At 38.1% G+C, this 288,358-nt stretch overlaps 1 protein-coding gene across 1 annotated transcript; it reads right to left on the bottom strand.

Moving 5' to 3' along the window:
• Positions 1 to 98,219: 98,219 nt before the first annotated feature.
• On the bottom strand, positions 98,220 to 277,879 carry MMP16 (matrix metallopeptidase 16). Its single transcript, XM_058178150.1, has 10 exons — positions 276,790 to 277,879; positions 215,238 to 215,386; positions 191,142 to 191,264; positions 178,898 to 179,202; positions 164,118 to 164,279; positions 158,503 to 158,717; positions 126,692 to 126,830; positions 113,121 to 113,271; positions 108,468 to 108,583; positions 98,220 to 103,890 (listed from the first exon to the last, which is right to left on the bottom strand). Exons 1-10 carry the CDS (start codon positions 276,919 to 276,921, stop codon positions 103,556 to 103,558), a joined length of 1,827 nt encoding a protein of 608 aa, XP_058034133.1. The 5' UTR covers positions 276,922 to 277,879; the 3' UTR covers positions 98,220 to 103,555.
• Positions 277,880 to 288,358: the final 10,479 nt, after the last annotated feature.

Genomic DNA, 288,358 nt, shown 5'->3' with positions numbered 1-288,358 from the left:
AAGCGCACCCGAAAGACCACAGGAAGCCAGTGCAGACTACGGAGCAGTGGTGTTACGTGGGAGCCATGAGTGGCTCCCATTACCACTCGCGCAGCTGCATTCTGGACTAACTGCAGCCTCCGGGTGCACCTCAAGGGCAGCCCCATGTAGAGAGCATTGCAATAATCCACCCGAGACGTAACCAGAGCGTGAGTGACCGTGCATAAGGCATCCCGGTCAAGGAAGGGACGCAACTGGCGAACCAAGCAGAGGTAAAAAGCCCTCCTGGTGACGGCCGCCAGATGTTCATCAAAGGACAGCCGATCATCCAGGAGGACGCCCAAGTTGCGAACCACCTCCTTTGGGGCCACTAACTCGCCCCCAACAGTCAGCTGCGGGTGCAGCTGACTGTACTGGGGTGCCGGCATCCACAGCCACTCCGTCTTGGAGGGATTGAGCTTGAGCCTGTTTCTCCCCATCCAGACCCGTACAGCCTCCAGGCACCGGGACCACCCCGCTTCGTTGGGGTGGTCCAGGGTGGAAAAGTACAGCTGAGTATCATCAGCGTACAGATGATAACTCACCCCGAAACCACTGATGACCTCGCTTTTATTCCAATAGAATTTTTTTTTTGCAGTTCCTCCTCTGCTTTCACAAAGGCTTGCTTTTTTCTTAAGCTGAAATTCACTGTTCTCTGCAGATCAAATCACTGCCATTCTTTTGTCTTTTTCCTTAACTAGTTTCCTCTAACTCATCTTTATGTACATAATTTAATATGCTATTCATTTACTTTTTCTCCTAGAGCGTTAATGAGAATACAACATATGATATGACCTAAGGCTGATTCAATCAGCATCCAACTGGTCATTTCCTCTTGGCTAAATGCTCTGCACTTCTTTATTACATTTCATTTATGAACTTCTCCCAGTTTCCAATCAACATGACAATGTTCTGAGGTCCACAGCAATTAGCATTTGTCTTACAGGATAGCTTTTATTATTTCGTCTTTCAAACGCTTTATGAACATCTAGTGCATTATTTAGTCTTACTTTCTTCAGTGATTTAATCTGTTCAGGAGCAGGAAAAGCAATCTGCCTCATCTGGCAGGTTGTGTCACTAATGAGCAAAAAACTGATGGTGTATTTTAATGCAGGATGATGGTTGTCGAGATTTACCAGCTTCACAGGGAAGTAATCATACCTAAAATAATAGTGTCAAGATTTTTTTCCCTTTTTTTATATTAAAAAAAGTTTTTTATTTTCCATAATAATTCCCACAATTTGACCAATGTACAGTACAATCACTTATCCAACAATCGATCCCATACTCAAATTATGCTCAATCGGGCCTGCTCGGTTGCCACTCCCTTCCTTAATTCTTTCCACCCTTCTCATCCTTCTTCTACTTTCCCACGATCCTCCTTCTCACTTTCCTACTTCCCATCCTCCTTCCCACTTCTCACTTCCATCCTTTCTAACCCTCTATCTTCCCCTCCTTCTCCTCCTCCTATCCTTTCTTCCCCCTCCCTTCTCTCCTACCTACTTTCTTCCTTCTTTACTCCTCTTTCCTTACCCTTTCCCTTCCGAAGTGGTTACCGAGCAGCTCCGACTTTACACCATTCCAACTTATTTAATTCTACCTGTACAATGACAATCAATCAATTTATAATCTTCCCCCTCCCTCCCATTTCCTCTCCCTCCTCCACTCCCCCTCCAGAGACTTCCCAGAACAGAATACAGGGTATAGTAACTAACAAACATAATCTAAAATATAACATAAAACATAATCCATTTCACACTATCACACTATCAATTCCCTTCTTTCTTAAACTCTAATACATAGCAAATCCTAACTTCACTCAAAAACTAATTGGTATTTCTTAATCTGATACGTATTTTGAATATAATCAATCCACTTTCTCCATTCCAAAATATATTTTTCTTGTGTATAGTCTTTCAAGTAGGCAGAAATTTTTGCCATTTCTGCTAAATTTGATACTTTACTAATCCATTCTCCAATTGTAGGTAAGTCTTCTTTCTTCCAATATTGTGCAATCAATAATCTTGCAGCAGTTATTAAATTCAAAATCAATTTTGTCTCTATAACAGTACAATCTGGAATTATTCCTAATAAAAAGAACTGTGGAATAAACTTGATCTTCTTTTTCAAAATGTTCTGCATAATCCACCATATTTTAATCCAAAAAGCTTTAACTTTTTTGCAAGTCCACCATATATGATAATAAGTAGCATCCGTACAATCATATCTCCAACATTTTGCTTTCACATTTGGATACATACACGACAGTTTTTTCGGATCTAAATGCCATCTATAAAACATTTTATAAAAAATTTGTCTTAAATTTTGTGCTTGCCTAAATTTAATATTCCTCACCCAAATTTTTTCCCATGTTACTAACATTAAAGGTTGTTGAAAATTTTGTGCCCATCTTAATATACAATCTTTAACCAACTCCATTTCTGAATCAATTTCTACTAATACGTGTATAATCTTTTTATATGCTGTTGACCTTGATCTTTTATTTGTTTTACCAAGTTATCATCACTTTGCCTAATATCAATTTTCTGATCTATTTTCCATCTAGATTGCAGTTGTCCATACTGGAACCACGTATATTTTCTCCCTTCATCCCTCAATTTCTCCCTAGATTTTAATTGTAATTCCCCCGAAGGTCAGGTAGTTGTCGCAAGCTAGGGGGAAGTTCGTTCCAGAGGGTAGGGGCCCCCACAGAGAAGGACCTTCCCCTGGGGGCCGCCAGCCGACATTGCTTGGCGGACGGCACCCTGAGAAGTCCCTCTCTGTGGGAGCGTACTGGTCGGTGGGAGGCTGCAGCTGACTGTACCAGGGTGCTGGCATCCACAGCCACTCCGTCTTGGAGGGATTGAGCTTGAGCCTGTTTCTCCCCATCCAGACCCGTACGGCTTCCAGGCACTGGGACAGCACTTCGATAGCTTCGTTGGGGTGGCCTGGGGTGGAAAAGTACAGCTGCGTATCATCAGCGTACAGTTGGTATCTCACCCCAAAGCCACTGATGATCTCACCCAGCGGCTTCATATAGATGTTGAACAGGAGAGGCGAGAGAATTGACCCCTGTGGCACCCCACAAGTGAGGCGCCTCACGGTCGATCTCTGCCCCCCCTGTCAACACCGTCTGCAAGAGATAGGAGGAGAACCACCGATAAACGGTGCTTCCCACTCCCAAACTCCCTAACCGGTGCAGCAAGATACCATGGTCGATGGTATCAAAAGCCGCTGAGAGGTCTAATAGGACCAGGGCAGAGGAACAACCCCTGTCCCTGGCTTTCCAGAGATCATCCACCAACGCGACCAAAGCCGTTTCCGTACTGTAACCGGGCCGGAAGCCGGACTGGAACGGGTCTAGATAGACAGCTTCATCCAGGTATTGGGGTAGCTGACTCGCCACCACACTCTCTACAACCTTCGCAACAAAGCGAAGGTTGGAGACCGGACGGTAATTTCCCAAAACAGCTGGGTCCAGGGAAGGCTTCTTGAGGAAGGGTCTCACCACCGCCTCTTTCAAGGCGGCAGGGAAAGCCCCTTCCAACAAAGAAGCGTTAATGATCCCCTGGAGCCAGCCTTGCGTCACCTCCTGTGTGGCCAGCACCAGCCGGGAGGTGCACGGGTCCAATAAATATGTGGTGGTATTCAACCTCCCCAACAACCTGTCCACGTCCTCGGGAGCCACAGGGTCAAACTCATCCCACACCATCTCCACAAGATGAGTCTCCACCCTCTCTCCAGGATCATCCCAATTTTGATCCAAACCATCCCAAAGCTGAGCGATTTTGTCATATAGATAACCACTAAACTCCTCGGCACGTCCCTGCAAGGGGTCATCCCGCACCTCCTGATGAAGGAGAGAGCGGGTCACCCAAAACAGGGCGGCCGGGCGGTTATTTGCCGACGCAATGAGGGAGGAAGCATAGAAACGCCTCGCTTCCCTCAATGCCACTAGGTAGGTCTTAGAATAAGACCTAACTAGTGTCCGGTCAGCCTCGGAATGGCTGGATCTCCAAGTACTCTCTAGGCGTTTTCTCCGGCATTTCATCTCCCTCAGCTCCTCGGAAAACCAAGGGGCTGGTTGAGATCTGCGCCGGGTCAGAGGCCACAAAGGCACGACACGGTCCAAAGCCCCAGCCGCGGCCTGTTCCCAAGGCGCGACTAGTTCTTTGGCAGTGCCGTGGGCAAGACCTTCAGGAAACAGCCCAAGCTCCGTCAGGAACCTCTTGGGGTCCATCAGGCGCCTGGGACGGAACCACCGTATTGGTCCCGTCTCCCTGCGGTGGTGGGTAGTGGTCCGAAAGTCCAAGCAAAGGAGAAAATGATCTGACCATGACAGAGGCTCTGTTACTAAATCTCCTAAATCCAGATCATTTAACCACTGTCCAGAGATATAAATCAAGTTCAGTGTGCCTCCCCCCAATGTGCGTGGGGCCATCAACTACTTGAGTCAGATCCAAGGCCGTCATGGAGGCCTGGAACTCCCGAGCCGCCGTCGATGCCAAGCCGGCCGATGGCAAGTTGAAATCCCCCATGACCATAAGTCTGGGGGTCTCAACCGCCAGTCCAGCAAGCATCTCCAACAACTTGGGCAGGGCTGCAGTCACGCAGCAAGGAGCCAGGTACGTGATCAACAAGCCCATCTGACCCCTATGACCCCACCTTACAAAGAGGGATTCACAATCGGCTATCTGAGGGACAGTGGACTCCCTCGGCTGTAGACTTTCCCTAATAACAATCGCCACCCTCCCACCCCTACCTTGGGCCCTCGGTTGATGAAATGCTCGGAAACCCGGAGGGCACAGCTCGACAAGGGGAACACCCCCTTCCGTGCCCAACCTGTTCTGTTTCCCTCCCCCAATACTCCCAACAAAGAGTCAGTGAAAGGCCTCCTCTTCTACTTTATTTACATAGATAAATGTCCTGGCCACGTCTACCCACGGGCCTGCCAAGTTTCTGGAGATAACGAGGAAATTATAGATAAGGCCAGAATTACTCACGAATATATTCTTCCCTCCATTGATACAGTTTGCCCGCGCAAATTCATTGCTTTGTCCAAGACAAAAAACCAGGAAGTCCCGCCTCCTATTTATAGTCTCTGCAGATGTCCATCATTCCTTGGCCTTATCCCAACGCTGTTTCTGCTGCGCGCGCCGGTCACGTCTGCGCAGTCTTGCATCACTCCAAAACTGTTCTTGGGGCGTTGCCAAATCAGAAGAAGGCTCCAGAGAATCAGGCCTTGCCGGCCCCTCCTCCTCCCTTTGAGTGGGTGCCAGGGAGGGAGAGGGCCCAAGAGAAGAAGGGCTTGCCAGGTCTTCTCCCTCACTTTCTGAATCATCCGAGTCCAGGAGTCCGGGTCCAGGAACCTGGGTCACAACACAACCAGGTCTCCGTAATGCCCACAAGGTCCGCGGACTCCCCCTGAATAAGATCGCAAATATGTCTGGGGAAAGATTATTTTTCCAATATGGACAGGTCTAACACTATCCTGCTATTGCTGTTCTACATTACACTTTGCATTGGTTTAACTAAAAGTTTCAATCATCTGTGGAATTAAAGCAGTGGTGAAATCCAAATTTTTTTACTACCGGTTCTGTGGGCGTGGCTTGGTGAACATGGTGTGGCTTGGTGAGCGTGGCTTGGTGAGCGTGGCGGGGAAGGATACTGCAAAATCTCCATTCCCACCCCACTCTGGGGCCAGCCAGAGGTGGTATTTGCTGGTTCTCTGAACGACTCAAAATTTCCACTACCGGTTCTCCAGATCCTGTCAGAACCTGCTGGATTTCACCCCTGAGTTAAAGGATGGTAAGGCAAAGCAGCCATGATACATTTTTATCACCCAAGCTTTGGAAGAGTAAAATGAGAAAGTAAAACTCTCTGTCCTGTCACTGGGTTGGGGACCAAATCAATTTCTTAAAATATGTACGGATCACTTTTCTTTTTAAACCAAATTCTAGCTTAAAAAAACTTGTACCAATGCAAAAGATGTCGCAAAAAAACCCCAGGCAAAATCCATCTTGATCAAAACAACCATTGTGACCACCTCAAACTGAGCAAAACTGAGTGCAAGCAGATGTCCTTAGAAATCAAGTGGCATATTTGTTTATACATTCATTTATTTTCAGTACTGTATTAATCCTAAAATTCAGGGGGGAGGGTTTCCATACATACATTATTAGCACCCTTCCCCAATAATTAACATTATTACTGTAGAGATCCTGCCCTACCAGTAATCTCTGGGTGATAGAACATATAAATATGATAGAAAGATGCCTACGGAACAAGATCAATTTCAGATTGATACTGAAACATTGCTTTGCAGTCACAAGTTTTCTTTTAATGTGAAAAAAAACCCTTGTTTTTCTATTTTATTTTAAAGGTGCTTGAGAATTTCTTTTTAATTTTGGTCAAAAGAAGTTTTGAGCATATGTTATTGTTAAAAGTGGCACAGAATATTACTGTGATGCCATTATGTTTTGTTATATATGTTTCCAGCAATGTGAATCTGACCATCTATTCTTTCAATCTGAAATAAAAAACAGAAATCTGAGTGCCAACTGGATAACAAAAATGACAATTTTTCTGCAGAGCACTATTACAGATCCCGTTAATCTAAATTGGTTATATGAAGTTGCAACGTCTATAAACACTTGAGAGCAAAATGGCCGCCACATTTTTATTATGTAAATTTTACAGATAATTGTGTTTCCAGATATTCGTACATTTAAATACCTACTTAAATTTTGATAACTTTGAAATGAAGAGATCAAACTAGGGGAATGAAAACAGGCCTAGTGCCAGTGTAGAATGTGTTTATACAACAAGGCTGATTAATTCTCTTGAAGGAACTTGGTGTGTCTAAACTTAAGAAAAGATGACAGCTGGAGAATATCGTGCCACTTTTTCAATATTTGAAGGGTATCACAATGAAGAAGGTCAAGGCTTGTTTATTTATAGTTCCAGAATGCAGCACATGTAATAAAGGATTTAAGGGAAAAGAAGGCATATACTTAAAAGTTTAAGAAACCTTCTGACAGAGTTGTTATAAACTAAAATGAAAGTTGTGAGTTTCTTTCATAAGATGTATTCAAGTGGAAACTGGACAGCCATTGGTCAGGAATGTTTTACATTTAATTCCTGCACTAAATGGGTTTTTATTTTATTTTTGGGGATTCTGATTTTGTGATGCTTCCCAGATAGCATTGTATGCATTTCTAGAAATCTAGAGTTAATTTAAAAAGATTTATTTCAGTGTAACCTATTTTTCCCTAAATATATCTATAGAAATTGTTTTATTTGGTATTTACTAGCTGAGCTGTCTAATTAATCTAGTCTAGTGGGAAATTAATCAAAGGTCCTGTTTGCTCTCTTAGAAAAAAAATCTTTTTCTCTCTATTTTCCCCAGATGCTGATTATCAACAATACAGTTGGACATGCTTCTCTCTCTATTTTTTTCTATATTGTCATATTACTAATCATCAAAGACTGACATTTTAAAAAAAATTAATAACCTCCTGAAAATTTGGCCACTTTGATTAGTTTTCATTTGAGTAAATGTGGCCCTTAACACCAAGTATTGTCCACCAAATTTACATTTTGTGAAGGAGGAGAATGATTTACTGTTTATTTATTTTATTTATTTGCATTTATATCCTGCCCTTCTCCAAAGACTCAGGGCGGCTTACACTATGTCAGGCAATAGTCTTTATCCATTTTGTATACTATATACAAAGTCAACTTATTGCCCCCCAACAATCTGGGTCCTCATTTTACCTACCTTATAAAGGATGGAAGGCTGAGTCAACCTTGGGCCTGGTGGGACTTGAACCTGCAATATTGCAAGCAGTTGTTGTTAATAACAGGCTGCATTAGCCTGTTGAGCCACCAGAGGCCTCAATTTAAGCAAAATGTTTGTCAAGATTTCACATAACACTTTTGTTGACAAGGTGTTAAAATGATGTTTGAATTGCACAATAGCAGGGTGGATCTACATTTGACTGAGGCACATTATTGATGATTCTGCATTGTATTGGACAGCTGCAACCAATAGCAGCCCACAGGGATGTTTCTTGGGGCCAGTATTGTTCAACATTTTTATGAATGACCTGATACGTTTCTTATCAAAATTGTGGATAACACACAATTGGGACATATAGCCAATATTGAGGATGACAGAATGGGATTACTAATCTATGCAGGCTGAAAGTGTAGCTGGAAGAGAACAAGATGTCTTTAACATAGAGAAATGTCAACATCAACAATATCCTAGCATTTTTCTCACAGGTCCAGGGTCCAAAATGTAAGGTACTACGTAATATAAGTTAGGGAGGAATGATATAGATTCAAAATAGGAAGAGGTTATGCCTTCAAAGCATTACATTAGACAAGGACTTATGTTGATCATTAATATCAACTGAATATGAAACATCAATATTAGGGAATTTAGTCTAGCTCTGGACTGCATTCAAAAAATAATTGTATCAAAGGCATTTGAAGCTTTGCTCTGCACTGATGAGACCACACCTGGAGTACTGATCAACAGATTTCCAGAAAAAGGGCAAAAGGGGGAAATTCCCTATGACAAGGTTCTCCAAATTGTAAGGAGATGTGAAGAATCTTTTACTTGTACATTGCTACAACTTTACATCTAACTTCCCCAAAGTTCCTTTGTATAGTTTACATTGTTCAATGGTGTTTATTTTAGTGTTTGCTGTTGCAGAGGAGGAATTTACATTAAGATTATATTAAAGGGATGTATAAGAAAAGTTTAAGAATCCTTCTCCTATGAGTTCTGGCTGAAAGAACGAGAAATGTTCAGTTTGGATTGAGGAGACACATTATATCATAAAGATGGGTGCCTTTAAAAAGATGGTTAAGAACTGTTTTTTACTGCCGTAGAAAGACTAGATTAAAGCTATCTAGATTTCATTTAAATGCAAGGATATATTTCCTTATGGTAAAATCCATACATGTAAAACATAAAAAGCAGGTGCACAATACAAATGCATCTACATATAGAATAGAATAGAATTCTTTATTGGCCAAGTGTGATTGGACACACAAGGAATTTGTCTTTGGTGCATATGCTCTCAGTGTACATAAAAAGGCAAGATACCTTCATCAAGAATCATAGGTACAACACTTGATGATAGTCATAGGGAACAAATAAGCAATCAAATCATATTAGGAAACAGTCAATATAAATCGTAAGAATACCAGCAACAAGGTTACAGTCATACAGTCATAAGTGGGAGGCGATGGATGATAGGAACAACGTGAAGATTAATAGTAAGGCAGACTTGGTAACTAATCTGACAGTGTTGAGGGAATTATTTGTTTAGCAGAGTAATGATGTTCAGGAAAAAACTGTTCTTGTGTCTAGTTGTTCTGGTGTGCAGTGCTCTATAGCGTTGTACTGAGGGTAGAAGTTGAAACAATTTATGTTCTGGATGTGAGGGGTCTGTAAATATTTTCACAGCCTTCTTTTTGACTCATGCAGTATACAGGTCCTCAATATATACATATACAGTAGCCTCACAGTCTTCCTGTCCAGTTCTGGCTAATATCCCTTGTAACAGAACAAAGATACCACAATTCAGTGGACAGGCAATTCACCCTTTAATTCTAATTCAAAGCCATTTTGTTGATTGTAGTGAAGCATCACTGCTATTTCTGTATTTTGTTTTGAAACTTTGCTTTGCTTTTAATTTTTTTTCCATAGCAACGTTAGAGAAGATGCATTGCTCAAAGCTACATCTACTAAAAAAAATTTCTCTTTGAAATAATTTCTAAGGAAAAAACAAATAAACCTCTTCAATTAAATTAAATGAAAGTTAATAGGAAACAGCATGGGAGAATTTAACTATCTTGCACAATTCTATATAGCATCCTTAGAGGTGGTCATGAAATAGAATTCATAATCTTCTGAGGCATTTTATAGTTAAATAAGGGATAGATGAAATTAATGAATGGTATGGTGATTTTCAGTCTTTGCATCGAGAATCTGTTGATTCAAGTTCTTCTCCCAGGAATAAGATAGAACAAACAACAATTAAAAAAGAAAATACTTAATTTTCTCTTCTCCAAGGTACACATAACCAGCTCTTGTTAACTTCTTTTCTAATGGAGCTGGTAATTTGGCATATGATATTTAATCAGAATTAGTCTATAGTATCTATACACATATTTAGTTCTCATGAAATTTAAGAATTGAGCAGGCATTTTCTTTATACACAGAAGTCCAATAAAAGTTTCTTAGTCCTATCTGATTGCTCTGCAAAATATATGTACTGAATAGCTTCTAAATAAATCTGCTTCTTGAATGACCTTGATAAATATATTTTAAACCACTAAGAAGAAATTATGTAATGTGAATCTATGCCACGACTGTTCTAAGAAACAGTATGTCCAGTTTTTCCCTTTACATTAGTTTAAGATTGTGAAATGTTTGCTTGCCCAGCTAACTGCCATTTAGTTATGGAACACTCTGTCCATTTCTATACAATTACTTCAGCATAATACTGAAAGTACAATTACTTTCAGCATACTACTTCCCACTATTCTTGGAAAATGCTCAGATGTCAGATTCTTGGGTGGTGGGACTTAATTAGGGACAACACGTTCTCCTGAAACTATAATTTGACATCATAGTTTTGGTGATGATAACTTATTCCTACTGCAGATAATATCTCAGTTTCTTTGTTAATGTGTCTTTATTCTTCCCCTGTTACCTTCCACATTAGCTTAGAAAAAATATAGACCTCCTCTACTCTTCATCCAATTAAAAAGTTGCCATCCAAACATAGTACCATGACTAGAAGATGATAATAATCTTTTCCAGTAATTTCTTCCTGAATTAATAGTTTTCTTGCATCTTGAATGCTGGATCCATTGATTTTAATTCTAATCCTGTGCTCTGGACAAATGTAAAGCAATCATATTTGTGACAAATGCTTAAATATTTGAAGATAACTTTTGAATCACCTTTAGCTATCTCTTATCTAGGCTGCACAAACCCAATATTTCTCTGTAATAGCTACTGTTTACACATTTTGCATTTCATTCTGCTTGAGTTTTGTGTTTTCAATTCCATGTGTCAAACATGGCTAAGTTCTTGTTTAGTATTAAATTTCATGCATTTAACCCATGAAAGCTTATAAAATAATAAATTGATTGTTTAAGAAACTGGTATTTTAAATAATATGAATTATTATGGTATTTAAAGTATAGACTTTAAAACTGAAATCTTATAAACATTATTATATTATATTATTATATTATATTATTATATTATTATATTATATTATATTATTATATTATAATTATATAATTATATTATTATTATTATATATTATTATATATAGAAATAGTGTATTATATGTGTATGTGTATAATTTACACATACATAAACATAGATAAAGATATTTGATGATATGATGTGATGCTATTCTATTCATATTGTAATATTTATATTAAATTTTTTTTTTTTTAAAAAAACATTTATACTATGCTTAAAATATACTTTCTATGTAATTCCACCCCCCCCCCAGACTAAAGGAATAGTCTGGAATGTTTTGATATATCCCTGGAAAAAAATGATATCCCACCTTCAATTCAGGAGTTCAAAGTGACATACATGGCATGCCAATTTTTCTCCACAGAAATGGTCCTACAAATGAAGACAAAATGACCCAATGAAATAGGTTTTGCTGTGAGAGAGTGCCTGGTCAGAATACACCTATAAAATAAGGTTTTATGGCCAAGGATGGACTGAAGCATCTTAACTACTATATTAAGTATTCTTCATATCAGAAGATCACCTCTACCTGAAATGGGACAACTTGCTGCAGCTGAGTCGCTGCCATTGGCTTGCCATGGCCAGCTTGCCCTAACTAGGTTGCTCCCACTGGATCACCATGGGACAACTTACCTTGGCCACTTGCCGCAGGACCACTCACCATTTAAGAATGCAGGAGGCAAAGGGAGCCTCCTCCTCCTTTCTCTCTCTTTCTCTGTCTCTCTCTCTCCTTGATCCAGATTACTCACCACCACACACACCCCAGTACATCTTGAACCCTGTGCAAAAACTCCTATGCATCAAAAAGTATGTGACTCTTTCCCAAGTGATCTTTTTTCTGATTGGGGGGAAGTCCGTCTTCTGCTCCCTGATTTTTTTCCTCAGCCTGAGCTATAGAGGAGGAGAAGGAGGAGATTCCCTTTGGCTATGGCATTCTCCCATTACATTACATTAGAATAATGTAACTAATAAGAGGAATTGTCCCATGGTGAGTTGTCCCAGGGCAAGTTGACAGGGACAAGATGTCCCATGGTGAGTTGGCCTGGATGAAGTAGTTGAGATGAGTTGTCCTAGACCCATCTCTACCCTACAATCACATAATAGACTGCAGAAAACTTTCTCCATGTAAACATATTGCTGGATGTCTATTGTTCTGCAGGTTGTGGGCAAGGCATGGTCAAGTGAGAGTGGACTGGAGTCCTGAACATCTAATTCTACATGTTCCTTCAAGAGGATTCAGAACTAGTTCTTAGGTTTATGTCAAGCCTACCATGAAAATAAGTGGACAAAACGGGAAAGAAAAGAAACATTTTGTAGGAGATATACAAGAGACCTAAGTCTGTCTCTTAATATGACTTTAGAAACTCTAGAATCTAGAATCATCTCTATCCTCATATGTGGATCAGAGAAGGAACATTTTACTGGTGTGTCATTTGTTTTTCCCCACTAATAATAATCCTGCCTCTCGTTGTTCTTTCCAGCAAACGTATGAAACATATTCATGCCAACATGGAGTGAACAGTGAAAGAGGTATATGTGTTTGCTTCAGCATATATACTGTATCTAGTCCTTAAAGCAGTGTTTCTCAACCGTAGCAATTTGAAAATGTGCAGATTTCAACTTCCAGATTTCCTCAGCAAGGAAGGTTTGCTGGAGAATTCTGGATGTTGAAGTTCACACTTCTTCAAGCTGCCAACTTTGAGAAACACTGCCTTAGGGAGAATAATTCAGTTTCTCAAATCCTGTGTTTGAAAGTAGATTCACAAGAGACTTTGCAAAGAAACAAAGGCTTCTCTGTCAAACTGTGGCAAAGGACAGTTCACATGCTGGAATGAAACCACTGGAAGATCAATTCCAGCAGCTTTTATTTTGATTCAGTGAAGAAGATAAAGGATAAATGCAAAAATGCATCCTTTACAAAATTCTATTAAATTATATTCTTTCTTTAAATGCAGACAATTCGAACAGCAAAAAATGTAGTCTACTAGTGAACAAGGTTAGGAATCTCAAACACATGCATTCATACATATGCTGAAATATATTTTGAACTAATAGCCCAGAGGAAAATTCTTTCATTATGAACCAAGTGCTGAGAAGACATATAATAACAGATTCAAAATTCAAAGAACAAGAAATGTCAAAACAAAGTAAATTACAAAAGAAGCTAAAACCAAGAGTCCAGAACCTCTGTAAAAATCCTGTCAGAAAAACCACCACTTTGCAGCTCAATAGAATGTATTCATAATATTATTTATTTATTATTTTGATTTATTGAACATTTCAGTTTCTATGGCCCCTCAAGTGGCAAAAGTGACCCTGGGAGACTTATAAGTTATTTTTAAAAAGCTATTTTAAAAGGGCATGCTGAGTAGGTGAGCACTGGAGAAATGCTTCAAAAATGCCTTTTGAAAATACCTAATATCCACACCCAGATTCTAACTCATAAAAGCTATACATTTCTACAAAACGTTGTAGTCAATGCAAAATTAAATACAGGGAAATGTGGCAAGATTATTAAAGAGTAAGATGCACTGAACTTAATGATTCTCTTTTGCAGAGTAGTGTCTATATTGAATTATGGTGAGACTCTTCTAACCCTGACATTCTTTAATTATGATTCTACTACAGCCTTCATAGTCTTTAAACTTGCCATTTTCCCATCCTTCCTTGGACATATTTTTATGAATTAAGAATATAATTGTAATAAAACAAATAAACAATAGACTCTTATCTAAGTATGTAGTGATACTCTCACTACAATTTAAAATTATACTGGTTACCAATGCCTCTTGTTCAATTTATGTTTTACCAAAGCTCTTTCAATATTTTTACTTCTACTGTCACACTGTTACTCATTAAGAATTTGTGCATTGGATACTTCCTACTTAACATGCAAAAACATATTTGTATACATCTGTGGGTGCATGTGTATATATGTATATTAATGTAGATCCAATTTTAACTCCTTGAAATGTGTTCGTATCTTATATGGCATTAACTCTTAGAAAACAAATACAGAATTCAAAGTTACCGTAACAAGTCGAATATCTAGAAAGAGTGCAGAGAAGAGCAACAAAGATGATTAGGGGACTAATTGCAGTTGTAGGAACTGGGTATGTCTAGTTTAATGAAAAGAAGGACTAGGGGTAACATGATAGCAGCAATATGTCAGGGGCTACCACAAAGAAGAGGGAGTCAAGCTATTCTCCAAAGTACCTGAGGGTAGGACAAAAGCAATCGATGGAAACTAATCAAGGAGAGAAGCAACCTAGAACTAAGGAGATATTTCCTGGGAATTTGAACAATTAAACAGTGGAACAACTTGCCTCCAGAAATTGTAAATACTCCAACACTGGAAGTTTTTAAGAAGATGTTGGATAACCATTTGTCTGAAGTGGTGTAGGGTTTCCTGCCTAAGCAAGGGGTTGGACTAGAAGACCTCCAAGGTTCCTTCCAACTCTGTTATTCTAAATTCTAAATTCTAGGATGTGTATTTTCATGCATCTCTAGCTGGGCAAATCATTTAAGACATGGGGAGATTCCACTACAACACTATTTAGAAAAAAAAATCTTATTTTTAATAGGTTTCATTCAATTTCATACAACTGAATTTTTTTTGGAAATTTATTTATAAAGGAGAAGAGAAAGTTGATGAGCGTTTTCCGAGTGGAGGGTATGCGAAGTTTCTGCTTTGCATAATAATTTCTCCAGGAGACTGCTATTTCCCTGCTTTCCTCCACTTCAACTAGTTTCAGATGAAGATATTAAGGAGAAACTTTTCCCACCGGTATTTTTTCAAAATGGGAAATGTAGGCAAGCAGAAAACCTTTAGAGCGATAAAGAATGGTATAACAAAGTGAAACCCTGCAAAAACATCTGTCGCTCTCTCTGCTACTCCAGTAATAAGTAAGTTCAACTGCATCACAAAGGATATTTGAAAGAAATTCTCAAATGCCCTGAGAGTAAAGGAGTAAAACAGATACTTCTTTCATGGGAAAAGACAACTTCTTGAAAACGGCAAGACAATTTTTCGAGTATTATCTATTGTAGCCAACTTGGTACTAGCGAAGCATATAGGGATGCCTAGAAGAGGAAAAACTGTAAAAGAACTGTAGATCCAATTTCTTTTGGGATCTTCCTGTGTCATATTTCTTTTATGCCATTGCCACTATTGGATTCCTGATTTGTTAATACAAATTTCCCACAGGTTCCATGTATGAAAAAGTAGAATCTATTCAATCCTTCAGGCAAATATCTTCCAAGGACCAAACACTGGCAATGCAGGAATGTCTATGGGGATTCTCAGTCATCCAGGTCATAGTCGTTACAAAGGTGCTTTTTCAAAAGGCAACTGGACTTTGTTTTTCCTTGAGGATGTTTTGCTTCTCATCCAAGAAGCTTCTTAAGAACTGAAGCTTCAAAGGTGCTTTTTCAAAAGACGAGTTGTTTTTTTGAAAAAAGTACCTTTGGGGCAATGGCAATGCTGGTGAAGGTAAAGGAAGGGGTCAGCTTCATATCTTGCTTGCAGAATCACCTTTAGAGAGCCACCTATCCAGTCAGTATTGGAAAAAATGTTACATTATATACTGTACAGTAGATCTTTTGGTTTCAACTAGCAGGCAATTTTTATGACGTTAAATTTCAATTATTATTTCATCATTTTATATAGATATACCCAAACATGCACATGCACACCATCACACACTACAACTACATACACGCACACATCATTGACATGTCAGTCATGCTTTTCCTCTTTCAGATGAAGCAATGATGCACAAAGTGCAGAAAAAGGGAAAGAAACAGTAAAGGAAAGAAATTAAGTCTAGGGAACTAGGGAAGATGTGCCAAAAGCTATCCATACTGGCAAGGAAAACTCCATATAGGCTGACTGCAGTTCAGGCTGATAACCTACCAGTAGTCTATTTTACTATTTGCATACCGAGCAAATAGATCAACAGATGATGCTGTTAATATGGCTCTGCACTACATCCTACAACATCTTGAGTCTCCAAAGACCTATGCAAGGGTCCTTTTTGTAGACTTTAGTTCAGCATTCAATACCATCATTCCAGACATTCTTCTAACTAAGCTAAACCAGCTACAGGTACCGGAACAGACTTGTAAGTGGATCACAAGCTTTATTTTATTTATTTATTTATTTATTATTCGAATTTATATACCGCCCTATCTCCCAAAGGACTCAGGGCGGTTCACAGGCATATAAAACATCAATATCAATATACAAATTAAAATAATCCTTAAAAAACTTATTCTAGCGCCCGAATTATTAAAAATAGAAATATAAATATAAAATATAAATATTAAAATCAATTTAAAACCCTCTAAATTTAAAAATCTAAGCCAGTCCTGCACAGATGAATAAATGTGTCTTGAGCTCATGACGGAAGGTTCAAGGTCAGGAAGTTGACGGAGTCCTGGGGAGTTCGCTCCAGAGGGTGGGAGCCCCACAGAGAAGGCCCTTCCCTGGGCGCCGCCAAACGACACTGCCTAGCTGACGGCACCCTGAGGAGTCCCTCTGTGAGAGCGCACGGGTCGGTGAGAGGTATCTGGTCGCAGTAGGCGGTCCCAGATAACCCGCCCTATGCCATGGAGCGCTTTAAAGGTGGTCACCAAAACCTTGAAGCGCACCCGGAAGGCCACAGGTAGCCAGTGCAGCCTGCGCAGGATGGGTGTTATGCGGAGCCACGAGGGCTCCTCTATCACCCGCGCAGCCGCATTCTGAACTAACTGCAGCCTCCGGATGCCCTTCAAGGAAGCCCCATGTAGAGAGCGCAGTAATCCAGGCGAGACGTCACAAGGGCGTGAGTGACCGTGCATAGGGCCTCCCGTCCAGAAAGGGGCGAACTGGCGCACCAGGCGAACCTGGTAGAACGCTCTCCTGGAGACGGCCACAAATGATCTTCTAGAGACAGCCGCTCATCCAGGAGGACGCTTGTTGCGCACCTCTCCATCGGGGCCAATGACTCGCCACCGATGGTCAGCCGGATTTAGCTGACTGTACCGGGATGCCGCATCCACAGCCACTCTGTCTTGGAGGGATTGAGCTTGAGCCTGTTTCTCCCCATCCAGACCCGACGGCCTCCAGGCACCGGGACAGCACTGATAGCTTCGCTGGGGTGGTCCGTGTGGAAAAGTACAGCTGGGTGTCATCCGCACAGCTGGTACCTCACACCGAACCCACTGATGATCTCACCCAGCGGCTTCATGTAGATGTTGAACAGAAGGGGCGAGAGGATCGATCCCTGCGGCACCCCACAAGTGAGGCGCCTCGGGGCCGACCTCTGCCCCCCTGTCAACACCGACTGCGACGGTCGGAGAGATAGGAGGAGAACCACCGATAAACGGTGCCTCCCACTCCCAATCCCTCCAACCGCGCAGCAGGATACCATGGTCGATGGTATCGAAAGCCGCTGAGAGGTCTAATAGGACCAGGGCAGAGGAACAACCTCATCCCTGGCCCTCCAGAGATCATCCACCAACGCGACCAAAGCCGTCTCCGTGCTGTAACCGGGCCGGAAACCGACTGAACGGGTCTAGATAGACAGTTTCATCCAGGTGTAAGGAAACTGATATGCCACCATATCAACAACCTTCGCCAAGCGAAGGTTGAGACCGGACGATAATTACCTAAAACAGCCGGGTCCAGGGAAGGCTTGAGGAGGGCCTCACCACCGCCTCTTTCAAGGCGGCCGGAAAGACACCTCCACCAAAGAAGCGCCAGAATCGCCTGAGCCAGCCTCGTGTCACCTCCTGCGTGGCCAGCACCAACCAGGAGGGGCACGGGTCCAGTAAACATGTGGTGGCATTCAGCCTCCCAACAACCTGTCCATGTCCTCGGAGCAACAGGGTCAAACTCATCCCATAAAATGTCACCAAGACCACCTCAGCCGTCTCACCCGTATCACCGCAATCTTGGTCCAAACCATCCCGGTTGAACGATTTTATCGTATAGATAACCGTTAAACTCCTCAGCACGCCCCTGCACGGGTCATCCCGCTCCCCTGGTGTAGGAGGGAGCGGGTCACCCAAACAGGGCGGCTGGGCGGTTATCTGCCGATGCAATGAGGGAGGAGGCGAGCTACGCCGCTTCTCAATGCCACTAGGTAAGTCCTAGTATAGGACTTCACTAGTGTCCGATCAGCTTCTGAACGGCTAGACCTCCAGGAACTCTCTAGGCGCCTTCTCCGCGCTCATCCTCTCAGCCCTCGGAGAACCAAGGAGCCGGTTGGGACCCGCGCCGGGTCAGAGGCCGCAAAGGCACGACCGGTCTAAGGCCCCGCCGCGCCCGCTCCCAGGCCGCAACAAGTTCCTCAACCGAGCCGTGAGCCAGACCTCAGGAAATGGCCCAAGCTCCGTCCGAACCCTCCGGGTCCATCAGGCGCCTGGGACGGAACCAACGTGTCGGCTCCGTCTCCCTGCAGTGGTGAATGGCGGTCAGAAAGTCCAGGCGAAGAAGAGAGTGATCTGACCATGACAAAGGTTCAGTGACTATTTCCTTTAAGTCCAGATCTCTCAACCACTGACCAGAGACAAAAATCAGGTCCAGAGTGCCACCCCCAATGTGAGTAGGGCCATCAACTACTTGGGTCAGGTCCAAGGCCGTCATGGAAGCCATGAACTCCCGAGCTGTTGTCGATGACGAGCCGGACGATGGCAAGTTAAAGTCCCCATGACTAAAAGTCTGGGGTCTCAACTGCCAGCCCGGCCAGCACCTCCAGGAGCTCGGGCAGGGCAGCTGTCACGCAGCAAGGAGCCAGGTACGTGATCAGCAAACCCATCTGGCACCTATGACCCCATCTCACAAAGAGGGATTCGCACCCGCAATCTGAGGTACAGTGGTCTCCTCGGCTCTAGGCTCTCTCTAATCACAACCGCCACCCCCACCCCTACCCTGGGCCCTCGGCTGATGAATGCACGGAAACCCGTGGGCACATCTCAACAAGGCACACCTTCCGTGCCCAGCCAGGTTTCCGTAACGCCTATAAGGTCCGCAGCGCCCCCCTGAATAAGGTCGTATATTAGGGGGGCCTTATTAACTACGGACCGTGCGTTGCATAACATCAGCCGAAGGCCCAGGCTCTGGGGGTCGTGGCCATCCGGGAACGGGGATCGGGCGCGCGACCGCTTGCACACATCGGGCGCGCCCCCAGAACGATATGATCCCCCCCTTCCGCCATATCTGCCCCTCCCACTTACCGTGGAAATCAGGCCACCCTCACCAACAGGAACGCAATCTTTTATGTACACTGAGAGCATATGCACCAAGACAAGCTTCCTAACAAACAGGAAGCAGCAGGTGAAGCTAAGCAAGATCACATCAAATACCTGTACAATTAGCACAGGGGCCCCCCAAGGCTGTGTGCTCTCCCCACTTCTCTTCTCTCTGTATACCAATGACTGCATCTCCAATGATCCATTTGTTAAGCTACTGAAGTTCGCAGATGACACAACAGTGATTGGTCTCATTCGAGACAATGACGAATCCGCATATAGACGAGAGGTCGAACGACTAGCCTTGTGGTGCAACCAAAACAATCTGGAACTGAACACACACAAAACCGTAGAAATGGTGGTAGACTTTAGGAAAAACCCTTCCATACTTCCACCTCTCACAATACTTGACAACACAGTATCAACAGTAGAAACCTTCAAATTTCTGGGTTCTATCATATCGCAAGATCTCAAATGGACAGCTAACATCAAAAACATCATTAAAAATTGGACAACAAAGAATGTTCTTTCTGCGCCAACTCAGTAAGCTCAAACTGCCCAAGGAGCTGCTGATCCAATTCTACAGAGGAATTATTGAGTCTGTCATTTGCACCTCTATAACTGTCTGGTTCGGTTCTGCAACCCAACAAGAAAAACACAGACTTCAGAGGATAATTAGAACTGCAGAAAAATAATTGCTACCAACTTACCTTCCATTGAGGACCTGTATACTGCACAAATCAAGAAGAGGGCCGTGAAAATATTTGCAGATCCCTCGCATCCTGGACATAAACTGTTTCAACTCCTACCTCAAAACGACGCTATAGAGCACTGCACACCAGAACAACTAGACACAAGAACAGTTTTTTCCCGAAGGCCATCACTCTGCTAAACAAATAATTCCCTCAACACTGTCAGACTATTTACTGAATCTGCACTACTATTAATCGTTTCATAGTTCCCATCACCAATCTCTTTCCAGTTATGACTGTATGACTATAACTTGTTGCTGGCAATCCTTATGATTTATATTGCTATATTGATCATCAATTGTGTTGTAAATGTTGTACCTTGATGAACGTATCTTTTCTTTTATGTACACTGAGAGCATATGCACCAAGACAAATTCCTTGTGTGTCCAATCACACTTGGCCAATAAAAAATTCTATTCTATTCTAAAAGTTGTTATTATTTATTCATTATTTTATAATACTACTGGAGAGCACTATTTGTGGTTTTTCAATCAGCAAAATATCTTCACTCATTTCTTAGTGCAATGGTGCATGCAAATCACCATCCCTGTAGATCACGGGTGTCAAACTCAAGGCCCGTGGGGTGCTTAGATCTGGCTTCAAGGCCACCCTGGAAACAGTGAAGGACTGACCTGTGGTGCTGCTGCTGGCCCTCCCAGGCTCTATTTTCACTGGAAGAGGGATTCAAGATGTTGACTTGGCCACCCCTACCTTGGCATGCCTACCCTGGCCATGATAATCCTTACCATGCCCACATGCCCCCCACGAGGTCAAACACAATCCTGATGTGGCCCTCAATGAAATTGAGTTTGTCACCTCTGTTCTAGATTATTGGATTGTGTTTATTCCATTGCAGTTACCTACAAATACATGGCATCTGTGCCAAATCCCCTTTTTCTTTATTTATTAAATTGGTAGCTGTCTTTTATCTTATAGCAACATTTATCTTGTGTATAAAAATCAAAGTGGTTATAAAACCTTTCTTCACTAAATAAACCTTTCAAATGATAAATCACACCTTTTGCTAAAAAGGATTGTATTCACTATTAACTTATCTGATGTCTAATTACCCTTTCAAGGAACATCATCTTAAGGAAATTGAGAAACACTATTCCTTTAGATCGCACTAGAGCAGAATCCACTTCTAAAATGTAATAAAAGTAATCAGATAGCCTGCAAGAGTCATACCCAAGATTAAAGCTTTGATTTTTCCAATGGAATAGATCTTGAGTTTTCTCTGTGTTTTTTTTTTACTATTACTTCTCTTCTGAGGTAGATAAGTATCCCTGATTAAGGTATAAAAAATGAACTCATTTGAAGAATACCATAATCCATGATTCCCAAAGTATGTAGCAGTAAATTCACAGAGACATCATTGGATATTTATTCTATTCCCTGCACATATGGAAGATTAGAGTAAGAAAGGCTCTTACTTTAGTAGAAAGTACTAGCAGGATAATTGGGTTTAATGAAACATACAAGTGGCAGTTGGGGAGGATATATTAATTAATCCTCTCCTCATCCATGGAGATTTTTTCTGCATGGATAAGGAAAGGAATTAATTCCGTAATACCAAATTAATTAATTTGTTACCATCAGGTTGGGCTTAACTTCTGATGACTGAATGGACAAATGCTCATCACCTCTGCCCTCAGCTCTTCCAAGGGCATTCTAGTCATCATATCTTTCATGCTGCTCATTTACCGACTTCATTGTATTTGTCTTCCTTTGCTTTCTTTAAACCTGCCAAATATGAGCAGGTTCTAAATATTGAACAGCATCTAAATGTTCATGTAAAGCTTATGTTTCTATAAGAACATTCACTGAAACAGAATGTGGGAATGTGGGAAATAGAGAAGAAGGCAAGAACTAAGTTAAGGTTAGATCTGAATTGGAAAAATCTAGGCATTGACTATTTGTATTTTTGAAATTTAAATATGGTTGCCCTGGTTATTTAACCCATTGTTTTTCTCCATTTCTGCTTTTTTCCCCTCAAGATGACTTTATCCAAACACTCTGGTAGAAGAACCTCCCTTAATTTAAATTTAAATATTGGCAGAGGGAGGGGGCTATAGTGTCCTTATATATTTCTTATATTCATTAAAGAGAGTAAATAAAAAGCAGATAACAAAAATAATGAGGCTAGGAAAGGAAATGTCATGGCTTTGTATCTTGATAATGTTCACTTCCTATCATAAATATTCTGCAATTGCCCAAAACACAAATTTCAGAAAAGTCCATCAATTTCCCAGTCAAATTATCCACAAATGATAACACTAACATGCAATTATATTCTAGAAATTGCACTTGGGATCATCAAAATCAGTTCTATTCCTTTTATTTACTCCACACTTGAGCTGGCTCCAGCTTCATAATTTTTTAAAATTCCTGTATACCACCCCAAAGAGAACCAATACAATTCTCTTAAAAAACAAGAGAGAGAGAGAGAGAGAGAGAGAGAGAGAGAGAGAGAGAGAGAGAGAGAGAGAGAGAGAGAGAGAGAACACTATAAGGAAAAAAAGATACTGATGCCCAGATTCTTAATCTCATTCTGCCCTGCTGTTTCTGGATATATAGACTACAGAAACCATGCAAAATATTTCTTTGAATAACAAGTGAAATGATTCGTGCCAGCCAAGCTCCACTTACATTGTATCCCAATTTCTGGAGCACTGATCTAATGTAGACTCATTAAATATGAAATATATCTGAAAGGTTTGTAGAACTTCTGAAGAAACACCAGAGGTATGAACTTCTGGATCAAAGAGAAAACAAAAAAGTGAGCTTACCCAAGCTTAATTGTGAGGTAAATAAATCAGGAGAATTTCATGAGGTTCAGAAAACCCTTACCAAAAAACATAAAATAATGTGGGTTTTTTTGAATTTTTTTATTTGAATTTTATTTGAATTTATATCATTATAATTATATTATATATATTATTATATTATATTATATCATTATATCATATATTATAATTTATTTGAATTTATTATCCCGCCCTTCTCCAAAGACTCAGGGCGGCTTACACTGTGTTAAGCAATAGTCTTCATCCATTTGTATATTATATACAAAGTCAACTTTTATTGCCCCCAACAATCTGGGTCCTCATTTTACCTATCTTATAAAGGATGGAAGGCTGAGTCAACCTTGGGCCTGGTGGGAATTGAACTTGCAGTAATTGCAAGCAGCTGTGTTAATAACAGACAGACTTAGTCTGCTGAGCCACCAGAGGCCCTTCAATAGTTTGAAACGGGAAGTCCTCAGACTGGAGAAAACACTCATGTAACAATGTCTGTGCAGAGCTAAATGTACAAGGAACAAACAAAAAGTGTGAATCTCACAATAGATTTAGGGTTGACTACAATTTATCCCTCATATACCAAAGTCCCAATCAGTTGTCCTCAAACTTGATTGTACTATAGCTTTAACTCCACTGATCCACAACTAGTAAAATAGTCCCCTGTGTGAACAGAATGATGAAACTTCTATTCCAGTGAAGTTGCCACGTTAGAACAATTTGCCTGTGTCCATAAAAGCCTGTACCACAATAAAGGTATTAATTTTTAGTGGCCACAAAGACTTATTTTTTCTGCAAACCAGTAACAACACTGACCTTTTGGAATCTTTGTTTTTGTTTTGTTTTGTTAGTTTGGTTTAGTTTAGTTTTGCTGATGATTTAAAATCCAGTTGTTCCTATCTGTCAAATCAATTTTATTTATATTTCTTTTAAAGAGAAAGTCAGGATTTGAAAATGGGTTCACTTCTATCATAAATATTCTGCAATTGCCCAAAACACAAATTTCAGAAAAGTCCATCAATTTCCCAGTCAAATTATCCACAAATGATAACACTAACATGCAATTATATTCTAGAAATTGCACTTGGGATCATCAAAATCAGTTCTATTCCTTTTATTTACTCCACACTTGAGCTGGCTCCAGCTTCATAATTTTTTAAAATTCCTGTATACCACCCCAAAGAGAACCAATACAATTCTCTTAAAAAACAAGAGAGAGAGAGAGAGAGAGAGAGAGAGAGAGAGAGAGAGAGAGAGAGAGAGAGAACACTATAAGGAAAAAAAGATACTGATGCCCAGATTCTTAATCTCATTCTGCCCTGCTGTTTCTGGATATATAGACTACAGAAACCATGCAAAATATTTCTTTGAATAACAAGTGAAATGATTCGTGCCAGCCAAGCTCCACTTACATTGTATCCCAATTTCTGGAGCACTGATCTAATGTAGACTCATTAAATATGAAATATATCTGAAAGGTTTGTAGAACTTCTGAAGAAACACCAGAGGTATGAACTTCTGGATCAAAGAGAAAACAAAAAAGTGAGCTTACCCAAGCTTAATTGTGAGGTAAATAAATCAGGAGAATTTCATGAGGTTCAGAAAACCTTTACCAAAAAACATAAAATAATGTGGGTTTTTTTGAATTTTTTTATTTGAATTTTATTTGAATTTATATCATTATAATTATATTATATATATTATTATATTATATTATATCATTATATCATATATTATAATTTATTTGAATTTATTATCCCGCCCTTCTCCAAAGACTCAGGGCGGCTTACACTGTGTTAAGCAATAGTCTTCATCCATTTGTATATTATATACAAAGTCAACTTTTATTGCCCCCAACAATCTGGGTCCTCATTTTACCTATCTTATAAAGGATGGAAGGCTGAGTCAACCTTGGGCCTGGTGGGAATTGAACTTGCAGTAATTGCAAGCAGCTGTGTTAATAACAGACAGACTTAGTCTGCTGAGCCACCAGAGGCCCTTCAATAGTTTGAAACGGGAAGTCCTCAGACTGGAGAAAACACTCATGTAACAATGTCTGTGCAGAGCTAAATGTACAAGGAACAAACAAAAGTGTGAATCTCACAATAGATTTAGGGTTGACTACAATTTATCCCTCATATACCAAAGTCCCAATCAGTTGTCCTCAAACTTGATTGTACTATAGCTTTAACTCCACTGATCCACAACTAGTAAAATAGTCCCCTGTGTGAACAGAATGATGAAACTTCTATTCCAGTGAAGTTGCCACGTTAGAACAATTTGCCTGTGTCCATAAAAGCCTGTACCACAATAAAGGTATTAATTTTTAGTGGCCACAAAGACTTATTTTTTCTGCAAACCAGTAACAACACTGACCTTTTGGAATCTTTGTTTTTGTTTTGTTTTGTTAGTTTGGTTTAGTTTAGTTTTGCTGATGATTTAAAATCCAGTTGTTCCTATCTGTCAAATCAATTTTATTTATATTTCTTTTAAAGAGAAAGTCAGGATTTGAAAATGGGTTCACTTCTAGGGGTACAAAAATATAGGGTAATTCTTGTTTCTAACTTGGAGAGGATGAAAGCAGCAGGAGACAGGAAAATAAGTAAAGAAGAGAAGATGTAATCAGAGAGAAATGAAATACAATAAACCACAGGCAGGTTTCTTTCCTGCGGCTCTTTTCTATAGTTCCATTTTCTCTCTTTTCTGTTAGGTTTTCTAGGGGAAGCATCTGGGAAGACTGTGTTCCTACCCTTGCTGGCAGAGCCCAGCATGTGCCTACTTATATGATGAATGGCATTTCTCTTCCAAGTCTAGCCACTATTCCTTTGGAAGTGTTTGAATCAAAGCAAATGAAGTGTAAATCCACAGATAAATCCACATACACCCAAAATATGTAGAAATCAGGAGCTGTAAGCACATGTCTCTATCTAGTCATGATGTGCCCTTGCTTGGTCAAAATTAGTGGACACCTTGGTCCAATCTCCTGTTGCACTACTTCCCATCCTTGTTAAGTTCCACACAGTTCGCCATAAAAGATATGAATATCTAGGTTCCAGAAAGATATGTTTAATCCAACACAGGGGTAAGAACATAATCATAACCATTTTTTGGACCCCACACCACAAAGTATTTCAAAAGTGGCATTCCCCAAGGCAGCGTTCTTGGACCAACACTCTTCATATTATACATTAATGATCTCTGTGACCAAATTACAAGTAATTGTGTTCTCTTTGCTTACGATGTCAAACTATTTAACACCACCAACAATACAGCTACCCTTCAAAAAGACCTTGTCTTTGTATCTGAATAGTCTAAAACTTGACAACTCCAAATCTCAACCAGCAAATGCTCAGTATTTTATTATTTATTATTTATTAATCATATTTATATACCGCCCTATCTCCCAAGGGACTCAGGGCAGTCTTACATATTGGAAAAAAGAACCCAAACACTAAGTACGTACTTGATGGACATTACCTTACAGATGACACCCACCCTGTTAAAGACCTTGGAGTTTTCATATCAAATGATCTAAGTGCCAAAGCCCATTGCAACTACATCGCAAAAAAGGCTTTAAGAGTTGTAAAACTAATCTTGTTCTCCAAAAACACTACACTACTAACCAGAGTATATAAAACATTTGCTTGACCAATTCTTGAATACAGCTCGACTGTCTGGAACCCATACCACATTTCTGACATCAATACAATTGAACGTGTCCAGAAATATTTTACAAGAAGAGTTCTCCACTCCTCTGAATACAACAAAATACCTTATGCCACCAGACTTGAAATCCTGGGTTTAGAAAATTTAGAACTATGCCGCCTTCGACATGACCTGAGTTTAACTCATAGAATCATCTATTACAATGTCCTTCCTGTCAATGACTACTTCAGCTTCAATTGCAACAATTTTTTTTTAATTTACATTTATATCCCGCCCTTCTCCGAAGACTCAGGGCGGCTTACAATGTGTAAGGCAATAGTCTCATTCTATTTGTATATTTACAAAGTCAACTTATTGCCCCCCCAACAATCTGGGTCCTCATTTTACTTACCTTATAAAGGATGGAAGGCTGAGTCAACCTTGGGCCTGGTGGGACTAGAACCTGCAATAATTGCAGGCAGTTGTGTTTTAATAACAGGCTATCTTACAGCCTGAGCCACCACAGCCCAATACACGAGCACACGATAGATTTAAGCTTAATGTTAACAGCTCCAATCTTGATTGCAGAAAATATGACTTCAGTAACAGAGTTGTTAATGCTTGGAATACACTATCTGACTCTGTGTCTCTTCCCCAAATCCCCAAAGCTTCAACCAAAAACTGTCTACTATTGACCTCACCCATTCCTAAGAGGTCTGTAAGGGGTGTGCATAAGAGCACAAGCCTGCCTACCATTCCTGTCCTATTGTTTCCTGTCATTATATCCAATTAATATAGTTATTACATACTCATACTTATATATATGCTTATATAAGTCTATAATAATAATAATAATAATAATAATAATAATAATAATAATAATAATAATAATAATAATAATAATAATAATAATAATAATAATAATAATATCAGAGTTGGAAGGGACCTTGGAGGTCTTCTAGTCCAACCTGCTGCCCAGGCAGGAAACCCTTCACCATTTCAGTCAAATGATTTTCCAACATTTTCTTAAAAATTTCCAGTGTTGAAGCATTCACAACTTCTGCAGGCAAGTTGTTCCACTTATTAATTGTTCTGTCAGGAAATTTCTCCTTAGTTCTAAGTTGCTTCTCTCCTTGATTAGTTTCCACCCATTGCTTCTTGTTCTACCCTCAGGTGCTTTGGAGAATAGTTTGACTCCCTCTTCTTTGTGGCAACCCCTGAGATATTGGAACACTGCTATCATGTCTCCCCTAGTCCTTCTTTTCATTAAACTAGACATACCCAGTTCCTGCAACCGTTCTTCATATGTTTTATCCTCCAGTCCCTTAATCATCTTTGTTGCTTTTCTCTGCACTCTTTCTAGAGTCTCAACATCTTTTTTACATTGTGGTGACCAGAACTGAATGCAATATTCCAAGTGTGGTCTTACCAAGGCATTATAAAGTGGTATTAACACTTCACGTGATCTTGATTCTATCCCTCTGTTTATGCAGTTCAGAACTGTGGTGGCTTTTTTGGCAGCTGCTGCACACTGCTGGCTCATATCTAAATGGTTGTCCACTAGGATTTCAAGATCCCTCTCACAGTTACTACTATTGAGCAAGGTACCTCATATACAGTACCTGTGCATTTTGTTTTGGTTTTTTGCCTAAATGTAGAACCTTACTTTTTTCACTGTTGAATTTCATTTTGTTAGATAGTGCCCAATGTTCAAGTCTGTCAAGATCCTTCTGTATCTTGAGCCTATCTTTTGGAATGTTGGCTATTCCTGCCAGCTTGGTGTCATCTGCAAATTTGATGAGTTCCCCATCTATCCGCTTGTCCAAGTCATTGATGAAGATGTTGAAGGGTACTGGGCCTAAAACAGAGCCTTGCGGTACTCCACTGCATACTTCCCTCCATGTGGATGTAGTTCCATTGAGGACTACACGTTGAGTGCGGTTGGTCAGCCAGTTACGAATCCATCTGGTGGTGGTGCTGTCTAACCCACATTTTTCTACTTTATCTAGTAGTAGGTTATGGTCTACTTTATCAAATGCTTTACTGAAGTCCAAGTAAATTATATCGACAGCATTCCTCTGGTCTACTAATTTTGTCACTTTGTCAAAGAATGCAATAAGATTAGTCTGGCATGATCTGTTTTTGACAAACCCATGTTGGCTTTTGGTTATTACTTTGTTTGCTTCTAGGTGTTCGGTGATTCGTTGCTTGATTATCTTTTCCAGAATCTTCCCCGGTATTGAGGTCAGGCTGATAGGTCTGTAGTTTCCTGGATCTGTTTTTTTTTCCTTTTTTGAAGATGGGAACTACATCAGCTCTTTTCCAGTCCTCTGGCAGTTCCCCTGTGCTCCAGGATCTTTGAAAGATATAGTTCAGTGGTTCTGAGATCTCGTCTGCCAGTTCCTTCAGAACCTTGGGGTGTAATCCATCCGGTCCTGGTGATTTGAACTCATCTAGGGTAGACAGGTGTTCACTTACCATTTTCTTCCCTATTTTAACTTGTGTTCCTAATCTGTTTTTTGTGGTGCTGTTTTTGATAGGTTGGATTGTTTTTTCCTTTTGTGTAAAGACAGATGCAAAAAATGAGTTAAGTAGATCTGCTTTCTCCCTGTTGCTTGTCACCTTCTTGCCACTTTCTCCCAGCAATGGGCCAATTGTTTCCTTGACTTTTTTCTTTTTTTTACCATGTTGGAAGAAGCTTTTTTTGGTTATTTTTTTACTTTTGTCGCTAGGCTTTGTTCATTGTGAGCCTTAGCTTTCCTCACTTCATCTTTACAAGCTTGGGCTATTTGCTGATATTCTCCCTTAGTTATTGGCCCCTCTTTCCACTTTTTATACTTGTCCTTTTTGTCTTTCAATTTGTCAGATAATTCTTTATGCATCCATGTTGGTTTCTTTTGAGATCTATTATTTTTCTTCTTCATTGGTATTGTGCTAGACTGGGTTTTTATAATCTCACTTTTCAAAATTTTCCTAGCTTCTTGAGTTATTTTCCCCTTGAGGATTCTCATCCATGGAATTCTTCTCAAGGTTTTTCTAAGTTTATTGAAATTAGCTCTCTTAAAGTCAAAGACTCTAGTTTGACTTTGTTCTACTACTTGTGTTTGCATAATGTTGAATTCCAATATTGGGTGATCATTTGCCCCCAAAGTTCCTGTAGCTTCAACATCTTCTATCATTTCTTCTCTGTTAGTGAGAATTAAGTCCAATATGGCTGATCCCCTTGTTCCCTTCTCTACTTTTTGGGAAACAAAGTTGACTGCTAGGTTTGTTAGGAACCTGTTGGATCTTCCACTTGGTGCAGTTTGTCTCCCAGTTGATGTCAGGGTAGTTAAAATCCCCCATTACTATTGTGATTGCTTCCTACATACCTTAGTTAACTGACTAGCAAAAAGTTCAGCTACTTCCTCTGTTTGGTTGGGTGGCCTATAGTATAGACCTATGGCAATATCATTCCCCCCCTTTTAATATTGACTCAAATGTATTCAAGATAATTTTCATCATTGTTGTGCTTTATTTCTGAAGAGATGTAGTTATTTCTTATATATAGTGCAACTCCACCTCCTCTTTTATTTGGCCTATTTCTTTTAAATAATTTATATCCTTCTAGCTATATGTTCCATTTGTGGGTTTCATCCCACCAAATTTCCATAATCGCAACAATATCATATCTGCCCTCATTTACTTGAATTTCTAATTCACCCTGTTTATTCCTCATACTCTGTGCATTGGTGTATAGACATTTGAGTCCACCTTGTGTTTACTGTCTACAAAACCTGAGTTGAGCCTGACTAGATATATTAATATATATAATTAGTCATTCTTAAACTGAGAACTATATAAGTAAAAATATTCTAAAAATATTTTTTTTAAAAAAGACTCATTTTCATTAGAAGCTTTGGAGAAAGAGGGAAAAATAGCACAATTCCCCTTCCCAATAAAACTACCAGCTTCTGCTGGACATGAAAATTCCAAAAACAGTTTGCCACAAAGTCTTTGTTTTGGGCACACTGGACTTCCTTCCCTTCCTCCAACTACATATTTGCAGTTATCTATTTAATGACAGTTATTTTTACTATACAATGGCCAAATAAGTCAGTTTGGGACAAAGAAAAGTATAAACCACTTTTCACATTAGGTTCACATGTGTGCCAAATATCTACAATTTTTTTCACTTTATAATATAGGTTAGGAGCAGTGGTGAGAATCAATTAATTTAACAAATGGTTCTCTGGCCAAATGACCGGCTGGATAAGTGTGGCCAGGGTGGGCGTGGCCACAGGGTGGGACAGCACTCAACTTCCTGCAGCACTTTGCCAGTCAAAACGGGGCACGGGGGTTAATTACCGCCCTGAGTCCTTCGGGAGAAGGGCGGTATACAAATTAAAACATTATTATTATTATTATTGTTATTGTTATTGTTATTGTTATTGTTGTTGTTGTTGTTGTTGTTGTTGTTGTTGTTATTATTATTATTATTATTATTATTATTATTATTATTATTACAAAATGTGGGCTTTGCTTTGTGACATCCAGATCCAGCAAGCAAGGGGTGTGAACTGCACAGAAAATACACTTTTGTTATGAAGAAATATCCCCAAAATCAGATGTAGACTGACTTTTAGCTGCACAAATGTGCCTACCGTTCCTGCCCTATTGTTTTTCTTTTCTTCTTCCTATATATATTTATATGTGTATATACTATATAATCTTTTTGTATGATGTTGTGACAAAATAAATAAATAAATAAATAAATAAATAAAATAAATATATACCTCCCAAGCAAACATGAAATTTTGAAGCTCCAGATAAAGAGGATTTATTTTAGGATGAGTAATCACAGTTTACATATTGGGGGTTCCTAAAGGAATGCTGGGAAACTCTGTATTTTAAAGAACATTTGAGGGAGGGGTACAAAATAGCCTTTCTCTGCATGAGGCTGTAGAGATCTGGCACCAATCAAAACACTTTTTGTGAAGCAACTGATCAACACTGACAGGTTAAGTCACTACTATATGAAAATAAGAGCAAATTCCACTCCCTTCTAATACTGATGATATTACCTAGTTTGGTAATGAAACATTTGCAAGAAAACCATCAAGCTCAGAGAGCATCATGGAACCCACAGTTTAGCGCTAACCTACAGATATTCTCTTTTATCAACAAACACTTTTTGGTTAGAAGGACTCAGACCCTGCCTTATATGAGTTGGCTCCCAGTGGATTTCATTCTTATTTTGATATTATTTCTGTAAATAAGAAATGTAGAATTATAATGGCTGAGTATTTGTTCCTTCATACATCCAAAAAAAAAAAAAAATCAAAGCTAAGGGATAAACAAATAAAAAAAAGAAAAGGCTCAGGAAAGAAAAAGAGTGAAAGTGTACGATAGAAAGTGGAAAAGAAGGAAAACTGAAAAAGAATGACTTCCAACTTTCTTTGGTACAGATATAAGTAAAAAAAAAAATAAACTCTTACTCTAAGATTAACAGTTGTCTACATTATTTCCATAATCTCTTGTTTAAGCCCAGATCAACTTTTAAATTTCAGTTTCTCACAAAAAGTCCATTAATGGTTCATATCGCTTTAATCACTATTTGTTAATGAAACCACAACTGATTTATTTATTTATTTATTTATTTATTTTATTCATTTATTTTATTCGATTTATATACCGCCCTTCTCCCGAAGGACTCAGGGCGGTGTACAGCCAAATAAAAACCCACAATATGCACATTAAAACAAAATTAAAACAAAACATATTACAGGGTGGCCGAAATTTAAAACAATTTAACAAACCTTAAAATATAAATAACCCCGATTAAAATTTAATAAAACTTTTAAGCCAGTCCCGCTTGAATAAATAGGTGCGTTTTCAGCTCACGGCGAAAAGTCTGAAGATCAGGCACTTGACGTAAACCAGGGGGAAGTTCGTTCCAGAGCGTAGGGGCTCCGACAGAGAAGGCCCTGCCCCTGGGGGCCGCCAGCCGACATTGTTTGGCGGACAGCACCCTGAGAAGGCCCTCTCTGTGTGAGCGTACGGGTCGGTGGGAGGCATAAGGTAACAGCATTTAATTGCACCAAACTCTAAATAAAACAGGAATGGAAAATCCTAAGGTCTAGTGTTTCTCAACCATGCTTCTCAAATTTGGCAACTTTAAGGTGCATGGACTTCCATCCCCAGAATTCCCCAGTCAGCATGAAGTTCACCTACCTTAAATGGAAAGACTGAAAAACGCTGATCGGGATTTTTCCATTTTTCCTATACTGGTTCCTACTTACAATCATAATTCCTACTTACAATCATAATGCAAAATCCCCATTCCCAACTCACCCTAGTACAGGGGTTTGGGGCCTGGAAGGCCTCCTGTCCTGCACCACCCCAGAAGGCAAAATGGGGCATGGGGGGGCCTGATACTCCTGCACCCCATTTTGGGCCTTGAAGGCCTCCTGCACCAACATGAAACTTCAAATGGGCTGTGGGGGGACTCCTGGGAGGGAGGGGAGGGGTGGGCGGGGCCAGCCAGAGGTGGGATTAGCCAGTTCTCCAAAATGGGCAAAAAGTTAACAACTGCTTCGCCTGAACTGGTGCAAACTGGCTGAAGACCACCTCTGGTTAGGAGTAAACACAGTAAGCCTTTCTCTAACCTGCATACCAAAGATAGACAAAACCAGAACTATACATAGATTATATTCCAAAATTTTCTATTAAGTTTCTGGGCAAGGATATAGAATAAACAATTTTTCTAAGAAAAAGGGGGGGGGAGGAGATTCTCTAGTTTCTCGATGGCAGGGCCCTCACTTAACTGTGATAAAAGCACTAATCTTGAAAATCCCAGTGACAGACATCCCTTCATGATACTATCCCTTGGGATTTAACTGAAGAATGGGAAGCTGCTGAAGAGCAGATAATAGAGGATACATTCTCTTGTAATTAGATAACCGTAAGATTCCAAACTTTCCCTTTTGAATGTGTATCTCAAGCAGGTCTTCTTTCATTTCTCCCCTTCTTAAGATAAATTGAACGATAACTTCCTGGAAAAGGTTTTCTCCTGGGACTAGATGAAATGAGTAGAGAGCAGGGCCAAAACCAAAAGTAATTTAGAGAGATTATTTCTTCTCTTTCTGATACTCCCTTCCCTCCCTCTTGGCTCATCATGCATCAGGTTGGTCAGGAAAGGGCAGATCAATCTTATCACATAGCTGAAATCTTATTTGGAGAAAACTTTTAACATAGGGCTACATGAAATTAATCTGAGGACTATCATGGCCTAGAATTATAAACCGTTTTTGCATTATACAAATAGGATATATAATTCTACACATAGAACTAACTTTACAGAACTTCATTCTGCATACATAGGAACATATGCTAATTTCTTTCCTATGCATTCACAACTTTGGAGTGTTAGCCATTTGAATCTAAGTTCTTTTATGCATTTAATGAGGCTTATTCCTGGGGGAATATGTTTAGGATTGGAACTTAGAAGGCATTTATTTTCTCCAAGATGTATAGTGCCATATTTGTCTTTATTGGACACTACAGTATGCGGCTATAAATTCTCACATTATTTTTTTTAAGGTTATATTATTGTTTATGTTTACTTACTGATTTGTAAGAGATCATGGACATGATAAAGATAAAAATGATCTTTGCAAAATTGCAAAATCAACAGACTATATTCAGAACAACTCTATTTCATATCTAAACAAATAAGATGTCAGGCAGAAATTATATAGAATGAAAATGCCGTGCTTCTTTTAAGAACAAGTCCTATTTAATTATACACAAACACACAATTTGGTCTACGATTCTGCTATTAAACTGCAGCTAATAACCTGCATTTCATTTTGTTTGTTAATAGCTTTGACACCATTCTTTGAATATTAAATTTGCTTATACCTTCCATTTTATTTCTGCTGAAGAATCAAATGGAACCAGGATCCTGTATTCCTAAAGAAGGAATTCTAGACATCTTAGGATGCAAATGAATCCCAGTGTTCATGGACAGAAAAATCAGTCAATGGCCCATCTTGATCTAGAATGGTTATTGGTTATTCTCTGAACAATGGAATAGTACAGGGTAGTCCTATTTATTTATTTATTTATTTATTTATTTTTTGCATTTCTATACCGCTCTTCTTCGAAGACTCAATTTCCGAAGACTGAAGACTCAAGTCCTCAACTTTCAATGACAATTAAGCCCAAATTTTCTATTGTTAGCAAGACATTTGTTAAGTGAATTTCCCTGCTTTTTATGACATTTCTAGTCACAGTTGTTAAGTGAATCACTACAGTTATCAAATTAGCAACTTGGTTATTAAATGAATCTAGCTTCTCCTTTGACTTTGCTTGTCACAAGTTCATAAAAGGTGATCACATGATCCTGGGACACTACAACTGTCATAAATATGAATCAGTTGCCAAGTGTCTGAATTTTGATCATATGACCATGGGGATGCTGCAGCTGTTGTAAGTTTGAAAACATCATAAATTACATTTTCAGTGCCATTGTAAGTTTGAACAGTCACTAAAGAAACTGTGGTAAATCAAGAACTACCTATAAAAACTCAAGTATATATAAGGGAAGTCATTATAGCAATTCAGTCAGCAAAAGCTGAAGGCATGAACAAGATCAAAACTAGGTAGACCAAGGGATTGTCCAAATAAGTGTTACCTTATTTGGCTGCAAGAAGCAAAAAGCTAACACTCCTGCTATATAGTGTAATCTCATTTTTTTTTACAGCCTAGATCTGGTAGACCTAGTTCAAATGATTCAGAAATCTGAATCTACGGACATCTGAATAACTTTAAAATTCATCATGCAAGCAGTCTCAAGATAGAAGAAAGTTTAAGACCAATAGTTGATGATGTTCCATTCATAGTCATTTACTATTTATTTTATTTTTTATTTTATTTATTTTGTCACACAGTATATATAAGCATAAGCGTGAAATAATTATACAATATATAAGCATATATATGAGTATGAGTATGTAATAACTATATTATTTAGATATAACGAAAGGAAACAATAGGACAGGAATGGTAGGCACATTTGTGCTCTTATGCACTCCTCTTACAGACCTCTTAGGAATGGGGTGAGGTCAATAGTAGATAGTTTTTGGTTGAAACTACCTGAAAGCATTTCTGTCTTTGCTTTCAGAACTTCACTCAGATTTAAATAATTCTTAAGACTCAACCAACTAAACTGTCTATTCTAACCTAAATTGTTACTTTTGACTTGGTCTTCTTTCATCTGGTTATTGTACCTTCAAGTGAATATAATTCCAGACAGTTTATTGGAATTTCTTTCTCAGTGTCAAAAATTGCTCTGCTATGAAAGCATACTTAAAGGGGCCAACAAAGGGATTAACATGTGGTGTAAATAACAGTAAGGGGTTATGCACACAATTAAAGCAACTCCATCCAGGCAGTTGTGTTATGAGTTCTAGTACGAAGTATTTATTTATTTATCATCCTAATCTCTAAGACAAACAGTTGAAAAATACATGAAGCATGGCCAGTAGTCTTCTGAAATAAAGGCATATGGATTATTAGGCAAATACGGAAGAATGTGGATAATGATTTCCTATTCATATAAAGGTGGTTTATTATCCAACTATTGTTACTGTTATTGGTATAGACTTTTGCCTGGATTAATGGATACCTGAGTTAAACAGATTTTGGAAAAGAGGCTACACTTTTGGTGTAGTTTTGTGTTTCAGTAATCCTGATCTCTGATTTTCCTATCCTTTTCCATTGTATGAAAGGAAGGATTGATCCCTTTGTTATTAAATTAACAAGTAACAGCACAAAGAAATGCTTTAGAGTTCTTGAGCTGGGACTAATAGTATAACTCTAACATGGCTTGGGACCTGGGTACTTACGGGACCGCCTTCTGTTACCTCATGCCTCCCACCGACCCGTACGCTCGCACAGAGAGGGCCTTCTCAGGGTGCCGTCCGCCAGACAATGTCGGCTGGCGGCCCCCAGAGGAAGATCCTTCTCTGTGGGGCCTCACTCTTGGAACGAACTCCCCTGGTTTACGTCAAATTCCTGACCTTCGGACTTTTCGCCGCGAACTGAAAACATATTTGTTTGTTCGTGCGGGGCTTTCTTAAATTGTTTAATTTTAAATTTTAAATTTTTTCTCTGGTTTTAATTGGGGTTTTTAGATTCTTAATTCTTAATTATTTCGGCCATACTGTATAATAAGTTTTTTAATTGTATTTTAACTGTATATTGTTCTTTTTTATCCTGGCTGTACACCGCCCTGAGTCCTTCGGGAGAAGGGCGGTTTATAAATCCAATAAATAATAATAATAATAATAATAATAATAATAATAATAATAATAATAATAATAATAACAACTCTGAATTTTGCCTCTATCAAATCCCCTTTTTCTCCTTGTTTGCATCAATTCCAGAAATTTGCATTAACCTATTATCTTCCAGCACACCTTGATTTCAACTTTAATTGATCGATCAAAACTCACTTTCTTAATCAAGTAAATTCTGCACTTAATAAATATATTAGTGTTTAATTTAGGACTACTGATTTTGCCATAATTTATTCATATGTAACCAAACCAGGAATGTAACTTAAATTTGATACTTCCATAGTAGTGTTTATCTTTGAGAAGTCTAATTAGCTATAATGTTTGGGGAGCAAACACTGTGCAATTTGTGTTTGCTGAGAAGAATTAATGCAACTTTCCTTCTTCTGCTCCATTTAACCATTAGTTTTCTTACTCTGAGACTGAGGTACTCAACAATGAAGTATAATTAGATTAGAAATGGGTAAAAATATTGTTCTCTTTTGAGAGTTAATTAAGAAGCTTAAGCCTTAAACACAACATATTATATCAACAAATGTAGCTTTTCACACTCCAAATGTTGATTTCCCCTTCTGGGTAATTTTTTTTCATTCTCTAAACTTGAAACCTCCTAATTTCATATAATACTATTGGATTGAAGTTGTTCAAGGCAGCCCTGCATAGACAAAATTTTTAAGAGGCAAATTTAAATTTAAATGTAAATTTAAATTTTACAGCTGTCCACTCCAAAAAACTCTGTGAACTTGCTTACGAGCTTTATAGCTCAAATGAAATCTTAGCAGTCCCACAATTCTATATCCTATATAGTCAGTCAATTAGTCAAGCTGTCAGTTGCATACATACATTCTTCCCCACACTATCAGCTGGGCTGCAGATTCCTGTTTTTATCTATGCAGTTCTGTCAATTTATTCCTTTCTACACTGAACCAATCTCCTTTCTCTTTCCAAGGACTAAAGCTGACAAAATGACCTACCCCTATTCAATTTACTGAAGCTGACTAGACTGGTAAAGAAAACTTTCTTCCAGGTTGGTTCAGATTTAAAGAAGTCGTTCTTTGATTTTGCTTCTTCCTTGATGCCTCTGGGTCTATTTCGTAAACTGTGGAAAGCTCTTATTGCGTTATTTGTTTTGATGAAAATGGCAATTAAATTGTTCCATCCAAGCAGCTTCAGGAGTGCAGTTGCTTAGAACCAACAAGTTTCCAAAGCACGTTGCATATGTCTGAAGTGCTTCTGACTTTTGATGGCATTTCTGGAAGTTGCTCCTGTAACTTCAGTTCCATAAATGGACAATGTTGGGGAAAGAGGGGGGGTTGAAGGGTGTGATGGGCTTCCTGACACTGATATCGGCAGCCCGCCAGCAAGATTTATCACTTCATTAATCTCTTTAAGAGCCTATCTTTTGGGGTGTCAACCTGAACACTGCTTTGGGCTTCATTTACTTTCTCAGTTCTCAATCTTTCAATGCTGCCGCTCACAGGCTCTAACTGTTTTCTTGTGTTAATGGAATCTTTCATTTCCTGCCAAGATAATAGGAGCTCAGCTCAGAGCTTAACATTCTAAATATGGACTCAAGGCAGCCCTTACTTTTAAATTCTGCGTACATTGGGCAGGATTAAGCCTCTTGACAATAAATGAATGAGCGCCAGGCATTGGCTCATACTTTCATAGCTTTAGATGGTAGACTGCTAAAGCCGCCCATGCTACCTTGCCTATGCTTGTAGCATGGTACCTTATTGTGCCATTTTTCTTCTGCTTTCTTTCCTAACTGAATTAGAATATTGCTAATAAGTTGTTATAGGGACATGGTGGCTTAGTGGGTAAGACGCTGAGCTTGTTGATCGAAAGGTCGGCAGTTGAGCGGTTCGAATCCCTAGTGCCTGTTACTTGTCCCAGCTTCTGCTAGTTCAAAAGCACGTAAAAAATGCAAGTAGAAAAATAGGGACCACCTTTGGTGGGAAGGTAACAGCGTTCCATGTGCCTTTGGCATTGAGTCATGCCAGCCACATGACCACGGAGACATCTTCTGACAACACTGGCTCTTCGGCTTTGAAATGAAGATGAGCACCGCCCCCTACATTTGGGAACGACTAGCACGTATGTGCAAGGGGAACCTTTACCTTTTAGTAAGTTGTTATCCTGACACAATCAATTCCAGTTTGACATTTTCAGAATATTCCAGATTAGGAAATTACAAAATCCTACATGATTTGGAAAGGTTAGGTTTCTGGCATTCCCCCCACCCTCTGTGTGGGTTCCTATCTGCATTCATTTGATTTCTCCCTCTATTGTCTTCGGTGTATGGGTGCATGCATGCACAAACACATATGCACGGTCTCAGGACAGACTTCATACAACTGCTGAAATGATTTGGGATCTACAAAGATGGATTTTGTTCACCTTTAGCCTGTTTTCTCTTCAGCCAATACACACGGCCACTCCTTGGAAATACTTCTGAAGAGTTTGGCTGCATAAACGAAGCCCTCTGTCTGCTACTTGGATCGCATGGATTTGGCTGTGTTTATTTATTCCTATTGGATCCATCATATATATAACAAACCATCTAAGTGAGGACAAGGAAATAGCAACCACAAGAGCATGAAAGCCACACACATATATTTAAACCTAAATGAGCCTCTTGCTTTCACTGCTCCAGTCCAAAGAAGGCTTTAATCTGAGTTGCCTGAACTGCCAACAATGTGACAGGTCTGTCCTCCTTCCAAAGTGAATGTGGTCTACAGTGCTGAGTCAGCAGGACAACAAGCAGGACTTTCACGGAGGAGCTAAGAGGATGCACAGCTTGCAAATCTGCTGACTGAGCATGAATGGAGGCTAGCGACAGCAGCAGCCAAAAGAGCATGAAAGGACCATTTGTTAAACGAGAGAAATCAGCCCTGCCTCTTTTCCCTGGATTAAATAACTGGAGAAATGTCTAAATGCAGGTTTTGTAGGAATTTACAGATTGGTCTTGGGATCAATTACCAAGCCATTGCAATCCACAAATACATTCGTTATGGAAACTTTGCTGCAGAGTGATAGGAGGCAAATCTTGATTACTGGAAGCCTTTGTTTGAGGATTTTGATGCTATGCAATGTTATTCTAATCCAGGATGGGAGTACTTTGATACTAAAAATAGTACAGTAGTGTCAATGGGAGGGAACATGGGAAATTAGATAGCACTATGATGCAAGCCCCAGCCCTTTTCTACATGAGTTGTGATATATTACACATGCACTAATGTAGCAGAGCTGGTGGCAAGTTTATGCAATGTTTTTTTTTTTCATTTTGTCAAAAGCAACAGAAACTCCAACCTTCAAAGTTTATTGGGCTACAAATAGTATGATTGCCAGGTTGGTTGGAACTCTTCATATCTGAAACTACATATAAAAGTAGATATAGGTAGTAAAACTACATATAAATATAGAAATTTTAGAAATAAAAATGGGCATTAGTTCAGTCCCAGATATTTGATCTATTTGCATTACTATATTTTCAAAAAACTATGAAAACATGGCTCTTTGGAAAGGCACTTAGAAACTCTTGAAAATGCTGCTCCAATAGAGACAGATATGTTTATGTTATTGAATTTTTGTGATAAAATACATTTTATTTGTAAGCCACTCAGAGTCTTTGGAATTGGAATAACATTTAAGCTGTTATTATTATTATTATAATGGTTCATCACATAGTCAGCCAGATGTTTAGATAGGATTTGGCATTTACATCTATCTACTGAGTCCTTCTCAAGGACCTGGGATATGCAGATGATACTGTTTGATAGTGTTAAGGGTATTTTTGCAGGAAGTAAGCTGTTCCAAATAAAGCTGCCTTTTGCAAATGACCGATGGGAATTTTGTCAATGCTGATGGTATTCTAGTAGTGCTCCAGTTGTTTTGAGATTGCACCCAAGGTGCCTATTACTATTGGTACTAGCATTGCTTATTTTGCCACAATGCTCTATTTGTAGGTCTTTATAATTTATGATTTTGTCAAGTTCTTTCTCTTGTCTTCTGCTATCTCTGTATTTATTATTGACAGTTAAATCTGGGATGTTATGTGGCAGGTGTCTGTTTGAATTTGAAAGTCCCAGAACAATTTAGTTTCTTCATTTTCTATTACTTTTTCTATTTTATGGTCACACAGGTTCTTGCTGGCAGGCAAATGGTATTTCTTGTGGATTCCTCAATGCACTATTGTTGCTACTTTGTCATATTGTCATTTATAGTCGGTCTATGTGATCTTTTTGCAGCAGCTAACTAGCTGATTCACTGTTATTTTAATTATTATTGATCTATTTGTTATTATATAATGATTCATAAATTAATTACTGTTATCTTTTGTATGTTTATCCAAAATACACTTTGCTGGCTAATATTATTGATAAGTTCCAGATCTATCTACCTTACAGTTGGTGGCAATAGATGATTCATAAAATGAATCTAAAGTGATGTTGGTTATTAAATTATCACAGAGACTAGTTAAATTTATCTAACAGTTGAGGACCATTCTATTCATATTATTTTCTTCAAATTAGATCTCATTCCTTTGCCTATTTCTATTACATGTTTTGTTCAGAAAAATATCTCAATTTTCAAATCATTCTTATGTTATAACAACTAGAAGGTAGCTTCATATTCTCCAATTTCAAATATTTTAGTATTACTGAAAACTCCGGCCTAATTACATTTCCATATGCCTTATAACAAAAGATGGTGACTTTTTGCCAAGGATAGAGAGATTTTCCAGTCAGATATAGCACTAGCATGTTCACTGTTTATTTTTTCTGGCGCAGGGCCTTTGTTCCTCCAGATCAAAATAAATGTTAATTTAATAATGCAGGATAGAGTTAAATGCTGGAAAAGTCATCCAGCCCCATTAGGGCTTTTGCACAGTTTTAAACTTTATCAGAGAGAAATCCCTTTAGTCACAGAAGGAAATGATTTTTGGAATCTCCCTTGGTCAGCTTCAAGCATTAAATCTTCACAAAATTTAACATCCTGCAAAAGCCATTTTAAGTCCTACATTAACACTTTATGTAATGATTGGGCTTTTTTTCCCCTGTCACAATAGTCTGCAAAGGATGGCACTTGTTCTAAAAAAAAAAAGTTTTTAAAAAGCACCAAATACTCACAATGCAACATCTCTCAGTTGAAACCATCCAATATGAGTTGTAGTCATGCAATTGTAGTCAGTTATTAATTATAAGATTTTATACACAAAACCTCAGTTTAAGCCAAATGCTGTAAATGTATATTATCATGTGTGACTTACTGGATATTTATCTATCTAGCTATTATCTAGATATCTAGTTATCAAACTTGTTATGCTTGCATTAGTGTCCTCCTATGAGATCTTCATTGATTTTCTTCTCAACCTCATTTGATTTCCAGCCAGGAAAGAACTGGAAATATATCCTTCTTCTGTGTATTTAACATTCCCAGTTTACTTTATGTCATGATCCTCTCCACTTTTTCTGCTTTTCAGTATTTTATTATAAGCTAGCTGCAATTGAAGAAGATTTCTCTTCTTTCCAACACATGTTGCACAAACAAAAGCAATTATGAAAATGTTGTTTCCCCAAGGGCTATGGCTATCTCCAGCAGGCCTTGAGAAACTATGTTTCCCAAGATGTTGAGACCAAGAGAAACTGGAAATCTGCTATTTCCATTACTATTACATTTGCGCTGCTGAGCCAGCTAAGTGGGTGGCTTATGGGATGTATTGAAAGAGGATGATTTAGGTAACTGAGGAAAGAGATTAGATTAAATAAGGGAATAATCTATGTATTCTAGGAATATTTGGCTAAGAATTAATCTAAATATTTTCTGAGTTTTTAGAAATCAAAACCAATTAATCTAAGATTAGACAACCATTTGTCTGAAATTGTGTAGGGTTTCTTACCTAAGAAGGGGGTTGGACTTAAAGACCTCCAAGATCCCTTCCTTCTCTTCTCTTCTCTTTTCTTCTTTTCTCTTCTCTTCTTTCTAAGAGTTATTTGCTCACCTCCAGTCATTATTTTAGTGAAAAGTTGAAAAGCAGATAGATTTACTGCACACATATACATACTGATGTTCATATTATCCTCCTTTTTAAGCTTCCCTGGTATGTATTATTTACATTAAAAGTGTTCTATGTAATCACTGGGTAGCTGCAATATGACTTTCACTCTTTCAATCACAAAGTTTCTTACATTATCAATGCATTAAGCACAGAAATATTAATGCGTGATGACTGTATGAATAACTATGTCTTAAACATCTGTTTATACAGGTTACAGGTCTTAGAAAAGCCTCATTTTATGCAGTCATTTAACAGAATAACAGAGTTGGAAGGGACCTTGGAAGTCTTTGAGTCCAATCCTGTGCTCAGGCAGAAAACCCTATGCCATTTCAAGCAAATGGTTGTCCAATCACTTCATAAAAATCTCCATTGTTGGAGCACCCACAACTTCTGGAGACAAGTTGTTCCACTGATTAATTGTTCTAGCTTCAGAAAAATTCTTGTTAGTTCTAAGTTGTTTGGTTTCCATCTGTTGCTTCTTGTTTGGTTTTCAGGTGCTTTGGAGAATAGGCTGACCCCCTCTTCTTTGTGGCAGCCCCTTAGACATTGGAACACTGCAATCATGTCATCCCTAGTCCTTATTTTCATTTACACCAAATGTCTGAAGAAAGAGTTATTGGAGCTGCTGAGAGTTGAACATCCTTGGGGATAGGGAAAATAGAAGACATCCATTTCTCCTTTCATACAGCTATTTCAAGGGCATTCTGTCTCAGTGAACTCTGTTCATCTAATTTTGTAAAAGATTGCTAAGCATTGCTTTCAAAGGTCATTAGACAAATAAATGAAATACTTGAACTTTTCCTGGTAAACCACCTTCCTATCTCCTCCTGCCCTCTGCAAAAATCATAAGAACCAATAGGTAGCACTGCAAAGTTCTAAATTCAAAGCCAAGTTTTTCTAACTTGTTATATTTCAGTTGTGCTATGGAAAACCTATTAAAAGTTTTGAGTCAATAAAAGTAAAAAGAGCGAAATGTGTTACTTCGTTTTGTTTTAGTCACATTTACTGCTGTTCCAGAGCTGTCTTTTTCCTAGGCCTAGAAAACCATTTTCATCACAAAAGTATCTATTTGCAGCAGGATTCAAACAGAACTGCTTTGTTGCAGTTACATGATAAGTAAGTATATAATAAGCTAATTTGGTGCAATCATTTACTACAAAATCTAATTATATATGCTAGATCATTGCAAATTTTCTTTGAGGCTATATAATAAATTGTGGCAAAACCTAGTCAAACCATATGGTGAGTATTGTCTTTGTATAGTTCACCAGGTGTGCATTTTTCAGAAATATTTCCACCTGGGGATTCTTAATGCAATTTACTTAATGCAGCTACTTGTCATGTAACACGCACTCCTTAATTTCCCATATTTTGCTATTTTTCCAAAACTGCAAAAGCTGGGAAATTGTCAAGACTTAAAGGTAGGCTCTTAAATTTGGGTAGATCAAATCATAAACTTGCCAAGAGCCCCAACAGCTACTGTACAGTAAAGTCTCTCTTTAAACTTACAAAATAGGTGATGTCCCCATAAATGCAACTCTGATTGCTTCTGTCTCTTGAATAAATATTTGAATTATAACTAGACAGCAGATTTTTTTTTTCTGCAGAGTTTATATTCCTCATACTTGGTAGAACATCTGGCATATGTTCATGCCTCCTGCAAGCACTTAGCTGATACACAGGTTCTGCTAGTTTAAGAAAGAAGGATTAATAGAAACATTTCAGAAGTAATGCCAGAGCAGGAAATCTGCATTTTCCATCAACCAAATATTAAAAGTACTCTCCAGTGAAAGCTTTTTGGACATTTCCGCATCCTAATTTTGATTAGACTGAAGAACATATATCTTTCTTCAAAATCATATGCAACCGCTTATTATTACTAAGTGTGAATTGCAAATATTCTTGTATGAAACATACAGAGTTCCAAATTTAGCTTTGAAGGGTAGAATGCAGATTTTAAACAAATTAAGAACCTGGCCACCAGCAACAGGATAAATGAAGGATTAAAAGTGGAGCAGAAAACCAATTTTCTTCTTCTGAATTACAGTACATTTTTTCCCCATCTGTCTCTTCTATATGGAAATCTCATACACACCTTTAACTCCAAAGAAGATAATTAATTTGTCCAGTGATTTTGGTGCAATTTGTAAAGATACAAATTGTTCTGGGAGTTATTGCAATTCTGCTCATCATTCTGAAGCATGTGTACTCTACAATTCGAGGCTCCCACTTGATGATGAAGATAATGATTGTGATGATGATGGTGGTGGTGATGGTGATGGGGCAGGTGGGTAGACATTTTATCTTTGACTCACTTTCTGAAGATAAAGTAGCATATTCTCTATAGGAAATGGGCTCTATAGAAAATATTTTTGCGTGTCCCATATTTCAGTACTCTCTTTTCAAAGTGATTATAAAGTTGCAACAATCTATTTCAATTGAAGTTCTAATATTGGTGCTGTTGGAATTGTACATTGCCTTGTTGCCTGCATCAGGCCTTGACATAAGCTATGAAAAACTGCTCAGGGTATAATGAAGACATTTCTCTCTCTCATCTTTCAAAATACCTTAAGATTTTTCAAAGCCAACTCTATTCAACATATCATATAGAAACAGGAAACAAGATTGTATTTTTCCTCCTTATTAGTGGAATGGATTGAGAGAACAGGTAAAATCCCAGTCCTCATTTATATCTGAAGTACTGTATTTCTACTTTAGAAGCTCTTCAGAGTGATCAAGTGTTAAACTTCTTATAGCAATGCATGGCCAATGAAGTAAGATTCACTTCGAGGTTCATCAATTTAGCTTTAGTGCCGGTGGAAATGAGGCTAGAATACAAAAGGCTTGAAAATTGAATAAACAAAACTGCTCAATTCATTAAGGTGGGATCTTGGTGAACTCTTTGAACATCTTCCAGATTGCTTAACAAGGGCTAGCACCTCTTTTTTATCTGGTTAAGGCTGAAAAATATATTTATTGTCACATTTTGAAATTTCTTCCTCCCTCCCTCCCTCACAGCAAGACACCTGTATGGACATTGATTGTTGGTCTATTAATAAATTAATATAAATTAAAGATTTAAATCCTGATTGATCTTTAATTATGCTCATCTCCGAATCATTTTAAGTTCTCGTTTATAGAAAATTTACTAATGTTATTACCTATGAATTTAGCAAATATGATCTTAGTAAATAAATGCCAATATTTACTCACATGGAATGCTGATTCCGTGTTTTTTTACTTGTTTAGGATATAAAATTTCATGATCATTGAATGATATTAATTTTGCAGTTTAATTTAGCAATACTTTTTTTTTACTGTGATTCTTCTCAAAATGACTATTTATGGATTATTAAAAATCAAATTTCTTTTTTTCAGCACTGAACATTTAATACAAATTTGGCACGCTACATGACCAGCTTTGCCAAGTGTTCAGATTTTGGAAAACAATAAGATTCATGTTGATTTATTGACAGGCTGGCCCAGATGTTGGAAAATGCTCTGTGTTCAATGCTGCCCCCAAGTGAATTCAGTCAGAAAGAGGAAGTAGCATCTTAACTGCAAATTTTTTTTACAGTTGTTTATTCTTTGATCTCGCTTTCTCTCCAATGTGACCCACTTAAATTGCAGCATTCACTTATCTTCTTCTCAGCTCATTCTTCTTAGCACAGAAAAACACTGGAAGAAAATGAACAGAAGGGAGACCTCAGGCAGTAGAATTTCAAGATGCAAAGAACCAAATGTTGAACCAAATGTAGATTTAAATGTGACAGGAATCTGGACCATAGCAGCAGTTCAGGAGTAATTTGTGAAACTGTCAGCTTCTGTCATTTTTGTTCCTAATTTGTTAGAGGAAGAGTGAATGGAGGAATGTAGATCTTTAGTAGAATAATTTACATTTTTTTCTTCCTTAAGAACAGCAGAACCTCATATTATCATCAAGTATGACTTTGACTTTACAATAGCAAGATTTTTTTTGCATGTGGCACATGCAGATTTATAATTTATAACTTAACTATTGTTAAAGGAAAGTCATGTGTGGGTACAGAATGTGGCATAACATATCCCAGTGTATGTATTTCCATTCTAAATCTCAGGATGCCTGCAACTTGTTATGCCAATCTTTTTCAGGGAAAACAACTTTATGCAGAGCACAGAAAAGAATAAAGAAATAGTATGCCAAAGTAATTCAAGATGCAACTTTAAAAAAGGAAGAGGTTACATAGCTAAATTGATTTGCACCAACACCATTCACTATAGTTCTCTATACTTTTCCATTCTTACGCACCACTGTTCTCTCTATTACATATAAATGTAAAAATGTTGTCTTTCATGCTGCAAACTTATCATCTTTTTTTTTTAATTTCATCCATTCTGTCTATGTTACTCTCACTTTTCCTCTCCTCTCAATATATTTATTCTTCATTCATGTACAGCCAGATCTTCCTTCATTTAACAGAACATCTGGAAAAGTGTGTGCTCACTAAATCTGAAGGTCCACTTTGCACATACTGTATGTAAAAGCCAATCAATACATCTGCAAAATGGAGAATTAGAAGGCCATTTACCACTGAGCAACAACTATTCAACAATAAGATACTTCTTTCACCATGAATTGAGCTAAGGAGAAAAAGGTGATATAGGCCTCCACTTTCAGCTGTGCCACTTAGGATCTACAAAGTAAAAAATGTTCATCACAGGGAGGAGTCTAGAAAAATAAAAACCTTTTAAAGAAAATAGATTTTGGCAGACATAATACACTCGCACAGTTCCCACAGTGCTGTTTTCTGACCAAGATTTGTAAAAGCGCACAAGATTGGAAAAATATAACATTGTCTCATGTGAATTGTTATAACTTCTATAAACACCATCATCTGAGTCATGCTAGATTTCGTCAAAGCAAGTGCAGCCAGAGGCAGCAATATCATGTGAGGGATTTCCCAGACTTTTTATTATGTAATCCACATTTTTTATTTTAGTTCTTATCTACACATTTATACTTTGACAAGCTGAACACTGCTGCCTTTTTTCCCACAGAAACTCTGTCAAACCAATGCTAGGTCATGACATTCTGTCTTTATGCAAGTTTGTTTGAAATAAAGATCAAGCTCTGTGCACTGCCATCATAGTAATCCACAACAGGCAAATTTCATTTTTTCCTCCTGAATTTCATACTTATACTCTTCTCCACTCCTCAGTTTCCCTGCATACTGTATCTAGCAGAGGGTAAACTCAAGATAGAATTTAGACATAGCACCACCAATGCTGCTATTTACTGTGCAAGGAAAATTAGCTAATTTTAATCACCATCACAGAATTATTGCATCAACTTTCAGTGGAATGAAAGGCTTATAATGTGAAAGATGTTGTAGCATAGATCACCCCGGGAGTAAAGTAGACAGAATATGAACATTTTAAATAAATGCAGTAGATTAAATTATGGGAAAGTTCATATGATATTTCATCTTCATAATGGACTTATGACACCAGCACATCATCCTTTTGTCTTCCTCATTAGTCCAGACTCTATGGTTTTATTACTTCTCTACTGTATCTCCGCACCACTTTAGTACCAGTGCTGATCTGCATATGTATATATTGTTGGTAGTTTACAAGAACAACATAAGTCTGTTTTGAGCTTTGTACCCTTTTGTTTTATTTTCAATATTGCAATTGGACTGTTTGATTTCCTCTTTCTGAGTATAGTGAAGGGAACGTACCAATCTCTTCATAAGTCACCAACCTCAGTCGTAGAGCATGAGTGTCTATTTAATATAAAAGCTGCTCTAATGAAGGAGCAGTGATGGAGAAGAAAGTTGAGGTAGTTGGCAGATACCTGAGACAACAAAGGAAAGCCTGCAGAGAAAGCATCTGATGATTTGTCCACATCAGCCTGCCAAAAAAATTCACAAATGACAGCAAATATACATGTCTTAGGATAATGTTGCAGGATTCAATCTGGGTCAGTCACCAAGACCAGAGGTTTTGTCTTCTGAGCATTTGGACTCATCCTGGAGCCATCCTCAGGGAACTTCTTTCTAGCAGAATGTATTCTTCAGCATGAGTCTGAAAGCTCAGAAGTTGGTCCCAATGACTGACCCAGATTGGATCCTGCAACAAAGAAATTGTACAATTTTCTGTACTCTCTCACCTGGATTCAATTCTTTGCCCAGGCAAAGAAGCTTGAGCTGTTGTGACCTAGGCCCAAGTAGTTATTACCAGACACAATCCGTCCTAAACAAACATATTTTATTAGAACACCTGAGAATTACTTCATTCTCATCTTAGTCCAAATTAAGTCTAAAACAAAGTCCTTCACCCTTATCACAAATCTCTTTTTTCTTTGGCACTCTGCCAAAGGCTTTTCTTGGCAAGAACCCCACGAAGTTCAGAAACAGGAGACAAGAAACAACTGCAACGTTGCTTTCCTACAAAGAACCCAAGAGCCATTGCTGCTCTTTTAAGCCCTATGGGAGGGGCCAATCATCTCCTGGCTTTACTCCTGAGTCGTCCTTTCTGCTCTTGCCTTCTGGCAGCTCTTTGCATGGAAGAGGAACAGGCTCCTCCTGTTTCTCTGCCTCTCTGCCATCTGCCACTGGAGGCTACAGAGTCTGCGCATCACTCCCAGATGGCCCTGACCCCATCTCTGCGTCTGATGGAGAGCCCTCGTCCAGGTCTTCCCCTGACTCCAGGACTGATCCATTGTCCTCCCCAGCCTCCTCACTGTCCGACTCCGCTGCCAGCTCCGCAGGCTGCTGGCGGACTACAACATGAGCTTCCCTTAAAGGAAAGAAAGGGAACTACATGTAAGGAATTGCTGATATCCCCACAGCTGAGGGTGGAAGGTTTATTGAGACCATTGGTTCAAGAGCAGGAGAACCATCTCCATAATATTGCTTCTAGATCTATTTAACTCCTTGGTGAGACATTTCATTTAGAATGTTACTTTGAGTTCTTGATTCAGACTGCTGCAACTACAATGAGTCTGTTTCATTTTCATTTCCTATCCCTGGATAGTCAAGGGATTGGGGAGAATAAAATACAGCACGTTCTCAACATCTTTGGCAAGTCAAGTTTTTCCTTTTGGTGATTTGCTAATCTGCTCCCCCTTTCTCTGTCTACAAAAATCTATGGCACTCAAACCTAGTTCTAGTTTCGCCATGCCTGCCAGTGAACCATCTATCCACATTAAGGAAAGGTGAGGGAACAAATGAGGGGACAGGAGAATGGAACAAATGTGGGGGCAGGAGAAGTGATCAGACATTTGCTTGAGGATGGTGAGGCAATCAATACCAGACAACTGCCTGCTACTTTGCATTGTTCTTCAGCTGCTTGGCTACAGCACTATCTCTGGATTTACCTCAGGAAATAAAGAATCCCTCTACTGCTATCACTCCAGCTACTTCTTTCACCCCAACTTCCTAATCCAATAATTTGTTTGCTTGGAGATTTGGAAAACATGACTGGCCTATGACTATGGATACAAGTATTGAGGTATGCTCTTAACTCCAAAAACTTTATAGAGTAATGGCATCTATTCACAGATACTTATGGGATTTTAAATGCAGAGTGAATTGTGTCTTAACTGCTTTTCTTTCACAGCAACAGCTCAAATGTTGAGGAAATGGATTAGAATACTTGTAATGTGTGGCTTGTGGGGGACGTGAGGCAGTTATAATTTATTTTTCTTTTTTAATGTGGGATAGAAAGTTTGCTGTTAAGAGAAGAATTCTAGCTGGTTACACAGTGGGACATTGAGTGAATGACAGCTTATGTTCAGCTGACAGCTGGAGAAGGCACTGGTTGGTATACTCGGATTTCTGCCTTCTCTCAGCATTCCATGTTAACTTCATAAAGTTAATGCATGGATAGCTTCCAAATATCAGGAGGGAGTGAGTGATAGAATTGGACTGGGAACAATGCCATGTGGTTCTTAGTTTATTCATTAAAAGATAGAGGCACAAACCAATTCAATTTGAATTCAGTTTTATGGCAATAATTTTTTAGATGTATTTATGTGCCTTCAAGTTCCTGAAGTTTCTTTGGCAAGATTTCAGAAGTGGTTTGGTATTACCTTCCTAGGATTGATAGAGAACCCAAAGTCACCCAAATGTCTTTGATCTAAGATGGGACTAGAACTCATATTCTTCCAGTTTTGGTACCATAACCACTACACCAACCTGGTTGTTACTAATAACCTTACCAAATTAAACATTATAGCCAACATTGGATTATTTCAGTGATGTGCTGTGAATTTCTCTGCTTTCCTGTTTGCACACGATAGTCTTCAATTGTAGTTGGCGGTTTTTTTCATTCTGTCAAACTCTTTTGTAAATAACACTTTTTATTTAGAACATCAAGTTTAATGACTACTTTGGAAATCATAATGACAGTTTCCTTGTGAGCTTTCTGTTTTCCAGAGCTATTACTGAGACTTGAGAGGAAGCCAAAGCAGCTGTTTGCTGGATTTTTGATTACTGGAAATATGGCTCCCATTGAGAACCTGAAGCAAATTTTGGGTACACAATGAATAGTCAGCTATTCAGGTTTTCAAAAGCCTTTTATATTACACAGAAATGGAGGTCTGATCCAAGACATTTTTCTTCTGAAATTATATTCTTTCTTATATAAGACAAAGTATAACATGGCAAAGGCTAGTGTTGTTTTGGCACTTGAGACAGAAAATTTCACAACCACTTCTTTCTCTGAATAAGGGGAAACCACACAATAATAATAAATGAAGAAACAATTAAATTGCTCGCTTTTCATCTCATCCAGTCCAAAATCTGAGGCTACCTGAGGAGATCCTAGCCTGACAATTCAGACTTCAATCTGTTGATATGTCTCAAACACAGATGTCAGAGACCTACTGAGTGTTAGTAAAAGATTTTATGTAAAAATAAGTTTAGCCCTAAAGCAACTATGGTACAACAAGCTCTATATGAGCTTCACATTAACAAAACAAAGTACATTGTTAAAACAAAGGGAAAAAAATGAGATAATTATTCCCCAAATTATTTTTCAGAACGGAAGGAAAAATAAAGTAGATGAACTCCTAGAAACTTTTGGTGAAAAGACAAAATATAATTGTTTGGCTGATCATGAAAACCAATCTTCATATTGAATTTACCTAAGACCATCCCATATGAAAACTCTGAGGACAAAGAAAATTTTCATGCTGCTATTTTATATTAATAACATAGAGAAAATCTATGTAGTTGTTGGGAGTCAAAAATAACTTAATGGCACATAATCAACTCTGGGTCTCTGGAAAAGCCCAGTTATGTCTTCCTCTACTCTTTTCATGGGTAGAGGAAGAACTTCTATTGGATCAAGCCTACAGGCAAAGACTGATATACCATTGATAAACTTTTTAAAAGTAGACTCCTTAAAGATTATTTATTGTTGTTTTATTGTGATATTGCCTTTGATAACCAAAGTCTGCTTTACCCAATGGTGGGTGCTTATAGGAGATAAACTGGCAGAGCTGGAGTAGTTAAATGAGACATATTTAGAATCATTTCATAGCCACAAAAGAATGAGGTCTAACCTACTTCGAATACTGTTGATCCTTACTCAATCTGAGAAGATTTCTGTGTACAGGTTTTAGCAATCAATCAACATGGATCTGATTTTTCACTCCTGACAATGTTACTATTAATTAATATTGCCACATATATAAAAGATTTTTCCATTGGGAAAAAGGCAACAAAGAATTCAAACTGCAATAAAAGGCGGAACACAGGTAAAATTTCACATCACTTATAAAAGCAAGTAAAGAATATCTCTTTTTCCAAAGATGTGCAATCAAAAATCTGTCATGATGCTTTTCTACCATATCAAGAGCAGAAATTGACTAATCTACTACAATCTCTCTATTCTGAAATGTGGATAAGAAATTATCTCTTTCACATTTGAAAGGAAATAAATCCCACTATTAAAATGAAAAGGTATTCTAAAAATGTCATTGAAAAAGTGTGAACATCCATTTTACTATGCTATACTAAAAAATAACAATTAAGAGCCCATATTTATTCCATGTTATAAAGTAGACATAGTTTCTTAGCCCATGAATAATCTAGTGCTTTGTTTGTCCCATTTCTTAGGCTATTTTTAATTTTTAAAATATTGGGAACTAAATTGTTACAAAGCAAAGCTCCAATCTCTATATTGACAAAGATTCTTCTGGTTTCTAAGCCTCATAAATATTCTTAGAAAATAAAAATGAAGATGGCTACAATCCAGTATTTTTTGGAAGTATGCCTCCCTCTCTGAAAACAAAAAGCAGTATGTTACTTGCAAGCTAAGAATGGCTAATTTGTGACTTAACCATAATAGATTCACCATAGCAAACATTTTATGAGCAGGCAATAATCACAACACTATGACCATATTCATAGTGTTGTCTTAAAATTTGGAATCTGCTACGGGCCTGAAATAATTGCTAAGCTCTTTTATAGTATTTGTTTGTTTGTTTGTTTGTTTGTTTGTTTAACAAATATTAATGGCCACCGAAACACACACATAGGAGATTATGGGTGGTTTATACAACATTAAAAATCTACAACATAAAAATAATATGAACGCAACGTTAAATATGTATACAATGTCTGAAAATTCTTTTTTTTATTGAAAAAGTTTTGCAAAGAACAAATTTTTAAACTATTGTTCCCCCCCACCTCCCACCTCCCTCCTCCCTCTCCCCCCCAATCCCCCCCAGCCCCCCCCGCGACTTCCCAGAACAAAATGCAGGGTATAACAGCCAGTGGTGGGATTCAGCCAGTTTGTACCACTTCGGGAGAACCGGCTGTTAACTTTCTGAGCAGTTTGGCAAACTGGTTGTTGGAAGAAATCATTAGGGTAGAGAACAGGTTGTTAAATTACTTGAATCCCACCACTGATAACATCTAACAATCATAAACTAAAATACAACAAAAATCTTAACTCATATCCATCCTCTTCCAACACCCCCTTAACTTCCCTTTCTCATATAATCATATGTATGTATTGGAATGGAGAAGGTGGATTGATTATGTTCAAAACAAGTATCGGACTAAAAAGTATCAAATAGTTTATGAATAATGTTATGAATGGCATATATTAATGTCTGAAAATTCTTAATAGATCAGTTCAGTACCTTGATATTAATCCTAAATCCAAATGGGAGCCATTTAACTTTTATTTTTATTTATTTATTTATTTATTTTGTCACAACAATATATATAAGTATCATACAAAAAAGATTATATAGTGTAGAAACATATATATGAGTAAATATTAGGAGGAATAAGCATATATATATATATATAAGAAGAAGAAGAAGAAAAACAATAGGACAGGAATGGTAGGCACTTGGGGTGCTTTTACCTCTTTCAAGTGGCAACACTAATTTCTAATTTGCTTTCTTTTTGAATCTGTCTTCTGTGAGGGACATCTTTCAGTATGAACCTTACAGTTTGAATGGAAGGACAAGTACCACCTGCTCTCCTCTACCAAAAGGTGATCCCCCCCTCTTTGCCTTGCATAATATTTTGATACTTCCTAGTGTTCTAGAAAACTCCTTGGTGACAATGGAGTAGCTTTGGATTCAGGATCATCAGGTTTGCCTTCAAATAAAACTGATCTTTATGATTAAACGTTGTTGTTTTTTTCAAATCACCAGGATCTTGGAGCCCCTCACCAGGGGAGAGATAGCTTGCAAGAATATTATAATTTCCTCAACTCATTATTTTTCATCTCCCATTCTCTGACATTGTAAGAAGCTTTTTCTTTGGTTATCTGATTGGCTTAAGGACTGCATTTTCTTTATGGAAAAAGATGGATGAGTTAATATTGTCTATGCCTTTCTGCTATCTCTTCTCAACATTTAGTTCCAGTCTATTCTATATCATTATTCCTTGTCTTCATTTTATATGAAATGTCATAGTCCATTTGATGGAAATTTGCCTCAGATATTCCCCCATTTGGTTCCAATTTTATTATGATCTATCTCATAAAAATTTCTTTGGCAATTTCTATGAAATGTGATATACTTCTCCTTAAAATAATCTAATTTTATAAATTGTATGCCAATTTTATACAAAATATTATTTGTTTATGTTTTCCCATGCTAAATATTAGGAGGGTAGAACTTCACCCCCCACCCCCCGGCCAGGCTACTGAATTTGAATAGAGCAGAACAAAATATTGTGTCTTGTGCTATTTTTGAAATTAGGAATATAGAAGTTTGGCAGTCCTTGCTGATTTCTAATTCTTAATTTAAATAATTCAATGATTCCATGCAACAATGGCCATCTATTATCATATTATCTGTCTTGTTCAACCAAATATATTGCAGTTGTGGTCTCTTCTGCACAATGTCCATTGCTGAACTATAGTTCTTCTCATCTTTGTACTAGTTCAGATAGCAAACACAGATCCTCAATTTAAGACTTCTACTTTTTAGGTGATTCACACAAGGTGTAATACCTAATTCCGCAATTGTACAACACTGTAAAGGGAGTCAATGTTGTGCAGTGGGTAAAGCAGCAGGTGGGATTAAAAACCAAGAGAAGGTGGGATTAATCACCTACTAGTGTACATTTCTAAGACTAAATGTATTCCTAATAAATATATATTTTATACCAGAAAGCAGACAATATACATGAGCCAGTATGGTGTAATGATTAAGGCATCAGATAAGAGACTGGAAGACCAGGAGTTCTGGACCTACCTTAGGCACAAAGAGAACTGGGTGACCTTGAGCTTTTCACTCTCTCTTAGCCCTAGGAAGTAGGCAATGGCAAACCACTTCTGAAATCTTACTAAGAAAATCTTGTAGGGACTTGTCCAGGTACTTCCCAGAAGTCAACAGTGACTCAAAGGTGGAAAGAGAGGGGATGGAAGGAGGGAGAGAGAGGAAGGGTATCAGCCTTCCAGAAAAGAATCCCTCCTCCAAGTAAATACTCCGAAGCAAGCATCTTTCAAAGTTCTATTTACTAGGATAGGTAAACTGGCACAACTGGGAAAACCCGAATCTGAGAGGTCCGGGTTTTCCCTCAGTAAATCAAAACCCCCAAAACCATCCCCTGACTCCGCACTCGATCACATGCTCTGATCACCGACTGTCCCATGTCGAGACAGCACTCTGACCGCTCCTTCTCCAGATGCAGAATCAGCCTTACCTTGACTGGCAGGAAGAATGCTATTATGTCTAAAGGCAACCCCTCTACTAAATGCCCCCTCCTAAGCAATGTAATTCTAAAATGATTGGTGAACAAACCTGGGGAATTTATTCCTAATTCTTAGGAAATTGCTAGAAATTGTTTGTGCTTATGGCATGTATACTGAAGAATTCTGGAGAAAAATAGGTAAATTTACACTTATATTAAGCTTAGCCAAACAGATTTTGCTGCTGATAATTCTTGTTGTTTTTTGTTTTTTTACATTTATACCCCGCCCTTCTCCGAAGACTCAGGGCGGCTTACAGTGTATAAGGCAATAGTCTCATTCTATTTGTATATTTTTACAAAGTCAACTTATTGCCCCCCCAACAATCTGGGTCCTCATTTTACCTACCTTATAAAGGATGGAAGGCTGAGTCAACCTTGGGCCGGGCTTGAACCTGCAGTAATTGCAGGCTTTGTGTTCTTAATAACAGGCTTTACCAGCCTGCGCTATTCACCAGCCCTTTTAACAAGTGAACTAATCATCTATTTATTCTATATGGAATAAAGCAGGAGGGGGAAAGCCAACAAGTCCAGAAGCCCTCAAGCAAGTGCCTAATACACATGAGAAACCTGGAAGAGGAATGGCATGCTACACAAGCTTATGCAACCAGTGAGTGAAGCAAAGGGCTAAAGATCAGGTTAAAGTCTTTATAATGCCAACAAGATTCATTTTCAAGGGAAAAGGGGCCTTTAATGATGAAAAAGGCTGACTTCTATTAGGTAGAAAGAAAAAGCTGTGAGGCAAAATGTAATTTGAAAATTTATTATAGATTAAATTTGGGCCAATTGCAGATTTTGCTTTAGGGATTGGGAAGCATGCTTTGGCCCTAAATTCACTGAAATGGTACTGATAAGATGCTACCTAAGGAATTGCAATGTGTAATTTTGCTTATAAGCACAGGATGATGCACAGCATTGATAAGTTCGACAAAAGAAGAATTGTTATCAAAAGAAAAAAAAACTGAAGAGAAATTTAAATTTACAAGGGGGAATTATACATACAGTTTCACTCATGTGCAAACTCACTCAAACATGATTATAAACCATGGAAATCTTCAAAGGGGTGATGCAGCTTGAGAATGCTTCAGCCAAATCAACCCCATCAAAGAAAATTCACTAATCAAAATAGAGTGCAGTTCTGAAGCAGTGAACAGAATCAAGATGCTTTAAAGCACTTCGTATCTTGCTAAACACGTTGCTTTTCTGCTGCCTCTGACAATGAATAGAAGGTGTTGAAATCTCACTTCTATACTGGGAGATTATGGAGAGTGTTGAATGATGTGATGGATTCTCCATGAGTACCCAGCCTATGGGCTGTATGGCTTGATTAAACTCTGTCTCTTAGAATGCTTTGGAGATGCAAGAGTGATTTTTCTTCTTTAATGGGTAACCCTTAACTTGATTCTCGTTTATAGTTATGAAATAATGCACATTGGGGTTGATCCTGCCAAGTTCAGTTCAACTCTAAACATTTTGAATATGGACTCAGGACTGACCAGTCCAGAAATAATTTTAAATTTTGCAAGGATGAGATAAGTTTAACTCTCTAATCCAGGAGTGTCAAACTTGCAGCCCACAGGCCAAAGTGTCATGCGCTGGTCATCCAGGGGGAAAAAGTCATGACATGTCATGTGATGACAACGTGACGCCCTGAGTTTGACACACCTGCTCTAATCACTCGATGAATTAGCATCAAGCAAACACTTACAGGCACTTGCTCAAATCTCTTAAGGTAAAGAAGGCTGTGAATGCATTTGTTTGATTCCTGTCTCTTTTTCTATTCCCTGCCTTTCTTCTATGTATTATATCTCACTGTGAAAGCCTGTCACTGCTGTTTTGCTAATTAATAATTAATAGAATATTGCTAGCAAACCACACTCTCTCATATTTGAGCACAACTGCGTCCTCCTCAGGATGACTCATAATTTAACCTAGTAATCAAAGTGAATAAAAGCAAGTGTAACTTGAAAACTATTTGAATAACAATATTTTAATAATAACGATAATGATTACATTGAGAGAACTAATTTGATGTAAAAGTTAAAACACTGGGTCGAAAAACAGGAGGCCATGCTTTCAACCTGAGGCTTGAACTAACTGGGTGACTTTGAGCCAGTCAGTCTCTCTAAAACAAGGAAACAGGCAATGGCAAACCATTTCTGAAAATGTTGCTGAGAAAACTGCAGGTACTTATCCAGATGATTGCCAGGACTCACTCAAGGGTGGGAGGAGGGAGGGAGGGGGAGAGAGAGAGAGAGAGAGAGAGAGAGAATAATACTGAACAAAGGCAAACATTCTATTGTTTTATTTTTCAAAACAATCCCCTTTTTCTGAAATAAGTTTTCACACTGATTTATTAAATAAAGATTTGTTAAATTTTCTGACTTTTGAATAGGAGGGCCAATAGATCTCTGCTAATGCCAGAGCATGACACTATAGTTTAAATTTTAGTAAAGAAAAATACACCAATGGACTGACAATCTCTCTCTGTCTCTGTCTTTCTCTCTCTCTCTCTCCAGTAAGAGGATCTTACTGGAAAAGTAACGAAGTGAAGTTCTACATTTTCCGGGAAGCCCTGAATATTAGTCCAAATTTCTCCTGGAATTTTAATTAGCCTATTTTTAAAATTGAAGTTCTTTTGTGAAGCCCACCTGGTGGCTTCTGTTCTCAGAGGACCAAGTATGTCCACCCCCAACTTCCTCATCAAAGTTAAGACAGTAAAATCGGGCAGCAATAATTCTTATAAGAGTTAGTTTCTGAATCTTAATTTTTGTTTGTCTGTCTTCTATAGAATATAATTGTCATCATTATAAAAATAATTTTAGTTGATTGCAATTGCAACTATGCTAAAGAATATTTGTCATGTTCCCAATAAGAAATTTATATTCCTATTTTATCCATGACTGTACAGAATAACACAGTGCTGACTTTTCCATATGATCAACAGAGAAGTGAAAGAGAGGAACTGTTTCCCACTCTGGAACTGAAAGAGTGCCTGCAAAAAATTGTTCCCTTTAGTCAATGAGCATTACAAATTAGATTTTCTACTACAAGCAGCAAATATCTTTACTGTAATTGATAAGATGGAACAATAAGGGTGGTGAGGAGAGAATTGCTATCGTGTTGGCAAAATCTGGCAGCAGCAGATTCAATTTTGTTTGTTTGGAGTCATTTTCTCCCTGAGTAATCTAAAACAATTGGATTAAATAATAACTCCTTTTGACCACAGATTTCACTGAAGTAGTTTGTCAGTTATAACACCTCTATGACATAAAATATTGAATGGACTGATTCTTAAAGTCTGCAGCTTCTTGGATTTTATTTAATAATCTTTCGTTAGTGTAATCTAGTGAGTTGCAGTAATGTTAGGATAATGAATAAAACTAGTAGAAATTGGCCACTGGAAACAAGGAAATGATGGGTACTATAATTGTGATCCTCAGGAGCTGTAATTATTGGGAAGTAATAAAAATGCTTCCAGTGTAAAGGTAAAACAGAAGAAATAGATTACATGTTGAACTAATGGAGTTTTTTGTTAATTTTTATTTATTAATAGAATTTAAATAGTCACCCATTTTACAAAATGAGTGTTATACATACTTACTAGGCAGTGTGGAGTTTACCAGGAAACCAAAACTGGAAATGAGAAGGCTATCTTCCAAGAACATAAGAGGAATAAACAAACTAAGAATTTGGGACAATGTGAAGTTTGAGTACAGAAACAAACCTAGAGGCTGGAGGAGACCCAGAGACGTCAGTTGATGCAGGCAGGCTTGGTCTGGAAAGACCAACTCTAAAAGCAATAATTAGGAGATAAACCTAAGGTAACCTTGGAGGGATATGATAGATACGATAGAATGTCAACTTGATTTAGAGAAGGAAGAGGAGAATTCTCCTATCTGGGAACATACGTTTGAGAAGAAACTCAAAACACCTTTGTCTGGATTATGTTAGGCACAAATTGAAGTAGAGAAGGACTTAAATAGGCTTTCAAGATTCTGTTAAAATACCCTAACCACATTAAAGTGCCCTCCTAGTAACTCTTATTTCCAGAATTTGCTGACCCTGATGGACTGACAGAAAATAAAAAAAGGAGAGAGTTAGCAAGAGCAAAAGTTTACTCAAGAGTAAAGGGGAGAAGAAGCAAACTTTAAAGTGAGGGAAAGGGTATTCATGAATCAGAGACAGGGAGAAACACCCCTTAGAGTCTTAGAAACCCCTACTCTTAAGTTAAGTTAAGATGAATTGGTAGCAGGCTTGGTTGAAGCGTTTCGATAAAATAATAAGGACTTCCCTTGGGGACAATTTTTCAAACTCAGGACTAGCTGTTATGAAAAACACATAATTATATTTGCAATAATTTCAAATGTACAGAGCACCTGGTTAAAGAATATATTGGCATCTCAGATAGGCAAAATTAGCATCACTTTTAGGACAAGCCATTAAAAGAAGGTAACAATATTTTTCAGTTATATTAAAAGGTGAAGACATATAAAGAAATCTGATAATGTGAGCCTTGGGCTAAAATTGTAGATGAAATTCAAGATTGAAATATAGAAGTCTGGCATTTATAAGATAGGAACCTTTTAATAGAAGCAATGCAGGTGTATTTAATGATAATTCAGAAGATAGAAAGCACCTCAGAACATCCCAAAACAAATGCCAGCCCATGCAATGTTTCCAAAGGCCAAAAAGACTTTCAGAAAAAAGAACCTCAGAACTCGCTGCATCACATTGCCGTCACATGACATATCATGATGGTTTTTTCCTTTGTGGAACTGGGGTGAGTGTGGCTTCCACGTGATGCATCTGGGCTGCTGGGTGCCAGTTTGACACCCCTGCCTTAGAGCATGATTTTTCTGCTCCATTTCAGAGCAGATTTTTCTGCAGATTTTTCCATGCTACATTGCCTTGAGTCCTTCTGGTAGATTGTGTTTTATTGTTTCAGGCTAACCTATGAAATTCATTGGCTTTTCCACTGAGATAGGGATGCCTCTGGTTCAGTGCTTAGAATTATCTAAAATACTTTTCAGAGCTAGTTAGCATAAGTGCTATAATAGTACAATGGCTATAGCATTTGTTTTGCACATAGATATTGTTGTTCCCGACCCTAAGATATTTTAATTGTTCTTTTTTTTCCTCTGTAGTTTTTAAAAAATTTAAATGATATGGCAGTTCATTTTTCCAATCACCTGAAGTAGAAGGGATTCATCTTTATCTCCCAGATAACCCCTAATGACTTGTTCCTTGTTTCAAACTCACATGCATACATTTACTAGGTGAGATTAGCAATTTACTCAAGGTTTAATAGATACCGTAAATAGCAGTCAAGGAAAGGAATGCAAATTAAAACCTAGCCTTTCAGTGAGAAACATGCCTGGGTGCTTTTGAAAAGGAACCTGCAGAAGAAAAGGCAAAATGCCGGCCAAAGTTCAAAGAAGCAGATCAGAATTGTCAACTAGTTGAACAGAATTCACAGGAACAGCACACTAGAGCAATAGATCATACTGTTGTTCCCAACATTGAAATATGGGTCAGCATTGCCTCTTAAATCAGGTTGAAGCCAGCTATCTTCTGCTTGGCAAGGAGTCTCACTGAATATCTTTGCTCTGCTCTGATCTCCATTTCCCAACTTTGAGGACTCAAAACCTCAGCAATGGGTTTTCTGCCCCCTTGCTCGGTGGCCGTGGCCTAGTTGGCCTCCTGTACCACGGCGGGGGTGATGTTGTTTTTTGCCCTCCCCAGGCTCCGGAGGCTTTCCTAAAGCCAGAAGAGGGTGAAAATGGCCTCCCTCCAGTTGCCCTCCAGAGGTCAGAAACAGCCCGTTTCTGGCCTTCCAGAACTTCCAGGAGGCCCATTTTTCACCCTCCCAGAGCCTCCACGCGAGCTCTATACTTACTTGGCATCCAAAACGGGCCACCTGGAGAATCATGGGATGGGTGGGAAGGGGTGGGAGGGGAGGGGATAGCCAGGCATGGGATTTGGGGGTTCGCTGAACTGGGCAGAATCCTAGCTAGAGGATCGCCCGAACCCATGCAAACCCCCAGCAGCCCACCCCTGGCTCTACCTCATTATCTGACTGTTCCAACTGTTCTGAAGGTGCCTATGTTTAATCAGCCTCAGGTGGCTCCTGACTTGATATCTCCTAAGGCTGACATTCTACTCGTTCAGCTGAAGCAGCTTCTTTGGATTCAGAATCAGAGCCTGAGTCCTGGGCCCGACATATAAGAAGAAAAGAAAAAGAGTAAAGATTTCTATAGGAATTGCTTTGTATCCACACATGGTATTGAGAAACATCCCTGTTTCAGATACTGGAAACTTGCAATCAGTTTTCCCTATGGAGCCCCTATGGGTTATCCACCCACCAATTCTACTACCTACAATTCTTAGGTTTCCAAACATGATAAAATCTGGAAAGCTTCAGTTTATTTATTTTATTTATTTTATTTTATTTTACTAGATTTATAAATCGCCCTTCTCCCGAAGGACTCAGGGCGGTGTACAGCCAAAATAAAAGAAACAATGTACAGTTAAAATAAAATTAAAAAACTTATTATACAGTGTGGCCGAAATTAAAACAGTTAAAAAATCTAAAAAAAACCAATTAAAACCAGAGAGAAATTTAAAATTTAAAGCTAAACAATTTAAGAAAGCCCCGCACGAACAAACAAATATGTTTTCAGTTCGCGGCGAAAAGTCCGAAGGTCAGGTATTTGACGTAAACCAGGAGGAAGTTCATTCCAAAGAGTGGGGGCCCCCACAGAGAAGGATCTTCCCCTGGGGGCCGCCAGCCGACATTGTCTGGTGGACGGCACCCTGAGAAGGCCCTCTCTGTGCGAGCGTACGGGTCAGTGGGAGGCATGAGGTAACAGAAGGCGGTCCCGTAAGTACCCAGGTCCCAAGCCATGGAGCGCTTTAAAGGTGGTAACCAGAATCTTGAAATGCACCCGGAAGGCAACAGGAAGCCAGTGCAGTCTGCGCAGGAGAGGTGTCACATGGGAGCTACGTGGGACTCCCTCTATCACCCGCGCAGCTGCATTCTGGACCAACTGAAACCTCCGAGTGCATCTCAAGGGGAGCCCCATGTAGAGAGCATTGCAATAATCCAGGTGGGAGGTAACAAGAGCATGAGTGACTGTGCATAGGGCATCCCGATCAAGGAAGGGGCGCAACTGGCGAACCAGGCGAACCTGGTAAAAGGCTCTCCTGAAGACGGCTGCCAAATGATCTTCAAACGACAGCCGTGCATCCAGGAGAACACCCAAGTTGCGCACTCCCTCCTTTGGGGCCAATAACTCGCCCCCAACAGTCAGCTGCGGCTGCAGCTGACTGTATCAGGGTGCCGGCATCCACAGCCACTCCGTCTTGGAGGGATTGAGCTTATTTATTTATTTATTTATTTATTTTATTTTACTAGATTTATAAATCGCCCTTCTCCCGAAGGACTCAGCGTGGTGTACAGCCAAAATAAAAGAAACAATGTACAGTTAAAATAAAATTAAAAAACTTATTATACAGTGTGGCCGAAATTAAAACAGTTAAAAAATCTAAAAAAACCCAATTAAAACCAGAGAGAAATTTAAAATTAAAACTAAACAATTTAAGAAAGCCCTTGCGAACAAACAGATATGTTTTCAGTTCGCGGCGAAAAGTCCGAAGGTCAGGTATTTGACGTAAACCAGGGGGAAGTTCATTCCAAAGAGTGGGGGCCCCCACAGAGAAGGATCTTCCCCTGGGGGCCGCCAGCCGACATTGTCTGGTGGACGGCACCCTGAGAAGGCCCTCTCTGTGCGAGCATACGGGTCGGTGGGAGGCATGAGGTAACAGAAGGCGGTCCCGTAAGTACCCAGGTCCCAAGCCATGGAGCGCTTTAAAGGTGGTAACCAGAACCTTGAAATGCACCCGGAAGGCAACCGGAAGCCAGTGCAGTCTGCGCAGGAGAGGTGTCACATGGGAGCTACGTGGGACTCCCTCTATCACCCGCGCAGCTGCATTCTGGACCAACTGAAGCCTCCGAGTGCATCTCAAGGGGAGCCCCATGTAGAGAGCATTGCAATAATCCAGGCGGGAGGTAACAAGAGCATGAGTGACTGTGCATAGGGCATCCCGATCAAGGAAGGGGCGCAACTGGCGAACCAGGCGAACCTGGTAAAAGGCTCTCCTGGAGACAGCTGCCAAATGATCTTCAAACGACAGCCGTGCATCCAGGAGAACACCCAAGTTGCACACTCCCTCCTTTGGGGCCAATAACTCGCCCCCAACAGTCAGCTGCGGCTGCAGCTGACTGTATCTGGGTGCCGGCATCCACAGCCACTCCGTCTTGGAGGGATTGAGCTTGAGCCTGTTCCTCCCCATCCAGACCCGTACGGCTTCCAAACACCGGGACAACACTTCGACAGCTTCGTTGGGGTGGCCCGGGGTGGAAAAGTACAGCTGAGTATCATCAGCGTACAGTTGATATCTCACCCCAAAGCCACTGATGATCTCACCCAACGGCTTCATATAGATGTTGAACAGGAGGCGAGAGAATCGACACCTGCGGCACCCCACAAGTGAGGTGTCTCGCGGTCGACCTCTGCCCCCCTGTCAACACCGTCTGCGACCGGTCGGAGAGATAGGAGGAGAACCACCGATAAACGGTGCCTCCCACTCCCAACCCCTCCAACCGGCGCAGCAGGATACCATGGTCGATGGTATCGAAAGCCGCTGAGAGGTCTAATAGGACCAGGGCAGAGGAATAACCCCTGTCTCTGGCCCTCCAGAGATCATCCACCAACGCGACCAAAGCTGTCTCCGTGCTGTATCCGGGTCGGAAACCGGACTGGAACGGGTCTAGATAGACAGCTTCATCCAGGTACTGGGGTAGCTGCCGTGCCACAGCACTCTCTACAACCTTCGCAGTAAAGCGAAGGTTGGAGACCGGACGATAATTACCTAAAATAGCTGGGTCCAGGGAAGGCTTCTTGAGGAGGGGTCTCACCACTGCCTCCTTCAAGGCAGCAGGGAAAACTCCCTCCAACAAAGAAGCGTTAATAATCCCCTGGAGCCAGCCTCGTGTCACTTCCCGGGAGGCCAGCACCAACCAGGATGGGCACGGGTCCAGTAAACATGTCGTAGTATGCAGCCTCCCCAGCAACCTGTCCACGTCCTCGAGAGTCACAGGATCAAACTCATCCCAAATAACCTCCACAAGACGCGACTCCGCCCTCCCACCTGGATCATCCCAATTTCGGTCCAAGCCATCCCGGAGCTGAACGATTTTGTCGTATAGATAACCACTAAACTCCTCGGCACAGCCCTGCAACGGGTCATCCCGCACCTCCTGATGCAGGAGGAAGCGGGCCACCTGAAACAGGGCGGCCAGGCGGTTATCTGCGGACGCAATGAGGGTGGAAGCGTAGGAGCGCCTCGCCTCCCTCATTGCCACTAGGTAGGTCCTAGAATAGGATCTAACTAGTGTTCGGTCAGCTTCTCAATGGCTGGACCTCCAGACACTCTCTAGGCATCTTCTCCGGCGTTTCATCTCCCTCAGCCCCTCGGAGAACCAAGGGGACGGTCGAGACCTACGCCGGGTCAGAGGCCGCAAGGGCACGACACGGTCCAAAGCTCCAGCCGCGACCCGTTCCCAGGCCGCAACTAGCTCTCCAGCCGTGCCGTGGGCCAGGTCCTCAGGAAACGGCCCAAGCTCCATCAGGAACCTCTCCGGGTCCATCAGGTGCCTGGGACAGAACCAACGCATTGGCTCCGTCTCCCTGCAGTGGTGGATAGCGGTCCGAAAATCTAGGCGAAGGAGAAAATGATCTGACCATGACACCAGTTCTGTTTCTAACTTATCTAATACCAGATCATTTCGCCACTGACCAGAGATATAAATCAAGTCCAGTGTGCCACCCCCTATGTGTGTGGGGCCATCAATTACCTGAATCAGGTCCAAGGCTGTCATGGAAGCCTGGAACTCCCGAGCCGTTGTCGATGACAAGCCTGTCGATGGCAGGTTAAAGTCCCCCATGACTATCAGTCTGGGGGTCTCAACCGCCACCCCGGTGAGCACCTCCAACAACTCGGGTAGGGCTGTGGTCACGCAGCAAGGAGCCAGGTACGTGATCAACAAGCCCATCTGATCACGATGACCCCACTTCACAAAGAGGGATTCACAACCGGCAATCTGAGGCACAGTGGCCTCCCTCGGCTCTAGACTTTCTCTAATAACAACCGCTACCCCCCCACCCCTACCTTGGGCTCTCGGCTGATGAAATGCTCGGAAACCTGGCGGGCATAGCTCCACAAGGGGAACCCCCCCCCTCCGGACCCAACCAGGTCTCCGTAATGCCCATAAGGTCCGCGGCTTCCCCCTGAATAAGATCACCAATCAGGGGGGCCTTATTGACCACGGATCGGGCATTACATAACATCAACCGGAGACCAAGGCTCTGAGGATCATGACCACCCGGGGAACGGGTAAAGACTGAGGGGCCGGAGCACGTGATCGCTGTGAGACAGCGAGCACATGCTCCCAACACTTGATATGGCCCCCCGCTTCCGCCATATCTGCCTCTCCCACTTACCGTACAGATGGAACGCTTCTCCACTCCTGGAGCGAACCCATCCCCCTCTGCCTTCGGACCAGATGGTATAATGCCGTAAACAAGCACAGGGGCTAAATCCCTCCCCAACGGGTTATTCCCCCCACCCGTCGTATCCCTCCCTCCCCTTAAAAGACCCCGCTTAAAAAACCTATTTAAAAATCCCCAAAAACTCTTCTTGGCCACATGCGACCTCTCTGGGTCCCAAGACCCTTCGTTAAGGTAAGCTCTCGATAACCTAGAGGGCCATTCCTGCGAGGCAGGGGAACCTTGCAGTCGTAATAAATCGGTGGATGAGTATCTCATGAAAGAATAACAGTTTACGACAGCTAAAGTGTACAATCCAAGCCGACATAGATGTTAAACGGCTTCTAAGCCAACCGAGTTGGCTGTTCCGCCCAAGTCCAAATGAGCCCAAAGCCGGCCAAGTCCAGATGATCCAGGAAACAACCAAGGGGTCCAGGGGACCGGCCAAATCTAATGGTCTCTCCCCCGACAGTTGGTACAATAATATCCTCCTCGGTTGCCGACCACTAAGATGGAATAGTGGTCCTCGGAAACTCGGCATTTCACCATCCTGGGAAAGGGGCTCCTGCCGCTCCGTGGTCTGATGGAATACCGCACGCTCCAGTGCCGCCAGTACCGCAATTATCGCCAAAATCACCGCCGTTTCAGCGGCCGCCATTAATAGCGCTGGATCCATGTTAGATTCATGTTCCAGCATGCCACAGATTGAAGTCGAGGATGCTCCGCCGATGTGCCGCTGATGGAAAATGTGGCACAAAATCATGCCGCTGAGGAACATTTCAGCGAAGGCCAGGCCTGACAGAAAAGTCAACTGGGGGGAGGGAGAAACAGCCGATCTTCGGGCCCTCCAAAAGTCCAGCCCGAGCGGCCCACCACCCTGCTGCCAACCTTGTAAGCGGCCAGGGGATCAAACTAAGGCCTGCCCGGGACGGCTACCCCACCCCGAAATGGCCGCCGCCATCCGCTGTCTCTCCGTTGGTAAAGAATGCGGTTCCAAAATCCTGCCACTGATGGAAATCGCGGCCGAGGCTAAGCATACCCAAGAAGTCAGCTGGGAGGGGGAGAAACAGCTGATATTCAAGCCCTCTAAGACTCCGGCCCGAAAGGCCCACCACACTGCCGCCAGCATTTGCTCATGGCAGGGGATCTCAAAAGCCAGTCCGGGACGGTAACCCCAACCCTAAAATGGCTGCCGCCATCCGCTGATCTCCCAAGGCTCCGGCCCCGAATTCAGCAGCCGAGAGACCTCACTCTCGACTGCCAGCACGATGACCCACCTGGGGTCGAAGTCTATGCAACCCGGCGAGCGGCCAGAGATCTTAAAAGCCAGTCCGTGGCTATGCAGTCTGTGCAGTCTGTGAAGTCCATGCGGCCCGGCTCCCGGCCGAAGATCACAAGATCTCAAAAGCCGAAGATCTCAAAAGCCGAAGTCTGCGAAGTCCACGCAGCCCGGCTCACGGCTCACGGCCGGGGATCTTGAAAGCCGGTCCGGGACGGTAGGCCCTACCCCAAAATGGCCACCGCCATCCAATAGTTTGAAATACTATTGCGGGAATTTGACATAAGGTAGATTCTTTTGTTCCTACTATGATAGGGATATAATAATTATAGTTAAATTTGTTAAGACTAAAAAAAATTCAGCTGACTACCACTATCAATAGAAATAGAGAATGAAACTATATACCTAATTTCACAATAGCTGTCCAGAATAATGCTACAATTAACTATGTCTAACATAGCTAATGGCAATGGTATTGGAATTGTATATACAGATATTTGGAGGTACCCACCACCAATGTCAATACATGCCTGTCTGTTCCTTTTGCATTATCTTACAAATTTCATAGAATTATACCTCAATTTCCAAGTAATAATAATAATAATAACAACAACAACAACAACAACAGAATTGGAAGGGACCTTGGAGGTCTTCTAGTCCAACCCCCTGCCCAGGCAGGAAACCCTACACCATTTCAGACAAATGGTTATCCAACATTTTCTTAAAAATTTCCAGTGTTGGAGCATTTACAACTTCTGCAGGCAAGTTGTTCCACTGATTAATTGTTCTAACTGTCAGGAAATTTCTCCTTAGTTCTAAGTTGCTTCTCTCCTTGATTAGTTTCCACCCATTGCTTCTTGTTCTATCCTCAGGTGCTTTGGAGAATAGTTTTACTCCCTCTTCTTTGTGGCAACCCCTGAGATATTGGAACACTGCTATCATGTCTCCCCTAGTCCTTCTTTTCATTAAACTAGGCATACTGAGTTCCTGCAACCGTTCTTCATATGTTTTAGCCTCCAGTCCCCTAATCATCTTTGTTGCTCTTCTTTGCACTCTTTCTAGAGTCTCAACATCTTTTTTACATTGTGGCGACCAAAACTGAATGCAGTATTCCAAGTATGGCCTTACCAAGGCATTATAAAGTGGCACTAACACTTCACGTGATCTTGATTCTATCCCTCTGTTTATGCAGCCCAGAACTGTGTTGGCTTTTTTGGCAGCTGCTGCGCACTGCTGGCTCATAGGACTCCAAGATCCCTCTCACAGGTACTACTATTGAGCAAGGTACCAGATATATGGAATGTGCATTTTGTGCATTTTGTTTTTTTGGCCTAAATGTAGAACCTTAACTTTTTTCATTGTTGAATTTCATTTTGTTAGATATGAATGTTCAAGTCTGTCAAGATCCTTCTGTAACTTGAGCCTATCTTCTGGGTGTTGGCTATTCCTGCCAGCTTGGTATCATCTGCAAATTTGATGAGTTCCCCATCTATCCTCTTGTCCAAGTCATTGATGAAGATGTTGAAGAGTACTGGGCCTAAAACAGAGCCTTGGGGTACTCCACTGCATACTTCCCTCCATGTGGATGTAGTTCCATTGAGGACTACACGTTGAGTGCGGTTGGTCAGCCAGTTATGAATCCATCTGGTGGTGGTGCTGTCTAACCCACATTTTTCTACTTTATCTAGTAGTAGATTATGGTCTACTTTATCAAATGCTTTACTGAAATCCAAGTAAATTATATCGACAGCATTCCCCTGGTCTACTAATTTTGTCACTTTGTCAAAGAATGCAATAAGATTAGTCTGGCATGATCTGTTTTTGACAAACCCATGTTGGCTTTTGGTTATTACTTTGTTTGCTTCTAGTTGTTCGGTGATTCGTTGCTTGGTTATCTTTTCCAGAATCTTTCCCAGTATTGAGGTCAGGCTGATAGGTCTGTAGTTTCCTGGATCTGTTGGAAGAAGCTTTTTTTGTTATTTTTTACTTTTGTCGCTAGCCTTTGTTCGTTGTGAGCCTTAGCTTCCCTCACTTCATCTTTACAGACTCGGACTATTTGCTGATATTCTGCCTTAGTTATTGGCCCCTCACTTTTTATAATTGTCCTTTTTGTCTTTCAAGTTGTCAGATAGTTCTTTATGCATCCATGCTGGTTTCTTTTGAGATCTATTATTTATCTTCTTCATTGGTATTGTGCTTTTATAATCTGCGCTTTTATAATCTCACTTTTCAAAATTTCCCAAGCTTCTTGAGTTGTTTTCCCCTTGAGGATTCTCATCCATGGGATCCTTTTCAAGCTCTCTATTTATTGAAAATAGCTCTCTTAAGGTCCAAGTCTCTAGTTTGACTTTGTTCTACTACTTGTATTTGCTTAATGTCGAATTCCAATATTGCATGATCACTTGCCCCCAAGGTTTCTGTAGCTTCAACACCTCCTATCATTTCATCTCTGTTAGTGAGAATTAACACTTCACCTGATCTTGATTCTATCCCTCTGTTAATGCAGCCCAGAACTGTGTTGGCTTTTTTAGCAGCTGCTGCACACTGCTGGCTCATATCTAAATGGTTGTCCACTAGGACTCCAAGATCCCTCTTACAGTTACTACTATTGAGCAAGGTACCACATATCCGGTACCTGTGCATTTTGTTTTTTTGGCCTAAATGTAGAACCTTACTTTTTTCACTGTTGAATTTCATTTTGTTAGATAGTGCCCAGTGTTTAAGTCTGTCAAGATCTTTCTATATGTGCTAGAACAATAATTAAATAATAATTTCCAGACTATCTTGATAATTTATATCTTGTAATTACTTTAATTTGTAATATATGCAGTACTTTGTTCATCAATTTTAAGCATTTTTGCCTACATAGTAAGGTTATCCTAGATTTTCTCTGTTATTTTAAAACCGCATGAAACTGGATATATATTGTGAAACCTTAATGCAATCTCTATTACTGGCTTCACTTTCATTCTTAAGATTTTTTTAAAAAAAGCATTAATCATCACAAAATATTTATATAGATAGGCTAACATATTATACTAGAATAGTTATGTATAGTGTTAAAACACTATTGCTTTGAAAAGCTAAACTTGTTCTACTGAGAGACCTAACATTTGAAGAATAAATATTCTTTTAGCTTGTTCATGTTCTAAAAATGTAAAAGATTTCTGCTATAGATCCTACTGAGAGGAAATCTGAGTGAAGACATTGTGCAGTGAATATTAACAAAAAGAAAGCCAACTGCCATACGATTTTCTATTTTTTAAAATAAATAATATGTTTTCGTCAACGAAACTGTCTGGCTGGCTATCTGTCTGTCTTTTACTGAGGTCAATAAACTAATCAGAATGGAATTCCAAGAGCTGTTTTTTGTGTTTCAGTTCCTTCACATACACATTTACTGAGACATTGATTTCAATGATTAAATTTTTTTTTAAAAAGAGTTCTTTTAAAAAAGAAAAATGACTGTTTTTTTTAAAAAAAATAGCTCAAACATCCACTGGCATTGTAATGTGATGAGGTAAAAATGGTGGTGTGTAAGATAGAAGAAGGGGAGGGAGAATGTTTAATTTTATTATATATGATTATGGTTAATTTTTGTAAATGATTTATTGTGGATATAAATGTGTAATTTTAGGGGTACTATATGATATATTAAAGGTATAAAGGAATAGGAAGATGGAATATTGTTTAATTTTGGAGGATAGATAGTAAAATTTAGGAACTTGGATTAAATATTATATTTAAGAGATGGATGTAATGTTAATTAGAATGTAATTGTTATAATAGATATATTTTGGATGTTATAGGTGTAATTTTAACAATGTTATTTGATATAAGTAAGGTAAAGTGAAGATTTTAATTATTACAATTGACACTTTGGATATTTGTAATATTATTTGTTGTATATATAAATGTTAAAGATGTGAAAAGATGGACTATTGCTTACCCCTGAAGGTTGGACAGAAAAATTAAAGAAACTAAGTTGGAAATATGAACTATTTTTGAGAGACTGCTAAGGGAAGAAAGACATTTTAGAAGAAACCTTGGTGAATATTGGAAGATGGAACGTTGTTTTGATATTGATTGATGAAGGTTGGATATTAAAAACTACGTACTTTATTCAAGAATAAACACTAACTCAATCGGAAACTTTTGAGAATTCTAGGAGTGGAATGGTCTGATATATAATGGAGTGGAAGAAAAGTATCTTCTTTGTCTTTGGAAGGGGAGTGGAGGTTTTAAGGAACGACTATGGATTATGATTTGTGCTAGATTTAAATTTTTGTTGTTAGTTTTATACCCTGTACTCGGTTCTCGGAAGTCCTGGGGGGTGGGGAGGAAGGAAGGGAGGGGAGGGGTAGAAAATGGATTGATAGTTAATGTACAAAGATGATTGAAGATGTATAATTAATGTAAGATCGGACCTGCCTGGTTACTACTTTAGAATGAAGGGAAAGAAGGAGTAGAAGAGAGAAGGAGGAAAGAGAAGAGGAGGAGGAGGAAAGGAAGGAAGGAAGGAAGGAAGGAAGGAAGGAAGGAAGGAAGGAAGGAGGAAAGAGGAGAGGATGTAGATAAGAGAGGGGGAGGATGGTTATGGAAAGTAGAAGAAGGTAAAGAAGGAGAGTAAAAGGAAAAGGAAGGGGGTGGTGACCGGGCAAACCCGATTAATTGTATATGAGGGTACATTAAATATGTTATTGGATATGTTATTGGATAAGAATGTCAAAATAAAACTTTTTAAGACAGAAAAAAAATAAAAAAAATAATAATGAAAAATGGTGGTGGTCATAGCCGTAAATTTTCAGAATATTTAAGGAAAACGTTCTGGCTGCAGAAAACCAATTTCTTTCACACATTTGAACTGAAAAATCCCATGCAATAGTTATTTGTTAAAGGCATTTATGTCCCATCCATTAGTTTTACTATAAGATATACAAACTGAATTCTACTGAAGCTAACTCCTACTTTTTCTGAGGTTTGCTTTTATCTTCCAATCAAATTAATAGGTTTGGAGGCTATAAATTTAATACTTGCACAATCACCCAGATATCTAAACTGGATTTGGCAAATTCTTCTCAAAGCTTGATGGGATAGGTAGATGTTATCTGATGGTGTTAAAGGTATAATCACATGTAAGCTGTTTCAAATAAATCTGCCTTTTGCAATTCATTGATGGTGATTTTGTCAATGCCGATAGCATTCAAAGTGAGGTTCTAGATATTTTTGGATTACACCCAAGGTGCTTTTACTATTCACACTATCTTTACATTCTTTTGTCACAGTCATTCTACTTCTATTTGCAGGTCTTTATATTTGGGGTGGGGGTGGGGCGGAGAGGTTTTCCAGTTCTTTTTCTTCTATTCTGCTGTCTTCAGGCACTACCATATCTGGACTTTCTTTCTGTGCAATCTTCTTGCAGGATCTAACCAGGTGGTCCGCTGCTTCTTCAACTTCTTTGCATAGGTGGCATTTGCTGTCTGTTGCTGTCTTCTTATTTCTGTCTTTGTATGTATTTGTTATATCAGATAACAGAATTGAAAGGGACCTTGTCATCTAGTCCAACCCACCCGCCACCACCGCCCAAGCAGGAGACGCTATACCATTTCTGTCAGATGGCAGTTATCTCTTCTTGAAAGCTTCCAGTGATGAAGATCCTACAATTTTTGAAGGCAAGCTACTCCATTGGTTGATTGTTTGCACTGTCAGAAAATTTTTCCTTATTTCCAGGTTGAATCTCTTCTTGTTCAGTTTCCATCCATTATTCCTTGTCTGGCCTTCAGGTGCTTTGGAAAATAGCTTGACACCCTCCTCTCTGTGACAGCCCCTCAAATATTGGAACACTGCTATCATGTCTTCCCTGGTCCTTCCCTTCAATAGACTAGTCATGCCCAGTCCCTGCTCAGTCCCTGCAACCATTCATCGTATGTTTTAGCCACATGTTTCTTAAGGCTTGGTCTTGTGCAGCCATAGAATTAAACTCTTTGTCTCTTTCTTCAACTTTCCTGCTCCTAGCCAATGCTGCATTTTGTTGTTATCTGCTTTGCCTGATATTGTGTGTGTGTGTGTGTGTGTGTGTGTGTACTGGTCATATACGTTGACTCTCCATATCTCTTTTCTAACTCTTCCTTCAGTTTTTCTTGTAGGCAAGTTTATTTATTTATTTATTTATTTATTTGTCATAACAATATATACAAGCGTTACATAAAAGGTTATAAATATATGAACGTATATATGAGGAGAAATGAGGTACTAAAAACGTGTATATACATAGGGAAAGAAACAGTAGGACAGGAACGGTAGGCACGTTTGTGCTCTTATGCACGCCCCTTTAGAGTCCTCTTAGGAAAGTGGTGAGGTCAACCGTGGACAGTTTTTGAGTGAAACCTTTGGGGTTATGAGAAGAAACCACAGAGTCAGGTAATGCATTCCAAGTATATACAATTCTGTTACAGAAATCGTGTTTTCTGCAATCTAAACTGGAACGGTTGACATTGAGTTTGAATCTGTTTGTAGCTCTTGTGATATTGTTATTGAAACTAAAAAAGTCATTGACAGGAAGGACATTACAACGGATGATTTTATATGCTAAACCCAGATCCAGTCAAGGCGAAGTTCCAAGTTTTCTAGACCCAAGATATCAAGTCTGGTGGAATAAGGTATTTTATTAGTTTCAGAGGAATGGAGAATTCTTCTCGTAAAATACCTTTGGACACGCTCAACTGTGTTGATGTCAGATATATGGTAAGGGTTCCAGACAGGAGAGCAGTAATCAAGAATTGGCCTAACAAATGTTTTATATGCTCTGGTCAGTAGCATGGTGTTTTTTGAAAAGAAGCTACGTAAAATTAAGTTGACAACTCTTAGAGCCTTCTTAGCTATGTAGTTGCAGTGGGCTTTGGAACTTAAATCGTTAGATGTAAAACTCCAAGGTCTTTGACAGGGTGGGGTCATCTGCGAGGCAATGTCCATCAAGCATGTACTTTGTGATTGGGTTCTTTCTTCCAATGTGCAAGACTGAGCATTTACTGGTTGAAATTTGTAGTTGCCAAATTTTAGACCAGGCAGATAGATGATCAAGGTCCTTTTGAATTGTGGATGCATTGTCAGTGGTGTTGAAAAGTTTGACATCATCAGCAAAGAGAACACAGTTACTTGAAATATCAATACAAAGATCATTTATATATATTATAAAGAGAGTAGGTCCAAGAACGCTGCCTTGAGGAACACCACTCTTGACAGGAACAGGATTTGAAAGAGCATTACCAATTTTAACTATTTGTTGTCTGTTTGACAAAAAAGCAGATATCCAGTGGTGTAAGGGTCCTGAAATGCCATAGGATTTTAATTTTAGGAGAAGTTTATCATGTACTACTGAGTCAAAAGCTTTGCAGAAGTCTATGTATATTGCATCTATTGATTTACCTAGATCAAGATTAGTAGTCCATAGGTTTTTACAGTAGAGAAGTTGTAGATTGCATGATAATTTTTTCCTGAAGCCAAATTGTTTATTTGAGAGAAGGTTGTGCATTTCTAAGTGTAAGGTAATGGATTGGTTGATGATGGATTCCATAACCTTGCAGGCGACGCAACATAGGGAGATAGGTCTATAATTATCAACTAAGCTGGGGTCGCCTTTTTTGAAAACTTTTTTGAAAAATATTTTGAAAGTTCACTTTCAAATATTCAGTAAGTCTTCATGATGTACTAGCTTCAGTGCATTTATTTGTGATAGGTAAACACCTTTTCTTTCAGTAGTCCTGCAGTTGCTGGATTGTTCAGTTAACAATCCTGAGTCCTGTAGATCAATTGTCAACAGATGTCTAGGACCTCCAACACCTAACCCAGTCTTTGTTGACCCAGGTAATAATCAATCTAGTATGAGTTTTTATTACTATTATGGTTCATTGCACAGTCAGCCAGATGTTCAGACTGCATTTGGCATTTTTATCCATCTATTAAGTCCTTCCCGAGGACCTGCTCTGGTGATTCCAAGACAAAATTGTTCCTCCCCATTCCCTAGGAACTGGGCCTACTACCAAAAGCACTTAATAATTATGTCAATCAGACAATTGAAACAAATGAAGACTTGCTGATCTGATCTACTAAATTCAGTTTCCAAATGTAATTCAGAGGGGGACAGCTGAAGTAATTCTTGACACATGGGTGAAAATTTCTCTTAAGGAGATCCAAAGCAAATATTTTACTAAGAGATGAGCAAAAATATACATGGACATGCCCTAGGAAATGTAATTCTCAGCAAGTTGGACAAATGGTGTAATAATATCTGCATCCCATGTTCTTAAAGATTTGGTGGGTGGGTGCTTGTGTGCATGTGTATTTAGAAACAAATGGAGGAACTGAAACTGCTAAGTCAACAGTAACTCCTGCCAATGATTCAGCATCAACTAAAACAACATTTTGGATTACAAGCACTGTTCCTGGGGCTTTGAATCATACATTAACACTTTTATTTAAAGTACTCAGTTTATCATAATCCTGAAAATCAAATAGCCATATTTCAAAGTGAAATAAAAGTACTTAATTTTAGTTATAGGAGTGTAGCACTCAGGAAGCAGTGTAATAATATATAATTATAGGACACTATGAAGTTAGAATTAGCTCACTAAATTCAGCCAGACTTATAACTAAATGTAAGTACAGCTATTGGCTGTAGATAACATTTTAATTGCAGGTAGAACAATCTTTAAGACATCAATATTCTTCTTACACTACTTAGTATTGCAAGACAGCACCCTATAAAGGAAAAGGAATTGAATTTTTTCCCAAGCTTGTTAGCCACCACTTTTATTTATTTGTTTTTTGAATAACAAAAGTATGTTTAAGCTTCTTAAAGACAAGCGTTAAAAACTGAGTTTATGATTTTCAGAAGGTATATGCTGGCAAATTCCCAGTTGCTCAAGTTCCATACGAAAAAGAAAATAGGCCACTGACATCAAATCTACTATAAGGCAAGAAGCAGAAAAACAAAGCCAATTTTATCTAAGAAACCACAAGTAGTGACTTCATGCCTTCTACTGTTTTGTCTAAATCTTAGGAAGAAAAATAGAGTCATTATGGCAAGCATTGCAAGTTTGTCATTAGTTTACAAGCACTGAAAGTTCAAATGCCTGCTAACACATAGAATTTATGTACTTTGAATTTAAGTAACACCTGGTATCTTATTTTCTAAGCAGGCAGAGAGGAAATGTAGTTCTCTATACTTTAGGATACAATGGGATTGTTGTTCATTTTGCTAATTCTTTGCTGATTAAACATTCACTTGCTGGTATTTATATTTGATAGTCTCTGGTGGCACAGTCAAATTTAGCATTAAGGTAACATTGTTTCACTTATGGAGAAAAAGCTGATCTGCATTACAAAACTAAATGAAAAAAATTCATTTAGGATATTACATAGATGTAAAGAAGATGCAGCTAGCAAAATAATCAGTAGATGACCAGTCAGAGTGTCAGAGAGGACCAATAGTTAGGACTGAATGCTAACATGAATGATGTCTGGAACCATCATTTCAAAACATCAGAAATACACTGAGGAAAAGCTCACACAGAAACAGATATTTTTTACCTCTCTTCCTTCTAGCCAGGAAAGGTTGGATATGGGCAAAGCCAAAGATGTACAAGAGTCAATGTAGGGCAGTGGGAATGTTAAGATAGGATTGGATAGATCCAAGTTCAAGTCCATTCTCAGACGAGGAAGTTCAGTGAGTGACAGTGGGGTAGTTACACACTCTCTTAGCCCAACCTACTTCTCAATATTCTTGTTGTATAGAAAAACTTGATGAGGGAGTATTACACATTCCTGGATGGCAGGATATACTGTTGAGAGAGAGAGAGAGAGGGAGGGAGGGAGGGAGGGAGGGAGGGAGGGAGGGAGGAAGAGAGGGAGAGAGGGAGGGAGAGAGGGAGAGAAAGAAAGAGAGAGAGAGAGAGAGAGAGAGAGAGAGAGAGAGAGAGAGAGAGAGAGAGAGAGAGAGAGAGAGAGAGTCCAGTACTTTGTTTTGTTTTCCTCCTTATTAGCCTCAGGGAAGAAGAAAAACAAGAAAAGAATTATTCCTAACTCAATACTTTCAAGGTGCTCTCAGCTCTTTATTTATTTATTTATTTATTTATTTGATTTTTATACCGCCCTTCTCCCGAAGGACTCAGGGCGGTGTACAGGCAAGATAAAACATACAATATACAAATTAAAATACAATTTAAAAAACTTATTTTAAAATTAACCTGAAAAAATTAAAATATGCCATGAACTAAAAACCCCATTTAAAATTAATAAAATTTACAAAATTTAAAATTCAATTCAAGCCAGCCCCGCGCGAATAAAAAGGTGTGTCTTCAGTTCGCGATGGAATGTCCGAAGGTCAGGTATTTGGCGTAAGCTCGGGGGAAGCTCGTTCCAGAGTGTGGGAGCCCCCACAGAGAAGGCCCTTCCCCTGGGGGCCGCCAGCCGGCATTGTTCAGAAGGTATATGCTTCAGATGTCTTCTCTAATGCAGCGACATTCTGAGAAGCGGGAGAGTCATAGAAGTGAAGTAGCTTCATATGAGACACGTAGGAGATCAATTAGAATGCCTGTCAAATCAGTTTTATTTCCTAGGCTTCAGATCCCTCATCCCTGATATGCTTTTTTTTTTCCAACAACAAAACAATTTTTGGCCTTAATCAAAATATTTAGAAATTGTCTTATTCATATATGAACAAAATCTGGCTTACAACAGGGTTGACTTTCTATCTGACAGAAAATATGTTCAGCCAGGGGGCTGTGACAGGGTAGATAAATATTATAAATAAATACATAAATAATGTGTTCATAATACACAGAAGAAGAGAGGATAAAGATTATTTTCCCCTTAAAGTTTCCCCCCTTTTTTCTGCCTTGTGTATTAATTACACTAGCTTCCAAATTCCACAAGCTGCTGCCAGTGCAACAGATAAACAAATCACTTTGAGGAGACATTTAGAGAGACGGACTTTGAATACATATGAGAATTCTCTGGGAATGAAGGTTTTGCAACACAGTTTTGGAGATGGTTAGGACAAATTGATTTCTATGCATAGAAGAAGGTTAACTCCTGCACCTGTTGAAACGGGTCAATGATTTGATAGAAGCTCACATTTAAACTGATTACAGTGGAAACCATTTATTTTAATCTACTTATATTTGTTTGTAGAACAAAAGTGATTAATGTTTAACCAATGAAAATAAAAAAGTCAAATGGACATCATTTTGTGATGTTTGGGTAAATCAGATATGAAATGTACTGTAAATGGTCAGGAGTTTTCTTGTGCTGCAGACTGAATGAATGACTCAAGATTGTGTCATCATTACAACCTGCCATAATATATCACATCATGGGTCCACTCAACAGCAGTCAGGATGAGAGACTATCTCTTCTGTTTACTAATAGAATAAGGTCATTTTTACTCACATGTTGTTAGTCACACTTGTTTAAGGCATCAAGTAATGACATCATGGTGGAAAAGATAATCTAGCGCAGGAGTGTCAAACTCGCTGTGTTACTTTTCCCCCTTCAGTAAAATGGGGTGAGTGTGGCCAGCGCATGACGCATATGGGCCAAGGGCAGCGAGTTTGACACCCCTGATCTAGCTGACAGATAAGCAAAATGCTACAGTCATTTTTAATTTTAGTATCCTTTTTAAAGTTTTTAGTATAGAGTTTCTAAAAAGAATACATACCATTAAAGTAGCCATGATGGTGCAATGATTAGAATGCAGTATTGCAGACTAACTCTGCCCACAATGAGGAGTTGGATCCTGACCAGCTCAAAGTTAACTCATCCTTCTATCTTTCTGAGGTCGATAAAATAAGGATCCAGATTGTCAGGAGCAATATGCTGACACTCTAAACCACTCAGAGAATGCTGTAAAGCACTATGGAGCGGCATTTAAGTCTAAATGCTTTTGCTATTGCTAAAGTTATGTGTGGTAAGTATTTTAATAGTGTATGCTGTGGCAAATATTTTAATAATGTATGTTGTCACCTAGCATGAGATAAATATTAATTAAATAGTACCACTGTGTTAAAATCTACTTTTTTAAACCATCTAAGCTTAGTATATTAGACAAGCGAAGGTACTAGATCTTTAACTAAGTTGTTAAGCATGTTAACCTAGAGTCTAGGGTCATAAACATTGAGAATAAATCAATAACTGGCCATCATTCACTTCCCTCATTTTTCTTCACAGTAAAAATAAGTCTCAATGGAATGGCCATTAAAAAAAAATATTAATTCTACCTTAAAATCTAAGACTAACTGTTGAAAAAGCATCTACCGTAACTTCTACTTAAATTGGGAAGAAATAGGAATGTAGACAAAGTGCTGGAAGGAGAACAGCTGATTATTGTAGCCATGATTCATTTTGTCTGTTGCCATATTACTTGAAAGTGATCAAAATTATTGTTCTATTCAGATAAAGATTTGGAGAAGAGAGATTTGATTCAGCTGAAAGTCATTTTGATGATATGGGCAACCATATATACATGGATTTAATATAAAAATTTGATATTTATCAGGACAGAGATGGAAAGTGTCTAGAAAGATCTATTAAAGTGCTCTGGATAAAGACTTCATATTTTGGAATAAGGTGTGATCATTGTTTGGCTGACATTCAACTCTATTTCTCTTTTATGGTTGGAAATGAAGGGGAAAAATGAAAGTTCTGAGTTTCTGAGAACCATCCAGAAAACTAAAAATGAACTTTAACAAAAAGGAGTTAAACCAGGGGTATAAAACTTGGTGCCCACAGGCTGGATGCGTCATGCACTGGCCACGCCCACCCTGGTTTAGCGAAGGGGGAAAAAGTTGTGATATGTCACATGACGAAAACGTGTTGTCATGAGTTTGACACCCCTGAGTGAAACCTTTTCAGCAAGTATTACATCAGAGTAGACAATTCTTTATGCTTTAAAGGAGCCATGGTGGCACAGTGGTAAGAATGCAGTATTGCAGGCTCTCTGCTGACTGCCAGCAGTTTTTTTTTTAATTTCTTTTTGTCACAACAGTATACACAAACATTGTCATAAATAAAACAACATATCTTGAAGAAAATATATATATATATATATAAGTAAAAAAATATGCATCAACTATATTAATTTGATATAGAATAGAATAGAATAGAATTTTATTGGCCAAGTGTGATTGGACACACAAGGAATTTGTCTTGGTGCATATGCTCTCAGTGTACATAAAAGAAAAGATACGTTCATCAAGGTACAACATTTACAACACAATTGATGATCAATATATCAATATAAATCATAAGGATTGCCAGCAACAAGTTATAGTCATACAGTCATAAGTGGAAAGAGATTGGTGATGGGAACTATGAAACGATTAATAGTAGTGCAGATTCAGTAAATAGTCTGACAGTGTTGAGGGAATTATTTGTTTAGCAGAGTGATGGCCTTCGGGAAAAATCTGTTCTTGTGTCTAGTTGTTCTGGTGTGCAGTGCTCTATAGCGTCGTTTTGAGGGTAGGAGTTGAAACAGTTTATGTCCAGGATGTGAGGGATCTGCAAATATTTTCACGGCCCTCTTCTTGATTCGTGCAGTATACAGGTCCTCAATGGAAGGCAAGTTGGTAGCAATTATTTTTTCTGCAGTTCTAATTATCCTCTGAAGTCTGTGTTTTTCTTGTTGGGTTGCAGAACCGAACCAGACAGTTATAGAGGTGCAAATGACAGACTCAATAATTCTTCTGTAGAATTGGTATAATTTGATATAATGAAGGGAACAATAAGACAGGAACGGTAGGCACTTTTGTGCTCTTATGCACGCCCCTTATAATTCTCTTAGGAATTGGATGAGGTCAATAGTAGACAGTTTTTGGTTGAAGATTTTGGGATTTTGGAGACTATGGAGTCAGGTAATGAGTTCCAAGCATTAACAACTCTGTTACAGAAGTCATATTTTCTGCAATCAAGTTTGAATCGGTTGACATTAAGCTTGAATCTATTTTTTGCTCTTGTAATATTGCGATTGAAGCTGAAGTAGTCTTTTATAGGAAGGATATTGCAATAGATGATTTTGTGTGTTAAACACAGGTCATGTCGAAGTCAACGGAGTTGTAAGTTTTCTAATCCCAGGATTTCAAGCCTGGTGGTATAAGGTATTTTGTTGTTTTCGGAGGAGTGAAGAACTCTTCTAGTAAAATATTTCTGGACTCGTTCTATTGTATTTATGTCAGAGATGTGGTATGGGTTCCAGACGGATGAGCTGTATTCAAGAATAGGTCTGTCAAATGTTTTGTATGCTCTAGTTAGTAGTGTAGAGTTTTGGAAAAGAAGCTGCGTAAAATTAGGTTTACAACTCTTAGCGCCTTTTTTGCTATGTAGTTGCAGTGGGCTTTGGCATTAAGGTCATTTGATATGAGAACTCCAAGATCTTTGACAGGGTGGGGGTCGTCAGTAAGGTAATGACCATCAAGTTTGTACTTGTTGATAGGATTCTTTTTTCCAATATGTAAGACTGAGCATTTGCTGCTAAAGCATATACAATAACTAGCTAAACGCCTGTGCTTCGTTACGAAACTATGTGCTCGGGTTTGATAAATTGACACTTGCAGCCTGAAACTTAATGTAGAATGTATAACTCTGTAGCGTCAGAGTGTGTTAATATAATGCAACTGGCAGTTGGAACGGAGGGGAAGGGGGAGTAGAATGTCCCATCCCCCAGCATTCATCGGTATTCATCTAGCTAGCATCCTGTCAGTGTGTGAGAGAGTTGAGGGGTATTTGGAAACTCAAACAGTATTTGTTGTGTGAGCAAGAAGGAGACAGGAAGGAGGCTGGGTGTGGCTTAGCTCAACTGTTCTGTTGTAGAGCTGCTTGCTGCTGTGAAAGTAAAACTGAAAGTGAAACTCCTCTGCTTGTGTTTTGCATTTGGAACAGATTTCCTTTGAAATAGGGAGGGGGAATACAACTCCTTAGCACAGTGATTCCCAAAGTGTGAGCCGCGGCTCCCCAGGGAGCCGCGATCATAAGGCGCCAAGAAGCAGCGCCTGCTCCATACGCTGTGCTGCGAGATCCCAGATGCACAAAGCCGGACACGGCCGCAGCGACGGGACTCGTACCGCAACATGGGATAACTCTAAAGCCAAGGGACCTTGCGCGCACTCACACCCTCCGCGGGGCAGGCCACAGCAGGTAGGAAGACGGCAGCCGCCGCCGACGGACTAAAGAAGAAGCGCGAGCGCCAGCTTCGCCTGCCCGTTTGAATCACAGCGCCTGCCCAGACGACGGACTAAAGGAGAAGCGCGAGCGCCGGCTTCGCCCGCCCGGTTGAATCACAGCGCCTGCCCAGACGACGGACTAAAGGAGAAGCGCGGCGCGGCCGCCCGCCCGTTTGAATCACAGCGCCTGCCCAGACGACGGACTAAAGGAGAAGCGCGGCGCGGCCGCCCGCCCGTTTGAATCACAGCGCCTGCCCAGACGACGGACTAAAGGAGAAGCGCGAGCGCCGCCGCCTGCCCGTTGGAATCACAGGCCCGGCCCAGACGACGGACTAAAGGAGAAGCGCGAGCGCCGGCTTCGCCCGCCCGTTTGAATCACAGCGCCTGCCCAGACGACGGACTAAAGGAGAAGCGCGAGCGCCGGCTTCGCCCGCCCGTTTGAATCACAGCGCCTGCCCAGACGACGGACTAAAGGAGAAGCGCGAGCGCCGGCCTCGCCCGCTTGAATCACAGCGCCTGCCCTGACACGCTGTTCAACATGGCTGCGCCATCACGCCCGATGGCATCGGGAAAGAGGGGTTGCGCAGAAAATAGTAAAACTATTTTGTTGGTTCCTCCCAGGTGAGTCAGGCTGGAGGCGAGAACAGTCACCTCTTTTACAAGGCGGAGATTTGAGGGAACAAGGGGATCGTGAGAGGTCAAACTCCGAGACCGAAGCAGGGACTTTCATTTCTGGGAAAGTTTTGCAGAGGTTGCTCTTATCAAAGGAGACGGCGCGTCCATCAGCAAATCCAGACGGGCAGACCTTCTTTAAATTGTGAATTTAAAGCTCGTATTTAATTTATTTTTCAATTAACCTAACCTTAACGATCTAAAAAGTAGATTTCCAAATCCTTAAAAAGACAAAAATTAAAAAAAAAATCGGATGTACCTATTAAGGGAGCCGCGGAAAAAATCCGAAGTGTTATGGGAGCCGCAAACCAAAAAAGATTGGGAACCTCTGCCTTAGCATCTTAATAATAAAATAGGAAATACTAATGCTCTGATGGTCATTTCTAAAAATCATTATTTAGTGAGCATGTAGAAGCCAAGAGGAACATACATGGCAAATTTCAAGTTTGTAGGCTTTACAATTCTGGAAATTTTGTGATTAATGCATGAGTGTTTTTTTGCTTTTCTATATATAGATAGATTGTTAACAGAGGGCTTTGAAGTTTAGTTTTGTTGTTGGCTTTACCTGTTAACTGATTTTTCTTATGGTAAATAGATGGTAAGTCAAATTGGTTGGGCAAATAGAGCTGTAGAAGTTTATAAATTGTACAAATCCCCCGTTTTGCAAGGGGGAAACTATTATTGTTGAAGTATATTTATCAGTATTCAATTAGGAGGGCAAATATATGTGCGGTTTTTCTTTTTTTATGCACATTTTTATTTTGTTTAGTTTTTCTTGTTGTTGTTTTCTTTCTTTTTTTTCTGTTGAAGTTTGCATTCTAACCTTGGAAATAAAATAAAAACTACCATATATAAAAAAAGAATGCGAACAAGCAGTGTGTTTTGCAGCAGGAAAAAAGGCCTATGCAGTATTGTGGAAATTACTCAGCAAAGAGTAATATGTTTGAAGATACTGCATTTTATGTCTTTTGACACTGGATGTGGGTTTAAAATTATTTAACATCCTGTAATATGATAAAGCTTTTAGAGTCTTGAAACTTTGTTATCGGTGTTTTAATACCCTCTTTCTTACATTCTGTTTTCTACTTTCTGGAAGCTATCGATGTTATAAAGTGAACTACGAGATTTGTATTAGTTTTGATGGAATAAAAACTGAGCAAGGATAACAAAGGTTCTCTCAACGGCTATTAGAAATGGAGACTACATAGATTCACCATGTTTAGAGTAGTTTGTCTCAAAAGGCCAAATCTGAGTTATCCTTCACTCTAACCAGAGCAGTAAAGTCAAAGGCTGTGAAGCTACAGAAAAGAAAGATATTTGGGGCGGGGGGGGGGGATTTCTGGTTAATGGGAGAAGGACAACTTTTCATGTACTTTATTGAATTAACAGAAATGTTACTTAATGAATCATGAGCTGGAATGCAAGACAGGAAGAAATCACTCCTTAAACAGTAGTACATTCACATGCATGAATGGCTCTTCAGTTCACATTCTGTAATCTAAAGTAGGCTGTCTTTACTGACAATGTATTCCTTAAATCCTCTTGCTACCAACATTCATAGGAAAAAAGACAGAGTGAATTAAAAGAAACCTGGTAAATGTGGTGGCTGTACCAGTGTTGATGGAAAAATTTAAATGTAGGAGAGAGAAATAGGAAATCCTTGTTCTGTAATTTACAGTGAAATGTTAGTAATCTAGAAAATCTTATGGAGATGTCTACTATCACAGTAGCCTCTAGTTAACCTAGGAAAAAATGTATTTCCTTTAAGTGTATTTCTCTCTCCATCAGAAATATTTGATTTTTTACAGCAGACTGAATTTAATGAGGAAGAAAATTATTCAAAAGGAAGAGCTTTCCTTCCATCTTTCATTTTAACCCGATATATCAGTCAGTTTCAACGCTGGTTGGAAATTTTGAAAACTGTATCTCAGTTTGGAAGGTATTAGGTTGGAAAAATTTAATATCGATGTGTTCCAATCAGTTTTACTGACACTTAACATCTCCCCCTCTCTGTGTGTCAGTGAAAGAGACAGAGAAAGAGTCCAAATTTTAGCTCATTAGTCTCTTTTACTCGTCCTTTTTTGAAAATGGATTTTTTTTCTGGACTGGAATATGAAGGACACCTGTGTCGTGTTTATAAAATGGTATTCTTTGGCCTAAGGCAATTTGCTTCATGCCTTGCCAGCTTCAGTTGTCACTTCTGATAGTAGTAGTTGATAAATATATTTTCTTCTGCATAATTAAGATCTAAGCTCTGTTATTCAGAGAATAGTCGGTGTAGTAACAGAGTAGTCATATACCAACTGGAAAAACTGAAGAAAGGACAAATGCATCCATAGATTTCTGTTGGATCTCACCTGTTAGATTCGGGCAATAACGAGGCAGGAGACCAGGATAGTGACAACAGCTCTTTACTATATGGTGAACCCAGCAGCCAGTGCTGGGAAAAACCTCTCTTTATATACAGTTTAGCCGGAGGCTTCAACCAATCAGCAACGTGCTATTTTCCCGCCAAAACTTTTAAAGATACATTACACTCCTTCCCTCCCAGAAAACACTTTACCAATATTTACATAAAATTAGCATCTTATTTTTCTACGTAATCACGCAGGTAGACTGGGCGTCTCCTGACTCTTTCGGACCTCGCAATTCATTTCTGGGAGTGAGTCGAGCTGACCGGAGGGACTGTTTGTTCCTCTCAGCTCCTCCTCTAGGCCATCCGGCCCTGGATTATTTGTAGAGTCGTCCCTGCTGTCTTCAGGATGGGCCGGTTGGTGTCGCTGGACCTTCTGGAACTCAGATAAGTCTCGCGTTTGCCCCGGGTTTGAGTCAGCTGTAGATTCAAACGTTGGGTAGTCAGGGCCTGTTATGTCTGTTTCTGATTTACCGTTATGCTTCCTTATCTGGTCTATGTGGCACTTCCATACCCGGCCATCCTCTATCTCTACTAGATATGATTTTGGTCCTGTTATCTCTAGGATTTTTCCTGTTACCCAGGTCGGACCCTCGCTGTAGTTGTGTGCCCACACTAGGTCGCCTACTGCCATCCCTCTTGTTTTACCCTGTACCCCTTTGTAACCGTCTGGTGTGTAGTTTGGGTTTAAACGGTCTAGTGGGCACCTGAGCTTCCGACCCATTAATAGCTCTGCCGGGCTTCTGCCAGTTGTGACACAGGGGGTTCTGTGTTGGACAGCCAGGAAGGTACCGATTTTTGTTTGCCAGCCGCCAGGCCTGATTCTGGACAATGCTTCTTTTGCCCCCCGACCGGACCGTTCTGCAAGGCCATTCGTCGCAGGGTGGAAAGGCGCCGAGAGGACATGCCGGATGCCCTCTTCTGCCAAATATCCTTCAAACTGGGTTGCCGTGAATTGCGGGCCATTATCAGAGACTAACGTGTCGGGCAACCCGTGGGTTACAAATAGGTGCCGTAGGACTGAAATCACGGCCTCGGCTGTCATGGATCTCATGAGAATGATTTCCAGCCATTTGGAGTAGGCGTCGACTACTACCAGAAAGGTTTGGCCGTGGAAGGGGCCGGCAAAATCGATATGGATCCTAGACCAAGGGCCCTGGGGTCTCTCCCATTCCCGAATCGGGGCCGCTAGTAGCGGTCTGACTCCTGGCAGGCCTGGCATTTCCTACCCTTTCAGCAATTTCCGAGTCCATTAAGGGCCACCACACATAGCTTCTCGCTAGACCCTTCATTCTCACGATCCCTGGGTGGCCTTCGTGAAGGAGATCCAATACCTTTTTCCTCAATTTCTCCGGGATCACCACTCGATCCCCCCATAGCAGGCACCCCCTTTGAGCTGAGAGTTCCCACGCTTTTTACAAATTCTTTAAAACGCCGCCCGCGCAGCGGGCCAACCTCTTTGTACCCAACCAATTACAGTTCTTATTGTGATGTCCTTGTACGAAGCCCGAGCCACCTCCTTGGATGTGACTGGGCCAGAGTCCAAAGAGTCAATTAGCAGAACTGGTATCCCCGGAGTGGGGTCTTCGATAGTCTCTGGTAACGGGCATCTGCTCAGGGCGTCCGCATGCCCTAATTCCTTCCCTGGCCGGTGTAGTAATTTGTAGGAATACGCCGCTAGGAAGATAGTCCATCGGGTCAGTCTGGGCGAGAGTGCCACTGGCGTTGGGCGGTCGCCTGCCAGCAGCCCTAGCAAAGGTCTATGGTCCGTGATGATTTCGAAATCACGACCAAATACATATTCATGGAATTTCTTTACCCCGGAGACTATACCCAAGGCTTCCCTATCAAGCTGGCTATAATTCCTTTCAGCTGATGACATGGTTCGGGAGTAATATGCAATAGGGGCTTCTGTGCCATTTGGCAACCGGTGGCTGAGCACAGCCCCCACCCCGTAGGGAGATGCATCGCAGCTTAACACTAATGGCAATGTGCCATTGTATTGAATAAGGAGGCTATCACTAGATAGGAGATTCTTTACCCCTTCGAATGCTCTAGCTTCCGCCTTTCCCCAGGACCACGTAGCTGTCTTTGCTAGTAGTTTGTGCAGCGGTTCGGCGATGGTTGCCTTATTTTTTAAAAATACCGCGTAGAAGTTTACCAGACTTAAGAATGCCTGTAACTCTGTTTTGTTCTTTGGGACCAGGGCCTTCCTGATGGCCCGTACCTTGCTGTCTGTGGGGTGAATCCCTTCCCTGTCTATCCGTAGCCCAGGAATTCCACAGACTCAACCCCGATCTGGCATTTGTTCAGTTTAACTTTGAGACCGCAGACCGGAAAATGCCCAAAACTTTTCGCAGCCTTACCCCTAATTCCTCTAGATTCTCAGCGGATACCAGTACATCGTCAAAGTATGGTACCACCCTGGTAGTCCCTGCAATAGCCGCCCATTAGGTTCTGAAATAACCCTGAGCCACACTAACCCCAAACTGTAACCGGGTACACTTAAAAGCCCCTCTGTGAGTCACAATTGTCTGCGCTCGCTGTGCTGCTATCTACGGGCAGCTGTTGATAGGCTTGGGCCAAGTCTAGCTTGGCAAAACTTGCCCTTGCCCCATTGAGTGCAGTAAGTGCTGTACCACCGAACGGGTAAGCACTCTTTGCAACGCTTTGTTAAGCGTTGCCTTATAGTCAGCGCAAATCCGGACCGACCCGTCCGGTTTGACTGGGGTGACTATAGGAGTCTCCCACTTAGCATGGTCAACTGGCACTAGAATTCCCTGTTTTACTAGTTTGTCCAGTTCCCGGTCAATCCTGGGCTTTAGGGCGAACGGGACCCTCCTAGCCTTTAGACGGATAGGGGCAACTTGGGGGTCTAAGTTGAACGAAATAGGGGTCCCCGTGTACTTGCCCAGGCAGTCTTTGAAAACATCCCCAAATTCCTTCATGAGTGCGTCTTTGAGGTTGACTTTGTTTCTGAAGATTCCAGTCACTCCCATGCCCAATGCTCGGAACCAATCCAGTCCCAACAAGCTTGGCAGGTTCCCATCGACTATGGTGATGGGCAGAGTTTTCTTGTATTGTCCATACTCGACGTGGACGGACGTTACCTCTCGAACAGGGATGCGATTTCCTTGGTAGTCTTGTACCTTTAATTTCTGTGGTTGCAGCTTGCGCTTTGCGATGGCGGGTAAGGCTCTCAGGAGATTGTCCCAGGACATGATCGTGATCGATGAGCCGGTGTCCACCTCCAATCGGCACGGCACCCCCTCAATCTTTGCTTTTGTAAAGATTTTTTTCTCTAGGCGTGTTGATGCGTGACCCACTCTCACGACAGTCTGATTCAACTTCGCGCCTTTTTTAAACTGACCACTCACGGGCCGCTTCGCCGTCCGCGCTCTGATTGGCCGGTTTGAATTTTTGGCGGAAGGTTGGGGTGCTCGACAGGCCTGTGCTATGTGCCCTTCCTTTCGCACCGACACACCGCATCCTTAAATTTGCATTGTTGTCGCTGGTGTTGCCCTCCGCAACTCGCAGTCACCCCGGTCTTCTTTCTCCGCCTCCCGTGTGGAAGACTCCTTCCTCTCCTCACCGTCCGACTCAGCCTGGATCTTCATTGTGGACCGGGTTGATTTCGCACCAGCCGTTGGTGCGACCTGCTTTTGTAGGGTTTCCGCCGCTTGGGTAGACATCTCGTGAGCCCTGGCTTCGTCCAAGGCGTTTGCCAGCGTTAGGTTGCTTTTAGACAGCAGCCGCCTCGCAAACGGATGTCCCTGACCCCACGGATGAGTTGCTCCAGCAATGCCTCATCCAAGTCTCGGTACTGCAATGTTTTGAGGCTTTCCTCAGGGCGCCATGTATGCGCTGATGGACTCGCCTCTTGCTGTCTGCGCCCCGAATTCGAACCGCTGCACATACTTGGACGGCGTTGGTGCATAATGGGCTTTCAATAAAGTCTGCAGAGTTTGCCACGGTACCGACTGTACGGCGTTGGCTCGCCAGGATTCTGCGGTGTCGAAAACTTCTGGACCGCAGTGGCTCAGGAAATACGCTCGCTTCCTGTTGTCTGAAACTCCTTGAAGTTCGCTCGCCTCGAGGAAACACTCAAACGAGCCATGTATGACCCCATTTTCCTTAGCTGGGTCGAATGGCGCTGGCGGTGTGTAGCCGGACATCGCTGCTTTCCGCCTTGTTTGCTGGGTTCGGCCTTCCTGGTGAGTTCAGCTCTTTTCCTGGCGCTCTTAGCCTCGAGATCCCACCTTCGTCGCCAGTGTTAGATTCGGGCAATAACGAGGCAGGAGACCAGGATAGTGACAACAGCTCTTTACTATATGGTGAACCCAGCAGCCAGTGCTGGGAAAAACCTCTCTTTATATACAGTTTAGCCGGAGGCTTCAACCAATCAGCAACGTGCTATTTTCCCGCCAAAACTTTTAAAGATACATTACATCACCAAAAGCTTTATCTAGTCTTTTTTTCTTCTTCCAAGATGGCTATAAAAAGGCATGTTGTAATCCAGAAATTATTACCAAATTCCTGTGTTTGCCTGAATCTTTTAGAGCTTGATATTGTAAGGTAGAATCAGAAAGCTACTTGCATTTTGTGCGTCCTAAGACCAGTTTGCTTAGCACCTGTATTCTCCAGTCTTATTATGTTAAGTAATGAGTGCAGGATCTAGGAAAAATTGGGGAAAAAGTAGGATGGATGCAATTACAATTTTCATTTATACCTCTCAGCTGAATGCATGGATATTGGGCAAACAAAGAAGATTGGATGAATTACAGGTGTTTAGAATAGTGGTAGGCAATTTGTGGCCCTTAATTCCTCTATTTTGCAGCCCTCAGAGCCTAAGGACTATTAGCTTTATGCCTATCACCCATCTCTGCCTTATCACACTTTTTGAACAAACAAACAAACAAAAAAAAAAATTCAGTACAAGCCCATAAAAAGATCGCTTTAAGGAGATGCTGATAGGCAGCACATGTGGCCCTAAAGACATCCGAATCAATTTTTCTGCTTGAAAGCAAGACCACTGTGCAGGTCTACTCTTCAAACTTTCTGCATTTGTCATTCCTCTCAGCTATTAGAACTAAAATCGTAATGATATTTCTAAGTAAAGTTGTCATTTCCACTTTATTCCCTGTCCATCTTCATATATATCCTTCAGGTTGCTATGGTGTTCTCTTCAGGATTTTCACATGCATATGCTTTGTTGCTTGGCTTTTTTATCCTGATAATTTTGCTCTCAAATTTTTAACATTATATAGGCCTTTCCTGGGGTCCCAGGGATGGAAAATCTTTTTTAAAAATTTGTTTTTTCAGGGAGAGAAAAAAAAATGGAACCAAATACTGAACACATGTAGTCAAAGCAACAATGCAGACAACTCAGTAAAGGTATCCAACTTCAGTTCATCCCAGATCATACCACAAGACCAAATGTGGGTCCAGCCTGGAACAGATCAGAACAGCATTATCTGCCAAATAGCTAGAATATTCTTCACAGCAGCCTGCAGATGATCCATGGATCTCCCCCCACCCCAATAGGAACAAGATCATTATAAAAAGCCTTTTTTGGTCAAAAGGCATACTTTTTAAAAATGGTGAATGATATCCATTTTATAGTGGGTGAGATGAAGCATTATGACTGTCAGCCCTGTTCAGCGAACATAATTAAGCTTTAATGCATGATACATATATTTCCAATTGAATATGCAAATAATTCCTTCATGAATTCCATCTGAATAAAACTCAATTTTTAAGATTGGCAGAAATATTTTCATGTCTGTCTGCATACTTATTGCTTCTATTTTATTTCTGAGCAGAAGTCATCTAACTTATTATAGTCTTTTCTTTGGTGCCAGATGTGAAATTAAAACCAGTAATTAATTTATTAAATACATACATACAATACATTCATTGATACATACGTGGGTATTTTCTTTCTTTCTTTCTCCTTTTCTTTTTTTCCCATTTTCTTTCTTTTTTCTCATCAGTTGTTTCCGTGAAGTAGTTGCTGAGGCACCTGTCAAATATCACCAGTTTACTGTTTCTTCCAGCCCTATTGTAATGGTTCATGCTCATTTTTATCATTAAAAATATCCAGTATATATATTTTTCTTTTTGGAACAAACCTATTGTCTCTTGCAAATATAAAAACCTACCTGTTTCCTAATCAACATTATTTATTGTTATGTTAAATGGAGGGGGGGGGTCTTCCCAATGGATTTTTTCTTAAAAAATTGATTTACAAGCTCATATTGCACTTCACAGATTTAAATAAGTTTCATTTTTTGCTTTATTACATCATATTATTCTTCTATTTAGTTTATTTACATGCTTACTTTTCATAGATATTCTCTTGAAAATAAATTGCAGATCAACCCTAGAATTGACAAGCTGCAAGTGCCCCCTCAAAAGAGCATCTATGAACTTCCAAAGACAAATTTAACTTGTAAGTAGTACAGGAGATTCTGACATATATGGTTCAGAATGTTCATATTGACTAAAATAATGGAATATGAATTTTTCTAGATGAAAGAATATTAAATATTTAAACTAAGTGCTATCCTAATATTCAAGGTAATTATGCCCACTAAAGTTTGGTCAGTATGGATTCTGAACTTTTTGAGTCAGAATATTCATATAATGATCTAGTTAATTTTGAACCAATTCCTTCTTCATCTATGCTTCCTCTAAATTTGTCTTAGAATTTTTAACACTGTGGAAAGAACTTCTAATTTCACTTCAGACAATGAAAGAACATGTAAGGCATCACTGTCGTCAATATGAAAAGCTTTTGTTCAGAAAAATATATGTACATTCTGCAGGAAAAAATGGGATTAAAGGTCAAATTGTGATGAATAATATAGGCTAAATAAAATAATCTTTTGAAGCATTTTTCTGCTTTCTTATTTATTGACAGTTTTTTTAATACAACACAATGAAATGATGATAAGTACATAAGATAGTATAAAAAGCCATTTGAACCCTTCCCTTGGTTAAGACACTTACAGCAGATGAGAACTGCCCCACCCCAATCCCTCCTCAGAAAAAAAAAAACACCCCAGAAAATAAATAGAAATTAATAAATAGGAAACAAATCACTGCACAGCCCTTAACTCTTTGATTGCCGGACAAGAACCAAAAAAAGACGATTCTAGCATATGACATTTTTATTTTGTGGTTAAAGGTTGATGCAGCAGTTAATGGGTTATTATACTATTGTAAACATAAGTATTTTGTTGAAAAAATGCTGAGTTAAGTAAATGATTTACAGCAATATGATTAATATCATGACCCTTGACCTTTAATTATGCAATATTATAAAGAATAAAACAATAATAATTTGATGAACTGGTACAGAGATTAGTTAACCCATTTTATTTAACAGTGCATTATGAGACTTCAATTTACTAATAAAAATAATGTATGTATAATAAAACACTGTTAAACTCATCAAGAAAAAAAAATCTCTCGAAGCACCACAAATATTTGCCTGATTATATCTGATGGTCTTTAATATTATACACTTTAGCACCATTTAAGTCGGCCTTGCTTTTGCACACAAACAAATATTGTGTTTGTCCATAGAAAGTACTTGAAAGAATAACATGTCATTTGTTAAATGATTAATGGAGAAATGTTTTGGGAAGAAGACAGTATTGTTGTTTAATTTTGTTCAACTGTTGTATGATAAATTCATAGAATTTGTTGTTTCTTTATCTGCAGCACTCTGAACCAACTCTGCTCTAAAAGAGGCAAAGTCAGAAGGAAAAAAATATTGTGTTTATATTTCTACGCATAGGTATATAGGTCTGTCTTGCTTCTTAGCTTTTTTATAGCAATTGCACTTGCCTATAAAAAGACCTGCCACTTACTGAAGAATATTACAACTTGTCGGCAGGGGTTGAGGTGGGGTTAAAAACATAAAGTGACACTAAAGTTCCTATGTTCTTTTTTGTCTAGTCTGTAGGGATAACATCAAATACATTTTCAGCTGTCATATTGTAAGCGTGAAAGTAGAATTAAAAAAGGAGAAGATTGATTTCTCATAATTAGATAATTTATTACTTCTAGGTCAAAATCTTGCTTTTCATCTCTAGAAGCATAAAGGAATCACATCAGAATAAACCAGAATAAGCAGAATAAAATAGTTAAGTGCTCTAGAATGTTCCACTTTCTATTATATATTGTTAATTGATTGGCCTTCAAGTTTCTTGCTTGTACCATGAGCCTTACAATATAGAGGTTTGTTGGAAAAAGTTACTTTTTCTTGCAAAGTATGATAAACATCCTTGAAGTAAAGGAAACCACCGATGTAAATCACTTACCAAAAAAGAAAACAGGATAAAGCTACAGAAATTCAGATGGTCACTAGGTGACAGCAACTGGTAAATACTAGCTGTGTTTCTTTGCTGCTATCAACTGTCTGACTGGATTTTTTTCAGGTTTCATCTGGCAGCTCTAATGCAGATAGTGGTGGTAGTAGTGTTTTTATTTTTCAACAGCTATTGTTTATAGGAAAAACTAAAAGCAAGAGGGTAAAAAGGGAAATCACTTCCCTTTTTAAAATCAATTCCTTCCAGAAATTGCTGATTTCTGACTATCAGGTATGAGGAATCATCAGGTATGAGGTAACAATCATACTTTAGTTGTGGACTTGGGCGAAATCAGCATATAATTTTGAAGAAATATTTATAAATCTTTCTTTTAATGCATATAGGTAGGTATCAGGATTGTGCACACATAGAAAATGATTCACAATAGCGTTGAATTTTGCAAGTGCAGCACCTCCCCCTGCAAGTCAGAAAAAGTGGCACTGCCAAAAGAAACTGACTCATTAAAATTAATGTTATTCTTAAAGCAAGTGGAACGATTTTTCAGGTTTCTACAAAAGCCTGAAAAGAAACTACTTTAATGAATAGCAGGAAAACGTTGGGCTTGTATCAGATTCAAAGCTCCAGAGTTTTGAAGATGAAGAACCCTAGAAAATGTATATTAAAAAAAACAAAACAAAACTGGAATTCTTAGAAATGACAAACAGACCAATCACACTAGATGAGGCAAGAATAGGTCACCTCCACATTGGCCCTATATATCCTACCTCCCATATTCTTTAAAATAAACTGCTGAAGTTTTAAAATTTCTAGTTTTTCCTAAAGATCCTAAAGGTGTTTAGAGCTGGAAAGAGGTGACGCTAAAGAAGAGATCAGACTGGAGAAAGCTGCAGTAAAGGCCATAGCAACATCATGTAGTTAAGTAGTCTGGCAGTGTATGGATTAGCTAAAACAGAAACCTCAACAATGCAGAAACAATACCGTAAGACTCTTAGTCATAAAGTGAAAATAAGTGGCAATCCCAGACTTAGGTGGAATTGTGTCAGTGTTTACAGAATTGTCTGACCAGAGCTTGTTGAATCATAAAGCTGATGAGTGCATATTCAGAGAATCTAAATGGAATTCTACAAAATAGTAAAGAGTTTGACAGGTAAAGGAAAGGACCAACATCTAACATGTGTAATGATGGAACTGTAAGGCACCCATTAAATGTATGCTAGTATTATTATTTAGACCCAGCCTATCTTCTGGAATGATGCCAGGCAAGTACCACCTTGGACACCATACTCATAAAGGCAAGGCTATAGGGAAAAATCACCAGCCTACAATATTTAATTCTGTAATTCAAGACTCTGTGTGTGTGTGTGTGTGTGTGTGTGTGTGTGTGTGTGTGTGTGTTTACCTTAGTCTTATGTTGGTGTGAGTGAATGGCAGACTGAAATCTTAAACCCAAAGACATGTCTCACCATTAGGGGCTGCTTGCACTAATTCAGTCAAAGGAAATTCAATGGAAAACACAAAAGTACTTTTAGCAGCTGTTCAACATTTTAAAATTCTAGTAAAATTTATTGGGAAATGACTTTTACTGTTTATAGCAGTGGTAGTCAACCTGGTCCCTACCGCCCACTAGTGGGCGTTCCAGCTTTCATGGTGGGCAGTAGGGGTTTTGTCCTTTTTTTAATTTAATTGACTTTTTAAAAAGTTTTCATAGCATTATTTAAAAACATTTTCATTAGGTTTTCATAAAATTCCCTGTGACAATTTAAATTTCTGAAAATATACTATTTGTATCATCTGCGCATAAGTTTAGTTCACATTACATAAGTGAAACTAAATGGCACTATAGTGCGACTGCAAACAAAACAGCCTCATCCCAGAAATGCTTGCGCATCTCTCCCCACACCACTTAGCTGTAACACACAAGCAGAGCTGGTAGCCGGTGCCCCCCCCAAACCCAATCCACAATGCGCGAGAGGCATGCGCAGAGGATGATACATGGTGCATTACTGTGGAACCAGTGAGCGGTTAGGAAATTTTACTACTAACAGAAATACAAAAGTGGGCAGTAGGTATAAAAAGGTTGACTACCCCTGGTTTATAGGATGCCAAAAAAATTTACAAGAAAAGAAAAATGCGCGTCAATGAACTTGCTGAGGACTTTTTTTGCACTTTACTTCATTCTGTCCTTATTCTGTTTTAGTTGGTTTGCAAATCTGTAGCACATCTTCTGTATGCCTAGAGAATATCATAGCACTAATACTGAACATTTTGCTTAACTGGAATGGTATATTCTTACACCATTAACTAATAATTGACTTGAATGTTGCATCTATATCCCTGCATTAAACAGCCACATCAATATTGTGGCATAGAAATTTTGCATTTGATTATTTTTCATGAGAAACCAGCAATTTGAGAAACTCGGGGCACTGTGTTCAATAAATCTACTTAATTTGAGAAATAAACTTTAGTTTGCCTTTTATAATAGTGCAACATTTAAACCCAGAATTTAAATATTTTGAGTATAATTAGTAGGTTAAAAGGGGAGAAGAGCATAGTTTATCTGTAACCCAGATATCAGCCTTAATTCAGTTATCGCTAGGTGTAATTCCTCTAATAACTCTTTTTTAACATATCTTTGTAACATAAAGTACAGCCAGCCTACCATGCAGCAATGTCAGACAAATTCCTGCAGTTTGTGAACTTAAGATAGTTAATGAAAAGATAGTTAATGAAAAGAGAAACAGATCTATGATTTAATAAACTTGTCCCAAAGTATATGGGATTAAGCATTTCCTATTCTTATCTGCTTAATTTTTACTAAAATAGTCAGAAATGACAGGAAAAACAGGTCTTGTTTTTCTTGTTAGAGGAGTTACCACTTAATGTGCTTAGTTGATCTGGATGCCCAAAGCTATCAAAATATTAAAGAAGATGCTATTTGGCCAATTATATAATCTAAAGATGAGGATCTATTAGTGAATGTGCACACCAGATATTACAGATAGATTTTTATAATAATTGATAGTCTGAATCTTTTTTTTTCTGATGGGTGACATTCACAAGCCTAGTTACAAGATGATGAATAGTGAAATTTCATTCAAGATTGTCAATTAGCACAATACATTCGTATCAACAAATCAGAACAGAATCCCTTGTGTTATATGATGTACAGCAATCATTTCAAACACCAGAATGGTGGTCTGGTACAGAGGTCTCTAAACTTGGCTGCTTTAAGACTTGTGGACTTCAACTCCCAGAGTTCCTCAGCCAGCTCTGCTGGGAGTTGAAGTCCACAAGTCTTACAGGAGCCAAGTTTGCAGACCCCTGGTCTGGTAAAATAAAAGTATGCAGGTAATTGAATATAAACCTCTCAGTCCTCAAATAAAGAAATCTAAACAGCCATTAGTGTATATGATTTGAAGAATACAACTATTACAACTAATGTAATCCTCTGCACATTACAGTTTATACATAAGTAAAAACTCTAATGAACTCAAGGAGAGGGCAAACAAACAAGTATAGAATTGGGTTATATAGTACAAATATATAAGTAGCAAAACTGTACTTATTAGATTCACTTATTGCATATGTTTTAGTAGGCAAAATTGGCATGAATACTCTATTATTTCCATAATCAAGTTAAATATGGAAAGTTTCAATACAACATTTAACTAGTTGATATGTTTTCACAAAATTTTGACTACATTCTTCTGCTTCTTTAAGCCATACTTGTCTCAAAAAAAATTAAAAATAAAAGACAGAGAGAGGAAGAGAGGGAGAAAAAAGAGACAGAGAGGGAGAAAAAAAAGATTTTAAAATTTTAGTCAGAGATTTCAGAATCTGTTATTTGGAGTAATATCCTATTTTTTCCATATCAGATAATCGAATATCAAATATTTGTTTTTCTCTAAAAGAGTTAAATCAATACAGTTTATGACAAACATAACATGCTAATTATCCCTTTACAATTATAGCACCCTAACTATGCAGATGGGCTGACCTTACAATGTTGATTGAGCAATATGAGCATAGGTGTGTTTATTAAAAATAGGTTTCTATATATTATGTGTTGTGAAGTTACATTGGTTTATCCATTGTCCATATTGTATCTATGATGAAGTTAGATTCATCTATAAGGAAACATTTGTATTTTTTATTTAAAATAAAGGATTTATTCAAAACTCAATGCTGCTTTTTATTTCTAAAATTGGAATTTTCTTGAGTTTCTTACCAAAAGCTTACAGGGCATTTTTTTAAAAAATAAAATCATTTTTTTTAATGGAATGTAATATGTTGCTTTTTATCTCATATGGTTTCCATTTCTCAATAAATTTACACCCTTATATTGAACTTACATTACATCCACATGTCTGTGGAAGTGAAGATAAAAATTAATTTGAATACTGGGGTTACAATATGAGAGGGCTAGAAAAAAATCAGTTGATTGCTTTGTAAAATAAAAGAAATGGTGACATAGGTTTACCTTCTATGACAAAGTATGCTCAAACTTTTCATATTTATGCATTCATATTATATCTAGCACTATACATTATCAACATTCACTTTTTGTAAAACTATTGTATAATTCCATCAAAAACAAATATTTGTTTTCCCTTATTTAAAAAAAAATGACTGTGCGCTTTCTCCTTCTTTTTAAGGAAATCTGAAAGGGAAATAAAATATTTAAATGAATAAGGGAATAAATATTGTCTATTGTCATATATTAAAGTAATGGATGCAAAGATGCAAAGTTTATTGACTGTTATCCATCTGTCAGTTTTGTGAATGTTCATAATATATTTATGTTTCCATTTTGAAGTTAAGCACAAGAGAACGTGAAACAAAAGAAAAAAAATACTATCTTAGTAGCAGAACTGATTGCTGATAGAAAACTATAATTCCAGTTAACTAATGTGTTTTGAAAGGAAAGGGTAAGGAAATGGAGAACTCTGGGATCTGTTCACCATACATAAGTCATGTAGTGCACCATCAGCTCAGTTAGATATAACTGGCTAATATAATGATCTCACAGTGGTACAATCATTAAAATACCGTATATCATATCTTTAAGAGATTCCAAACCTCTATTTGCAATGCATATGTGCTATAAACTAAGGAATTCTTTTCTCTTTTATTCTGTCATCCATTCATCAATCTGTTTATGCTGATGGGAATGTTGTCTGTGCAATCCTGTATTACATGCCTCTTTTCTTTACAAAATAAACCCTCGATTCAGAATAAAAAAACAAAGCCCCAAATCATGTTCATTTGAATCATACTAATCTTCATGCTGTACTCAATAGAAATATAAATTCAAGGCAGTCCAGCTATTCATTACCAAAAAATAATAGGCATATATACTTACACTCTCTATAAAATGATTTGGTAATGTGGATTAGGAAATTAGTAAGAAACTGTTTTCAGCCTAGTATATGCGTGTGTATTTGTATACACACACACATATATGAAACCATACATGTCAACGATGGCTGTTTTCAAGTATTTTAGTATTTTAGAATGCATTTAAAACAAGTCATATGTAGAAAGGACTGGTTTCACATGAAACATTTTATCAAAATTAAATAGAAATTTGTATACTGTAGCTCATTATTAGAGTGCATGTATACATAGCAATTTTTCCATTCTCCTTGTACCAGTTACTAATGCTGGGCACATTCCACTGAGAAATTCTCTCCCAATGGAGTGAGTTGGAACTAAGCAGGAATAAGATCAGATTGTCTGCATAGACTCCAGCTAGAAGGACTTCTCAACCTTTGCCCTTCTGTAATAGAACTGATGAATTCAGACAACATACATTAAGCTTTTTTTTTTCTTGTAAAAATGTAGTCCCAATCCAAAATGCTTGGAAACATCTTATTTCCCATTCAGCTTGTGCCAGTTTGCAAGTTAAAGGTCAAAGAGCAAAGACATCAAATAGTACACAGTAAGGAAATTCAGACAGCGAAGGTTTTTCTCTTTTTCACAGAAGACAATGTTTAACTCAGTAATGACAATCAACAGATCAATGAAGTTCAAGGCAAGCTGTTCATTGTATCAAAAGCTACTTCCCCCGAATCCTAGCTTTCATAAAAAGTCAGGTATCTATCTAGTGGGGTGCATTCTTTCTGAACACTTTTCATAAATTCACAGCCCAGTGACTGTAAAAAACATGTCACTGCAAGAAGCAGCTCTTAAAATCAATAAAAGAGGTCTGTCAGTTGCTGACTTTTCTCTAGGAAAAAAAAATTAATATATAACCTGCTCTGCAGGTCACATGAAAATGATAATACTGCTGTTAGCATAAAATTACAGAAGATGACATAATGCCAGGTAGGTTCTTTCCGTGACTTAGTGCACAGCTAAATGCCAGAGGTCTTGCCAATCCTTTGAGAACTAAGATGAATACCAAATGACCACATTTTGTGAAGAGGAGGGAAGATGAAACAGGAGCCAGGCAATATTAGATGTTGCTTTCTCTTCTCCTTGACAGGGTTAACTATGCCTATAAGTGTCCATATTCAAAATCAAGTTCTGTACTCATGCAGAATAGTGTTTTAAAAAAACTTTAAAAGACAAGCTTTTTTAAAAAATAAAAATGAAGCCAATTGTTACATAGAAGAGTTATGTCTTGTCCCACAATTAAATCATATTTTCCTATTGCTCTTAAGCTGGAGAAGGACCAACGCTTTCATGAAAGCTGAAGGTAGTATGATAGAGGGACTGTTTCCAGCAGCATCTCTTTCTCTTCTATTCATCCCAGTTATACTGCTGTCATTTCTAATCAACAGAGCTCAGCACAAAAAAGCCCCACAAAACTAGTGAGCAGAGACAATGTAATCCATAGGCGGCATTGCCTCCTGCTAGCAGACGGTGTTTGAATTGCTGCAAATTATATGTATCTGTCTCCAGCCAAACGGCAGCCAAGTGTTCAATTCTACCCACTGCGGTTCACAAAGGTACGATGCATGGCCCTCCAAGCACAGTACCAAAGAAAAGGTCACTTGCATGATAAGAACATAATGCCACTCATCAAGTGCCCTGCCATGTTGGCTGGCAGAATTTTAAAAAAAAAAGTTCACACACCTACTTTTCAAGAGTGTAAGGGAAGCTCATTACTTGTTAATGGGACCCATGGGGTCTACCAATAATGAGATCAATAGTGTTGGGAGAAAAAGAGCAGCAGAGAGACGTGGGAGACTGATAAAATGGCTTGGCATAGCACCAGCTGAAGACAAGGAGGCAATGTTGAAGAACTGTCACTACACATTAGGTATGGCAATTAAAAATAAATAAATAAACCCAGCTGATTCAATCCCAGGGCTAACAACTGCCTTCCATTATCTGCAAATCCACTTGACCGCTGCCAAACCCATTCTAACTTCTTCTTCATTATGCTACTATGAAGTAACATAAGAAAATGTGCCAGCCAGGACTACCTACTGTGTCCTGGAAACACACTAGAAGCAACAGCGATGGGAGAAGGTAGCAATGGCATTGAAGGCTCTGTAGATCTGATTTATGAGTCATGGAGTGTTACCTTTAAGTAAAAGCAAAATCTGTGTACTATTACCGTTTCAATCAATATTATTTTCCACTCTGAAAACTGGTCTGATAGTTCTCAAAGAGACACTGATTATATAAACTTAACACTAGTCTTATGTTTCTCAGTAACTTTTAATTTATTTGATTGCATTCTTACTTCTGGAATTTGCTGCTCTCTAGTCTGGTTTCAAAATAAGGTTTCTGAGAAGCTTATGGAAAGCCTGGGACCAATTCACCTGATACAATTCTGGAGAAAAGAGAAAAGTGGACAGGCGAGAAACCAATAAATTCTAAACCAATCAGTAAAAAGGATACTCTCTGAATATAGTAATGAATATAAATGTGTGAAAACATTTGAGGACATAGCTCTGAACAATTGTATAAAACACAAAATGAATATATTATTAAGGCTGTTACTATATTGCAGATATTTTGGCCCCTTGTTTGTTGGAAAATGGCTGTCCAAACAGTCAGAATTCCTGTATGCATCCTGATCTCCCACTTGTTAAAAATTATGTGTAGGAGTATAGGACTATATCTGTAGCTGACAGAAAGCAATCCTCTTTGGAGACAAAGCTGTTTTGGATCTTCACACTTCCTGAAAGTTCCATTGTGATTGTTGTGTTTTAGTTATTCTATCTTTTCTCTTTTAAAAAAATGCTTATATGTTTTCTGTTCTTTTCTTTTTTTAACCTCACACAAAAAATTTTCAAAGAGAAAAAGAAAGAAAGAAAGAAAGAAGAAAGAAAGAAAGAAAGAGAAAGAAAGAAAGAAAGAAAAAGACCCAACTGGGATGCCAGAGATTCTTCTTTTTTCATGTTGTTCTTTTTTATGAATATCCTGATTGTTTTGCATTGGGTATACTGAGCGTGCAGAGGAAAGGCTGGAACTGAATGACAAAGACAGACGAAGAACTGGAGATACGGCAGGTACTGTGTACGACTGAAGCTTCCTACTGGAGAAAATTCTCACTCTTGTGCAGGACAAGCAGCCCCCTGGATTTTAAAGATCATCCCTGGCTGAGACAGACACAGGCCTGCTCCTTAGTAGGAAACTCCGTAACAGCTCTTTTGTTGGATTTCATGTTACCACTATTCCTGGGAGAAAAGAAGAAGAAAAAAATATCCCTACATCACACCCACTCTTGCATAGAGCGTTTGCAGTAAAGTATGTGGCGGGGTGTTCCTTTCCTCTTGAACTGGAACACAGTGTAAACCAAGACAAGGAGGCACAGGGCCAGTATGCAAGGAATGACAATGGCTATAGCTTTCACAGTGCTGGCTGTGTTGTCCAGTTTGATGACAATGTCTACATCATCTTGAGGGCTGTGTCGGTCTTTGTCCCGGTCTGCTGGTCCATCACAGCCCATAAAATCCTTGAGGATAGATCTGGGATATCCCGGTTCCACCCGGAGCATTTGATTGTTGAATTTCCAGTATTCTTTGCCTTTGTAGAAATATGTGAAGCCTATTTAGAAACAAATATTGAATTATTTCAATATTTGGACATCTCTCAGTAAAAGAACCTACAGAAAGTGAGAATACAACTGCAATTTGCAAATGAATACAAGAACTCCCCACCTAGTCAAAAGAGCATCCTGATTCTATACACCAGCTTTCGTATAGATTGCTACACAATTTTATGAAACATTTTTTCTTAAAACAATTCTTCTGCTTCCATAAAATTAGACTGTCTGTATAACTGATCAGCATGTTTGAGTCATGCCCTGAAGTCTAACTTGTTTAATGTGATGGAAGAATTAAGTTTTAAATACAGTTTTAAATTGACACTTGAAAATAACTTGAGTCTGATTTGCTCAAGGAGCAAAGGAATATTGGTCAGTTGTTGAAAATTATAGCAGTGAGTTAGTTAGATTGCTCCCACCCTCCTGAATCTGTTCTCTGTTGCATCCATCATCTTTAAAATGAACTCTGAAACATAAAACAGGTGTACACAGCTTCATATCTTCAGTAAGGAGCTAGAATCTGATCATTCAAAAGCAAACCAGGACAATCACAGGGTGCCTAATTGCAGAAATCAGCCTCCCTGCCCAAAAAAGTAAAGTTTTTACTGTCTCAGTTGAAAAGTGGTACCAACCAGTGGTGGGGTTCAGCCAGTTTGCACCACTTTGGGAGAACCGGGTGTTAACTTTCTGAGCAGTTTGGTGAACTGATTGTTGGAAGAAATCATTAGGGCAGAGAACCGGTTGTTAAATTATTTGAATCCCACCACTGGTACCAACCCAATAAAAACTTTCACAATGGATATACAACCTCCTGTTATTTATCAACTGCATGCAAACGGCTGGGAGTTTTATCCAGTTTTATAACTTTGCCTCTCACAATGTGAGGGATAGTCAAAAAAAAATAAAAAACATAAGTGAATTAATTTGGAAAATTGCAAAAATTCATTGCAATAACATAACAAACTTATAAACAATGGGCTCTATCTTTGAATGACAAAAAGGACAAATCTTTATTTTTTAAAATCACTTATTTCCCTATTCCAGGGGTGTCAACTGGTGGCCTGCAGGCTGGATGCATTATGGGCTGGCCATGCTCACCCCAGCTCACGAAACTTCATGTGTCGGCAACGTGACGTGGCGAGTTTGACACCTGTGCCCTATTTGACACCTGCGCCTTATTCAAATTAAGCACTACTTTTTTTGCTTTCCAGTTCAAATTTTTATGACAGGAATGTAAAAACAACTTGGCTTGGCCATTTATTAATTTTCATTTTCTTTCTAAAAATTGAATGTACGTAAAGCTGCTTTGGAATAATTTTATTTTGGTGCCAGTAGACACAATCTTTCCCCCATTTTTTAATGTGCTTACTAGCTTGGCTTGAATGATGATGCATTAAAGATGAGAGGTAGGAGAAAGAAAATACGTCCCTTGACATATTCTGCAAGTTTCAAGTTTCTGCAGTCTTCCAAATTGTTTAAGAATAAGAGATTTCTTTCAAAGAATATTTCCAATATTTCATTTGAGTGCAAAAATACTTTGGGTGACTGGGGTAATGGAATATCCATTTGAATGTGAAAGCTCACAACTGTTTTGTTTTACCACTGTGGAAGGACTATAAACTGCTACTAGGAGATTCCAATAAATCTTTTATTATGACTACAATGCAAGTTCATTTACTGACTTACTAATTAGCTTAATAATATGTATTATTTTGACACAATCCATCTTGTTTGGATTATTTTTTTGAATTGTTTGACAATGAATCATCACCATCATTATTTTTGAAAAATTACTACTATATGCTGTGGTATTAGACAACACATTTAGAATCTTGCTGGACAATATATAAGTTTGTTATATCTATGAAGGTGATCTAATGCAGCAAAACAAAAACATCATAAGATTTTTGGGTTACTATAAGCAAACTCCCTCACAGTCTGTCACATATGTTCTACAAAAGCTAAGATCCTACTGGGGAGGAGAAAATGCTTATTTTGGAGCAACATAATTTTCTTTAGCTGTCAGGCAACATTCCTTTGCACTGAGTCCCTAAACACCTCATCCTCCATGACCTCTTAGTTGCTTCTTTTTTACTCTCCCTTGTTCACCTCACATCACAGCGTAGGTGTCTATGAGTCAGTCTTCAGCTGTTTGCAAGAGAAAGCAATACTTCCTCTCTCTTCATTCTAGTTAGTACATTCAAAATCTGTTTTTGGCAGCTTACTATTCTTTCTCAAATCTGAAGTTGGATCCTGGTTAGCCACTCCTTCATCAGGATAGAGTGGGATCTGGAGAACCATCTTTCCTTAAGGAAAATGGGAAAGTGATTTGTTTTCCCAGTTCTTCAATCTATCTCCCAATGCTGAGAGGAAACTCTACCTTCAATTGCACTGAGCTCAAGGAGGCTGTAGGCTTTTATCCCCAGTGAGCTCAATGCAGCTGTTATTTTCCCTTACAGTACTTTCAGTGTAGCCAAAATCATTGGGGTGGAGAAGTTAAAGCTTCCCTGGTGATTGTAAAGTGCAGCAAAGTTTGGATATTTAACGAAGTAATGTGGTGTTTGATGATTAGCACACTAAATAGAGAATTTGTACTGAATACTCCCAGGGATTAGGAAAAAAACAGATGAGAATGATGCCACTGCACACGATGATTTAGCAAATGGTACAATACATGGGAGACATGGACAACTGGAAACAGAAGTGTGCATGTCTCATTTGGATAACAACTCCAGTTTCTTACATAGTTTAACCCCGCACTATAGTCCTACATTCTGCTGAAACCTAGGAAAAATCTAGATTTCTTGAAATTATTTTTTGTTTTTATGCATCATACACAAAAAATGTACATGTATTGTTTAAAGAGAATAATTTGATTCGGCTAATAAAAAATACTGCTAGCATTTTTATTATATATTAGCAAAAAGCTTTTAAGGTGGAATAAGATCTATGAGTTAAATACCTGTAGCTTAAATCTGAACATAGTCTTCTACTTCTCAGTTGGCATGTTTTCGTGCTTCCTTCCAGTCCCCTCCAACCATTTCCTCACCCAAATGAATGAGGATTAATGTAAGTTGCTAAACTAAAAGCAGGTCCTCTGAACCTTTTCTCCTAAAGTGATATGATACAGTTTCAAGTGCAATCTCTGAAGAGGAGAAGGAAACTACTACAGGCAAAGTTTAATCACAGTTCTGTGAAACTAGGTATGGTGTTCTCCTTCGTAACCTTGCTTGCTTAAGCTTAAGGCAATAGCCAATACAATCCTGATTTTAGGGTACAATCCCCAGCACATTTTTGGCAGGCTTCAGCAGATAGCTTGTTTCTTTCTTATTCTCTGAGAATCCATTGAATTTCCTAAGTTTATCTTTTAAAAACAAGCCAATGAAAAAAGAAATATGCTTTCTTTTTAGTTTTATTGCCAGATATTTCTTTGCCAACATTTTAGAGACTGTGAAGTTCAGTGTGACTGAAAGACTCAAAAACCAATAAATATTTCTGTTATATACCATGTAGATGAGTCTAACAGACATACCTGCAACATGGATAATTTGCTTTTAAAGGTTGACAGAAAGAGAGAGAGAGAGAGAGAGAGAGAGGGAGGGAGGGAGGGATAGATAGATTTGTTTTCCAAATCACTTTCCCTTTTGAAAAAAGAAAGCAAGAAAACCTCTATAGTTAAAAGGCTTCATTCTGAAAAGTCTTCTTGATGGAGAAGGCAGATTTAGAGGAAGGAACTAATTATTTCTGGGGGGAAAGCTTTTGTTAGAGCAATTGGTGATTTGAGCTAAAGGAAGGAACAATGCTTAGAAAAGGAAGAAATATCACATCTCATTTACAGAGAAACAAAAAATATTACTGGAGACCTGTCATGGATAAAGAGAAAGAAAAGTAAATAAATCTCTGATCAATTAATTGCATGTATACTGCTAGCAGCCCAACAATTGGTTGTAACTGTATTTGGAAATGTTAAACTTTGCAATCAAATAGCCGACAGCCCAAAACAACAATTAATATTCATATAATGAAGACCTTCATAATCAAGAATGATACGTTTCCATTTGGGTGGTTTGGAAAAAAAGTTCTGACCTAAAATATTTTGTTATTTGTAAAAGCAAATCTTTTCTTAGCTGGAATTTGAAGGGGCTGTTCCCTTTCACAGGAAGTAAATCCTAAACTTTGCCTCTAAGCAAATGGGAAGGAGATATCAGCTCCTGGATACCTTGCTCAGCTGTAGCTGTCAGAAAATGGCATTAAAAGAAACAAAACAAACTGAGTCAAGGTCCCAGTATGGCTCCTCCCCCTCCCCCCATCCACATCAGTTACAAGCTTGACACTGAAGATGTGATTTAACCTGAGCATCAATGCAATCCCATATATTAAAAAAAACTGTGGCCTATTCCAATTATTAGATATCTTAAATGTATATATTGAACTGTTATGGGGACTCACATTTAAGCAACAAAGAACTCTTTGATGAGGAAGGAAGGAAGGAAGGAAGGAAGGAAGGAAGGAAGGAAGGAAGGAAGGAAGGAAGGAAGGAAGGAGCAGTAAGCATTTGTGTTAACAAGAAGCTACATACCATTTTCTTTGTGAACAAAGGCTCCCTGAGGTGATTCTGGGATACCTTTCCAGATTGTGATTGATTTGGGATAACCTGTGTCCATTGTTCTTATATCTTCACTGTATCTCCAATACCTGAGAGAAAGAATGAGGTTAAAATAAATTTTATGAATGCCTTTTTTTCAGTGTGCAAAATGAAGTACTCTGTGAAATGATATTAGGCCAACCTCATTATTTCTATATTATTTAGATATACTTCTAAATAGTAATAAATACATTTAAACATTTGATGATTGAATACATGTTTCCACTAAGTACATAAAAGATTAAAGTTTAATCTAGCCTGAGAACCAAATCAATGAGTGGTTTTATATAATCAAAATGTTATGATCCAGCTGTACAATGAAGAATATTATATGCAATAATCTATACCAATGCTTTATTCAAGATTTTAATCACATTCTGAGTTCCAATTCTATGTTGTACTTTTCAGAGTCTTTTTTAAAAATTCCATTGTACAATACTTATCAGCTCAAGCAGCCAGATTCCTTACATATCTTAATTTAATAACACACCATGAAAAGAATATACATATTTAAAAAGTAAAAGAAAATCAGATTGCAGTCTTATATATGAGAAGTAAGTCCGACTGAGTATTTACAAGGAAATTTATGGCATTTTCTTAATAAACATTTTTTTCTAAATTATTTAGATTTTTAAAAAGGAGGGGTTTTTTTTACTCCTATAGCTCCCCCCCACAAGTTAGTAAAAAGTTTTAAAAAGTTTTTTAAAAAACTCCTGGCCCCAAGTACACATCAGAAATTACATATTCTATATATTTATCTGTCCACATTTATGTATGGCTATCTGCACCTGGTATACATACAGAAAGAATGCAATTTGTAACTGAAAGCATTTAGTCTTATCCTCAGTAAATTTGCAATACACCTTATTTATGCAGTTCTTAAGAAGATATATTGCTTTATTAACTGGGAGCAGAGTCCTGCTTTTCTGACTGGCCTCAGAGTATCTACATGCAAGGAGCTTTGAAATCCTAATCAAAAGAAATACCAAATTCAGTTTCAGAGATTCTTTGTCAGTAGCCATGTACATTCAGAGAAGTTCTATATAAAAGCTCTATTTGCTAAGAAACATTTCACAGGGAAAAAAAATAACATTTTTTCCCCTAAAAAACAACAACTCTGTAATCCCTTCCCCTGGACTGCAACAATATCTTAGTAATGCAAAACAGACTGCATATGCCCACATGTGTTTCTTCCTAACTCGGTGATGTAATTTCTTGATCTATATGCAAAGGGTTGTGGTCTGCATCCATAGTGCTTTACAGTGTTTATATTTGAAAGTAATTTGAGGCATATTTGATAAAAGTAACTCTTTTAAGTTTTTATTAGGGCTTATTTCTGAGTGGGAACTGCATAAAAGAAAGCATAAATAACATTATATTCAAGTTTTGAGAAATCATGGATAAGAATTTATTTTTGCATCAATTAAAACAATTGGGGAAAAATAGTTGTTGGCATTTTTTCTATGCTCAGAAAAATGAAAAGATTCATAGAATGTCAGGAAGTTACTATGAGGAAAAATAAAATGATGAAGTTTGGAGATTTGTATAATATGACTCATTGCTTTACAGATTTTTCAGTATTTTTCCCTTGCTTTATTCAAGGCATATTCTTGTTATTTACAAATGCAGTAATTCTGAATACAAAACAAATGTCATGTTAAAGAAATGGACAGTTTGAGAAACTAAACATTCCTTTCATTATATACAACCAGTGAGTGAGAACCAGCACCAGTAATTTCAATGCTTAAAAAAGGCAGAAATGGAAGGCTGAAGTACCTGCAAAGCAGATATGTAAGACATAGCCTTTTGAGATGAAGGATCAATCAAACATGGTTTGAATAGCAGAATGCATATAGGTGAAAGTTATTTGCAGAGACTGGGTTTCTTCTCACTTGTTTTATAACTCTATTATGCCTATTTTATAGCATACAACTCAGTTGTTATATGTTTCATTGAAATGGCTAAAATGAGTGGTGTCAATGTTTAGCATTCAGAGTCTTTGGAGGACCACAGAATAATGGGGAGGTAAATGTCTACCATGATCAAAAGATGCGAAACAATCCAATAAGAGGCAGAGGAATAACAAGTTGAGATCACTATATAATTCAATAATTCAAGAGGTGTGGAGACCCAAATGTCTGCCTCCTGCTTAGTTGAATAAACTTAAGATTTATGCAGGGAACATGCTCTTGCATTTGTGTGATTCTTTGGGATTTGCTTGTCTGTCTGTCCCTCTGTCCATCCATCCATCCTTATTGGTTGAAAAGCTGTATAGCACTTCTAATATAATCTGCAAAAAAAGGGCTTCAAAGCACTGGGGATGCTGTGCAATGTTGACATCTTTTCCCAGGATCACCTGGAAGCAGCAGGAAAAAGTTGCTGCTAGTTTAAGGTATTGCAGATTGGTGCCACAATCTGTTCCCAACACATTCCTCAGAGACAGAAGTCAAAATGTTATCCAGCAATACTGTATGGTTTCTCAGGTCTATCATTCTCCTGGGAGGTTATAACACCTTTTCAAAACCTTTGCAGGAAGACAATTTTCCTCCTTTGGCTTTGTTATCACCTTTTGCCTCACTTTTTTATGCCTACCAAATCATCGCAGCTAAAGAAGCAACAGTGGGCTATTCTCAGTTCAGAAAGAACTTTGTAAGAGGCTTATATGTGCAATTAAAACCAGTGGGAGAATTCAACCTATATTACATTAAGAAGTAAAAAAAGGGGGGATATAAACAATACGTGCTGAGAAGCTTAGTGTGATATGGGCTTATTCCCACTAAGTGGTCAATATCCTGTAATAGCTCAATTATCTTAGCATGGGTCACATTTTTCAAATCTCCTCCTTTATACACCTTTATTGCATTTATGACCTGCTGGGTCTCATTATGCTTGTTTTGGATCTAAGAAGTAACCTTTTCATCAACAGCAGTTTTTCTGTTACTTTTCCTTGGTTTTTTTTTCTTTTTGGACACAGTTTTTTCTTTCTCTTTGTCATCATTGTATTTTAAAGAAGACCTTAACTTTGTAAAGTTGTCAATGGAAAAGATTCAGATCTACAATACCCCGAATCTCAAATATGCAACTACGATGCCTACCATTTAAATAATCCCCAAATCATGTGGACTGAAAAAATATATTAAATAGATTAATATTAAAATAATATTCACATCCATAACAAGCAAATTATAAAACAGTTTTGTCCTCCATAGACGTTGATGGCAATATGCTTAATGCACTTCAGCTTCCTAAATGCTGCCTGTTTTCTGCCCACACAACTGTACTCTCTGGAAGAAAGGCTCCACTTCTAAAAATTGGATTGCTATCCTCTTAATAAAATCATGCACGTCCAACTCAAACAGGAAAACAAATTAGTAAGATTGTTGAAACAAATGCAAGAAAGATTTGACCCATGTTGAGGTTAGAAAACAGAATAGACAACTACACCTGTAAGTATCCCAAAGTCAACTGACCATCTATATAAGCACATCTAGTATAAGTAAACTGGCTTAATCTTTATTGCTCGATGCTGAGCAAATGATAGACAGAGCTCAACTAAAAAAATATAGGCAAACTATATTTGATTAGGTCAAAAAGTTTGACCTAATCAAAGAGAACTTCCTATGTTCCTTTGGAAGTCAATTAATATCCATTCTGTTAGATTTTCTAGTCATTAGTACAGGCTCATGATTTCAGATCCCCACTTATGTCTTCTTTTTTGCCCATGCAAATGCAATTTTCACCCATGTTTTCTTGTTAGTTTGAAAGTATTGACTTCCTACTTGTGCCAGCTCCAGTGCAACTACATGGTGTGTTTTCTGTGCTTTACTTTCTTCTAAGAAACCTTTGCAGTTTGACTGGCAATCATGCAAAGGTAGGAATGCCAGTTTTTCTTCAAGAATACCTACTGAAGCTTTCATTACAGATCTTTCAGTTGTAATACTTGGTAGACGTGTAGCAAGTTCCCAATTCAGTTTGAAACCTGAAAGAAATATGTTGCTAGTGTGTGATTTTTTTCAATTAGTATTTTTCCTTTCTTGTGTGCTACCTATCTCTTCATGTGCCTTTTAAAAAAAAAATAACTCCACCAACAATGTACTGGTGGATTTACTAAATAAAGAAATGCCAACTGGAAAAGTCTATAGGTAGACAAGGGAAGAAAAATAATAATTAAAAAACAGCAATGCCTTTCTTCTATATTTCAAATTGGGGATACTTCAAATGTTATAGGAACCAAATGTCCAAAATAAAACACGAGCAGCAACAAATCTTCCTGTAGAAAAGCTGAGAAAATACAACAAAGAATGCTTATTTTAAAGTTGGTTTTTTTAGCCTGAAGTATAACTAAAGCTTTAACTTTATATATAAAATTAATTTTATTCTGCATATTTATATCGGTGTTTATTTGAGTACGTCTTAACTGCACAATGCTCCGCAGCAAAATGATAAATATTAGTGTTGCCATCAGACACACTAATAGTGCTAAATAAATATTCTATATTTTTGAATATGTATTATATACTAAGAATGAAGGAGAACAGCAAGCCATGTAAATCATATGATTGTTCCTTCCAGAATGAACACACTAACCTGTCTCCTTTGAAGAAGTAGGTTTTCCCAACATCCTCCCACCAAATTGCTGAATCAATACCATGGGGAGGAATCCCACTTCCTAATGATATCAAATCATGAGGATAGCCTGGCTGGAGGGTGGTGTCTTTGAAGATCCAGAACTTGTTACCTGTGCAAGAAAAACAAAACATTATATTAGTCTTTCGACAGAAATTCTGACTAAGTTGAAAGATTATTTTTACAAGAGCCCAATGTGTTGCATCCTTGTAATGACAAAAATAGGATGAGGACTAGGTCCATGCCACAAATACACAGATGTGGCATAGAGTCCGCATTACATGGCTATGTAGCTGCAACTGTCTTGGTGGATTGTAATTTCAACTGGCTCTCCTATTTTGCAATATCCTGCAAGATTCTATGAAATGAACAATTTTGCCAAAACATGTCCATCTTTAGAATTTCACTTATCTCCAACAGCCCAGATCTTTATGCAGCCAATCAGAAGCAAGTTGTCACTTTATAGGTCAGATGTGCTCCAATTGCATGCCGTAGGATATATCTCCGATACCTATTGCTTTAGAAACTGACAAGTAGAAAAATGGGAGCCCAAACACTTCTCCTTATGCTTAGCGAGTTATATAGGCAGCCTTGCTACATGAACACATATTCACCCTTAGGCACTGTTTTCTATCAACAGTTTGAAATGAATTTTTGTTTCTCCCTATAGACTAAGGATCAGATCTGTGCTAGAACCATTGTGACAGAAAAAGTTGAAAATTATTTCTATTTTATAGATGTACTATTGTATAAAGGATAAAAAAGGAGAATGCAAGGAGGAAAGGAAAGGGAGAAAGGGAAAGAAAGTGTCTTTCTGATTTACAGCATTTCTTTTTAAAACACATTTAATTAGGAAATATGGTAAAGCTTTATTCCTTTGCATGCTGAGTGGTAAAGTAAATCTTTTATCAACTTCTTTATCATCCACTTCAAGCCTATTGCTGGTATATTTTTTTACAAATGCATCCTTTTTTATTCAAGAAATCAACATCATCACTCAAGGACCTTTTCTCAAAACTCTCTCTCTCAAAAGAAAGTTTTGTTACACCTGTTTCTTGCAGACGATAAACCTTGCATTTGGAATACCTTGCTTTTTTTGCCTGTCTTTGTAGAATATGATTAAAAGGAAGAAGAAAGGAAAGGCATAATAGCATCCATTACAGAAGAAGTAAACAGCATTTGGTGGTATATTAAATCACAATATAGTTTTCTTATACTGCACAAAGGAAGGAAGGGAAAGGAGGAACAATTCACCTTGTGCAAAGAAGCAGGCTATATTCAGAAACCGTTTCTTTTGCATCTCAAGGACCTTAGAAACATACTCCTATTCCAAAAATATTATTTCAGTACAGCATAATCACATTCAGGGTGGGGGAAGGAAATGTTTTGGAAAATATCCACTGCAGATCAAGGATTTTCTAGTTTCATTGCTCCCCAATTTTCTAGAGGTATTCTTAAAGATAAATCTTGCTGAAGTTAACTATTAAAAGACCGAATGAAAGCCCAGGCCATTTTTTCCCTTAAGGATTGACCCTGTACATTCATTTCATATTAAGTAATTGGCTCCATTTACCAGTAAAATTGATACTTCAGCTTTTGGTTAGCAATTTTCCTAACTGTATACTGACAATAGTTAACAGTTATCCAGTTTCCTTCTTGATGGGTTTCTAGGTGGGTTTAAACTGTGGCCCCTGGAACCCCAGTCCACTACTGGGCCTTGAGCTGTTTGGAACTGGGCTGCAGAAGCGGTGGGAAAGCATTTGAGCAGTGGGTGAGCACTTGTACGCATGCTTCATTTCAGTGGTGGAATTCAGCCAGTTCACATCACTTCGGAAGAACCGGTTGTTAACTTTTTGAGCAGTTTGGTGAACTGGTTGTTGGAAAAAATCATTAGGGCAGAGAACTGGTTGTTAAATTACTTGAATCCCACCACTGCTTTATTTGCACAAGCAGTGGGCATGTGTGCCCACTGCTTGTGCAAATGTAACTGTATGTGTGCCTGCGTGCCTGCCAGTCATGCAGAATCATCCCCTCCCCTCCCTACTGGACCACAAAGTTGGAAAGGGGCTCTGGGCTTATGGATTGAAATGAACACATTTTAACACTTACAATAAATATTGATTTTTTCAGCCTTTTTTAAAACTTTGGAGGAGTTTCAAAGGCAAACTACTTCCACTGGCTGAAATCACGCCCCTAAAATGTAACTTTTCTTGCCAAATGTTGGCAATATAAATTTAGGATTGCTCAGTGTAAACCAACCTTATCTGTTGGTTGTGCAACTATATTTTAAAATAAAATGGGTTTGGTGGTGAGTCCTTCATGTTTAGTCAGAACTTAGATAACACACAGGATGTCGCAAAAATGTTGTTTTTTTCAAGATGTTTCACTTCTCATTCAAGAAGCTTCTTCAGTTCTGAACTTGAGCTGAAGAAGCTTCTTGCATGAAAAGCAAAATGTCTTCAAGGAAAAACAAAGTCCAGTTGCCTTTTTGAAAAAAAAACAACCTTGGGAAAACCATGGCCTGGATGATTGGGAATCTCCATAGACATGTAGTGGGGAGGGGGAGAAGCAGAGGTGGGCGTCACATAATTTAACAACCAGTTCACCCCAGCACCAAAAATGTGAGCGCGTGGCCTTTTGCGCATGCACTTTGCTCTCGCGCATGCATGTACATGGCTTAAAAACACAGCTATATAGGATGGCATAACACTGGAGCGGATGGGAGCCCACGAGCCCACCCTCAGGTCACAATTACCAGTTGCCGGAGTGAGAGAAGGGGGTAGGATAAGAGAGGCTTCTGTGTGGCAAGCCTGAGTGAGAGAAGGAGATAGGAGAGAAAAGGCTTCTGTGGGGCAAGCAGAAGAATCCACAAAGGAGCAGAGGCAGTGGAAGGAGAGCTCAGCAGGCAATTCAAGAGAGGTAGATATGAGAGAGGGAGAAAGGAAGAAGGGCTGACCAGCCACATGAATACCATCTCATCACGTAACCCGCCGGCCGGGAAAAGACTGATCATCACTCACCACGTGACCTGTCTCCTGAGAGGAGACTGACCACTATGACCACGGCCAGTAAAGGTGCCTGAGCGAGGGACCAGTATGGACCGGTAGCCATACCAAAAAGGGCCAGGAGAACTCGAAGTCCAGCAGCCCTTTTGAGGGTAGCATTACAAACATTTAACCAATAGGGTCTTTTCCATCCAAGAACTCACATGTGTTAACAATGACTATTCATTTTCATTCCCAGAGGCTTCATCTACATTATTTTCTTAATCTGCTCTACCCTGTTCTTTTCTAGATGGCTACACTGACCTTGATTTTAACTCACTGTAGTCTAATGTTCTGAACATGCATCCATTCTTTTTCTACATTATTTAAGAAGTACAAAAAAACCCACAAGACTTTGAGATCATACGGTATAAAACAGAACGTTTGATATACAGTATGTTCTTTCTTTTCATTTTAAATTGTTGAAAACATTGAAGAGTTGGGTGGCCTTGAAATTAAATTAAGTAAATAAACAAATGGCTGGAAAATTGGCTTGGTGAATCTCAAAGTCCTTGAAACCTTTGATTTGGATATGAATGTTATTATCTGTGGAAAATCCATGCTGCTATAGCTAGAGCAGGTGTTCATGCTGTTATATTCATTCCCAGTGCTTGGGCTTGAACCAACTGTTCCTTAATCCTTTTTCCCTCTGTATTAATCTCTAGGTTGCTGCTGGATTTCAGGAACATGGCTGTTTTATTTCTGGATGCATACGTTGTACAACTCATCCTAACATGTGTAAAATCATGAAAGTAGAAAAGTCTTGTTAGCCATCCACTATAGAAGCATTATAAAGTAACAAACTTATATAATTCTGCTCATGTCTTTTCTTCTGCCATTTAACTCTAAAAGATTAAACTCTAAAAGGTAACTGGATATATCTTACTTTGAAACTGGTGAGCAATATCAACAGTAATTACTTATTTGCAAGTTTTCTCTTGGGCTCACACTGAGATATATTATGCATGCACTAGATAAAGGGCTTATTTTGCCTCGGCTGTCAACATTATCTGTAGTGCAGACTATATACAAGAAACCCAAACAGAACTGAAGCTTTTCTTAAAAGAAAAGTGTTTTTTTTTTGTTTCTTAGGCTCAAGAAGTCAAAGCTGACAGATTTTGGTTGAAGGATGAGGTCATGAATAGAAAGCCACATTTTGGATGAGTTTGAGTAAAGGAACTGAACAAAAGCTTTCTCATTCAGAACTGAACGTTAAAAGGATTTTAAAACAAGAAACAGACCAAAACTGAAATGAAGTTAAAGAATGAAACTGGGCCTAGTTCAATCATTATGTTCCTTTGTGGAGGCTATTAAACAACATTTCTGCTAGGTGAGTTCTATATTAGGCAGATTTTAAATTCTGTATGATTCTCCCTTTTGTGAAGCAAGATGAATACGAACAGCGTATAATTGTTATGCATCCTTAGCTTTCAACTTGCATTATTATATGTACTCACATAGAGATACATGTATTTTCCATAAAAAAGTCAAAACTATTTTCTCTATAATATAAATCTATAGAAAAGCATAGAATATTATTAGTTAAAAATAACTAGAATTTTTAACTTTGCGTCATCTGCAAAGTCATGGAATCTATCATCAACCAATCCATTACCTCACACTTAGAAACTAACAACCTACTCTCCAACAAACAATTTGGTTTCAGGAAAAAATTATCATGTAACTTACAACTTCTCCACTGTAAAAACATATGGACTTCAAATCTCGACCAAGGCAAATCAATAGATGCAATCTACATAGACTTCTGCAAAGCTTTTGACTCAGTAGTACACGATAAACTTCTCCTAAAACTAACATCCTATGGCATCTCAGGACCCCTCCACAAATGGATATCTGCTTTTCTGTCTAACAGACAACAAGTGGTCAAAATTGGCAATGCTTTATCAAATCCTGTTCCTGTCAAGAGTGGCGTTCCTCAAGGCAGCGTCCTTGGACCAACACTCTTTATACTATACATTAATGATCTCTGTGACCACATCTCAAGTAATTGTGTTCTCTTTGCTGATGATGTCAAACTATTTAACACCACAGACAATACTTCTATCATTCAAAACGACCTTGATCATCTATCCGCTTGGTCTAAAAATTGGCAGCTCCAAATTTCAACCAGCAAATGCTCAGTCTTACATATAGGAAAAATGTACCCAAAACTAAATACATACTAGATGGACATTACCTTACAGACGACCCCCATCCCGTCAAAGACCTTGGAGTTTTCATGTCAAATGATCTAAGTGCCAAAGCCCACTGCAACTACATAGCAAAAAAAGCTCTAAGAGTTGTAAACCTAATTTTGCATAGCTTCTTTTCCAAAAACACCACACTACTAACCAGAGCATATAAAACATTTGCTAGACCAATTCTAGAATACAGCTCGCCTGTTTGGAACCCTCACCACATCTCTGACATCAATACAATTGAACGTGTCCAGAAATATTTTACAAGAAGAGTTCTCCATTCCTCTGAAAACAATAAAATACCCTATCCCACCAGACTTGAAATCCTAGGCTTAGAAAACTTGGAACTCCGTCACCTTCGACAAGACCTAAGCTTAACTCACAGAATCATCTATTGTAATGTCCTTCCTGTTAAAGACTACTTCAGCTTTAATTGCAATAATACTAGAGCAACTAATAGATTTAAACTTAATGTCAACCGCTTTAATCTAGATTGCAGAAAATATGACTTCTGTAACAGAATCATCAGTGCTTGGAATACTTTACCTGACTCTGTGGTCTCTTCCCATAATCCTAAAAGTTTTATCCAAAAACTTTCTACTATTGACCTCACCCCATTCCTAAGAGGACCATAAGGGGTGTGCATAAGCGCACAAACATGCCTACCATTCCTGTCCTATTGTTTTTCTCTTCTTCTTCCTATATATATGCTTATACCTCCTTATATTTACACATATATGTGTTTATTTACTATATAATCTTTTTGTATGATACCTACATATATTGTTGTGACAAAATAAAATAAATAAATAAATAAAATCTCTGTATCTGACCTGAAAGATAGATTTAAGTGACTGGAGGTAGTAGAATGCATAAATTAAGTCTCAAGTTTAATATCAGGTGAACACTACAAACAAACAAGTACAAGCAAGTAACAGTTATTCCTGACCAAATTTACTGTTCAAATTGTATAAGAGGGAAAAATGCCTACCTAGATTATTATTTTTTTTATATCATAAACATTGGCACGGTTCATTTCATTACGGTTGTATCATCTTCCCCTATTTTATAATTTGGCATTTGATTCTTATCCGTATCCTGTCTGTATATTTTATCTTATGAAATATATCTGTCAACAATGGCATCAACAGTGTTGAGAGTCACGGCAGCTGGGGTGTGAATTTTTCTACAATTTTTATTTTGCCGCATTTAGCTTGGTACAAGTTTTAACATGGCAGATGTCTTTACCAGTTAACTTTTCACACTGTTTAAAATCTGTGTCACACTAGAAAGAATTTCACAATTTGTGTCTCTAATGTTTAAAAAGCAGTTACATACTTCTCTAGCATTTCTTGTTCCTTTTCAGCAGAAAAAACAGTCCTGAATCAAATAAAAGAATAGAATAGAATGACAGAGTTGGAAGGGACCTTGGAGGTCTTCTAGTCCAACCCCCTGCTTGGGCAAGAAACCTTACACCATTTCAGACAAATATTATCCAACATCTTCTTAAAAACTTCCAGTGTTGGTGCATTCACAACTTCTGGAGGAAAGTTGTTCCACTGATTAATTGTTCTAACTATCAAGACATTTCTCCTTAGTTCTAAGTTGCTATATCCAGTATATAGTGACTGCTATATCCTTTTGTATAATTTTCTTGAAATAATGTTTTTGTATAACATTATCTAAACCATTAATATTTTTTCTAACAACTCTCTCAAATGCATGCAATGTTAGATGCAGCTTATCAATCAGTAAATATTTTGAGGTAAATATTAGTGGATCTTCATTCTGGAAAAGATCCCACTTTAATTAAACAATTTTCTTAGAAAAAATGTTGTAAACTTCTACTTCATTCCTAATTTGAAATTAGATCTAAAAGATGAGCCATTGTATCAAGCTAAAGTTACAAACTAAATTTATTCTGAGTTACAACACAATCTCCACAATAATGCTGAACAATATTTAACTTTAATTAAACCCATTATTGCATTTTATGCATATCCATATATTCATATATATTACTCACTTCCTAAACTAATTTCACATTACTACCTGATCATTTTGCCAGTACAAATAAAGCGAAATGACGTTTGCTCATGGTATAATATATACCTTCTTCAGAGAAAATATCTTCACTTAATAAATATGTACCATGTCTCCCCAAAAATAAGACCTGGTCTTATTTTCTTTTCTGCCCCAAAATAAGTATTATTATTATTATTATTATTATTATTATTATTATTATTATTATTATTATTATTATTATTATTATTATTATTATTATTATTATTATTTATTAGATTTCTATACCACCCTTCTCACAAAGGACTCAGGGGGGTTTATAATACCTGGTCTTATTTTTAATAATACCTGGTCTTATTTTGGGGGGATGTCTTACCCACTTATTTAGGACCACCGCAGCCATGCCTCCTTACACCTGTTGTCCCACTGCCCGACTATGCAGGAGGCTGTGTGCTGCATTGTACCATTATGTGCATGAGTGGCGGCACTCGTGTGATAAGCCTCATGGTGTTCTGCTATGAGCAATTGTGTAATGTACCACATGGTGTCTGGCCACGAGCAGCCACAAGTGGCTGCAGAAAAAGTCAGGCAGTGGCGCAATAGGTATCAGGGTGTAGGAGGCCTGGCTGCAGTAGTCATAAGGTAAGCAGGTGTGGGGCACATGGGGCAGCTCTATTCCCCCACCCCCACCATAACTTGATTTTTATGCCTGTGCCTTGACGCACCTTGTACAACCAGACAGTTGATAGGACTTAACTGGGGCTTATTTTGGGGGTAGAGCTTATATTAGTCGCAGATGTGTAAATCGGGCTAGGGCTTGTTTTCAGGGAAGGTCATATTTATGGGAAAATATGGTGTGTGTGTGTGTGTGTGTGTGTGTGTATTTGTGATTCCAGATTTCACCTATTCTTTAAGAAAGAACTTATTAAAAAATTCAATGACCCCATGGAGTTCAAAGGATAAATGAAAATCATTTCCAAGTAAGTATAAAGAAAAATCAGTGGTACTAACAATACAAGAATGGTATTAAAATGGATAGAACTTTTTTTCACTATACCATGAGGTTTTTTGAAAATAAAAGGATATGATTTAATAATGCTAATAATATTACTTATTTATGGCACTATTAGATTAGGATACATTTCCATACACTACAAAGGAGAAATTTATTTCGATATGTAGAAATATTACGATATGTAGTAGATATATATACATAGAAAGAAGTACTCTGGCTCTTTTCCCAAAAGTGAAAAAAAAAGAGAAACTCTTATTGCTTATGTGTGTATGACATCTTTTTGAAGGCTGGAATAGGTCCTCAAAATAGCAAAGACATTTCCACAAAAATTAAACATCTGGAGCTGAAAGCTCCTGATTGTCTTAAAAGTCTGAAAACGGAAGATCACATCTACTGCTAAATTGCCTTGAAAGTTCTCCAAGTGCTCCCCAGAGAAAGCCAAGCCAAACCAACTATCCATGGCATGAATGAGGGGAATACATCAAATAGCAAATGTGTTTTGCTTTCAGCTTGGAACAAAACCATTCCTCTCAATACATTGGAATATTCTGAGCTAAGGGTATTCTGTCAGAACAAACTCAAAACAGCTTGATTCTTTCTTCTTCTGATTAAAACTCTCAAAACACACTTGTTTCGGACTCAGAATCTTGTAACAGCTCTGTGGTATCAAGGCTATGTTCACAGCATAAAAGGTAAGAGCATGGACCCTTCTCTTCTAGAAATCCTCTGGTGCTACCCATCATTTTTTCTTCTTGCCTTGGAATGCAGCCTGACAGTTTTCACTGTACCACCTATTTTCTAGGGAGCATCCTAGCACATAGTCTGAACTGGTTTTCTGGCAAATTAAAAGAAAAGAGAAAGGGAAAAATGAAATAAATTATATAACACTATCTCCTATTCCTGTAATACTGAGACATGTGATCAATGAATTCAACTCCTCTTTCAACAAAATTTCATTTAAATGCATACCAATTAGTGTACATTCAAAGTGACAATAAAGTTATTCTAAGTCTTCTGTCTATTCCAGTGTTGTTTAACCTTTTTGGCACCAAGTGCGAAAACTGGAGCGTGTACATGCATGCGCATGCCAGAGCACTAAAATTAAGAAGAGAGCAGTTGGCCCACATGCATGCGCGTGGTAGCCAGTTGTCCTTTCAGGTTCCATTGTACACATGCATGCCAGACAGCTGGTCCAGCGTGCATGCATATCAGCCAGGTGCTCTCTTCAGGGTTCCAGCATGCGCATGCGCGCCAGCCAGCTGGTCTTCACATGAAGACCAGCTGGCCGGCATACATGTGCATGCCAGAACCCAGAAGAGTGCAGTCATGCGTGCGACGGAACCCGGAAGAGCAGCTGGAGAAGGCGTGGGTGCCCACATAGAGGGCTCTGTATGCCAACTCTATGCATGCCATAGGTTTGCCCTCATGGGTCTGTTCTATCCAAGAAGCTTCTTCAGTTCTAACTGGTTGGGAATGGAAGGAGTTATACTGTTTACAGTTCAAAGAATGTAAATCCTTCCATTCTACACTAGCCAGTTAGAAGTGAAGAAATTTATTGGATGAGAAGCTAAACATTTTCAAAGAAAGTCCAGTTGCCTTTTGGAAAAATCACCTTTGGGTCACCTCTTTAATTGGTTGGAGGAAAATCAATCTCACAAGAGATGAATGGAATCAAACTTTATTTTAAAAAAGAAATGTAAGCATTCCTTTCCAATTTTAAGTAGCTACATGTAAAATATTTGATAGTGGAGGGGGAAAAGGGGATGATTAAATCAAGACAGCATCTTAGAAGAATCCCCAGTACAAAAAAACAAAACAAATCTAAATGATAAGGGTCTAAGCAAGATGTTTCAGGCAGCACTGTTATAAAAAGATTTCCAGTTTCATAAAATTTATTGTATAGAGGCGGTAATCACCAAATGAAATAAATTAGACTTAAACACATTGAAGCAGTAATTAAATGTGGTACATTTTTTAGTTTTTTTCTGTTTTTCTATAATACATGCTATTAGCATTTTGTGTCCACACACCCTTCTGTGACATCCCGCACCCATAATTAGCTGGGAAAAAGGTACTTTACCACGTTAACTATTTATTAAGCAAATAAAATAAAAAGAAGCTTCTCAAAGCTGCACTACTTACATTTTTGAGGTTAGAAGCCTTCAAGTTAGGGGATGAGGAGAAATTCAAGGTAGCCAGAGCAGTACAATTCTCAAGAGACTCCAGTACCACCCAGCATGCTGTCTTAACCAACCTTTAAGCTACAATGAGCCACTCATTATAACAGTTAAAGTTGAGAGTTTTCATCTAATCCCTTATTGTGTATAAATGTACCTTATTTAACAAATACTTCATGAGTAATTATATTCTACATTGGTTTTCAATTCCAGTGAACAGGTTGTAATGATAAACTAGTATTTATTCAGTAGAATGTATAATTTTCACATTAAACTCAAATTAGATGCATATTTAAAGTTTTAATTTTAGGTAACAGCTGATGCCTGGTGAAAAACTGAGGGTGGGGAGAGGAATACAAAAAACTTCATTGCACATGCCATATTTTTGGTCTTTATGAAATTTTTAATTATGAAGGAAACTTGCATGAGAACAGGAACATTGTTCATACTTCATTTCCCACCTGAATTGGTAATGGCAGATAAATCACTATGTAACACAAATTACCTGAAAAGCAAGACAAATAGCTAATGCCACAAATAACTAATTCTGATTAGTTATTATTAGTATTGAATATTAGTTTTAGTATTCTATTTAGTAGAATATTTAGTTTTAGTATTAGTTCTGAATGGAACTAATGAATATGAAATAGCAGGGAGACAGGGTGGCACATGATCCCTGCTTCTCACCTATATAAAACTCTGTTCTTCTAAACTTTGGAAAATTATCTGACATTTGTTGGGTTCTTTCAGATAGGAGAAAGATTGTAAGGTGTCATAATTTTGTCTCCCAAATGATCTTCGATATTGAACAATATAACTGTGGATGAAAGTTAGCTACTGCAAATTGAACTAATTTCTGAAATCAGATACATGGTAAAGGTTCCCCTCGCACATATGTGCTAGTTGTTCCCAACTCATCTCTGTTTCAAAGTCAAAGAGCCAGCGCTGTCCGAAGACGTCTCCATGGTCATGTTGCCGGCATGACTAAACACCAAAGGCTCATGGAACACTGTTCCCTTCCCACCAAAGGTGGTCCCTATTTTTCTACTTGCATTTTTTATGTGCTTTCGAACTGCTAGGTTGGCAGAAGCTGGGACAAGTAACAGGAGCTCACCCCATTACATGGCACTAGGGATTTGAACCGCTGAACTGCCGACCTTTCAATCGACAAGCTCAGCATCTTAGCCACTGAGCCACCACGTCCCATATAAAGCACATTAAAACAGTTCAATTTAAAAATTGCCATTATTATCATTGATCAGTAGGTAGGGTACACATTTCATAAATCAATAGTCTAAGGACTATAATAGAAATTGGAAATGTATCCTTATGGCAAGTGTAGTTGCAGCAAAGCCACTTAAAAAACTTTTGTTAATCTTACAAAATGTCAATATTTCAGAATGTGAAATCTTAAGAATAAGAAATCTTCTGAACTTTCCCTAACTTGAAAGATTTCACTGTTCTGATTTGAAATGTTGACTCCTCAGCTGTGCATTACTTTATCAGAAATAAGCAAAATTAAATTTTACTTATTTACAGTTCACCAAACAGATACCCCGAGTCTCTTAGAAATACCGAATTAGAATTATTTAAAGTCTTTAGGTTTCTTTGGTCAAAGTCAGTATTCTCAGCTGTATCCAAAAAATAATAGAACAGAGTAGTATATGATACTGGAAAGTAAAATATCTTTTTTAATAAATAAAAGGCAACATAATTTAAATTAGGAATTTTTTATTTGCATAAGGGGGACCTTCCCCCCACTTTTATGCATTCAAACTCTGGTTCAAACACACAGTGCATGCATCAGAAGTTGTGGGTAAAAAACTTCCAAGGTGGTCAAATGGTTTGTTTATCTTTATATTCCAGTTAGATATTATCTCCCAAACATTTTATTTTATTTTTTAAATGAGCAATATTTTATAAATTCATGAAATGACACGGATTTCATCCAACTTGTATTTAATTTTGAACTAGAAAGCCATAATTGTGAGACATCTTGTGAATGAAAATATCCACATGAAAATCCTGAGTTCTTAAGAGATGTCAGTTTTCTCATGGAATCATGCAGTGAGATAATTAAAATCTTGCAATACTTTGGTCTGGAGAGAGAGATAATTTCCCTGAAGATGGGCTCCACAAGCTTGGAAGAATAGATCTCTGGTCCTGGTGACCGACTCGATTAGAACCTGCAACGTTATCCTGGACATATATATTTGCCTTCATTCGTGATAATTTATGGTTTCAAATCATGGTTTCAAACCATGTATCGGTAAGAGTTTGAAATACATTTGATGAACTGCTGTAACTGCAGAAGTGTATAAATGTTTGTTGAAATTTGAAACAGAATAAGTAAATTATCTAATTTGAGGTACCTTGGATCAAAAAATGTTGCCCTATGATGCACCTAGTTAAAGGTCATGGCAACAAGAGCTTTAGTAGTAGTAGTATAGTCAGATTGAAGGTATAAGTACAAGATGAAGTAAGTACCTAAGATACAGGTTTTACAGGATTAGGAAATTTTAAAACATCTGGGTTTTTAGAGAAGCACCTTAATTTTGGTATTTTGGTTCATACCTCCCAGTTCTTTGCTGTCAAAAGCTACTGCAAAGTCCTTTGGGGACATTTAACCCGTATTTGGCACTCTTGTGCAGCCAGATATTCTCCCCGTAACCTTGGCTTGGTCTTGGCTTGCCTGTATTTCCTTGGTTTAATAAACAGATCTCGATTACTTACCTAGCTTTAACTTGCTTCCTTTGGGCCATTGCTTCAGTCTCTTTCAGCTCCTAAGTTATTTATTGTTGCTATAAACTATGTATAAGACAATTCTAAGCAATAGGCTTTTAACCTGAAGCAGGTTTGGCTATCATTCAAAGAGAAATGTTTTATTTTAATCTAAACAAGTACTTCCTGGGCATGTTTATGTATTCAGTTAATAATATTTTCACTAAATAATAAAAAAATATTTATATATTTCTTTACAGCCTGCTTTTCTTCCCACTTAGAATGATGATATGATGCAACAGTTTAACAGTCTCTTAGCAGATTTTTTATGAAAGCATTATTCTATACTTCTTACCTTTAAAGAAAACAAAGTTTCCATCACTGTTTTCATAAACTGCATCAATGCTTGGAGGCAGTCCCCTCCAGAAGTAGGTAATCTGCATGGGGTATCCATCCATCACCCTGTTATTTCTGACTCGCCAAAACCACTGATCCTAGAAATAAGCAAATGCACCTCTGATGATATTTGGAGGCATCTGTAATGATCACAATAGTTATTGAGATACAAACTTTCATTAGCATTAAGTTTGGACAACAATTTTGAATGTTTCTCTGATTAGCCTTGGCATATTCCCCCCCCCCCGTTACAAATTGGAATAATATTTCCTATCCAAGTTAGAAAGGGAGGCTATTTTCTTTATCTCCTCCCATTTCCATGACTTCACACTTAATCAGGGTGAATGTCTATAAATTTCTTGCTGACTGGGATTATGTACCAATTGTAATTTACATTAATTATGATCAGAGTGAATAGAAATACACTGTGGGATTCATTCTGAAGTTGAAGCAAGCTACCCCTTTGCACAATTTTGCTAACCTGTATGACTAAACTTATTTATCCATCCCTTTTAATGTTGTGATTTTTGTGTGTGTTGTTATTTAATGTTTTTATGGATACTTATTGTAACTTTGTAATTTGATCACAGGTTTTTAGGAAGTAAGTGGCATTTCTCTTTTTCCAGTTGTAACAAATCATTGGGAAACATGTATTTTTATAGGAAAAATGGATAAATCTATAGTGTTATTTCTTATCTTAGCCCTGGTTTGGTTATATAGAAAACTATATTTCCATCTGAACCTCAGCTAAATCCAAATTTAAATACGTTTAGAAAAACAATACTCTTTATTTTTAATAATGAATAACACATTCAATAGAAAAGTAGAAACTCTGACTATTTCTAAGTATACAACAAACTTCCAACTCAGAAAAAATGCTAGAGCAAGTAAAAGTTAAATGAAGAATTACAAAGGCATTTGATAAATGACACAGATAACTTTGAAATTCATTTTCACTGAAATGCAGTTCTACATAGATCAAATTATCAAACACAATATTTAACTGCCTCAGTCTAATTCATTAGTTTGTTGATAAAACAGTTTTATTTATAATACCTGATGCATTGGCTTTATTTAAAAATATGCATACATGAACACTTTCACATACTTTGTCCCTGTAAATTTAGAAATTGCTTGTACAGTCTATAATTGATAACACAATCTTTCTCCCATTTTTACAGTTTTACCATCTGTTGCATGCATAAATGATACCTGTATGTGTATTGATTAAAATAAAACAAACATATTAAATAATTAATGTTACTTAATCTTCACACCGATACAGTGACCCGTATGCCAACTACTAGATAAAAGTTTCACAATATTGTACATTATTTTCCATATATTTGTTTCAACTTTTTGAAATCTTGTAGATGAATAGTGATTTTGGGCTATATGTTTTTATTATAAATACTGATCTATTCTCTGCCTTTCTCATTACCTGAAAAGACTAAAAATGGTCTCTGTTGAGACATTGTCACCCAGAGACATTGATTGAGATGGGTGGCCATAGAACTTAAACAAGCAAGCAAGCAAGCAAGCGAATGAATGAATGAATGAATGAATGAATGAATGAATGAATGAATGAGTGAATGAATGAATAAATGAATGAAAGAAAATGGTTGAATTCATTGGTTAATATTGTGAATGCAATATTGTAATTATCCCTTGTGTTGAACATCCTTTACTTTTCTGGAAGAAGATGAGAGTAAGGTTGATGTTCCCAGCCCTGAATAGTGCCAAAAAGGAAGACTGATAAAGATAACAATGCTGGTAGCTGTAGTAACTTCTCATACTTGTAAAAAAAATGGAATTGTCTTCATCATGTTGAGATATGAATTCCCAATAGTAAATTTTGCTGTAACTTTTAAATCACAAATATCTATTGTATATTACGGTAACGAAAATAGTTCTTTGTGATGGATTTTCTTAGGACATCCTTTACTATCGTAGTACACTTTAGATGTACTACATTACAAGTCTGTATGATAACCACAGACTAGAAAGGCATTTATAATTGGGTGAATTAATCAGTATCTCTTGCATGTGATAATGTATTTAAATAAAGCATATTTTGCAATTACTTTTATGTGATAGTTAATGAATAATTCTTTTATTCTTTTCAAATAAAAGTTAAAACCTTACAAAAATAAAATCCAAACCATAACATTAAATTGACTAATTTCTATAAACAATTATGTTGAGCCTGACATACAATAACTGAGATCTTATATGGTCTAAGCATTATATCCAGTTCATTAAAGGAACAATATATGTGGGTCTGTAGGTATGTAGATGCGAGTGGGATAAACAGATCTAAGTACTCCTTGAAGCCCATTCATCAGTCTGCTATAGATGTTCTGTTTTTTTCTAGACCCATAATGTTCAAGGAAAACAACAACATAGTTTATGTTTCCTATAGCTTCAGATGCATCTTTTAGCTATTAATTTCCAAATTTCAAAGTGCTGAAGATATTGGTATCTTAGTGTCTCTTAAGCCCAAATTATTAAAAACTATACTGATTTTTTTTCTTCTAAAATATTGTTGAATCCAATTATAGGGATCTTTCTGTCTGGAATTCTAGGGATATCCATCTTCAATAAATTTACTTCCATTTTTCCCCCAGCGGTCTCAGCTGTTAGTATATTTGAAAAGTGTATAAGTGTGTAAAATGTATTGGTATGAGCAAAGCACCTTTCATAAAGGAATCAAAAAAACATTAATATTCCGAGGAGGGATTCTTTGCTTGTGCCAACTTGCTTTATGAAGCAGTTCAAGGGCTTTGCACATCCCAGCTGCTTGTGGTATTTATTTACAGACTGTAGAAGAGTAAGGCATATATTCACAATGAAAGAAGAAAAGAGTATTGTTGATTTATTGTTATACATTCTACAAATTCTTAGGCAGCTCAAGGAAATGCACATGGAGTTTTCTTTTGATTTTTAATGCCGATTTTGGAATACCCAGAGCTGTGCTAGGATTTTATTTTGAAATAATGACCTGGTTGTCAAATAATGTACAATAGCTGAGCTAACCAGTATCTCTAACACAGCTTTCATCCTTACTTTGAACAATCACATTACAAATCTATGGAGCACAACTAAATGACTTACCATATTTTACTTGGCTGTTTTCGGATTTTAAATCTGTCAGTTTCAGGCATGAATTATGACTAAAATTCTGATGCCGGTGCTCAAGAGCTTGAAATATTACAACAGAGTTGTATTATCACTGGGCCATTCTAATATTGGAGCTAAACTGTATCTTGTTGTGGGAGAGATATTGTTCTTTTGCTGAACTCTATTCCTATGCTAATTTTATTCCCTTCCAAACAGCTACATTTTATGGAACTCACAATGCATCTTAAAACATGAAACAACATATATTACTCTGCCTCTCTCATCACAAGCCAATGATCTGGAGTAGTGACAATGCACAACGGTAGAATCAAAAATGTAGTAGTGACAGAACAAATAGTTTCTTACAGACGGGAAGTGGCAATAGGATACCCGTGGACATCTTGCTAACATAATCTCTGCTCGATCTATTAAAAATATTAGTTGTAACATTTTTATCAAAAGCAAATTAAGTAGAAAAAACTGCAAAGGAGTATCTTTATTTACAAGGAGGTCTCTGATCCCCACATAGGTTCCATTGCTGATTGACTCTTGCCTTCAGGTTTGTTTGGCAGTGTGAGCATTTGTCTGAGAGACTGACGGGTGAAGTAAGATGGGCATGATTGAGAAACATCCTCACCTGTTTTCCACAATGGCCACATTGTGACTGGCAGTTGTCTCTTTTGCAGCCATTCCAACATTTCACATAAGTCCACCGCCTATCTCACAGGGCTACTTGGGGAAAATAGGAAATGGGAGCATATATGCCAACAATTGGGGAATAATGTCCACAAGCATTCATTCAATTAATCCAAATAAAGATGGGGGTGGGGTGGGGAAATCAAATAAAAAAAAATAAGACTTGGAAAAGCAACTGATTGAATACAAATAGGACTATCTAATTTGTCTAGTATATTTCAGTACATAATAATGAAATAATGGCTTCTTTAGGTTGAGCACAACTCGCTGAAATTATGTGGAATTTTTTTTTACAGCACTGCACAAATAATTTGTCACTGATGCCTTCTGGAAAGTTTTGGCCATTTTCCAAGCTATCCAACAGAACCCAAATCAATCTCACATTTAAATAGATAGATAGAAACTTTACTGATTAAGTCAATTGACCATATCAAATATATAAAACTTATGCAAAAATATGAAATATATATTTAAAAAGTTCATGACTCTAATAACTGTCATGCCTACAATTAACCCCAGTTAACCCCTAGATATTCTGTCCTCTTCAAGATGAAACAAACAATGCAGCCTTACTAGTGATTGGCAGGTTCTCTCCCTGCAAAAGGTAAGACAGTTTCTTCAGGGTACTTTTTTTTTAGGTTTTAAATAAGAGTCAAAGTAAGCAGCCGTTTCTGGAGAGTACAGTTTGAAGTCAATACATTCAAATAGAAATCCAGGTTGACTTTCCTAAGGCTTACTTTGTTAAACATTTTATTTAAATAGCCCTAAAGACTGATTTATAACTTTGTTTCATTTTAGGGTTAGATTTGGCCTTTAGGTGATGCAATTAGGGACATACACAGGTAACCCTCGAGTTTTGACCACAACTGAGCCCAAAATTTATGTTGCTAAGTAAAACATTTGTTAAGCGACTCTGTCCCATTTTATGACTTTTCTTGCCACAGTTCTCAAGGGGATCATTGCCTTCGTTAACATGGTTGTTAAGTGACTGTGGCTTCCCCATTGACTTTGCTTGTCAGAAGGTTGCAAAAGCTGATCACATAACCCTGGGGCACTGCAACTGTCATAAATATGAACCACTTGCCAAGTGTCAGAATGTTGACCCTGTGATCATGGGGAGGCTGCAGCAGTCGTAAGCGTGAAAAACAGTCATAAGTCACTTTTTTCAGGGCTATTGTAACTTTGAAGGGTCACTATATGAACTGCTGTAAGTCAAAGACTAACTGTTCCACCAAAAAGCAGAGTCAGGGCAAAGAATTTAACAGTCTGCGATAATACTAAGTGACTTAGATGTAGCAAATGCATGATTGCACACCAGAACAACTAGACACAAGAACAGTTTTTTCTCGAAGGCCATCACTCGGCTAAACAAATAATTCCCTCAACACTGTCAAACTATTTACTCAATCTGCATTATTATTAATCTTCTCATTGTTCCCATCACCAATCTCTTTCCACTTATGACTGTATGACTGTAACTTTGCTGCTGGTAATCCTTATGAATTATATTGATATTGATTGTTCCTGATTGCTTATTTGTACCCTATGCTTATCATTAAATGTTGTATCATTAAGTGTTAAAATTGTACCCTATGACCATCATTTCTGTTGTAAATGTTGTACCTTGATGAAGGTATCTTTTCTTTTATGTACACTGACAGCGTATGCACCAAGACAAATTCCTTGTGTGTCCAATCACACTTGGCCAATAAAAATTCTATTCTATTCTATTCTATTGCTGCTCATATGTTTAATTCCATTCTGTCATGTTAAAAATTGTGTTTGACAGAGGACTTTAGGAAGCTGTATCAAAGGCTTTAAATGTTTATATGCAACAGCAGGAACCATGTGGAACATCCCTGCTCTACGTTATGTCACATTATCATAGCTTATTAGCTAAAAGATTTAATTATTCTCAGTTTTCATAATAGTATTTTTTAAAAGTAAAAAATTAATAATGAACACCTCACTACTTTTATTAGCTATTTGCTTTCCCCAATATAGCTTTTGTTTCAAATATAGCTTTTAAAATTTATCTAGTTTGCTAGCTACTTTAGTTATTCTGTGTTGCAAGACATACGACAGTTCTTAAGGAAGAAGAGTAAAGCAATTTTTAGAATTAATTGCCTAACTCCAGGATAAGAAAAATGCAAAAAGGCAAAATTAAATTCTCTCACAGAGAAATAGATATCTAAGAAGACCTCACTGAATCGTATTTCTCAAAGTCATCAGAGATGTCAGCCACCTAAAATTTTATTCAAAGGCAGTTACTGATTAACACAAATAAGTTCTCTGTTCCCATGAATTATTTAATTCATGAATTTAATCAGTTAATTCATGAAAGCCACTGAGTGACTTTGGCCCAGTCACTCTTTCTCAGCTCACCTCACCTCACAGGGGGGTTGTTGTGGGGAAAATAGGAGAAGAATGTGTGTTGGCTATTTTGTTGTCTTGAGTTATTTATAAAAGTAAGAAATGCAGGCTATAAATAAATAAATAAAAAATAATGCCCCCACAACAACAGCCAGTCTTCAAAGACATTCATGCTTCTTAGCAGTACAATCTGCAATAATTTGTACCTTCACCCTTCCACTTGCTTTTTCAATATTGCTCAGAAAATGTAACAAACATCCACAATTCTTGCTGGTAAGAATTTGCAACTATAGCTTCAGCTGATTTTTGAAAGTAGCCCATGGATGCATTGCTGAGCAAAGATTCAGATCCAAAATAAGTATTTGCATAAGACCATCTGGATATTGCATCAGATTCACTTTATTTTACACTCTTGACCTATCTTCTCTCATACATACAGAATATATATTTTCTACATTCTTTAGGAACCTTTGGTTTTAAAAAGAAGACTTCCATATGCAATGTACTTAAATAAAAAACAAACAAATAAGCAAGTTTTTGTCCTAAAACTTTTGCTATGTTTATCATCTTCAGTATTAAAGGTAAAGGTTTCTCCTGTCAGTCGACTCTGACTCTAGGGCCCAGAACTTATCTCCATTTCTTAGCTGAGGTAAGCAGCATTGTCTGAAGACATTACCGTGGTCATGTGACTATACATCAGGGGTATCAAACTGTCAGCCCACGGGCTGGATGTGTCACACACAAGCTACGCCCACCCCAGTTCTGCGAAGGGAAAAATCATTGCAATACATCAGTTTGACACCCGTACGATACTCTAAGGCACATGATTCTATTACCTTTCTTCCAAAGTGGTACCTATTTATCTACTTGCATGCTTTCAAACTGATAGGTGGGCAAGAGCTGGGGCAAGTAATGGGAGCTCACCCTGTCTCACAGCACTCGGGTGTTGAACACGTGTTTCAGCTTTTTAGCTAAAAAACTCAGCATCTTTAACACTGATCCACCTTGCCTCCTCTTCAGTATTTAAGGAATCCAAATTTGTTGTGTTGGGTCTTGTTACTAGATTTCCTAGGTTGCGTGACTAAGCTGGCTGAAAATCTTGATGACACTGACACATCTGGAAGAAATGAGATTAGGAAAGGGCAGTATATTTACATTTAAGCATTAAAAAGTGGAGGATATTACCATCAGTTCTTTGCCATGTTCAGATCTCTCATTCATCATCTTTTGGTTTGCCAGTGGTGTCCCAATGATCATCTTTACAGCTTCTATGGGAACATTTGGGCACCGGAGGATAAAGTTATTTGGCTTCATTTAGATTTAGAGTCACTCAGATTCACTGGGAGTTAGAATTCAAAGTGCTTGTTGTAACTTATAAAACTCTTTATGACATAAGACCGGGTTTATTGAAGGACATCAGCCATCATAATTTCTGCCTATCTTATATGATTAGTTTTCACACTTTCATAGTCCGGTTGATTAGACAGAGTCACTTGATAAGAGCCAGGAAATGGGCCTTCTCTGTTGCACTGCCTGATCTCTGAAATGGTGTCCTATTGTAATCATAGTGGCCTTGAGTCATAATTCTATTTAAAGCCATGATTCTATTTAAAGCTATGATTCTATTTTAACCATTGAAATCTGGATCTTCCCCCAGATCTTGGATTGGAATGGTTGGTGGATAACTTGTGGGATGTAGTATTGGTATTCTTTCTCCAGATTTGTTTTATATGCTTTATGTATTGTAGATTTTTTATGCTGCCCACCACACACACACACACACACACACCATCCCAATGGTGGGCAGCCTGCAACATGATATAATTTAAAAAAACCTTCTTAATAACATATGCAAATCTGCAACATTTATGATCCATAGAGTCTAAAGAGCCTTCTGACAATTTCTAGTTTTTGCTCTGGCTTTTGAATGATGGCTTGATTCCAAAGCAAGAGAATGTCCCTGCTATTAATTTCTAAATCTCTGCAAATCAATACTATGCTCTTTACATTCATAAAAGCTTGCTTCCCTACTGGTGCACCATCTACTAAATGGTCATTTAATACACTAACACATTTACTGACAGAAAATGAAATCCATGACCAATTACTCCTTTAACACTGATTTTGTGATGCCAAAAGCATATTACCGAGGCACACCATTCTTCTATTTTATGCTTTCATTTCATCAAAATATATGAAATCAAGCCATTCAAAGATACAATCCAGGCTACTACTACTACTACTACTACTACTACTACTACTACTACTACTATTAGTACTGCTACTACTACAAAAACAAAATATGAGACAGTATGGCCAGGAGCAACATTCAGCTTGATTGAAATTCAATTCAGCAGTTTTACAATTTATTTTCTGAAATTGGATTGTTAACATTAGAAGTTATGGTTCAATTTTCAGTGAAAAGCTAGTAAATGAGACAGCTCTAGAATTTTTAAAGGCAGAGAAACACAAACTTCCTGTATTTATGACATCTCCTATCCCAGGTGTTTGCCTCTATCTTACCAATTTCAAATTCAGGAAAGCTTTTATTTAATTTTGCATTTTATTACTAATTAGATGTATTTAGTTATTATTGATTAATAATGAATAGTTATTAATAGCTAATCATTATAAGGTAAAGGTAAAATTCCCTTCACACATATGTGCTAGTCATTCCCGACTCTAGGGGGTGGTGGTCATCTTCGTTTCAAAGCTGAAGACATCTCCATGGTCATGTGGCTAGCATGACTAAATGCCAAAGGCGCATGAAATGCTGTTACCTTCCCACTAAAGGTGGTCCCTATTTTTCTACTTGCATTTTTTACGTGCTTTTGAACTGTTAGGTTGGCAGAAGCTGGGACAAGTAACGGGAGCTCACCCCATTATGTGACACTAGGGATTCGAACTGCTGAACTGCTGAACTTTTGATCAACAAGCTCAGTGTCTTAGCCACTGAGCCACCGTGTCCCTTCTGAGCCACCACGTCCCTTCTATTAATTATATAGCACTATTATTAAAAAATTGCAAAGGCAAGGTAAGATACCACAATATTTAAAAACTAACAACGAGCATATCTTAAAACAGTAAAAGCAAGAATAAAGCTACAAAAACAGCAAATGCAGGGGTGAAATCCAGCAGATTCTGACATGTTCTGGAGAACCGGTAGCAGAAATTTTGAGCAGTTCGGAGAACCAGTAGCAGAAATTTTGAGTAGTTCAGAGAACTGGCCCCAGAGTGGGGTGGGAATGGAGATTTTGCAATATCCTTCCCCCAGGAGTGGAGTGGGAATGGAGATTTTGTAGTATCCTTCCCCTGGAGTGGGTAGGAATGAGATTTTGCATTATCCTTCCCCTGTCACGCCCAGCAAGCCACACCACACCCACCAACCCATGCCCACAGAACCGGTAGTAAAAAAATTTGGATTTCACCACTGAGTAAATGCAAGAATAAAGCTAAACAGCATGAAAATATGTGTCTCAATTTGTTATTAACTTTGACAGAGTAGAAGGGGTCCATAATGACAATGAAGGGAGCAGATTTTTCAATTTCAAAATTGAAAACACCACTCTTGAGTGAGAAGCAAGCTGTTTTGATACTTCTGGAAGTATTCTGAACTTTTCTAAAACAGTCAATTGTGTACATGTTTACATTTCAAATTGGTCATTTTGCTTTCAGATTAGGGCATTCTAAATTCAAAGCTTCAAATAAGGAATATTTTGCATTCCCACAATACATGTTATGGTTCAGGAAAACCAAGGAAAACTTTTTCTCACATATAGGTAGTTCTTGATTTACAACTGTAATGGAGCTGCCCATTACAATATAAATCGTGACAGCAGTAAAGCAGATCATCACATGTCTACCCTGATTTTATCTTTTTTTGTAGTGGTGATTAAAGTGAACACCATGGTAATTAAGCAAATTCGTTGTTGGCTATAGGGTATTTTTGCCAAAAACTGAAAGTAAGTGCCAGATTTTTGACAGACGTGTTGAGAATTTACATGACTGTGGGGCATTGTAAATGGCCATAAATGTAAGCTGGCTGCCCAGCACCCGAAATGTGGTACATGACCAGATGGGACTGTCAGAAGTTTATAACCAGATCGTAAGTACCTTTTGGAGGGTCTCTCTTAATTTTGAGCAGTCATTAAGTAACCAATTATAAGTCAGGGTCTATCTGTATATGCTAAGCAGCTTCTATGAATGCTATTCCCCCAGAAGCCTCTCTCCTGTTGTAATTTTTACCTTAGTAATAAAACATGTTTAAAGCAAGACAGTTACTTAGTTAATGAACTTCAGGTACCATTGAAGGAAAGGACAGTAAGAGATAGGAGAGATGTTACTGAGAGCAAACTTGATCTCAGTAGACAGATGAATGGTGGAAGAAGTTCAGGTTTAGGTTAGATGTAAGTCTGAGGTTCAGGCTATCTTCTTCTTCCTTCTTGCCCATTATCAGTGATAAAAATGTCGTAAACTCAAGAATTGCCTAGAGGGTCCTCCTCATGTTGTAATTTGATAAGGTAGGTAGTGAATGAACAAAATAACTTCGATAATGCAAGGTCTTGTTACAAATTCTAAAAGTTTAGTTTTCATACCACGACTCCATCAAAGGTATAATTGCATTGGGATTCCGTGTGCCTTTGGTGTTGAGTCATGCTGGCCACATGACCACGGAGACGTCTTCGGACACGCTGGCTCTTCGGCTTTGAAGCGGAATGAGCACTGCCCCCTAGAGTCGGCAACAACTAGCATGTATGTGCGAGGGGAACCTTTATCTTTACCTTTAACATGTATCTTAATGTCCATCTGGATAATATGGCCTGGATCTCTTTTATGCCTAAGAGCATGTAAAACTCTTGATGAATGTTCATCTTAAACAGCAATCTATTTGATAAGAGTTCTGAGTATTACACTATACTATTTTCCTTTAAAACTAAGAAGCAACAATAGATACTTACACATATGTATATATAGTATATCTATTTGGGGGCCTGAGTCAGTCTTGAGCCATGGAAAAAGCAGCTTGGATTAGTCACTGCAATTTTCTTTATGATATTGTTGAAAGTGGTTTGCCATTGCCTTCGTTCTAGGGCTAGTTTCCTGCTTAGGGCAGGACTAGAATTCACAGACTCCTGGTTTTTAGTCCGATGTCTTTAATCACAGTACCAAACTATTTCATCTTTGGGTATGTATGTAAGTACTTATTGAAGATTATGTCAAGGACATTCGTTGATGTTCAGCACCCACTTTAAAAAGTGATCCCTAGTAATTATAACTTTCTTGCTTGATTTTTGTAGAACTCAAATAAAGAACATTAGTTCTGCTGCTACACAAAGACTGTTTAATCCTTAAATCTTTAAAGTTGCTCCAAGCTTTCTCATCATGTTTAGAACTGGACAGCAAAGAGAGATTTATAGACTGCATTGTCAATTTGATATTCCTCAGCTACCTGCCCAGACTAGTCAAAGACAACTAGAATAAATTTATCATACCAGGATTCAACGTCTTGATTCAAGATGAGAGGTGAAAAAGAGCAGTGTGTATTAGTTTTCTTTTAAGGTATGTCAATAGGTAAACAGATGTAGTATTTTAGATATTTTGACTCACATAGATATATTGAGTGGTTCAGGTTGTAAATGCTGAACAGTCAAGAACAGACTTAGCTAACAAGATAAGCACAGGATGAGTTCTTGAAAAGGATTTGGTATACTACTAAAGTTTTGGTATTCAGTTCTCATTAACCCCAATCAACAAGACCAAAGGCAAGTGGTTATAGGATATGAAGTAAGTATATGACACTAAGCTGGATTTCTGTGACAGAATGTCTTGAAATTAATATGAGAAGCTTGCTTTGGAATTTGGAGTATTTCTGTATCTCACTGTGTGCATAAATAACATATTTGCTCACTTGTGCAATGGTTAATTTAAAATTAACTTAAAATCAAACTTTAATCCTGGATAGTGTAATTTACTCTATAAAGTTACCTGTCGAATAATTTTATATATTCACAAATATATTTTATTCTCCCTGAATATTCAGTAGATATACCGTCTTCTCATGTAGCAATTTAAATCTGTTGGGTTTTTTTTGTCTTGAATCTCACTGGGTGTCAGATAAAATACAACAAATGTAATTAGGGGTTATGAACATGCTCATTACCAGATTTTCCATGTGCTGGCTTTATAAAATTATATAATATTGAGCACAGCATTTTCATCCTAACTAACCAAAGCAAACAAATATAAAATAACACACAGTGATATTTTCTACAAATTTTGCTGATTGGTAGAGTAAAGGGAACAGGAGCAAATGGTAAGATACGCCTTAAAAGCCTTAAAAGAACCAATAATTTTGGGGAAATAAGTTTTAAATAAGCCAATGTCATTGGAAAAAATATGCTGAGGAAAGTTAGGTGGAATGGACAGGGTGAAGGGAGAGAATAGCTATCCTGATCAAGCATTTACAACTAATCATAAGTTGTAAATGATGGGTTACCTAAACACAATCACTTGGGATGGGAAATGACAAAATAATTGGAAATACAGTAGAAGATTAATTTTCTGCTGCTTACTAAATGCCATGTTAATCCTCATATTTTTGCCTATCTTACATGAAAACATACACAGATACATATATTCATACATACCCAGGAAGTACCATTAAAAGACGTGCACAAAAATAAAAAATACAATACTGAAATAAATAAAATCCAAAAGTCATGAGTTATTTTACTGACATATTCTGATTTTAGATTCAGCCCATATCTACATTTTTATAAAGTGAACATGTAGCAAGTATCTTTTAAAATATACCGATTTACAAAAATAATGCCAAAGTTCATATTAATTTTGCAATGCTAAATTATGAGCATTTGCCAAATTCTGTAGGTTAAATTCTGGTTTTTACATATAATAAAACTGGACAAATAAATAAAACTTGGACAAAACCTGGACAAAAAAATCATTATAAATGACACAGTATTATGAATTTAAATTACTGTAGATATCTTATTGGAAGCAAATTGCTACAGATTCCAGGAAATGCATTCTTGTATATCAGCTGATCATTGGTAAAATTCATATAATAATATACATCAGTTCTGAATTACCAAGTAATGCAAAGTATTTTTCATGTTTTAGAAATTTCTGAATATTTAAGGTCTAACTGATTTTTATTTGACAGAAGTTCCATTCTGTGCACTGTTCTGGTGGAGTTCTAATGAACTTGGATGTTAACCAAGCCTATTCAGAAATAAATCCTCAAATTCTTCTTTTCAAGAATGGACAAAACATAGGTATCTTACATTACTTCATATTATGAGATTTCTGAATTAGCCAATAAAATGTTTCTATCTTTAATTCCTATATCATATCCCATACAACCAACTATAATTGGGGATAAATTGTATAGAAGCTCTATTTAGGTGTTCTAATATGTTTTGTTTGCTTCCCTTTTAAAATAGACTTAGCCTATTTGACTGGATATGATTCATTAACAAGTATGGATAATATTTTTGCTGCTGAAACTTCCTATGATTACCATTTTATAAATGTATACATGCCCATATATTCATATGCAAATTCAGTTGGAATAGATAAATGTTCCTAGGGGATTGGAGGCAACCCCATTTAAAACACTATCTGAAAAACTGTCTGAAGCTTGAAAATATTTTCAAATGCAGCAAAACAAGCACAGCTAAATAAAGAATAATGGTGGACAAAGGCTATTGTGTAATTTGCTTGCCTTCATCCAAGCCCACAAAAAGAGCATAACATCACACATCACACACACACAAAAAAACACCTTCTAAAATTTGATAGTAAAGCAAAGGCAAATTAAACAGAATTAGATCTACCATATTAAGCATCCAAAACTTTTGTTTTAATTTAATTTGAGGGCTGGGAAAACCTCAAGAGAATGGCAACACCCAGACATAAAAACGAGAGAGATCTGGTCTGACAATCCTTCTTCATTTCTTTGAAGGGCTTTATTTCAGGACTGCTAAACATTCAGAGGAAAATGTTAATGATTGAAAGGATTGGAACAAATGGATAGAGTTTGAAGCTTTCCTTTCTCCCAAGCAGCAGATTGCCAGGGAATTCACAGATATATTTATTACAAGGACTCCAAACTGATTAGTTGCAGAGGGATTTTGAAATCAAGCATGAAAAGTCAGCCAAGAGTTTCAAAGTGCTGATTCTGGTTACAGAAAAATTAATTCCTCGGGGCACAACATTTCTTAGTCTGGTCCACCTGCAGGACTGACATATTCAGAATACGTCTTGAAATTTATCTGAGCAAGAAAAAGGGGGAAGAAGCTGATAGTATGTGTGGTTCATACAGAGATTTTGAAAAGTGTAACAATATGGGGGAATGACCTTGGTGGATGGTGGAAGAGACGGTGTCTAAGAAGAGTCAGATTAAAAAAGTCATAGCTTGCAACTGCTTAATGGGTAGAGAAAAGTGCTAAGAAGGGATACCCACCTCCTACATTCTCAGGCAATAAAGGAAATGGTGGGAGATTTGTACTTCCATGCTTTCAAGGTTTCAAAATAGAATTAGCTCATCTGTCCAGGTGTCTTATCTGGTCTACCTGGGAAGGATGATAGGTATAAAGCAGTCCAAGTGGGTTTACAATTCCCAGAATTGTAATCTTTCTGGCTGATGATCAAATGGGCATAACTGCCTAAAATTTAACTATTTTAAGAGATTATTCCATATTTAGACTTTTTTTATTATTATTCATTCAACTGTGATGTGCACTTTCTTCTAATTTTCTTCTAACTTTCTTCTTTAATTGGTATCAAAAGAAATACTCTAAAACACTAAAGAACAGGGAAAGAAGGCTACCAGAATGTGTTTTCACATTTGTTGTAGAGTGGTTCTATTAGACTATCAATAATCTTCATTCCAGGGCTAAATACAGTATAAATACAGGGTCTCCCAAACTGTTACCAGTGGCATGTTTGTAATTCCTTTGGCAGTTGTCTTTCACATAGTGTCAGTGTTCCAACTAACTCCTCATTGCAATTCAGAACTCTGAGACAAAGTCCATCAAAGTAAGATTTTATTAGAGAAGTCATATTGGCACATCTGGGGAAAACTCGAATATGAAATCAAGTTTTTATGATTGACTCCCTTCTCTACTCTCCCGTTCCCATTGTGGCAACCCTGTAAAGTCTGACCAAAGATAGATCCAGAGCTGAGGCATAGTGGCTTAAACTATTGGCATTTAATCTGGTAGTGGTTTTTGTTATCACTTTGACATCAGTAGCAATTTTGTTAGGTCACTTTAGGTGTAGAGGTCATTCCCCTTCGACTGCTGCAGGTATCCCTGGGATACAGTCTTGAGGGAGATAAGTGTAGAATGTGCATCTGGTTTTTGTTTCGGGTTTTTTTTTCTTTGTGCAGTTCTGCCAGTTTCCCATTCCCCCCGGCCTATGGCAACTTGAGAGCAGGGCAGGGATGCTTTGCGAGTTGACAGCCCCACAATGACTAGCACAACAAAAAATGGGTGCCTACACACACTCAGGACTCTAGGTTTTGGCACAAAACTAGGTCTTTAGGACTTATGAAATGCCAGGAAGATCAAGGTTTTATAATTTTCTAACCCAGGCTCCCCAATGTACAGTATTTCTCCAAGATATTAAAGGAGTAAGTGCCAGCTGGCAGCACCAACATAATTTCCCCAGAAAGACTATGCAGCAATAGCACTTAAAAAGGAAGCTCTGTTACCATCACTAACTTTAAAAGCAAAACAAAGTAAAAAGTCATCTGCAAGGTAAAGATGGTCCATAATTTTTCTCAAAGTCTTTTCTCCAGTCCAGCCACCCTGAGTCTTCGGAGAAGGGCGGGATATAAATGCAAAATAAAAAAAAAGTGTCTACCATGAAGCCACAATTTTATCTAGAATGTTTGAAGACAGTATTTGTCCAAAGATTGTGATTCCCTTGTGGCTGAATCAAGCCACTTGAGAAGAAAGAAACAAATGTTATGGGCACACAGACTTTTGAATCATCTCGCAATAACCCTGAGTAGCCTAAGACATTTTGGTGATTTTAGGGGCTGACCAAGAAGGACCTGTTTCTTATACCATGTGCAAGAATAAACTGGAATTACAGAATCTGTGCCTAGAGTAAAGATAAGTATCCTTCTACATCAGAGACAGCATTGTAGATTAGAAATAATGGCAGATAAGGTAGCATATGCATTTTGGATCTCATACCGTATTACAAGAACAACAAGCTTCTTGCTAATAGCTACTCTACTGATAGTGACAGTGAAAAAATTCCTTGGAATAATGAGTTGGAATGGGTGACTTTTCCTGAACTATAAGTTTACTTGGGACACCTTGAAGATACGCTGCAATTTTTCTAATAAGTAATTTGTTATGTTTAAGATTAGGTCTAATATACTCAGTAAGAAACCAAAGGAACAGTTTCTTAAATATTATTGCTATTTACACAGATTACAGTGTTTCCAGAAGCACTTGCAAATGTTTCTCAAAATGTCTACCTAAATTAGTTGAAAAGCTATCATTTTGTAACAAAAAGAAATTTTAATTAAGCCTTGTGCTTGAAGTGTTCTTGCAATTATTCCCTTTGGTATGTATTGTTAATACTACAAGATAACACTTGTTTGTGATAAAAAAAATGGAGAGATGTCTCAGTGTAATTTAAAATTATCCCTTGCTGAGATTTTTTTGTAATTATTTCTGTCAATTATGCTTTCTTGGTTCTCCTGCCAAAGGGATAATTTTAATCAGTTTGTGGAACAGATTTGTGTTGTGAAATTTGCATTTGATCAGTTTATCTTTGGAATGTAGAGCTATCACAAATAAAATGTTAATTAACCTTTGATCTTCGATAGATATGGATGTATACTGGCAGAACTTGAATAAAGAGTTATTTTGAGGATGACTGATACGTTATCCATTAGGCAACTTTATTGTAGCATACAATAGTTCTCCAGCAATAGCCTCTTATACTGACAGCACATGGTTAACTCAGTTTGCTGATGAGCCACAAGCTAAGAGCCAAGCTTTGCTATTAAGCAATGTTGCTATTAAGCTGAGCTCCAGGCAGGAATCAAGCCAAAATTGCTGCTTATTATTGCTTGTGGTCCCATTTGCTTGCCTGTAGTTTATACACTTGTCCAGACATTGCTTTCCATTTCTCATCAGTTTGTTCTCATCAGTCTTTTTTTCCTCTTAATCATATGTCTTGCTGTATAATATATAGCATGTATTTTTGCTTAAATTTGGTTATTTATTTAAAACATTTATATAGCCACCCAACTTATAATCACCACTGAGTGACTCCCAATCGAAAGTAAAAGCATCATGAAGAACATAACAAAGCTTACTGTTTATATTGATTGTTTCCTAGTATGATTTGATTGCTTATTTGTATCCTATGACTATCATTAAGTGTTGTTCCTTATGATTCTTGATGAACGTATCTTTTCCTTTTATGTACACTGAGAGCATATGCACCAAGATAAATTCCTTGTGTGTCCAATCACACTTGGCCAATAAAGAATTCTAATAATTCTATCTGACCTGGTAGGACAGGTAGATGCACTTAGGGAAAAGTAGCCCTGAAGATAACCTGGTCCTGTGCCATGTAGGGCTTTAAAAGTGATAAGCAGCACCTTGAATTGCAACGAGAAAGGAACTGCAAGTTGTACAGCTTATGTAACAAAGGTGTTACAAGGATAAAGCTACCCCTCTCCCGCCACCCATTGCTATACACTGCTGCATTCTGGACCAGATAAAGTTTCCTGGTCGTCTTTAAAGGCAGTCCCATGTAAGTCAACCTAAATAGATTAAAACTTCTGTTGCAATTAAATGTTGTTAATTTCATCACGACTGCATATTCTTCAAGTTTAAATTCCCACACAGATATTTTCAACAAGATATATCTTCCAATCTTTTTGAAAATAGGGTAAATGTAACAGCGTTATGATTACTTTTACATTTACTTTTACATTTTTCAATGTTGTGGGAAAATGTATGTAATAAAATGTATTAAATTATGATTACCCGGATTGCCTTATACCAGTGATTCCCAAAGTGTGAGCCGCGGCTCCCCAGGGAGCCGCGCTATCATCATAAGGGCGCCGCGAAGAAGCCGGCTTCTCCCGCCCATTTCAACCCAGCGCCTGCCCAGCCGACGGACACTAAATTTAAGGAGAAGCGCGAGCGCCGGCTTCTCCCGCCCATTTCAACCCAGCGCCGGCTTCTCCCGCCCATTTCAACCCAGCGCCTGCCCAGCCGCTTCTCCTTAATTTTAGTGTCCGTCGGCTGGGCAGGCGCTGGGTTGAAATGGGCGGGAGAAGCCAGCGCTCGCGCTTCTCCTTAAATTTAGTGTCCGTCGGCTGGGCAGGCGCTGGGTTGAAATGGGCGGGAGAAGCCGGCGCTCGCGCTTCTCCTTAATTTTAGTGTCCGTCGGCTGGGTTGAAATGGGCGGGAGAAGCCGCGCCGCGCTTCTTTAAATTTAGTGTCCGTCAGCTGGGCAGGCGCTGGGTTGAAATGGCGGAGAAGCCGGCGCTCACGCTTCTTTAAATTTAGTGTCCGTCAGCTGGGCAGGCGCTGGGTTGAAATGGCGGAGAAGCCGGCTTCTCCCCATTTCAACCCAGCGCCTGCCCAGCCGCTTCTCCTTAATTTTAGTGCCCGTCGGCTGGGTTGAAATGGGCGGGAGAAGCCGGCGCTCGCGCTTCTTTTTAAATTTAGTGTCCGTCAGCTGGGCAGGCGCTGGGTTGAAATGGGCGGGAGAAGCCGGCGCTCACGCTTCTTTTTAAATTTAGTGTCCGTCAGCTGGGCAGGCGCTGGGTTGAAATGGGCGGGAGAAGCCGGCTTCTCCCGCCCATTTCAACCCAGCCGACGGACACTAAATTTAAAAAGAAGCGCGAGCGCCGGCTTCTCCCGCCCATTTCAACCCAGCCGACGGACACTAAATTTAAAAGAAGCGCGAGTGCCGGCTTCTCGCCCATTTCAACCCAGCGCCTGCCCAGCCGACGGACACTAAATTTAAGGAGAAGCGCGAGCCGGCTTCTCCGCCATTTCAACCCAGCGCCTGCCCAGCCGACGGACACTAAAATTAAGGAGAAGCGCGAGCCGGCTTCTCCCGCCATTTCAACCCAGCGCCTGCCCAGCCGACGGACACTAAATTTAAAAAGAAGCGCGAGCGCCGGCTTCTCCCGCCCATTTCAACCCAGCGCCTGCCCAGCCGACGGACACTAAATTTAAAAAGAAGCGTGAGCGCCGGCTTCTCCCGCCCATTTCAACCCAGCCGACGGACACTAAAATTAAGGAGAAGCGCGAGCGCCGGCTTCTCCCGCCCATTTCAACCCAGCCGACGGACACTAAAATTAAGGAGAAGCGCGAGCGCCGGCTTCTCCCGCCCATTTCAACCCAGCGCCTGCCCAGCCGACGGACACTAAATTTAAAAAGAAGCGCGCGGCTTCTCCGCCATTTCAACCCAGCGCCTGCCCAGCCGCTTCTCCCGCCCATTTCAACCCAGCGCCTGCCCAGCTGACGGACACTAAATTTAAAAAGAAGCGTGAGCGCCGGCTTCTCCCGCCCATTTCAACCCAGCCGACGGACACTAAAATTAAGGAGAAGCGCGAGCGCCGGCTTCTCCCGCCCATTTCAACCCAGCGCCTGCCCAGCTGACGGACACTAAATTTAAAAAGAAGCGTGAGCGCCGGCTTCTCCCGCCCATTTCAACCCAGCCGACGGACACTAAAATTAAGGAGAAGCGCCGGCTTCCCCCGCCCATTTCAACCCGGCGCCTGCCCAGCCGACAGACACTAAATTTAAAAAGAAGCGCGAGCGCCGGCTTCTCCCGCCCATTTCAACCCAGCGCCTGCCCAGCCGACGGACTAAAGGAGAAGTTAAGGTACTTTTCAAAAGCTATTTTTCTGATCACCCTAAAATGGATAAATTCTTATTAAACTTGAATAATCAAGATAGTGCTAAATCTAGTATAGACGAAGTTCCACAAACTAGTGGCAAGGGTTCCGAGAAGCGAAAACGTCGTAAATATGACGACAGTTACTTGGATTTTGGCTTTACATCAATAAACGAAAATGATAAAGAGAGACCACAGTGTGTATTGTGCATGAAAGTTTTGGCACCGGAATGTATGCTTCCAAGTAAGTTAAAACGACATTTAGAAACCAACCATTCTAACTTTGTTGGTAAACCTCACAACTTTTTTAAAAGAAAGTTAATGGAATTAAAACAACAAAAAGGCAGCATTTATAAACATATGTCAATACCAAATAATGCTTTGCTAGCATCATACAAAGTTGCATATAGAGTTGCTAAGTGTAAAAAGCCCCATACTATTGCTGAGCAACTCATTCTACCGGCTGCTGTAGATTTAGTGAACATTATGATTGGTGAGTCGGCGGGGAAACTACTTTCAAATGTCCCTTTGTCTAACAATACAATCAGTCGCAGAATTCAGCACATGGGGAGGATCTCAATGCACAATTAATTGAAAAATTAAAAGGAAGTGAATATGGACTGCAACTCGATGAGGCCACAGACAATAATAAGGACGACACTTGATTTGTTACGACGGTTCTTGGATGGTAATTCAGTCGTTGAGGACCTTCTCTTTTGTAAAAGTATTACTGGAAGTACAAAGGCTCGGGATTTGTTCGAGATCCTGAATATATTTATGGTTGAAAATAATTTAGACTGGACAAAGTGCGTTGGCGTCTGTACTGATGGTGGTCGTTCGATGTCCGGCTGTTATGGAGGATTGCAGGCGCTTATTCGAAACAAAGCTCCAGATTCAGTTTGGACCCATTGCATCATTCACAAAGAAGCACTTGCATCAAAGTATATAAGTCCTCCACTAAATATAGTTTTAGAACGTGTGGTAAATATAGTGAACTATATAAAAACACGGCCACTAAAAGCAAGATTTTTTAAAAGAATGTGTGAAGATATGGGAAGTGAATATACATCTTTGTTGTACTACTGCCACTCACGATGGCTTTCTCGGGGTGTATTGTCTCGACGTTCCAATTACGGCAGGAAATATACACTTTCCTTGAAGAAGAAAAACATGAGTATGCCAAACACTTTGTTGAAACAGACTTTTTGATTAAACTCGCATACCTATGTGATATCTTTGAAAAGTTGAATGTGTTGAATCTCTCTTTACAAGGAGGCAATATGCACATTTTAAAGTTAACAGAAAAGATTTCAGCTTTCAGAAAAAAATTACAGCTATGGAAACTAAAAATTAATGAAGATGATCTTAATGATTGCTTTCCCTTGTTGCACCAGTTTTTAACCTCCAATGAAATCAGTTTGTCTTGCAATTTAAAATCTCTTTTTGAAGATCATTTATCTCAGCTTATCAAATGGTTCGAAAAATACTTTGAAGCAGATAACATTGAAAAATTTACTTGGATTCAAGACCCATTTAGAGCCAAAGCTCCATCAGAATTTACCTCTACAGAAGAAGAATCTCTTATTGAGTTGTCTTGCGACACAACATTGAAGTTAAAATTTGTTAGCATGGAACTTTCTGATTTTTGGATATCAGTAAAAGAGGAATACCCACTGCTTAGTTGCAAAGCCCTAAGAATATTAATTCCTTTTGCAACGTCCTATTTGTGCTGGGTTTTCGCAGTCGCAGTAATAAAAAGTAAATATCGCTCAAAAATTAACCTCGAGCAAGAAATGAGAGTCGCTATTTCCAATTTTATTCCAAGATTTGAGAAGTTGTGCAGCGAACAACAAGCCCATCCATCCCATTAATAATTTTAAATCATTAAACGATGTTCAATAAATTGTGAATTTAAAGCTCGTATTTAATTTATTTTTCAATTAACCTAACCTTAACGATCTAAAAAGTAGATTTCCAAATCCTTAAAAAGACAAAAATTAAAAAAAAAATCGGATGTACCTATTAAGGGAGCCGCAGAAAAAATCCGAAGTGTTATGGGAGCCGCAAACCAAAAAAGATTGGGAACCTCTGCCTTATACATTGTAAGACGCCCTGAGTCTTCGGAGAAGGGCGGGGTATAAATGTAAACAAAAAAAAAAAATCGGATGTACCTATTAAGGAGCCGCAGAAAAAATCCGAAGTGTTATGGGAGCCGCAAACCAAAAAAGATTGGGAACCTCTGCCTTATACATTGTAAGACGCCCTGAGTCTTCGGAGAAGGGCGGGGTATAAATGTAAACAAAACAAAAAAAATCTTGCTTGAAATCAGAGTCTTCACCTAGGATTAAAATAAGATGTTCTCTCCCCACCACCATCACCCCATCATAGCTAACTGTTCAAAGACACAGGCTCTGCGCAAGGAGCCTATATAAACCAGGTTCCAATACGTGAAGGAAGGAGCAAGATCAAACATGGACTTCTCTGCTTGGTTTCCTACTAGCAATACAAGGAAAAAAGATTTTCCTAAATAACATGAAAATTGAATCGGAAGAGTGCACCAAACTAAGGAAATAAATAAAAAAATCACTTCTTCATTTCATATACAGTAGATCAGGGGTGTCAAACTCGATTTCATTGACGGCCACATCAGAGTTGTGTTTGACTTTGGGCTGGGGTGGGAGTGGCCAGGATGGGCATGGCCAGCTCAACTTCACTTGTGTCGGGGGCACCTATAGTGCCCTGAGCACCCTGCCAGCGAAAAGGGACTCCCAAGCTCAATTTTTGGCTGAAATGGCCTCCTGCAACCCTCTACCAGTGAAAACAGAGCTTGGGAGTGCTACCTGTGGCCCTCATGAGCTCTATTTTCTGCTGCGATGGCCTCTTGCAACCATGTGCCAGCAAAAATGGAGCTCAGGAGGGCCGCCTGCAACCCTCCCAAGCTGGCAGAGGCACAGCAGTCCAGTCCTTTCTTGCTTCCAGGGAGGCCCTGAGGGCCAGATCTGAGTACCATTCAGGCCACATCTGGTTACTGGCCTTGAGTTTGACACCCTTGCAGTAGATATTGCCTTCTCCTACCTTTTGGGCTAAGAAAGCCTTTCAATTTCCACCAGCACTATTCTACATACAAGCTATCATATTTCAAATTATTTTGCTATACTAATACATATTCCTGCATTGTTTATGTCTTGTTTTACCTGAAATATGTGCTTCTTAATATAGCTTTGATCTCATTTTCTACTTTCCAAGCTTCACTATTAGAATCCTCCTTTTTTCATGATGCAGATACATTTCAGGCTACTATTGAAAGATCACATATACCAAAGGACTTCCACACCTAAAATTGCCCAACCAAAACACTTGCACATATGATATTTCTGAGAAACACTGATGTGGAGCATGGAGACAACTAACAAAGGAATAAAAGAGCCGGTAAACTAAAGTAAATAACAACTTAATATAAAGAAAGAAGAAAATGTGTAATACCAAAATGAACCTGTTTTGATTGTGTTTGATATAACAGAGGATATGGGGGACACTTCTTCAGGCTTATAAAATTCTTTCAAAAACCAGTAGTTCTGTAATCCTTGTGTTGTCTGTTTCCTGACATGGTCAACTTTGATCAACAGGATCCTATGCCTACTGGACAACTATATTAACAACCTTCCAGAAATTATGAGACTGTTTTTAAAAAGTATGTTAGATGTTACCATAAAATGCTGTTAACACTCCTACTTCTGCAATTTCAAGCACTTTTTTTCAGCAGAGATTTGATATCACATTCCATTTTAGTGAAGTTACTAAAAAGCTGGTAAAAATCAGCTATATTCATTAATATGAAATTAGTTCATCTGTTTTCAGTAATACTTTCTTCATCTCTATCTAATAAGGCTCTAAATGCTCAAATCTGAATGCAATTTTAATTATTTGCACAGACTTTACATTAATGAATAGAAAGTGGTGAGAGAATAGCTACAATTTCACTGCAATGAAAGCAATTGTGGCATGTTTATAAAGTGCATTTTCATAGAGGTCATCAACATTCCATGTATTTTCTGTCGGTGTTAAACATTTCACATGGAGTTAAAATGTAATAAAAGTTACTATGCAGCCTCTTTTCAATAAAGAAATATATTATCTGTTGCTGCATTTTCAGTTTATTGAAGAAAACACCATACTACATAGTAAAACTATGTAAACATAGTAAAACTATGTCTACATAATTTCTTTTATCAGGAAGATAGAACACTTTTTACTGAAAACAGAACAAGACAATCATCAATATTTCTGCATACATATTTCTCTATTGGCTGAAAGATGCTTCCCACCTTAATTGGATTAAGTTTGGCTATTGTGTGCTCAGCAAAGTCCATTGTATGGTGGGCAGTGCCCTGAAACTCATAAATGTATGACATCAGTTATGGCATCAAAGCTACACCTGTTATGTAGTTTCACATTTAACTTTTGTATCATATTTAGAGTTTTCCTGAACTGAATTAAGGGATAGCCACTATTGGCCTGTAATGTCTCATATTCTATTCTTGTTCTTTCTACTTTCCTAATTGTTTTGTTCTGAAAATATAACTGAACATGCAACTATTACATTCACATGTATTACAATATAAACAACTATGAACTGACCGCGATGTAATAATGCTAACATGCTTGATTTGAAGAAGGGAAAACTAACACAGCATAAGTATTTGTGAATAAGGTGGAATACAAATGCAGTGGCCTAAGAAGCAGAAAAAGAACTGTGGCATCAGGGGTGAAATCCAGCAGGTTCTAACAGGTTCTGGAGAACCAGTAGAGGAAATTTTGAGTAGTTTGGAGAACCGGCAAATACCACCTCTGGCTGGCCCCAGAATGGGATGGGAATGGAGATTTTGCAATATCCTTTCCCTGCCACGCCCAGAAAACTGGTAGGGAAAAATTTGGAATTTCACTCCTGTGTGGCAGAGTTTTAAAATGGGAGAAAAAATAATAAAATAACACACACACACTCCATTATGGAGACAACAAGAAGTAATATTAATTGTATAGGCTTATATTTCATCATCTAGAGAGAGGAAGTATATTCCTCCCTAGTCATGATTCATAATTACAGCCAAGATAAGAATGCCAGTTAAGTGAAGCTAAGGGAGGAGGAAGAAAATAGTGAAGTTTAAATAACTATTATGAGAACTCATCCTATGTATGCCTGCATTTAAGTAAGCAAGATGTATCTGCTTACTATATAGCCAGTGGTCTACTCAGTATTTCCAAAGATGGCCACAATGATTTCTTATTTTCTTCAGGATAAACTGAATGCCATCAGAGCTCGTTTTGTACTAATGGCTAGTGATACACTACTTGTAACAAAATTCATATTTTAAGATGTGGGTTGAATCTTACATTGCAACTGAAAGACATAAGCTAAACATAAACATGAAAGACATAAGCTAAACCAGCTACAGGTACCGGAACAGACTTGTAAGTGGATCACAAGCTTCCTAACAAACAGGAAGCAGCAGGTGAAGCTAAGCAAGATCACATCAGATACCTGTACAATTAGCACAGGGCCCCCCCAAGGCTGTGTGCTCTCCCCACTTCTCTTCTCTCTGTATACCAATGACTGCATCTCCAACGATCCATCTGTCAAGCTACTGAAGTTCGCAGATGACACAACAGTGATTGGTCTCATTTGAGACAATGACGAATCCGCATATAGACGTGAGTCGAACGACTAGCCTTGTGGTGCAACCAAAACAATCTGGAACTGAACATGCTCAAAACCGTAGAAATGGTGGTAGACTTTAGGAGAAACCCTTCCATACTTCCACCTCTCACAATACTAGACAACACAGTATCAACAGTAGAAACCTTTAAATTTCTAGGTTCTATCATATCGCAAGATCTAAAATGGACAGCTAACATCAAAAACATCATCAAAAAAGGACAACAAAGAATGTTCTTTCTGCACCAACTCAGTAAGCTCAAACTGCCCAAGGAGCTGCTGATTCAGTTCTACAGAGGAATTATTGAGTCTGTCATTTGCACCTCTATAACTGTCTGGTTCGGTTCTGCAACCCAACAAGAAAGACACAAACTTCAGAGGATAATTAGAACTGCAGAAAAAATAATTGCTATCAACCTGCCTTCCATTGAGACCTGTATACTGCACGAATCAAGAAGAGGGCTGTGAAAATATTTACAGATCCCTCACATCCTGGACATAAACTGTTTCAACTCCTACCCTCAAAATGATGCTATAGAGCACTGCACACCAGAACAACTAGACATAAGAACAGTTTTTTCCCGAAGGCCATCACTCTGCTAAACAAATAATTCCCTCAACACTGTCAAAACTATTTACTAAATCTGCACTACTATTAATCTTCTCATCGTTCCCATCACCAATCTCTTTCCACTTATGACTGAATGACTGTAACTTTGTTGCTGGCAATCCTTATGATTTATATTGATATATTGACCATCATTTGTGCTGTAAATGTTGTTCTTTGAGAAGGTATCTTTTCTTTTATGTACACTGAGAGCATATGCACCAAGACAAATTTCTTGTGTGTCCAATCACTCTTGGCCAATAAAAAAATTCTATTCTATTCTAAACTGAAGTTTTAATCATTTTCATTACATTGTTGATTCTAACCACTTTATCCACCACAGAAATAAGTAAAAGTTGTAATTTTGAAAAATTAATGGTAGCATACATGCACTGCTCTGCTTATTTCTCTTATTTTTTCATAGTCAATTTATTTCAGAATCCATATCCTTCATTGAAATATTTTAATACATCCTAGACAGATGGCTAAACATCAGAATACCAGCAATGTTTTATTTTCTTTGGATATCAAAATAATCTAAATAACCAGCATTTTTCACTTTGTGAATAATTTCCGGCAATACCTCTAGGGCAGGGTGTCAAACTCACATTGTCACAGTAGCGTCATGTGACATATCGGAACTTTTTTTCCCATCACTAAACCAGGCATGGGCGTGTGATGCATCCGGCCCGTGGGCTGGGAGTTTGATAGCCCTGCTCTAGGGCATTCTATACAACTTTCACTATCAGCTGAGTAGTCAAACTTTTCAGTAAATACTTCTTTTTACAAGGGAGAAATATCCTTGCTAAATTATCTATCTAGGCACATAAAATAAGATGTAATACAAAACAAGATATAATATTCATTAAGGAAGGTGAGATTAAGGACTTGAAAGCAAAAAGATGCTTAAGAATATGTGGTAATGTGATGCCTAAAAACAATGTTTTTCAAACTTGGCATGTTTAAGATGTGAGGATTTCAATCCCAGAAATCAACATCTAACATGCTGGCTGGTGAAATCTGAGAGTTGAAATCCATGCATCTTAAACTTACCAACTTTGAAAAATATTGTCTAAAACTAAACATGTTTACTCCTGAGATCATATGGTAGCAATGACTGCTTTAAGGAATTATAGGAACATGGTATGTTCACACCTCTGCATGCTCTCAAATCTCTTTTTGTTTCTGAGTCCGAACTGCTGTACATAGCATTTTAATATTCAGTTGACAAACTATCTGAAAAAGTTGGAAAAAATAATTTTATTTATTGAATATTATTTTTGAATGCTTTTGTTTCTGAAGAGGAATAGAATTATAAATAAAACATCAGGAAGAAGCCTATACTTCACTACACACAATGCAATCTGTCATTTCTGTCTCGGTTCCCTAGAAATAATTTCCACCAAAATTCAGTAGGGCTTTCTTTTAAGTAGACTTGCATAAAGTTTCCTAAGATTAGATGAATGATTATTGTCTGTATCAAAGTTACAGCTTTGGTTTCATAACTAGAAGGGAGGCATTACACAAAATTATGGCTGATCTTTCCAACTAAAACCACAGTTTTAGGCTGAAAATAAGATTTATTTTAGTGATGTGGTAAACAATTTCCAAGTGTAAAACAAATTAGAGCATATTCTATTGTTTACGAGATGAATGGCATAACAAATGGCTGGGAATTTTAATATCCTCCTTAATGTCAAGTTAGAAAATGAGATTCTTAACCTTTCACTTCATTCACAAAGATGGATGGCCATAGGGTATTAAAAATAAATTCATAATATTAGAAAGTCTTTATTCAAAAGCTGGTAGTTCTTCCTGGAAAAGAATACATAAAAGACACTCTTCTATGAAATGTAATGAAGTAGCCATGAATCAATTATCTAGAATCATTTTGTTATCAGGGAAAGTTATACGTGCATTCTACTAAGAGTATTGTTAAATAATGTTCAGTTATTTCAATTTATTAAATGCCAAGTTGCTTGGTCTCCTGGACTATTTTCATTGGAATGGATTCAGGTACTTTTGTGTAGCAAGTCTCTCATGACCAATTAATATATCATAGCTGAAAAATCTGAAGTTGTATACTGGCATAATCAATTGGGCAATTTTATTGGTGCTCAATTGGTGCTCTCTTCCTCTATTGATTGGTGGGGGAGGAAAATATTTTAATTTCCACCATTCCCTGTATTAATTTATTTCCTGGCATCATCAGACTTAAAATGGTAGCTTCGACTCAGTTATCTTATAAGATAGAGACCATCAATTCTACTCCTCAATGCACACAAAGCTTAAAGGTAGAACATCAGAGCATCATCAGAAAGGAGATTCACAGGATGATATTTGCGCTTCTTTAAAGTTGAGAGATACTGATTATAGTTCTGGCTATATTACTGGAAATATTCTGGAAATATTACTCAAATGGCTTGAATAAGTTACAGCTTTGGTTTCATAACTAGAAGGGAGGCATTACACAAAATTATGGCTGATCTTTCCAACTAAAACCACAGTTTTAGGCTGAAAATAAGATTTATTTTAGTGATGTGGTAAACAATTTCCAAGTGTAAAACAAATTAGAGCATATTCTATTGTTTACGAGATGAATGGCATAACAAATGGCTGGGAATTTTAATATCCTCCTTAATGTCAAGTTAGAAAATGAGATTCTTAACCTTTCACTTCATTCACAAAGATGGATGGCCATAGGGTATTAAAAATAAATTCATAATATTAGAAAGTCTTTATTCAAAAGCTGGTAGTTCTTCCTGGAAAAGAATACATAAAAGACACTCTTCTATGAAATGTAATGAAGTAGCCATGAATCAATTATCTAGAATCATTTTGTTATCAGGAAAGTTATACGTGCATTCTACTAAGAGTATTGTTAAATAATGTTCAGTTATTTCAATTTATTAAATGCCAAGTTGCTTGGTCTCCTGGACTATTTTCATTGGAATGGATTCAGGTACTTTTGTGTAGCAAGTCTCTCATGACCAATTAATATATCATAGCTGAAAAATCTGAAGTTGTATACTGGCATAATCAATTGGGCAATTTTATTGGTGCTCAATTGGTGCTCTCTTCCTCTATTGATTGGTGGGGGAGGAAAATATTTTAATTTCCACCATTCCCTGTATTAATTTATTTCCTGGCATCATCAGACTTAAAATGGTAGCTTCGACTCAGTTATCTTATAAGATAGAGACCATCAATTCTACTCCTCAATGCACACAAAGCTTAAAGGTAGAACATCAGAGCATCATCAGAAAGGAGATTCACAGGATGATATTTGCGCTTCTTTAAAGTTGAGAGATACTGATTATAGTTCTGGCTATATTACTGGAAATATTCTGGAAATATTACTTCAAATGGCTTGAATAAGTGAAAGCTTAGGATGTCACTGAGGAGAAATTTTCTAGGAAAAACACTTTAATGAGAGCTTTTTCCAAATAAATAATTTAAGTAACCTAACAAATTGCCCAACAAATCAAGTCCCACCTACAAAAATATTTGATATTCATGGAGCTTGGTCTCTCTATTAATCTAGATGGCCTAATTTAGGGAATAACTTCATTAAATGTTCTGTAATCTATATTCTAAAATACAGTAGGAATTAAAATGCAATCTTTATAAGGTAATATACAGGAGGGCAGTTTCGTTGTTCAAATGTTGACTGTTCCTATGTCCAAAGGCAGACTGATTTAGCCCAATGATTCTTAGCACCCTCTGCTTTCAGGCAGATCTTTCTGCTGCTGAGGGTATTTGCCCTAGGGCTTCCGGGGAATGAGGGCCCAACAGAAATACATTACTTAATACATTAAGAGCCGCAGTGACGCAGTGGTTACAGTGCAGTACTGCAGGCTACTTCTGCTGATCACCAGCTGCTAGCAGTTTGGCAGATCAAATCTCACCAGTTTCAAGGTTGACTCAGCCTTCCATCCTTCCAAGGTTGGTAAAATGAGGACCCAGATTGTTGTGGGCAATATGCTGACTCTGTAAACCCCTTAGAGAAGGCTGTAAAAGCACTATGAAGTGGTATGTAAGTCTAAGTGCTATTGCTATTACATTGAAGAAATGTCAGTATAATTTGTTGTCTACAATTTGATGCAACTTATCATTTGTTTGCATGCTGAGAGCCCCAATGAATATCAAAAAATTCTACCATTTATCAATCTGCTCATTGTATTTTAGATGTAGTTTGTATACAAGTCCCTTGTATATATTGTTTTTCCCATAGGAAATGTAATTCAATTATGAAGTCACAGAAACATCTCATATTGAATCAGTTGTATTTTATGCATTAGAGCTTAGTCCAAGGTTGATATTTTTGAGTTATCTTGATCTTTCTGAGGACAGCAGATATAATGATAAGGACCCGATACAAATATATTATGTAGCAGACCAGACAACCAATAGAACATTTATCCTATCAATCCTTAAATGTTGTTTCTATAAATATATTTTCTAAGAAAATTAGAAGACTCTGTGTACCATAGAGGCACATTTATTTAAATATTCACATAATTTTTAGAAAAATCACAGCTAGTTCAAGAAAATATAAAATTAGAATATGTGTTTGGAAGCTAATAGAACGTCATTTAATATCCACGGTTTAATTTTGAAAACCTGTACCAAAATGTAAAATTCATTTAAAATTATGGCCCTGTTGAATTTTGGAAATCATTCAAGAAAATGTGCCAGATCACTATTGTGATCCAGTCAATAGATTTGCTTTGTTTGTCTTTGATTTCTTTGAATATTGACTGAAGTCTATTTAAAATTAAAATAAGTGCCATATGGACGCATCTTCAAACAAACAAAAATTGAAGCAACCCAAAAATATCAATAACAAAAAGCCTTTAAACTCCTGCAAAGTATTTTTTTTAACACTGTCCTTCACTCAGAATGTATCAAGGCAACCACCACACAATGACAAGTATCTTTTATAAAGTGTCTGATCTAATTATAAAGTTAAATTACAGGATCCTTATACAGAAAACACAATAATAGCAATGAGCGTGGAAATGGCTACATTCCCAACCAAATCATCCCTATTAGCCTCTATTCAAGGCTTGAATTATGTCTTTTTTTTAAAATCTCTCCATAACATTCAGTATTTACTTACCATTGCATTTTTTGAAGCATTGCAACTTCCTGCTGGCATTAATTCAATTCCTCAAAATAGAACATTCCAGCCTTTTCTCTGTTAAACATGTAAGCCATTCAGATGTCTTCCTTGAACTTGGAAAGAGCAAGAAAGCTCAGAAGCTGAATGAGAGCTGGTGTTTGAAAAAGCGAAGATGCATTCTCTTGCTCTAATAATTAAAAAAAAAAAAGAATGGCTGCCTACCTTGAAAACAAACATTTCATGGCGGAGAATGGCTAGAGTATTGAAATTTCCGTCACAGATATTGGGTTTGACACCAGGGTAGGAGGGCTTGTCCCCTGTGGGTGGCCGAGGAGCTTTAGCCCTATCATTCTTTCTAGGATCAGCTGGAGGAACAGAACGATGTGGAGGTACTGTCGGCAAGGGTCTTGTTGGTGGTGGGATTCTGTCAGGTGGACCTTTAAATGAGAAAGAAAACTCTCATAAGATTGATATACATAAGTGGCATACTATTGGGTTTTATGAACCAAGATAATACTGATTTTATGAAGTAGCGTAAGAACGTGATGACATAATTTTTCATTAGCGAGTTAAATAATCAGAGAACAGCCGGATTATTTTGGATGGTGGCAAAAAGCATTATATTAAGAAATGGAAAAGTTATACTATTGTCAAGGAATGGTTGTCAGAAAATTTGTGACCCTATCTCTTTTGGAGAAAGGGTGCAGTAGTATTGTTACTACAGAGATACTGCAATAATATCTTGTACTGTTCATATTATAGTACTGAATTTCATTAGTAAAGTAGTAGCCGTTGATAAGTATAAAAACTGTATAAGAGATTTTTTTTCTTTTTCTTCATAGTTTGTATTTTACTTTTTGCATTTTACTTTTTGTTTCTTTTTAAAAGATAATTTCTTTTAAAAATAAAAATAAAAATACCAGAAAACAATTATTTTTTAAATTATTTTGAATCTTTACAATTTTGGAGATTAACTGTGTTCCTATTTTTTTTTAATTTACTTACTAATTAGCAAGTTGTTTATTTGGAAGGGGTTTTCAGAAGTGATTTGCCATTGTCTCTTTCTAGGGCTGAGAGAAAATGATTGGCCCAAAGTCACCCAGTTGGATTTGTGGGAAAAGTGGGATCAGAACTCGTAGTTTCTTCATTTCTAGCCTAATGTCTTAACCACTATAACAATCCCTTTTTTTTGATTGATTATAAATTGCTGAGCTATGGCTTTTTTGTATCATCCTATTGAAAGAAATTAAATTATCCTTATACTTCTACTATATTCAGTGACAAATGATATATCTGCGGCAGAAATATAAAAAAATTAGTACTATAGTAGAATTTAAACCATACAAAAAATGAAAGCAATGGACAAATCTATGTTTTATAACATATCTATAAATTAATTTTTAAAAATGCTTTTTAAAAATGCTTTAGTTCATTAGAATGGATTTCAGGTTAGCCTACAAATTAAAATATTAAATAGAAGAGTTAATAAGAACAGAAGATGTGCATCTAAACAATCAGTATCTTGCAACAATTTCATTATATTCAAGATAAATAGAACATTTTCTGTTTAATAGGAATATGTAGCTGTTCAGATCCAATGTAGAAAATCCATATCCAAATAGTTGCACATCTCTATTCTTTAGTCAATGAATTAAACATGAAATGTGCCACATTATTTTAAGATTATAATTATCAATGGTTTAAATGGTTTAGGGTGCTCTTTGCCAGAATAACTGCTAAAATATTCTTGGTGATAATGATAAAGCTAGAGGTAGACTATCTGTAAATAACCAGGTAGTTTGGTAGGATCAAACTTTAGTCTTTTCCTTGCTTCTAATGTAGTCTTCTTTGACATTGGACTATCCACATAAAAACAGAATGGTAGGCAAATCTAACAAAGCTTTTTTCCTCTTTCTTCATATTGCATGCAAATAAATAGCATGATGTCCAGTAAAGGTTGTGTTTCCTTAATACCTGATATTATAGACGTAGAGAATAGTTAATAATATTTGGTGGAACCTATAAGATTCACTGCATGTGTATGCAGTCTTTTAAAGACATTAATTAAATTTGAGCAATGTTTAAATATTTAGTGACAGCCAACTTCAGATTTTATCACTGACATGACATCAGAGGAATTATGGCAGGCAATATTCAGTTTAAAAATTTGGAATTCAAATGAAAATGTGCACAAGTAAAATTTGTTTAGCAAAATCATGTCTAACTCCCAAGATCCACAAATTTTCAAACTTTAGCTTACAGCTGCTAGAAACTGGTATTTAGCATCAAGGAAAAATAGAAAAATCGTCTAGACTTTTCTGTCTAGATTATCAACTCATGTGTTCATGGGAAACACCTCCGATGAACAAACCTTTCACAAGACAAAATGGAATCATATCACTCTCTCTGCAGAAAAACAGAATATGCTTTAATATGCAATATAAAACTGAGCTACTTGTACATTACTGCTGTTATAATTTTATCAGTCACAATTTCATCAGTCTTATTAACAGATGTAGCAATTACAAATACCCTTATCCAACTGTAAGAAAATTCACTTCCCTGCTCTAAGCAGTTTCCAGTCTAAACATATCCAAAGATCCCAGACCAATCAAAGAGAAAATAAATCAAAGGAACAAGAAGCAGTAGGAATCAGGGGACTCTGTTTTTTCAATAAAGATAACTAAACAAACTTAAAGACAGGGAAAAAAATCAACAGTTAGTAAAAAGACAAAAACATTAAAATGTCATGACAAAGGGCAAATAAAAAGGAATAGAAATTGTCTTAGGTTGATCTGGACGCTTGAACTACATTCCCAAAGGTATTTTTACCAAGAGGCAACTAGATTTTCTTGGTTGTTTTTCTTTGAAAATGTTTAACTTCTAATATTTTCAAAGAAAAAATGCAAGGAAGTTTTTTTTTGGTGGGGGGAAGTATCTTTGGGACAATCATGACCTGGATGATTGAGAATCTCCATGGACACTTGAACTACAATGCTCCCTTTGCTGTAAACTGCTTAAACTTAAATTGTTTAAAACATTCTTGGTGAAATATTCAAGACGTTTAGAATTCTTTGGACAAACTCCAAAAGGTAAAGGGAATGCTATCAAATACATTGATCCCAAAAATATGATTTCTATAGCTAGAATTTTTCAGAGATTTAGTGACATTTTTCATATTTTATAGCCAACAGGCTACTGAAAAGTATGGAATAGACGTTCGTAAAGAGAAAAGACTTAATAGACCTCAATTGTCCTTATACCAGGAGTGAAATGCTCCCGGTTCGAACCAGATCACCCGATCCAGTAGCGATGGTGGCGGGTGGTTTGGAGAACCGGTAGCGAAAATCCCTGTCCCCCCACCCCCACCCATGCCCCGCTGAGCCGCGTGATCATCAGAGGTTTTTTCTTTTACTTTTAAAAGCATTTTTTCTTCCGCCATAAAAATGCTTTTAAAAGTAAAAAAAAGCCTCTGATGATCCTGCATCTCAGCTGGGATCGTCAGAACCCTTTAAAAACATTTTTTTTACAACCTCTTTGGCCAAAGAGGTTGTAAAAAATGCTTTTAAAAGGTTCTGGTGATCAGGCAACTCAGCTGGGGTTGTCAGACCAGTTTAAAAGGATTTTTTTTACAACCTTTTTGGCCGAAGAAAAAATGCTTTTAAAAGGCTCCTTTGGCGATCCCAGCTGAGTTGCCTGATCATCAGAGGGGGTTTTTTTCTTTTAAAGGCAAAAAAAAATGTTTTTAAAAGAAAAGAAAAGCCTCTGATGATCAGCCTCTGATGATCAGCTGGGATCGTCAGAGGAGCCTTTTCAAAGAATTTTTTCTTCGGCCAAAGAGGTTGTAGAAAAAATGCTTTTAAAAGTTTTTAAAAAAAAAGTTGGCCATGCCCACCAGTCACATTACACCCCCCACCACCACCAAGCCACGCCCACAGAACCAGTATTAACAAATTTTACATTTCACCCCTGCTTTATACTTTTGTTCAATGGCAATGGCTTAGAACACAGTACTGCTTTTCAATAAAATTGCTGGCATTTCCACCATTAAACAAGATGGGAATCAATTTATCTAGTGAAGGAATAGAAACAATTCAAACATATTTTAGTAAATGAATGTTTAAATGAGATATAAGATGACAAGAAATATTGAAATGGAAATACTGGAGGGAATGAGGAAAGTTCAGTAGCATTGATACTAAATTAATAAAAGGATGAAATTCTGTCTCCTGTATTCCTAATATGAATGGATTAAAGAGACGCAAAACAAATGGGAGGATGATACCAGAGGAAGCAGTAAAAACAACAGCAGAAAACGCATATTTAATTCGCACAACACAGAAAGGAAACTTTTGGAGAAACGGATATAAATAATAAGCCCACGAAGAACACAGAATCATAAGATTTGGAAGGGATATTGAACATCTAGGCTAGTGTTTCTCAACCTTGGCACCTTTAAGCTGTGTGGATTTCAATTCCTAGAGTTCCTCAGACAGCAATGAAAGAGAAATATTCTAAGCACAAATTCTCATAACATTCCAAATAGATGACTGTCCAATTTGAAAGCCTCTTAAAACGGAGCACCCACAACTCAAAGAGGCAAATTGTTCCACTCTATAATAGCTGCACTGCTAATGAAATTCTTCCTTATTTCAAGTTTGGATTGTTTAAAGCAATTGACATTCACTTCAACAGAGCAGTCTATTCTGTGGAGGCCTTATAATGTACTTTGCAGAAGTGAAGAGATGATTCAGTTTAATTCTTCAACAAAGCAACTGAGTGGCCTTAGACCAGTGGTGGGATTCAAATAATTTAACAACCGGTTCTCTGCCCTAATGATTTCTTCCAACAACCAGTTTGCCAAATTGTTCAGACAGTTAACAACCGGTTCTCCCGAAGTGGTGCGAACTGGCTGAATCCCACCACTTCCTTAGACCATCTGAGGACAGAGTTGTGGGAAAAGGCCTCATTACCACCTTCTCCAATGCTGGATGAAGTGCTTCAAAGCTGGACAGTTTGTAGTGTATGTTAAAGTTAAAGATGCCTTGCTGGGAAAATCACCACTGACCAGTTTGGAGAAATCACCACTGACCAGTTTGGAGAAGCTTTCAGGCTTTGAAAGTTTGGCACATGCTGCAGAGTTGTCTCTAGCACTTGCTGAAAATATCAAGTTTAGAAGATCTAAAGCATAACGCTAAGGGGCCTCCAAGTGGACCGTTTTCAGTGAGTCACTGTGGGCAGTTCCACAGCATTTGCCAAAGCTGACCCCTCTTACCAGTGCTGCAGGAGAAGGATTCCCACAGCTTTCTTTTACAAGATTTGCTCTGCTGTAACAGAACAAAAGGCAATCTGAGGCACAGGAGCAGGGTCATGTCATTTCATCCTTTGAATTGGATGGAATCAGCTTTAATGAAATGAAGAAGCCATTGAAGCTTAATAAACAAACATATATTTTTTTTGCATTTTCACTGTCTCTTCCACTAGAACTTCAAGCCACAGTAGGTGGCAAGTCTTAGCCGATCTTGATTGGCCCCCAAGGAACTGACACAGGATTTGATCTAGGGAATGGGAAAGTATCACAAAAATCCCTGGACTAAACTAGATTGAACTAAACCGAATAGTCTTAAAGTAATGGCAACTAGTTCCTGGACAATGAACACTGCAGAAATAGGTTGAGAGACTCATAAGAACACAAGGAGCTTTAAATGTGTCAATCTGCAGTCTGATTGATAGCTTTTCATAAAACTGACCATGTACGCAAAGATATCTCAGTGTACACAGCTGAAATAATTCTTTTTCACATTATGATTTTTTTATATATATAAAAAAGGGCATACCATATATCTTTTGAATTCCCTGCAAATCATCATTAGGTAGTTTGAAATTGTCAGTTTCCATGTATTGGTAAAACGGAGCCATAATAGCAGTTGGATCGTTTGAATGCTCCAATCCAAGGGCATGTCCCAGTTCATGAACTGCTACTAGAAACAAATCATTTCCTGGAGGAACAGAAAAAAAATACTGTATATAATATTTATATATCCACTTATTTAAGCAATTTACATAAAAACATAAGTAAAGTAAATTTCAAGCTGGGTTTTCCAGAATTTCAGGATTGGCCTCTATATATATATTGTCCTCTGCAAGGCTCCAGGATCTGTTGAAGATTCCTAAACTGAAGAGAATTCTAAACGAGAATTCCTTTTTAACATTTTATGGTTGTGAAAAGAAAAGCAAAGCACTGGGAGCTCAGGTATAAAAAAACCCTAAAATAACACTGATTCCAAAAAAATGACTTCTATATAGCTATTCAGAATTTTTCAGATTTAGTGAATATTTTTCTTATTTTGCAACAAATAGGCTACTGTAAATATGGAATAGAAGTATAAATGTATTTCTAAAGCAGAGATGTAAACAGAGAGCAGACATAATGAACTGCAATTGTCCTCATGGTCTTGTTCACAATAATAGTCCTACAAATTTACTAGGCCAATATGTGTACCCCTTATATTTTGAATAGTAAATTGTTATACATTTCACTACTGCTTCATATGTTCCTTTGATCTACATTTATGCAGTTCTTATTTCGATTGCAGATTTAGAAATATTGGAACCCTTGATCTCAAGCATAGTATTTCTGCTGAATAATTCCAAGTTTCCTGGATCTCTCCAGTCAAAAACAATCCATTTTCATCAGTGTCCATGCCAGATGAGCATTCAGCCAGAAAAAAAGCAACAGGACAGCAGACTGGACCATTGACAAGTAAGGGACAGATGGAAACCAGCCCACTTGACCAAAAAGAGACCTGGCCAGTATATTTCATAGGGTAGGCAATAAACCGTCACAAAGTGGTTGATATTTATTCTATAAATAGGATTTGCTCTTGTAACACAGCTGCTGGTAGACTTTTCATTCCTATTTTTCTCAAATTTACAATTAACAATTATTGGAAAGTATTAGATTCTTGTGAGATGCAAGAACGTTGAGAAGATTCTTCCTTAATAAAAACACCATGGGAGAAAATTGAATCTTCTTCTATAGCACTATTGGCCAAGAAGACTCTAATGCTAGGTAATTCCAAAGTGGATTCCAGAATTCCAAAACAGAAAAGAATTTCATCTTTCCACTGGATAAGTTTAACAATCAAAACAATATATAAACAAAACTTTCAAAAAATCTGATAACTGTGCATTATTGTTATTGCCAGTTCTACTTTCTCTAAGGAGATATTCACATATTCACAACAACTTGTGTCAAGAAAGTTGATTTTAATCCACTTTATGATGATTTCTATTAGAACTTTAGATGATTACAGCTTTCAAGAAAATATCATAATCTAGTATTTCATGTAGTTTAATAGGATAAAAAAAGACAGTAGCACCACTAAGCCTATTCTCAACACTATATAAAACAGACATTTTGATATAGTAGTATAGTGGTTAAAGACACTAAACTAAAAAAAAAAAGCAGACTGTGAGTTCTAGCCTTAATTTAGAGATAAAGCCAACTGGCTAACTTTGGCTATGTATTATCTTTCAGTTGTAGGAAGAAGGCAATAGCAAACCACTTCCAAAAATATCACTAAGGAAACTACAGGGATTTCTCCAGGCAGTCACCAGGAGTCAAGACAAACATTTCAAACATTTATCTTATCTTTAGAGGGTTTTTTCTCATAGGATAAAATAAAAATCGATTTAATTTACTTGGACATTGTGCTAGCATTTTTGGTACTTCACCTGAGTTTGGGCATTTTCATAAGTCAAACGAAAAGAAGATAAAGTATATTTATACATAGTTCATTACTGATGTTTTAATTAGTAAATTAAAAATAATAGTAGCTTTGGCATCCAAATCAAACTTTATTTCGAAACTGATCTGCACTATTTTCAATTCTATAGATTATTTCTTGCCATGTAAGGTGTTTTCGGAAGAGATTATTGGGGACTATTTCCCAGATGTCACACACAAAGATCTGTTCAAAGTATTCTTTAGTTTTTCAAGTGATCAGCTACTGCCTTTTTTGTTAAAAGTAGTAAAACTAATCATTAAGATCCATAGTTATTTTGGTATTTGGATTTCCCCCCACATACTTCCCATTTACTAGTTCATTCATTTCCATGGACAAAAAAAAAAAAAAAGCAGAAAAACAATATATTGATAGGATGCAATGAGAAGAAATAGGGAACAGATCTCACATTCTGTTGAGGTATCCAGAGCCTTAAAATCCTGGCCACTGCTGGGCGAAAAGCCAGCTCTTCAAAGCTTTCTGAAAGCTATTAGAGTTGAGTCCATCTAGACCTCAGGGATGGTGTTCCAAAAGACAAAGAAGACTGAATTTCTAGAATTCCTAAAAATGTCCTTGATGGTTGAGTATTTTAGGGCCTGAACCCAAATATTTGGAAAATGCACAGATTGGAGAGCAATGATCTAATAAATTCCAAGGTTTAATCTGCTTGGTTGATCCTTTTCAAAGTCACCAGCTTACTTGCATCACTGCCGTATCAGATGCCAATGCCATACATTTTGTGCTTTAAAGTATCTGTAGCTTGAAGTTCTTTGCTTTCTTGCTATAAATGCCACACATGATTTATTCACTGTTGAAACATTTGCTTCCCAGGAAATTAATGTCTGACTTCAAGATTATTTGGGTTCAGTGCATCAAATCAATTGGAAGCCATATGAAATTTACAAGAAGGTGATCCCTGCAATTCAACAACGGTTGAGGATTCCCTGCCCCCGAGCTCCTTGGTTGCTGACATGCTCATTCGGATGAAAAAACAACTAAGCCCAACCTGCATTTATTCAAACATTTTTAACATAATCACTGCCTTTCTATCATACTTGAAAACCACTAAAGCTGACTCAATATTAAATAATCTTTCTGTAAATGATCACAAGGAGGAAGGCTGAAAAAAAAGGACCTCCGAAAATCTGCTGGATAGACAAGTATTTGCACATTTATTCATAAAATGCAAATGTTCTAATGCAACACAGAAGATAAAAGGAACACTAGCCATTAACACCAACAAAATGCTAGGTTTTAAACATATAAAAATACACATTAGTCACTACCTGGCAATAAAAAAGCAATTCTGCCATGAAAATCAGGTTAAGTAATTTTGATAATACCTGCTTCTGCCATAAACATGAGCTGCATATTAAAAACAACCAGACATATTTTAGATTATTCAGGTTACTTCAGAAGAACTTGTCTGTTTAAGGAATAATTTCTTTCAGCTACAGATATGAAATACCAGAAGAAAGAGCATATTACCTTTTATGCCCTAAATTTTATAAGCTGTATTGATATTGCCTTTTCCAGGCATATTTAGAAGTCTTTGTCTGTTGTAAAATGGCCTGATCTGTAATTTCCTAGTTATCTTCAGCATCTCTACTGTTGATCCATTCAATCTAATTTAATCCTTCATTAAACCAAAGTATCCAGATTTTGTGATTTGCAGAGCGAAAAGGGTTTGTAAAGATAAAGTACATCTTTGTAAAGAGTCTAGGACAGGGGTGAAATCAAGCCAGTTCTGACAGGTTCTGAAGAACTGGTAGTGGAAATTTTGAGCAGTTTGGAGAACTGGTAGCATAAATTTTAAGTAGTTCGGAGAACCGGCAAATACCACTTCTGGCTGGCCCCAGAGTGGGGTGGGAATGGAGATTTTGCAATATTCTTTCCCTGGAGTGTGGAAGGAATGGGGATTTTGCAGTATCCTTCCCCTGCCACACCCACCAAGCTACACCACACCATACCCACCAAGCCACGTCCACAGAACTGGTAGTAAACAATTTGGATTTTACCACTGGTCTAGGACCAATACTTTTATCTTTTATTGAGATAAAACAACATAATCAGAGAGTTACCATGTCTAAAACGAACATATTCCTGGAATCTGGTTGAAAGAGCTAAGCTGAATCCTATAGATGGAAAGTGCTGTTTCCATCAAATTCAATTACCAATTTACTGTGGGAACCCAAATTAAAAAATCACAGATAGGTGGTTGCCAATCTTCCACTTGAATATAGGACCATCACTCTGGGTAATTTGTTGCACTGTTAAACTATTATTTCAGTTAGGAAGGGTTTTATTTTCTCCATACCCCGATTTCTCAATCGGAAATTGTCTTCATGTCACTCAAATATATTATTACAGATAGTCCATGACTTACAACATTTCTGTTGTGAAGTGAGACATTTGTTAAGTGAATTTTGCCCATTTTACAACCTTTCTTGTCTCCGTTGTTAAGTGCAGTTGATAAGTTAGTAACCTGGCTGTTAAGTGAATCTGGCTTCCCCACTGACTTTGCTTGTCAGAAGGTCACAAAAGGGATGACATGACCTTGGGACACAGAAATGGTCCTATGTATGAACCAGTTGCCATGCACCTGAATTTTGATCACATAATCATGGGAATGCTGGAAAGCATTACCTGTATTCCAATGTGAAAAGTCTGGATCAAGAAAGAGTAGGTGGCATCCTTGAAAGTATTTGAAGAGTGATCTTATATTTCTTCTCTATCATCTTTTCTCAAGCTCAAACTGAAGTTCTTCCATTTGTTCTCCTCCCCCATCCCCGGGAATTTATTTTCAGTCTCTTGATAACCCCCATTACTTTTTGAATTTCTCTGAATTTTCTTCAAAGTGGGATATCCCCAACTTGGTACCATGTTTTCCCCAAAATAAGACAAGGTCTTATTTTGTTTTGAATCCCAAAATAAGGACTTGGCCTTTTTATCGGTGTGGCGGGGTCCGGCAGAGAGAGGCTCCCTCCATGAACCATCAAGCGCTGCCCCTCCTGCAGGTGGAGAACGCAAGCATGAAGGCATGAAGCTGCATGAGCGCCTGTTCCGAAAATAAGACAGGGTCTTATTTAATTTTGAACCCCAAAATAAGGATTTGGCCTTATTATCGGGGGGGGGAGGCCCGGAAGAGAGAGTTTCCCTCCATGTACCATCAAGCGCCACTCCTCCTGCGGGTGGAGAACGCAAGCAGCCTGAAGGCATGAAGCTGCGTGAGCGCCTGTTCTATCCCCCGCTTACGCACCTCCCAGGCCTCACCACATTGATGTGGGCGAAGTCGGTGAGTACCTGGCTGGAAGCCACTGGAAACAGAGAAGATGCCAATTGGGCCAGCTATCTGCTGCCAAGTCTTCAGGCAGCCGGAGCAGAGAGCTGGTGAAGGGAGCCACAGCCCCGCATGGGGAGACCGTGCCACCGCCACTGCCATCCGAACATTGAGGATGGCTTCCTCTGCAGCTTTCAAACCCGGGGTGGAAGCTGCTGGAAGCAGAGAAGAAGCTGGTTGGGCCAGCTGCCTGCTGTCAATTCTTCCAGAAGTCGGGGTAGTCTCATGGAATTGGAACCATAGAGAGGAAAGCACACTCCCAGAGCAGCTGCTGCCAATGCATTGTTTGGGGGAAGCTGCAGAGGAAGCCATCCTCAGTGCTCGGATGGCGTCAGCGTTGTCAGAGTCTCCCCATGCAGGGTCCCTTTGCCCTTTGCTGTCTCTCTGCCCCGGCTCCTGGAAGACTTAGCAATAGGTGGCTGGCCCAACCAGCGTCTTCTCCGCTTCCAGTGGCTTCCAGACAAGGTTTGGAAGCTGCAGAGGAAGCCATCCTCAATGCTGGGCAGGTGGCTGGGCAGGCAGCTGCTCTCTTGCAAGCAGGGCAGGAGTTTGCAAGCAAGGGGAATGGATGGATGGATGAATGGATAGGAGGCAGGCGAGCGCCAAGAACACTGGGGAGAGAGAGAACAAGAGGCAGCTTCCAATCAGCTCAGCTGCCATTAGCTGAAAGGGGAAGGGAAGGGCTGCCTCTGGTGCTGGCCACGTCCACCCCTTCACTAGGGCTTATTTTTGAGGAGGACATATATTTATGCCTACCCCAAAAATCAGGCTTGGCCTTATTTTCAGGACATGACTTATGTTCAGGGAAACATGGTATTTAAGGAAGATTCAAACCAATGCTGAATAAAGTAATTCCTTGTATTTTAGAAATTATATTTTTGGTAGTGTAACCTAAAACTTCATCTGTCTGTCTGTCTGTCTACCTAGCTAGCTAGCTAGCTAGCTATCTTTTGCAGCTATACCACACTGCTGACTAACTTATAGCTTGCAGTGAACTATTGTTCCAAAAACTTTTTTTCACAATCATCACTACCACTACCACTGGTTACACTTGTTACAATACAGTATTTCAGGAGTTTGATTATGATCGGCTCAAAGATGACAGCCTTCCATCCTTTGAGGTCAGTAAAATGAGGACTGATATGCTGATATTTGTAAATAAAGCACTATGGAGCGATATATAAGTAAGTGCTATTGCTATTGCTATCTCCCATACAATTCATTGTAACCATATCAGTGGTGGGATTCAAATTTTCTACTACCAGTTCTATGGGCGTGGCTTGGTGGGTGTGGCATGGCTTGGTGGGCATGGCAGGGGAAGGATATTGTAAAATTTCCATTTCCTCCCCACTCCAAGGGAAGGCTACTGCAAAATCCCTATTTCCTTACAATCAGCTGGGACTCGGGAGGCAGAGAATAGATGGGGTCAGGGATGGTATTTACCGGTTCTCCGAACTACTCAAAATTTCTGCTGCTGGTTCTCCAGAACTGGTCAGAACCTGCTGAATACCACCTCTAAACCATATGTTAAACTATATGATCATTACATTTTGATGGACTGGTTTTGAATATAGTTTTATTTTTATAGAAAATATCAATGCATTTTTCTGTCATTGTTTTATAATTTACAGTGTTATTTTTATTTAAAGTATTGTGAAGGTTATACTACATGTTATATTTTAGGTTTCTACTTTTGATCTGATATTTCAGATACAAAACAATGAGTGAAGATTTCCCCCCCCCCCATTTGGAAATTTTATCTCTTCATTTGTAAACATGTTAAAATAAAACAACATGCAGGCAGCCACTTAAAAAAAACCAATACATGGAAAATATTGTTAGCATTTGCTTTACACTTGAAAATATTCATATACCAAGGTCAAAAATAAACATTAAAAATAGTGAATTGAACAAAATTCACAAAAGAAAAAAACGGAACAAAAAAAAAACATTGAAGCACAAATTGCAAACAATGCATACAAAGTGTGAAAGAACAAGCAGTACAAGAGCTTAAGAGAACTAGATAATAAATAACCCTGGTTCTGTGATTGCAATTCTGACTATAGTAAAAAAACAACAACGTAGTTCCTTTAAGCGTGAAAATATTTTCAATTTATCAAAATTATTCAGTGAAACATTCTAATAGCCTCCTGCAAGGCAGTATGAACAAATAATACATTCATTAAAAATAGAAAGTTATATCACACGATATAATATATAACTCTTAACAGGAATCAACATAACAGTGTTTAGTAACATGTTAAATAGGAGCGATAAGCCATTTGTTGAGTAAATTAGAAGCTTGTTCTTTAATATTAGCACACTGTGAAACCAGCTAGCTAACAACTTTCAAATAAAATTTCTTTCCCAGGCAAATTTCTCAGTGGGATTCTTTAATTTTTAATAAAATACTGCAACAAATCTTAAAGCTGTCATATAACTCCTTTAAAATATCAGGTTTATTCTTAACTAGCATCTCTGAATGAATATTTTCATGCTGATTATATGGGCCATATTATGCCTCTCTTGGCACTTCCAAGCTTCTCTGTCCCAACTGACTTTTTTACGTTCTTTAATTACAAGAACAAATTAAAGTGTCAATCTCTAACATTTTTAAAGATTGCCTTTTAGCTCTTCACAGGAGTATATTTCTTTAAATTTCTGATAAAATACCACATGTTTAAGCACACTTTTAAAAAAACCTTGATAGGTAGCTAATATTGTCAAAGAAATCTTAGACACTTTGACTCTCATTGATTTAAATCAATCATCTCCTACACAAATCTATACAAATCTATTTACTAGCATACCTGTAAAATACAATTTGCCTAGCTTATACACTGATGTCAAGTTGTAAACTGGATAATACATAAAGTGCCTAGCTTCCAGACTGCCAATCTTCTGTCACTAAAAAGTGGTCCTAAAAAGGGAGGGAGGGAAGGAAGGAAGGAAGGAAGGAAGGAAGGAAGGAAGGAAGGAAGGAAGGAAGGAAGGAAGGAAGGAGGGAAGGAAGGAAGGAAGGAAGGAAGGAACGACCAAATTGCTAAGAAAACTCTTCTAAATTACTATCAAGTGGGACTCGCAGTTCATCTACATATTATTTCCAATGGCACCTGAGGTCAAAGGTCAAGATAGTGGTCATTCCCTGAATGATTGAAGCCACATTCTTTGAACATCCAAAAGGAAAGTGAGAGTGCATGAATCTATTATAGCTGTTTTTATAAAAGAGGTTCGAGACTTTTTTGACAACAATCCAATACAGCTTTTGAGAATCAGAGGGGAAAAAAAATGGGGTTATCTTATGGAGTTAAACCTAGATGATTCACTAGATCAAAAACAGATCAAAAACATCATCAAAAAAGGTCTAGATCAAAAACATCATCAAAAAAGGACAACAAAGAATGTTCTTTCTACGCCAACTCAGTAAGCTCAAACTGCCCAAGGAGCTACTGATTCAGTTCTACAGAGGAATTATTGAGTCTGTCATTTGCACCTCTATAACTGTCTGGTTCGGTTCTGCAACCCAACAAGAAAGACACAGACTTCAGAGGATAATTAGAACTGCAGAAAAAATAATTGCTACCAACCTGCCTTCCATTGAGGACCTGTATACTGCACGAATCAAGAAGAGGGCCGTGAAAATATTTACAGATCCCTCACATCCAGGACATAAATTGTTTCAACTCCTACCCTCAAAACGACGCTATAGAGCACTGCACACCAGAACAACACTACACAAGAACAGTTTTTCCCCGAAGGCCATCACTCTGCTAAACAAATAATTCCCTCAACACTGTCAAACTATTTACTAAATCTGCACTACTATTAATCTTCTCATCGTTCCCATCATCAATCTCTTTCCACTTATGACTATATGACTGTAACTTTGTTGCTGGCAATCCTTATGATTTATATTGATATATTGACCATCAATTGTGTTGTAAATGTTGTACCTTGATGAACGTATCTTTTCTTTTATGTACACTGAGAGCATATGCACCAAGACAAATTCCTTGTGTGTCCAATCACACTTGGCCAATAAAAAATTCTATTCTATTCTATTCTATTCTATTCACACCAGAGGTTTAATACTAACTGCTCTTGTACCCCATGGCTACTATTTAATGTTTAACAGTTTATGTACTTGGAGACTGTACATCATATTGGCACCTATTAGATAAGTGGTAGCTCAGTAGTTACATTCCCAGATTCTGTGTACAGCCGAATATATGTGTTTGTTTGTGTGTGTAAGTGAAAATGTAATGTGCATGTTCGCTGACAAGCTGATGTGAAGTTTACTATGTGTCTTTGAGTACTTTAATCAGACTGATGATATTGGATAATTCATTTGTGAAGCTGTTACTTACAATGAGGGCCATAAACAAAAGGAACCTAGAAAAAGCAAAAATAATGAAGTGCTCTCTCACAAACTCCCAGTTTCTTTCAGTTAAGTCAAAACTTTATTGCCCATGTGGTTTGGGAGTTAACATTAACTCTGAACAAGATTTATGGAAACAGAAAGACTATATTAAGATTTTAGTGAGTACTCCAAGAAATTGTTCACCTGTTTTGAGAAATGGAGAATTCAAATTGCCTTCATTAGCAGAGCAATATAGTGCAGAAAATGAGCCAAGGGAATTGGGTGATTTGCATTTTTGCTAAATAATCAAGCAATTGTATTTTCCCAGCCTTCTGTATGCCAGAAGAACAAAAGGGAGAAAAACAATCACTCAGATAACTAATTCTCTTGACACTGTGGGTTCAATTTAGCTTCTCTACACACTGAGACTGAACTTGTGGTCTGTTTCATCAGATATTTCACATGGCTGACATTCAGCGGTACTTCATCACATAATAACCACAATTTATACACCTGAAAAGAAAAAGTTGGGAGGGGGGAGAGGGAGGGGAAAAGTTGAAGTCTAAGTCTGAAGAATGATAAACGTTTTTAATTCATTTAATTCATTTTGCTTGACTCTTTCTTTTAGTGTTAAAAGTATCAAAATTTGAAAATCAAAGTTGAAAGATTATGGCATGAACCAGCTGGGATGGTCCCAGCAGTTATCAGCACACTGGGTGCCATACCAAAAAGTCTTGGATGGCAATTTGAAAATCTGCACTTTGATAAATTTCTTTTTGCCAATTGGAAAATCCTATACTGCATGATTCTGCACATATACATTACAACATCTTACTCAATATCTTGAGAAGAGTTGGATGTGAATGAACGAACCTAAAGAACTGTCAGTTATGATTTCATGACGTTGTATGTAGCAATAGCACTTTAACTTATACAATGCCCCATTGTGGTTTACAGCATTCTCTAGGCAGTTTACAATATCAGCATATTGCCTTCAACAATTGCCTCCTCACTTTACTGACCTCAGAAGGATGGAAGGTTGAGTCAACCCTGAGTCCGTCAGGATCAAATTCCAGACTGCGGGCAGAGTTGGCCTGCAGTATTGCATTCTAATCACTGTGCCAACAACAATAACAATATAGTGACATAATAATTATGGTTTCAGCTAGGACAACCTATGTAGCTGAAACCATGCAAACATAGAATCACATGGACCAATTCACTCAACTTCCAGACCTCCCTACCTGGGAGAACTTATAAAGCTTCCAAGCATTTATGAAATGCTAGCAGGGCTTAGTTGATCCAGGTAATAGTGCTATTGGTAGAAATGAGGGGGCAAAGTCTACCTTTGGGTTGTTGCTAGGTCTGTTTCATTATTGACAGAATAATCATTTTTATTAAATTTGTTATTTTATTAATGGAAAGGTGCTCCAGATTCCTTCTGATTTTTGGTGCTTATAGGTAGTTATATTCTATGTATTGGACCGCAAGAAAGGCCGAGCGCCAAAGAATTCAAGCCTTTGAACTATGGTGCTGGAAAAGACTCATGCGAGTCCCTTGGTCTGCAAAGCGATCAAACTAGTCAGTCCTAGAGGAGATCAACCCTGACTGCTCTTTAGAAGGCCAGATCCTGAAGATGAAACTCAAATACTCTGGCCACTTAATGAGAAAGAAGGACTCACTGGAGAAGAGCCAAATGCTGGGAAAGATTGAGGGCAAAAGAAGAATGGGACGACAGAGAATGAGGTGGCTGAATGGAGTCACTGAAGCAGTAGACGTGAGGTTAAATGGACTCCAGAGGATGGTAGAGGACAGGAAGGCCTTGAGGAATGTTGTGCATGGGGTCACAATGGGTCGGACATGACTTTGCAACTAACAACAACAACATCCTATGTATATGATCTCAGTGGTAAAAAATTCAGAACCTGAAGAAAGATTCAAGGGGAAAACGGAACTAAACTAATTCTTTAACATAGCACACATCTGATGATAGCGCTACGTAATGATATATCAACTCACTCTGCATTTTCATACTATTAGCATGTTTTTCTGCATTTTTTGCAAAAAAAAATCCCTATGTTTGAATGCTACCTGATAATGCAGCAATATGCATTTAAACAATAATTTTGAACTTAGTAATTATATTGCTTTAAATTAAAATATTCATTTTTAAAAATAAAATAATCATGTAAATTTATACAAGAAAACAGTGTTTACTGGTCTTATAATCTGCATGTTGATTTTCCTTTATTTAACAGGCATGCCTGTATAAAATTCAAAATACCAGCCATAGAAAAGACTATGAAGAGTAAGATTTTGCCATAAACTGCTAATTCAGAAATGTCTCAGATATTCATTCTATTATTTAATGTATGTTAAATTGATTAACAAAATGAAAAAAAATATGTGTATAAAAATACTGATATATGTACCATATCAATATGCCTGATCTATGCAGAAAGAAATGCTTAAGGAAAGAATACTGACAGTTTGTAATATTATATTACAAAGTTTTAATTTTATCCCAGAGTACAGTGGCATTGCTATATATATGAGGAATAAGTAATTAGATTCTTAAAGTTTACAAACATCTAATCATTTATGACAATACAAATAACACAAATCTTTCCATCATTACATCAACTTACATTACAAATATGAGATGATTCAGTCTTAGGCAGCTCAATGTTATTAAGCTGCGGTAAATTTGGTTTGGCAAGCAATAGCTGCCTGGTTAAAATTATAGTCATAGCTTCTGGTTGGCCATAAGGGCACCATTTTTTTCCCCCCTTAAATATACAACTTCCCTTTGCATATTTAATTTATAGCCCAGGTTCTTTGGTTCTGGAACATGTCTCTCCATAATTAAGTCTGTGTGGGTAAATACATACAATTGACAAAGTTGATCTTTAAATTAGCAAATCAAAATAAAGGCGCTACAGTGTAAATTCTGTCTATTTTCTCATTTAGGTCTCATTTAGGTCATTTAGGTCTTTAATTAAAATTGTACCGCGTATCATCTTCATCCTACTGAGGTTCTTAGATTATCTAATTCTTTCACTGATACAGAGCTGAGATTTCTAGCTCAAAGAAAACCACAAGCAGCGGAGTTCATTTTGCTGTCAAGAAGGTAGAATTCCATTTGACGTAAGTGAAGTTGCTATTAGTTCCTGTGATAGTTAAGATCAATAAACTGCTGTCTTATTGAGCCTACGGCACTGCAAAAAAATTGGACCATTTAGACATATTGCCATGCTCGACACATCGTAGATAGTATTAGATGAAATCCTTGTTACAAGCATTTAAATGTAAACATCATCCAAACAAAGGCTAAATCTTCAAATACTAGGAAAAATAATCTTCAAATCCCTAGGAAAAATAAAAAATAAAAAGGAAGCCCCAGACCAAGCAATACACCCTTAATTTATTCATAATCCCTTTTTAAAGTCTTGTCGCTGAAGTTGAAAGGCCACTTGAGTTCCGTTCAAAATTAGTCCCTTCCTTTTCCTGTCATTACAAAGCTTTCCCTAATGAGCTAAGATCATTAGTCAGTCTTAACTAACATTAAATGTATTGTTTTAAATGTATCATTTACTGCTACTTTTGCATCCAGACTTGATGCAGGAAGCCACTCAAATTAATTGACATCTAAACTACATTGAAATGTTCTTAAATGCATTCATATTAAGTGCAAACATTATTTTGATTTCTTGTAACACTGCTTTTGATAGTGGCAATTACTCTGAAAATAATTGTGAAAATTGACAATATAGAACAATATTTACATTCTCATATTTGTTTAACTGTTTCTTGTTTTCTCACTAGGAATCCAAAACAAATATATACATGTAAAATAAGCCAGTGGTTGCTTGGACATATTATACTTAATGAATTGTTTGATGTCCTTATTTCTCTATTACACTAGATTGCAATCTTAGAGTAATCTAGTATATCATTATAAGTAGCATAGGTTGTAGATGAGTGGATCAGACATGGAAGGGAATCTGTTCTTGCATATGTCAGCATTTAATTCCACAAAAAAGTTTAATGATAGAAAATAATTAATTTTTAACAGCTATTCCTCTATTATACTTCCATGTAATTATATTGGGATAGGGCCCTGGGCCTTACAATGTCCCTTACAAAAGGATATTAGGGAAGTATATAAAAGAGTTTGCATCTATTATGATAAAGAAAAGATTTCTCTTCATCAGGTTGTAAATTGTAGAAGCAAGATTAAATTTGAGCTTTCCCTGTGATGATCCAATTACTATCAAATAAGTTTCCCAAAGGATGCACATTAATCTTTCAGTACTCACTTTGTAGTTAACTATCAAAATTCTTTTTTTTTATTTATTTATTTACATTTATATCCCGCCCTTCTCAGAAGACTCAGGGCGGCTTACATTGTGTAAGGCAATGTCCAGCTTTAAATGATTTATGTAGTCCGTGGTCCAAAAAAACCATGGTGTCCCCAAACTTTTTGACAGCCATGATCATAGACCCGTGATGGCGAACCTATGGCATGATGCAAAACCATATCTGTGGGCACGGAAGCATTGCCCTAGCTCAGCTCCAGCATGCATGCGTGTGCTGGCCAGCTGATTTTCAGGCTTTCTGGGCCCACCAGAAGTCAGGAAATGTGCTGTTTCTGGACTCCAGTGCCTCTGGGAGGAGGAAAGCCATTTTCATCCTCCCCAGGCTCCAAGAAAGCCTATGAAGCCTGAGGAGAGCTAAAAATGGGGCTACCGGGCCCACCGGGCCATTGCGTACCAAAAGTGGGGGGAGCACGGGGGGCCACATGTGCATGCATGGGGGCGGGGCGCATTGAATTATATGTGTGGCCACCCAAGCACGCAACCCCCCCATGCTTCCCCCGCTTTTGACACACGACGACAAAAAGGTAAGCCATCACTGTCATAGACCACATATAGTGCCCAAATACCAAATTGCAGGGGTATAAACTGTTGTTTTCCACAGTTTATACCACACTAATCATATACAACACTCACCCCTAAATGTATGAACTATTACTTTAAAAACAAACAAACAGTAAAGTTGCCTTCAAGTTAAAAGTAATATGGACACATATCCATCTATTAATTATCTTTAAGTAGAATTGGCTCTTACCGTCATGATTGGGATTTCCCAAAGTCCATGGCTCATCTGAGTCAAAATGAGTATCACCTCCAATTCCTGGCCCAGGAAAATAAGCATGAGCCAAAAATCCTCCTTCCCCATCGAATGGAGAACTGTCTCCATGAAAACCTGATGCAAAAATTATAGTAATATCCACGTCTTTCTTGCCATTCTCCAGTTCTACATAAGGAACTTCCTCAAATGTCAGAGGCGTTACATTCTGCCACACATCAAAGGCACGGCGAATAGCTTTACGGGTTTCAGCATCTCCTACTTTTGGAGTGACATTCTTTATGCTGCACCAAAAAAAATCAAAAAAAAATATCAAACAAGTAAACATAGGTGTCACCTTATAAATAGTACCACACATCTTACTCTTAACTGCACACTGTAACAACCATTTTGATGCAATGGAGATCGAATAACGATTCTTGAAACTGTATCTCCATAATATTTAATCCAATTAATTATTTTAAAAAATACTACAAAGCACATTTAAAACTAATAAATTCTAAAATTCTATGAATATAGCAATGCTAGCCAAACGGAAGACAGAACAGTTAACCGAAAGTCCTGGAACAGATGCTTCTATGGCCAATATTGGATATTGATAAGGGTTAGCATCAACTATATTTGAACAGAAACAGAATTTTATAACACAGCAATAAAAACAATTTAATCAAGATTTGGATTACGATATGAGGGAAGAAGAAATTAACTCTTTAATTATGCTGTAACTATATGTGCATACACAAACACACACACACACAAATAGAGGATTTCAATAGTATTAAAAAATAGGTTGTGGTGGCATGGTATCTGATAAGCACAGCTTGAAAGTAGTTCATATGTAACAATATAACAAGTTCATAAACTAATTGCTTATTAATGTTCATTACTACAGATTGTTGACACTGAGGTCAATTTACATTTATTACTACACTGGCAATTTAATTTCTATTAAATATCATTTTGGTTGATTCATTACATTATTAGTAACTCCAAAAGTCATTGTGTAAGTCAGTCCTTCTTAATTTGGTGTGCTTTAGCTGTGCAAAGTGTACAATCTAGCATGTAAGTCAGTATTATCCAGAATGGACTGGTTAACTGAATCTTGAGACCAAAAGTCAGAAGGGAGGAAAAGCTGTTGAGGAAAGAGGTCTGTGTAGCAAGAAAAAAGCAAGCCAGGGAAAAAAACACCACCAACTACAAGTTTCATTTTTTTCAATTTTGTAAAGGTACACATTATAAATGGTGCCTGAAGCTGAGGCTTGGGACTGCCATGTCCAAAACCATTGCCACTTTTAGACAATGTCAATACAGACCATTACCTAAAGATATAGAGAAGATACTTAAATTAAGTTTATTCCTGTGCCCAAGATGAATAGTTGGCTAATATACTTTATAAAGACATGTCAAATAAATATGTAATTAATTCTATATTTAAAAGAAAATGTCCCAATGCAATTCCCTATATCATTTAACTTTCCCCTGAATGACATCTTTTTTGTCTGATTGGAAAATGTTCATGAACAAATACTTCTGATGATTAATTTAGAAACATTACAAATATATACTTGATTAATGGCATCACATATTTCCTAGAGCTAGACCTCTTATATTTGCATTTCTTGTTTTAAATTAGCCATATTTCAGGTATCCATTCACAACAGCTTCTCAGATGTCTTGCTACTGAAGCACTTAAACCCAGTGATGTTCCCCATGAAAGGTCAGAGATTATATCAGTGACTATTAAAATATGTTGCTATGTGATAGCTAATTGGGAGCTGATTCTTTTGAAGAAGTAATGGGAACATTCAGTGCAGTTTTCAGAAATGAAATTGTGCTGGAAGTACAGCAAGCCTTTGACTAACGAGGTAATATGGGCTTTCTTCAGAAAACCAACCAACTGGATTTAAGACATTAGGGTTATTTGAAAACTTTGCTCCAATAAATAGATGTCCAGGCAAAGACTAACTCTTTCCTGTAATCTTGAAAAATTACTGCCAATCTGTGTTAATAGTATTGGGCTACCAGAAGTATGATGGGTCTGCTTTTTTCAGATCAATTCAGTATTGATCCATTTAGGAATAGGAATTTACCTGTTGGCTTACCATCCAAGCTTGATGTTCTTAATTGAGAGAGAGTGTCTGGCCCAAAGCCACCCAATCACCATTCATGGCTAAGGTGGAACTAGACCTCACAGTTTCCTGCTTTCTAGCCTGGTGTCTAATTTCTTTACCCACCCATCTCAACACACAACTATTTGATCTAAAGGCCATGACATGAATTTGAATGACTCTTAAAAGACGTCTGACGTTTTGAAGGGTCCCAAAGACCTGGATTTTTGTCCAGGCCTTTGGCAAAGACAACTTGTTTTTCCTTTTTTGTCCCCCAGTTTTCTTTATTAATGTTGTTCTTTTATCTTGTGTTGTTCTTGCATTTTGTATTATAGGTTTCTAATTTGTTTTTAAAAATGTTAACAATTGTTAATTGGGGGTCACCAGGAGTCAGACAGCATATAAATTTAATAAATAATAATAACCCCAGGTCTTTGGGAAGGACTTAATAAGTGGATAAAACTGCCAAATCCAGCTTAAACATTTGGCTGACTGTGCAACGAGCCATAACAAGTAGGCAGCAAAAGAAAAGAAAAAAAACTAGAGACGATAACAAAATACAAAGACCTGCAAATAGAAGTAGAAAACTGTGGCAAAAGAAAACAAATATAGTACCAATAGTGGTAGGTGCCTTATGTTCAATATGTCTATGGAGATTCTCAGTCATCCAAGTCATAGTTGAAAAATAAGAAAACAAATCCACCAGGACAAGATTCAGCAGTCCATCTGCATTTAAAAGACAAAGGCCACTCTTTTCAAGAGGGCAAAGGCTAAATTTTGTAGAGAGAGGAGTGCTGGTTTGAAAGAGGGGTCAAAGAAGCTATCTATGTCAAAATTGAGCAGTCCTCTCTCAACAGTTACAGTACAACATCGTTTATCTCGAGGCTGCAATACAGCCCTTTCAGCAGTCCCAAAAAGGCTCCACATCCATTTGTACTACTCAGGTGAGTCTGACGAGTCACAGATAAACCTCCAGGTGGCCTCAATGACTTTCTAAAAGAATGAAAATGATCAACTGTCTGCAAAGAGTATAAATCCTTCCATTCCATACCATCCAGTCAGAGATGAAGAAGCTTCTTGGATAAGAATAAAAATAAGGATAAAAATTCCAAATCCCAGTCTAAATATCTGGCTGTTTGTGTGACCAGCCATAATACTTGATTGTTCTAAAATCAAGAACCAAGTTACTTACGGAGTAGTTGAATGGTAAGGTAAAGGTTCCCCTCGCACATACGTGCTAGTCGTTGCCGACTCTAGGGGGCGGTGCTCATCTCCGTTTCAAAGCCGAAGAGCCAGTGCTGTCTGAAGACGTCTCCGTGGTCATGTGGCCGGCATGACTCAACGCCAAAGGCGCACGGAACACTGTTACCTTCCCACCAAAGGTGGTCCCTATTTTTTCTACTTGCATTTTTACGTGCTTTTGAAACTGCTAGGTTGGCAGAAGCTGGGACAAGTAACGGGAGCTCACCCCGTTACACGGCAGCACTAGGGATTCGAACCGCCGAGCTGCCGACCTTTCGATCAACAAAATAAGTTGATATGGTACTTATATGTAAATACCAGTTTAGGAAGATAATAGTATCAATAAAGTTAAACTGGCAGAAACAAAGGATTCCAAAAACATACACTAGGGATCCTTCTTCTATTTTTTTTTTAATTTTTAAAACTAAAAATTATATCCTTGAAAAGTCATTTTATAATTAGAAAAGGGAAAGGGGAGGTGACATTTTGATAGATGAACTCTAACAATAATAATACAAGAGAACAATTTTAAGCATATATACAATTTTGTATGATGGATGAGTCTGCCTTGTTGATGACAGGTGCAAGGAAAGCTGAATTGGTGAAATGCTCAGTTTCAATAAACAGGTAAATTGTTAAGTAGGCCCTTTCTGTCTGTGATGCCCTTTTGACTGAAATGGAGCTGTTCATGGACATCCTCAGTCATCTATTTAATCTCTTGGAAAAAATAGCAGCTTGTAACAACAAGCACCATTTTCAATTTGCTAAGAGCTTTAAGCACTTGAACCTTTTATAGCCATTTCTAGGATACAATAAGATTTCCGTCATGGCAGACACATTTTGTTATTACACAGTTTGTACAAACAGCAAGTAACATTACAGAAAGCTATTCATTATTGATATGAGTTACTATATGTGGATGATCTCTCCCACATGCAAACATAAAGCACACAAATACACAATTGTCTGCCTTACCAACCATTTCCTAACAATCACATATACCAAGGGTCCCCAACCCCCGATCTGTGGACCAGCACTGGTCCATGGCATGCCAGGAACTGGGCCACACAAACAAGCAAAGTTCCATCTGTGGTGTGTGGGCAGCAACCAAAACCATGCCACCTCCATCCATGGAAAAACTTTTATCCTTGGAACTGGTTCTGGTGTCCAAAAGGGGCAATTGACATACACTATAAAAATGGTATGTAGCATCCATCCATTTCCTGTCTTTCCCAGCATAACACTATCTCACTTACTTAGGTGTACATTATGCATATTCTTATGTTCTTAATCCATAAGAATGTACATATTTAAGAAATTCATATATCCAAAAGTTCTGGCCAAAGCTTAACAGCCTATATACACTAGGATCTTAGATATTCATACTGTAACATAAATCAACATGGATCATTTTATAATATTTTTAATTGAATTAAATACATGCATTTCCTTCTACATTCCATCTTAAAACCCAGTTAACAAAAGTATTATGCTTTACAGTTTCCCCCCAACTTTTTTTTTTTACTTATTTATTTTACTTTGGCAATCTAGGAGATTTAGATTTATCCAGATGTTGGTCTTAACAAAGATATTATTTATTCACTAGGTTAATAATTATATTATAGCTGGGATTTTATCTGTGTGTTTGTATGTGTGCTATGTTAGAAAAACAAAACCATCAAACAGCAACTTTTCTGGCAGTTTCTGTTTTTAGCATAATTTCCATTCATTTTGGTCATCCAATATAGATGGAGGATAGCAGTTGGGATGTAAAATGATAATAAACAATCAGGCACCAAGGAGAATTGAATGCATTCTTATATATTTAACTATTTGTTTTTTTAAAATTCCACATCAGGATCAGCAGGATTCCATTTCTTTACATATCTCAAACAAGTGAAGAAAGTTAGGAAACTAAAATATTTATCTTTTCAAATTAGAACAATAGGGTAAAGAAACCATTTTAGAATTTTATATATTCTTGTTCCCATCCATCCATTGCACATACCCTAATATTTTTTTTTACTCTGGATATATTCATATAAAATGTTGACCTGTGTCAAGTTCACCGTACTATAGTTTTCTACTTTCACAAGCACTTATAACAACTTAGATGACCTCAGACTTTTGTACGTACATATTTTATGTATATTTTAATCTTTTGATTCAGATTTAAATCTACATTTTCACTTCCCTGCATATATCATCAATTCCACTACTGTTAACCCTTTGGCAGGTCAGGAAATAAGTCTCCACAAGAATTGTTAGAATCTTCCTTTATTGATAAATGTGCTAGTAATAGAATCTTGAACACCTGACAGAGTTTTCCATCTTGCCCTATTACACAAGAGTATTAAGGTGGAGTCAATTTAAATTTCTTTCTAATGTCTTCTTCTGGTCATGGGCTTAAATCAAATATTCATAACAGCAGTGGGGTCATCTATGTGATTCTATATGCCTCCCCAAGAACAAATTACCTTCATTCATTACAGTTTCTTGGTTTATAGTTACACAGTGCATCTAGATGGGGTTTTTTGGGGAGGGGGTTGTTTCTCTCATTTCATTCATGAGCAAATGAATGCTCTTGACATTTATTCAATTTATTTCAAATTGCACTCCTCCATATGCCATATTTGTTACTAGATGAGCCATACATATTGAATAATAATATATTATTCATATAATGTACCATATGATATGGAAGAGTAGATTAGATAAGAATACTTAGCAATACCCATATTATTTACATCATTTCCTATTTATAGCAGCACTTAATTTTTATTCATTTACCCAGCATCTGATGAGCTCAACTAAACCCCAACATGATTGTTGAAAAGTTTTTTATTTTTATTTTTCATACACATTTTTAATTGTACAGTCTCTTATCCATCATTAATCATTAATCATTCATCTTATCCTTTTACTTTCATTTGGTGATTGTTTGGGACTTCTCTTTTACCATTTCCTCTCCTTTATTTTACCACAACCTTTCCTCTTCCTCTTCCCTTCTCTTCCTTCTGCTATCTCTTTCTACTTTCCTCATTTCTCCTCTCCTTCTCTTTTCTATGTTCTCTCCCCTTCCCACTCCTCTCTTCTTCCTCCCTTTCTAGCCCTTTCTTCTCCCCTCCCTTTTCTTTCTCTCCTTTTCCCTCTCCTCTATCCTGCACTCTCCTTTCCTCCCTTCTCCCCTCCTTCCCTCTCTCTAGCCTAATATGATCATGTATTCTATACTACTTATACCATACTAGCACGTACAACCTAGAGACTACCTTGCAAACTGACATACTGTACAATTAATCATATTAATTTATTATCTGACAGAACAGTATAGATCTGCTGATAACACAAATATCTAAAACAAATGGAGAGGTCTCTAACAGTTTATCTCAAAAATGGGCAACTGACATGAAAATGGATTTCACAGATGGCAAGTGATACTGGGAACAAATATCATTCAGGGAATATAAATATCAAAATAATAATGGAAATGTTTCTGAAGCAGGAGCCAGTACAAATAAGAAACTAGTAAGACAGAAAATAACATGTTACTTAAAATTACCTGTTAGCTAAAATGTTAGCATAACACATGAATTTGAATGCACTTTTTTTTACTGAATGTCTGTCTTACTGGATTGTCATTACTGAAAATAATTGGTCAGAAATAGGCCAACTATTTCAGACATAATATATATTTATATACCAGTATTAAGTATATAATTAGAGTATATTATCAAATTATTGTATTATCAGCAAAAAAAATACATAAGCAAAAAGACTAAATATTATTCCTAATTCATCACTGACATCGCTGTACTTTTCCACACCGGGCCACCCCAACGAAGCTATCGAAGTGCTGTCCCTGTGTCTGGAGGCCGTACGGGTCTGGATGGGGAGAAACAGGCTCAAGCTCAATCCCTCCAAGACAGAGTGGCTGTGGATGCCGGCATCCCGGTACAGTCAGCTGAGTCCACGGCTGACTGTCAGAGGCGAGTCATTGGCCCCGATGGAGAGGGTGCGCAACTTGGGCGTCCTCCTGGATGAACGGCTGTCTTTTGAAGATCATTTGACGGCCGTCTCCAGGAGAGCTTTTTACCAGGTTCGCCTGGTGCGCCAGTTGCGCCCCTTTCTAGACCGGGATGCCCTATGCACGGTCACCACGCCTCGTGACGCCTCGCCTGGATTACTGCAATGCTCTCTACATGGGGCCCCCCTTGAAGGGCATCCGGAGACTGCAGTTAGTTCAGAATGCGGCTGCGCGGGTGATAGAGGGGAGCCCCGTGGCTCCCGCGTGACACCTATCCTGCGCAGACTGCACTGGCTACCTGTGGCCTTCCGGGTGCGCTTCAAGGTTTTGGTAACCATCTTTAAAGCGCTCCATGGCATAGGGCCGGGTTACTTACGGGACCGCCTACTGCTACCGAATACCTCTCACCGACCCGTGCGCTCTCACAGAGAGGTACTCCTCAGGGTGCCGTCAGCTAGGCAGTGTCATCTGGCGACACCCAGGGGAAGGGCCTTCTCTGTGGGGGCTCCCACCCTCTGGAACAAACTCCCCCCAGGACTTCTTCAACTTCCGGACCTCCGAACCTTCCGCCGCGAGCTTAAAACATATTTATTCAATTGCGCAGGACTGGGCTAGGTTTTAAATTTGTATTGATTTTAATTGGTTTTAGTATCTATATCATTTTAATTATTTTGGCTTTAGAATAAGTTTTTTAATTGTGATCTTAATCTGTATTTATATGTTTTTATTGGCCTGTGAACCGCCCTGAGTCCTTCGGGAGATAGGGCGGTATACAAATTTGATTAAATAAATAAATAAAATAAAATAAATAAAGATGGGCATGACATAAATTTAGTAAATAAATAATAAATATTTAAAGCAAATTTAGAAATTAAAATTGAAGATTTTTCCAGGAACTCATTAATTTATTAGCAAGCAATATATGTAATGCCTTGGCTTAAAATGTGCCTATGAAATTAGGCCACAGGAGTCAAAGAAAAGCAAAATATTTTCTAAGCTGCCATCAATTAATTTATTGTTCCTTGGCTGAGGCCAATAATACGACTGATTACTAAACAATAAATAGGAAAGATTAGGGAAGATATCTGAAGGATATCAAGAGATTAACATGTTCATTATGTTCCTAAAAGACTAAAATTTCTGGATGTAATAACAACCTTATAAAGATATGGTAACAATGTGCTTTCAGGAATTGTGGTGGTTCCATAAATAGATAAATTATCCTGATTGAATATAATGGACATTGAAGCCTTTGCGTCAAATTCCTTTCTGACCCAAAACTAAAAAGTGTATGGACCTGAGGGTACAAGCACCCATGTTTATGGATATATAGTTATTTATACAGACCTTCTTTTCAGTTCAACACTAAAAACTAGAAGTGGGTAAGGAAAATATATTTAAATGAATGCGCCTACAAATATCTACAATAGGAAATGATGCCCTATTAGGTTGACAGTATTGGGATGTTTGTAAGGGTGCTCAGTTAATCATACTAAGATCTCAGTATTCAAAACACAAAGATCTGCAGAGAAGCAGGAAACACAGCATCATTTCCTTTTTAATTATCATTTGAATCATCAACTGCTAACTCCACTATTAACCTACTGTCAGCCTCCGCATGCTATCTTTATTTTTTTATTTACTTAGTTAAGTGATTAATTGTTTTATTACTTGCTTATTGCTTAGTTAAATGTTTTATTGCTACTTTAGTGTTAAGTATTAGGAATGGAGTAACGTTCCTTTAAGACTGCTTCGGCTGCCATACAGAGAGGGGGGAGGAAGCTCTTCTTGAAACGATTCCAGGAATTCAAATTCCAAGACGCGGGCTGACACTAATGAACTTTGCATACCAGACAAGCAGTAGTCGCTGAAAGAAGAATGCCACGTGAAGCCTAAGAAGAAATGAATTGGACTAGATTATTTGACCTTTGGAGGGAGGAGGGATTTACAAGGGAAATGTATGTGTAAATCATTCCTACTATTCAGAGCTTGCTTTTCTTTCATTGCATTCAGTCATATTCAGTAAAAGTACCTTTCTCTATAAACAATGGAGTTGGGGTTTTCCTTTCTTGGTTATTGAACGAAGGCACACCTGACACCTACATATTCGTAGACATTAAAAGAAAACTACCAACAGGAAGATCTTTTTTAAGTCACTGACTCCATGTAGTGAATTTCACTCTCTTTTCCCCAATTCCAACATTTTCAATGCTATTTAATTTCCCCTTTTAATGGTCACCCTTTGTTCATATATATTGTAACTTACTCCTGTGTCCATGCATAACTTACTGGTAATACAGCAGCCCACAACTTTTGGGCACCAGGACTTGTTCTGTGGAGAGATGTTTTTCTGAGGACTGGAATGGGCGTGATTTCATGTGCTGCCTGCATCCTGCAGATGGGCCCTTGCTTTTTTGTATGGCCCAGTTTCTGTCATGTCACAGACTGGTGCCGGTCCATAGACCAGGGGTTGAGGACACCTGTGCTAATAGATTCACCATACTTTCCTACTTGTTTATGCTTTATGTCTATACCAGTAAGTGTTCTTTTTTTCTCCTTACAGATTATTCTGTTTTGTTCTTTTTTCAGGTTTATTTGGAACTCAACTCTCTTTTTTTTTTGAGTGGGAGCGTATTGACCCTTGGGTCTTATCTATTTGAAAAAAAAAGTCTTGGGTCATAGAGATCCTATCTTCTATCGTCTAGGCACAAGAGAGCAAAGAAAAAATTATTGGCCATCTTCAGCCCACAGAATAGTTTTAAAAAAACCTAAAACAGATTTGAACATACACCGGTACTTGAAGCCCAATAGGAAAAAGTATTGTTTGTGCAAAAGTCCATGCACGGATAAGATATACACATAAAAATCTTGTGATGAAGCTTTTACTTTCTTTTTGGAACAACTTACTGACACTAATGTCATGATCTATTATGGATTAAGTATCACGTAATGTGAATTATTAGGCTCAGTTTAATGTACTATTTATCAGCTAATTTGCTACTTATTACAAATTAAATAAAATGCATTTTGTTGCCTTCCAGAAATAATCAAATTGGTTCACAGTAGTTTGATTTCTACTAATCTATGTTGTCATTCCCTAAAGATATCCTCCATATAGATTTTCTAGTTGCACAAAAATCCTTTAAATAAACTTGTAAATATACTGGTACAGATCATGTTTCTATAATGTGAAAAGAAAACTTATCCCTTCTTTACCTGTTCCACGTTGTTCTTTTAACATTAATCCTGGAAGGGGGAATGAATAATTAGCAGCTATAAGCAGTCCCATAAAAGGCACAATCTCATCTCTAATTTGTGCTTATTGCTATCCAACCTGCCTTCCATTGAGAACCTGCACACTGCACGAGTCGAAAAGAGGGCTGTGAAAATATTTACAGACCTCTCACATCCTGGACATAAACTGTTTCAACTCCTACCCTCAAAATGATGCTATAGAGCACTGCACACCAGAACAACTAGACACAAGAACAGTTTCTTCCTGAACGCCATCACTCTGCTAAACAAATAATTTCCTCAACACTGACAAACTATTTACTAAGTCTGCACTACTTTTAATCTTCTCATCGTTCCGATCACCCATCTCCCCCCACTTATGACTGTATAACTGTAACTTTGTTCCTTGTATCCTTACAATTTAAATTGATATTGATTGTTTCCTGATTGCTTATTTGTACCCTATGACTATGATTAAGTGTTGTTACCTTATGATTCTTGATGCACATATCTTTTCTTTTATGTACACTAAGAGCATATGCCCCAAGACAAATTCCTTATGTGTCCAATCACACTTGACCAATAAAAAATCCTATCCTATCCTATCCTATCCTATCCTATCCAAAGGAACAGTTGACAACAAGGCGCCCATCAGCATCAGAATGCCCCAAACCTCTCCCAAGAATCCAATAAAATAAAATAATAAAAACCAAATATAAACTTGGTTTCACAGCATTGAGAATGTCCCAAAGTTTTCCAAGATCTCATGAGAAAATAATAAAGCCTTACGAAACATTGATTCAAATTATGTTTTTCCCTAATGACCCAAAAGTGTTTTTCAAAAGACAAGTGGACTTTGTTTTTCCTGGAACACTGAATTTTCTTCACTGAAGATTATTCTTGGATGAGAAGTGAAATGTCTTCAAGGAAAAACAAAGTCCAGTGGCCTTTTGAAAAGTACCTTTGGGACAACCATGACCTGGATGACTGAGAATCTCTATAGACATGATAGACATCTGATAGACATCAGATATGGCCACTGCAGGATTTTATTTGGACATGCTGATAATTTTGTCCTTGGGTTTTTCAACTAAAAAGACTTTTGTTCACAACTTTTCCAATCTAATCTTACTGGGGGAAACAAGACAAAAAAAATGACTTCTTCACATTTTCTTTTATAATATACAGTTAATTTCTCTCATTCTATCCTACAGCTGCTAACTGCATACTGTTCTTTTTTTCTCCTATACTTTATAAAATGTATATCAACATACTGTTATTATTGGTAATTTGAAATGAGTAGTTTTTGCTTCTTATTCCTTTCCTGGTCAAATCCAATTTAACTAGATGAGATAGGCAGCACAGAAATCAAATAAACAAAAAAATGAACAAACAAACATAGGAAGTAATTGATTTGACCTTGAAAACTTCAAAGTTACATTTGATATGTAAACCATTCTCCACCTTTGTAGTACAAGAACTTCTTCTCCTAAAAATATTCAAAGCCATATTTTTAGATAACAACCAATTTCTTGTCTTTCCCTAAGCAGGAGAACTGTATTTTTGGAAGTGTTAAGAAATTACAAATTAAAGGGTCACAGTTTTGCTTTCATACCTGTAAGTGATATATTTGTGTTGCCACTTCTGCCCTGTTAATGCATATCGTTTTCGACGAATGTTAAATCTAGAGTTGCCTCTCATCTGATCAGGAACTCCACAACGAGGCTTCTTCATCCAGCTTTAAGTGAACAAAAGAAAAACAAATCAGGACCATATGATGACAATAAGTGCATAGTATCATTGGCACCTCTTGACGCATCTGATCATATCCCAGATGTGACGCAACGATCATATCTCTTCTTCAAAATGGTAAAACATTGCTTTTTTACATTCATTTCCACATACAAACAGTTTCTCAGTCCTGACAACTTTATAATGTGTGGACTTCAACTCCTAGATTAGGAGTTAAAGTTGGCAAGGCTGAGAAACACTGAAATACAATATACAGGTGGTCCACCACTTACAACAACAATTGAGCTGAGTATTTCTGTTGTTAAGTAAATCTTCACTGACTTTGCTTGTTGGAAGTCAACTGGGAAGGTCACATGACCCAGGACATAAATACATAATTGTATTTATGAAAGAACTGTCATAAACTGTCCAGAACGCGGCTGCGCGGGTGATAGAGGGAGCCCCTCGTGGCTCCCGCGTGACACCTATCCTGCGCAGACTGCACTGGCTACCTGTGGCCTTCCGGGTGCGCTTCAAGGTTTTGGTGACAATCTTTAAAGCGCTCCATGGCATAGGGCCGGGCTATTTACGGGACCGCCTACTGCTACCGAATACCTCTCACCGACCCGTGCGCTCTCACAGAGAGGGACTCCTCAGGGTGCCGTCAGCTAGGCAGTGCCGTCTGGCGACACCCAGGGGAAGGGCCTTCTCTGTGGGGGCTCCCACCCTCTGGAACGAACTCCCTCCAGGACTTCGTCAACTTCCGGACCTCCGAACCTTCCGTCGCGAGCTCAAAACACACTTATTCATCTGCGCGGGACTGGATTAGATTTTAAATTTACTGGTTTTAAATGGGTTTTTATTATTTATACTGTTTTTAACAATTTGGCTATGGAATAATTTTTTTACGTGTCATCTTAGTTTGTATTTATATGTATTTTTAATTGCCTGTGAACCGCCCTGAGTCCCTAGGGAGATAGGGCGGTATATAAATGTGAAAAATAAATAAAATAAAAAATAAAATAAATAAATACATGCCAATTGCCAAGTGTCTAAATTTTGATTATGTGATCATAGGGATGCTGCAATGGTCGTAAGTGTGTAAATCAATCATGAGTCACTATTTTCAGTTCCGCTATAACTTTGAACAGTCACTAATCAAATGGTTGTATTTGAGGACTACCTTTAATTCCTGGTTAACATTATTAAAGAGCAAGCCCTCATAGCATTTCCAAATAAGGAAATAATATGGGGCAAACACTGGTAGATACAGCTGGTTTGTTTCATGTTTATTTAATTATTTGCTGGGGCTTATGCACTGTTCTTTTTTTTAAAAAAAGAGCGAGAAACACATACAAGGAGTGACACTCCCCTTTCAACAGGTTTAAAATCAAAGCCTTCTACATATAGTACTGGCTGGCTGTTCTGGAGATAGATTCTTGTCCCCGCTCCTCCACCAATTAGAAACTCCTTAAATAAAATGTCTTGGTATGAATAGATAAAAAAAAAAATGGAAACGGGAGTCAGAGCTGAGACAAACAGGGGAATGGAAATCAGTGGAGCTGAATTCACTTCCTCCTTGGATCGTTGTTCTGGACCCACCCAAATAGAATCCATGTTTAACACGATTTGGGGTTTCCTGTCATTCTGGAAAGGTGAGGGGCCATCCAAGAGGCACCCACAAGAATAGCTCATAGCTTCTCACTGTGAGGGTGGGACTGGCGTAGCTGTGCTAGGGCAAGGAGTGATAGAATCTGGTGGCAAGTGAAGGTCCTTGATCTGATCCAAGACCAGCATTTGGAAGAAGGTTGGCCTGCATGGGCACTCACGCACTTATGCACTGTTCTAACCAACAGGACTTGCATTGCCACATGTTCATATTGATTTTATACAGTTAACTGAAAATATTATAGCAAAGTGAGTTTGTCCAGCTAGTTTGTGAAAGAAAAAACTGAGTTCCTGAATAAAATTTCATTAGATTTTCCTTCAGTCTCAAAACTAATAGTTTGTGGGAGCAGGAGCAGGATATAGAAACAGCATGAATGGCTTAAATTATAAAGTGAAGCCTCTGGTAATTGAAATTGCTCATTGAAACAAAGGAAAGTGCTTTTTTCTTATTCATTCCCTTCATCAATCTAACTCAATACTGCTTTTTACCGACTTCCAGACAGGAATCTACATCTGCAAGCCATGCCTAGAGATAGCGAAACAGTGGACCTGGCTTTTTGCATGCAAACCATGTGTTTGGTCTCAGAGCTATCACCCTTCGGTACCTCACATTATGAGATTATAATGCAGATTGTAAGGATGAATTAAACCTATATTATTGCTCCATGAGATGCCTCTGCCTGGCATTCCAGTCTGCTGTTCTACCTTGGTGCACCTCTACAACTGCTTCTGGGCAGCTTGCCATATTTCTTTCACTCTCCCTCCCTCCCACCCTTTCTTATAAATGCTAGCATGGAGTGCACACAATATTAATAGGGTTCTGGATATCTGCTCCCTTAATTATTATCCATGAGCCCTTGATATGATATGCATTGGCAACATCTGGAAAACAATGGCTGAGAAATCCAATATATATTTGATTCAGCACAAAAATTAAATCTGAAAGGAAAGCACATAATTTGAAACTCACAGACTCTGGGAACATATTTAAATATGGAAAATTTTATCAGTATCACTTGTGTACTATTATTTTTTCTTATCAGTTTGAAATTTCAGTTTAACCTAATAAATAATGTTTATTATTGCAAGGCAATCATTATTATTAAGATGTCCTGCTTTTCAATCCATCATTTCATTACATTATAAACATCACTAGCACTATAATCCTATAATTGTAGCTGATTACAACTATTTCCCAGTGTTGTATTAAAATCTGTGTCACTGAAATTAAAATGGCTGGGTTACTCATATTTTGCTATTTTTATGGAGCTGTTCTCAACTTCCAGTGCTGGAACACTGCGATACAAAATAAAAATAAATGAGATTTTATGTCTAACTTCATGTGTTGGATAAAATTCATGCAGAATGAAGTCACAGAATTGATCTCTTATGATTGAAATATGTCAAAGTTTATGCTGGACTGATTGTAGTTTGTTTGGTGTTCCCTATTTTTCCAGTTTTTGCCCCTCAACATGTTATGCTTATTTCTTCTGAAGATCAAAAATATTTTATTTATTTGTATCTTTTCCACTTTATACTAACTGTACTTATGAATAAACCACTCAGTGGAATGAAAGCATAATACCAGCAACATTCTCTTTTTTAAAAAAAAAATGGGCCCCCATATGGCAAAGACCCAAATAATAATCTCTGGCCACGCAACTGCTCTATGTATATGAAAAATGCCTGAAGAATCACATCATAGTAAAATGACTGTCAATACACATATATGATATGAATCATAATGCACATGATATCAAAACACATATATGACATGAATCTGAAAAGAAAGTTAAGTTTCTAGGAAATGGACATGTTGTGGTTTAATTTGAAAGATCTACAAGGCAATTGTTCTTCAAAAAAGTCAAACTAAGTGCTGTGTTAGTATATGGACAGTTTCTGACTTAACTGAATAAATTACAAGGACAAAATAGACAATTTTAAAAATCTGGTTTTGCTACACAAACAGGTTATCCATTAAGGCCATAGCATTTTGCTCCTGTAGCTTAGTGCTAAATATGGCAGAAAAAATACTATTTTGATCAAAGCCAAAAGAGTGATTTAGACACAAGCTCCACATTTCATTTTAAATGGGACACAAATATCTATATTTTATATAATTCCTAGGAAATTATAGGGATTTCTAGGGATATCACAACAATCACTAGACTTTTATTAATTTCATTTTAAAGTATGTGTACTATGGCTTTAAACTTAACATACAATGAGTTCAAGACACCAAGGTTCCCCAATCTTTAAGCTCTGCTCCCATCTAAAATCAATAGTCTTCTCCATCTTGAACTCTTCATCCAGACACAGACCCAGTGGAAGAGATTTTTATTTTTATCAAATAAAAAATATCCCAAATCAATCCAATCATTTCCAAATATTTGAATGTACTTAAAGAGGTTTCATAGAACTGTAGCCCCCATGCTATGAAATGGTCACTTAATATAATCAGTTGTGAACAGAAATCCTAACTATCATTTATTCTTTTAGCTGGTTACTAGTGAAATAGATAAAAAGTCTTTTGGAGTCATCACAAAAGAAACTGTAGGCTTACTGAGATAAGAGCAGGCTTTCAATTTAAAATGAATGCTCCTCTCCCCCACCCCAAAAAACCAAACACATAAATGTGTTTAAGGAAACAGATCTTTTCTTCCACAAACAATAGTTTGCCCATTTCACAGTAATAGCAATGTCCAGGTTCAATCAAATTCAGGAACGCAATTTCAGGTTTGTGTTTTAATTGTCAGTTTCAAAGCAAGGAACCTCACTGAGTGGCTTTAATAAGTATTTAAATGCAACATGGAACTGCTTCTCTAATACTTTTTAGAGTAACATCCTCACACGTGGGATATCCAGACAGGTGAAAAACATCCAAAAATTGTATCTGTCTTCAAATTTTAATGGAAAAGAACTCCTAAGGAAACATTTGTTCTGAACCATACTGAAATTTTATTTATAATGTCAAAATAAGTACTGTAAATAAGGGAGGAGCTCCCTCTCCCCTTCCAGAAGATGGCAAGAGCCATTGGTAGATGATAGATAGATAGATAGATAGATAGATAGATAGATAGATAGATAGATAGATAGATAGATAGATAGATAGATAGATAGATAGATAGATAGATAGATAGATAGATAGATAGATAGATAGATAGATAGATAGATAGATAGATAGATATAGACAGACAAATAGATAATGTAGATGTATATAAATAACTCAAATGGTAGACATACAGTTTAACACACCAAATACAGAAAATGTAGGGTGTAAGAGAGCTTCGGTTACCTGGCTCTCAAAACTGTACATGTGCTTTAATTAGGGTAAGGTAGCTATCTATTCTGAGAACAAAGGTTCATTCATGAAATATATTATCAATAAGAGGATATATGAAAACAGGCAACTTTCTTTCAACCCCTTGTGACTTATTTGGGGTTGGAGGTGCACTCACACATTTGGAAAATAGACAGCTGAATGGGATCAAAAAATGGACGCCTACAATAGAATTGTGTAAATTTAAAGCTTTACAACTTCTAAATGGAATCTTGGATAGATGGGTGGGGCAACATTAACAATTGATTTTCTTTTTGTGGCTGCATATGGACAACTGCAGCCCATTAAAGAGAACATGGCCTTGTAGTCTTTAGTCAAATATATTACTTTTGATGATTTGGAACACATTGTTTGATGGCCATCTTCCCAATGTAATCAGCAGATCTGACAAAATCTGGCACTAATCTTTCTGGCAGCTAAAGCTCTAAACAAGAATAAATTAATCATCTGATTCAATTGATTCTTTAAACCTGCAAATTTAAATGTCTAAATTTTGGCTAATACAATTTGAATATTTTGAACACATCAATATACACACAACAACCTGGTTTTTAGGCAGAAAATAATTTTAATTCAGAAGCCGAGTGACATTTTTATTTTATTTATAATGTCAAAATAAGTACTGTAAATAAGGGAGGAGCTCCTCTCCCCACCCAAAAACCAAACACATAAATGTGTTTAAGGAAACAGATCTTTTCTTCCACAAACAATAGTTTGCCCATTTCACAGTAATAGCAATGTCCAGGTTCAATCAAATTCAGGAACGCAATTTCAGGTTTGTGTTTTAATTGTCAGTTTCAAAGCAAGGAACCTCACTGAGTGGCTTTAATAAGTATTTAAATGCAACATGGAACTGCTTCTCTAATACTTTTTAGAGTAACATCCTCACACGTGGGATATCCAGACAGGTGAAAAACATCCAAAAATTGTATCTGTCCTCAAATTTTAATGGAAAAGAACTCCTAAGGAAACATTTGTTCTGAAATTTTATTTATTTACTTACTTATTTATTTACTTATTTATTTACTTACTTATTTACTTACTTAAAATTTCTAAGCCCCCCCATCTTACTAATAAAGCAACTTTGGGTGGGTTTCAAAAATTAGAGTTCATGTAACTGAGTACTTAGTACATAGCTAAGAAAGAACTTATTTCAGTCACAATTAAAAATCATAGGAAGTTTGAAACGATTCCCCAGGCGACATAATTATAAAAATCATTTATATAGCTATATAACATTGAACAAGAGTTCAGTCAGAAAAAGCAAACAGTGTTTAAACAAAACAAATTTTTAGGCAGAAAATAATTTTAATTCAGAAGCCGAGTGACATTTTTATTTTATTTATAATGTCAAAATAAGTACTGTAAATAAGGGAGGAGCTCCTCTCCTTCCAGAAGATGGCAAGAGCCATTGGTAGATGATAGATAGATGATAGATAGATAGATATAGACAGACAAATAGATAATGTAGATGTATATAAATAACTCAAATGGTAGACATACAGTTTAACACACCAAATACAGAAAATGTAGGGTGTAAGAGAGCTTCGGTTACCTGGCTATCAAAACTGTACATGTGCTTTAATTAGGGTAAGGTAGCTATCTATTCTGAGAACAAAGGTTCATTCATGAAATATATTATCAATAAGAGGATATATGAAAACAGGCAACTTTCTTTCAACCCCTTGTGACTTATTTGGGGTTGGAGGTGCACTCACACATTTGGAAAATAGACAGCTGAATGGGATCAAAAAATGGACGCCTACAATAGAATTGTGTAAATTTAAAGCTTTACAACTTCTAAATGGAATCTTGGATAGATGGGTGGGGCAACATTAACAATTGATTTTCTTTTTGTGGCTGCATATGGACAACTGCAGCCCATTAAAGAGAACATGGCCTTGTAGTCTTTAGTCAAATATATTACTTTTGATGATTTGGAACACATTGTTTGATGGCCATCTTCCCAATGTAATCAGCAGATCTGACAAAATCTGGCACTAATCTTTCTGGCAGCTAAAGCTCTAAACAAGAATAAATTAATCATCTGATTCAATTGATTCTTTAAACCTGCAAATTTAAATGTCTAAATTTTGGCTAATACAATTTGAATATTTTGAACACATCAATATACACACAACAACCTGGTTTTTAGGCAGAAAATAATTTTAATTCAGAAGCCGAGTGACATTTTTATTTTATTTATAATGTCAAAATAAGTACTGTAAATAAGGGAGGAGCTCCTCTCCTTCCAGAAGATGGCAAGAGCCATTGGTAGATGATAGATAGATATAGACAGACAAATAGATAATGTAGATGTATATAAATAACTCAAATGGTAGACATACAGTTTAACACACCAAATACAGAAAATGTAGGGTGTAAGAGAGCTTCGGTTACCTGGCTCTCAAAACTGTACATGTGCTTTAATTAGGGTAAGGTAGCTATCTATTCTGAGAACAAAGGTTCATTCATGAAATATATTATCAATAAGAGGATATATGAAAACAGGCAACTTTCTTTCAACCCCTTGTGACTTATTTGGGGTTGGAGGTGCACTCACACATTTGGAAAATAGACAGCTGAATGGGATCAAAAAATGGACGCCTACAATAGAATTGTGTAAATTTAAAGCTTTACAACTTCTAAATGGAATCTTGGATAGATGGGTGGGGCAACATTAACAATTGATTTTCTTTTTGTGGCTGCATATGGACAACTGCAGCCCATTAAAGAGAACATGGCCTTGTAGTCTTTAGTCAAATATATTACTTTTGATGATTTGGAACACATTGTTTGATGGCCATCTTCCCAATGTAATCAGCAGATCTGACAAAATCTGGCACTAATCTTTCTGGCAGCTAAAGCTCTAAACAAGAATAAATTAATCATCTGATTCAATTGATTCTTTAAACCTGCAAATTTAAATGTCTAAATTTTGGCTAATACAATTTGAATATTTTGAACACATCAATATACACACAACAACCTGGTTTTTAGGCAGTAATTATAATGAAAAATATATCCCAGCTAGAATTTTGACATAACTGAAGAAAATTACAGCTAACAGAATTTGTTTGGGGGGGGGGATTCTGCAGTTTCTGTAAAACTTTAATTTTTTTCCATTTATTGTAGAAATGTGTGTACAGCTACTTGTGTATGCAAATTATCTTTAAATTGTAATTTATCTTTAAAACATACAAAGTCCATAATTTCCCAGGCACTGATACTTCAAAGTGAACAAATGTCCTAATAGCATGCAATTTCCATGCATTTAAATTACATATACATAACACCAAGAAGAAGCAGTTAAACACACTGTAGTTACCAAATAGAAAAGACGGATGCTCTCACCTTAAGGTGATATCACTACATCAAACGAAAGAGGCAAGGGATTTAAAAGAAGAGAGAACTATTATCCTATGTAAGAAGCATTCTAAACACCAATATTAAACAATACTTTAACAATGTTACTAGAATATCCATTCTGAAGTGTTGGGGTATTTTTCTGAGCATGAGTTACTTATTTATTTACTTCAAAAATATATCCCAGCTAGAATTTTGACATAACTGAAGAAAATTACAGCTAACAGAATTTGTTTGGGGGGGGGGATTCTGCAGTTTCTGTAAAACTTTAATTTTTTTCCATTTATTGTAGAAATGTGTGTACAGCTACTTGTGTATGCAAATTATCTTTAAATTGTAATTTATCTTTAAAACATACAAAGTCCATAATTTCCCAGGCACTGATACTTCAAAGTGAACAAATGTCCTAATAGCATGCAATTTCCATGCATTTAAATTACATATACATAACACCAAGAAGAAGCAGTTAAACACACTGTAGTTACCAAATAGAAAAGACGGATGCTCTCACCTTAAGGTGATATCACTACATCAAACGAAAGAGGCAAGGGATTTAAAAGAAGAGAGAACTATTATCCTACGTAAGAAGTATTCTAAACACCAATATTAAACAATACTTTAACAATGTTACTAGAATATCCATTCTGAAGTGTTGGGGTATTTTTCTGAGCATGAGTTACTTATTTATTTACTTACTTATTTACTTACTTAAAATTTCTAAGCCCCCCCATCTTACTAATAAAGCAACTTTGGGTGGGTTTCAAAAATTAGAGTTCATGTAACTGAGTACTTAGTACATAGCTAAGAAAGAACTTATTTCAGTCACAATTAAAAATCATAGGAAGTTTGAAACGATTCCCCAGGCGACATAATTATAAAAATCATTTATATAGCTATATAACATTGAACAAGAGTTCAGTCAGAAAAAGCAAACAGTGTTTAAACAAAACAAGTTTTTAGGCAGAAAATAATTTTAATTCAGAAGCCGAGTGACATTTTTATTTTATTTATTTACTTACTTAAAATTTCTAAGCCCCCATCTTACTAATAAAGCAACTTTGGGTGGGTTTCAAAATTAGAGCTCATGTAACTGAGTACTTAGTACATAGCTAAGAAAGAACTTATTTCAGTCACAATTAAAAATCATAGGAAGTTTGAAACGATTCCCAGGCGACATAATTATAAAATCATTTATATAGCTATATAACATTGAACAAGAGTTCAGTCAGAAAAAGCAAACAGTGTTTAAACAAAACAAATTTTTAGGCAGAAAATAATTTTAATTCAGAAGCCGAGTGACATTTTTATTTTATTTATAATGTCAAAATAAGTACTGTAAATAAGGGAGGAGCTCCTCTCCCCACCCAAAAACCAAACACATAAATGTGTTTAAGGAAACAGATCTTTTCTTCCACAAACAATAGTTTGCCCATTTCACAGTAATAGCAATGTCCAGGTTCAATCAAATTCAGGAACGCAATTTCAGGTTTGTGTTTTAATTGTCAGTTTCAAAGCAAGGAACCTCACTGAGTGGCTTTAATAAGTATTTAAATGCAACATGGAACTGCTTCTCTAATACTTTTTAGAGTAACATCCTCACACGTGGGATATCCAGACAGGTGAAAAACATCCAAAAATTGTATCTGTCTTCAAATTTTAATGGAAAAGAACTCCTAAGGAAACATTTGTTCTGAAATTTTATTTATTTACTTATTTATTTACTTACTTATTTACTTACTTAAAATTTCTAAGCCCCCCCATCTTACTAATAAAGCAACTTTGGGTGGGTTTCAAAAATTAGAGTTCATGTAACTGAGTACTTAGTACATAGCTAAGAAAGAACTTATTTCAGTCACAATTAAAAATCATAGGAAGTTTGAAACGATTCCCCAGGCGACATAATTATAAAAATCATTTATATAGCTATATAACATTGAACAAGAGTTCAGTCAGAAAAAGCAAACAGTGTTTAAACAAAACAAATTTTTAGGCAGAAAATAATTTTAATTCAGAAGCCGAGTGACATTTTTATTTTATTTATTTCAAAAAAATATATGACCATCTATCTTATAGATAATTGATGGATCACAACATTCCATAAAAACTATTTATCTACATTATCAATCTATCATGCTTCCCACTACAGCACCACAATATTCCAGTGACATTTGCTGGGATCACTTCCAGCCTAACCCAGGGCTTGAATGAACAGACAAGTCTTTACAGCTTTCCAGAAGGCTAAGTGGCGACCTCAAATTCTCTGGGAGAAAGAAACTGCTATGGAGAGGACATAGAAGCAAAGTCCTACACTTGAATGGAAATTGCAATGTACGTAACCATCAATATAAGCCTCACGCATGAAAGGTTTATTAGAAAATATACTTTAGCATTGATATGATTTGTTGCATCTGTTCCTCAACTTTCAAATTGAATTCCAATCCCAGTTTCTGGAATGTGAAGGATGCATCAACAATCTTATTATGTAATTTCAGACTCCCGTCACAGCATTGCCTATCCTCCACTTTTTAAATATATGCAAATTTCATAAAATACATATAACAGATCATAAGTTTATTTGTTGTATAAAACATGACTGATTCAGATAGTCAAATTTACAATCCAAAATGGCTATAGTTATACTATATTAAAACTGAATAAACCACAGTCTGTCTTTGTATAACATGTGATTTCAAATTAGTGTGAAATATTTTTATTAGTAGTAGTAGTATTGCTTCACATCAGTGTTGACTCCTGGTGACTGCTTGGACAAGTCCCTGCAGTTTTCTTGGCAAGACTTTTTTTAGAAGTGGTTTACCATTGCCTTCTTTCTGGGCCTGAGACAGAGTGATTGGCCCAAGGTGACCCAATTGGCTTTATGCCTAGAAGTCACAATCTTCCAGTTTCTATCCTGATGCCTTAAACAATAAACTGGCTCTCAAATTTTATTATACACACCATATACTTTAGACAATTAACACTGGAGCAGATCAACTGCTGTTCCATAGTAAATAAAGTTGTTGACTATTTCCAAAGTATTGCAGCATAAGGAATTTATGTCTTCTAAAAGAAAGCCCTTGTATATCATCCTCATCTAATCAGCTGTGAGACACTTTTACATTCCATATTCAGTGAGATGCTATCCAATCAAGAGTGACAAGGTTATATGACAGATACTGTCTGCATGAATAAGGTCATCTGGCTAATTAGGAATATTCCAAAAGCTATATAGAAGGCAGTCACTACATCAGTAAGAAAATCTTAAGGAGGCAGCCTTCCTTATTTCTGGCACTCATTTTGGATTCTGATGCCTAAGAATTTGGACTCTGTGGTCCTAAGGGAGCAGCAGTAAATCAGATTGAGGAATACTGGCATAAACCTTATCAATACTGGGAATAGTCTCCATATTCTTTGGTCAATTTCGAAGGTCAAAGGCTCTTATTACTAAAACCCTGCTGTTTTTATCCCAAGTCTTTTTTTTTTATTTGCATTTATATCCCACCCTTCTCCGAAGACTCAGGGCGGCTTACACTATGTTAGCAATAGTCTTCATCCTATTTGTATATTTATATACAAAGTCAACTTGTTGCCCCCAACAATCTGGGTCCTCATTTTACCTACCTTATAAAGGATGGAAGGCTGAGTCAACCTTGGGCCTGGTGGGACTAGAACCTGCAGTAATTGCAAGCAGCTGTGTTAATAACAGACTGTCTTAGCAGTCTGAGCCACAGAGGCACCAGAGTCTTGAGAATCATTGTTATCATGAACCGTTTAGATGCACAATGATGTAATATATATTGGCAGAATTAATATCCAAGGACTGTATTTTTTTTCTCTATTCATTTTGCTTTCACAGTCAGATCCTAAATTATATTTTAATATCTGCCTTGACTCTACTAGTTTTTTGCAAGTTGCTAAAAGAAGAGTTATTGTGGACATTTTGGAACTGACTTTCCAGCCTGAACAAGCAACAGTAACAGTGTTATACTACTGGTGTAATTGATTTCATTTTATTTACTTTTTTTTATCATGGGAAGATTTATTGTTTATGAACTGAAGAATCTCTTTTGATTTTGATAGGATACAAATTCATTATAAAAATAAACAGTATTTCAGAGGAATAAAGCATAAGAATTTTCTGATTGTAAAAGGCAAAATGGAGGCTTTCCATGGGATCAAGAATTCCTAAAAAATATCAAAAGTGGTTTTTATTTTTTGAAAAGGCAACTGGACTGATTTTTTTGAGGAGGAAAATGTTTCACTTTCTATCCCAGAAGCTTCATCCGTTGGATATAAATGATGAAGTTGCCAGGATAGGAAACAAAATGTCATCTTCCTCCTCAAAATACAACTATATATACAACTATAACCTGGATGACTGAAAATCTTCACAGACAATTCTGGAAAATAAAATAAGCTCTTCAGTATTGAATTGCACTCTCTAGACACAGAAGATAAAGGCATTTGTTTATTTTCTTTTTCTAACTGATGAACATCTCTTTCTATTATGTCTTTGTAACAACAGATTAAAATTGAATACTCAAACTCTTTCCAAAACATTTTTTCTTACAAAAGCTGCTAATACTGTTTCATCCAACTTAAGGATAGGGTTTTTTTTTAAAGAATATTGTGATTTACATATTTCTACCCCCCACCCCCAAAAAAATCTCTGTACAAAAGCCATTAAGCAGGGGAAACAATTATTCTGAAGTACTAGGAACAACTAAAACAGGTAAAGCCATAACAATTAGGTTTAGATTAGCAGCAGAAAGTGTCAGGCTACCCAAATATAATTTTGTTTATGCATAGATTTCCCTGGTTTTTCCAATCCATTCTGTTATCTAGTTTTTAATTCTATTGGTAATTGTGATAAAGTACATAATAACATTATTGATTCCTTTTAAATGAAATAAGAACCATATATTAAATTTCATCTTAGAGAAATGTCCTTCAAATTGATTATACATATTTGACTCTGCTGATCCATGCCAAGTTTCTATATATTCACATCACAAGTCTGACAGGCAATATAAAATGCTTAGATTTTGAGTATATTAAGAAATTAAGCGCCTTAAGAGGATATTCCCACATTATTTTCAAAAATCACTTATTTCCCCAAAAGCTTTTCAAATAATATAGTTCATGAAAAAGTGTATTAATATTAAAGTGATATTTCCGATATTACTAGCTTTAGCTGTATTATAGGCTATTGCTAACTTGACAATTAGGGCACAGAACTTCAAGCCTTTTGGTTAAACCAGACATTTCTAGAATTATATCATTACTCTTCTTCAATGTCTTTCAAGCATAGCTCAGAGTTAAAGCAGGCCAGCTTCCATAATATCAGTGTAATGTTGCCTGACTCATTCAGGTCGATCAACATCTAGGTTGTTATATAGTGCAGTCAGTCCAGCTTCCAATATGTCTTCAGCATAAATTTTGTTATAGTAGTCTAGTAACCAGAACACAAATGAGTAACTGAAATAGTATTTTGATAAGGTAGTAGCTGGCATTGATGCCCCTACTTCAACCCTCACACTTTCAAGCATAGCTCAAAGCAGTGGTGAAATTCAGCCGGTTCTATCTGGCTCAGATAAACCGGTAACGCCGGTGACAGAAGGCTCCGCCCACCCACCCAGACGTCATCACATCCCGTTTTTGACCCTCTGTGCATGCCCAGAAGGCTCGCATGCGCCCATTGGTGAACCGGTAGCGAAGGTAAGTGAATTTCATCCCGACACAAAGTTAAGATAGACTAGCAAATCATAATCATTTCACATACAAAGACCATATTTCAAGACAAGCTGAAAATTTGTTTACAGGTCTACTAGCTTTTTTTGTCCACAACACTTCCAGAATTAAATTACATTGTGTTTATCTCTAGACATTCACAAAATGTGTCTAAATACCTGCTTATATCAGGTACGTAAATTCAAGTCCAATATTAGACACAGAAACTCACTGGGCACTGGGACCAGTCACCCTGCTCAGATTTACAGATTTGCTTTTGTAGGGATAAAACAGAGAGATCCCCATATGACCTATTTTGAGCTCATAAGGGAAGGCAGGATATGAATATGTCTCAGGAACATACCCGTAAATATCCCATGTAAGTAAGGGCTTAGGGCCCGGGTACTTACGGGACCGCCTGCTGTTACCGCATGCCTCCAACTGACCCGTACGCTCTCACAGAGAGGGTCTTCTCAGGGTGCCGTCCGCCAAACAATGTCAGCTGGCGGCCCCCAGGGGAAGGGCCTTCTCTGTGGGAGCTCCTACGCTCTGGAACGAACTTCCTCCTGGACTACGTCAAGTGCCTGATCTTCGGACCTTTCGCCGTGAGCTGAAAACGCATTTATTTATTCAAGCGGGACTGGCATAATATTTATAATATTTTTAATATTTTTAATATTTTTAAATTTTAACTGGGGTTTTATTATTATATGGTTTATAATTTTAAATTTTAAACTTTTAAATGTGGCCATTTTTTCTAAATATGCTCGGTTTTAAATTGTCGTTTTAATTGTACATTTCTGCGTTTTTTATCTGAGTCCTTCGGGAGAAGGGCGGTATAAAAATTTAATAAATAAATAAATAAATAGATGTTTGCAAGGTATTTGGATTTTATTTTTCCAGATAGAAGAGCTTCTCCATTCATTTTAGCAGATAGGTCAGCTTTTATGTACACTTCGCTTTATTTATACCAAAACATCTTCTCCACTGAAGTGAATGTGAAAATCCTACTTATGTCATTTTCCATAAATTTTGGAATAGATAACTTTATATTTCATACAAGTAGTCCACTAGAAGTGCTTGGCATTATCATTTGTGTTTATATCCCAATAGTAATACCTGATTGACAATCTTTAATTTCAATTTATTTATTGACACTATCATGTTTTAAGCACTCAAGTATATACTGGAATAGCAGGTCAATTTCTATGTAGAAAGACATATATTAATATCACATTATTTAAGAAATAAGTACTTCACAGTCTATTGCAATCACAAACTAATGTGTGGAGCAGAATATTATAATCTGGAAGATTTAATACTTTCCCCTACTTTGTGGAGCTCTATGTAGGGGCTTCTTGTTTTGTTTTGTTTGAAACATTCAAGCCATTATTTTTTTTAAAAAAAGTACCTTCAATTTGATGTAAACATACATTTCTTGAGGATTTTTGCTAAAGAAATTACGGGGGGGAAATGGAAAAATCCTTGGATTGGTAGTATCAGCTTCCTCTACTTTGGTGCCCTCTAGTCAGCACCACCTTCATTGATGGGAATCTAGAATCTGAAAAGAATTTACTTTACCTTTTTTTAAAAAAAAAATACCCACATTCTTCTATATTTCCAACCTCAGATTTGAAAAAAATATATCAAATCATTCCATTTGGTCATCCATTATTGCACTATGAGAAACATACCTTTGATAGAAAGAAATTAGATCGGGGTCCTTGAATTTAGAGAATCCATACACAAGCATTACCTGCCCTTAGAATTAGAAACCCTTCAAATAGGTCTAGTGTAGGAGGCATCATGGAGGCATCACATAACAAATTGGGACTTTTTCCCCCTTTGCTAAACTGGGCATGGGAGTAGCCAGCACGTGATGCATCCGGCCCGCAGGCTGGGAGTTTGACAGCCCTGGTCTAGTGTCTACTAAGGTATTTCATGATTTAATAGTTAAACTAGCTAAGCTAATGGGAATAAGTATTCGACAAAAGAAGGCAATTTTGAGTGTTAGAAGCTTTTAAATGCTAAATTAGTGGCATTTTGGTGGAAACTATCTTTTTTACCAACAGAAAATTAACTACCAGAAGCTGGCAACAAAGGAAGTTATAAATGTGCTGAGAAAGATAGCATTGATTCTTCAGTCAAAGTACTATAATCAAACTGTGGAAAAATAGAGAAATGTCATTCTGATGTAAATAAAGTGTGGCCTATATCTCTGTTAAGTGATCGTCAAAATAGATCTTAACACTAATATTTCCTGATTTGATTTATCCTTTAGTATTCACCATTTCAGCCTTATAAAAATGTTTTAAAAATTAATGCAGAAAGGGATTTCCACCAATCATTCATATAAAACAAAACAAATAGCAGGTGAGATTATCTGATGATCTGGTGCTATATTTTGTCCTTGTGATTTAATATCAAGGAAAAAATGAATTAAAATTAGATTGAAAACACAGCATATTTAATTATCTTTTTCTCCTATAAGAAGCAATATGCAAAATTAACTTGATGTTTGACATCAAGGTTGAACAAAGCATGCAAAAATGATTCTTTGCAAAGAATACTAGCAAAAGCAAAACTTTCTCTTTAAAGTATTAAAGCAGCTGCATCCTCTGAAAAATTAATACAGCTACTTACAAGAGTGAACACAGCTGCTTGAACGTTGTTTATTTATTCGATCTTGAAGCTGCTTTACTTCAAAAAGATTATGGACAACTTATAATTTAAAAGAAAGAGAAAATATGAAAAGAAAAACATGCATACTAAGAGATACATTAATAACATCCCAAAAAATCACTAACAGCTACACAAACCATTTCACCCTGAGCCTAGGAACAGAGACATAGATAACAATACCACTGGGATCACCAACAAATGAATTGTGCATGTCCTCACAATAGCCAGAGGCAACATTTAAGGCTGCCTTGTACGCTTTCCAAAGAATCCAGATATTTTAACTTTTCAAGAAAATTGCATCATTCATTCTAACATGCTTTACAAGCATTCTTTCTAAATTCTTTACACAATCCTATCACATACCTACTCTTATGTGTGTCTTAAAAACGATCCCACCAAATCCACTGCATCTGGCTTCCAAATGTTGCATTATTCCAGTGTCCATTGTTCAGACATATACACGCCAATCAATTTAGTCTATTATTATTTGTATTTATTTATGTGATGTCATTGCTCAACACACTTTTAAATAACAGAGGAAACAGCAACATGTTTACACTCCTAGAAACATATAACAAAATTCTGACAATTGGGAAACTAGAAAAGTAGAGAAACAAATCAGAGAAATAAATAAAAAGAAATCAATCATGAGATAGGATCAGAAATGGGAGACGCTTGCCTCATTATTATTATTAAACTTGTATGTCACCTGATTCCTAATGACTCTGGACCACTCATCACAATCAAAACAAATAAATTATAATAAAACAGACTGAATGAAATGAAGCAAAAGTCTGGGTTAACTGCCTGGGACTGCTTGCAGAGGAATTTGGTTTGAAGGTCATGTTTCATTTCTGCATATTTTTTTGTGGATTTATTTATTTATTTATTTATTTATTTATTTATTTATTTATTTATTATTTAAATTTTTATACCGCCCTTCTCCCGAAGGACTCAGGGCGGTTTACAGCCAGATAAAATAAACATTCCTATTACAAAATAAATACTATTAAAATACCACTAAAAAACTTATTCAATTTGGCCGCAATTAAAATTTAGCAAATAATAAAACCCATTAAAAACCCATTAAAAACCCATCGATAAAACCCAATTAAAAACCCATAAAAAGCTAACCCAGTCCAGCGCAAATAAATAAGTGAGTTTTGAGCTCGCGGCGAAAGGTTCGGAGGTCCGGAAGTTGACGAAGTCCTGGGGGGAGTTCGTTCCAGAGGGCGGGAGCCCCCACAGAGAAGGCCCTTCCCCTGGGTGTCGCCAGACGACACTGTCGCTACCGACGGCACCCTGAGGAGTCCCTCTGTGAGAGCGCACGGGTCGGTGAGAGGTATTCGGTAGCAGCAGGCGGTCCCGTAAGTAACCCGGCCCTATGCCATGGAGCGCTTTAAAGACGTTCACCAATACCTTGAAGCGCACCCGGAAGGCCACAGGTAGCCAGTGCAGCCTGCGCAGGATAGGTGTCACCGGGAGCCACGAGGGCTCCTCTATCACCAGCGCAGCTGCATTCTGACCAACTGCAGCCTCCGGATGCCCTTCAAGGGGAGCCCCATGTAGAGAGCATTGCAGTAGTCCAGACGAGACGTCACAAGGGCGTGAGTGACTGTGCACAAGGCATCCCGGTTCAGAAAGGGCGAACTGGCGCACCAGGCGAACCTGGTGGAAAGCTCTCCTGGAGACGGCCGTCAAATGATCTTCAAAAGACAGCCGTGCATCCAGGAGAACGCCCAAATTGCGCACCCTCTCCATCGGGCCAATGACTCGCCTCCCGACAGTCAGCCGCGGACTCAGCTGACTGTACCGGGATGCCGGCATCCACAGCCACTCCGCCTTGGAGGGATTGAGCTTGAGCCTGTTTCTCCCCATCCAGACCAGACGGCTTCCAAACACCGGGACAGCACTTGATAGCTTCATTGGGGTGGCCCGTGTGAAAAGTACAGCTGGGTGTCATCAGCGTACAGCTGGTACCTCACACAAGCCACTGATGATCTCACCCAGCGGTTCATATAGATGTTGAACAGAAGGGGCGAGAGAATCGACCCCTGCGGCACCCCACAAGTGAGGTGCCGCGGGGTCGACCTCTGCCCCCCCGTCAACACCGTCTGCGGCCGGTCGGAGAGATAGGAGGAGAACCACCGATAAACGGTGCCTCCCACTCCCAATCCCCCCAACCGGCGCAGCAGGATACCATGGTCGATGGTATCGAAAGCCGCTGAGAGGTCTAATAGGACCAGGGCAGAGGAATAACCCCTATCCCTGGCCCTCCAGATTACCTAATGTGGGAATCCTCTGTGAAAAGGAGGGAGCTGGAAACCTGTTTAAACTTCCTTATTTTTCTTATAGGGAAATGGGATTCGGGAATGACATGCAGTACTTGTTGTGACCCAGGCCCAAGTAGATAGTAGGAAGCTCAGTCCGTGAAAAAACAAGCAAACTTTATTCAAACAGCTGAGAATTACTTCATTCCCAGTGTAGTTCAACTCAAATTAAAGCAAATTCCTCCCAACACAAATTCCTCAGTCCTATCGCAAACCTTGGTCCAATTAGGCAAACTGCTAAAGGCCTTTCTTGGCAAATGTTCAGAAGTCACAAAAATAAATGCAAGACGTGGACGAAGAAGACAAGGCTACCAATGTTGTTTTCAGGCAAAGCTCAAACGCTGTTGCTGGTCTGTTTTAAGCCTTATGGGAGGGACCAATCATCTCTTGGCCCTACTCCCAAATTGTCCTTTTTGTTTGAGCTGCTCTTGCCTTCTGGCAGCTCTTCTCATGCTCCTCCTGTTCCTCTGCCTCACTACTATCAGTCTCTGGAGGCTCTGGAGTCCGCACCTCACTTCCCAATGGCCCTGACCTCACCTCAGCCTCATCGCTTTTCAACTCTGTTGCCAGCTCCGCAGGCTGCAAGCAGACCACAACACTACTCATGCACAGTATCAAGTAGATTTTGCACAGTTTCAACATAATAACTAGATGTCTATGGGGATTCTCAGTCATCCAGGTCATGGTGCTTTTTCAAGAGGCAACTGGACTTTCTGTTTTTTCTTTGAAGACACTTTGCTTCTCATCCAATAAGCTTCTTCAGCTCTGACTGGATGGTGGGGATGGAATAATAGCTAGGTGTTTTCCAATAACATCTTCCCAGTTCCCAGTATAAACTAGATGGGTACTTTATTAATTAATTAATTTATTTATTCAATTTCTACAGTGTCCCATCTCAGTCAATGACTCTAGGTGGTACAGTTGCCTTATACGTCATCCCCAATTCTACTGCTGCTTCTGAATATCTTTAAAACAGATGTAATCTAGTGACCTTAGCAGCTGTGCATGATGGGATATGTGGTTACTAGAATAGGAAAGACTATTTGTGAGACAATTGGGAGGAGATGGGGAGAAAGCCAGAGAGAATTGGGTCACAGGTAGGTACCAGAAAAAAAAATAGGCTACTGAGTTTGGAATTAGGGTTTATCATTTTTTCCACCGCCGATTCATTTAAAGTCTATACACAGCTTGATAATTATACTCTTCACACTCTTGATCGTGATCTGGCTGGCCTCAAACGTGTCTTAACTTTGTCCGACCGGTCGCAGTCGGTGTTGACGGGGGCAGAGGTCGGCCCCGAGGCGCCTCACTTGTGGGTGCCGCAGGGGTCGATCCTCTCGCCTTCTGTTTAACATCTACATGAAGCCGCTGGGTGAGATCATCAGTGGTTTCGTGTGAAGTACCAGCTGTATGCGGATGACACCCAGCTGTATTTTTTCTACACCGGACCACCCCAACGGTTATCAAGTGCTGTCCCGTGCCTGGAGGCCGACGGGTCTGGATGGGGAGAAATAGGCTCAAGCTCAATCCTCCAAGACAGAGTGGCTGTGGATGCCGCATCCCGGTACAGTCAGCTAAATCGCGGCTGACCATCGGTGGCGAGTCATTGGCCCCGATGGAAAGGGTCCGCAACTTAGGCGCCCTCCTGGATGAACGGCTGTCTCTAGAAGATCATTTGACGGCCGCTCCAGGAGAGCGTTCTACCAGGTTCGCCTGGTACGCCAGTTGCGCCTTTCTGGACCGGGATGCCCTATGCACGGTCACCACGCACTCGTGACGCCTCGCCTGGATTACTGCAATGCTCTCACATGGGGCTCCCTTGAAGGGCATCCGAGGCTGCAGTTAGTCCAGAATGCGGCTGCTGGTGATAGATGGAGCCCCGTGGCTCCCGTGATAACACCCATCCTGCGCAGGCTGCACTGGCTACCTGTGGCTTTCCGGTGCGCTTCAAGGTTCTGGTGACCACCTTTAAAGCGCCCATGGCATTGGGCCGGGTTACTTACGGGACCGCCTACTGCTACCGAATATCTCTCACCGACCCGTGCGCCTCACAGAGAGGGTCTCCTCAGGGTGCCGCCAGCTGCAATGTCGCCTGGCGACACCCAGGGAAGGGCCTTCTGTGGGGCCCCCACCTCTGGAATGAACTACCCCCGGACTTCGCCAGCTGGACCTCCGGACCTTCCGCCGCGGGCTTAAAACATATTTATTTAACTGTGCAGGACTGAGCTAGATTTTAAATTATCGGTTTTAAATTGGGTTTTATTCTATATTTTTAATTCTAAATTAACGGGCTTTTTAGAATAAGTTTTTTAATTGTTTTTTATATTGTATTTATGTGTTTTTAAATGCCTGTACACCGCCCTGAGTCCTTCGGGAGATAGGGCGGTATATAAATTTGATTAAATAAATAAATAAATAAACATCCCAAAAAATCACTAACAGCTACACAAACCATTTCACCCTGAGCCTAGGAACAGAGACATAGATAACAATACCACTGGGATCACCAACAAATGAATTGTGCATGTCCTCACAATAGCCAGAGGCAACATTTAAGGCTGCCTTGTACGCTTTCCAAAGAATCCAGATATTTTAACTTTTCAAGAAAGTTGCATCATTCATTCTAACATGCTTTACAAGCATTCTTTCTAAATTCTTTGCACAATCCTATCACATACCTACTCTTATGTGTGTCTTAAAAACGATCCCACCAAATCCACTGCATCTGGCTTCCAAATGTTGCATTATTCCAGTGTCCATTGTTCAGACATATACACGCCAATCAATTTAGTCTATTATTATTTGTATTTATTTATGTGATGTCATTGCTCAACACACTTTTAAATAACAGAGGAAACAGCAACATGTTTACACTCCTAGAAACATATAACAAAATTCTGACAATTGGGAAACTAGAAAAGTAGAGAAACAAATCAGAGAAATAAATAAAAAGAAATAAATCATGAGATAGGATCAGAAATGGGAGACGCTTGCCTCATTATTATTATTAAACTTGTATGTCACCTGATTCCTAATGACTCTGGACCACTCATCACAATCAAAACAAATAAATTATAATAAAACAGACTGAATGAAATGAAGCAAAAGTCTGGGTTAACTGCCTGGGACTGCTTGCAGAGGAATTTGGTTTGAAGGTCATGTTTCATTTCTGCATATTTTTTTGTGGATTTGGTTGGCCCTCAAAACCACTTACCTAATGTGGGAATCCTCTGTGAAAAGGAGGGAGCTGGAAACCTGTTTAAACTTCCTTATTTTTCTTATAGGGAAATGAGATTCGGGAATGACATGCAGTACTTGTTGTGACCCAGGCCCAAGTAGATAGTAGGAAGCTCAGTCCGTGAAAAAACAAGCAAACTTTATTCAAACAGCTGAGAATTACTTCATTCCCAGTGTAGTTCAACTCAAATTAAAGCAAATTCCTCCCAACACAAATTCCTCAGTCCTATCGCAAACCTTGGTCCAATTAGGCAAACTGCTAAAGGCCTTTCTTGGCAAATGTTCAGAAGTCACAAAAATAAATGCAAGACGTGGACGAAGAAGACAAGGCTACCAATGTTGTTTTCAGGCAAAGCTCAAACGCTGTTGCTGGTCTGTTTTAAGCCTTATGGGAGGGACCAATCATCTCTTGGCCCTACTCCCAAATTGTCCTTTTTGCTTGAGCTGCTCTTGCCTTCTGGCAGCTCTTCTCATGCTCCTCCTGTTCCTCTGCCTCACTACTATCAGTCTCTGGAGGCTCTGGAGTCCGCACCTCACTTCCCAATGGCCCTGACCTCACCTCAGCCTCATCGCTTTCCAACTCTGTTGCCAGCTCCGCAGGCTGCAAGCGGACCACAACACTACTCATGCACAGTATCAAGTAGATTTTGCACAGTTTCAACATAATAACTAGATGTCTATGGGGATTCTCAGTCATCCAGGTCATGGTGCTTTTTCAAGAGGCAACTGGACTTTCTGTTTTTTCTTTGAAGACACTTTGCTTCTCATCCAATAAGCTTCTTCAGCTCTGACTGGATGGTGGGGATGGAATAATAGCTAGGTGTTTTCCAATAACATCTTCCCAGTTCCCAGTATAAACTAGATGGGTACTTTATTAATTAATTTATTTATTTATTCAATTTCTAGTGTCCCATCTCAGTCAATGACTCTAGGTGGTACAGTTGCCTTATACGTCATCCCCAATTCTACTGCTGCTTCTGAATATCTTTAAAACAGATGTAATCTAGTGACCTTAGCAGCTGTGCATGATGGGATATGTGGTTACTAGAATAGGAAAGACTATTTGTGAGACAATTGGGAGGAGATGGGGAGAAAGCCAGAGAGAATTGGGTCACAGGTAGGTACCAGAAAAAAAAATAGGCTACTGAGTTTGGAATTAGGGTTTATCATTTTTTCCACCGCCGATTCATTTAAAGTCTATACACAGCTTGATAATTATACTCTTCACACTCTTGATCGTGATCTGGCTGGCCTCAAACGTGTCTTAACTTTGTCCTGAGCAACAAAAGGACATCTGATTATTATCTCCCTGTTCAGCTTCTTTTGTGAATTTTGATTTAACACTCATATCAGGATAAAAATGTCATGACTGTTCAAATCCATTTTTCATACTTTTTTCCCCCTTTCTTGTAGAAATTGACTTTTATCGAGGCTTTAATTGCGCCTTACACCGCTTCTCCCCCCCCAACATCCTGCCTGGCATGATGAAAAGAAAGGAATATTCTAAGTCCCAGAGTGTTCAGAAATGCCAAGATAGGATTTAGATAGCCAGCCACTGCAACGCTTCTAATTTTCCACATATATTTCAGGAATTCCAAAAAGAAAGAGAATTGCAATAAAATTTACTTACTCGATTGTGTTCCTGTCCACTTTTCCTGTCATGTTAATGCCATAGAACTGCTGCATGGCAGCTATAGCAGATTTCATTGTCTCTGCAGTGCGCAACACGGACATTCTGGAGTCAGCGGATGGAAGATAGCCGTATTTTTGTAACCACACCTACAACGACAAGCAAAATGTGCGTTAGGCAGAATTTAAGGTCCAGGATTTCCTAATCGTTCATCTTCAACTTCAAACACTGAAAAGACCATTTCAAGTTTGTTTAAATCCTTTTACAAGGAAAACTAAAAATGCATTTAGGTGCTTCTTTTCCAAAAATTTAACTGGGGTACATGTGCTTAAATAATATACAGGTAATCCTCAACATATAACAGTTCATTTAGTGACTGTTCAAAGTTACAATGGCACTGAAAACAGTGATTTATAACCATTTTTCACACTTATGACCATTGTAGCATCCCCAGGGTCACCTGATTTATATTCATATGCTTGAAAATTGACTCACATGTATGACTGTTGCAGTGTCCTGGGGTAATGTGATCACCTTCTGCAACCTTCTGACAAGCAAAGTCACTGCAACCATCATAAATATGAGTCAGTTGCCAAGATCAGATCATTCTTTTTCAGCACCATTGTAATTTTAAATGGGAACTTAAGAAACTGTTGTAAGTCAAGGCCTAGCTGTATTACCATTCAGCATCTCAGGTAGCTAGTATTGCCATTCACTGTTAACAGGCCAGCTGAAGCCTTCTCTCCCCCATTTCTAACTGCTATAATTATCTTCTCCAAATACTGCAACCTGCAAATTCCTTGGTTCTGAGGCACCTTGTAGGTAAAAAAAGGCTGTTGCTACAAAGACATTGTCTTTTAAAAACGCCCCTGACAGAAGTTCTCTGGAAAACTAAAAAAAGACAGCTACTATTAGGAGCACAGAAAGCCATTGGCCCTGCCTCCAGGCCTCCAAACAGAGGCTTAGAAGAAAAGCTTTAGTATGAAAGGATGTGCTTGCTCAGTGATTCATTTACTCAGTGTTCATTTGCTCATTTTAATCTTTTAATTTTTGTTCAAGAATTTGTACGGAATTCACAAATTACACAATTGTTATACCAAGTAGGATACAAAACACAGTTAAGAACTATGTTAATACATTTTTCCCATTTTTTAAAAAATAAGTAAAAATAATTTTATCCAAATATCCAAAGTGAATTGAGCCTGTTTTACTAGAGAAAGACATTAGCCTAGTTATTATGCTACAAAAGAGGGACAGTTCCCTTCATGACCTTTCATTTGTAAAGGAGAAAAATAAGAACCAATGAAAAGGCCTTGGTAGCAGGAAAGCACATTGGACTAAGCTGCTATTGGATATTCAAGAGAGGTGCTCATCATTCCTGATTTACAGAATTGGAAGGGACCTTGTAAGTCATCTAGTCCAACCCTCCCCCCCCAAGCAGGAGAACCTATACCATTTCTGAGAAATGGCAGTCCAATCCAGGGGTGAAATCTAAAAATTTTCCCTACCGGTTCTGTGGGCGTGGCTTAATTGGTGTGTGTGGCTTGGTGGTCAGATGACTGGGTGGGCATGGCCAATAACAGTAAATAATAAAAATAATTAACAAAGTATAAAAAACAATAAGAGGTACCAAAAACCAACTTTCACACTTTACACACAAACACAACACAACTGACTCACACACAATGTAAAAACAGCTGCACTTCACACTTCACAGCCACAAAAAGCTCAAAAACCAACTTTCATACTTTACACACACACACACCTCACACACACACACACACACACACACACACAATGCCACATACAGCTTTCTGAGATTTTGTGTGTTTGTGTAGTTAGAGTGAAACACTACAGAAACACAACGAATCTCAGAAAGCTGCACATATATTTTATTTTATTTTATTATTTTATCTTATTTTATTTTATTGTGGACTTCAAATCCCAGAGTTCCTCAGCCAGCAAAGCCAGCCAGTTGATCACTGAGGAAATAGATTAGCTAAGCCATTGATTCTGTCTGGCTAAAAGTCAAACTGCTTTCGGGCTGGAAAAAGAACCATGCGTTCATCAGTAATCAGGTAAGTGCCTTAGAATCTCTACTCTTACTTGTAGAAAACATGTTTTCTACAAATAAGAGTACAAGTAAGGTTCTGCTGATGAGGAACTCAGATGAGATCGCCAGAAGAGACTTTTTTTTTAAGTTTAAAGTCTCTGCCGATCTCAGCTGACGGGCGGGATCCTCAAAGGCTTTTTTTTACTTTTAAAGGCATGTTTCGGCTGAAGCAAAACCGGCTTTTAAAAGTAAAAAAAAAAACCTCTGCAGATGGTGCCGCTCAGCAGAGGCAGGGGGGGCGGGGCCAGGGATTTTTGCTACCGGTCCTCCGAACCAGCAGCTGCCATCGTTACCGGATCGCACGAGCCGGTCCAATCCGGGAGCATTTCACCCCTGATCCAATCTCTTCTTAAAAGCCTCCAATGATGAAGCTCTCACAACTTCTGAAGACAAGCTGTCCCACTAGTTTATTGTTCACACTGTCTATTGCTGTTTCTTTCAAACCTGCAACCCAGCTTCCAAACTTTGAAGACCTTCTTCAATCTTAAGTCCATGTGGATGGATTCAGGAGTCAGCAGTGATTTCTTCTGAATAGACTATGCTCTATGGAAATTAATGAGCTCCAGATGAACTTGTTTGGAGTTATCTGTTACTTTGGCAGGCAGGTCTTGAGCAGGAAGCTAAGAAGCTGTTTGCAATTTTTTAAGATTCCTATCTTTTGGCAGGATACCTATAGTTCAGTCTAGACCAGTGGTCTGCAAACTTGGCTCTTTTAAGACTCTTGGCTCTTTTAAGACTTGTGGACTTCAACTCCCAGGGTTCCTCAGCAGCTTTGCTTTGCTGGTTTCTATCATTCCCAGTAATTATTCTCTTGAATCTCCAATTATTGTCCCAGTTGTTTTCCATTTCAGCTACTCCAAATGTGGCCTTACTGGGACAATTGTATTTTATATCTACCTCTTCAGAGCAAGGAAGAGGCTATCTTTACAGACCAATCGAATTTGGATATGACATAAAAAGCATGACATGTGTAAGTAAAGTTTATTCTCAAAGCAAACATGCCACAATGAGTCACATCAAACAAGCAGATGATTCCAAATTGTGTCCTGAAATATTCAATTACAAATTTCTATGGAAATTTCTAACTAATTAACTAGTTCTTCTAACTATTATGTTAAAATCTTTATGGATTCTGTCTCTCTGTTTCCCTTTCTTACTTCTTTCTTAACCAAATTGTGAAGTAATGTTTCCCCAGTTCAGAACAACCCAGGTCTGAGGTCATTATTAGTCTGGACAAAATGGAGAACTACAGTTAATTGAACTGAAGAGAATAGATGGATGTACAAGCACAAGGCCAATTTATATTTTAATTTAATGTAATTTCCCAATAGCGGCAACTGCATTGGTTCAGTAATTTTGAATGCTATTCAAAATTAGCATTCAATCAAGATTTATTGCAAAGTTTCGAAAAAAAAGTCCCACTAATATGTCATTAGGCTACAGGTTGAATGGGAATCAATGGCTGGAACCTGACATTACTAATATAATAATTCTATATTATTCCCTAATCTGCTTTTTAGCCATTCAACAAATTTGACTGACTCTTCAAGAATCTTGTAAGGAATTCCTTTGGTTAGAATACAAGTCCTGAAAATTGCAACCTTACTAAAGTTTCTTGAACATAGAATAGCTATGCAGGACTACTTTATATAAATAAAATAAAATTTTACATATTTGAAAATTTTTACATTGCTTTTACATACATCCATTCTTTTGTATGTTACATTCTATGCTATAATATTTTTTAAAATTTGTACTTATCCTGCTTTTATTATTTTGGATTGTGAGCTACCCAGAATTATTTCTTAAATGAGGCAGCTGTATACATTTCTTAAACATATATTAATAATCCATATAGCTAAGCAGTTGTATAAATTTTTCTATCATGTTAACAACTGCCTGGACTGTTGCTTCCCTGGCAAGATTTTTTCAGAAGTGGTTTGCCATTGGTCTTTCCTAGGGCTGAGAAAAAGGAACTGGTCCAAGGTATATATATAAAATATATTTTATATGCAACCCAAGATAATTCCTCTTCACTCAATGTGGCCCAGACAAACCAAAAGGTTGACACACCTGGACTAGAGTATCTACTATAGATCACAATTTAATCTGATCTATCTGTAGTAATGTTTCCCCTAAATACTAAAGGGAATTGTGATACAACCTCCAAAAGGTAATTTAAGAATACATATACATACATATACATATACCCTGTTTTCCCCAAAATAAGACATCCCCTGATAATCAGCCCAATCAGGCTTTTGAGCACATGGCAATAAGGCCAAGCTCTTATTTCAGGGTTCAAAAAAATATAAGATGGGGTCTTATTTTCAAGAAAACTCGGTACATGTACATATACATATACAAATGCATATGCATATATACATACATATACCTTTAAGTGACATAGATGAGACTAATAAACTAATGTTGCAGGTTATATCTATATCAGGACTATCAGTATCTATAGCACCTGCCCTTTGGAACATCTTACTCAATACGAGATTTGCCTTCATCCTCCTATTTTTCCATAAGAACCTGAAGACCTGGCTTTGGTAGTTAGTCTGAAGACCCAAGAAGGGGGTACCACACTAGACTGATAGCAAACCCCACCTCGCTTTCTGCTTCCCTACCCTACCTGCAAATCTTTTACTCTCACATTGCTGTGTTTCTCATTTTTGTCTTTTTCATTGCTTTTTCTACTGTTCCATTACTTTGCTACTGTTATGTTTACATGCCTTTTCATTTCTCAGTTTTTACTGTTGTAAACCACACATACATTCTAAAGTTTGAAATGTTTTAAGGTGCAGATTAAAGAGAAAGATTTCATTAGTGGCAGTGACTCAGTGACCACCATCTCCAATGGAACAAAAATGAATGCCAAACTAAATGAAGGAAACTGAGTTTTCATGCAGTGGAACTTCATTACGTCTGCTTTCCCATTCACATTTTTGCAAAACATTAAAACTGCTGTAAATTAAATTGTAATCCAACTAAAAAATAAAGTTAACGAAAAGTTTTATTCATTTAGAAAAATGCAATGGACCTTTTCACTGAACGCATTGTATTGCTACATATTTCCTTCACTTCTAGCTTTACTATTGAGAGTAGCTGGATAGTGAATAATTAGATCAGTTTTTACTATATGGATTTTAGATCTATCTCAGAATCATTTTTTTTCCCTGGTAAGGGTCTCTAGGTTTTCTGGATTGATTGGCATATTTGGAATTAATATCTTTGCTTGAGCGCACATGTAATATAATATTGAAATATTTTCTATCTTTTGCACAATGCTGCACAGAGTGGAAGAAAAATATCTACTCTTTAAATAGCATCCTCTGCTTGGGACAAGCTCTATTTTGCCCCTGGCCAGAACATTTCCAGATGTTGCACATTCTTAGCCAGTACTATCCTTTATTAACAGATATCTAAAATTCAAATGAACACCACCAAGAAAACAAAACAAACTCTACGTGATTTTAAACAAATAATAACTAGCTCATAAAATTAACTGTTTTATTTGCATATAGATTCAAAAGCTCCATTTTCTGTTTTTTCTCTAGCAAAAGGCAATATTTCCCAACCTTTCATTCCCAGAATTCCATAGCCAATATGGTCATTGATGAGAATTCTGGCAATGGAAGTCCACACATCTAGAAATGGCCAAGGCTGGAAAACACTGCTTTAAGTTATCTAGCAGGAACTAAAAGGTTAATGCCATTGCTTTAAATGCATGTTTCAAACTATTGGACATTGCATCATCCATAAATTCATACAAATTTAGATCATTGTATAAATGTAAATAGGCATCAAAAGGAGTGGATACTTTAATCATCCGTAATTCTTTGAACTCAGACTGGAATAGGGTATTCTTGGAAATGAACTTGGCTTCTTAATGCAACCAAAAACAAGTATGGGTGACAGTGTTGTTGCTGGCTACTACACCAAACGATGTAAAAATGTTGATTTGAGGTTTGGATGTAAATCCTTCTAATTTTGTGCTTTGAAAACATCAAGTTTATAACTTAATATATGAAAAAAGCATTTTATGCTTGAATGAGATTTTATGCATCTCCCATCTGCTAAAATCAAGGGGTTTTTTGTCACCATGTGTAATCCATCAAAAAAAATCTTGAATACAATGTTGAGATCATTATCTTTCATTTACAATAGTGAAATGGAATATTTACATTGCCATCAGCTAACAAAACTATAGAATATATCAATTCTAATGCCATTTCTAAAAGCAGAAATATATACATGATTCTGCAGCATAATTAATGACTCAATATAATACAAGATTATTTTTTAACAAAAGAACCCCTATGTGGAATATTCATCAGTGAAAATACTAAATGTCTGCATTACAGTCGGTTAGTTCCCTTTTGTCCTGTGCATGCCCCATTTTTTCTTCCTGCCCCAGCACTGCCTTAAGAAGCAATCTCATCCTGAGCAACTTTTTTCCCCAGTGGGTCACTACATTGGCATTCTTCAGTTTCAAAAGACTATGGTATCGTGCTCTGGAAAGAGGTCCTAAAACAGCATCTAGTGTGGCTAAAAAGGCCAATTCAAGAGTGTCAATCCCTTCCACACTGAGGGCAGATAAATTCTGTCCCCTGCCTAGCCCCCAGATTTCACTGTTTCTGGGACTGCCTCTTTGCCTCAGCCTGCTGATAAAGTGTCTCTTCAAACTGGAGAAGGCCATGCTGCGTCTTTAGCCTCCAAGCTGAACGATCAGAGGTTAAGGTTTCCCAGTTGTTAATGTCCATTTCCAGTGGGTCCCTAAAATATAATAATTGCACATTATCAAGTTCAGCAGTGACCAGTTTTAACCAGTTAACAGTGCTGCCTGAAATTAACAAGGCCCTACTCAGTTTCACACTAAAGGCTGTTGCTTGCCTCCTAAGCAGCTCCTGGCTCCAGCCACCAGTGCAGTAGGCAAACAACTGGTGCTAATGCATTTCTTTTATTGTGTATTGTTCATTTGTGTGCCTGCTTATTCTCTTGTAATCCCTTTCTCTCCAATGAATATAAATGCATGCATCACTTATGGTAATTAACCCAGCTCTAGGATGAGCATTCTAAAGGGCAAGGGATGAGGAAAAGGGATAAAATATTTGCCTTTTTATGCAGCTCCCTTGTGAGTTAAGTTCTGGAAACTTCCCGCCTTTTGGGCTCACCCAATTTTTTGATCCCAAAATTGATCCCAAAATTTGAGCCTGTATCCTGATACGGTAAAGAAAAGTAAAACTGAAGTAAAATTATAGCATAGTTACAGTGATGTAATTTTTTCATTTAATAACCATATCACATAGCAATCGAGTTGCCTGTTCCAACTGTATTTGCTAAACATATAAAACAAATAAAAACAATTTGATAGAAGACACAATTTTAAAATAGTATATACTCTCAGAAAATGACTGAAGTCAACTTTTCAAGTTCCTTCATTATATAAAACCTACCAGAAAAAAAAGAGATGTTTGAAAAGTAAGTGTAGTTTGCCAGAAAAACATGACTGAATAGGCTGAGCCTCTTGCAGCTACTCAGAAATGGCCTTGAACATACCCTAAACATTTTATCATATTGTGCTCATTAGTAACATCCTGCTTCTGACCTGATATTCAATATACCTAAAGAAGCCATGATTATATAACCCTAAACCAAAACTAAACAAAATGCGGCTTAGCACTATGGGGGTATTAATCATAAACATATACTACTTGAACTAAAAACTATATTTCTAACAAAAATCCAGTGGCAACTTTGCCTTGTGAGTGAGTGGCTTTGGGTCAATTTGGAGGAAAGAAATGTTATGGAGAAGAGAGAATTCAATCACTTCCTTGTCTGCTACCAATTATCCTGTTAGCTTCTCAAAGAATCAAACTCCGAAAGAGTACAGGGAAAGTAGCTTTAAAAAGTAATCTGGAAAGAGAAGCTGGGGGGAGGGAGGGGAAGCAGGCAGAAAAAAGAAGGTGAATTAACACCACCACCAAATCTCGATTTCACATCTTCCACACAATACTTTGTTAGGTCTTAGTTATGTCCATTTGCACATCCAAGTTAAATTAAAAATTGATCTATCTAGTACTGCCCTAAGTCAAAATCCACTGAGGCCAAAACAGGATTTAACCAAAGCACTATGTATTAATCATAAACATATACTACTTGAACTAAAAACTATATTTCTAACAAAAATCCAGTGGCAACTTTGCCTTGTGAGTGAGTGGCTTTGGGTCAATTTGGAGGAAAGAAATGTTATGGAGAAGAGAGAATTCAATCACTTCCTTGTCTGCTACCAATTATCCTGTTAGCTTCTCAAAGAATCAAACTCCGAAAGAGTACAGGGAAAGTAGCTTAAAAAAGTAATCTGGAAAGAGAAGCTGGGGGGAGGGAGGGGAAGCAGGCAGAAAAAAGAAGGTGAATTAACACCACCACCAAATCTCGATTTCACATCTTCCACACAATACTTTGTTAGGTCTTAGTTATGTCCATTTGCACATCCAAGTTAAATTAAAAATTGATCTATCTAGTACTGCCCTAAGTCAAAATCCACTGAGGCCAAAACAGGATTTAACCAAAGCGCACTATGTAGCATGTAAAATACTAAATAGTAGTAGTGGCATAGAAAACACTTCAGGAACAAAAGATTGTGAATTTTGATGGCTACACTTGAGCTGCCATTAACTATGTCATTGTGAATATTAAGGAATAGCTGGCCATTCCATTTACTTTCATAGCAGTATACCTGTTTAAGTTCAAAGCATCATCTTAATTAGTTTTAGAAATGGTGTTATGTTATGCCTGAAAAACTTTTGAACCCTTTATCACAGCAGAGCAATATGCTAAAAATGAATATATTAAAATTCATGAGACTTAAAATGCCCCATATCAGTTCTGTTCCTGAACAACTCTGCTATTAAAAAGGACTAGAAAGAACATAAAAACCAATAGCTGTTCAGTCATGTATTTTTCATTATGTGATATACGGAAAATCATAGACCTGAAGGGAAGAACAAACATAATTATGCACAATTCTAACAAAATGCCCAGATATTGATACAAATAAAAATCTCAAAATAAAGACCATTTTGAGAAGAAAACCAGAGCGAAGATTACAAACTATTAAAAAAATACATAAACCTCCAGTCAAGAGAGGTCATCTTATTGGTTCAGTGCTGTTTGAAGTCCAATTCCTCACAGATGTAGACCCAATTTCTTGCTACTCCACCCTACAAACTAAACCTTTCATTCTTCTAACATTAAATCTGTATGACTATAACTTTGTTGCTTGTATCCTTACGATTTATATTGATATTATTTCCTGATTGCTTATTTGTATCCTATGACTATCATTAAGTGTTGTACCTTATGATTCTTCTGAAGGTATCTTTTCTTTTATGTACACTGAGAGCATATGCACCAAGACAAATTCCTTGTATGTCCAATCATACTTGGCCAATAAAATTCTATTCTATTCTATTAGTTTTGGATTTGTGTGCACTAACACAATCATGGTTCACATAAGCAGTTTTCTCAAAATAAACAAAGCCAATCCATTTCTGTCCTGATCTGTCATGAACAGTAATAAGGATTGCCAGAGGAAGTCCATTAGTTCAACTGAAACAATCCTGGCCTTCAGCAACATCAACCTTGAAACTTTCAAGAAAGAACTGCTGCCAGAATCCAAGGCTCAAATGATACAAATCCTAGTTTTAATCTTTAAATTACATACATTATTGAACTTTGGGACACAAAATAAGAAAACCTCCTTTATCTTTATCATGCTGAAATTATATTTTAACACTCTACAATACTGGAAGATGATAATCTGCAAACTACACATGACTCTTTTCCCCTCTTTTCATCTACTGCAGTGTCTCAAAATTAAAACTCTAAAAAATAAGCAAAACTTTAGAATAATCTTTTCTGAAAGTTTTGACAAAATAAAATAAAAGGCTGAGTACACACATTTGGCTTAAAAACATTTAAATGAGCCACTCTACTTCTTTCATGCCACTATCGTGCCCTTTTCAAGGAAGATCTCTGTTGCACATTTGGAACTGGGCTTAATGACGATAGCAACTCGAGAGAAAGGAAGGAAAAATCTGCCAGGAAATCCAACAAGATGAACTAATTCTACTTTATTATATGGGTACATTATCAGAATTCTGCAAATCAGAAAACATAAATCTCCAATCAGCTCTTTTTACCACCTGATTATTTAGAGTAGAATGTATCTTCCCTTTATTCAGTTGTGGGCTTCTCTCCCTTTTATCTGATTGTTCCTTAGGGAGCATGTCTCCCTCACCTTCCAAGGTCATTCTCACATTTCATTATGGGGACAGTCTTCTGGTCATGACAAGTTCTTAAACATGGTTTATCCTGTGTAATAAAGGATATTTGACATGGAAAGGGAAATGGTGTAAGAAATCACTCCAGAGTCAGAAGTGAGCATCCATGCCTCATCCTGACTCCTGCTATGCAAATTGTAATTTTTACAGAGCCAATGTTTCATTGACATTTCCCAGTATTCATGTTATGGATGATCTAAAACCGTGATGGTGAACCTATGGCATGCGTGCCCGAAGTGGCATGTGGAGCCATGTTGCCTGGCATGCGCGGCATCACCCGTTCCTCTTTTGGGTTGCTGGCGCGCAAGCGCGCACAATGATCAGCTGGCCTTTTTGTGTGCTGGTCTTGAAAAACTGGTCTTCCATTTTCCTGCATGAACATGTGCACTGGCAAGCTGATCATCAAGTGTCTATGCGCGCCAGAAACCCAGAAGACTAGCTAACTGTGCACGCCTGAAACTGGATGTTCATTTTCAGGGGTACGCATGCGCCCTTGGCAGCTCCTATTGATGAGCGTGCACGCTCCCTTTTCGCCACTCGTTCCAAAAAGATTCGCCATCACTGACCTAAAATATTACAACCCTTACCTCTTGTTTTATAGATGGCAATTGTTATCTATTTCTCTGCTTCAACCATTAAACAATTTAGTCTGATCAACAACCCATTTAAGTCCAAATACTTAATTTTAAACTAATTTAATCCCATTGTGACACAGCAATTGAAATTCATTTACCTTAGGTTAACCTGAGAAGTGAAGCAGGCTGCTAGTTATTTCATTTATAGTTGCAGTATGATCATGAATCTTGTTTCAGTGTGCCTCCTTAGTATGAATCAAATTCACATGACTAAAAGCAATCTCTAGCAGATATACATTTTCAGAATCAAGGTTCTTTTGAAGTGTATTCTTGAAAGGTTTGCATCTTAATAACCTAACAGTCATGATGTAAAGTTTTACATTTTAAGTGCTTTTAAATAGTGAAATAACTCAAAACCTAAATGAGTGCTATGTTGATTGATGACATAAGGTGTGGTTATATAAGGTACGAACAAAGAACAGAAATCTTTTATAGTAACAACATATTTTGAAATTTCAGAATTTTGGACATCCATGCTTTTAAAAAAACTAAAATAACCCTCGCAAGTCAAATGTACAGAAGTTCATTCTGTTAAAAGTTAAGAGAAAGAAAGCAAGTACATTATATGCAGAAAATACAATACAATAAATCTTTTTCTAGCAACTTATTTTATTAGTCTTGCCATTTCAATTAAATCTATCAAACTAACTTGAAGATGCCAGATCACTCAATTACCTAGAACCACATAATATATTAAAATGAAAACAGCTGAATGGATTCTATGAACTCAGTCACACAAATACCATTGCAAACCAAATTTTAGCACCTATGTTGAGATTGCAATGTTTAACAGCCTTTACCTCTATACTTCTTTTTCACATCCTATACACTTCGATTCACAGAAAAGAATTAAGACATTGTATTGAGCCATGGTTTGCTTTTAGAAATCAACTGCTACTTGTTGAACTTACACAATTCACTAGAGAATACCGAACATATATCTTTATAGCTCAGTGTGTTATATGAACTAGACTTATATCTTAATAGCCAAGAAAATGTTCACATACCGATATTTTTTTTTTATTATTATTATTATTATTATTATTATTATTATTATTATTATTATTATTATTATTATTATTATTATTATTATTATTATTATTAATTAAATTTTTATACCGCCCTTCTCCCGAAGGACTCAGGGCGGTGTACAGCCAACGATAAAACAAAATATATACAATTAAAACAACATTTAAAACATAGCAAATTATAAAGGCTGATAAATTAAAATTTAGATTTTAAAATTTTAAAATATTAATAAACCCCAAATTTAAAATTCTACATTATTATGCCAGTCCCGCTTGAATAAATAGGTGTGTTTTAAGCGAACGAAAGGTCCGAAGATCAGGCACTTGACGAAGGCCAGGGGGAAGTTCATTCCAGAGCGTCGCTGCCCCCACAGAGAAGGCCCTACTCCTGGGGGCCGCCAGCCGACACTGTTTGGCGGACGGCACCCTGAGGAGACCCTCTCTGTGAGAGCGTACGGGTCGGTGGGAGGCAAAGGGTAACAGCAGGCGGTCCCGTAAGTACCCGGGTCCTAAGCCATGGAGCGCTTTAAAGGTGGTAACCAAAATCTTGAAGCGCACCTGGAAAACCACAGGAAGCCAGTGCAGACTATGGAGTAGTGATGTCACGTGGGAGCCACGAGCGGCTCCCGTTACTACTCGCGCAGCCGCATTCTGGACTAACTGTAGCCTCCGGGTGCACCTCAAGGGCAGCCCCATGTAGAGAGCGTTGCAGTAATCCAACCTAGATGTAACCAGAGCGTGAGTGACCGTGCATAAGGCATCCCGGTCAAGGAAGGGACGCAACTGGCGGACCAAGCGAACTTGGTAAAAAGCCCTCCTGGAGACGGCCGCCAGATGTTCATCAAAGGACAGCCGTCCATCCAGGAGGACGCCCAAGTTGCGAACCACCTCCTTTGGGGCCACTAACTCGCCCCCAACAGTCAGCTGCGGATGCAGCTGACTGTACCGGGGTGCCGGCATCCACAGCCACTCCGTCTTGGAGGGATTGAGCTTGAGTCTGTTTCTCCCCATCCAGACCCGTACAGCCTCCAAACACCGGGACAGCACTTCGACCGCTTCGTTGGGGTGGTCCGGGGTGGAAAAGTACAGCTGAGTGTCATCAGCGTACAGATGATAACTCACCCCGAAACCACTGATGACCTCGCCCAGCGGCTTCATATAGATGTTGAACAGGGTAGGCGAGAGAATCGACCCCTGGGGCACCCCACAAGTGAGGCGCCTCGAGGACGACCTCTGCCCCCCTGTCAACACCGTCTGCGACCGGTCAGAGAGATAGGAGGAGAACCACCGATAAACGGTGCCCCCCACTCCCAATCCCTCCAACCGGCGCAGCAGGATACCATGGTCGATGGTATCAAAAGCCGCTGAGAGATCTAATAGGACCAAGGCAGAGGAACAGCCCCTGTCCCTGGCCCTCCAGAGGTCATCCACCAACGCGACCAAAGCCGTCTCCGTGCTATAACCGGGTCGGAAGCCGGACTGGAACGGGTCTAGATAGACAGCTTCCTCCAGGTGCCGGGGGAGCTGCCATGCAACCACACTCTCTACAACCTTCGCCACAAAGCGAAGGTTGGAGACTGGACGATAGTTTCCCAAAATAGCTGGGTCCAGGGAAGGCTTCTTGAGGAGAGGTCTCACCACCGCCTCTTTCAAGGCGGCGGGGAAACCCCTCCACCAAAGAAGCATTTATAATCCCCTGGAGCCAGCCTCGTGTCACTTCCTGAGCAGCCAGCACTAACCAGGAAGGACACGGGTCCAGTAAACATGTAGTTGCATGTAACCTCCCAGCAACCTGTCCACGCCTCGAGAGCCACAGAATCAAACTCATCCCAAATAACCTCAACAAGACGCGACTCTGTCATCTCGGTCGGATCATCGCAATCTTGGTCCAAACTATCCCGTTGAACGATTTTATCGATAGATAACCGTTAAACTCCTCAGCTCGTCCCTGTAAGGGGTCATCCGTCCCCTTGATGAAGAAGGAACGGGTCACCCAAACAAGGCGGCCGGGCGGTTATCTGCCGATGCAATGAGGGTGGAAACGAGAACGCCTCCCTCATTGCCACTAGGTAGGTCTTAGTAAAGACCTCACTAGTGTCCGATCAGCCTCGGAACGGCTAGACCTCCAAATACTCTCTAGGCGTCTTCTCCGCGTTTCATCTCTCTCAGCTCCTCGGAAAACCAGGGAGCCAATTGAGATCTACGCCGGGTCAGAGGTCGCAAAGGCACGACACGGTCCAAAGCCCCAGCCGCGCCCGTTCCCAGGCCGCAACCAGTTCTTCAGTCGTGCCGTGGGTAAGATCCTCAGGAAATGGCCCAAGCTCCGTCAGGAACCTCTCCGGTCCATCAGGCGCCTGGGACGGAACCAATGCATTGGTTCCGTCTCCCTGCGGTGGTGAGCGGTCTGAAAGTCTAGGCGAAGAAGAAAATGATCTGACCATGACACCGGTATCTTCACTATATCTCCTAAAACCAGATCATTAACCCACTGACCAGAGATAAAAATCAGGTCTAGCGCGCCTCCCCCAATGTGTGTAGGGCCATCAGTTACTTGAATCAGGTCCAAGGCCGTCATGGAGGCCTGGAACTCCTGAACCACCGTTGATGACAAGCCGGCCGATGGCAAGTTGAAATCCCCCAAGACCAAAAGTCTGGGAATCTCAACCGCCAAACCAGCAAGCACCTCTAGTAGCTCAGGTAGGGCTGTAGTCATGCAGCAAGGAGCCAGGTACGTGATCAACAACCCCATCTGATTCCGGTGGCCCCACTTCACAAGGAGGGATTCACAACCAGCTATCTGAGGAACAGTGGACTCCCTCGGCTCCAAACTTTCGTTAATCACAACCGCCACCCGCCACCCCTACCTTGGGCCCTCGGCTGATGGAATGCCCGGAAACCCGGAGGGCACAGTTCAACCAGGGGTACACCCCCTTCTGTGCCCAACCAGGTCTCCGTAATGCCCATAAAGTCCGCGGACTCCCTCTGAATAAGGTCACAAATCAGGGGAGCCTTGTTGACCACGGGCATTGCAAAGCATCAGCCGAAGACTCAAACTCTGAGGGTCTTGACCATCCGGGGAACAAGTAAGGACTGGGGGGCCGGAGCACGTGATCGCCCTTAAACATCGAACACATGCTCCCGAAGAACGATACGGCCCCCTGCCTCCGCCATATCTGCCTCTCCCACTTACCGTACAGATGGAAAGACATTCTCTGCTCTGCACAATCCCCTCCCCCCTTGTCTTCGGACCAACTAAAGTACTGTCGTGAGCGCGCGCTGGGACTGGACATACCCTCCCCCCCTCCCAACCCTTAAAATGCCCACTAAAACTCCCCTTAAAAAATCTATTAAAACAACTAATTAAAAAACCCTAAGCCTCCTATTTTTCGATTTAATTATTGGTAGTTGTTATATAAGTCTCAGGAAGATTCTTGCAACAAAGTGTGGCAAATTTAGGATACTATTAAGTTAGACAGACCAGCTTACATATACCACCACTTCTCTTGCATTAAAGCTGAAGGTAAAGATATACATTATTATATACGTGTGTGTGTGCGTGTGTGTGTGTGTGTGTGTGCATGGATATATGTATGTGTATGTATAAAGGTAAAGGTACTCCCGCACATTCATGCTAGTTGTTTCCAGCTCTAGGGGTGGTGCTCATCTCCGTTTCTAAGCCGAAGGGCCAGCACTGTCCGAAGATGTCTCCATGGTCATGTGGCTGGCATATTAAACACCGAAGGCGCATGGAGCGCTGCTACCTTCCCACCAAAGTGGTCCCTATTTTTCTACTTTATGTGGTTTCGAACTGCTAGGTTGGGAGAAGCTGGGACAAGTAACGGGAGCTCACTCCATTATGCGGCGCTAGGGATTCAAACAGCTGACCTTCTGATCGACAAGCTCAAACACTGAACCACCTTGTATATCTATCTATCTATCTATCTAATATATAGATGTATTATATACATATGTCTATACATATATAAAATAAAAACACTTCCTATGTTTCTGTCACACTCTTGGAAAAATGCATCAACAGCCATTAACCGAAACAGGACCTGCACGGTCATAAAATCATATTGCAGATAAAATAATTTTGGAGAGAATGGCAGAGAGAAACAAATCTCATGATATTCTGACATCATCATATTTTGTGATGGACCAAAATTTCTGAAGCCTAAAAAGTTATTGGTCTTTAAAGCCAATACTCGTGCTTTAAATGTCTCTTTAAGTAGGTTATTAGTTCTTCAAAGACATGCAGTATTGCTGTGACAGCCTGTAAAATTACCAGATAACTCAAGTTATTCTTTTAGAAGCAAACTATTTCAATGAATACTGTTTTGTCAGTGCTGAATAGCAAACACTATTATTTTCCTGCAACTGATCTTAGAAAACTGTTGTCATTTCACCATGTCCTGATTTTCTTTTGCTGCCATGCTTGCAAACCCCGAAGACTGTGTCTTGCATGGCTGAATATCAAAGCAAGAATATTAATATTACTAGAAGGGCCTATGTTTTCGGTGAATGAATGAACAGCCCACACAAAATCTTAAAATGATGTTGTCATGCAGTATATATTCATAATACTACAGCTCGGAATTGAATTCAAAACAAAACATCTTATCATGTGTATTATAAATTTCTGCTGACTTCCAAATGAGGAAAGGTTTAAACCCGACACGCAAAAAAGACAGAAAACTACCATATAAATTTAATATGATTAAAATTAACATTAAGGCCATTTCACAAATGTTTCTGTCTCATGAAAATGGTCTCAATGAAAAAGGAGCATTTTCAATATTTAATAAAAATGTACCACACTGGAAAGTGCATGCATGCATGTGTATAACTAAATATGGTAATGTGGATCTTTTCATATAAAAATAAGAGATAGCAACGTTCAGAAAGATTAGAAATTTGTCCTTTCACAGCAAATGTTTAGCATACCAGACCAGTTTTCTTCATACTTACACATATACTTACTTTCATTAAAAATTTGACTGATCTCTTTTAGCTTGCTAAGGAAACTCTACTTTGGTGTAGTTTGGTTAAGGCCTCAGGTTAGAAACTGGGGGGATCATGAGTTCTAATTCCACCTTAAAAGCCAGCTATATGATCTCTCCGCCCCTGGAAGAAGGCAATGGCAAACCATTTCTGAAAAACCCTACCAAGAAAACTACAGGGACTGTGGTGTCCTTGGTGGTCTCCGAGTTTTGTGGTAATATCTTTGATAATGTTACCTAGCTTGGTAATGAAATGTCTACAAGAATATCACCGAGCCCATAGCTTAATCCTGAGCTATGAATATTCTCTTTTATCAAAACCTCGGGGATTTGTTCAGACAGTCTCTGAGAACTGGATACAACTGAACAGAGGAGGGAGGGAAAGGATATTCTGGAATAAATTAGATTGATTCATTTATTCTGAGTGTTAAATAGATAGAATGATCTTTTTTCTCTCCTTTTATACATTTCAATCCTCTAAAGAAATGTACTATAGGTGCCATCTCCTCCATCAAAAAAACCCAAAAAATCAGGTAGAAATGGCTGTTCAGAACAAGAAGAGAATACAGGATTCCAGGAGTTTTGTTATAAACTCAGAGCAAAACCAACCTTTCTGTTTCAATCAGCATCACTTCAAGTGTTCGAGGATATTTTGAGCACCTCAACTGGACTTTTGTTTTGTGAGTTGTACCTTGCCAGTTATATAGTGGCAAGCATTGGCTCTTTTTACTCTACTGTGGTTTTAAACTCGTGGGATTACATGGCAGGAGGATTATGACATTCATGGGGGTTTTATTTAATGTTTTTAAAAAAATTAAACCATTTGGCCAATATTTGTGTAGCCTGGGTGATTTGTTGTTGGTGTGTATATGGGATTCTGAGGAAAATGCAAGGAGGCAACAGAATTATTCTGTATTCTATTATTCTGTATTCTTCTTATTCTGAATTCTATATTTAAATAAATATATATAAATACCTACAGACTCTATTGAGTCTGTCATTTGCACCTCTATAACTGTCTGGTTCGGTTCTGCAACCCAACAAGAAAAACACAGACTTCAGAGGATAACTAGAACTGCAGAAAAAATAATTGCTACCAACCTGCCTTCCATACTGCACGAATCAAGAAGAGGGCCGTGAAAATATTTACAGACCCCTCGCATCCTGGACATAAACTGTTTCAACCACTACCCTCAAAACGACGCTATAGAGCACTGCACACCAGAACAACTAGACACAAGAACAGTTTTTTCCCGAAGGCCATCACTCTGCTAAACAAATAATTCCATCAACACTGTCAAACTATTTACTGAATCTGCACTACTATTAATCTTCTCATAGTTTCCATCACCAATCTCTTTCCATTTATGACTGTATGACTATAACTTGTTGCTGGCAATCCTTACGATTTATATTGATATATTGACCATCAATTGTGTTGTAAATGTTGTACCTTGATGAACGTATCTTTTCTTTTATGTACACTGAGAGCATATGCACCAAGACCAATTCCTTGTGTGTCCAATCACACTTGGCCAATTAAAAAAAAATAATTCTATTCTATATTTATTTATTTTATTTGTCAAACACAACAGTATATATAAGTATAAGCATAAAATAACCATACGAATTGGATACAATCAAAGGGAACATTAGGACAGGAACGGTAGGCACGCTGCTGCTCTTATGCATGTCCCTTACAGACCTCTTAGGAATGGGGTGAAGTTAATAGTAGAGTTTCTATATTCTTTCCTATGGCCTGAACATTGTACTGTTTTGCATTTTAGTCCTTCAGTATGCCATTTCTGGTGGCACTGCATGATTCTGAGTTTAAAAAAAAAGTGTGTGTGTGTATGTTTTTGTACATGTTCCTCCAAAGCAACATAGCAGGAACTTATTTTCATTTACAGAATAGTGTAATACTAAAGGCAGGAATAGGACGCAGTGGCTTAGTGGCTAAGATGCTGTGCCTTGTCGATCGAAAAGTCAGCAGTTCAGCGGTTCAAATCCCTAGTGCCGTGTAATGGGGTGAGCTCCCATTACTTGTCCCAGCTTCTGCCAACCTAGCAGTTTGAAAGCACGTAAAAAATGCAAGTAGAAAAATAGGGACTACTTTGGTGGGAAGGTAACAGCGTTCCATGTGCCTTTGGTGTTGAGTCATGCCGGCCACATGACCACGGAGACGTCTTCGGACAGCACTGGCTCTTCAGAAACGGAGATGAGCACTGCCCCCTAGAGTCAGGAACAACTAGCACATATGTGCGAGGGGAACTTTTACCTTTTTACCTAAATGCCTTTTACCTTTTTACCTAAATTCATGTTTTATATGATTGTTCCATGGAAAATGAGGAGGATGTGAAGTTTATGAATTGGATGAAATTAAAACTCCACTGAAGACAGTACTGGCTTATATCATACTGATTCCCTAGAGTAAACATAGTATTATCTGTATTTATTGTGCAGTTATACCCAATAATATAAATCTCAATACAGTATGAAGCAAATTATATAACAATTACCAATTACAACCAACATCTAACTGTAGCATTACATTAATTTAAGTAGTAGAACTGAATGAATTGGTTGAACTGTAATAAATATACATTGCAATAAAATGCGCATTTATCCAGAAGAATACCGCATTATATATTCAAGTGTCCATTGCTTACTAAGAACACTCAGTCTTGCAGTCTTAGTTTGATCCAATACTAAAATTAATTTACAATAATTACTTTCTTTAATATTGCAGTATCACCAGGAGCTAAACAACAATTACTGAACATGTGAATGAAATATCTTTTTGAAAACTTGTGATTTCTGAGTAAAACCAGAAGTATTTACTGCATTCTGATAAGTATGCATTCAGTGCCAAGCCTGGATCCGCTGCCAAGCAGTATCAGTTTTTTAATTGTACAAGGTTCAACTGCTCTGTATTATTTTAAAGACATTCTAGTTTCCTGTTACTGCCTGATGCAAAGATTAACATCTAAGCATGAATAGAAGGAGCACTAATGTTTTCATTCTTTTTAAACAAAACTATTGTACATATCCAATTATTATTTTATGAGTGTTCAAAGCCAAAGTATTAAACCTATTACATCAGAATTTTTTTTAGTTTGTACACTAACAAAAAGGAACAATAACAAATGCATTCTAACAATAAAGACGATTTAATTGTCTATTGAAAAAGGTAATATTGCAAAGAAATGAATCATTTTTGATTGGGAGCTGGCCATTGTTTGTTATAAGATTGGCTATAAATGTTTTAAACAGATAAATGCATTTTATTGTTACAGACAATATTACTGAGCCAATTTGGTATGATAGTTAAGAAATCAGGAAAGCAACTGGGAGCATTTGAATTCTCTTAGGCACAAAGCCAACTGGGTGACCTTAAGCCAGTCACTTTCTTTCAACCCCAGGATAAAAGTAATGGCAAACCACTTCCAAAAATTTAGCAATAAACTGCAGGGATTCTTCCACACAATCACCAAAAGTAAAATTAACTTCAAATTAGCCCACACCTATCAACTTTGCAAAAAAACCAATATTACTGCTACAGAAACATTCTCATGACTTTTCTTAGATGATTTTTTTGGATTGGGTAAAATCATAGTAAAACTTGGTTGTCTTTCATTATTATTCATTTTCTTTAGTTTTTCATTATTATTATTATTTATTTTATAAGTATAGGATCTTTTCTTCCTCCTTAAAAGTGCATATCCATTGAGGAATTCTTCTTTATTTATATTTATTTACTGACCAGAGATAAACAAAAAGGTCAACATTTCACAATCATTTGATAGGGACACGATGGCTCAGTGGCTAAGATGCTGAGCTTCTCAATTGAAAGGTCGGCAGTTCAGCAGTTCAAATCCCTAGTGCCGCATAACAAGGTGAGCTCCCGTTACCTGTCCCAGCTTCTGCCAACCTAGCAGTTTGAAAGCACGTAAAAAATGCAAGTACAAAAAAAGGGACCACCTTTGGTGGGAAGGTAACAGCATTCCGTGCGCCTTTGGCATTTAGTCATGCCGGCCACATGACCACGGACACGTCTTTCTGGCTCTTTGGCTTTGAAACGGAGATGAGCACCGCCCCCTAGAGTTGGGAATGACTAGCACATATGTGTGAGGGGAACCTTTAACTTTAGCTATGGATTTGATGCAGACTATCATGTTGCTGTGTTTGTAATGAGATAGGAATTATTATTTTTTTACAAATGGTATTTGTTTATATATTGCCTTGATAAATTAAATTTCAGTAGGAACGCTTAGGAGAAAGTCTTCTATCTTCTTTTTCCCCTCTTACAAAGTCCAAGTACTAAGAAAGCAGCAATTGACTAGGCCTATAAAGACTGAATTCATCCAACCATAAAGCTTCTTAGGTGACCTTGGGCCATTCATTATTATTCAGTCTAAATTATCCCAATAACAGAATAAAAGGATATGCCTTAATGACAGGAGCCTAAGATGAAGGGGGGAAATTGAAATTGTACATTTATTGGCTTGATCATAAAAATGATCTATATTAAGGCTGTTCCTTCAAATGTGATTTATTTTAATATGAAAAATCCAATTAAATCCAAAGATGTTATTATATCCTGCTTATGTAATGTCTCATAGATGCAAGGAAGGGAAAATCTTTTTTATAAATTCTAACACAAATTCAGAGTTGGTATTCAGCCAGTTCAGACTGGATCAGGTGAACCAGTACCAGAAATTGCGGGTTCTGGCTCTATGCTGTCCTATTTAGGCATGTTTTTTAGGCCAGGTGCATGCGCAGAAGGCGTGCACATTAGCAAAGTGCATATGCGGAAGGCCGGGCACATGAGCAGAAATTTACATTTGAGAACCAGTAGGGAAAGTAAGTGAATACCACCCCTGCACAAACTGTCCTACAATTACATGCAAAAAGCTGATCTTTCTTTCTACTTCTTATTTTTTGACTCTATCCTGTTGAATGGAGTGATGCTTCAGCAATTAAAAATATATAAATTTATACCACATTAGAAACTTAGAAACAATTTAATCAGCAATGACCATCACTCTAAAATGCACAACTTAGAGAAAGGAAACCTATTCCAGTAGCCTAACAGACTTTTCTAGGCAACTATTTCTTACTGTTCTCTAAAGTGCCAAAGCAATTCATTGACATTTTTACTGAAGTTGATTCTGTGAACACTCAGATTTATAGTGACAGCATTTCCATTATATCAAATATCTGATTTACATAAAATCTCTTTTAGTAGATGAAATTTTATTGAAAAGCAGAAGACTGAGCATTTTATTGCTCCATATATTCAATTCTTATTCTGCTAAAAAGAAACCCAGATTTAAGATCAGCACGATAATACCTTAATAAAATAAGTGATGTTTTTCAAGAGCTGCTTTTTCACGCTGTTTCTGAATAACAGTTATCAGATTAAGAAATTGTTCTGCAGTTAGACTGCTAGTGTATCAGTCCCTGCAATGGCTTAATGCCGAAAGAATATTTGAAGTTGCTCTAAAAGCTGAAAATTCTTTTTTTTTCTTTGTCATAAGCTGCTAGTAGTTATTCTGTGGATTTTCTAAGTTTTTATATTTTTTATTGTAATATTAAGCAAGCAAAAATAAAATTACTCAGGCTCTAAAAATAACAATCCCAACTGCATTTTTCCCAAGAAAAGGAGGTAATTCAATGATAAGTTTCTATGAACCAGGATGTTTTATTGTGATCAATTTGTTGTGAAGAAATAATCACACATAATCAAAGTAGGTTTATGTTTAACACCAATTCATAAAACAGTTCATTGTTAGTTCAGCATTCACTTATTTATTAGGAATAATAAATCCATAGTCAAGTAACTGTTTGCAGTTTACAAAGATAACAATCTAATCATCAATAACCTCATCATCCAGATATGTCAACAGAAGTACTTAAGTATTAAACTAGGTTAAATGGCACTTAAGACTTATATACCGCTTCACAATGCTTTACAGCCCTCTCTAAGCGATTTACAGAGTCAGGATATTATCCCCAACAATCTGGGTCCTCATTTTACTCACCTTGGAAGAATAGAAGGCTGAGTCAACCTTGAGTGGTGAGAATCGAACTTCTGGCAGTCAGCAGAAACATTCTGCAATACTGCATTCTAGCCACTGTGCCACCATGGCTCTTAAATTGTTTGCAATTTTAACCATTTAAGATTATCTAGTTAAAAGTGTTAACTTATTTCCAGAAAGACAATAGAGTCAGGGGAACCTTAATCCTGCCATAATCTGTTCCACTATACTGGAACCACTATGGAAAAGGATTTCTTTCTTACCTCAGACATTTAATCTCCCAACAATTTTTTTCTTTACTTTAGATTCTTTTTGTCAGCATTCTCTTCATATGTAGCCACCTAACAATAATTTATCTCACTGCCTTATCATAGGATAAACCTGTGCTCCAAATACCCTACAATATGTGGTGTCTTGGGTTTCCAAATATTTAATACATGAAATTGTTTCTTGCAGGATCTAATGACTTTGTACAAGGAGATAGGTAGCATATAAATTTAATAAATGAGGTAATGATTACAAAGAGATAAAATTCAGTGGAAAGAAAGCCAGTTATTTATCCCCACCATATTAAAACAAGTTGTGAAGAAAAACATTATCTAACCCATCCCATTGTCATTGTTGTTAGCTGCGAAGTCATGTCTGACCCATCGCGACCCCATGGACAATGTTCCTCCAGGCCTTCCTGTCCTCTACCATCCTCTGGAATCCATTTAAGCTCACACCTACTGCTTCAGTGACTCCATCCAGTCACCTCATTCTCTGTCATCCCATTCTTCTTTTGCCCTCAATCCCAGCATTAGGCTCTTTTCCAGTGAGTCCTTCCTTCTCATTAGGTGGCCAAAATATTTGAGTTTCATCTTCAGGATCTGGCCTTCTAAAGAGCAGTCAGAGTTGATCTCCTCTAGGATTGACTGGTTTGATCGCCTTGCAGTCCAAGGGACTTGCAGGAGTCTTCTCCAGCACCATAGTTCAAAGGCCTCAATTTTTTGGCGGTCAACCTTTCTTATGGTCCACCTTTCACAGCCATATTTATTTATTATTTTTTTATTTATTTATCAAATTTTTATACCGCCCTTCTCCCAAAGGACTCAGGGCGGTGTACAGCCATAACCCATCCCATAGATACCTTTAAATCAAAAGTGTTTCTTCCACCGCCAAAGAGTCTTACTAATATTCTGATGCCAGTAATAATTCATAACAAATAAAGCATGAAGCCTAAAAGGAATGATTATCAACTAATTCATCAATATTTCATAGCAAACATCCCAAAACCAATCATAATAATTTTGAATGCTATAATTTTGTCATGCACTAATAAATCACCACAGACTTCTTTTTTCTTTCATTCCTATTTCTTAAAGGAAAGTTCAAAATTACTTTACAAATCATACTGTGAAATTTACGTCTATGATTATTTTTTGTCTTAGATTTGCCTTAAGTATGGAACATTAAACAATGGCTTGTCAGTATGAGGTTGATTTGTTATATGCTATTTGTATATATCAAGCCAGGTACTGGTAGCCTATTAAGTAAATATAACATTGAAATTTATTTTAGAAAAGGAAGGAAGAACATTGTGACAAATCAAGTATTATTGAGATTATAATAGCTTTTCTGCTCTGAGAGTGCAAGTACTATTTCAATTACTTTCATTATTCACCTAGGATTTTTTTAATTGCAAGCTGCCTGATGGAAATTATTAAAAATGTTCAGAAATACATTCAGAAAATTAATGCCATAATTTACTTACAGCTGGATAAGCAGTTATGGCTACATCGAAGTGTGATTTCTTTTGATAATATGAAACACACATAGGAAATAGAACTAAATCTTCAATTAACTCCGTGGATTTATTTATCTGTAAAAAAGCAGTTCATTGTTCAAATTATCGTTCATTCTAAAATCACTTATAGACAGTAACTGAGGTGGGGACAATTGCTACAGTGCTTAATTCTCTTAAAGCAAGAAAAAAGACACCTAGACATACATATGTCTATCTCATTATTCTTTTTGAGATTGATGGAAGGGATATATCTGGGTGGGATGAGTGTCAAATAGTTATGTACATTGCCCCTAAAAGGGGTACAGCTTGAATCACACAATCACAGGCACCATATTTGCTTTTTTACACAAATAGATGCAGAGAGAGAGAGAGAGACTCTTCCAGAAACAGATAAATACAAACAGTGAGCAAGAGAGACAGGAGGCAAAGAATGGAATTTGGAGGAGATAAAGGAAAATTAAATTTAGTTTTACAGACCTACACTCCAGTAAATCTCAAGTTTTCCTTTTTGTCTCAGTTCATTCATTCTTCTTTAATGTATATATTTTGCAAATCTGAGAATAAATGCAACGTAAATGATAAAATATAATCTACCAGGTTTTTTTTCCAGAGAAGATGCATATTGTTTTTCCTAAATATTAACTTTTAAGCCATTCTATCTGAAAAATAGTACACTGGATGGGAAATAAAAATTTGTGTTTTTCTTTCAAACATATGAAAGACCTTCTTCTATTGGTTTAAAACTGGCACCTCAGCAATAGACTGATGTGACAAGGAGTCCCATCAATCTTCTCAATTTTGTCTCTAATGTTTGCGGGCACCTGGACACATTTGTAACTGCCAACTCCTCTGGATAGCATTCAAGCTGCTTCATATCCATAAGGAAAGCAAATGTCCGCGTCCTTCTGAAACTCAAAATGGGTGAAAGCTCATAAGCTGCGATCCATGATGCAAACGATCAACCGTGTGGATGTACAGGATAATGAGATATATTCAGTAGGCCAGTATTTCTGAATCTCCTTTAAGCACCTTTTAAGATACATCAACTTCAACTCTTAGAATTCCCTAGAAACATCTTAAAGTTGACAACATTGAGAAATACTGCTATAGACCAAAACAATCCATTTGACTTTCTTTTGCAATTATCTTGCAGAACTGCAATAAGTATGTGCCTTAAACTAATTTAGATTCTTGTGTTTCCATGTCTCGTAATAGGAATCCATACAGCAGAATAATAGAGTTGGAAGGGATCTTGGAGGTCTTCTAGTCCAACCCCCTGCCTAGGCAGGAAACCCTTCAGCAAATTGTAACTATTTCAGAATTGCAGATATCCGACTTTACCTCTAGGAACTCAGGTGGTATATTGCTCTATCCTGCTTTTCACAAACTAACCCAGCAAGGTGGGTTTCAGCTAGAGTATGACTGAGTTTGAACTTGAATCCAGGTCTCTTGGGCCTCTTCAACGTTTTAATCACTACACCAGACTGGTTTATGCCAGAAGAAGACTTGTTTAGCATAATTATTAATTAATGTGAAGGTAAAGGTTCCCCTCGCAAATATGTGCTAGTCGTTCCCGACTCTAGGGGGCAGTGCTCCTCTCTGTTTCAAAGCTAAAGAGTCAGCGCTGTCCGAAGACATCTCCATGTCATGTGGCCGGCATGACTAAATGCCGAAGGTGCACGGAACCCTGTTACCTTCCCAGCAAAGGTGGTCCCTATTTTTCTACTTGCATTTTTTATGTGCTTTTGAACTGCTAGGTTGACAGAAGCTGGGTTGGCACAAGTAATAGGACCTCACCCCATTATGCAGCACTAGGGATTCAAACCGCTGAACTGCCGACCTTTCGATCGACAAGCTCAGCATCTTAGCCACTAAGCCACCACGTCCTTATTAATTTAATTTAATAATGAATTAATTGTTAATTATTAATTCAATATTAAAATGAAAATTAAATCTTCCAATAAAAGCTAGTCTAGAATCAGAAAATATTATACAAGAGGTCCTCTACGCACTACCGTAATTGAGCCCAAAATTTCTATTGCTAAGTGAGACAGTTTTTAAGTGAGTTCTTACATATTTTATGAGATTTCTTCCACAGTTGTTAAAGTGAATCACTACAGTTGTTAAGCTAGTAGCAGGTTCTTAAAGTGAATCTGATTTTTTTTTCTTGTCAGAAAGTTGAAAAAGGTGATCATAGGACCCCGGGAAACTGCAACCACCATAAATATGAGCCAATTACTAAGCTTTGAATTTTGATCAACCATGGGGATGCTGCAATGATTGTAAATGTGAAAAATGGTCGTAAGTCACTTTTTTCAGTGCTGTTGGTACAAACAGGCACTAAATGAATGATTGTAACTCAAGGATTACCTCTAGTAGGATACTGACTTGACTACGTAGGGCATTACACATGAATATTTCTTTCCTCCAATTTTTAGTAAATGAATGCATGTAATTAATGTCCCTAAAGGACATATGAGATTGAATTACTTTTCTACTGATAGGGAGAATGCATCAGAATTCAGTCCTTTTCAAATTTGCCCTTTTTCTTAAGGAAAAGATTTACATGCTACTTAATGCTATTTGCAAATTATTTTTAATGGAAAATATGCCTACATCTGTGATCCATTTAGAATCTGGAATGATATTATATAGTTCAGGGGTCTCTAACCTTGGCAACTTTAAGCCTGGAGAACTTCAACTCCCAGAATTCCCCAGCCAGCTTTGCTGATTGAAGCCCTCCAGTTGAAGTCCTCCAGGCTTAAAGTTGCCAAGGTTGGAGACGCCTGATATAGTTGACACAATAGGACTGACTTGCAAACAATAACAATTAAATATTGTAGTACCTCTACTCTAATAACATTTAGGGAATGATTGAAATTTTAGGTGATTTAATAACAAGTTATACTGTCTAGTCTCTGGTTAATCACAGTCCATATTTAGACTCTAATAATCAAGGTCAAACACTGCTGAGAGGAAATTAGTCATTTACGCTGTAAACCTGTCTAGGGTATCTAAAATCTTCCAATTCTCCCCCCCGCTTTTCAAGATTGAAAAGGATTTAGTTCACAGTCTTGAGGCATCCCAAGATACAATTATTAAATACCAGGTAGAAATGTGGCCTCCCGTGACAGGGCTGAACTTAAATCTTTTAATGTTCTTCCATCATTATCATTTACATTATTGAATTTTATGTTTCTCTTTACTCTATTAACTGGGATACTTCAGTGTTTCTAAACTGTTTTGGGCAATTCGGAAGTTCTTCAAAAGTTTATTGTGAGATCCTCAGTGACAAAGTAAAATATGAAAAGCAAGATTTATGAAAGAAAATTTCTTACCAATTGTCTTCTTTCATTCAGAACACATTACACAATTTTCACATGAAAATGCCAAGGCACTAGTCTGGACTAATAAATAACCATCAGGGATGAAATCCAGCAGGTTCTGGAAATTTTGAGTAGTTCGGAGAACCGGCAAATGCCACCTCTGGTTGGTCCCAGAGTGGGGTAGGAATGGAGATTTTGCAATATCCTTCCCCCAGGAGTGGGGAGGGAATGGGGATTTTGCAGTATCCTGCAAAACTATTAACTATTTAATTTTTTCTACTCTAAAGTATTTCAGTTGTTTGTGACTGACTTAAAACTACAAAAGAAGTCTATGCAACTTGTGAGCTTTTTGCCATATTTGCATGAGATGGTTGACCAAGACAGCTACTCTCCTAGTGAGTTTATTTACTATGTGATGGCAGCATCTATGACTAATGACACAGTCCCATCCAGGATTATTCATTTTTAGACTTCCCAGCTTCCACAAAATCTATGAAGTTTGGCAAAAAAAAAAATCATAATTGGGATCAACACCTTTACAAGCAGAGTCAAAGTAACCCCTTTCTCTTCCCCTAAATCACTAAATATATTGTGTGAATAAGACAGCTGAGGCAAACTTGCAATATATTTTGTGTTACTGTAAGTTTGCGAAATTCATGGCCTTCACTTCTCTCCTCTGAATGCGAACTGAACATGCTTCACGATGTTGATGAGTCTGTCATACATCCCTGATAGACCAGACAGAAAACACGACCAGATGAGCTAACTTTATTTTATTGTAAGGTTATATTAACAATATTTTGCAGATCTGCAAGTAGAAATCTTCCACCATCTCTTTACCACCTGATAAGTTAGGGAGGTTCCTTTCGGAGTTTCTTTCTCTGCTCATTATGAAGCTGCAGGCTATCATTCCCTAGGTAGCATCTCCCCTCCCCAGGGGTGAAATCCAGCAGGTTCTGGAGAACCGGTAGCAGAAATTTTGAACAGTTCGGAGAACCGGCAAATACCACCTCTGGCTGGCCCCAGAGTGGGGTGGGAATGGAGATTTTGCATTATCCTTCCCCCAGGAGTGGGGTGGGAATGGAGATTTTGCAGTATCCTTCCCCTGCCACGCCCACCAAGCCACACCACACCCACCAAGCCATACCCACAGAACCGGTAGTAAAAAAAAAATTGGATTTCACCACTGCCCCTCCCCCCATCCAATTTGGTTTGGGGGTACAGGTATGGAACAGAAACATTTTGATTCAAACTACAGTTATCTAACGACACTTTCACCTACCAAATGCTCTTCAGATGAATTCAGAGGAATGCTCCTTAAAATCCCAACCAATATGGAAAAAAGCTGGAAATTCAGAACTTTAAAGTCCTAACATATGGACTGGAGAAAATGGATCTATGAGATAAGATCCCTTTGTGATAAGGTAGTTTTTTTTTTCTTCCATTCAATTTGGTCCAATTTTTGGAGACTGCTTGGATAGGTCTCTGCAGTTTCCTTGGCAAGGTTTTCAGAAGTGGTTTGCCATTGGTTTCTTCCTAGGGCTGAGAGAAAGTGACTGGCCCAGCTGGCCTGCTGAAGGCAGGACCAGAACATATAATCTCCCAGGTTCTAGCCTGATGTCTTAATCACTGCACCACACTGGCTCTTGGATACCTATTATACATCATTTATTTTCTACTCTTAAGTATAGGCAACATATTGACCAGATGATCAATTGTGGAATTTTAAGAGTATGTTGTAAGATCTTTATATGACACCTATGTTTAATTAAGAAATACACTGATTTGTTGGAAAGCAAGTATGTGATGTAAGTCTACCTCTCTAGACTCCAGGATGTAAGTCTACCTCTCTATTAATCTTTGCTTTTTCTCTCTCCACTAGATGGGGTATACAGGTCTCTGAATAAAGCAGTGAATACCTACCAGCATTTTTCTCTTATAAGAATGTTGTAGGGCAGTGATTGCTAACCTTTTATACATGCCCACACCCATAATTCAATGCACCTGCCCCCCCCGCACATGCATTCACAACTCCCCCGCACTCCCCTCGCTTTTGGTACGTGATGGCATGGTGGGCCTGGTAGGCCTGTTTTTGCCCTCCCAAGGCTCCAGAGGCTTTCTTGGAGCCTGGGGAGGGTGAAAAAGGCCTTCCCCACCCTCTGGAGCCCTTCCAGAGGCTGGAAATGGCCTGCTTCCTGACTTCCAGGGGGCTCAGAAGGCCCAAAAATTAGCTGGCTGGTGCGTGCTGGAACTGAGCTAGGGCAACGCTCGCGTGCTCACTGATATGGCTCAGCATGCCACCTGTGGCACGTGTGCCACAGGCTCACCATCACAGTTGTAGGGTCTATGTGGAGTCCAAAGTTATTATTATAAATAAAAATAATGCTTAATGTTTTGCTTTGTAAGACACCAGATTCACATTTATTTCTTATTGATTTATTGTAAAGTATTTTAAAAATTAGGATCAAATGGTGCAGCATTATTTATTTACTTCTACTACATACATTAAATAATTCTCCAAAAATAAGCATAAGGTATTTTTCTTCTGTCCTCCTTATTTCAATATGAAATGGAAGCAACAGCTGTTTACATAAATGTTTTTGCATTCTGAGCTTGGGACATAACTTTGTGAATTTTTCAAGTTCTTGGTTAAAGAAAAGGGTTATTAATTTTGATAATCAGAAATTGAGTAGCCCAATGCCTCTTTTCATTTATTACTTCATAAATATTAACTTTGTTAAGGAAGCCATTGCTTTTAGGATTATAGAATAAGAGTTGGAAGGGACTTTGGAGATTTTCTAGTTCAACTCTCTATTCAAGCAGGAAACACCCAATACCATTTTAGACAAATGTTTGTCCAATCTCTTCTTAAAAACTTCTAGTTTTGGAACACCCACAACATTTAGAGGCAAACCAGTCCACTGATCAGTTGTTCTAGTATATCAAGAAATTTCTCCTTAGTTCTAGGTTTGTTTTCTCCTTTATTAGTTTCCATCCATTGCTTCTTGTTTTGCCTTCAGGTGCTTTGGAGAACACACTGAACCTCTCTTCAGGTTTATGGGAGCCTCTTAGGTGTTGGAACACTGCTTTCATGTCAACCATAGTTCTTGTTTTTATTAAACTAGATATACCTAATTCATGAAACTATTCATATGTTTTAGCCACCAGTCACCTAACCATCTTTGTTGCTCTTAGTTTCAACATCTTTTTTATATTGTGGCGATCAAAACTAGATGCAATATTCCAAGGTGGTCTTAACAAAACATTATAAACTGGTACTAGCACTTCATGTGATCTTGGTTCTATCCTTCTGTTAAGGTAGCCTAGGACTGTGTTGGCTTTTTGGCAGCTGCAGCATGCTGCTGCCTCATATTTAAGTGATTGTCCTCTAGTACTCCAAGATCCTTCTCACAATTACTACTATTGAGCTATTCTATACCTGTGCATATGATTTTTCTTACCTAAATATAGAACCTTATTTTTCTCATCACTAAATGTAATTTTGTTAGAAAGAGTCTGTCAAGATCCTTCTATTTCTTGAGCCTATCTTCTGGACTGTTGACTATTCTTGCTAGCTTGGTGCCGTCTGCAAATTTGATTGTCCCCTCATCTAATTATTGATGAAGATTTTGAAGAGTACTGGGCCTCAGGCAGAGCCTTGAGCTATCCCACTGCATATTTCTCTCTATGTAGATGCAGTTCCATTAAGGATTACATGTTGAGTGTGGTTGGTCAGCCTGTTATAAATGCATCTGGTGATGATACTGTCTAACCCATGTTTTTCCATCTTATCAAGTAGTAGGTCATGATCTACTTTATTAAATCCCTTGCTGAAGTCAAAGTAAATTATATTAACTGCATTTGGTTGGTCCACTAAATTATACATTAATAATACAATAAGCCTGATGAGTTAAGAGTATAGAATGCTTAACAAACAACCATCTACATTTGGTCATAGCTGTATGTAAGAAAGAAATCCTGCAAGTTAAAATCTCAACTGATACTAGCAAGTCAGTTAGAAGTAGTCCTTAACTTACAACCATTCATTTAGCAAATGTTCAAAGTTACAACTGCACTGAAAAAAAGTGACTTGTGACAGGTCTTACCACTTATGATCATTTCAGAATCCCCACATTTACATAATCAACATTTGGGTATTTGGCAACTGGTATGTATTTATGATAGTCATAGTATCCTGGAATCACATGATCACATTTCCAACCTTCCCAGTTGGCTTTCAATAAGCAAAATCAATGGAAAATTCAGATTTGCTTTAGACCTATATTATCCATTTAACAACTGTAGTGATTTTTTTAACAACCATACAAAAAAGTTCATAAAATCAGGAATGACTCCCTTAACAACCACCTTGCTTAGCAATAGAAATCCTGGTCTCAGTTGGGATTCATAAATTGAGGACTATCTGTAGTGGTCGAGTCATTCAACAAGATTTTACCCTTAAAAATGAAATGCATGTCATTTCAGTCACTTTCCCTTCAAATAATTATATAAAGCACCAGGTATATGATGTATAATGACAAGTTTAAAGTAACAGAGTTTCTTCTACAATAAAGGAACTGAATTAGAATTGCCACAGAAGAACAAATACTGGGTTGGTGCAGAGGAGTTATAGATATACATGTTAAACATCAGGGAAAGATAAAGCACTTGGATTTATAAGTCAGAAAGTATTATCATCATTCAACAAAAGGCTCATTGGCCAGTATGAAGTGGAAGAGGAGGGAGGGGGAGGAGGGGGAGGGGGAGGAGAAATTTTCAAGAGTAGCATTTGCAGAGGAAAAAACAGCTATGCTCAACTTTTACCTGACTATTCTCCCCTAAAACAACTCAAGTCCCTTCCAAAAACAGAAATAACTGAGCGTGGGTGGAGAAGGGTTGTCAGATTGCCCTGAAAGGTTGCTTAGGCTAACAGATTTTAAAATACTGTACTACTTAAGCTCTTATGTATCAAATGGCAAGTCTTTGTTTTTTTTAATGTGCCGTAATTGCTGTCCATATAAAAGCAACTATTCATTTGCCAAATATTAATCCAGCATTTTATGTAGTATCTTCCTTTCCTTTCATGGGCTCCCTATGTAATATAGAAAGCTGATCTTACAAAGTGGCACAGAAGAGCACGGCTTTCCTAGAAAAGTGAGAACACTGCTTTTTAAGCCAAAAAAACTACCAAGGTCTATTGTGCTCTAGCAATAGGTTGGAACCCAGCCAATGAATCATCATGTGAACAACGTTCATTGACTACATCAAGGGGGAGAAAGAGGATATTGCCATATGAAGCAACCTTGAATTCTTTTCAAGTATAGATTTTGTATGCCACTAATAATAGAGTGTTCACATCTGTGCCTGCGTCAGGAAATTGCAAGTTGACCTACTACCATTTCTATTCTCTCAGTGAAGCTGGCTACATCTCTTAACTGGTTGCATTCCTTGCAGCTGTCAGGTACAGAATGTCTGAATGTAGGTATTCTCTCTCTCTCTCTCTCTTCCCCCCTCTCTCCCACCCTCCCTCTCTCTCACTCTGTATGTGTAGGTAGGTAGGTAGGTAGGTAGGTAGGTAGGTAGGTAGGTAGGTAGGTAGATAGATAGATAGATAGATAGATAGATAGATAGATAGATAGATAGATAGATAGATAGATAGATAGATAGATAGATAGATAGATAGATAGATAGATAGATAGATAGAAGATAGCAATAGCAATAGCAATAGCATTTAGACTTATATACTGCTTCATAATGCTTTACAGCCCACTCTAAGCAGTTTACACAGTCAGAATATTGCCCCCAATAACCTGGGCCCTCGTTTTACTGACTTCAGAAGGATGGAAGACTGAGTTGAGTCAAACCTGAGCCGGTGAGAATCAAATTGCTGGCAGTCGGCAGAATTATCCTGGAATACTGCATTCTAACCACTGTGCCACAACGGCTCTTAAGACAGACAGACAAAACGAATAAAAACTTGTTAAAAAAGACAGACAGATGAGGAAGGGAGAGGGATGAACCCTGAAAACACACACACAAATACATATTGTAAGATTTACCATTTAGATAATAGACACATACACACACGCCAGGTCCTGAAGGAGGAACTAACAGGATATAGAAAGTAAAGCCCAAAATAGTCCCAGTGGGAGAACTTGAGAACTTGAAAAGTGGCTCCAAGAGATATAAGAAACAGCAACATCAGAGCTTTCTATTCAGAAGAGTACAATACTAGAAACAGCGAAGATCCTGTGCAGAATTCTCAAACTCCCAGTTTCTGGTAGAAGAACCAAGATTGAGGAAGACACTTACCACACATAGGAGTGAGAAGGGAATTTTGTTCATTAAGCATAAATGTTATAATAGAAGCAAAACAGTTCTTTTTAACACCTTCACAAGATAATAGACGTACCCATGTATTAGAAATCAGATTCAATAACTAAGTAAATAAGTAATTAGACTTGCTTTTTGTGGTTAAAGAAATCCTAATTACCTCATTCATAAGATAGTATAACAAACCAACTAACCATAGAGCAATATATTTAAAAATTTCAGGTCTCTAGTACTTGGAAGTTCATTAAAATAATTGTTGCAGCCGTCTAATATTCTATTTATATGCTTCTTCTGTACAAAAGAATTGTTCCCTTCATCATATCAAATTAATATAGTTGATGCATATTTTTTACTTATATATTTTCTTCAAGACATGTTGTTTTATCTATGACAATTGTTTGTGTATACTGTTGTGACAAAGAAAGAAAAAAAAAGAATATATTCCATGTGACAAATATAGTAACTCTGATTAATAAGCACATTAATTTACAGCAGCATATCTTGCTACTGATGCTTTAAAAAAATAAAATTGGAACAGAACCATAAAATGATGAGTCAGTAGCAGTAGCATATCTATTTGCCCTAAGATGTTTCACAATTCTACTCAGAAGTATGAAGATATTCTGAAAGGTTTTCCAGTTTAAGCACATATTAAAATATCCTTCCCAAAACACAAGCATTATATTCAATTCCTTTGCTCTACGAAAGATGAATTATATAAGTAGTGACATTTATCACTGTCATGTCTAGCAAATTATCATTACTTATGCACTTATGCTGTGTTATGTCACACAGAGCCTGGGACACATCTAGCCCTTTGGGCTAAATTATGTGGAGTAACTTTAGCTCTAGATGGAGTTGTTCTCTCAAAGAAATTGCTGGTACAAAATCTAGATGTATATCTGAACTCTCAGCTCCTATTGAAAGAGCAGATAGCAAATGTTATCAAGTCAGTCTTTTGAAGTAGACCAGACCAGGAAATTGACCGGAAGTTCAAGTGGAACTATATTTAATGTTATATATCATTACATTTTATATATACAATATAAATGACAGAATCATAAAAGCATGCACAGTTTCTCCAAGGGCATCTTTGAGGCTCTACAGATCAGGAGGCCCTTACCACTCTCAGCTAATGAACGAACTGCTGGAATAAAAGATACTAGTTTTCTTCAATCATGCCATTGTTAGCTCATGAACTGATCACTGTAATGCATTGAGGAAACAAAATGTTTCCAGAATATGCGGAAGCAATATGTCACCATCACAACTGGAGATACAAGAAAGCACACAATGTCTTCTTAAAAAAAAAATTCTCCTAAACAGATGCTTTGACTATTTTCAGAGTGGGAGATTCTCATCAGTATCAAATGATCTATGATCAGGGCTTTGGAAGGAGGGCATCCTCCTCCTTTTCTTCTTCTTCCTCTTTCTGTTCCTCTTCTTCTTCGTCTTCTTCAGAAATAGCCAATACTAAAAACATATTGTATTGGAGACAAAAGGTAAATGTTCTCCAGGATTATATAACGTTCTGATGGATTACATCGTTTGCACCCATTTCTTCCAATAAAGTTGTTAATTATATCTGTAATGCATTCTGTCTGAGACTGTCTTTAGAAACTGCAGCTAATATAAAATGTATTGATCTACCTACAGTATTAACCAAATCTATCTGGCATCGTCATATATTGCTGATGTTGTATCAGCTTGTTGTTTCCAGGTGCCATACAAGGTAATTACCTTCAAAGTTTTCATGGCCTTGAGCTGTGATAGTGAACCTATGGCATGCATGCCATAGGTGGCACGTGTAACCATATCAGTGGGCATCCGAGCTCAGCTCCGGTGTACATGCGCACGCTGGCCAGCTGATTTTCGGACCTTCTGGGCCCACTAGAAGTAGGGAAATAGGCTGTTTCCTGCCTCCGGAGGGCCTGGGGGGCATGGGGAAGGCCCATTTTTCTCTCACCTGGCTCCAGGGCCTCTCTATGAGTCTGGGGAGGGCGAAAAATGACCTTTCCCACCCCCTGGGAGGCCCTCCAGAGGCCAGAACTGCCCATTTGCCAACTTCCGGTTGGACAGGAAGTGACGTTTTTTGCTCTCCCCAGCCTCCAGATCCTCTCTAGGCCTAGACCAAGAAGCAGCAGATCTTCTCGTCATTCAGAGCTACAAGAATTAAGAGAAGAATTGCTTCCATGTATTAATGTAGTTTTCTTCCAGTCCGAGAAAACCTTAAAATAGGATATATAGATGTCAGCAGGCATGAGAATATTCAAATAATTGGATCTTCATGACTAGGTTTCTTCGGTTGTATTCCATGATCCTACAACCTATGTCCAGACATATTTCTTAGCCTGCGCAAATTAAAAGCTGGGAAAGCAATAAAAATTAGCCAGACAGGCTATTTTTTTGTTTCCCTAATTATAACATCTGAACATGAATGAATTATGACTAACGCTTTAGTCTTTGCTCAATAAATAAATAAAATCTAAAGTATGGAAAAGAAAATGCTGACAAACCTTAATAATATCCTTTCAGTCACAATATTTTGTAGGCACCTGATGCAAAACTTACTGGAAAACACTAGAAACATAATCCTTATATTACTATAAAAAGTGGCTCAATTTAATAACAGAGTCCAGTCTTATCACTCATGCATATATCTTACATTTTTATGGAGGCATAAAACTGCAATTACAAATATTTAAATATAAAAAAATCTAAATCAGTAACTAAAATAACTATCTCAGAGTAATAAATTGTAAATGTGTAATAAATTATTCATTAGATTGTATTAGCCCACAATTACATTCCCGGTTTGGAGAATATAGACTGCACATAAATTTATCTTACCAGAAGACCATAAAGAGAACAGTTGCTATAGACCCTATCTCACAGAGTGGCATAAAACCTGCTGAACATAGCAAAACTTATTTAATGTAATAAGGCCTTCTGTTCTCAAGCATTATGAAATTTGCCTCTTCTCTCCTATCCTCTCCCCTCCCCTCTCCTTTCCATTCTATTCTAGCAGCCATAGGTTTATTTCATTCAAAGTTGTCTAAACATCTTTAATATTCTATGCATATATTCAAATTTAGTGCTTCAGGGTGGATCTACATTAAAGAAAACCCAGACTTAATGGCCTTGGGAATTACAAAGGGTCACAACAGTGACTGTCCATCCCCATGATTCCTCAGTTCAATTTTTAACAAAGTGATTATTGGGTATTTTGATGCATGTATTTGCATGTAACGTTTTACTCTGCCTACTTCTGTCTTTATACCATAAATAAAAATAAACAGTTAAGAATACAACTTAGCCAAATTAATGAATTAGTATACTTCAAACATTCTGTGATACCTCAGAGCAGCGGTCCCCAATTTTTGCAGCTTGGCAGCCCGGATGGGAGTAGGAAAGACGAACTGGGCCACCACTTGTGGAAGTTGAGCTGCGCACATCCATGTGCGCTGACCTGTAACCTGGTTGCGAATAGGTCACGGCCTGGTAGTAGCTGTAACCAGTGGTGAAATGCTCCCGGTTCGGAATGGATCACATCACTACCAGCCCGATCTGGTAGTGATGGCGGCGGGTGGTTCGGAGAACCGATAGCAAAAATCCCTGCCCCCCCTCCCCCCATGCCCAGCTGAGCCGCACGATCATTAGGGTTTTTTTTACTTTTAAAAGCATTTTTTCTTCAGCCAAAAAAATGCTTTTAAAAGTAAAAAAAAAGCCTCTGATGATCGCGCGGCTCAGCTAGGATCATCAGAGGCTTTTAAAAGCATTTTTTCTACAACCTCTTCGGCCAAAGAGTTTATAGAAAAAATGCTTTTAAAATGCTCCTCTGGCGATCCCAGCTGAGTTGCCTGATCGTCAGAGGCTTTTTTTTTCTTTTAAAGGCAAAAAAAATGCTTTTAAAAGAAAAGAAAAGCCTCTGACAATCAGTCAACTTAGCTGGGATCGTCAGAGGAGCCTTTTAAAAGCTACAACCTCTTTGGTAGAAAAAAATGCTTTTAAAAGTAAAAAAAAAGTTGATGATGCCCACCCAGTCACCTTACCCCCCCAAGCCACACCCACAGAACCCGGCTGTAACCCGGGGATTTGGGACACCTGCCCCAGAGGACAAAACCAGAATCAATGAGTTAAACGTACTGGAAATAAATTTAGACTAGACATCAAGATGAACTTCCTGCCAGTATATGAAACAAGTTACCACACGATGCACTAAATTCTGCTATACGAGAGATCCTCCACCAGGGCCTAGGTGTTCATCTGTCCGAGATGTACAGTGATTCCTACTTTGAACAAAGAGTTGGATTTTATCACCGCTATAGTCACTGCCAATACTATCACTTTATGAAACTATTTTTCAAACAATTAAGTTCATACTTTGAATTCTCTATTATTTATCATGCTATCCATCAGATCATGTAGTAGGTGATTTCCCTCAATGATATTACATGAATTATGCATGCATGTCAACAGAGAAAGGCACCTAACAGAAGGTACCTTAATATTCTAATAAACAATTATACACACACACATTGTATAGCTACATAGTCACAAGTTTAAAAAACAAAAGGTTGTTCTGCTGTGAATAGGAAAAGTATGTAGTTATGTGATTGTAGAATGAATACTTTAAAACAATACTGTGCAAGCAATCATACCAAATATTGCGTGTCCCAAATTCTGCAGGAAAATATTACAATACTGCACTATACCAGACTATACTATAGCTACTATAATTTTTAGCATGAAAACTTTTTCAGCAGATAATTAATAAATGTGGCATATTCTGCAACTTAAAAGAGCATTTGCCTACAAACAGTATTAGCAGAACCTCTGGCTGTTTCTAGATCAATAAGAGCATTTCAGATTTTGAAAAACATAACTTGACAGATTTCACTTCAACCATAAATGAGGCTTGAAATCTGTGGCTTACCAAAGACCATGAAGAATATGGTTTTTAGTAAGCCATAGTTTTTCTGTCTCAATTCTTATGCCTGTCAAGTGGGAATATCTAAGAATTCAGTAGTTAAGGACTTTAGTAAGGGAAGCTGTTCAAAATTCTGATCTGTTATTATTCTAAGAACTGTATTAATCTTTTTATAGTTCCAGTACACTTCAACTCAAATAGAAGGTGAATGGTAAAACAATCTAGTTAGTTTGGATTGACCACAAAGCTTGTGTTGTCTCATTATGACTCATTCCCTCAAATAATTCCCTCAACACTGTTAAACTATTACTAAATCTGTACTACTTATTAATCTTCTCATCGTTCCCATCACTTTCCACTTATGACTGTATGACTGTAACTTGGTTACTTGTATTCTTACGATTTATATTGATTGGTTCCTGATTGCTTATTTGTACCCTATGACCTTAGAATTCTTTAGATTCTTAGAATCTTTTCTTTTATGTACACTAAGACCATATGCACCAAGACAAATTCCTTGTGTGTCCAATCATACTTGGCCAATAACAAATTCTATTTTATTACGGTAAAACAACTTTTTTTTTCTCAGCCCCTGCAATGTTATTCTAGTGGACATTTTATTGTTTTTCAAAAAAAAAAGTTTGCCACTGAAAAGGACAGAGTTGGACCAACTCTGATGCCCAACAAGATGACATTGTTTGATAGAAGGGGTCTGGAACTTCCCCTCTCTACTAGATTTTGTGCGACAAAACAAAACAAGAGAAAGGCAGTACCGCAAGTAGCTTGGCCCTGTGACATAAAAGACATTTTGTTGTTAGGACATAAAATATTTTCCTTTGTACATTTGTACATTTTTCTTTGGAGTTTTATCTTTGTAAGCCACCTGAAGTCACTGAGAGTGACTTGAGCGGCCGTGTAAATTTTCTTAAATAAATAAATATTAAAAAGTTACACTGAAGAAAATTAGCACACTTCCACAGCTGGTATAGGTCCTGGAAATAATTTCAGAAGACATGTTCTTCAAGCCTTCATCATCTTGCTTTAAAAATGTCATAGGTACAATATAACTTTTAACATATTTGTTTGGCTTTAACTTGTAACCGTCTTCATCATTTCATTCTTGCAGCTACCTGAATGGAATATTGCAGCAAAATGTCAGACAACACAGCATCTACTTATTGTATATTTCATTATTTGTTCCATTTCGGCACACCCGATATCCAGGGAAGAGAGAGGACGTCCAACCAGACAGATTGTTTTGCTTTTCCCCATCCTGCTTCACTCACAGATAGCCATGTAATTAGTGGTCCACTTACTGTAATTGGCAGCCAAGAAGAGGGAACAGGAAATTATATGTGCAGAACTTAATTGCAAAACATTTTTGCTCCATGTACCAAAAAAGCTAATCTAGCTCACACAATCTACTTAAAGTAATGAAAGTTTTGAGATTCAGGAGAGCTGAATTTTGTCTGCTAATATGATAAAAAAAAAGTAGAAGTGAGTTTATTGTTTGGTTCTTGGCTAAAAGATAGTGGGAGTTGCAGCAAAGGGATATCTACCAGGTATTAGTTGAGATCAATAGGTTGACCTGAAGCCAATGATTTTAAATGGATAGTATGACATTACTCAAGGCTGCCTAAGTAGGAGAGTTAGGGAAGGTGCTTTTGTGTATTCTGTGCACAGTCTCAGCCCTTCAAGATTGTTGTTGTTCTTAGTTGCGAAATCGTGTCTGACTCATTGTGACCCTATAGGCAACATTCCTCCAGACCTTCCTGTCTTCTACCATCCTTTGGAGTCCATTTAAGCTCACGCCTACTGCTTCAGTGACTCCATCCAGCCACATCATTCTCCATCATCCCTTTCCAGCACCATAGTTCAAAGGCCTCAATTCTTTAGCACTCAGCCTTTCTTATGGTCCAACTTTCACAGCCATACATTGCAACTGGGAACACCATAGCCTTGATTATACACACTTCTGTTGGCAGGGTGATGTCTCTGCTTTTTAATATGCTGTCTAGATTTGCCATAGCTTTCCTCCCCAGGAGCAAGCGTCTTTTAATTTCTTGGCTGCAGTCCCCGTCTGCGGTGATATTGGAGCCCAGGAAAATAAAATCTTTGCCAGGAATTGATAGGGCCAGATGCCATGATCTTGGTTTTCTTAATGTTGAGTTTCAAGCCAACTTTTGCACTCTCCTCCTTCACCAGCATCAAGAGGCTTTTTAGTTCCTCTTCACTTTCTGCCATTAGAGTGGTAGTCCATACAAGAAGATATGGAGTACCATATCATTCAAGATAGTCCATACAAGAAGTGTAAAGCATAAATATTAACCCAACCTTTCTTGTAAGGTTACAGTAGCAGATGCTTGCAGGTCCAAAGACACTTTTCTCTTCCTTGCCTTTACTTTCCAGAAAGCTAGAGATGTTTCCTCCTCCCCTATTCTTCTGTGGACTGAAATGTCTCTTGCCTGACAATTACTATGGCCCAGCTCTTCTTTCTGTCTCTTGAGACTATTCTCACAGCTCATTATATTGGTACACTTAATGGTTAGTATATGTGGTGAGTTATTCCTCAAGAGCATTAATTCAAGCATAGGTACTGTCATGATGCTCCATTTGTTTCTATAGTGAAATAGATTGGGCAAAGAAAAAAAATGAATAATAGGCTTTGGAGTTGCAGTGATGAAATATGCCATGAAAGAGAAGGAGAGCAGTGTTGGTCAATTTTCCTTAAGGTTATTATGGGACTAATGAATGATGGAAGAATTAGAAATGAAGTGGAATTGAGAGACTCTGGGATTTTCCACAGGATAGCTTGCTAATGAAGTAGCTGCAATATCACCTCAATCAAAAGGTATAGGTAATAATAGGTTGAGGTAATAATAATAATAATAATAATAATAATAATAATAATAATAATAATAATAATAATAATAATAATAACAACAACAACAACAATAATAATAATAATAATAATAATAATAATATTTTAATTTGTATACCGCCCTTCTCCCGAAGGACTCAGGGCGGTGAACAGGCAGGTAAAATACAAATATACACAATAGTTAAAACAACCCTTAAAAAACTGATTAAATTAGCCCAAGTATTAAAATAACTTACACCCCTATAAAATTACAAAAATTTAAAAACCCATCGAATTCAATTAAAATCTAAAGATAAAAATCAAGCTAGTCCAGCCATACGAAATAAATAGGTTTTAAGTTCGCGGCGAAAGGTCCTAAGGTCAGGTAGTAGTCGAAGTCCGAGGGGAAGTTCGTTCCACAGGGTCGGAGCCCCCACAGAGAAGGCCCTCCCCCTGGGGGCCGCCAGTCGACACTGTTTGGCTGACGGCACCCTGAGGAGTCCCTCTCTGTGGGAACGCACCGGACGATGGGAGATAGAGGCCGGCAGTAGACGGTCCCGTAGATAGCCCGGTCCTAAGCCATGGAGCGATTTAAAGGTGGTAACCAATACCTTGAAGCGCACCCGGAAAGCAACAGGTAGCCAGTGCAGTCTGCGCAGGATAGGTGTTACGTGGGAGCTCCGAACCGCTCCCTCAATAACCCGCGCAGCCGCATTCTGAACTAGCTGAAGTCTCCGAGTGCTCTTCAAGGGGAGCCCCATGTAGAGAGCATTGCAGTAGTTGGGAATAAATGACTAAAAAGATACACATCAGTGGTGGGTTGCTCCTGGTTCACCCCGGTTTGGGTGAACCGGTATCAGCAGCGGTGGGAAGCTCCACCCACCCAGACGTCATCAAAAACACTCTGCGCATGCACAGAAGGGCCACGCACTACCAATAGCAAACCAAGAGCGCTGGGATTTGAAACCCACTACTGATACACATATTGCGCAAATTAATATGAAAATGGATACATGTTATTGAAATGAATAGACAAATGTGTCCTTTCTTGGACTTGAGTTCTGATGATTCTGGTGCCCTGTCTTTTACCTATTTATGTACGCTGCTTTCAAATAACACCCAAAAACAAAAAACAATTGAATCATCCTTTAAAAGTTTTGAATTCTTGGAGGCCTCCAAAGATGCTGTTTTCTTACCTGAGTAGGAAGCACGATCCAGACCACAAGTGATAGCTACACACACACACACACACACACACACACACACACACACACACCATTTAAATGACTACCAGACATGCCCTGGCAGCTGCAGCCAAATCTTTGCCAAAGTGACCATAATGGATAGCTAAGAGTAAAGGGGTCATTTAGGTGACTCATGAGTAATTGTCAGTACTTTGTATTTTTTTAGTAGCAAACCGGCAGCCAAACTGGAATGATTTTGTACTCAGGTAATGCAGTCATCACATTTCAAATCTATATACTGTATGAAAGCATATATAGGAATGTTACAATATATTGTAACATTCCAATCTAGCATGTATTATTTATTTGTTATTTACATCCCTCTTTCCTTGAAGTTTAGAGTTAGCTATCAACACAAACCCCCTATCCAGCTGCTTCATACAACCATAATTACTTAGAATGGTGTTTCTCAACCTTGGCAGCTTTAAGATGGGTGGACTTCAACTCGCAGAATTCCCAAACTCCAACAAGGAGTTGGAATTCGGGGAGTAGAAGTCCCCCCATCTCAAGGTTGCCATGGTGAGAAACAATGTCTTAGAAAAAAAATTGGACCACTGAAGTCAGAGATCTTCAAACTTGGCAGCTTTAAGACTTGTGGACTTCAACTTCCAGAATTCTCCAGCCAGCTATGCTGACTTCTGACTTAAGTCCATGATCATATTCTGAGTAAACATTAAACCAAGGAATAACTGTTAATTGCAGTGCTTTTTATGAAATAAATGTTTTAAAATGTTTTAAATAAGTGCAGCCCTACATAAGAGGTTGTATCAAAAGATTGCCATCCATCGCTTAAGAAAGAATGTATCTTTTAATATAGCTAATGATTAAACTTGAAGTGAAAAATCAAAACACTGTATATTTCAACTCATTATTCTTTTCTGTTCTTGTTCCAATCCGTGTGTGTTTTGAACAATAGGAGATCAAAGCACGCACACACACACTACTGCAATTCCAGAATATCAAAAGGTCATTCATTGGGTATTCTAGCTCCACTTGTGTTAACTTTCTGACATTTCATTAAGAGTAGTATATTCAGTTCAGAAAAAGATCAATGCTGCTAAGTACTTCTGAATCATCTTTTAAAAGGACATTTTGTTCTTGCTCCAAACTCAGGATAACTCCAAAAAAATATACAGTATTCATATGGATGCTATGATTAAAACTTTGTAATCAATTTTGTCTGCTTGGGACTGTATGGTCACCCAGTGCAAAAGCCTATAACAATGATGGCAAACCTTTTTGGCACCGAGTGCCGAAAAGGGAGTTGACATGTGCACAGCACAAAGTGCCAAAAAGGGAACACTTCATGCATGGACAATTTGCGTGCCCCACGCTCGTCAGGGCCGCAACCAGGAAGAGTAGATGCCGAGGGGGCATGCACACGCCAGATAAGGTACTTCCGGTTTTTGCAAGCAAGTCTTCCGGTTACTGCCGTGCATGCGCATGCGCCAATCAGCTCTCTGACATACATGCTCACACCAGAAAATGAAAGACCAGCTCTTCCGGTTTCCGGCATTGACACACACACAAAGGCCGGCTGCTCATCACGTGTGTATGCGTGCCAGAAACGTGATGCCGCAGGTGCCAGGCAACATGGCTCCATGTGGCACATCAGGCATGCAAACCATTTCAGGCACGTGTGCCATAGGTTCACCATCACGGGCCTATAAGTACCAATATCAGTAAATGTTTTTTGCATATGGAGATTATGCTGGATGACTTCCAAGGAAGCAATGGCAAACTGAAGAAGGCCCCTGTTCTGTCCTCCTCCACCTCCGTCCGAATGATGGCTTAATTAGCTGGCACTATCAGCTCTGGCAGCAAAAGAGCCAGCGTCTGCCAAGAGCCCTTGTTATCTTCCACGACGCTGGTGAGTCACAAACTTCAGCTCTAGTCAATCAGTGGATCTGCCTGTTACAAAGAGACACACCAGCTCTCGCTGCCTTTTATATCCTGTGGGGTGTGGCTCCATGACTCAGCACTTTCTAGGCTTGCCCCACCCTTGCCTCTGTTGTTCCCTCCCCTCCTGCCTGCGAAACCTAGGATTCAACCAAGCCTGATTGCTGTCAGCTGCAGGCATGGCCTGGGGGGGGGGAAGAGTCAGGGGATGGAGGCCTCATTATTTCTTCCACCTGGCCTGCTTCTGGCTCCTGGAGCTGAGCCAGGGAAGCCGGTGCTCCCGAGGTAAGTCCTGACGGCCCTTCCCCCTCACTGTCCAAGTCACTTTCTGGCAGGAGGGCCGGCTCGGGGGGCGCAGACACAACAGCCCCAGTGAAAGTAGGTTATAGAAGAGGAACTGGTTTTACTGGACAAAATAGAGATAGGGGAAGAATCAAATGTGAATCTAAAAATAGCAGATTAGAAGAATGATATAAAGAAAGATGTTACATTTTTCCCCAGATCCTTATTGAAGCCTATTATTTTTAAATCCATATTTAAATCAATTTCAGTCTTGCCCAGTAAAACTTGTACCTTTTTCATAATATCGTCTATCAATAATGGCAGAGATCTTTAAAGGTAACTTCCAAGTCACAATTATCTCTCAATGCATCATCTGATAACAAACTTTGCTGTAGTCTGCAGTATCTGGTCAAGCTTAAGTATTCTTCTTCTTTAACTATAGTCTTTATTTCCCTCAGGTGCCTCTAGTGTCCAGCCTTCAAAGTTCCATCTAATCATGCTTTCTTGCAAGTACAAATATAGGAATAATTGGGAAGACTTGAAAACATGAACAAAGGAAGAATTAATTTCCAAATGTTGTTAAATCCATGCAGCTCCTAAGTCCATTTATAACTTTCTAAAAATCAATCATCTTTTTTGCTGTTAATTCCAAAGAAATGGCATTAATCTTTAAACTCATATGTAAAACTTCTTTTGTAAAGGGTTAAAAAAAAACCTTACCCAGTGAATGCCATAAAAGTTGCCATTCCAGAGATTTACAATACTTCAAAAACAATAAAAATTTAAATTAAGATTTGAGGATTGGCCAAACCTTATGACCTTAAAGAATACATTACAGCCTATGATACACCTCTGAGAAAATCCCCAACTGCTAGTCACTCAACTCACAAGCAGATCACAAAAACATCAGATCCTGCCATCTACTCATGAGGAGCTGCTGTCCCAAAATACTTATAGGCAATCTCACAGTCTGTTATTCTCCCAGAAATTTCACTGTTCAGACCTCAAATCCAGTTGGCAATTTCAGCTGTAATCTCATAGCTCCTTCTTCAGAGACAACTTTGATCCACATTGTCCTCACTGGAAGTCTTATATTAAACTAACTGTTCATCCTGTTCTTACATTTTCAGATAAGTTTCTTTAAGCAGCTCTTCATCTACCTCGCAATATGCGAAGTCATTAAAGAGAAACTGCTAAAGGTGAAGTATGATTTATCATCATAAAGTAATTAATCCAACTAAGCCCTAAATCTTCTACTTAGACTTTAGCCAAAATTAGATTAAAAACTTAATTTGTTAAATTATTTTTCATTGGGTTTAGTGGTTTACATTTTAGTTGGCTATTTGTAACTATTTATTGCTTTTGTTTTTTGTATGAATCACCCAAAGCCATGTATGTGAGATGAGCAGCTACATAAACTAACTAACTAACTAACTAACTAACTAACTAAATAAATAAATAAATAAATAAATAAATAAATAAATAAATAACACCACAGGATGGCTGGGTTTGTATAATATGCTAGTTTACACCAAACACATCACTTAGCCTGTCACTTTAATCAAGCCATCATATTCATATCATAAATTGTGGTTATCCATCGGTTAACCGACAACAAATGTGGAAATTTCTGACCTCTGCCTCTCAATTCCACTGCAGGAGAAAAGGAGAGGGAAGTAAATAAACAAGTAGTCATTCATTGTTTAATTATTTGTGTAGTCTGATCCTAATGTCTGTTTATAGAAATGCATATCCAAATCAGCCTCACAGTTCCAAAATGTTTGCGGATGCATACATGATACATGTTATTCAAGGTCTGACTTGTGTCTTACATTGGGATAGTTGTCAGGATAGCAAATTAACACTGAACCATCTGGTTGCTATTACCCATAATAGGCTGTGGTGTGTGGTGGCTTCCCATGAAGCTGAAGGGTCTTAACATGGAGGTACAGCTGAGCCAAGTCTTTAGGGCACGGGCCATACATTTTTAATACGAAAATTGTATCTGTTATTCCAAGAGCAGCTGTCCAAATAGCTCTTCATTTAGAATCAGTAGTAAAAATATTTCTCCCAGATTCCTACAATTATTATCCATTTCTGTCCAGTAGAATTCCTATTTGCCTCAAAGTATCAAGCACCAACACTCAGGAAAATTTATCAATATGTAGCCCTCTGCAGGGTTTGCTTGGCCTATGTGCATCATTCTTGTGATCATGACTATCAAAGGAATTACATTAAAAAGATAAAAACGAAAAAGCAACTCAAGCTGTGCCAAGAAGAAGTATTTGCAAAGTTGCTTAATGAAACTGACTTGGCTAATCCTTGCAGAGGAAAGAAGGAGCGTCCAGAAATTTACAAAGAGTGGGGGGAAAAGGAAAAAGTAAATACTTAATAAACCAATCTGCCACCTTATTTGCTGTTAAGACCCCTTTCAGTCTCAGAATAACTACTGATGTCACCTTGCTCCTCTCCATAGCTTTTCAGCAGAAGCCTGTTGCTATATTTTTCTCCAGTGGCACTAAATAATTCAGCTGGGTTTGATGCTTTGTGAACAGGCCAGATTACAGGCATCAGGCCAAGACTAAGGTCGCTATGGAGACATGCAAACAGTACCACCTTCCTTCCTTGGGCCATGAACATATGGCACATAAACTGTAGCTGCATTACTATACCCATGTTAGCAATACAAGGGCTTTTAAGAAGAACAGAAGAAAGAACACGGTTGGGTTACTATTGCCAATGAGAAAGTCCCTATTCTTTAAATAAACCATTTGTAAGATGTTGTACATTAATGTCAATACTGTTTTGCAAGGTGGGGGGGATAAAAACACGCTAAGGGAATTCCTCTGGCACAGGTTTTCAAGACAGTCTTGTCAAGTAAATGTACCAGTCCTGCCAAACTTTCTGTAGAACAGCAGAGCTGAAATAGCAAAAACACACTGAGGAAATTCACAGCCTCACAAGATATTTAATAAATATTTTGTCACAAAACTTTAGGAAATATTTCTAAGATGCCGTTATCTGCAATTTTTTTTTATACATTCTTGAAAATACTCTAAACTCTTTAAGAAAGCACTCTGGACTGTGGAAGAAATTCGACCAAAGCATTACAGAAACCTGCATCTAAGTTGTCACCTTCCCCAAGAGGAAATGAAGTCAGCCATCATTTGTGTGCTTTAATTGCTAGATGCTTAGAATGGCAGTTGCTGCTGCATCTTTTCTAAACTAGGCATGTCAGAGTAAAGGGACCAGAGAGGAAGAATGCAACTAGGGGTTGCTAGACAAGCAACATAAAAGCATTTTTGCAACCACTCCTTTTTAGCATTCTAATTGTCATCATCCATTTGATTGAGAAACACAACAAACAGATATGTATTCTTTGATTAAATTAAAAATTGTAACTAAAACTGGGTTTCGGTTTTGTTTTGCTTTGTTTTTGGTAAACTACATTGGTAATCGTCCTATATGTTTAGCACACTTGAAATAAAGTTGTAAGTGGTGGCCCATGGACAATTGGCAACCTATAATGTTTACCGAATTTTATTGATTAGGGAAAGGATATGCAATGTCACATTACAATCTCATTTAAAAAAATAATATGCTTAGAATTTTCACCCAAATCTTGCAATATTAAATGAACTGGTGAGTTTCTAATGCCATTTTAATATATAAAAACTTAATTCTGACTGCATGAAGTTACAGATCAAAATTCAGATGCTTGACAACTGACTCATATTTATGATGATTGCAGTGCGCTGGGGTCATATGATCACCTTTTGTCACCTTCTGGCAAGCAAAGTTAATGAAGAAGCCAGATTTACTTAACCACCAGTGATTTACTTAACACTGTGGCAAGAAAGGCCATAAAAGGGGACAAAACTCACTTAACAACTGTCTTGCTTAAAGCTGGATGGTGAGCTGGAGAAGCTTCTTGCATGAGAAGCAAAAGGTCTTCAAAGAAAAACCAGAAAGTCAAGTTGCCTTTTGAAAAAGCATCTTTGGGACAATCAAGACCAGGATGACTGAAAATCTCCATAGACACTGCTACTAGTTATTCCAATATGTGTCTACATTTATATTGAGCTGTTTGGATCAGCCCAACTTGGCAAATGGCCAAAATATCCTTCCCACAATCAACCTTCCCACAGCCACCCAAGATTCTTTATGTAGCAATGTTGCTCTTCTACAAATGGATTTTCTCTGCCTTCATGATATATTGAATAGCTCAATCAAGAACCAGCCATCTCAGCAAACTCCTGTCTCTTGTACATTCTCATCCCTATTGGCTATGGGTTGAAGTTAGAAGGTTAAGTTTGTATCTCTCACATAGTGGCAGTATGGCAGTAGTATGACAGATATTTTTTTCAAGGTACTTTTAGTCTTAAAGATATTATGATTGTGCTTTTTTAAAAAAATTAAACAGTCAGGTTTATGAAAAGTAGCATGTGATAACATTTAAAGGAAAAATTTTCATGTTTTCTGAAAGTAATGGCTTTCAATAGCAGCTGGAATAAAACATGACAGCAAAATAAATCTGTATTGATGCAGGTAATTGACAGGAAGAGTAATGATGCCAAGAATAAGATTGTGTATTTTAACTAGCTATATTAATTTTGTTAACAAATCAAATTTCAATTATCTTCACTCTTTTTATATCTTCTACACACACATACACACGTGTGTACACACATGTGTAGGTAGGTGCATGTGTTTGTACTGATACTCTTCTTTAGAAACAATTGGGACTGGCAACATTAATTAAGCAGAGATGTTGCTATGATCTTACTTCAGGTCATAACATTTTTAATCAGTTAATAACTGGAAACAGTCACTAAATGAGGCAGGATTTAAATGAGACACATTCTCTGTATGTATATCTATCATCTCTCCCTCCCTCCCTCTCTCTTTCTCTCCCCCTCTCTCTCCCTCCCTGTCTCCCTTTCTCTCTCTTCCCCTCTCTTTCTCTCCCTCCCTCCCTCCTCTCTCCCCCTCTCTCTCTTTAAATATATATTGTGTCTGTGTACATATGTATGTATTTATATATGTACTGGTAGGTACAATATTCATTGTGTTTTGTCATTGGCAGATTATCACTCCAAACATGCTATGAAACTATATTTCCAATCATGTAGCTTGCAAAAATATTTCCGCTAAAGCTGAGTTATTGTAATTTTGCATGCTGAACAATGAATATATTGCTTTTAAATTATTTTCTTAAATGTTACATTTTAATATCTCCAATAAACAACCTAAGTAAAAAAAAATTCTCCTTTTTTGAAAACTTTCTATTTTGTAGCAGTGTTGTTCGCAAACAAATGGTTCTAGATTCCTCTAATTTTTTGAGAATATCCATTCTGTTCATCTTCTCTGGACCATTTTAAAAGGATTTTAGCAAACAATTCAAACACATTATTGGCTTCTTCTTCAGACAAGGCTAGTGAAGGTGAGCTGATGCTCTTCTTTATAATAAATATGTGACTAAATATCACTTTGTAATACAGTTACGAACCCCTTCCTCCAAATCATAATCCTTGAGCCACTGAACCACTGAAAAATTTAGAGGAATCTAGAACCAATTGTTTGAGGACAACACTGCTATCAAATAGGAGAAAGTTTTCAAAAAGAATTTTTTTTGTAGTTAGGTTGCTTATTGAAGATATTAAAATGTAACATTTAAGAAAATAATTCAAAAGCCATATATACATCTTTCAGCATGCAAAATTACAATAACTCAGTATTAGTGGAAATGTCCAATACAGAACGTATCTATATAACCAGACTTAGAACAACTCTGCAAAATCTATCATCTGTAATGGCCGTCAGTTTTTTGTAAACTACTTTATTATATTGTCCCTCTTGTGTCCTCGCAAACCAGAATCTCATATGAGTTGTTTTGACTTATTATTGTTCACTGCAAAATGAGGTCCAACAAGCAATCTTTGATTATAAAAAGGATCAAAAAGCAATTCATTTTGTATTTTTCTTTTGAGTCTGTATCTGTTTTCCAACCTTGTAACTTTTTTTAAAAAAAAGTTGCCCTGGAATTAATCCTCGCTGTGGGCAATGATTTAGAAATAAATAAGACTACCACATGGGAGTCCAGGTTGGTTCAGCAAGTTATGAATGTGTTTAACAAATAAACAAGCATGTATCAAATTGTAAACAAGCTTTTAAAAATCCAGGCTGACAAGACCAGGATGCTCTGAAATTTTGAATAATTCTCAAAAGTATTTCTTCTGTGTCAGAAATAATAATTTTTAGTTTAAATTAGAATGGTTTCCCAGTTGCTTGTTTGCCCTTGTTTTATAAATAATGAAGTATTTCATGAATATTTCACAAAAGCCTTTATTCTGTTACCAACCTGCTTCCACTTAAAAAAGTCACTTAACAAAACTATTGTATCCCTACCCACAGGGCTGAGCTAAGGCTGAGTAGGCCTTGGCCTATAGTGCCAAAATGCAGAGTTTGTCAATACCAACTCTTCTTCCAAATCATTCCAAGTCTAACCTGCATATTGATGGGAGATGGTATCATCAGTCAATGTAACCTTGAGTTGGCACTGTCTACAAGTCAAAGTAGGGCTATAATCTCTTAGAATTCCATTCCAGAAAACTACCCACACAAGTCCCCAATAATATTGGCTTTGTTTTTACATGGAAAAACCACACCAAAAAAAATAGCCTTGTACTAATCTTGCAGTCCTTTTTACACATACATCTGCTTCTTGTTTTCCCCCAATCTAATAGCCTGAAATACATGAAACCTTTCATTATTTAATTTATTGTTATTTATTGTTTATTGATTGCATTTGTGCAATATTGGAAACTTAGTAACATACCACTAGAGAGTCTGATTATCCAAAAAGTATATGATTGCACAGAAATGGACAGGCTTACCATAGAATTACAAGAAAAAGAAGATTCAGAATACTATGCGGTCTGGGAAAATTGGTACACATGGACAATCAATAGAAATAGAAAATAATATATATATATAAGGCTATTGATGATTAGATGTATATAATGTATATAGAAATTATATGGAAGGTAGATCTGAAATATACAATAATGTCATGGCTCTGTTGAATATGTACAATTGTTATGAAAAAAAATTGTAATAAAAATAAAATTAAAAAAAAATATTGTTACATGACTCCTGGTACCATAAACCTTGGTAATCTATTGAGATCACACAAAAATATCCTAGAAAATCTCTATCTATGTCCAATCCTCTTCTATAAATTATATAAATTACAGTTTTCCCATATTTTCCATCTATTTATTACCAGGGTGCTTTTCTCATTTGTTTTAATGAAGTCTGTTTATGGTATTTCAATACTTCCAATCAAATATAAAACTAAAAAATTACAAGTTTTTTTTAAAAAAAACACTTGCTATTCTAGAAATGGCAATTTGAACAACATAAAGAACTCAATTCTTTCCACATGTACTCAGAATTAAATTGTCCTTAGTTGAATAAGATTTAGTTCTAACAAACTATGCTCCAACTTTTTTCCAGGTGAAATACTTTCCCACATAAAGTCTTTGAAAAGTACATTATTTTCAGAGAACTATGAAAAAGAACTAGACATCAAATAGAGAGAAACAGAAAGGTTATATGTAACAATTCAGTGACAGCAGACCACTAATTTTGAGGTTTGTTAACAGTAGAAAAATGAAGAGATCTGCAGCTATTGTTGAAAAGGGCATTCTACATTCTGTATTTCTCAGGTTTAGATTCCACTGTGATTTATTTCATAATAGGCAATGTTTCTGGTCATGTGCTCCTTTTAATACTAATACTAATTTACTGATAATTAGTAATTTAATACAAGACTACCTTGATTTACAACCACAATTGAGCCCAAAATTTCTGTGGCTAAGCAAGACAGTTGTTAAGTGAGTTTTGCCCCATTTTACGACCTTTCTTGCCACAGTTGTTAAGTGAATCACTGCAGTTGTTAAGTTAGTAACCCAGTTGTTAAGTGAATCTAAGTGAATCTGGCTTTCCCATTGACTGCTTGTCAGGTTACAAATGGTGATCACATCATTCCTAAACCCTGCAACTATCATAAATATGAGTCAGTTGCCAAGCATCTGAATTTTGATGATGTGACCACAGGGATGCTGCAAGGGTTGTAAGTGGGGAAAACGGTCATAAGTCACTTTTTTCAGTACCACTGTAACTTTGAACAGTCACTAAATGAACTGTTGTAAGTCAAGGACTACATGTACTAATAAAAACCTTCCCGAACCCTTTTGTTGTGGCTCCAGCCTGGCCCCCTGCCAGAGAGTGACTCAGAGAGTGAGGGGGAAGGGCCGTCAGGGCTCCCTTCTGCAGGGCCAGCCTCTCTGGCTCAGCTCCAGGAGCCAGAGGCAGACCAGGTGGAAGAAATAACGAGGCGTCTTTCTCCTGTATCTCCCTCCGCCGAGGCAATGCTCCCAGACCCAGCTGAGGACAATCAGTCCTGGTTGGACTCTAGGTTTCGTAAACAGGAGAGGCAGGAACAACAGAAGCAGGGGTGGGGCAGGCCTAGGAAGTGCTAAGTCACAGAGCCACACCCCACAGGGTATAAAAGCAGCAGGGGCTGCTATACATGGCGAACAAATCAACTGCTTAGAGACAACTTGAGCTAAAGTACTGTTCGTTCCTGGTTTCCTGGTTGACTCGCCGGCATCAAGAAAAGATAACAGAGAAACTTGGCAGACGCTTGCTAGTTTGCTGCCAGAACTGATAGCTGCCGTGGACTGAATTGCCGGCTAATTAAATCATCACTCGTGCCTCCCGTACTGATGTGGTGTGGGACAGAACACCTTTCTACCATGTGTTAGTCAAGAATGTATAGACAAAACTGAATGAAGCAAATTGGCATTAGAAAATAAAATATAAACAAGGTTTCAACTAGACTCATTTAAAATTGGAGAATTTTGGTCACCCCAAAAATTACCTTCTAGGGCCCTAAAAGTTATAGGTTTAACATAGCCAAACTTTTCAATTATTTCTGCATTCCACAGAGCATACCATCTGTCCTCTATCTCACAACTTCCAGATGTGTTAGGAATGGGCATTATCTCCCAAAACATTTTGAAGGCTAGAAATCACAAAACACTGATGAGGATTCTGGAGCTGTGCGAAACATTTAAAAGAAGTACTTTCTTGGTTCAAAACTCGCACTACAGGTAGTTCTCGATTTACGACCACAATTGAGCTCTAAATTTCTGTTGCCAAGTGAGACAGTTGTTGACTTTGGCCCCCTTTTATGATCTTTCTTGCCACAATTGTTCAGTGAAACACTGCAGCTCTTAAGTAAGTAACACGGTTGTTAAATGAAACTGTCTTCCCCGTTGCTTGTTCAGAAAGTCCTAAAAGGTGATCACATGACCCTGGGACATGGCAGCTGTCACAAATACAAGTCAGTTGCCAAGCATTGGAATTTTGATCCTGTAACCATGGGAATGCTGCAATGATGATAAGGGTGAAAAACAGTCGTAAGTCACTTTTTTCAGGGCTGTTGCAAGTTTGAACTGGTCACTAAACAAACTGTTGTAAATCGAGGAATATCTGTAAAGCAGCCCATCCTTTGCAAAGAGGCCCATAGATACTTCAAAAGCTGTTCCCAACTGTCTGCACATGCATTTATTGATTTCATTTTATTAATTTTTCACTTCTGCCCATCTCTCGCAAAGACAGAACCTGGGCAACATACATTTCATGCCGCCCATCATGCAGCAAAAGGACATTTCCAAAGTGGCCGTTTGAGCTTTGGAGTTGTTTACACGCTTCAACAGAGGTGTTTCATTTGCATTAACACTTTGAGAATCACCTCTTTCAGATGTTTTGCACAGCTGTAATAGCTTCATTCACATTATTCTGATTTTTAGAACTTGTTTTCATAGACATGGTTTCTTGCAGTGGTGAAATCCTCTGAGGATTGCCACTGGTTTGCTACGCAAGTGCATGCATGCCAAACGCACACTTCGTATAGAAAAAGGAGGCTTAAGAAGGTAAGTAGGGGGAGGAACAGCTGTGCCGCGTGATTTAGATTTGCTAGAAAGCAGGAAATCTTGCTTTCTAGCGAATATAAATTACGTGGCACAGCTGATCATTGGAAATACCAGTTCACATGAACCAGTAGCATTTTTTTACAAACGATTCACCCAAATTGGTGCAAACAGGTAGCATTTCACCCCTGGTTTCTTGTACTTATAATATTCTGGTAAAAGCAGAAGTCTGGCAAGTAACTGATCATATGATCCCTTGTATTCCATAGGCATCATCTCTACACAAGAATATTGTATTAAAATTGATTTCTTTAAAGTCATGAATTGTTAACAAGCTAGTAACCATTGTGGATTTATTTGCAATCTTGTAAAATAAACCAGCAACTTCAATATATTATTTTAGCATTAACAAGAACAGAGAACTGAAGGAAACTGTCAATACTAGTTCAGACCATTACTCCACTAATCCACTCATCCCAGGATTTTCAACGCTGAGTATCTGAAGCTTCTGAATTGTTGGAAGAAGTTTTTCCAATTGTACCTAGAGATGCCAACTATTGAATCTAAAATCTTCTGCATTCTAAGCATACTCACTTCTGCTGAATTATTCATGAACAGCAGAGATAAAGTATATTTTTTTTAAAAAGAACAAGATATACTGGTCTATAACAATGAACACAGATATGTCCCTGAACATATCTGGGGCAATTGTTAAAACCATTAATTACTTCTTAAACTTACATGGGACTTGGGCTTCTTTGCTCTAATAGAATAATACAGTTAGAAATCCCAGTCTACTGTGTGATATTAGATCTCATGCTATTACAGTTATATTCAGCAAATCAGGTGAACAAAACCAACTGAAATAAACATCCAAATACACTTATCAGTGTCTTAATAAGCCAGCTGAGAGTGGAGTTAATGCAAAATGGGAAAACAATACCATGTGTCTAAAGTAAGCAGAACTTTGCTGCCTCTTTGATACACCATGTGGCTGCTACAGTATGTGCACAAAACAGATTTGCTGCTGAACGGCAATAGATCAGACTTTGACTCATGCCATATAGATCTAATGCTTCTAAATAAATGGAGATACATTTGTGGGCAAGAAAACTAACAGTTCAATACTTACAATACCATATGATAACCAATATCAAGGCAGCTATATTGATTTACAAAACTTCCACAGTGTTTATGGGATCTACTGAGTAGTTTATTTAAATTACTTCCAGTTAAATGCACTCCATTTGTGGAAACTAAGTTTTATCTGTAGTTTATCTGACAATTTGTAAACATCTGCCCCTTTAAATATCTCAGTAATTGCCTGGCTCCCATAAATATTTATATTCTTTGGGGTTTTATTTAGCTATAGTTAAAGTTGCTTTGCAAACTGGGATTGGAGGCATATTAATTAATGATAGATAGATAGATAGATAGATAGATAGATAGATAGATAGATAGATAGATAGATAGATAGATAGATAGATAGATCTATCTATCTATCTATCTATTGAATCCGATAAGATTCAAAAAGAAACATACTGAATGTTTTATGTTGATTTATCCTATAAAGCAGATTTCTAGGTAGATTAAAATTCAATAGCAATAGCAATAGCAATAACACTTATACACTGTTATACAGCGCTCTCTAAGTGGTTTACGGAGCCAGCATATTATCCCCAACAATTTTGGGTCCTCATTTACCCATCTCGGAAGGATGGAAGGCTGAATCAACCTTGAACCTGGTGAGATTTGAACTGCCAAATTGCAGGCAGCCAGCAGGAAGCTGAAGTAGCCTGCAGTACTGCACTCTAACCCCTGCGCAATTCTCGACTTACGACCACAATTTATTTATGTGGCTAAATGATAAATTTGTTAAATGAGTTTTGATCCATTTTATGGTTTTCCTTGCCACATTTATTAAGTGAATCACTGCAGCTGTTAATGAGTAACACGGTTAAGTGAATCTGGCTTTGCCTGTCAGAAGTCACAAAAGATAATTCTATGACCCCTGGACATAGATACCATCATAAATATGAATCAACTGTCTAGCATCTGAATGTAAATCACATGACCATGGGGAAGCTGCAATGGTCGTAAGTGTGAAAAATGGCCGTAAGTCACTTTTTTCAGTGCCGCTGTAAATTTGAATGGTCACTTAATGAACTGTTAAGTCGAGGGTTACCTGTACTAGCAAAATGAACAAGGTTTGGTTTGTAAGAGTAAAAGAATAGGCTTATAGAGCAGTAAGGTCCAGTCAGAGAAGATTCCTTCTCTGAATCTTCAGGAATCAGTTCATCAAATCTCATCCAATTCAGGAAGCTCTGGGTAGCAATAGGGGAAGGGGGAGGGGAGGACTGCAAAGGAAAACATGATATGTAACCCTCTTCCAGCCTCATCTGCCAATACTATGTTTGCTTCCCAGGATGCAGAAATTCAAATAATACGTGTTACATACAATTTCTGATGTATTTTCTTAATGCTATATTAAAACCGCGTAGCTAACAAAATGTCCAACGACTGCCATGCACGTGCAGTTCCAGTCTTTTTAAGTACTGCAAAAAAGTTCAAGCATTGGTATAAACAGACTTATGCCAAAGGCTGGCCACAATGAGATTAAAATGCATTTATCTATACTATGTCTTCAGCAGATATAATGCCAACCCCAAAGGATTTCAGTGGATAGCAATCCTCTCATTTTTGAATTAACTTAAATTGCTTCTGGAACAAAACTTGCTGTGCTCAAGTATGGATGGTTTTTAAGTAATTTACTGTCCTTGGTAAGTGTTTTATGGGTCTGGTGCTGACACAGAGAAATACATGGCACAGTGTCACCATAACACTGCCAAGTTCTTAGCCTCACATTCCCTTTGCCATTGTGACATAGCAGCTCCAGTTTATGACAAATTGCAACTGAAAAACTCTCTGTCTTACTGAAGCATAAATGAAAATTAATGTTCTTGCAGCACAGTAACAGGAACCAGGCAGAAGATGGATAAGACAACACTCTCTGCTCAAACAGAACAACAGGGAGATTAAAATCTGAGTAAATCCCAACCACCTGGTCCCTAGAGGGTCTCATAGTACAGGTAGTCCTCAACATATAACCACAACTGAGCCCAAAATTTATGTTGCTAAGTGAGAAATTTGTTAAGCGGGCTTTGCCCCATTTTGCAACTTTTCTTGCCATACTTGTTAAGTGAATCGCTGCAGTTGTTAAATTAGTAACACAGTTGTTAAGTGAATCTGGTTTCCCCATTGACTTTGCTTGTTAAGAAGGTCACAAAAGGTGAGCACGTGACCCCCAGACACTGCAACCTGTGAGTCAATTGCCAAGCATCTGAATTTTGATCACATGGTCCTGAGGATGCTACAAAAGTCATAAGCGTGAAAAACGGTCATAAGTCACTTTTTTCAGTGCCGTTGTAACTTTGAATGGTCACTAAGCGAAATGTTGACTACCTGTACTGACATCTAGAAATTGAAAATGTTTTCCATATCTGCATTGCTTTACTGATATTATTGTCCCAAAGGTGATTTTTTTTTTTCCAGAGGCAACTGGACTTTCTGATTTTTCTTTGAAGATGTTTCGCTTCTCATCCAAGAAGCTTCTTCAGCTCTGAAGAAAAACCAGAAAGTACAGTTGCTTCTTGAAAAAAAAAGCATCTTTGAGACCACCCTGCCCTGGATGACTAAGAATCTCCATAGACATTTATTGATATCATTATGCAAAAAAGTCTACATATATTAGTTAGCCTTACTGTTTGAGGTTTATGAATTCTAAATTTCATTTTACAGACAATTTTGATGAGTATGCCATTATTAAGCAAAACACAGACAGGAAACTTCTCCAACTTTACTTCTTTTTCCCCTCTAGCCCTAGGTTGACTTTTCCCCCTTTCCTTCTCATTGCTTATGCTGACTTCTTCCTATGTTCCAAACAGATTAAACGACTTTCACTCCTCATGTCCTAGCACCATCTGCTGCTGGCCTATTTCCTGCAGAGCAGGCTGTTGGCCAGCAACTCCAATAGTAAGAGAGAGAAAGTCTAGACCTAGAAGGGCCTTCCTACATGATAGTGCTCCTACAGCAAGTCCTTATTGGATGTCTTCCCCACCCCCTCTCAGAACTCTCCTGCGCTCCTTATTGGAAGAATAAGAGTAAAGAAAAGCATCAAGGGGAAGTTTGGCTAACTAGTTGTCAAGCCTGATAATGGTGAGCACAGTTAGGCCAAGAGTAGAATCTACCACTGTAAGACATTTAGAAAGATGCATTTTATGTTCCAAATGGTTTACTGCTTAACCTTATGAGGTCATATTAGAGTGGATGGGGAAGAAAAGGGAAAACAATCAATACAAAAAAAAAATAAAAGCCAGTAAACTTATAAGAAAATCTAATCAAAACAATCAAGACATTGTTAAATATCATGACAAAGATCAGGAACTGAAGAAAAACATATATCTTCCTTTACAAAATAGGGTTGATAATAAATGGTAAAAATAAATAAAAAGTTCATCGTACATAACTGCATGGTCTTTTTTTCTTTAAAAAGTATAAGATTGTGAAAGCTAAAGCAATAAGGGTGGGAACAGACATCAGATATGCAAAAGAGTAATCTTAGGTTTTAAAGTGCTTTAGGGTCAAAATATAAGTAATTGTGGGTATGAAATGTGAAACACGGTGAGACTCAGACAGAAATAGAGGCTACGAAGGATGTGAAGCCTCCTTGAACTTCTCTGCCAAGAACAGTTTGCTGGAAAAGATGAAAGATGTAGTGAAGATGGTACAGGAACTGAATCAATACAGAACCATCACCTATAATTAGCTAGTTGCCACTGGAAATGAATCCAACTTCAGTGGAGATAAGGCAAAAATATGTTATACTTAATTGTGCAGGGAAGGGAGAAATAGATCATATTAAGTTAATGAGAGATGAAAATCTAAAGCAAACGAAGCCTACACTGTGCGTGAGAAATCATTCTAAAAAGCTAAGTGGGGGCTTCTCTTTTGAAAAGACTTGCCATATAAAATCCTGGTCCAATGGAAACCACAACCAAATCAAGAAATCTTAAGACTACGGGCTGAGAAGCCAAAACGCCGCTGGGGAAAAAAAATGGAACAACAAATCTATTCTGCGTCTGGTTCACCTTTCCACGTTTTAGCTAACTCCACCTCTTCTATTTCCAAGTTTGCCGTTGCCGGAAAGAAAAAGGGTTGTTTCAGCCCAAGTTTAGCCACCCCAGACAGTGACAAAAGAAGCCTGTCTCTACTGAAACAATGGCAATTTCCTCTCCAGCTTGTTCGCACCCGACCGTTTGCCTTTTTTTTCCCCCAAAGAGGCCAGTCCGAGGGAAGAGTCAGCAATATGAAATCCCGGACTCCTTTATGTATTCCGATCGCGACGAGCCCAGTGACGGACGTCCACCGGGTCCCTTTTACGACGACGCCGCCGCCAGTCAAGTCCGCTGCGCCCGAGTGAGCGCGTCGTTTCCCACTCCCACCTCGCCGGGCACAATGGTGCGCTTAGAGCGCGCCCGGCAGCCCGGCTCTCTGCCGCCGGGGATAAACAGGATCGCCTAACGGAGTAAAGGAGCTCGGAGACTGGGAAACTCTCAGGGAGCAAAAAAGCGTCCTCTGGGCTTGGCTTATAGAATGTTTGCACCGAAGCTACGCACGCAGCAACGCCGGAAGAAAGGAAACACAAGCAGGCACATCCTTACCTCTACATTAAAATACTGCTCTGCTCGGCATCCGGTGGCACATAAAATCCAAAGCAAGGCTTGCAAGAAGAGGACCCCGGACTGATGCACGATATCCCCCCGACTTGCAGTGCTGAAGGCGAGTAAGATCATAGTGGACTATGTGCTTCAATAGGGAAGGAAGAGAGAAAGCTCCTTGTCTCCGGCCGCCGCTTTCTCCCCCCTCCCCCTCCTCCTCCTTCCCCCCTTTTCGGAGACCCAAACAAAAACAGAACGCGCACACGCGATGTTTTGTTGTGCTAAAAAAGAATGGTGATAAGAGGAGCCCAAAGCTGGCGAGGAACGGTTGGATGCAGGTTCACCCACGGAGGTGGGAATATGCGGGGGGGGGAAGGGAAGAGGAGGAGGAGAAGCGGGACTCGACCCTTCACTTCCAAGCGCGGAGTGGCGGCAGCCTTTTAATAGGGTCAGCTCTCCTTCATCTTCCTCGCTTGTCCCGTCTGGGCGCGCAAGCCGAGGTGCGACTCCTGCGAGACGCTTGGTTCGCCCAGCGGCAAGCAGCCGCCGCCGCTGCTCCAGTGTGTGTGGGTTCGTGTGTGCCTGTGTGTTGTGTTGTCTTTTTTTTTTCTTCTGCTGCTGCTGTTGCTCCTCCTTTTTCTGCTGCCGCCAAGGCCTTGGATGCTGGGCCGCCACTTCCCTGCGCTCCAGCCTCTCCGCTTCTGGTGCTTTTTCCTTCTCTCCTCCACTCGAGAATGTACATCTGCAGATCTCCCGTTAACTCCTCCTCTCGAGTCAGCCTCCTCGGAGAAATCTTAAAGGAGACTGCCCTTAAAAGCTCCTCCTGGATCCCAACAGGAAGGAGAGGAGGGGTCGCCGGCGTGGGGATGGCATAATCTCCTCTCCAACCAAGGCCGGGCCGGGCCGGCCCTGACCAGAGGGAGGAGGGAAAAGAGAGGTGGCTGGCGCGGAAGCTTGAGCGCGCTGGGAGGGAGCGAACTGCCGGTCCGCGTCTCCTAAAACACCCACTTACTGTCCCGATTCGGAGCCAGGGCGAAAGAAGGGGGGTCCCCGGGGTTTGCGCACGCATGAACGCTCTGCCTTCCAGGAATAAACAAACATCAGACCTTCGTTTCCACCGCTGCCTTGTCTGGGCTGCCACACGTGTTTCTTTCTACTCTTTTTGCACGAAAGAGCTCTGAAAGGAACCGGCGGGGCGGGGCGGGGTGGGGTTGGGTCCGAATAAAAGATATTCGAGGTCGAGTTTTCGGATCCCACAGAATCAGAAGAAGAAAAAAGGAAGCCACCTTTGAAGTCAGCAAACTTATTTTGGGGTAAACCGGCAGGATCAGCTGGCAGGTGGCAAAAGCGTTCCCTTCACAGGAGCTTTCAATGAGTCCAAAGTCTGTATATTTTTCTGCCACTTTTCCTTTCAAGTCTGATGAAGTCAAATGTGCCTTTGAAATGGCCAAGAAGAAGTCTTGTGTGTCAAATCGTCTCTCCAGTGATACTCAAGACTGACTGGGTTTCCATTAAAAGAAGCCATTATCTTCCAATGGGTAATTTGTTTTCTCTCCCCAGATTGGAAAACGTGCCCCATCCCGGCTTCAGAGGAAAGGAAAGGTGTATTAGAGAAAACATCAAGAGCAATGCTATCCTTCAACTATGAAGCTCAGTAACATTACCAGGAAAAATATCAAAGAAATCGTAAAACATTCCAAAAATAAGAGAGGTAGAACCAAGGGGGGGAGGGGGGGAATCCGCAAGCACATTTTAGAACAACATTAATTTAAAGAGAACATAGCAAAGGAAACAATGACTCAAACCATATTCTGGGATTAGGACAAACCATAAAGCAAAGGGTTAAAATGAAAGAAAAATATCCCCCTGTGGCCAGGGTGTTAAGAGTTTGGAAAATAATTTCTTTCAGCTCCTCTGAAGAGGAGGATGCTTTATAAATGCATGATTTTATTTCTTGAACTTGACAAACGTGGGTTGGGCAGGAGGGGTTCCTTTCTTTCATCATTATGATTTCCCCCAGATCAATTCTAAGGTGTCTTTTGTTTTCCAAAATGAGAATTTCTCATTTTGTTTCTGGAACAGTGAAACAAAGGTACATCAGAGTGAGAAAGGATGTAGACATCTTTTCTCAATTTTAAATCAATATTATTTTTAAAGTGCTTCCTTTTTTCTGATCATGTTTCTTCTATTCCTTCCATGTTGATACATTAATGGGAATACATGTAAGAGCACTTACTATGCCTTTCACTAGACTTAAAAGTATTGGTAAGGTTAACTCTTTCCATCCTACATGCATGTTGGCTGAAAACAGGAATCCCTAATTATGATGGCTTATATAATACTCTCTCAAAAACAATGACACACATAGTACTTTTAACGTCTGGATTCTCTTAATTTCCTTTCCTTAGTTTTATTTCTTTTCCTTTGAAAGTGGTAAGGCAGCTTGTTTGTTCTTTTTAAGTCGGGCCTGGTATCCTGATGGTACTACCTATCATAAAGTGATTTAAAATGTATAAATACATATTAGCTAGATTCACACAGTGCAATAAACCGTGATTTATTTAACTATGAATTGTTCAGTACGCACTCAAACAACATGTCCAGCCAACAGTAAACAAATCACAGTTTAATGCGCTCAGCCATTATATTTCCTGACAGTTAGAACAATTAATCAGTGGAACAACTTGCCTGCAGAAGTTGTAAATGCTCCAACACTGGAAATTTTTAAGAAAATATTGGATAACCATTTGTCTGAAATGGTGTAGGGTTTCCTGCCTGGGCAGGGGGTTGGACTAGAAGACCTCCAAGGTCCCTTCCAACTCTGATATCATCATCATCATCATCATCATCATCATCATCATCATCATTATTATTATTATTATTATTATTATTATTATTTCACTCAGCCAATGAAGTTTTCCTAGATGTTAAATCTAACCTGACAAAAAGATTTCTCTTCTAGCCTTCTCCCTGTCATGCTAGGTTTGGGTGGCTTTTAAAAATAAATAAGGGGATACTTTGATATATGTAGTCCCTGGCATCTGTTATAGTTCCATGTGTTATGCTACAACCCACATACTGTACTTTGGGAGCACACAGAAAGAATGTATACAGATCTGAATTTCTGTATCCACAAAGTTCAGTCTTGAGAAACAGAGCTAACGCAGGGAATTGGGAGAAAAATGCATTTAACCCATTAATTTATAATAGTCACATAATTCTGGAAATGGTGGTTGCCATTTCATGGTTTCCAATGTATTATTTAAGAAAGATCCAAAGACCCAATTTCTGCTACCGAGTAAATTGTTAATCATTTTTTTCGAACAGTAAATTCTAAAGTGTAACATTCAATTGACAATCATTTCAAGAGCACTAAATATGGCACAATATGGCACTATCTCAGAATGATTACCAATTATTGTAGCATCCTCCATTTCTATTATTTGTATTTGTATATCACACACCAAACAGATTTGTAAAATATGTTTCTGGAATCTAGTATGCTTATCCAAGAATGTATGTCGTAACAGTTATATATTTAAGGGATTTTTGTAAGCTCTTTTGAAGATACTTAAGGTAATCCATTCATCTTTCCTTCTTATCTCAGTTTTACAAGACAAATGAGACACCTCTATAAATTGCCAATCATACATGGACTGGAATTGATTTTGAACCAGATTTTTGACTTTTAGAATGACCAAATCTAGGTGGCCAAAATCTGGATAGTAGAAAGATTTGAAGGTTTTCTTAACTATTTACTGCCATCTAGATCTGGATTTTTGTATCCCATATTTAGTACTCTTAATTGAAGTAAAATGTGAAACATTTATTTGTTTGTTTATTTGTTGCCACATTTCTGACAGGACACACCTGGAAAACCAGCCATGACAGTGTATAAGCACAGTATTAAACATAAAATCACTGATTAATAAACAGTGACATAAATTGAAAAAATAACTAATAGTAAACCACATAATATATTACCAGATCAGCAGTCAAATGCATTACGGAGTACCAATATTAAGTTGATAAAAGTGAATTTTCACATTTCATTTAAAAACAGCGAGAGAGAATGAAAATTGCACAACACAACAGCATTTCTCTCTTTAAAAAGTGAAGTGATTTATTTGATGCTCCCCATTTTATGACAATAAACACGAAATAATCCATTAGAAACAGAAGTACTCATTTTATTGACCCTCATGTTTGGAAAATAATTGCTTCTTGGTGTTTTGTATCTATAGGATCTGTTGCTTGAGGCCTAAAGACTTTACATTTTTATAGTCACATTCTATTTTCCTCACTGATATATTTTGTTACTATGGCAATCAAAAACTATTTCCATTCCGTGCAGTTCACAAACTAGTCACTTGCACTTATTTCAAAAGTGGTAAAATAAAAGTTGGTGATCTAGAAATTGGAGAAGGGAGGGAGGGAAGGCGGGAGGGAGGGAGGGAGGAAGGAGAATGCACATAAGCTTGGTACATTACCCTTTCTTGTTTAAATAGTTGAAGCCTCTAGTGATTTGGTATGCACTGTGATCAGTGACCTAAGCTACAGAATTGTTAGTTTCTTTCCACACTAGAGGGGGAAATATGTTTATTAAGTTCTTATTCCTTCATTGTTAGACTGAATTTATATTATTTTGAACTAAAAAGACTAATGTTAAATAGTGATATGGAGAATGAGTTAATATTTCCCCTCCCTCACTTATGTACACTGTGCTAGTTAATAGACTATTTGATTGCAAATGAAATTAAATATTTAGTTTCATAAAATTGATTTAGAACTCCACAGATATACACAAGCATTAATTGAAAAATGCTACCTACTTCCAGAATTGGCTATAAAAGATCTCATGCAGCAGATCCAGTCAGTAGCTGGACAAGGCCAAAATACGACCTGCTTCTTTTATAATTAGGCCAGTGTTCAGGAAATCAAATAGAAGAGAAAGTCTGAGGGGAATATAACTATAAAAAGAACAATACTTAGAAAGATAATAACATATGTTATCCATTTATTCAATTTATCAATTTCTGTAGCTGCCCATCTCGCTCAATGACCCTGAGCATCTTACACATCAAAAAAATATATGACAATTATGATACTAAAAACATTTTAAAACAGTAAGAATAAAAACATCCAAAATAAATATATAAATGCCACAAACTCATGCAACTGTGTCCAAAAATTGATCCTACCAGTAGTTTCTGCTCTAGTGATCAAAGCTAGATCTATAATGATACTCTAAGCATCTCCAAGACAACATGTTAACCTTAAAGGCAGTATAGGAACATCAGATATTAAAATCATGTTGATCTTCACTAGATGCATGTAAGGCATTGTGAACAAGCTTATGTGTTACTAAACAAATAGATCCATACCAGTGGTGGAATTCAAATTTTTTTACTATCAGTTCTGTGGGCGTGACTTAGCGGGTGTGGCATTGCTTGGTGGGTGTGGCCTGGTGGTATGGCAGGGGAAGAATACTGTAAAGTCCCCATTTCCTCCAGCTGGGACTCGGGAGGCAGCGAATAGAAGGGGGCGGGACCAGTCAGAGGTGGTATTTACCAGTTCTCTGAACTACTCAAAATTTCCGCTACCGGTTCTCCAGAACTGGTCAGAACTTGGTGAATACCACCTCTGATCTATACACTAGCTCAGAGGTCTACAACCTTAAATACTCAGAAAGCCATTTGGATCCGTTTCCCACAGAAAAGAAAACACAGGAAGCCACAAAACCTGGATGGGCATGACCAATTCAATGTCACTCACTTCCACCAGTCACATGACCACCACCACCAGCCACGCCTACTCAGCTAGTCATTAGGGCAGGGAACCAGTTGTTAAAAAACACTGGGAACCACAAAATTCTTTTGACATATCTCTCTCTCCCCTCCCTCCCTCTTTACCCCTCTCTCCCTCTCTCTCTGTATTTCTCTATGTCTCTCTATGTCCCCCTCTATGTATCTCTCTGTCTCTGCACTTCTGCGCTTCTCCATCTTCGCTGTCACCCTTACGTTCTCAGGCCAGGCGAGAAGTGATTGGGAGGGGAGGGTGAGGGACTGGGCCAGCTAATGGTGGGATCACCTGACAGCCACAGCAGAGGGCTCGAAGAGTTGCATGTGGCTCTGTAGCCGCAGGTTGCTGACCCCTGCACTAGCTCTCTTTTTACATATCCTTTTACACAGTCTTTACCCAACCTTATGCTTCCTGCATTTGCTACGTTGACCAGTCAGAAGCCTGAGAAAGACACTCTAGTCAAAAGTATAATAGTTGATTAGAATTAAATATAGTTAACATTAACCTATTAAAGGCTCACAATATCTGGAAAAATATAACACCACTTCATTATTCATCTTCATTAGTAACTTTCAAATCAGCATCTGTTTTCCTTTGGGTCTGAAGTTTTTTGTTCCTTTCAGTTGTGACTGAGATATTATTTCTTAGAAGAATTCTTCCAAGCTACTTGGCAAAGAATTTGATTGTAGGAAATAAGGCTACACAAACTACATTAAAATTTGCATTGCTGGACATTTTTTACCATATAACTGCCTAAGGGTTTTATAGAGATAGCTCAATGAAAGGCAAAGATCAATCTACTCCAAAGTTGTTACCAAGGGATTAAGGTAGGATTTATAACACACAATGCAAAGGAAAAGTGCTAATGGAATGTTAGTGAATCAGAGAGAGGCGAGGTCATATGACCTTGAACATTGGAAATGGTAGTAATGGTGGCATAGGTCAAATGACAGGATAGCAACTCCATGAGAAGAAAGGAAAGGTGATGCTATTCCGAAAAAGATGGGTGAGATAACAAAACAAAACAGGGAAGATGGTCTGGAGTTTTAGCAAATCAGCATTAATGCAGTTTCAGAGCCAGATGACTCATGACACCTTCAGGGAAAAAATACTCTCATGTTCTAGTATACAAAATAACATTTCAGGAATCTCTTAATGCAAATTTGAATCAATAATTGAGAGAAGAGAGTGATGACGAGAATAATGACCTATGTCATGTTTTCTATAATTTTGATTAGCAATATGGCTATAGTCATTTCTTCTTCATCTATTTAGCTTAATGTAGGAATATCCAAGTTCTTTGCCAAAATGGATCGCCAATGGAATTTTGAGAGATATATTTGAAAGGTAACGAGTGAAGAGGAATAAGTGAGTTATATTCCTTTCCCATTGAATGCCCAGTGCTACAAAGTGCATGTTCACCCAATTAGGTTTATCCATTTACAGTTAGTCTTCATTTAACTACTGCAATTGGGACCATCTATTCCTGTCAGCCTTCTCAAGTAAACAAGCCAGAAAACCTGACCAGATGAGCTAATTCTACTTCGTTGCAAGACTACATTAACAGAATCTTGCAAACCTGAAAGAACAAATCTCCCACATTTCTTTTGTAGCCTGTAAGTTGGAGAGGTTCCTTTCTGAGTTTCTTTCTCTGTCCATTATGCAGCGGCAGGCTACCCCATTTGATCATTCCCTGGGTAGCATCTCTTCCCCCTTGTCTGCCCAAATCATTCCCACCTACCATCACAACTCCATGGCTAAGTGACATCCAGTAAAACTTCATGCGACCAGACTTACAATCTCAGTCCTCTTGCAGTCATTAAGAAAATTAGTGATTATGTGCAATGTCATGTGACTGCAACATGGATCTTCTGCCAGCTTTGCTTGCTGGAAACGAACTGTGACATTGTAAATGTACACTGGTTGCTAAGTGCCCGAATCATGTTCCCATGACGGCGGGAATACTGCAAGAGCTGTAAGTTTGAGGATTGGTCACAAATCTATTTTTTTTTTCAGTGCTGTTGTGAGTTTGAATAGTTGCTGAACAAGAGAGTTATTAACCGAGGATTATCTGTACTAGGATGCATCTTATACTTCTTAGGGGAACATACATAGATAATAAATAAATAATAAATAAATTTAATAAATAAATAATGTTTTACAATCAAAATATTTATGTGATATAAGTCATGTTCAGACTACATGCCCAAAATCACTCAATAAACTTCATTTCTGAGAGCAGAAATTGCTTCGTACTTTCTGAATCTGACAATGAATAAGAACAACAGAGCTTTGTGACAACTTAAGGCTGACAAATATATATTGACTTGATTTTTTGTGAACCACCAGCCACTTTCTCAAATAAATTACTGCCTTGCTCCCAAACAATGGAATATTATCACTCAAGAGCCCCCAGTCAATCCATCTTTAGGAAGAATTAAAGACTATGTTCTTTTTCTAGGTATTTTGAGATAGATTAATGGTGCTTTTAGTGCTGTTTTTATTGGGTTCAATTGTATTATAAGTGCACTAAAGATAGGAAGGTAAGGTACAAACTGAAATAATAAAGAAAAGAAATGTTACTTTGAATTACAGATGTTATCACTTATTTGCATATGACTGATGAAGATGATCTGTTAGGTGGAAATGACATGCAGAACTTCAAGGAATAGCAAACATATTATCAAAGACCATTCAACAAAAAAGGATTCCTAATCAGAAAGAAACCAAATTGTCCATTTAGTTTGCTTTTAATGTGCTTCAGGCCCTGTTCTGCAAGCACATAAGAGTTCGAAAAATTAAAAAAAAAATCTGACCAAAATATCAAAAGTTCTCCTAATATACAAATATTTACATATTTCTAGAATGTGTACAGTTTGCAAACAATTTTTCCCAATATAATATATATACTTTGACTTAGTGTACACACTTTTATACTGTACATATATTTTGAATGAAGACCCTCATACTATAAAATTCAGCAGAATACATACAGTATGTTCTAGTTTTTCTAGAATTCCAAGAAATATGACTTGAATATTAAAATTTAAATGAAAATAATTCATTGTGCCTTTCTATATAATAAAAACATTTTATGTCCTCAGATTAGCCAATTTGTAATTTTAAACAAGTGCTATTACACTATCATAGGTACATCAAAAGGAAATGTTAAAGCATTTCCCAGAGTATGCTAGTTTTTACTGATGATAAATTTGAATAATTTTCTCTGGGAATTGTATGTTTTAATAAATAATGCTCTATTCTATGTGGTCATGCTCTTGTTTATCTTGATATATAAGCTTAGGTTAATTGCTATCATTCTTTCCCTGAACCATGAGCAAAAACATGACACTGATTAGAAATATATTAGAGAGAAGGAATAAAAGAGTTTGGAAGTTTTATTTTTGCCTCCTGAGAAGATTATGTGGGTATTTCCAGGTTGATGTGTCAATATATGTCATCTAGCATCATATTAACTTTGTATCACCTTCTCCTATCTATGCCTACCTATGCCCGAAGATAACATTTTCAAAGGACCTAGATGTTCTTACCAAGTAAGACAGAGGTGGGTTTCAGCAGGTTCTGATCAGTTCTGGAGAACCGGTAGTGGAAATTTTTAGTAGTTCGGAGAATCGGTAATAAACATTTTGACTGGTCCCGCCCCCATCTATTCTCTGTCTCCTGAGTCCCAGCTGATTGGTAGGAAATGGGGATTTTGCAGTAACCTTTCCCTGGATTGAGGAGGGAATGGAGATTTTACAGTATCTTTCACCTGGAGTAGGGTGGGAATGGAGATTTTACAGTATTCTCCCCATGCCACACCCACCAAGCCACACCCACAAAACCGGTAGTAAAGAAATTTGAAACCCACCACTGAAGTACGATATAATTAGTAATTATTGGGAAAAGAGAATACACTGAGATCTCAGCAGATGGCCCACTTTGTTGAGTTTGGGTCTAGGTAGCATCTTGTAAAATACAAGGAACCAGAATGACACAAGTATAGAATCATAGGACTGGAAGGGACTTTGGGGGTTTTCTAGTCCAACTCAATCTCAACCTTAAGGTAAAGGTAAAGGTTGCCCTCATACATATGTGCTAGTCGTTCCCGACTCTAGGGGATGGTACTCAACTCCGTTTCTAAGCTGAAGAGCCAGCGCTGTCTGATGATGATTCTGGCATGACTAAATGCCAAAGGTGCACAGACCACTGTTACCTTCCCACCAAAGGCAGTCCCTATTTTTCTAGTTGCATTTTTTACATGCTTTCGAACGGCTAGGTTGGCAGAAGCTAGGGCAAGTAACAAGAATTCACTCCGTTACACGGTGCTAGGGATTCGAACCACCGAACTGTCAACCTTTCTGATCGACAAGCTCAGCATCTTAGCCACTGAGCCACCACGTCCCCAACCTCAACCTTATTGCATCCCAATCTTTTCTTGAAAACTTCAGCAATGGAGCACCTACAGGCAAACTGTTCCATGATTAATTCTCTCCACTGTCAAGAAATTTTTTCTTAATTCCAGACTAGATCTCTCTTTAACAAGCTTCCACTGATTGCTTTTTGTCCTGCCCTCTGGTGCTTCAGAGAATAAGTCAATGCCCTCTTCTCTGTGACAGTACTGGAAGACAGCTATCATGTCATCCCTAATCCTTTCTCTTCATTAGGCTAGACACACCTACAGTAGTTCCCTCAACCATTCATCATATGATTTAGCTTCCAAACCTTTTATCATCTTTGTTGCTTTTTTCTGCACTCTTTAGTTGATCAGAATGGCATGTGTATTGCTGCTCGCCTATTGACAGAATCTTGCTAGGCTAATGCACTCACTACAGACACTATTAGATAAGCACTGCAAGGTCTAGAGAAGATCTGCTTTCTGCTGCTTTGTCCCCATCAGCAGATTCCATGCTAGCCAGGTTTTTCATTCTCCCCTCACTTTCATTTCACATTTGGAGGGCATACTGGAAGAAGGCAATAGCAATCTACTTCTAATCTCCTCCAATATCTCTTTTTCACATCATTTGTATGAATTGTTTATTGTAAGTAAAAATCTAGGAAAACATATAAAAGAAAGGAGGAAAGAATAAGAGAGGGGGGGAAATCAATATTCTACTGAAAAATATCTGCTTCAGGGGTGAAATGCTACTGATTTGAACCAATTCGAGTGAACCGGTAGTAAAAAATGTTACCAGTTCGGACGAACTGGTATTTCCAATGATCAGCTGGACGACAATCAGCTGTGACACGCGATTTATATAAGCTAGAATTGTTGGATTTCCTGCTTTCTAAATCGTGTGGCACAGTGGATTCCCCCCCCCTCACTGTTTTACTTATCTTTGCAGACTCAGAAGACTTCCTTTTTTAGTGCTGCCCAGGCACACCTCAGGCACATATGTGTGCAAAGCGTCGCTTGGTAACAGACTCAGAGAACCGGTAGCAGACTTCAGAGGATTTCACTCATGATCTGCTTGGACTTGATCTTTATGCAAATCAAAACAAAACCTAGTACTGTACGATACTCAGGTGCAAAGCTACATCCATAATCTCTCAAACTATACACAAACATCCTGCAGAGAAATAATCTGGATCAGGAAACATGTTGTTTTGGGACCTAAGATTGCTATTGTTTTCTGGTTTTCATGTTCCATATTATATACAAGTAAAAAGAGCCAATCCAAACCATTTCAACTTATACAGATACTTTTCATGATCAGTGTATGCCTGAGAGTTTGTGCATGTAAGAAGAATAGCAGCATGTAAGAAGAAA

This window comes from Ahaetulla prasina, chromosome 3 (assembly GCF_028640845.1).
Source record: "Ahaetulla prasina isolate Xishuangbanna chromosome 3, ASM2864084v1, whole genome shotgun sequence".
Classification (NCBI taxonomy): Eukaryota; Metazoa; Chordata; class Lepidosauria; order Squamata; family Colubridae; genus Ahaetulla; species Ahaetulla prasina.
Note: the sequence above shows the minus strand (reverse complement) of the source record. Positions and strands in the feature narration are given on the sequence as shown.

What these genes read in the sequence shown, in the direction of transcription:
- MMP16 (XM_058178150.1), bottom strand. Translation starts at nt 276,921, where the DNA reads ATGATCTTACTCGCCTTCAGCACTGCAAGTCGGGGGGATATCGTGCAT. An exon ending in CACAAATATATCACTTACAG is followed by an intron (nt 179,203 to 191,141) that starts GTATGAAAGCAA and finishes TTTTTGGTGCAG; the next exon opens with CATAAAGAATGTCACTCCAA. An exon ending in TACTTCTTCAAAGGAGACAG is followed by an intron (nt 108,584 to 113,120) that starts GTTAGTGTGTTC and finishes TCTTTCTCTCAG; the next exon opens with GTATTGGAGATACAGTGAAG.